Genomic DNA, 288,358 nt, shown 5'->3' with positions numbered 1-288,358 from the left:
TGCCGAGGGAGGATTAACTAATTAAGTCATTGCATCATGTTCCATGGTTGGTCTTTCTAATCTCCAACCCCCATCCCTGAAGCTATCTCAGAGTCCCCCATGAGCCACATGCTTAGCATAAACTCAGAGGTGACCAAAGTGGCTTGTGAGTAACAAAAACAATTTGCCATTCAGGGAAGTCCAAGATTCTAGAAGCTCTCTACCAGGAACCTGGGACAAAGTTGAGACAGACTCTCCATTTCAGAACACCCCTTAGCTACTCTCAGTTTTGTGGTGAGATTCTTAACCACCAACAGAAAGAATCTTGCTTTACCACTCGGGAGTGAGCTGAACAACTTCCCCTTTGTGCTGCTTCCCCAAAACCTGTTGAGAAAAAAAGCTTAAGTTGCTAAGTGGCAATGATCTGCATTTTTTACTTGAACAAGGCAAAATTCTCCAGCTACCTTTTCCATGTGATGACTAACAATGGTTGTCTCTCTTCATATTTTGGGTGTCTATACAGCTTTAACAACAGTAAAATAGGTAAAAGTGATAAATATAAGGAAACTTGATTTTGGAAAATGGCTTTTAAGTTGGCCTTTTGGAATTGATTTTCACCAAAAGCAAATCGTTTGTATTGTTGTTCTGCATGCACATCGGCATGGTTATTGTGCATAGATACACAGGAATGGTGGGGAAGCCAGGTGTGTATCAGGCCTGAGGGGAAATACAGAACTCAGAGTCAAAATCAACTTACCCTATGGGATGCAGCTGGTCAACCGAAAGCGTGCAGAAAGGCTTGAAAAACTTGCTTGAAATTTGAGAAAAGGGCCTGGCACAATCACTCAATAGCTAAATACTCGCCTGGCAAGCATCAGGATCCCATATTGTCACTGGTTCACGTCCTGGCTGATCCACCCAGTTCCCTGCTTGTGGCTTGGGAAAACAGCAGAGGATGGGCCAAAACTTTGGGGCCCTGCATGCATGTAGGAGACCCAGAAAAAACTCCTGGCTCTGGATTGGCTAAACTCCAGCCATTGTGACCACCTGAGGAGTGAACCAGCAGTTGGAAGATCATTCTCTCTGTCTCTCCTTCTCTTTGTAAATATGATCTGCCTTTCAAATAAAATAAATAAATAAATCTTTAAAAGACTTTTTTGAGAAAAGGTTTCTTGAAAGGAAGAAGAGGAGGGGTGAAGGAAAGGGATGGGGAGAGAAGGCAAAAGGAGAACAGGTGAGAGGAGAAGAGAGAAGGGAGGAGAGAAGAGACAGAGAGTGGTCCATTCAAGGGGCAGGAGAAGTGAATGCCATTAAGTATCTGTGAACTACATTGAATCTGGTCTCTTGGTGTTATGATCACATTAGCATGAAAAAAAATTGAAGTATCAGAAGGTAAAAAGAGAGGTAAAAATAAAGGTAAGGTCGAATTTTTATTAAGCAAGACAGCACATGAAGCCCCAAAACAAAACTGAATGACATTGTTAGAGATGCGCAATACATAAATATGCGTTGAAACTATTTAAATATCAAGGAAAAAAATGCTCATTCCAGTTTGATAGAGAGCTTATACTGAGTAGAAGGATGAACAATGGGATTGGGGAAGAACACACAAGTATTAAGTTGAACTGTACAACACTGCTTGGATTCAGTTATTTTTGTCTTCAAAGATAGTATTTTCATGTGATTCAAACTATCAGCTTCAAGAATACTGGTATCACTCTATAATAATCAGTTTGCTATTATGACTATAACAAATTATGACTCATAACAGATTTTTATGTATTATATTGTACATAAGAAATAGCAAACAGTTATATAAAAACACTTGTAAGAGAATGCAAGAGTCATTGGGGTCCATGGGCAAAGGATAGTGGCTCTGGGCAAGATCATCAGCCAGGAAGTGGAGAGAATGAAGAACTGGCCTGCAGAGTTGGGACAGACTGGATACGATTCACCGAGGAACTGGTTATTGTGAGTAAAGAAAGCCCATGTTAGTTTCCCCTGAAACGAATGAATGAAATAAAACAATATAGTATTTTGATCTAGAAAGAACACGAGTTAGCATTATAATCTAGAAGATATTGCCTTGGAAGATATACCTACCCAGGATAGAAATTTTGTAAAATAAAGTATAAAAGTGTACAGATGCATCACTTCTAAAACTAGAGTCTAAACAAGTACCTGAAAGCTAATCTGCAGATCAAAAATTCAAATTCTGTGAAGGAAATCAGCTGTTTATAAATACTCAGTACTTACCACATAGTAGGTAGATAAATCAGAGCTCCAGTATCTGCAGCCAGAAATGTTTCCGTTCTTTTCCACATGTTTCATGCACTGTCTTGGCCAAAGTGAAAGTTCTTTAGAATTAAAATTAAAATGCAGAGTTGCCATTCAGAAACTCCCTCAATGAATTGTATGAAGGTGATTCTGCTAATCTTCAATAATGATGTTTAAATAATTTATTGACATTGAAAGCACTTTTACTAATAAATGTATTTGGAACTGGAATATTATAAAAAAAATTCTTTGATAATCGAAGAAGAGAATACTTGGATAACTTTAGATCAAATTATAGCTCTTGATGTTCTATTTTGATCTATAAAGTTCAAAATGTCTTTGAAACCTGACGTGGTAGCCTAGCAGCTAAAGTCCTCACCTTGAGCGTGCCAGCATCCCATATGGGGACACCAATTCTGACCGCAGCAGCCCCACTTCCCATCCATCTCCCTGGGAAAGCAGTCGAGGATGGCCCAAAAAGTCTTGGGATCCTATGTCCACATGGGAGACGTGGAGGAAGTTCCTGGCTCCTGGCTTCAGATGGGCACAGCTCTGGCCATTGCAGTCACTTGGGGAGTGAAGTAGGAAGATCTTCCTCTCTGTCTCTCCTCCTCTCTACATATCTGTCTTTCCAACATAATAAAATAAATAAATCTTTAAAGGTTTGCATGTATATAAATAAATACATCTATATATATATTTTTATAAATATATTTATATAGAGAAGTATATGTTAACTGCACATATATTATTTATATTTACATTATACAGCCACATGTATAGACATGCGTGCTTTGATAGCATATGCAGTAGTTTCCAGGACTTTGCCAAGGACAAGGAGCGCAAGAAGAGCACAATTAGTGCTTATCCTGTTTGGCTATTAACTGCTGCATGTACTTCCCACCCTTTCTGCCTTGCCCACTCACCCCACTGTTGTGTGTATTCAGGTTCCATTGCCTTCTGGCTCTCAGGTGAATCCTGTACACTATCAGTAACTTAGCCAATGGAGAGGGATGCTGAACCATCTGTTTTCCTGGTTCAGTCCTCACCTCACCCATTGTGTCAGGGTCCCCACATCCTCCAGGTTCAATAACTTGTGGAACAATGCACAGGCCTCAATGTATAATTTCACCAACAGTGGCAGCTGGTTCCAACAAGGCAGCATTTGGAGGACACCAAGCACAGACTTCTGCATCCTCACCCAGAGGCATCACACAGGATGTCTTCAACAACTGTGAACCGTCACAACCCTGGAAAACTCAGTAGAAACTTGGTGCCCAGGGTTTCTTCTGGGGGTTAGCACATGGGAAATCGATTTTTTTATACCAAATTTATCAACTCTCCAAAGAAAACCAGTTGATCAGACTGTACGTTTTACATACTGCTTGACCATCCTGATCAGTTAGGGTGGTGGGAAACTTCCAGAAATCTTAAGTTGACAAATTCCAGTCAAGCACCAGTTTTGCAAGCAAGCCAGCAGCCTGGCGTGTGATTCTGATATTTTTATTATTAATATTTATTTGTTTATTTATTTAAAAGCAAGGTGACAGAGAAATGGAAAGAGAAAGAGGAAAAGATAATCTTTTACCTGCTGGTTCACTTCCCTAACAGCCATTACAACTGAATCAGTGACCAGAGCCAGGAGCCTGGAACTCCATCCAGGTCTCCATGTGGTTGGCAAGGATCCAGGTATTTGGGCTATCTGTTGTTTTCTGAACTGCATTAGAAGCAATGCAGTTGCTGGATCAGTAGTGGAGCAGTCAAGACTCCAACCAGTGACTCATATGAGGTGCCAGTGTCAAAGGTGACAGTTCAACCACCCACACTGCAGTGCCACCCCTGATATGCTGACCCTTATCTGCCCAATAAGATTCTGGCAGTGGGTATTCTCCCAACGGAGCCCCATATCTAATAACGATCTGCCGGACTCCATTAACACCTCCTTTCTCCTTGCTCCTCAAGGTAGATAATGGGGTTAATCTTTTACTGGTTGCCTTAACTTGACCCACTAACCTCTACAAATAGTTTCATTACCCCTCTCTGGGATCAACTTCATTTCCAGCCAAGATGGGGGAAAGGGGAATGGGATCAACTCCCTTATCTCTAGACGAAACCAATTATGTGAAACAATGTGGGGTTTTTTTATTGTTTTGTTTTTTTTTTTTCATTTGATGACACAGTTTCGTTGGCTCTGGGATTCCCCCAACCACTCCCCCCCATATTGAATTTCTCCATATTATTACAGTAGTACAGATCATAACCAGTCATGATTTCTTCATTGTGGACATGGACCATGCAGAGAGTCCAGCATCTTATTGTCCAGATAAATTCAGAAGTGTCATTGGGAGACCATCCTTGGTCTGAAAGTAGAGCTGGCAGGATATCATCCCCTCCAATGAGATACCACTACACAACTTCAACAACAGGAAGAAACATGGAAATTAACAGCATCATGAAACTAATTAATACGGTATTGAGTGACCAATATGTTAGAAAATGCAAGTTCTTAACTACATCCTGTTACTATTTCCTTGACATCTCAATTTTAGTAGATACACAACTGGCTGCTATAAACCCAAAAATGGTTCTAGGGTACTGTTCAGCTGTCTTGTGCCTATTTTCATTTTTATATTTAGCAGCTTACAGAATTCAAAAAATTAGATCAGATAGACAGAGGGCAATAAAGGAAAGCTTAGAACAGACAGAAAAAAGTCAGCTTGGACTACCATATAGCTTGCTAGGTAGGACACAAAGATCAGTTATTCCTCACTAAGGTATTGGAGATTTCTCTGCACACCCCTCCTAAAATTGTTCTGCTCCTCAATTGTTAACAACATATGGCTTGTTAGAGTTACAAGCATGTCTGGACTATCCTAAAATTCACGAAGTTCAGTAAAAATCACACTTGAATTCTATAAGAAACAATGGTTTTTAGCATTACAGACACTAGGCTACAAGGGACATTGATCCCAGAGAGGTTCAAAACTAATGAGATGAGCCCCAGATCACCACCTCCTGAGAGTGTTGGGGTCACAACGGACAGAACGGACATTGCTTGTAGAGCTCTAAGGATTCCCTGAGTGCAGATGTTGCTGTGAGACCAGGAACACCAATCAGCTCACATTCAAGGTGCAGCAATGAGGTGAGACAGCCAGAGAGGGATGTATACAAGACGCGCAGGAGTGTTCATCTTAGCAGTGATCATTGGGTGGAGGGAAAGAAGGACCTGACAGAGTTAAGAGAGAGCAAAACCTAGCATCCTTTCAGAGTGTAAAAGAGTGCCAGTTCCTACTAGCCAAACCACACAATCCCTTAGGCTGTGGGGTAGTTAGGTCAGTCACAGGAAAGACTTCCCTCAGTCATGAGGAATGATCAACTTAGACTGAGGGCTTCTCTGGATACCCCTAATAAGCCTTAAACACAATTTAAGTGTTTCTAAGAAATGTAACCATTTTCCAGAATAAAGGCTCAAGAACACTTACAGGAATACAAAAATAGCCAGTACCCAACCATGTAAAATCCACAATGTCCTGCTTCAATTAAAGAATACCAGACATGCAAAGAGATAGGAATGTACAATTCATCATGAGAGGAAAAAATCACCAATGGGCATTAACTAGAGCAGATGCAAATAGTACAATGCAATAGCATTCTGCATGTTCAGAATATCGAGTAGACATATACAAAATAGTGGAAGAGCAAAGTGCAACTGCTAGAGAAACTAGAAGCCTTGTATGAGATGAAAAATGCACAGGATGGCCATAGAAGCAGTTTGAATATTAAGGAAGAAAATATTACTGAATGTGAACACCCAGCAATGCAAACTTTCCAAAATTAAACACACAGAGAAAATGAGTTTAAAAACTTTAAGAGAAAAAAAAAACCATCAAGAGAACATTGCTGAGCTCAGGGACCATTGCAAGCAGACTAGTCCCTGATTTTCTTCTAATGAGAGGAGAAAAACAGGGATCATAAACTGATTCATATACCTTTAATTTAACACACGTTCGCACTTTATTATGAAAGACAAACTCACATAAAGAAACCCCAAGCAAATGAAACATGAAGACATTACAAAGGCACATTATAACCAAAATACTCAAGATTAGTGACAGAAAACCTTAGAATCTGGAGCAAAAAGGTAGTGCTACAGGCACCAGGCACCATGGTGCATCAGGCCAAACCTTCGCCTACAAAGCCAGCATCCCATAGGGGTGTCAGATCAAGTCCTGGCTGCTCCACTTCTGATCCAACTCCCTGCTAATGGTCTGGGAAAGCAGTAGAGGACGTCCCAGGCCAATGGGCCTCTGCACACACATAGGAGACCCAGAAGAAGTTCCTGGCTCCCCTGCTGCACCTGCCATTGTGGCCATTTGGGGAGTGAGCTAGCAGAGGGGGAGAGCTTTCTTTTTCTTTCTCTTTCTTTTTCTCCTTCTCTTTCGCTTTCTCTCTGTGTCTCTGTCTTTGTAACTCTGCCTTTCAAATAAAAACAAATACTGTTTTTAAAAAGGAATCACTATAAACAAATTAAGCTGTCATCACATGAGAAACCAATGTAAATCTGAAGACATCTTAAAGGGGCTGAAAGAATGTGAATGTACTTTGTGAGATTCATAAAAAAATGAAATTGAAAGACAAAATTCACTTGTGATGAAAAACATTCGAAATTCACACATATGAGAGGCTTCCAAAAAGTCGTGAAAAATAAACATTTTGAAAAAATTATACATAGATCTCAAAATTGTGAGCAAACAGTAGCCATCTATAAATCTGAAAGAGGGTTTGTACCAGAACTTGACCTATTGGCAGGCTGATTTTACACTCCCCAATGACATGGCTATGTTCTAAATAAAACGAAAATATAATAGAAACAAGAAAGTCTTTGTCATCCATGTCTTCTAGTGTTTTCTGGCTATTGTACTTCACTGTGCTATTTTAGATTATTTTGCCCTTTATAATTCTACTGATTTAGGGTTGCATACTGTATGTTTTGAATGTCATTCAAAACTAAAGTGAGACTTGCTGGGAGGGGGTGGAGTCTCACTTCACTCTTTGGAAAAAGCTAAGATTTGCAAGCATCACATTTAGGAAGTTTCTATTCTTAATTGATTGCTACTGTTTTTTTTTTTTTTAATTTTGACAATCTTTACATAGTTAGTTTGGGTAAAAAGGTTCAAGGGCTACAGGAAAGTGGGTAAGATTATTATTTCCATATTGTTTCCTTCATGTATCTGAGGTAAAGGGGGATATTGAGGGAGAAGCCCCACCTGGTTTCCCACCCACCCCAAGTCCCGCATGTGGGGCATGCTCTGAGATACTCGCTCAAGTGGTTTTGATAGTTCACCAGTTATGAATCGTTGCCAGTCTCGCCTCTCCAAACACGATGAGGCCGTTGAAAAATCCACTGATTGACATTGTCCATCATAGCATCTCTATTTGCCCGGTATTTTGTTGCCAACCTGCAGCTGAGGTGGTTGATTAACTTGTTCCATCTTCTGTCCTTTCATGGTTAGGGTTCTGAGTCCTGCATTTCAATTGGGGAGATCCCCAAAGAAACTTCGTCTGAGGTGTTCCCAAGCCAGATTCTTGTATGCACCAGCAAGTACAGGGCCCCACACAGTCTATTGCCCCATCAGCTGGTGCTTGCAATTGCTGGGTTGGTTCTGTTTTCAGCCCGCCTTCCGCTGGAACCAATGGGTGTTGTAGTCCAGACTGGTTCAGCACAGCGCATACTTGGCCCTCACCTAAATCAGTGGGAGCTGCAGATTGCTACTGTTTTTTAAACAATGCATAGGTTTGTTTTTATCCATTTGATATATTACATTGTTTTTCAGAGGTTAAGCCAATCTCAGATTCTTGAGATGGCTCACGTTTGATAATGGAATGTATTTTTCTGTTGTTGTTGCTAGATTTGGTGTGATAAGATCTTGCTGAGGATTTTCACCTGGCTTAATTTTAACTGGCTTAAGTTTCTCCTTTCTTGTATATATTTTCTAGCTTTAATATCAGAATAATACTAATATTTCCAAGTGAGTTAGAAAGTATGCCCATCTCTTACAAAGCTTGAAGAATTTGTAGAAAAATGGTCTAATTTCCCCACTAAGAGTTTGGTAGCATAGCAATGAAGCCATTTGGATCTGTACTTTTGTTTGTGGGCAGACTTATCATTACTATTATTGATTCAATGTCTTTCATTATAGTGCATTAATATTCCTCTTAATTCTCTAGTCAGCATTAGTAGTTTGTGCCTTTCTGCGTTGAACACTTCAGACTGTCCAATTTGTAGGCATACCATTGGTTATAATATATCCTTATAAACCTCTCCATTTCTATTTGATTGGCAGTAATGTCCTCTCTTATATTTCAGTAATTTAAATCTAGCTGAGGTTTGTCAAATTTGTTGATTTTTTCATACAATCAGCTGTTCTGCTTCTGCATTCATGGTTTCATTGATTTCCTAATATCTGTTGTTTCTGTTTTAAACTATCTACTATGCTATTGTGATACTACGGGGGAAATATGCTGGGGAGAGGGAATTTGGGGAGGCAGAGGGGGTAAGGGAAATCCCAGAGCCTGCAGAATTGTACCATAAAATTAAAAATAAAATAAAAGGGAAAAAAAAGAGACAAGCTTGAGGCATGAATGAATGGGAATTTGAGTCCCTTAAATAAAAATACAAAAGTAAGCTAAAAAAAAGTATTTATTTTGTATACAGAGAGAGAGGGAGGGAGAGAGAGAGATCTTTCACCCACTGATTCACTCCTCAAATGACCACAATAGCTGGGGCTAGTCTAAGCGGAAGCAAGAAGCATGGAACTCCATCTTGGTGTCCCACATGACCAGTTACATGGGCCTCCACCTCCTGCTTTCCCAGCTGAACCAGCAAGGAAGTTGAACAAAATGGAGCAGTTGGGATCTGAACTGGTAAGATGATGGCATTGCAAGCAGCAGCTTAACCCACCACATGCCAGGACTTCATATTATTTTTGCCCTACTCTGTCTCTAGACTTGCTAAATCTTCTTTCTCCTTATGGTGGAAGATTTGGTTAGCAATTTGCAATAATTCTTTTACAGTACATTCATTTATAGCTATACATTTCTAAGTACTTATTTATATTGTTTATATTGTTTCATAAGTTTGAATGGCTTTGTGTTAATTCCGTTGAAGTTGTTTTCCATTTTCCCTCTGATTTACTATTTGACACCCACATCCCACATCATGCTACCTGTGTTGGACTCCTCAACTGGTCCCTAACATCGCTCCCTGACAACGCAGATACTGGAAGGAACCAGTGATGGTTCGAGAACTGGCTGCAATGTGGGAGGCATGGATCTCATTCTCAGCTCCCAGCTTCAGCCCTGGCCGTTACATGCAATTGGTTGAGTGAGTGTTAAATAGAAACACTGTGAGCGTGTGCGTGTGTGTGTGTGTACACGCGTACACGCGTACACGCACGCGCACTCCTCAAATAATCTTATTGATAGTTGTATTTATGCGGATTACTTTGTTTCTTCTTTTGTGTATACCTTGTGTTACTATTGCGAATTCCATCTTTATAGCTAAATAGCAGTAAAGAAAGCTAATGATCTATAGAAACATTACTACCTTGCAATTCTAATCCCTCCCCACTTTCTGCCATATTTTTTATTTATCTAAACATCTCTGAGTTATAAACCCAGAAATAATTATTGTGTGATTAATGTTTTACAATCTCTGGTGATTTCTCCAGCCCAGTCAGCTTCGCTTTCACACACTTTCTTGGTGCTACTATGGGAAAACACGTGAAAACACGTGACCTATACACTACATTTCTATATGATATAGACATACCAATACATGATGTAATTGTTATTGTATGGAACTATTTTTAAAAATCAAGTCAAGAAATAGAATCACAAATATACACACTTATGTTGGGGGCACTGACAATTTCCTGCCCTGTGATTGGCCCTTTGCCCTGATTGGTGTGCCTTGGTTATCTTTAAGCTGATTGGACAGGTTTGACAGATAAGCAGGGGGCTTGGCGGGGGAGGGGGTGGAGCGTAACGGAATTAACGGACATAACGGTTTTCAATGGAAGGTCAGAATAAAGCGCCTCAGAGACTCTTTCAAGTGTCGGGTGATTTCTTCCGTGGGACGGGAGACCCCCGATACACTTACGCTATTTTATAATTACGCAAATGCTTTTACCAATACCTTTTGTTTGCTCATGTGCATCAGAATTAAAGTTCAGAGATACTCAGTTCAATATATATATATATATATGCATATTTATTTGCTTTACTTGAAAGTCAGAATTATGGAGAGAAAGGGAGAGACAATGAGAGAAAGATTTGTGTTCCCTGGTTCACCCTCCAAATGGCTGCAACAGCCAAAGCTGGGCTGATCCAAAGCTGGGAGCCTGGAGCTTCTTGGATCTCCCACATGGGTGCAGGGGACCCAAGGCCTTGGGTCATGCTCCACTGCTTCCCCAAGCTGTTTGCAGGGAGCTGGATCAGAAGCGGAGCAGGTGGGACTAGAACACATGCCCATTTGGGATGCGGGTGCCACAGATGTAGGATCCGCCTAGACTGAAAGTTACCTGATTTAAACCTGAAGAACTTCTTTAGACTTTCTTGTAAGATAGAATCTGCTAGCAACAACTTCTTTCTTTTTTTCAGTCTTGGAAAATTTTTCTCTTATTTCTAAAAGATCACTTCACCAAACGCAGATTTTTTTTTTGAAGATTTATTTAGTTTTAAAGGCAGATACACAGAGAGGAACAGAGACAAAGATCTTCTGTCTGATGATTCACCCGCGCCCCCCTCTCTCTCAAGCAGCAGCAACGGCCAGAGCCTAGCAGATCCGAAGCCAGGAGCCAGGAGCTTCCTCTGCACCTCCCACACGGGTGCAGGATCCCAAGGCTTTGAGCCGTCCTCGACTGCTTTCCCAGGCTACAAGCAGGGAGCTGGATGGCAAACAGAGCAGTCGGGACATAAACTGGTGTCCTTATGAAATACTGAAGTTTGCTGGTGGACGATTGACCAGCTGAGCCATTTGTACTGACCCTTGAACATTAGATTTTACACTGGAAAATTTTAGAATCTTTGAATCCAAAGACTCCTACTTTCACTATGTTACTGTTTCTCATTCACGTTTGATTTCTTCCTCCACAGAGAGGGTACAGTGTTTGGGGGTGTTTTTCCTTGAGAACTCCTAACATATTGCGCCCTGTCCTTGGACATTGATTAGTCCTACAGAGAAGTCAGCATTGAGTCTTAAGGAGTTTGCCTTTCTAGGTTTTGAATCATTTTTCTCTTGCTACATTTAATATTTTCTCTATGTTTTTGAAATCCAACATTTCTACTGTGATGTGTCTGTGATTATCTGTATGGATGTATCCTTTTTGAGCCTGTAGTTTCCTGAAGATGTAGATTATGTGTGTGTGTGTGTGTGTGTGTGTGTGTGTGTGTGTGTGTGTTATATTATTTAGATGTATTTGAAAGTCAAAGTTGCAGAGAGGGAGAGAGCAGAGCGTGAGAGCTCTTCCATCCCCTGGTGTACTGCTAAGTGATTGCAATGACTGATGATGCCTCAGGCAGCACCCAGGAGCCAGGAGCTTCTTCCAGGTCTCCCACATGAGTGGCAGGGACCCAAGCACTTGGGCCATTTTCCATTGTTTTTCCCAGACCTTTGGGAGGGTGTTGGATTGGAAGTAGAGCAGCCAGGACATGAACTAATTTCCATACTCAATGCCAACATTTTAAGTCACTTCTTTGTTCACTGCACCATAATTTACTGTTTGTTTGGTTGTGTTTTTTTTTTCAGTATATTTGAAAGCCCTCAGGAATTTATGTCTTCAAAATAACCTCCCTCCCTCTCTCTCTCTCACCCTGTGTGTGTTGTAGTTTATGCATTTGTTGATACACTTCTTGTGTTGTAGTTTATGCATTTGTTGATACACTTCTTGATGTCCCATGGTTCTCTTAGATGTACTTCTCTTTTTTCCTTGTTTCTTCTTTGGTTTCAGAATAATTTAGATCTATCTTGAAGCTTGCTTGCTCTTTCTGCACTACTGAACCTATCCACTGAGTCTCTATTTTGACTACTACACTTTTCGACACCAGAATCTCCATTTTGTTCTTTGTTTATAATATGTATATTTTATTCATATCCTCTTTTTCATGCAGAATTGCTGTGATACCTTCCTTTGACCCTTTAATAATGGTGTTTTCCTTAGTTTCGTAAATGTAAGTATAATGTCTACCTTGGCATCTTTTCTGATAAATCTAGCATCACTCTCGCAGGTAGTTTCCGCTGCCTACTTTTGTTTCAATGTATGAGTCACACATTCCAGTGTGTGTATGCCTTTTAATATTTTTATTGGAAACAGAGCACTTTGTCTAATACATTGCAGCAACTCTGGGTAGTGCTGACCCTCCAGGGCCTGTCAGCGTTGTTTGCTTGTTTATGTCCTGACTTGATGTATTATTTCAGTGATGTTATAACACTAGTGCCTCCTCCCCAACACACACAGTATTAAGCCTCTGATGTTGCTCTTCAGGGAGTTTCAGCTTTGAGTATGCTAATAGTCACCCTGCGGTGACAGTGGTTTTGCCAGGGCTGGCTTCCTCTGATCACACTCAGCTGATTTCTAGCTGACACGTTTGTTAATAACTCCCTGGGGCACAAGATGATCTGCAAACTAATCCATTTGAACTCTGGCTCCTTTGAAGGAAGAGTTTCCAAGGTCACTGTTTTATATTCTGGTACTAAGAGGGCTCTTCACACCTGTGCGTTTACCTGTTTCCTCTTGAAAAGGAGTGGAGCTATGGTTCAGCCTGGGTCTTGAACCTTTTCCTTGTTCTCTATCACCATAATTCTCATGGTTCTGGGCAACACTGTTAAACTCCTCCTACACCTGTTGCAAACGAAGGCAGCTTCTTGGGGGAAGAGATTAGGAGATATCTGTTTTATGGCCTGTTTCTTCTTTCCAGATGAGAGCTCTTCAAAGCTGAGAGAGCGGGCAGTGGTACTCTTCCAGTGGCATCCTTGATCTAGGATGCTTGGACTGGACAGAGGGAGGGAGGATGAAATCATTCTTGACTCACCTCTGCTGATGCGGAGCAGCAGCCTGTGAGCTGAGGCAGGGATGAGATGGCTTCAGATATTCTTAACATGCCTCACCCCAAATGCAGCCTCTGCTCCACAAGATGCAGCGAGATGAGGTGAGAGCCCTCATCTCCTAGTGGCAGTTACCCAGAGCTTAGGAGGGGCCAAGTGGGCAGCAGAGGAACAAGCAGAAACATTCGAATCACTGAATTGATTGTGGTGATGATATAATAGGTTTACCCAATATGTTGAAATGTAACAAAAAAAAGTATGTCACCCATGGTAGGTCAATGATACCTCAACAAAACTTAACTTGGTCAAAGCGGTTCAAATATAAAGAGGTAGTATGGGAAAATCTCATATTACAAAATGAAGGAAAAAACAAGGAAGTAGGTCAGATGTTTTCCAGTGCTATCTCTAGATAGGAATCAAGGCAAAATGCCTGACAGAGTGTGGCATTCCTTGCACCTGCCATGCTGTTTGCTGAGTAAACGTTTATTCGTCCCCTGGAAAGTTTACTTTCATCCCTGTCACTGCCCCCTGGCTCAGTTTCTCAGTAACTTAACTCTCTCCAGCCCAATCAGAGTAAACACCCTTCAATCACAACAGGAAGTCCTACTGCTGGAGGACCATGAATCATTCAGCGCATTTTCCTTACATTGCCTCAACAATAATAATGAAGAGCGCTGACCCATCACACAGAAACAGAGATGGCAATCACACTTAGTTCCTTAAATTCTTTCCTATCTGTTCATCTCAAAATGCAGGTAACAGGCTCGATACCCCTTCCGTATGCTTTATTATTATTATTATTATTATTATTATTATTATTATGAAACATTACTAAGCAACTACTGATTTGATAAGAAATCCTATTAACCAATACGTAGTCTAAGATTTGGCTCCTACTAGATTTTTATTCTACATTCTTGTAACTTTCTCAGCTGGATGGGCCTCATGCCCAGCCCCATTATCATAATAGCCATCATTTCAGATCATTTCAGAAACACCACGCACATCATACACATTTGACATGCATCAGCAGCAAACCTCACAGCTGCCCTCACACGTATTAATTATTCTCCATTTTACAGATGTGAAAACTGATGGCCAGAGAGATTAAATGAATTGCTCTAAGCCTCTCAGTAAGAAACAAGTTTCCATCTGACTGCCTAAACCTGTGTCATTCTTGTCTCATCTCTGATCATCAGGTTTTCTCTTGCCGTTTCCCTAGTCCAGAGCTTTTCTTCTCTTCTTCCCATGGCCTCTAAATTCTACTCCTATCTTCTAAACAAATCCTTTTCCAACAGCCCAGAGCTCCAGCTCATCCAAGGACACCTTGCCAATTCCTTGACTGTGAAGAGACAACAAAGAACAAGCAGAAAAGGGTGAAGAGAGCTAGATAGGAAGGTCCCCAAATAAGGTCATTAGAAACCTACCAAAGAGCTAAAGGATGAAGAGAACACTTTAACAAAAAGAAACCAAAAATTTTCTTCCCGTGCCTTTTAAAATGCTGCAACTTGATCTCATTTTCAAGAGCAGGTATGGACCACAAGGTCTGGAGAAGATTCTCCTTCGTCCACAAGTGCTACCAGCAGGGCCAAGTCCAGGTTTTGTAGGGCACCTTCTGATCTGCTTAACTTCTTCCTCATATATTTGCAGAGTTTCTAATTTCTGTGGATTTTATTAAACAAGCTAAAAATAATTTATAGCATGTCTATCACAATTTCAGAACATGATCTTCATCTACGAGCATGTGATTCAGAACACTAGATAAAACCCACACTCCACCAGCTCATTTCAGAAGACAGTGTGATGGTTTATCTTAGTCATCAGCTTAACTACATTAGGGATTCCTACAAACTTGGAAAAATTATTAGGATGCCTCTATGAATGACTCTCAGATGAGACAAATACGTGAGTCTTAATGGATCCGTTGGGAAAACCTGACCTCCATGTGGGCAGGAACCATCAACCAACTGAAGATCTAGGAAGAATGAACACAAAAGTGTGATTGACCTGTTTCTGAGAGCTGAGACATTTCTGTCTCTTGCCTTGGGCATCAGAACTCTAGGGGATTCCAGCAGCCCATAGTTAAGTAAACCAAATCTCCCAGAAACCTTCACATATTCGTATAGACACGCCCATGGATTCTGTCTCTATAGGACCTAGGCTAACACAAACAGAATCCAATAGGGCCTCAGAACCTGAGCAAGGTTGAACAAGTGTCTCTGCTCTGTGCTTGTCCTTTCATCTAGGCCAGTAGAGGATATGGAGTGCCTCATCAGAGGACAGAGAGTAGAAAAGGTTGGGCAAGTCTCCAGGACAAGCTTTGCGTCCAATGTCTGGGTCTGTGGATGCACATTGAGGTGGACTTGGCCAGCCAATAAGGCTTGAAGAGATTTTCCAGTCCTGGTTTAATGAAGCCAACAGTGTCTCAGAACTATCAAGACCACTCAAGTAACACCCTGGGAACATTCTCTCCGCGTTGGGGTCTCTAAAGCATCATCAAATGACTGTCCCCCATCTCCAGGTGCTGATGCATCCTCTTTCTCCTCTGCAGACACAGGGAAAAGGAAAAAAAAAAAAAAAGAACTGGAACATTTGTTCCACCCACCTTCCTCCATACCTCAATCTTCCCCACCTGACTCAGAGTTCTACATGGGCATGCATCTATCTCAACCATATAAACAACATTAAAAATAAAAATTAAAAAAGATCTTTTAAATAGAAAAAAATTATCTATGCCCTATTATTTCTTTTAGGTAACAAACTATTTAGGGACATGAGCATTCTTGAAAATGGTTTTATCTCCCGAATCTGAAGGAAGTCAACAAAGCTCTGTAGAAGTGATGGTGGTGTTTTATTCCTTGCTTGTGGTGGCGGTTACACAGCTACACGCAATTGTCTTCACATTGTACACTCAAGATCTGTGCCTGGCACGGCCATAAATTCTACCTCATTATGGTGGATTTGAAGAAAGAAGGAAGGAGAGAGGGGAAACAAGAGGGAGGGAAAAATAAACAAGATAAGAAAATGTGTAAGCTCTACTATGTCAGACATGCTAGTTCCTGTTTGAAGTGCTTGCGTGAGCGAACCATACAAGGATTCAGCAGCACTGGCAGCTGCAAATGCCACCTGACTCTTGCCTGTGGCCCAGCAGGTGGCGAAGCAGTTACTGTGAGAGAGCAATGACGTCCATCTGCCTGGAGAAGATGATACTGTTGTTACTTAGTGGAAATGGCAGAAGGAGATCTAAGATGCAAGCAATTCAGTGGACCCCTCTCCCTTTCAGTACTTTTGTGCTAGTATTGGTGGCAGGCAAGCCACTGTAGCCAATTGGGCTTTGAGAGAAAGTGGGTAGAGGAGGGTATATTGTGCTGGGCGGGCAGGAAAAGTAAAGATGCCCAGGTGAGAGCCAGTCAAAGTCTGCTTTTTAAGAAATCATTTTGGAGACCTGGCATTATGGCCCAATGCCAAGACCCTTACTTTGCAACTGCCGGGATAGCATATACACCTGGAAGAAGCTCCTGGCTTCAGATTGATTCAGCTCCAGCCACTGCAGTCATTTGGGGAATGAACTAAGGGGTGGAAGATCTTTCTCTCTGTCTCTCTAAGTGAATAATACCTGCAAGATGACTCACTTGCACAGAGTGTAGAATAAAAATGGCAAGGATCTTCCCACAATCTTCCTGGTACCTTTTTTCTATTCTGGCATAAACTTGTTCTGTGTTGTTCAATGTCTCCGTTCCTGCTTCCACTCCTCCATCCTTGGGAGTCAGCTAAGGAAAGGATGTGTCCCCCTGAGGACTTGCCCAATCTCTCTCCTACACCTGCAGAGGCTATAACTTGACAGAGTATTAGAGAATGCCATCCGGTGCTGCTTCAAACCTGTGTCTTTCAAAATACCATTTTTTATGGTGGTATGTTATAAAATGACACAGGCTATGGCACTCACTCACATAAGTACTGGTATGGAGCCATGTGTTTCAAGGCTACATGACACATTTTGCAAAGAAGTCCTAGACTGCTTGTTGACTATTTCATGTAGGCGGACAACACGGTCATACCACTGCCGCATCTTCAGTTTGTGCATGTAAGAGCTACGTGTTTCCCACATGGAAGACCCAAGCGAAGCTCTAGGCTCCTGGCTTCAGTCTGGCCAGCCCAGACATTTCAGCCATTTGAGCGGTGAACTGGCAGATGAAAGATGCCTTCTCTGTCTCTCTCGTCTCTCTCCATAACACTGCCTTTCAAATCAATAGAAAATCTCTTTTAAAAAGATCTGCGCATCTTATGACGAGTAAATTCTCAAAACGACTGATAGGAGAAGGAAGAGGGGAGGGAGAAAACAAGGAGGAGGAAAAGAGAAAGGGAGTGAGGGAGGAACAATCCTCTATGGTGTAGCTTCTTTCTAGTTTGCAATTCTTAAATATTCATGTATATTTAATTTCATGAACACATTAAAGGCAGCATTGACCACGGGCTACTCAACCAGAAAAAGATGAATGTGAATATGTAACAGCAGGCCAACTAATTTAAATAAAAGTACCAAGTGGAAACTCTGAGCATAATAATAAAGCATGTGGTAAAATGACACTTTTTAGTGTTATTTCATCATCTGGCAGCTAATTCCAGAGGATATTTGCTAAAATGTTCAGTGGTCGGTTTGTTAAGGGGGAAGAAAGCCTGCTGTTCCATTTAAGTGGAGAGAGTAGGGAAATGAGAGGAGAGAGAAGAAGAAGAAAGTGAAGAGAATAAAGGAGAGGTTAAAGGGGGCAAAGGGAGGGAAGAGAAGGGAAGGGAAGGGAAGGGAAGGGAAGGGAAGGGAAGGGAAGGGAAGGGAAGGGAAGGGAAGGGAAGGGAAGGGAAGGGAAGGGAAGGGAAGGGAAGGGAAGGGAAGGGAAGGGAAGGGAAGGGAACACAGAAAAAGCCATGCAGACAGGCTAATCCTACTTCATCAGCTATTTTATTGAAGAACTAAGACGAGCTCAGCACTCCTCTGCCTAGCAGTTCCAGCCCTCCTAGCAGATTACACCACAAGGGGCTGATTGCCAGACATGCTCCTGGAAGACCAGTGTGGCATCTTCACAGTACTTTCTGAATAACTTCTTTTCTCTCTAAAGCAAACTGAAAAACCAGATGAAAAAGTTTGATTTCCTTAAGACTGCCTCTCAATCTTTGTTTATGACATTAAAAAAGTATTGTTCATGATTGTTTATGGTTCCTATTTACACTCAGTTCAGAGGAGCTTGATGAACTTGGATATTCTGCGTGAACACCACAAGCTTCATCCCCAGGTTCTGTAAAGGCAGTGACCTACGAGGCAGAGGGGGAGTGGGGAGGGTGTTTTTCTTTTTTAAAGATTTATTTATTTTTATTGGAAACCCAGATACACAGAGAGGAGGAGAGACAGAGAAGATCTTTCGTCTGATGATTCACTCCCCAAGTGACCACAACTGCTGGTACTCACCAATCCGGAGCCAGAAGCCAGGAACTTCCTTCTGGGTATCCCACACGGGTCAGGGTCCCAAGGCTTTGGGCCATCCTCGACTGCTTTCCCAGGCCACAAGCAGGCAGCTGGATGAGAAGCAGGGCCACCGGGATTAGAACAGGTACCCATATGGGATCCTGGTGCATGCAAGATGGGGACTTGTCAAAATTTTACTATTCTGGGTGCCAGGTAATTCTCTTGGCTACCCTGGTATCCCAGTATCTTTGTGAAATCCCCTGATTTTTGCACACCACAGGTCATGTTCTCGTTCACCTCACAGTTGAGCTCAGTCTCCCTGGTGACGACACTCCAGATTTGGCACATCACCTGCTTCTCACATCAAAAGGAGTTGTACACTGCGTGATGACAATTAGCATAGCTAACATGTATTCTTCATCGCTGACTGGCTAACCTTATGAACAACAGAGGTTGATTTCGCTCACAGTTTTGAAGACTGAAACTCCAAACAGCGAAGGATCAACTCTGGCAAGGCCTATAGCAGATGGCAGGAATCAGACTGAACGCAGGCGAGATTCCATTTCAGAGCAGGTAGACAGAGAGCTAAGTGAGGTCAGGCTCAGGCCTTCGTCACAGCTCACACTAGGGAGCTCACGCTGTGGGAGTGCTGACCTTACTACCTGCTGGTCGGTCTCACCTCCTAAGGCTCCACTGGCTCCCAGAGCACCACTCAGGGTACCACACCTCCTACACATCCAACCCACAGCAGGTGGACTTCACGGGCAAACATTCAGGTAGCCTACTTGGAAGTGGGTTTGATGCCAGCAAAGCCTCTGATGGCAATGCAGCGCAGCTGGCACTTACGAGACCCTTAGCAGAGGGCCAGAGAAGCCAACAGCCCATTCCTGACCCACAGGTACTGTGGGACAATAACCAAGTGTCGAATTAAGCTGCTGTGTTCAGGGCGATTCGTTCAAGTGTAGACAACACAACAGTCTCCAGGATGTTTCTTTGGAGGATCTCTCTTTCCACCTTATCATCAGGAAATGTGATACTCTGCAGGTGCAAGATGACAAGGAGGTGATGTTGGCCTGAGGTTTCCCTTCACTGTGTCATTCCCAAGTGACTCTCCCTGTCAGGGTGTTAAATATGCCTACTCATATGTCATAGTTGATTGGCTCATCTTGTTCAAGCACTTTTCCAGGAAAAGGAACTTAAGAGGCAGTTCCTGAACCTTATGGTTCCAAAGCACCTGAATTCGTCCTTCACACTTGCTTGAATTTTGATTCAAAATAAAGTTCTGTGTAACAAATGATTTTTGCCTTAAAACACTGAACATCTTAATTGATTTTAAGAAGTCTGATGTCACTCCGAATCACATCCCTTCAAAGAGGGCCTTCTTTTCTCCTTACATTTTGCACTGAGAGTTTCTAGAAATTTCTTTTTTCCTTGGTGCTCATTCACTGCACTCTGGGATCCACAAGTCTTTCAGCATCAGGACTTGTACCCCGCAGCCCTGAGGATCCACTTCAATTACATTTCTATATTTATCGATATGTATCATTATATTCTATTGAATTTCTCTCTTTATTCTTTCTGAAAATTCTATAAACTGATTTTCCGTATCTCTTTGATTCCCATATGTTTTCCTTCTTTTTACTCTTAGTCTCATTTGATGCTGTCCAAACCTAAACTTTTTTTAAAAGCATAGTTCTGATTTTTTAACGGTCCTTCTGTGTTTTGTCACCTTTTAATAGTGTTTTGCACTTGTTATCTTGATTCGGCATTTTCTAAATCTCTTTAAATTTGTAATCAAAGAGAGTCTAAAGTTTCCTTTGTTTCTCTTCTTATTCCACTGTCCATTTTTCTTTTGTTTATCTTGGCTGTATTCATTTTTAAAGTTTTGTTTATGTATTTGAAAGGTAGAGTGACAGAGAGGGAGGAAGAGAAGAAGGGAGAAAGGACAGAGAGTGGGGAGGGAGAAAGAGAATTGTCCATCTTCTGATTCACTCCTTAAGTGCCTGCCACAGCCGGGATTGGGAAAGAGTGAAATCAGGAGCCAGGAGCTCTACTTGGCTCTCACCCACGGGTGGCAGGGACCCAAGAGCACGTGCCACAATCTGCTGCTTCCCAGGCCTATGGAGGAAGCTGGCCTGGAAGTAGGAGGGGAGTCAGTGCCCAGCATTCCAAGCAGCAGCTTAGCCTACAGCAGCACAACCACTGCCCTGGCCCTGCTCATTTTGTGGGCACTGGGCTCTTTTCAATTCCCAGTTGATGTTTGATTTCTGGTTTCTAGCGAAGCCAGACCACCGGGGTGGCTGCTGTGGTCTTCTCTGTTGTTGAGTACCTGTTTGTCACGAGCATCAACACAGAATGGGAATTCTTGTTAGGTGCTCTGGCCAGGAGGGGCACGACAGGGCACATGGACCAGCAAACTTTACTGTGTGTAAGCGGAAAAGTGTGCGGCCTCCAGACTGTCAAGCTTGTAAATGACACAATGAGAAATGTTCAGGGCACAAAGTCTCACACAAGAATACAACACATTTGCCCCCCAAGGTTCCTAAGTATAATTTATTTAAAATATAGTCTTCCATTCTTTTCCAGGAATTACCTCTCTGGTTTTATTCTTGCTGATGAAAAATAAGTTAGAGCCAATACTGTGGGGACAGCTTGTTAAACCATGGCTTGAAATGCCAGTTTTCCCTAAGGGCCAGTTCCACGACCCAGTTGTTCCACTTCTGATCCAGCTCCCTGCCAATATGTCTGGGAGACGATGAAAGATCATCCAAGTGCTTGAACTCCTGCTGATGACATGGGAGACTTGTTGCAGTTCCAGAACAATTTTAGGGATTCTCAAAACCAAAGTCTGGGTGTAAGAGGCATGGTTCTCTTAGGTTTTTGTCATCCAACTTCAAACCACTTCTACTGATTTAGCAACATGATCCTGAGCCACTAAATGGACACCTAACGGCTGGAGGAGGAAAAAAACAATTGCTCAGCCTCTTCCTCCTGAATGATGTGGTCTGTTTCACTGAATGCAGATCACTGAAGTTTTTCCAACACATGGCTCAGAAATACCACAACCAGCTGGCCTGGAGCTCCTGTTTGGAAATCTAGGTCCTAAATACATGTGGCTCCTCCTTGGAGATCCTACGCTCAAATAGGTTTAAATTCTTTCCTTTATTTCCCTGGTTCTATGGGAGAGGCCGTTTCCTGCCAAGGCTATTTCTAGGATGCTCAGACTTCTCTTTACATCCTTTCAGGTACTTGGCAACCATGTATGGTTCCCCAAGACAGGTCTGCATGATCTTTTAAATGCCATTGTAGGGCCTTGATGAAGAAAGCAAAGGGACAAAGATTCAAGTAGCATTGCCTCTAAAGTATGGAAGTAGAAGAAGTGAAACAATAGACTAACCGAGCCATGAATTTTTAAGCCACATGTATTACTGATTCCAAATATTTAACGTGATGTACAGAACTGAAATGGTGAGTCATGTAATTCAAATAGAAAGTTGTGAATCAAAGCCAGGAGGCAGTATGCTGTATGGAAGGGACTTCAGGAGCTTAGGAGCATGGGGTCCCTGGATAGTGAATTTTGGTGTGGTGAAATGAGGAAGACGAATACAGAAAGGTGCTTGTAGCCTATGAACAGAATTCACTGCTGGAGTAGGCCAGGAAATGACTAGGCCACATGTATGAATTACAGTGGAGATGGAAACAAAGATGCTTATTTTATTTTATTTTATTTTATAAGTCTTAAAATTTATTTTTTAATTTGAAAGGATGATTTATAGGAAAGGGGAGGAAAAAAGAGAGACAGAGGGGGCGGGAGGGAGGGACACTGAGATCTTCCATCTGCTGGCTCACTACCCAAATGACCGCAATGGCCAAAGCTGAGCTGATCCTAAGCCAGGAGTCAGTAGCTTCTTCCGGATCTCCTACATGTGTTCTGGGGCCCAAGGACTGGAGCCATTAGCTGCTGCTTTCTCAGGCCATGTGCAGGGAGCGGGAGCGGAAGTGGAGTAACCAGGACTGGAACCAGTGCCCCTGTGGGATTTTGGCACTGCAGGGTGAGGATTTGCCTGACAAGCAGCAAACTTTTTTTAACAAACAGGAAAAGATTTATTTATTTGAAAGCTCGAGTTAGAGAGACGTCTTCCACCTGCTTGCTACTCACCACGTGACCACAATGGCTGCAACTGGCAGGTCTGAAGTCAAGAGCCAGGAGCTTCTTCTGCGTCTCCCACGTGGGGCAGATCACTTTCTGAGGTGCATTAATAAGGATTGGATCAAAAGTGGGGCAGCTGAGACTAGAACTGGTACCCATATTGGATAATGGCACCAGCTACACCACAGTACTGGCCCTGGGAGCAGAGGGTTGGGGAATGTTTGAAGATTTTTAAAGACAAGGAGATGGTTCCTCATATCTATTGTTGCATACTGAACTAGCCAAAAATGAGCAACCAATGTATTGTTTTTCATAATTTTGTACATCAAGAATTCAAGAGAGGGGTGGGCATTTGGTGCAGTCACTAAGTCATCACTTGGGACACCCATAACCCTTTCATGGAGCTCCTGGGTTCAAGTCCCAACTTTGTTCTCCATTCTGGCTTCCTGCTTAGGGACATCTGGGAAGGCCGTGGTAACGGCTCAAGTACCTGAGTTCCTGCTACCCAGCTGGGGGACCCACTTTGAATTTTCAGCTTCTTGTTTGCGTATGATCCAGCCCTGGATGTTGTGGGTAGTTGGGAAAGGAACCAATAAACAAGATCTTCTTTACATATGGAAATGAAAATTTAAAAAATTATTCAAGCAGGATTAGGTGGACAATCCCTCTGTTCCACATACCAGTGGCTTAATCATTCTCCAAATGTAACTAATCTAGACTCAGTTGCATGGGACAGCATCTTTCATGTGCTTCTTGCCTTGTTTTGCAATGGCTATGCTCGTTTGGGCCCCTCTTGCTCTCTACAGTCCCAGACCCCCATGTATTCTCTCCTTCAAGTTAGGCATGCAGGAGAGCTCCAAGCCATCAGACACCAAGGCAAAAGACACAGTCCTGTTTAAGCTCAGTCCAGGCCCTGGCATCACATCATCTCCTCTGTACTTGATGGCTCAGGACAGTCATGGAACATTCCAAATTCTAGGAGGAGGGAAAACATATACCAGTTTTCGATGGGAAGGATACCAAAGAATGGTTGTCTTCAGTCTACCACAGACATCCCATGAGACATTAGCTCTCCCAGATAAAGGGCGGAAGGCACTAGACCAAGGACTCAGCAGGCAAAGTTGGCAACAAATGAAAGGGAGTAAGGCAAAGCCACATTAGTGCAGAGTGGTGAACCTGGTGGCATAGCCTCTGTGGTTCACCAACGCTTGGATCTGTGGTGACCTACAGTACAACAACTTGTGCTAGGAGGCTGACCTCTGGGATTTCACAGATGGCCCCATTGCTTGGATTTCGGATACAAGTGAGAGTCTTCCTAGTGTATGTCCTAGTCACCAAAGCAGGGAAGGTGCAAACAAATGATACTGGCAAACAAGGTTATAGGGAAAGGGGAATTCTGTGCCTGAGCTCTGCAGGCCCATCTCAGCCTCATGCATGTGAAAGACCCTTTGCAGCCATGGCTTGGCTCAGACTCCGCATTCCCAGTTTCTAAATCCCAGGAGCATGGAGGTGAACAAGCACATGCAGCAACTCTGGCAGCCAGAGCTTCCTGATTCCAGCCATGTCATTGTCTCCTTCTGCTCAGCATTTACAGAAGTGACACCCTACTGGCCACTCTCATGATCACTGTCGCATTTCCCACCGGCAGGTAGTTCTGAGAATTTGTGGAATAGTTTCCAAAGACACACTCTAAAACTTGCTCCTCTTGTAACTGAAAGCTCTTGAAATTTCCCTCACCAAGTACTGAAGAATCAGCCTCCTAGGAAAAGGGCTGTGGCTCAGGGATCAAGAAGAATCACACACCATCATGTGCCCCTTAATGATAGAGTGATTCTGAGAAATGCTTGTTAGGTGACATTGTCATTGTGCAAATGTTACACAGGGCACTTGCAGAGTCCCTCAAAGCAGTCTCTTAATGCAGTCAAGTTGTGGTTAATAGAAGATGGATGAGGCTCTTGCCAGCATAACTCAACAGACTGCTTTACAGTTTTTGTTTTTTTGTAAGTGGAAGGAGAGCATTCTAAAATAATGATAAAAGTATAGTACAGAAAATACATAGCAGTCAACAGTCATCTATTATCATGATCAAGTATTCTACAGTGTACACAATTGTATGTGCTAAACTTGTATCCCATTGGCAACATGTAGATGTGTTCACGTCAGAGTCACCACCCACACATGGGTAATATGTCCTGTGATAGGGTTTTTAGCTTTATTACAATCTTGTGGGGCCACTCTCATTTATGTGGTCTGTCATTGATCAGAATGGCATTGAAAGGCTCAGGACTGTACCATATTCCCCCTGTACTGTTTGGGCATGAGAGAACAAAGAGTTCCCATTTAAATGCAAAGCTTCTGGTAAGAACCACATTGTTCTTATCAAACCAACCTTCCAGCAAATAACAACTGAAGCATAACAGAAACTTCGTACAAAATATGAAAACAGCTACTGAGATTCAGCAGTTACTGGAAGGCAGATCCTTGGAACTAGGGGTCAGAACTGGGTGTGTTCCCATTTGTGCTGATGTCAGTCTGAGTACCTGAGTCTTCAGGTACACAACAGACTGGATAAAATTCTAATCAAAGAAGTCTACAGTTCCATAAGCTTTCAAAACAAGAAGACAGACTTCAGAAATCACAGCAGCTAGGGCAAGGGGGGGGGGGAACCCGAGGAAAGGAGAAAGTCACAGGGGGGTGACTGTAACAGGTTACATATTAACCTGTTATGCGTTCTATGAATAACTAGAAGAGGGGAAGTGGAAAGCTCCAAACATAAAGGAGTGAAAAGGAAATGGAAATGCTAATTACTCTGATTAGATCAGCACACTGACTTTGATGGCTTTTGAGTATACACCCATGAACCACCACTCTGCTGAAACTACAGTCCCAGCTACTCTATTTCTAATCCAGCTTCATGTTGGTCTTCATGTTGAGGGGAATGCACAGTAACAGAAAGGAAGTATAAGCTCCTGCAGTCTAGCTTGCATAAGTCAACCTTTTGTGACTACAACTAAATACCAGAGGCAGCCTAACCTCCTAAAGAGAAAAGGTGTTTTCAGCTCACAGTTTTGGGAATTCAAGTCTAAAGAGAAGGAGACATCATCAACTGGGTGTCTAAGATGGAGGATGGCAATAGCAGGGCACAGGTAGAGGAAGGACTACATGTTGAGCTAATAAGCCAACTGGGAAGCTGAGCCCCTTGAACAACCTAAAGACTCTGGCTAGGACCCACCTCCCAAACAGGACTTTTCGGTTAAGTCTAAAGGTCTGAATGAACTCAGGAGTCAAGCCACATCCAAGCCATAACATAGTTCAACTACTTCCTTTGCTACTTCCAAACATCCTTGAGCCCATAGTTGTCTCAGATTATATTTCTGAGCCACCCTAGCATGTCACATACAACCCTGCTCTCTCTTCTCTTCCTTCTGGTAAAATTCAAAACCTAATGCCCACAACAGCAGCCCAGTATGATTCTCTGCACTGGGAAGAGGGTGACGCCAGGGTGCAAAGTGAGCATTGAAGTCCAGCTAGGGTTAGTGGGGAGCTTGGTGAATGAGTCAGTATAGCAGCTTCCATGAAGAAGGAGGAGCCTTTCCCAGCCCAGTGCTCAATGGATCTGGTGCAGGAGTTGAAGCACAGGTAAAGAAAAGGGTCCCTATGAGGAAGGGCAAGTGTTGCAAATTGAGTTGTCCTTGAAATTTTTGTGCTAAAGCAATTCTAGGTACCACAGACTGTGCTGTAGTTGTGTGCCTAGAGAGAGGCAAGTTCCTACTGTGTCTGAGAGGAAATGTCCTCCAGTCAGCCAGGGGAGAAAGGGCGGTGGGTAAAGGAGGCAGGGTTGGATCTCTGGTCAATCTTGCCTAGAAAACCCTATGAGAAAGGACTTTGAGCATCCAAAGTCACAGCCTACAGAAGAATGGCAGGACAGCTAGGACCAGATGTTGGTTGCCACGGGATTTCTCACCTCAAGCAGGGACTCAGAAACACCAAGATTTTCCCCAGGGCTCCAGCAGAGAAAGAACCCTAGAGTTAAGTGACTCATCTAATGCCACAGCAGGGTAATACCACAGAAATAATGTTCCATTAGGTCAAGTTTAAGTTCCACATGTGGCAAAACAGAAGAATATGATAGCTCCTCTCCTGGAAGATGAGATTAGGTCTGGCAGAAATTCTAACAGTCTATCAGGTGGAAGTATGTGTCTTTGTTTCAGAAAGGATATTCTGATTTCTGGAAGGAATATCCTAAGAGTATGAATAATTAGGAAAGTCATAGGACCTGATCAAGGTCTCCAAGGGCAGGGAAAAATTGCCATCCCTCTCCCAAACCCACCACATACCGATATGAGGTAAAGTGCAGGTGTCAAGAGGAGGCCAAAGTTGAACTATATTTATATTTGTCAAATCTAATGAGGGTTTTTATGTGTAGATCATAGGAAAATAGATCAGTGGAGCACAGAGGCCACCCAGTCATTTACTAGGTGGATGCTCTTATGAGAGAGAGCCAAAGAATTCTTCCTGGAAGGAAGAAGTAATTAGAGAAGTGACATCTGCTCAGGAGAAGCTGGTCCTATGGCCGACTCTTTCCAGATTTGAGCAAGCATCTGAGTCCTGCCCAGAAAGAGCAAAGAGAGTTCTGGAAGGTTTCATGAGTCTGCAAGGATGGCGTTCCTCAGGGTCAAAACCAAAGCATTACCTGATGGAGGAGCAACGATCCTTGTCCCATAATTTGTGTCAAAAAGTCCCAGGAGATGCTGAAGTATCTGGGCCATGGAACAAATGAGAGAAGGGATACTGAATGTGGTAGCTTAGTAGTAAGGGGCTCAACCTGTGACAAAGGATCATGTTCGTGTATTGGAAGCACTGGGATGTACATTTTTAACTTTAAAGTAGAGATTGATTAAAGTATTGTCAAAAACATTTTAACAAACAGATCATGCCTGATTTCATCTGGCTATAAAGAAGCATTATGGCAACACGTAGGCAAAAAGAGAATGCGGCCCCGGGAAACCTGACAGTCTTTGGAAGATGCGGACACTGGCATCGGGCTCACCAAGGCCCTGCATTTAGGTGGAGAGCCAAGACAGGGTTAGCAGAATTAATGACTGCCTGCTGAAATGAGAGTTCTTTCATTTGGCAAGTCAATAATTACAAGCACACTGGGGAAATTAAGCAGAGAAAATTACATCACATCAATGTTGCTCCCAGATTCATACATGCCAACAGATAACAAATCAGGAATTCCCCAGTGGTTTTAAATACACCACACACACTGCACGCTTGCAAAGGAATGTGAATCTGCACAGCATTGGCTTCTACCAACTAGAACATGTGTGCAAACTGATTGCACAAGGGTGGTTGCTGTAACAGCTACAGCAGCCATGAGATTTTCAGCAATGTGTGTTTGGAGGGGGGTGGAATGTTTTCATGTGTGTGCGTCAGGGGTTTCCAGGGAAAGCATTCCTCTACATTCTCTCCAGGAATTCAAAGCACTGCATGGAAAAGCTGGAAGAGAGGAGCTGGAAGGTTCCAAACAGAAAGAAAAGTGAAGGAAACAGAAATGCTAATTGCTAGGTTTGATCCAATTATACCGCAGCACTGTACTCCGTAAAAATGAACAAGTGTTATCCATGAAACAAAAGGCTTTTTTAAAAAATTTCAGAAATGTTATTTAATGTGTAAAATGAGCAATGAGCAATTCTGGAAATGTGAAGCCAGCTTTAAAGATAGATTCACATAGCTGGCCAGAAGCACTCCTGGCCACAGACCCCCTGCTGTCCATCTGTTCCTTCCCTGCTGTTGCTGGCCCCCTGGTCCTCCATGACTTTTTTGTTGTGCCAACTCCTGCCCTCTAGACTCCGGTCAGCTTCACTCATGGACATTTTTTGGTCCTAATGGTGAAGTTGAAGTTGAGGAATAAATATTCTTGTCCATTCTGGACACATTCAACTAGCTGAAAATTACCTCTACACCTCTATGCCATATTTATATATTTTTATTTTTAAATTTTTTTTACTTATCTGAGAGAATAGAGAAGGAGAGTTTCTATTCATTCATTTACTCCTCAAATCCCTGCAATGACCAGGGCAGAGCTAGTCTGAAGGCAACAGCCAAGGATACAATCCAACCCTCCCGCCTGGTTGGCTTGGCCCTTGAGTCATCTCCACTGCCTTCCTGGTATGCATTCACAGACTGCTGGAATTGGGAGTGGAGCCACGACTTGAACCCAGGCACTCTGATGAGAAAGATGAGAGCATTGCAATTAGCATCCGGACAACCCCGCTACCAAATACCTCCCCTGTATATTTTAAACCATTCATATACTTATTTCTGCGGTCCACGCACTAATTACATAGGCAAAAGGGACAAACTGGGAGAGATTTTTAGTCCATTTTCAATTGCTACAACAAAATATCTGAGGGTCAGAACTTAATAAAAAAAACAAGTTAAAAGCGTTCAGGAAAAAAAAAAAATCCCACACTGGAAAGCCCACCTGGTTGGCCTTTAGTGAGACACTCATGGTTATGGCATCACAGTGTCAAGAGCATGTGCAGAAGGGAGAGTGTCCTTGGCCAGACAAGAGACAAGAAGCTGGAAAGTAGGAGGGGTTAGCTTCGCTCTCCAATAACAACTCACTTTTGGGAAAAGTAGTCAAGGTCCCACAAGAACTACTTCAGACCCTGTTGGAGGAAGAGTCCCCAGTGCTCTTTCCTCTTCCTGCTGGGCCCCACCCCCCTCAACATCCTCACATTGGAGCTGAAACATACAATGTGTGACCCTTTAGGGAGCAAATCACATCCAAATCACAGCAGAGAGGTGAGGGTTGTTCACAAGGTGACGTGTTGCTGAGTTGGAGGACTTGGAGCATGCCAGTGCTTTGGACACCAGCTGTACTCCATTCCCCAGCCTGTTCTTCCTGTTCCTGCTTCCTCCATGCCCAGCTTGCTCAATCTGTGTCCCCTGCATACCTTCCACAGGTGACCACCGATGCATGAAGATTCAGTGAGGGTTTCTCCATCTGCATCTCCATATAGTTTTACGGAGTTTGTACCCAACGGTTAGAAGCATGCTGGGTTCTGGGGGGGTGGGACTTACACTGACAGCCTTGAGCAAAGTGGAAGGATGCAGGAAATTAAGGTTTGGGGAGCAAGGGTGAGAACTAGGTTATAGTCAACTCAGTTATGTCAGCCAAAAGATTGTACCCAATTCAGTGCCTTTTCTTTCCTCACCTGGCTGTCAAATGGACTTCAAACCGTCAGGCCTGTCAGATGATGAGCCAGCCAGGCGTGTGGGAAAGATCCTGACCCACACACAAGCATGATGTATGGAAACCAAAACTTCTCTAAAAGAAGCACAGGAGGAGAGAACCGCCAGTGCCCAGAACTTCCTACAGGCATGCAATTAGGAAGACAACACTAAAAAGTCATGTAAGCCAGCAGAGCGACCCTAAAGAACTGCACTAGTGAACAATTTTCAATAGACTTGTGCTTTGCTGAGCTGATTGTGGAACTTTGGGAACAGGACTGGACAGGTTCATGAAACAGAGGTGTCCCTGGGACACTTTTCTCTCCAGATACAAACAGAGTAGCTACTTGGAACTCCACCAAACCCATGCAGAAATCTGCCTTCAATGTGAGGTATTGCAAGGGGGACACAGCACTCAGTCCAACCATGGTGTTTGGAGGTGGGGTCTTTGGGAGTTAATGACATCATGAGGATGGAGGCCCCTGCATGCTCTCTTGCTGATCCACTCTGTGGTGGTGCTGGCTGTTTTTTTTCCTGACCCAACAGGAAAGCCTTCACTGGATACCACACTGAGACTGTGTGTTATACTCTTGGACTTCCAGACTACAACTAAACTCCTGTTCTTCCTATGCCTCCCAGGCTATGCTATCAGTCAGAGTAACAGAAATCAGAATGAGACAGGAGTACCATGTTCCTGCTTCGTTTTCCATGGGTTGCAAGCTGGTACTGAAGGAACACATGCAGCTTCCTTCCTGCTTGCTACCAGCACAGAGGGTACTGCCCACCCTTTAAGAGGTAGAGCTGCAGGATTTCGGCTCTGTCAAGTCAAGAGCACAGACCATTTTACACCCGGACCTCACTCAGCCTCCTCCATCAGTCTGTAGACACAAATCTCTGATTTTGAAACCATCCTCCTTAAAGGAAAGTCCTCATCCATCCAAATCCTTGCAATCTCCTCAAAATCCCTCCCAGGTTGGACCTACTTGTCAACTACCCTTCTATGTTTTCTTGAATTGGTTAGATTAACTTTCCTCCCTTGGCAAGTTTTCTTTCCCTGATCCATGGGCTTCTGCCCCAAACATTTCCTCAGTTATCTGTAGTCAGCATGTCAACCTTAGGTTCCACCATCCCCTTACTCTTCCCCTACACAAGTTCACCAGTGTGGATACATTGTGGCCTTCAGGGACCCAGGCTGCCTGAGATGCTATGAACTGTATCTGCCAAGGCTGTATTTCCAGGCTAATCAAGTAGATCAAATAAGATGTCCTGGACACCAGGCTCCAAGTATCAGCAGTTTGCACAGTCCCAAATTTTCATCTTCCTCCTCCCCCGCCCCCACCTTTTTTAAGCTGGGCCACTCGTGTGGAGTCTTTTTGGGAAAGGCCAAAGTATATTATAAAAAAGAGGGTGGAGACACTGAGCTGGTGTGTTTGAGCCAGCTGACACATGATGCAATTTTCCAAAGGCTCAAATGACTGCACTTTCATATGGAAAGAGGTCCAACAACAAGCAAAAGTACAAGAGCTCATGCGTGGCACAAGTTAAGTGAAATGTGACATTTTTGGACCACGACAACCCCACAAAAGCAGAAGAAAAGCATGTCTTTGGAGTCTCCCCAATTTCCCTTTTAATTTTCTACTCCTGTTATTACATTTTTATGTAAGAGATAGTTTATCACAAAACAATGGAGGAAGGAGAAAGAAGCAAAAAAGGTTGAGCATCTGTTACCTTATAGTATAAAGCATCATAGAAAGCAGATGTTGTGCAGCATCACCTGGCAGAGGCTATAGGGAATCTCAAGCCACTCAGCAGTGTCACAGAGTGGTGGTGCGGAGAGAGCTGCAGATCACCCAGGGACGGGAGCCTGGGGACATATTGCAGTAGGGGAACTGAGGACATGGTTGACAGTTATAGAATGACTTCAGGGGGCTTCCAAGGGCTTGGCTTTTCAGGTAAGTCAGGGTGATTTAGAAAGGGAAACCCACAGGTCATATCCAGGTCATGCCAAGGCATCTTCCCACATGGGATACCTGGGTTGAGCTGGGTAGCATTGCCCACTGCTTCCTGCTGCACATAAAAGCTGGAGCAGGGCAGGGTGGGGCGGAGGGGGAAGCCTGGCAGGGCTAAGCCATAGTACCCACAGGTGAGTGTCAGGGTAGTGGGTGGACCATGGCAGGTTGGGTTATAGCACCCACAGAATGTGAGAACCAGAGCTGGGAGCTGATTTTGTAGAGGATTTGTGGGTTCATCTCTGTGGGAGTTCAACACCTACCATTTGCACGAGAGCTGGGGTTGGTGATGGGCTATGCCAGGCATGACTGTAGAACTCACCAACACTCACAGTAGCCAGAGTTCCTGTTGGCCTGGCCAGTCTCAGCATCAACTGACACACACAAAAACTGGGTCTGAGGGTGGGCCAGGCTGGACTAGGCTATAGCATCTGTTGGCACATGCAAAGACCAGGACTGAAGATGGATCATAATAGATTGGACCACAGCATTTTCCAGCACATATGAGATTCAGGGCTGGGATCTGGTCTGGTGGGGAAACCTGGAGAATTGCCCTGCTAGGCTGCAGCTCCCACTGGTCAGCATGACAGCAGGAGGTGGGGGTCAGGCAAAGTAGGCACGTGTATGGGATGGATCTGGGGCTAAATTAGGCGAGACTAAGCCACAGCACCTACTGGCACACATGAGAACCAGAACAGAGTGTGTGCCACATCGATCTAGGCTGCAGTACCCTCTGGTTCACATGAGGGCAAGGCTTGGGGGCATACCAGGCAGGGCTAGACCATAGCACCCACTGACAAGAGCTAGGACAGACAGACAAGGTAAGGCTGCAGAACCAGTCAGTTTGCATGAGACAGGGGGCTGCGGGTGGAACTGACCATGCAGCTGCATTTGCCAGCATGTGCATTGGTTGGTGCAGGTGATAGACCAACCTAACTGGTAGTAGCTGGCACACAAAAGTCAAGTCTTAGGACACCCTAGGCAAGGTTTCTTGGGGGATACCCAAGCTAGGCCACTGAACTCAAACCTGGCCTCAGGGAAAATCCCAAGACATGTGGTACAACCTTGGAGTGCGTTTATTGGGACTGAACTCCACAGATGTGCATGCAAGACACAAGAGCCAGCTCCTCTGAGCCAACAGAGGCCACTCGGCACCTTATCGGAGGATGGAAAGCAGAACAGGTTGAACAACTCTCCTGGCAAGGTTTGCAGCAAATGTCTAGGTCTGTGGATACTCAGAAGTAGGTCTGGTCAGTCAATAGGGTCTAGACTTATTTTCTCAACCCTGGTGCAATGATGCTGACAATGTCTCAGAAATCTCATGACCACTCAAGTAACACCCTCAGAACATTCTTCCCCACATCACATTCTCTAAGGTGACATTAAGTGATTGTCTTCACCTCAGGCACCCCATCCTGGTGACACATTTTACTCAGCTTCTTCCATACTTCAACTCTCCCTACCCTAATCAGAGGCTCACATGTGCATGTATCCTTGTCAACTATGTAAACCATATTAAAAATACAATTAAAAAAGGAACAGAAAGATTTTAAAATACACATATTATGGAAAAATAATGGATTTCAAATATCTTCAAATCCTTATAAGCTTACTTACAAATCCTCATATATATTTATTTACTTCTGCTTACATTTTTCCAAATTTGTTTTATTTGAGAGGGAAAGAAAGAAAAAGAGAGAGTGCTGTCATCCGCTGGTTTACTCGCCAAATTCCTACAATGGCAGAAAAGGGCTGGGAATGAAGCCAGGAGCAGGGAACGGCTTCCCAGTATCTCACAGAGGTTGCAGAAGTCCAGCTGCTTGGGATATTACAGCTGTCACCCAAGGCTTGCATTAGTAGGAAGCCTGGAGTCAGACCCTGGAGCCAGGAATCAAACCCTCACGGTCTGACAAGGGAGCAGGCAGTTTAAATACAAAGCTTAATACATAATCCCCTTATACTGAGCATTAATTCTTAAATATTACTTTCTGTGATAAAGATATTACTGAACCCATCTTACAAATGGAGAATGTATAGCTCAGATTTGTAGTAACTTTTTAAAGATGCTGTATCTTGTACTACACAGAGCTAGGGTTAGAATGTAGATCAATCTGACTTCAGAAACACACTGGTTTGAGATTTGAATTAATTCATCTGAGAAAGAGTAAAATCTAACCTTGAGCCCTGAACTCTGACAAGCCCCATGGGGCTAGAGGAGACAGTTCATGTACCGTCACATGGAACTTACAATTTAGCTGAGGAGATAAAATTAGTAAACCTGAATGAATCAGCATGAACCCAAGTTGGCGTATAATTAGGAATTAAATTACACGGGACATGGTAAAGGGCTCTAGCAGTTAGAGAGGAGCATCAATGAAACTGGACTCATGATGATACTCAGAAGTGAGTTAAGATTCTATCAGCAGAAACAATAGGAGTGAGTTTCTGGTTCCAGGCAAAATGGAGTAAAAACATTCTATCCAATCCAATCCAATCCATCTTGCTCATTGTACCTGAAATCTCTGATCGAAATTTAAGATGCAAATATCAGAAGATTTCAAAAGATGTAGAAAAGAGATGGCCTAGGGACCTCAAGACTTCAAAGAGAACTTGATAATGAGTTCCTTAGCAGGGAATGGGGTAGTGCACAGCTTCTTATATGCTCTGACCTGAGTATGACATTAGCTTGCAACCCATGATTACCAACAGGAAAGGCCTTCCCAAAAAATCCCCAAGGAAAGTTTCTTTTCTGTAGTCAAAGACTAGAAATGAAGTATCCTTGGAAAATGGAACCACAGTGCCTTATAGCTGCTCTAATCAGGCAGACACAGTGAAAAGAAGTCACATATTCCTCTAGTCAAACTAGGCCTGTGGAGGCTTTGTGTGTTGTCTAGCATTCCCTTTTTCCTGCCTGAGCAAGAGAGGCCTCCCTCTCCCTCACCTCCAGGTGCTGGGTAGCTGATAGAGGATAGTTTTGTTGGCCATTTCAAGGGAGTATATATCAGCACACACTGTCTATCAGAAAAGGCATGGGGCACCTACACCTGTGGCTGAGCCCCAGAACCAACGGTGAAGAGCCAAGCTGATGCTTCCCCACTCTAAAGGACTGCATTCTCCCATTTTTTTCTCATTACTATAGCAAACCACTTGAAATTGAGAACATTATAAAGAAATAAGGTATATTGAAGTCCCAAAGCTGAACTGGTGGCCTCATTTGTTCAGTGTCAGGTACAAATAGCAGGGTGGATACCGCTGTAGCTAGGGTGTACAAGAACGACCATACAGTGAGACAAGAGGCCAGAAAGTGGGAGAAGGAACCTTTAGTAACAACCCATTCTCATGGGAACTCACCTGGGTCCCCTGAGAGCCATATTAACACCTCAAATGACCACATTAACATATTTACACCAGGTCTTATCTCTGCATGGTTCTACTACCTCAACACATCACCTTGAGGACCAAGTTTCACATGAAGGACAAACCATTTACAAATCATAGCAAGGAACACATGCCAGGTGGAGTCATTTCAACACTTCCCAATAGACACAGCGGGCCCAGACTAGGATGTGGAGCACTGTCAAATACCCTGTCCTGGGACCCAGTGTGTTAGCCTAGCAGCTAAAGTCCTCACCTTGAATGCACCAGGATCCTATATCGGCACCGGTTCTAATCCTGGCAGCTCCACTTCCCATCCAGCTCCCTGCCTGTAGTCTGGGAAAGCAGTCGAGGACGGTCCAAAGCCTTGGAACCCTGCACCCATGTGGAAGACCTGAAGGTGGTTCCTGGCTCCTGGCTTCAGATGGGCGCAGCACTAGCCATTGCAGTCATTTGGAGAGTGAATCATTGGATAGAAGATCTTTTTCTCTGTCTCTCCTCCTCCTCTCTGTACATCTGACTTTGCAATAAAAATAAATAAACAAATCTTTAATAAAAATACCCTGTCCTGCAGTAAGTGGACAACAAAGAGATGGAACATGATAAGGGGGGACCACAGAGAAAAGGAGCTAATGAATGATACAGTGTAATCTGGGGATGAAGTCCTATTCATAACCCTTAAGCAGCCCACATGTGAAATGACATTAAAACATGAACTGTCATAAGGAATGCTGCTCAGGCTCCAAATTCCCTCCAGCAAGCACACGAATGGATAGCCTAGAACAGCACACAACACTTGAAGTTACTTTGTCATTCCAACCCCACGCCACAGAATTGACCCAGGATGGGCTTTCCAAATACTAACGGATTGGCTGCCTGACTAAATGGAAAACTTAAGTGGGAACCGATGTCCCACGGCATAATACCCAGTGTGTAGAATGTAACCCATGTTTACACATCGTACCTCAAACCTCAACTTGAATAAGAAATGACCAGAAACAAACAATAAGACAACACGGATGATAAAAGATCAATATTTGAAAGCAGTGATCAGAAAAATACTCCCAGAATGCAATCACACTCCTCAAACTAGCAGAAAAATAAAATCTCAGAAAACGCAAGGTGTAAGAAAGATTCAAGAGGGAAATTGAAAACAGAATAACTAAATGTTAAGTCTGACTGGCTAGGCTTACTAGCAGAAAGAGGTATCGGCAGAAAGAATAAGTAGGTGGAAGCATATCATTAGAAATTATCTAAACAATGGGAGAAAGTGACTCCACTGAGTTTTGAGACAATAACTAAGTCTAACTTTCACACCATGGAATTTCCAGAAGTGTAAGGTTAAAAAAAATCTTTGAAAAAGTAGTTCATTAGATTCCAAGACTTGGTGGAAAATCTGATCCAAAAATCCAAAGAATTGGAGAAATTTTAATTAGAATAAATCCAAAGAAATCCGTACCCAAATACATCATAGTCAATTTTTCAAAATATAAGACAGTGTCTTAAAACCATTGTGAAACATGTCGTGAATCATGATTTGTACAAGTCTGAATTAAAAAATAAAAGAAGAAATCAGAGCATTTTCAAAATCAGGCAGACACTGCAAAAAATAATAATAATAAAAAAAAACTACAGGACAATACGCATGATGAACAGGGATTAAAACACACATACAATAAAATACTTGCAAACTGAATTTTACAGTATATAGAAGCAGCGCATATCCTGACCAAGTGGGAGCAGTCCCAGCAATAAAGATGGTCCAACATGACAAATGAGTTAGTGTAACACACACATTTCCAAAATGAAAGAAAAACCACATTCCCATCTTAGAAAAAGCAGGAAAAGCACTCGATCGAAATTCAGCATCAGCTCATGCTTAAAACTCTCAGCTAAACAGATGTAAAAGCTTTTTAACTCAATACAGTAAGGGTCATATAGAGAAAGCCCATAACCAATAAAAGAAGCAACAAGGGAAAAGCTAAGACGTTTCCCTGAGTCTGGAACAAAGCAAGGATGACCACTCTCACCACTTCTCTCAACGTAGTATTGGAAACGCTAGCCAAGGAAAATCGACCAGGGAAAAACAAATCTAATTGAAGAAGTTCAATTGCTTCTGTCTGCAGATGACATGAGCATATATGTGCATTACAGAATAAAGAATAACAGTAAAATCTGCTAGAACTAATAAATGAATGCAGTAAAGTTATAGGATATGCAATCAATATGTGGAGATTGGCAATGTTCATATTCACAATGAAATGTAAATGAAGGGAATCAAGAAAATGATCATATTCATAATAGCAACAAAAAGAGGAAGATACGCAGGAATAACCCGAATCAAAGATGTAAAAAATTTCTTCACTAAGAATTACAAACCATTGATGAAGCAATGTCAAGACAGCATAGACAAGCGGGAAAACATGCCCTGTTCGCTGATTGAAAGAGAGAAAATGGTTAAAATGTATAGATACCCAAAGCAACCTACAGATTCAATAAACACTATTAAAATCCCAGTGAGGCCCAGCACAGTAGCATAGTGGCCAAAGTCTTCACCTTGAATGTGCCGGAATCCTATATGGGCACCAGTTCTAATCCCAGCGGTCCTGCTTCCCATCCAGCTCTCCGCTTGTGGCCTTGGAAAGCAGAAAAGACTGCCCAAAGATTTGGGACCCTGCACCCACATGGGAGAACCGGAAGAGGCTCCTGGCTCCTGGCTTCAGATAAGCTCAGCTCCAGCTGTTGCCGTCGCTTGGGGAGTGAATCATTCAGATGGAAAATCTTGCTCTCTGTCCCTCCTCCTCCTATCTGTATATCTGCCTTTAAAAGAAAAAAAAAAATCCCAGTGACTTCAACAAAAATGAAAAACAACCCTAAAATTCACATGAAAACCCTAAAATCCCCAACCATTAGTGAATGATCATGTAAAATTCCTTCAAATAAAAATATAATTTTTATTTATTTTTATTGGACAGATCAGATTCAAGGAAAGGAGAAAGAGAAAGATCTTTCATCTGCTCCACGGAGCCGATGTGAAGCCAGGGGCTTGTTCCAGGTCTCCCATGCAGGTGCAGGATCCCAAGACTTGGGGCCATCCTCCACTGCCCTCCCAGGACACAACCGGGTAGCTGGAAGAGAAGTAGAGCAGCCGGAACACAAACTGGCACCCATATGGGACATCAGCACATTCAAGACAAGGATTTACCGCTTGGCCATTGTGCCAGGCCCCAAAATAGAATTCTTACACAATGTTTCAGTTTTATTAAGTATGTATTTTAAGGAAATTAAATTAAAATTTTGAATAATATGACTATTATTAAGAATACTTTATCACATACTTGAAGCTTGCTAAGAAGGTAAATCTTAAATGTTCCTAGTTAAAAGATAACTGAGAATATTAATATGTTAATTAGATGGAAGTGCTTATTTCCATGTGTAAATAAATACATACAATATCACCAAATTATATACCTTAAATATATACAAAACTTGATTGCAGAATATGCATCAATTACAAATATTGGCAAAAGTTAACATTTATTGCTATAAATAGTTCAAAAGAACAAAAATATTTTTTAAAAATCACATAGTCTAGATTGATTATGAGAATCCATCAACATAAAATGGTAGCATGATGTTCAAGGGCTGAAACAAAAGAACAGTCCACCCATTCTCACATTCCCCTAAGATTATCTTAAGATTATCTTACATTAAGATAGTCTTGGATAAAATCAAGCTAAGGGAATTTGTGGTGAACAGACATAATCTAAAAGACTTACCAGAGGAAGAAAAGGATACAAGAAGAAAAGTTAAAAAAAAAAAAAGAAAGAAAGACCAACAGAAAAGTTAATATCCTGTTAAAATTAATGGGTTTTTCTTCATAACATGCAAAACTATGTTTGATGACGTAAAACAAGAAACCGTATTATTATGTGATATTGTTCTTAATGTGTAAGGAGTCATATCTAAGAAGTGTCTCATAAGATGCAGCTAAATTAGGGTCTTAAATGTTGACTAGGTTTTACATTTCACTCAAAGTGGTAAAACATTGCTAATAGGAGAGTGTGTCATACGTTAGTGTGGATGTTTTAATCCCTAGAGTAGATGTGCACATTACACAAATATAGACATTACAATCTATTGGCGAACCAGGCTGAAATACTAGAAATGTTCACCTCACTCAAAGCAAGTTAGGAAAGGAGAAATAGTGCAGTGAAAGCCAGAGAACACACACAGAAAATCCAGAATGTCCAACGTAAGTTCTAATCTAGCATAATTACTCTAAATGCAAATGGTCTAAACTTCTTAAGTGGAAGGCAAAGATTTTTGGTGATGGATTAAGTTCAAAAGTCTGCCAGCGATCTGCTATCTACAGCAAACTTATTTCAAACACGGCTACATGGGTACATTAAAAGAAAAGGTAACAATGCCAATCCTGCCGATACTAACAGAAGTAGAGGTGTGCGTATTTGTGTCACACCAAGTAGCAGTCAAAGCAATTAAAATGATCTGGTGTTACCAAAGGTGTTACATAATGATACAAGAGCTACTTACCAAGAAAATACAACCATTCTAGATGTGTATGTACAAGTCAAGAGTTTCACAGCACATGAATCAAAGACTGATAATCCTGAAAACAGGACTGGACAAATCCAGGCTGGTGTGGTGTTACAGCAGACTGCAAAGGCAGTATCCCATCTGGACTCCATTTTGTGTCCCAGCTGCTCCACTTCTGATCCAGGTCTCTGCTTATGGTCTGGGAAAGTAGCAGAGGATGAACCAAGTCCTTGGACTCCTGCACCCTTATGAGAGACTTGGGGGGAAGCCCCTAGATCCCAGCTTCAGATTAGCTCTGTTCTGGCCATTGCAGCCTTATGGGCAGTGCAACAATAGATGGAACATCTCCTCTGTCTCTCCTCTCTTTGTGATAATCTGCCTTTCAAATGAAAGTAAGCAAGTCTTTAAAAAAAGAGAGAGAGAGAGAGAGCTGGGCAAATCCACAGTTGCAAATGGGAGCTTCAATAGAGCTTCAATACCTGTTACTAAGAAATACAATATCTAGACAAAATTATCAAGGCTATAAACTAATTGAATAATGATCAACTAATGAGATCTGATATATATCCTGGGCCACAGAATAAAATTAAACACACTTAGAAAAAAATCAAGGGCAGGAGTTTAACATAGTTAGTTAAGACTGTTTGAGCTGCCTGCACTTCATAGCACAGACCTGGTTCAAATCTTCGATTCTCTGTTTCCCAGTCAGCTTCCTGCTATTGTGCATTCTGGGGAAGCAGTGAATGACGCTCCAAGTGCCTGGGCCCTGTTACATGTTGGGAAGAACCAGACTGAATTCTGAGCTCCTATTTTTGACTTGGCCTGCCCTTGCTTATTGTGGGTGTTTAGGGAGTGAGCTAAGTAATGGAAGATCTGCATGTGTTTCTGTCTCCCTTTGTCTCTAGGCCTTTCAATTAAAAGAGAATCAGCAAATAAGAAATATAAAAGAGAAATTCCTTTTCCAGCAGGTTAAAAGGAAGGAAGGAAGGAAGGAAGGAAGGAAGGAAGGAAGGAAGGAAGGAAGGAAGGAAGGAAGGAAGGAAGGAGAAGGAGAAACAAAAGGAAGGGGGGCATCTTTGGGATCTGAGATTGCTGGTGAATATTTTCAAAAATGTACAGCAATAACAGCATTAGTTCCACATCATCTTTTCTAGGAGACAGAAAACCTCCCAATTCATTTTTTAAGACCAACATCACAAAAACTAGAGAAATAAAAAGAAGAAGAAAACCTTCCAATGTCCCTTGAGGTGGTGGGACAAAAATCTCCAACAAAATATTTTTGCATTTATAAGTATTTCATATAAGTAGATAGAGAAATTATATATAGGAAAAGGATAATAAATTATAACCAAATGATTTTTCCAGGAATGCAATGTTACTTCCACGTTTGAAAATCAATAAATACAATGCGCCATATTAAATAAGTAAAGAACAAAAATCATGCGATAGTAACAATTTATGGGTTTTGTAAGATTTATTTTATTTATTTGAAAGTGTGAGTTACAGAGAAGGAAAGTTAAGAAGAAATCATCCATCTACTGGTTCACTCACCAAATTGCCACAATGGCCAGGACCGGCTGGGTCAAAGGAAGGTGTCAGGAGCTTCAGCCAGATCTCCTCTGTGGGTGCAGGATCCCTCAGACATGGTTATCTTCCTTTGCTTTCTCAGGTGTATTAATAACAAACTGGATTGTAAACAGAGCAGCTGGAGCTGGAACCGTACCCATATAGGATACTGGCATTGCAGCTGTACACTTAATCTGTTATGCCACAAAGTAGGCTGCACAAGTCATGGGTTTTCCTAAAAAGCACCTAACTTCAACATCTCTGCATGCAAGTAGCAGCTTGGTTAATTTAAAAGTTAACGCTTTCTTTCTAAGACTAGGAATGAAGTAAAGATGTGCATCTTTATCGCTTCTGTTTTCTGTAATACTAAAGTCCTAATTGATGAAATAAGGCAGGAAAAGGAAATACATGGCATACAGACTAGCAAAAAGCAAACTGTTCCTGTTGACATGTAACATGATTGTCAACATAGAAAACCTGAAGAAGACTTCCCCTAAAATCTCTTAAAACTAATAAGCATGTTTAGCAATGGGCAAGGTGAGAAAAACAATGCAAAAATAAGCCAGATGATGATATATCAGTAATAACTTTTTGGAAACCAAAATTTAACATACAGTTCAATTTACAACTGTTGCAAAATATGAAATACTTTATAGTAAGTTTCACAAAGCAAATACACAAGCTGTGTGCGGGCAAGCACAAAATCCAATGAAAGAAATCAGAGTCAAAGTCATGAGTGTCTTTCCCCTTTGTTTCTCCTCTTCCCCAGGAACAAGAAGAAACAGCAAATTTGGAAGCAATCAATTCACCCAGTTTTCCCTAAACCTTGATTCTTCCCAACATGATCAACCATGTAATCATGATTTTAAAAATATAAATAAGTGAAATAAATAAATTTTTTAAAAATGAAATAAATCAGAGTCGATCTCCATAAAGTGGGTTACTCACTGTGTTTATAAATGGAAAGAATTGAAGCAGTTAAGATGCCAATACTCCACAAACTGACCTGTAGTTTTAATTCACTTCTTAGCAAAATCTAAGCAGTATGCTTTGCTAGATTTTGCTAGGCCAATTGAAAATTTATGTGAAAAGACAAAGCAAAGCCTTGAACAGTTCAAACAATTTTGAAAAAGAGCCTAGTTTGGAGGAATTACACTATCCTATTTAAGACAATCCACAGCTCCATTAGTTAAGACAATACGGACAGAAAGATAGATACATAAAGCAGTGAGACAGAAAGGGGTCCTAACACAGACACACACGGGCCAAACCAACAGAATTTTTGACAAAGATGCCAAATGGGAAGGGTTTTCCCAACAAATGGTATTGACATCCTTGAGCATCCTTAGATTCAAGAAAAATAAACCTCAGTGCGACTTCACATATTAGGAATAAATTAACTCAAAATGTTAATTTAGAGATATAAAGTAGAATCAGTGATACAAAATAAAATGTAAAAAAATATATAGGAGAAACTATAATCTACAGATATAACACCAAATACCAGAAGTCCAATTCATTTAAAAAGGGCAGCATGAAGACTTTAAAACTTTGCTCCGTGAAAGACAGCACCAAGACAATGAAAACAAGAGATCTGTATTCCTCTGATGACACAATGAATTCTTCTGCAGTGTAGATACTGGGTGTCCGTAGCTCATGAGTTTAGCTCTCTTCCTAACGTGAGCAAGGGTGTATTAATCTTACTCTTGGTTCTTGTTTTATACAAAGACAAAGATTCTAAGTGTAAGGTGATGAAAGTTAGTTACAATAAAATCTACTTAAAAGCTGAAAAGTGAACATCCATGCTTGTTCACTTGAGCTTGGGTTGTCCCATATGAAGAAATACCTGCTGTGAGTAGGACAGAAGATTGCCCAAAGGGAAGGAAGAGAGAGAAGCTGTTTGGGCAGCACTTCCAGCCATGGTGCCCACCGAGAAAGAGAGAGAGAGAGAGACCACTCTCCCTAGGTTTAGGCCTCCTTTATGAGGTAAGGGGTGGTGCCTCTGCGGACATGAAGCCACCTGGGAATTATATGGCATCTCCATGAGTTCTGCATGGAGTTCAATACTCATATTTGCATCACATCCTCCTCCCCCACCTACTTTGAGCCCCAGATGAAGCCAGTGCATCTGGGAAACATGGGCATTTTGGTTGACAAGCAGGAGGATGGATTTTCATTGGGGTTGGGACAACTTGCAGGTAGTTCCACCTCACTGCAACTCTGACTGCTTACTTACTGCACATCACTCAAACCCTTTTGAATAGATGATTGGCTCTTCTCCCACCCCAGAAAGGAACTAGGAGCCGGAATGTCAGGAATCATCACACGCTAGGGATGAGGGCAGGGTTTGGGGTTTGTTTGTTTGTTTCCCCTCCATCCACATACCATGTGTTCAAACCATTCAGGAGACTACTTAGGAGTAGGAGACCAAGGGGATGGGATGTTCACACCAGGATCCCCTTAAGAACGGACAGGAACACCGTTAATCACTCCACCAGTACAAGGGGCATGAGCAGGATTATTGGGACAAGCACAGAGAGAGACCAGCTCTCGCAATTAGCACCTGTTCTGACAAGGTGCGGCTACCGCTGATGTCATCATTTCTCTCTTGGTGGCAAAAAGCCAGTGTTCTCCAGCTCCAGAAGCCAAGAACTAGATCCTGTCCACCCCTGAGCTGCTCTTGTCTGAGCAGCTGGGGCTCTTTGCACCTGAAGAAAGAATAACAGTGTCCTTGTCATTCCAGACAGTAAGCATACAGCGCATGCTGAGAGTGGAAAGCAAGTGGGATTGCATCAGACTCGGAGGAGTTGCTGTCTTCAGGTACTGGGTGGGGCCAGACACCTGCTGCCCAACCCAGCAGGACAGCTAAGGAGTCTTAGGGAGGATTTAGCAGATGACACACTGCCCTGGGGTATGACGGGATGATGATGGAGCACTAGAGCTCCAGAGAATTTGCAGACAGGAGGGGATTTGTCAGCTTCACAAGAGACACAGGCTGTGTCAAAAACCTATCTGCAGGGCTGGTGCCCAGACCCAGGCCTGCCTGCCTCATGTTAGTGGTAATGGAGTGAGAGTGGACAGTGTAGCGGGGGTTGGCAGTTACTCCCTCCCCATCAGGCAGGGGCTGCTGCACGAAGGAGGCTTAGCAACAGGTAACACACACAAGAGCATCCTTTTCCTGCCCTGTTTGTTGATCACGACTCCCCAACAATGAGACAGACCCCCTCGTACCTTCTCCCTGGTCATGAGACCATTTTCTGTCACGTACATCCTCAGATCTACACCTTCTCATCCTCAGACCTAAACTTGAGGACCAAAGTTCCTTTCCCAGAGAGTATCCAATGGCAACAATTCCCAAACCATAAGCTCACGGCCATCAGTAGGAAACAACGATGGATTAAAAATACTGCCTGCCCTGCTTAGCTGCAGATCCAACTGTGGGTAGAAAAATCCAGAAACAAACAAAGTATTTCCTCTATAAAGGACATGCGCAGACTTTTTTCTTGTCATGGTTCCCTAAACAAAACCATCCAACCAATGACATGGCATTGACATTGTAGTAAGTATTGCAAGTAATCCAGAGATTACTTAGAGCACACAGGAGACGCTAGCTCGTGCGGTAGCTGGTTAAACTACTGCCTGTGATCCCAGCATGCTCTGCGGGCACTGGTTTGAGTCCTGGCTACTTCTCCTCCGATCCAGCTCTCTGAAAATAGCTTGGGAAAAGTAGCAGAAGACGGCCCAAGTTTTGGATCCTTGCACCTACATGGCATCTCAGAGAAGGCTTTTCCAGTTCAAGTTTCCTACCACTGGGAAAGGCACACTCGCTTGTCACACAGCTACAGTTCTGGTCATTGACCTTCTGTGGATTAAGCCACTGAAAAGGCAAGCGGGAAGGAGAAGGGAGTGATGCTGTTGTGTGGGCAAGCAGGTGACCAAAGTTCATAGGAAACAGCGTTAACCTCAGGGGCATGGCTGGCCGGGAGTCCGCCCTGAGCAGAGGGAGGTGAGGATGACGGGCGGCGCCCACTCCCACCCTAGCAGCACCTGTGGCTTGACTTCTGCAGAGCTACCCCAGGAAGCTTATTGGTCTCTTTCGGGTGAGAACGTTCTTTGTTGATGCTCCAAACACACGAGAAGTACCCGGCTTAGCAGTAAGTCCCTGGTGGAGTAACAGATGTCTTTATAATTTAATTCCTGTGCATTCAATGAATATTCATATTCATCAGAATAGACCCGTTTGGCTCCAACAGGACTCTGCGATGTCTCTGTCAACAAACAGAAAGAGGCTCGATTGTGCCAAAAGTTTCCGGACTCTGTTAACACACATTAACCAAAACCCTCCTTCAGCTGTGAGTGGAAGAGCGAAACAGCTTTGCTATGACCAAGAAGGAGGCCAAGGCACACCTGTCTGTTGCACTCAGGGGAGAAATCACACGTTTTGCTGCACACCAAGAACATGATGTGAAAGTGGTGGCCAGATTCGTTGGACCTTCTGACAGGATAAGGCCTGCAGGGAATCTCAGGAAGGCTCTGCGTGGTACTTTGTGGTGAAGACTTGGCCCAAGAGCAAAGCATAGCAGACTGAATGGACCGGAGAAACACATACAGTGAAAACTCTCCATACATCTGTTCAACACATTTGGAGTTTTATACCATGTCCCCTCAAATTAGCTTTCAAACGCTCCAGACCCCAAAGCTGTTTCTCTGTCTGGGCCACAGAATCAAAATCTACTGATTTCGTGCCAATGTGTGTGTTCTCTGAATGGCTTTGAGAATCAATCACTCAACCTCAATTTGAACCATGCTCCTTGATGCGGACCAGCTTTGCAAGTTAGTCCATCTGTTAACGATTTATTTGGAAAACAGGACAAAATTCAACTTAAATTGTGTTTGCTAATTACTACATCGGTCAATATTTTCATAGTATGGTTACTGGGAAAGGGACTTCCAAAAGTTCATGGAAAATGAATCAAAACCTTATTTTACCATAAAAAGTTTTAAAATTAGTTAATAGTTTTTTATCTATACATTTTTATCCATACATGTTTCATGAACTTGTCCAATATTCCTCATAGGAGTGAATCGGAAATTTTTATACACAAAAATAAATGTATCTCTTATTTCCAGTTTTGAAGAACTTAAAGAAGTACCTTGTATGTTCCAGCCAAACTCAACAATTTTCAGATGTTCCAACACAATAAATTCTCAAAACTAGAGAAAGATTTTCACAATTCAACTGAACCGTCAAGACCTCATCTTCAAACTTTAGACAAACATAAAGAGCTCATGTGAATTATGATCCTGTATAATGTTGTCAAATTTTATATATGATGCACCATGTGCTGCATTACTATGACTTAGAACTACATGGTGTGTGTGATGGATTGTGTTTTATGGCTGTTACATGTTACAGATTATATTTTATATTACAGAATTGGGCAAACCTTATCTTAAAGGGAAAGAGTAAACAGTTTAGGTCAAAAGGATGTACAGTCCATGTTGCAACTTTCCAACTTGTAGCAAAAGTAGACAATACGTAAATGAGAGGGTATGGGTTGAATCATGGGTTTATATTGGACTCATGGGTCATAATTTGCCAGTCCCTGATATGCATCATTTGCAAGATATCACACTGCGTTATATACCACACATTATACAATATGACTGCACACTGAAATTTAGAAGGGTTTTGGATGTGTAGACCTTGGATGTGTAGATCTGAGAGTCCTTATATAGCAAGGACTTGAGGAGGCATCTGAGATAGTGAAGACAGTAACAGCTATAAAATCCAAACAGTGACACTGCATCTGAACGTACTTGAAAATGGATGTTGAAACCCTGGTTGGACCTGTTTGACACTTACGTTACAAGTCAGCAGGCACTACATTCTGGGTCCTTAGGGAATTGAGTCCTAGCTCCTCTTGACAGGAGCTGCTGTCTCAGCCCAGAGGCCCACACACACTCCATGCAATGTTTCTGTTTCCATTACCTCCCGCACTGGGTTTCTCAGTAACTCAACAGACAAAGGCTCCACTACATCCTTTGCGTAGGTAGCATTGTTGATATTTAATGAGAACTTTTCACTTCTAAAGCTTCCTCCTTGTGACAAATCAGCCTTCCTTGGTCTTTTTTAATTGGAGAGAGAGATTTCATCTATTGATTTGCTCCCCTAAATGCTCACCATGGTTCCTGGCTGAGGCTGAAACCGGAAACTGGAAACTCAATCCAGGTCTCCCAGGTAGGTGGGAGCCACTACTGCTGTCCCCTGGATATGCACTGACAAGAAGCTCGAATTGGGATCCAGCGCCAGGAATGGAAGGCAGGGCACTATAATATGGGCCATAGGCATGTCAACTCTTGCAGCAAGCCTAGTTCTCAGACCTCCTTGATTGTCAGTTGTTTTTCACGTGATGGAGGTCTCAGGGTATTCCGGTCCCTCTGAGATTTCCCATGTAGATGATACTGTAAAAATTTGCTATACTCTGCTACTTCTATAGGGTTCCATGGACTTAATAGGTGAATTTCCTGGTCCAGCATTGAATCTCACAACCCCCAAAGTGAAGAAAGTATGTATACAAGTGTACGTAAAGGGGAAATGTCACCATCAGTATGTTCATTATGATATAGGTAAGGAGGGGAAAGTGAGGAAAGACAGACAACGTTAAAAAACAGGAGCAGATTCTGGGAAACCTTTGACTCCAGTTCAGTTTAAGGGGTGATGGGAAGCTTGGAAGAAAAGGGAGCAGTGAGGGTGACAGAAAGGGCATCCAAGGATACTGTCCAAGGTTACAAAGCAAAGCGTAACAGGAGCAAATATGAAACCCCCTGCATGGACCCAAGATGAAAATGGCACAGACAAGGGGAAAACAGTCACCCAAAGCCAATGTGGCTATGGAGACTTTTAATGAAATTGCCACCTCTACAATCATGATGGTGGTGCCTACGTATGCACACACCCCCTCCAAACTCTTGTTCCCATTTGTAGGGCTCCTCCAGGGCTTCAAGTGCTTCTACCCACGCAGATGATGGCAATGCCCCAGCCCATGTGCAAAACAAAGGGCAGAAACAGGTCCAATGCACAAGAGCAAGTGTAGGGTCCAGTGTTTCTCAAAGCATAGAAAATGACAAAGTCTCAAGGAGCCAAGTGAATGAAGGCTGGGATGGGCTGACAGCACAGGTTAGCTGCTGTTGATTGAATCAACTCTACCATCTCTTCCAGTTCCAAGCCCCATGATACGTAAGCTAAAACTGCAGCCCCACACAGGCAGACTTCATCAGAAAATTTAGGACACAGAATCTAAATCATCTTAATTCTTATCCACACACTGAAGATAGATCCTGTCTGCAGCCAGTGCTGCAGTGAAGGCAATAGTCACCACATTTGATGATCTACACTGGACTTGGGGAAAAGACGAGGAGCAATGAAAGCCCTTGGGTTATGTCACTGGCTGCACTGCAACCTCCCTCCATGGGTTAAGGAGTTCCCCACCCTGATATCATCCTTAGATTCATCTTTCCATCTGCTTCTCTGCACCCTCTTGACCCCAACCCCAAAGGCACCAAGAATCGGTATGCTCTGGAAAGTCCCAGCCAAGCTGTAAAACTGGCAGACACCTCAATTTCCTCATCTCTAAGAGGAAGCAGACACCCCTGCCCCATGCACCTCCTCCGTTTGTTAGGGAGATCACATGGTTTAACATAAGTAAAACCATTTCAAAAACCGTTTAGCAGCTACTTAGTAAAAGCTTCTAAGTCGTATATGTCTCCATACTAATGCACTTCCCAAACATGACCTTCTAATTGCCCCCAAAATCTCCTATATTAAAATATCATTCATCTTTGACACACAAGGAAACTGAGTCACAGAACTTATAAAAATGGCAGCAACAGGATTTAAATGCGGCTCTTTAGCACCACATCCTGTGTTCATTTTGCACTTTTTACACTGCCTGCCTACTTCACTATTATTATTATTATAATCACTTTTGTACAAAGTAGGGAAGGCTTTCTGGAGAAAGCTGAATAAACAGACCCAGGCTGCAGCACTCAAATGTGGAGTTCTGCTGTGTTCAGGGAAACCTAAAGCAATGAGGGGGTGAGGGCTGCGTGATCACAGCACATAGGCTGCTGTGAGAGATACAGACACACATACTCCCCTTCCAACTGAAGGCAGACTGGGTGTCAGAATGGTAAAACATCATCTTGACAGTTGTAAAAGGCTGGAAGGATTTAATTACACTGATGTGTATCTGCTGGAAGTGTTCCCAGAGATGCGCGCACTCCATCAGCATTCTGCAGCCAAATTAATCAACAGATTGTTATCAAGACACAAATCTGCTTGCGAAGATATTTTTGTGAAGTTGAATTCCACAAAGAGAAACACTTGTTAATGTAAAAGAAAGATGTAAAAATACGGGAGACCTTGAAGGCTTGGCAGTCCCCAGAATCACTGGGAAAGAAGATTAATCATTTCAACTATGTGTGAATTCTGGAATCTCAGGATTAGGGTCAGATTCTTTTCCACCTATGGAGGCTGTTGTAGCATAGACCCACGGCAGCGTTGACTGAGTCTGCCATGCTGCTCTGGGAATCGTCATTCTAAGTGCTGCCAATTTGGATGGCGTTTTTGTGAAATACCAGAAGCAAGGTGGAGACCCTAGTTGGCAGTCGCTGTCTCGGGGAAAGGTTTGGTGACTCCATGGGTTACACGAGGGTCATTCCCTTCTTGCCCACCTTCATCCAAGGAAGTGATCTTCTTATCAAGTGACTCTAACTAGCCCTCTAATGTCCTTCAAACCCAAGGGGTTGGTTGGTCACACAACGCTGCCCTTACTGCATCCATCCTTCTATCCCTGTGTATTTTTTAAGAAAATTTAATTTTCAGTTTTTTGAAAGGCACATTTACAGAGACAGAGAGGGAGGGAGGGAGATGATGCATTCCCTGGTTTACTCCCCAAAGAGTCACAGTGCCTGGGGCAGGCTGAAGGCAGGAGTGAGGAGCTTCATCCGGATCACCCACATAGCTGCAGAGACCCAAGCACTTGTGCCATCTTTTGCTGCTTTCCCAGGCACATTAGTGGGGAGCTGGATCTGAAATGACGCCGGTGTTGGCAGTAGTGGTTTAACTAGTTATGCCGCAACACTAGCCCATTGTCTCTGTCTCTTAAAGTAAATATGCTCTATTACTTTGGAAATATCAAAGCAATGAAGGTTCTATAGAATTGTGTCATAAAAAAAATCACAAAATAGAAAGATTCACATATGCCTGTAATGATATGTAACTTAGCTCCTTGGCCTAATTTATATATAGTTTTATTGTATTTGTAATGTTATCTAGTTTGTTTCTTGGTGTTTTCTCCCCCTCTCAAATTCTCTTTAACTGGAGACTTTTGACCTATTCCTAAGTGTGGTTTATTATAAACCATGTAGTGCTGCTTAACACTTGAAAAAGTATTTACTTGAGAGGCAAAGAGAGAGGAGGAGAGAAAAATCTTCCATCTGCTGGTCCACTCCCTAAATGGCCACAATGGCTGGAGCTGAGGCAATCTGAAACCAGGAACCAAAAGACTCCTTTGAGTCTCTCACATACGAGTGCAGGCTTCCAAGACTTGGGCCATACTCCACTGCTTTCCCAGGACATAAGTAGGGAGGGAGCTGAATGAAAAGTGGAGCAGCTGGGCACAAATCAGTGCCCATATCAGATGCTGCCACTGGTAAGCAGAGGATTAAACAGTTGAGGTAACACACCAATCCACATGTTTTAAATTATCTGTCTCATATATATATAGCTAAGTGGTAGATAGAGACATGATGGATGGATGGATGGAAGGATAGATAGATAGATAGATAGATAGATAGATAGATAGATAGATAGAATGATAGAATGATTATAGAGAGAGAGAACTCCAATCCACTGGTCACTCCCCAAATCCCCTGAATAATCATGGCTGAACCAGACCAAAGCTTAAAGCTAGGAATTCGGGCTCCCATATGAGCAGCAGGACCCAAGTATTTGGGGTCATTTTTGCTGTCTCTTTGAGTGCGCGTTAACAGTCAGGTCAGCTGGATTCATACAAAGACACCCAGATATGAGATGCAGGAGCCCAAGTGCTGTCTTAACTGTTAGACCAGATGCCTGCCTGCCCCTGCTCACTTTAAATCCTATCTAGACAACTTGCAATAGCAACACAGTGTAAACAGTTTTTGGAAAAGTCAGTACACATTTAGTGTACAAATAATGTTTTCCCAAGTTGCATTTGGCTGAATCCATGGCTTTGGAACCTGCAGACATGGAGACTATGTGTTTATACACATGTTTTACTGCCAATATATATGATAGAAGTTTAAATTACAGCCTCATTTCTTAAAATTCAAGCTTCACTTAAATTGCTACCACTCTATATTTGTAAGCGTCTGTAGAATATGTAACTTGGCTTTGCTATGGTTTTAATCTGCACAATCTCGTAGTATCTGGATACACCACATTGTGTGTATCCAAGCAACTGCTGAGCGAAGGATATTAAAATGGTTCGGATTCTGGACAATTAGGAACAATGCAATTAGCTTCCTCCTCCGTGTGTGTTGACACTTTTGCCAGAGAAGTTCTACGGGATGAACTTCCAGACTTCGCTGCATCCAAAGGCCATGATGTTTATATTTATAGCTATTGCCAGATTGTCAACCACACAGTAGCTCTGCCCATGAACTCACCTCAGATGCTGCACAGAGGCTCAGCCACCTTGAGAACTGTAGTATGACAGCTCAAGGTTTTCATTTCATTGATTATTGCGAACTGAGTCTCTTCTCCTTTATTGTTTGACATTTTCATTTCTTCTTGTCTATTTCCTTGGTCTATTTTTAATGCACATTCTTTTCCTCATTAGTAGGCACATTTAATGTATTATTCATTACTGTGTTCTAAATACATGCTCCAAATTTGTCATGGGTCTTGTTTTAATTATGGTGTAACTTGCAGAATAAAAATTCATTTATCAATCTCTTATCTTTTCCTTTAGGCATCTGAATTCTATATCATGCTTAGAAAGATTCTTTCCACCTGAATATACTAAAAGCATTCTACAATCTATGCCACTAATACTTGGAATTTTAGTTTTTGAATCCTTCTAGATCTTTCATGTGTTTGACTTGATGTAGAGATCTACCTTGTTTTATTTCTGTTTCCCAATTTTTTCCGATTCAATCATCCATGCTTTTCCACATTTGAAATGCCGCTTTGATCACATCTCAAATTTACATATTTAATCATTTGAAATTTGGACTCTGTTTTGTAACATTCATTCATTGGTTTCTATCATTACCAAGCTTATAGTATTAATATGCTATTTTGGAACTTTTAGACACCGCTGCTCATGAGAAGTTGCAGAAATAGTCCAGCTGTGTCCCTGGGCCTGACCCCAGTTTCTCCAAATGGTGACTTACATCATACATCATCAAAGCACAAGATCAAAGCAAGCAAACATTATATGGTATGTGTGTGGTTCAGAGTCATTTTGTGAAGTTTAATAATTGTCTCTCACCATTTGACTAACACAAATGAATCTCTGAACAGTTGTTTGTAAGTCTAAGTGAGGATAGGGCACAGGTGTTCCGAGCTCAGGTGCCAGGTGGCAGGCATAGGGTACATTTCACACTTCATGTTTTTAAGAAGCTGATAAATTACTCTCCAAACTGGCTGTCATTTTATACTCACAACAATGTATGAGACATCCAGTTTTCCTGTTTGGTCACTAGCATTTAGACTCTTCATAATTTTTATATTTTTGTCAGCCTAGTAAATATGGTGATATTCCAATGTAACATTGAATATTTTTTCAAGTGCCTATTTGTCAACTGCATAGCCACTTGCCTTTTGTCTATTTCCCGATTGCTTCATTTTGCTTTTAATAGCAGTTTCTGATCACCCCCTTTTTATTCTAGCTGTGAGCTCTGTCATATATTTGATTTGAAGATATTTTATTGCAGCTTAGTTTTGCTTTCCATTTTCTAGAAGAGTCTTTAACAGAACAAGTTTTAACTTTTGACTAAGTCTAATTTAGCAACTTTTTCCTGTTATGGAACGTGCTTTTGGTGTTGTAACTGAAAATGCTTCATCAAGCTCTCGTAGGTCCAGATGATTTTCAACCTCACCTTTTCTCCTGAAATGAACTTAATTTCTAAATCTTTGATCCACCTTGAGTGAAATTTTGCATGTGGTGTGATGTTTAGCTCACTTTTATTTTTTCTTCCCTTTTGCCTGTGGACATCTAAATGCAGAAAAGTTTATCTTTTTCCATACAGTTACTTTCTCTCAATTCCATCAAAATGCAATTGACGCTACTTGTGGCTTTACATGTGGAGCCATGATTTCATTCTGCTGATCTTTGTGTGTTTCCGTTTCCTAGTCCAACATAGTATTAATCCCCGAAGTAACCAAATTAGTGATTGCTCTGATTTTATTCTTCCTCAGAGTCGTTTTAGATATCCTAGTTCATCTGTCCTTCCATATGGATTTTAGAATAATCTTGTCTATATCTAGAAAATAATCCTTCTAGGATTCTACAGAAATTGTGTTAAGCCGGGGTATCAGTTTGGGAAGAACTGACATCCTTATTACATAGAATCTCCCAATCCATGAACCCAGACTATTTATCTACTAGCTTGGGTCTTCCATCAGTACTTGGTAGCATTCAGTACATAAGTTTTATTAGTCTTGGAATCATTGTAAACCATGTAGGACTTTAAATTTTGGCTTCAACACATACATCACTAGGGTATAGAAGTGAAATGACTTCTGCATGTCGATCTTACGTCCAACAACCTAGCTTAACTCATGTATTAGTTCTCATTGTTGGCTTTCCTCTTTTGTCTGTTTTTGCATTTTCCCTGGGATTTTCTATGTAGACCACATTCTCATTTGCAAAGAGGAGCAGCTAGGTGTCTTCTTTTCTGTTCTACATTATTTGCATTTCCTCTTTTTGTTCAGTATAGGGCCTACAACTCCCGATATTATGTTGAAAGCAGAATGGAAAAAGACATATTTGCCTTGTTTCCAGTCATTGACAGCATTCAAAATTCTTTGCAACAAAATAGTCATATCATTTAATTACAGTTTCCATGAACTTTTAAAAAGTTATCATGCTAGCTATTAGTTTTTGGTGATGTCTTTTATCAAATTGAGAAAATTTGAAGCATTTTCTGGGCATATTTGAAATAATGAATGAGTATGGAATTTTTCACAGCTTTTTCCTCATCAATAGATATGGCATAGAATTGGTAATAATTCTTCTTTAAAAAGTTGATAAAATTCTGCAGTAATATTGTCTACATCTAGACATCAGCACATTGGTGTAGCATGCTAATCCTCTGCCTACAACACATGTATACCATATGGGTGCCAAGAAAAGTCCTGGCTGCTCTACATCCAATCCAGCTGCCTGCTTGTAGCCTGGGAGAGCAGTGGAGAATTATTCAAGCCCTTGGAACTCTGGACCAAATTCAGAGAGCCAGAAGAAATTCCTGGCTCCCAGCTTTAGATCAGCCTGTCTCTGGTTATTTTGACCATTTGGGGAGTGAACCAGCAGATGGAAGGTCTTTGCCTCTCTCTCTCTCTCTCTCTCTCTCTCTCTCTCTCTCTCTCTGTGTGTGTGTGTGTGTGTGTGTGTTTCTCCTCCCCTGCCCTCTGTAACTCTGATTTTCAAGTAAAATAAGCCTTTAAAATTTTTTGTGTGGGCCTAGAGATTTCTTCTTTGAAGGCATATAATTACAAAGCTAATTATATTGCTTGTTTAATGGATATTTAAATAAACTTTCATTTTAGGGGAACTGTAACAGTTTCCTTTTTAAAAATATATCTTATGTATTGGTTTAGAAGGAAGAATATCAAGAGGTGGAGGAAAGGAAAAGAGCTCTTCATCTGTTACTTAACTCCCCAGATGGCCGCAAAGGCCCAGGCCGAAGACAGGAGCAGGAAGCTCCACCAACGTCTCCTACATGGGTGTCAGGAGCCCAAGCACTTCAGCCACCATCTGCTGCCTTCCTAGGTGCTATAGTAGGGAATTGGATGAGGGGCAAGGTAGGCACTATTTTAACCAGCAGCGGTCTTACATGGGATGCCAGCATTCAAGTGCCAATTCAATCTGCTGTGCAACAACGTTGGCCCCGGGGTTTTATAACTTGTGGAAATTACCCATTCCATCATGGTAGTCTTACATATTTACATGGAGCTGTTCGTGGTATCCTCCTGTTGTCTTTCTCATGTCTGCAGGATCTGTCATGATGGTCTCCATTTCATTTTTAACATACTTTGTGCCTTGTTTTTTTTTTTTTTGTCAACATGAAGCTTTGTCAATTTTTATCTTGTCAAGAACAGTTTTCTACTTTATCAGCTTTCTGTATTGCTTTTCTGTTTACAATTTCAATTGATTTCTGTTTCATATCGTTTTCTAGTTATCTGCATTCTGTTTCAGATAAGTTTCCAGTTATCTTTCTTTTGTTGATTTGTAGTGTAATCTTATGTTGGTCAGAACACATACTCAATATGATTGCAACTATTTCCAATTCATCTGTGCTTACTTTATGGCTTCAAAGTGATCCTTCTTGGTGCATAGTCTGTGTGATGCTGAGAATAATGTTCCTCCTGCTGTTGGACTAAACGCTCTGTGCACGTCGACTGGCTCCTCTTGGCTGCTGGCATTGCTGAGTTCTTTTGTGCCTTTACCCTTTACTATTTTTTTTTTTCAATCATTGAAGAAGTATTGATTTTTAAACTTTATTTGATGGACAGCAAGCTCATCTGTCTATCAAGCTCACTTTGCAAATGCCAACCATGTACTTGGTTCAAACTGAAGCCAGGAGCTGAGAAGCCAGTGCAGGACTCCCAAGTGGGTGTCAGGGGCACAAGCACTTGAACCATCAGCTGCTGCCTTTCCGGGGTATGTATTTGCAGGAAGCTGCAAAATAACTAGGATCTGAACCAGTCACTCCAATATGGGATGTAGGTGCCCTGAGCAGTATCTCACCCCACATGCCTGCCCCACTGTTACTTTTCAGATAATTTTCATAGGCATTAATGAGGGAGAGTTTTTAAATCATGAAAAATGCATATTATTATAAAACTATGCATAGATGTCAATATATTTTACAATAAGCGTGTCTTTTCATTTACTTTCCCACAAAATTTTAAATTTAATGTGTATTTCTTTATTTCAGATGAAGGAGTCAGACAGACAGACAGCAGCATTCCCATCTGCTCATTGACTCTCCAAACGTCTGTAAGTGCTGGGATTGGACTGAGCTGATGCTGGAAGCTGGAAATACAGTCCAGGTCTTCCAACTGCAGGAGCCTTCATTGCTGCCTCTTGGGATTTGCATTCGCAGGAAGCTGTAGGCAAGAGCAGACCCAGTTACTGGGATGAATATGTCTTAACCAGTGTCTTCGCCACTAAACCAGTTGCTTTCGCCATCCACCAACAGCTTTCAAGTGTCCTTTTTGTGCGCAGTTTAACAAAGTCTACCGGTTCTTCTAGTTAAAGTGAGATGCAGACACTTACGTGTCTTTACACCCCTTAACCTCCAAACTTCAGAATATAATTATTTTCAGCATTGTCCTTGAATGCATTGAGGACCACATTCTACAGTGTTATGATTTTATTTCAGCCACCAAACATAATTTAGAAACTCAAAAAGAAAGGGCAAAGTCCATTGTCTTTCTGTATTTTCACTCTTATCATGTTTTTACTTCCTTCCTGAGGCTCTGAGCTTCTTCAACTTTCAGTTCAGAAAATTTCCACTAGCCATTCTTTTCAGGAAGGTCTCCTGGCAACAAGCCCTCTACTTTCCTCCATCTGCAACCAAAAAGAACTCCACATTATTTCCTGAAAAAATATTTTTGCTGCATTTAGAGTTATGGACTGCAAAGATTTTTGTTTCAGCTCAATGAAAAATGTTGTGTGACTTGCTAGGGGTCTCTCTGATTCTAAAGAGAAATACAGTCATTCAACTGTCCCATGGAGGAATGCATCATTTCTCCAAGACTTTGTCTTTTTGTGTTTTCAGCTTTGATTCTACTGGGTCCTTGAGTGCGTTTCCTTGGGTCCATCATGTTGGCATTTGTTCATTTGCCCCAGTTCTCCCTCTCTGCCTTTCCCGTCACTCTACAATGCCAGTTGTGGCCCATTGTTGGGCTCCTGAGCATAGAAATTGAGGCTCCCTATGCAACCTCCCGTGAGTGTGGAAGTAGAAACACAGGTTTTTCTGTGGCATTAATTGGGTTAAGGAAGGAATTGAAAGTTTCCTGTACCACTGGACTGCTCCTTTCCTGCCCCTCCATTCTGAGGCTCTCGGAGGAAATTTCTGGAATGTCCAGCTGAAGGTACAAAACATGCAGGAGACTGCACACCTGAGAATTCACCACCCAGTCATTCCTTGGGTCCCAGGACCCAAAGCAGTGTAACTCATTCTCTGCCGATGACCATACCCCCATATTTGGCTCTTCTACAGTTTCTATGGTGTTCAGCTGTACTTACTGGAAGTAAAGGGAAACCGTGCATCTACTCCATTTGCTCAGAATTAGAAATCTCTGCAGCACATTTCACTTCTGATAAGAAAAAGATATCATTATCTGCAGCTAGTGCAATGGTCCGGCTGGCTAATCCTCCACCTGCCAGCACCCACATAGGCACCTGTTTGTGTCCTAACTGTCCACTTCCCATCCAGCTCCCTGTTTGTGGCTTGGGAAAACAGCTGAGGATGGCCCAAAGCCTTGGGACCCTGCATCTGGAAGAAGCTCCTGACTCCATGCTTCAGATCAGCTCAGCTCCAGCAACCACTTGGGGAGTGAACCAGCAGATGGAAGCTCTTTCTCTGTTCTCTCTCTCTCTCTCTCTGTTACTCGGCCTTTCCAAAAAAAAATAAATAAATAAATAAATCTTTTTTTTTAAAGAAACTGATATTTTTCAAAACCATGTTGACTTTTTTTTCTTTTAAGAATGTTTGGGCTTAAAATTACTAGCCTCTTGCATCATTCCCACAGGGAATACATTAAACATGAGGTAACTCATGTCACAACCAAGTTGCAAATAATCCCTGGTCCCACGTCAGAGATGAAAATTCTCAAGGAAACTCTTCAGCCCTGGGTCTCAGGGAAGAGTTCAAGCACAGAGGCCTTGCATCTCACACACCATCAAGTTCTGCCTCCAAGTGTCGTTGTTCACTCAGGTTGCATTTTTCTGTCACTTTATTGTAGCAAATCCAGTCTTTCCCAGTTTTTCTCCATTGTGGTACAACTGTATGCTATGGCAATTGGAGTATGGGGTCCAGAATTTGTCATCCAGCTGTTGTTAGATGGGAGTCTTGAAATCTATCATGGCATCAGATATCCCTTCTATAAACTCTGGTTTTTCTTCTTAGAAAAGCAGAGAAACATTTTTACAAATGGAGCAAACTGGAATTTCCTGATTGTAGTACATGTCTGTGTTTGTTTTCCCCCCAGTTACAGAAATATAGCAAATCTCTCAACACAGAAAGTTATCCTGCACTTCCCGGGATCCCAGGAGCAATGTTTGCTTTCACTTGCCTTTTCTACAATAACGTGACAGCAGGAAGAAGGAGGTGGTGGTAGTAAAACAAGCAACTATGACTGCAAGTTGCAGAAGGCACAGTTTTGGACAGACATCAGAATGAAGAATTTCTGGCCTGGAGAGAAATTTTTATGGAAGAGAGTTATGATGTAAGCCATAGCAAAATTAGAAAAAGGAGATGTATTTCAGGCAAGGTACAATTTTTAAATCCAAGAAAGAGCATGCAGATTTTGTAAGTAGCAACCTCCTTCTGGTCACAAGTACCGTCCGTGGACCTGACTGGATCACTGCTCTTCCTCTCTCCCCCACACTCAGTCCCAGGCATCCAGGACTGTTAGGAACCTGCACACAGGTGCTGTGTGACACCTGGCCGGGGCACTGCACACCGACATGTAGTATGGCCCAGCTTCACCATGGCTAATTCTGTCTCTTTTTGTTTAAAGCTCAAATGCAAACATGCCAAGAAGAGTTCTCTTTTTCCCTTACTGGAAGCAGATAAAAGGACATGCTAGGGTGCTGGGGAGGCATCTCTTGTGATTCAATTACGCTGAGCCGGGGACAATGGGCTTTCTTCTGAAGGAGTACATTGCGTACAGAAAGGCATTCACTTACTGGCAAAGGTATTTAATGAAATGTGACTGGTCAAGCTCCCTAAGCTTCAAGAGAGCATTTGCTAGTTTTTCAAATTCAGACTTCTTTTTGTATCAACTTTCTGGGGAAAGCTGTTTGCGTAATAGAGTGTTCTGGGTTGAACTGTATCTTCCTGCACCCTCTTGCCAAACCCATGCCACTGAAGTCCTAGCCCCTGACATCTCAGCAAAGGACTCTTCAGAAGACAGAAAGGTGCTGTGCAGAGCTCATGGCTGTGAGGATGCAACAAACCCAACATGACTGGCAGCCTATTGCTAGACAAGATGAAAGACCTGACATACACACACGTGGGGACAAGTGAAAAAGACAACATCTAAAAGCCAAGGAGAGAGGAACTTACCCTGCCAAACCTTGACCTTAGACCACAACAGCACAGATGCGTTGTTGCAGCCATCACGTCAGTGACGTTTCTTTAGCAACCAGAACTGACTGATACATGGAGCGCTAGCTAGCCCCTTGATGACACAGCTGCAAATACCTGGCTGGATGAATCTAAGTGAAAGACAAAGGAGCTAGAAAGCAGCCATGTGGGCAGCCTCAGCTCAGACAGCACGGAGAAGTGACCGTACTAAGCCACTTAACCAATGCTGTGCTTAAAACGCTTGGAGGACACTTCCTGCGCTGGAGGGTGAATTCCATCTCCTGCTGCTGGTTCTCGGAGCTGAGGCGCCTCCCTGCTTCTTTCTGCAGACTCATCCTTTCGCACACTATGACTACCATCACCCACTTATTTTCCCACAGGTCCTCAATGGTTGGTCCTGTTTGTACCTTGCACCCTGTATAATACAGTCCCAAACAAAGCCTGCAGGAGGCCTTGCTACTTTATCCTGAACAGCTCCCACTCCTTTCTAGGGACCAGACAGCTAGCCTACCTCTTCTTGTCCCTAGATCCAAGTGCCTTCTCGTAACTTGTCTCTTGTGCTTGTTTGGCTCACTGCACCATTGATGCTATAAGCTGCAGAGTCTCTGGAGCCGGGGTGAACGTGCTGCGATGCTAGCTTCCAGCAGTTGCCTGGCTCTGCATTAAAGTCACACCTACAACATGTTTGATGACTAAGAAAACAGTGGGCCAGGAGTGTCTGTATGCAAGCAGAAAAGCCATGAAGTCAAATGTTTTTACATTCTACCCTGTAACTATACTGCCCCACCCTGGAGTTTTAAGAAATAATTTCTCGTCATGCCAAAATAGGCATCTAGGAAAGGTCTCTTAAAGTGGAAGGACATAGAGAAGTTTTTTCTCTGAAGGTGCAGTCATTTCAGTCTATGAAATAAGCTGACAATTAATAGATGAACAGGAGTGGGCAGAAGCCTACACATTGATCAACAGACAGAAACCGAGGGAGTCATGCGCAAAGTGTGAGACTCAGAAAAAGGACCAGCTAAAAATCAAACTTAGGGCTGCTAGGGAGAACAGAGCCCAAGAAGTGGTGGATACCCAATGAAACTGTTAAACACATCTTGACAACAGGATGTTGGACTTTCCACCATTGTCTGTACCTACAGTGTCATGACACACTTAGAGAGCAGAATGATGGAGTTGTAGCTGTTGCTGAAGGACTATACTATTGTAATAATTTGGGAGAAAATAGCAGAGGGGAAGGGTGAGGAGTGGCGGAGTAAATCCCTGTGCCTGTAGAACCATATCATGAAAACTAAAAAATAAAAAGCACAACAAAGTGATGTCACAAGTTATGGAAGAGTGAGGGGAGAAAAAGACAGTGAAGCCAGGCTGTCTTTTACACATGCACAGGCACAGGAGAGAGGAAAGTGCTGGTGGCTCCCCAGGCAGAGACCTCCTTCCTGGGCAGCGAGGGGCATCTCAGATACAGCAGCTTCTGCCTGGTCTGCTCTTTGCTTCTCTAACAGAGGCCAGTCTCCCTCCCTTCTCCCCCAAGAGGCACCGCTTTCCAGAACTATTTCTGTGTCTGCAGCCTCTCAGAATAACTACCTTGGAATACTGTAAAAGTGGTACATTTTGGAGTGGCCTATTTTGGGGTTCCTCGGGGGGAAATGAGGTCCGTATATCCTTTGGGTTGCATTACTAAACTCAGCTGAAATTTTAAATCATCAACATTCACCAAGCATTTTCTATTTGTGAACTGAACGCTAGTCAGGCAGTCCCTGCAATGTGGCAGCAAAAGGCATGGGTGCTAGTTCCCCTCATCAGTGGCATGTTTACTGAGGCAAAAACATCTGAACAGGCTCCATTAGTAAGGGGTGCTAGGACCCCAATTCTGCGACGGAAGTGACTTGAAGTTTGCCTGTGGCACGGTCTGCAGGTTTAGAACTGAAGGGGAACAGATGTTGGGTCCAGTGGGCGATACGCCAGCTGCCAAGTCTGCAGCCTAAATTGAAGTGCTGGGATTGGAGTGCCTGCTCTGGCTCCTCACCCCAGCTTCCTCTGAATGTCCACCCAGGAAGGCAAGTGCTGGCGACTCAAGTGTGTATTTGTGAGGGATCGGTATGGACTTTCTACCTCCCAACTTTGGCTTGGACTAGCCCCAGCTGTTGCAGGCATTTGAAGGTTAACCGATGGTCAGAAGCATGCACTTTGTCTCTCTTTCTCTCTCCTCAAATTCCACAACAACTAAAACAATAAATACGGCTGTTCACACACACACACACAAAGGTTTAAAGTCACCTCAACATCATCTAGATGATTTGGCAACTAAGTTATAAATAGCCAATAGTTTGGGCTCAGCACAATAGTCTAGTGGTTAAAGTCCTCGCCTTGCACGTGTCCGGGTCCCATATGGTCGCCGGTTCTAATCCCGGTGGTCCCACTTCCCATCCAGCTCCCTGCTTGTGGCCTGGGAAAGCAGTCAAGGGCAGCCCAAAGCCCTGGGACCCTGTACCCATGCAGGAGACCTGGAGGAAGTTCCTGGCTCCTGGCTTCAGATCGGCGCAGCACCAGCGATTGTGGTCATTTGGAGAATGAATCATCAGACAGAAGATCTTTTTCTCTGTCTCTCCTCCTCTGTATATCTGACTTTGCAGTAAAATAAATCTTCTTTTTTTTTATTGAAAGGCAGATATACAGAGAGGTGGAGAAACAGAGAGGAAGATCTTCCATCCGATGGTTCACTCCCCAAGTGACTACAACTGCTGGAGCTGAGCCAATTTGAAGCCAGGAGCCTGTAGCTTCTTCTGGGTCTTCCACACAGGTGCAGGGTCCCAAGCCTTTGAGCCATCCTCCACTACTTTCCCAGGTCACAAACAGGGAGCTGGATGGGAAGCAGAGCCGCCAGAATTAGAACAGGTACCCATAAAGGATTCTGGTGCATGCAAGGTGAGGACTTTAACCAATACACTATCACGATGGGCCCAAATAAATAAATCTTAAAAAAATAAATAAATAGCCAGTGGTCTCATATGCGAGTAATCAATGTAACGTATATCTCCTAGATGCTTGATGAAGACTTCATGGCAGGAGGCCTTTAGCTTCCCATCTAGCAAGCTAATCACAAAGTTCTTCCTCGATAAATATTTCTTCAGCATGCAAATGACAACCTGTGGTTTTCTAAAATGGAAAATTAGTGTAATTCAATTCATAGTGTCTCATTCAATATTTTCTTACGACCTCTGTTAGCTTCTGGCATACATATGGATCTCATGAAAGAAAGACTCTGTCTCCTGGTAAATTTCCAAATTTACTAGGACTGACTAACTGAGATTATGTGATGCCAAAGAGGCAGTGAAGGAGTCTTCCTTGCGGCCCAAGTGTCCTGACTGCAGGATCAGGAAAACAGAGGTCACTGGCTTGCATTGGCTCTTGGCAAGCAGGCACTGCCCGGGGCGTTGCCCCTAGAAGCCTTTGGCCATGCTGAAGTCACCTTGTCCACAGAAACCAGAGTTTAAACTTGTTAAGCTGGGAGCTGGCATGGTGGTTCAACAGAGTAGCCCTCCACTTACAAGTATTGGCATCCCATATGGGTACAGTTCGTGTCCTGGTTGCTCCACTTCCTTACCAGTTCCTGGGGAAGTAGCAGAGGATGGCCCAAGTTCATGGGGCCATCCACGTGGGGGACGTGGAAGAAGCTCCTGGATTCTACCTTTGAGTCAGCTCAGCACCTGTAGTTGTAGTTATTTCGGGAGTAAACCAGCAGATGGAAAAATCTTCCTCTCGGTCTCTCTTCTCTGTAAATCTTCCTTTCCAGTAAAAACAAATAAATCTTTAAAAAAATCTTGTCATTCTGACAGTGATATACAATAGAATCTGCTTGGCTTACCATGTGTAGTTGACTCCCATTTCATGGACATTTCCTAAGTTGGGCCTTTCAAATGCCATCGAAATGACACACACCAGCAGGGTGTCATCCTGCTCGGACCACCTGCCCTTACCTCTACAGCAAAGAACAGCCCCCCACAGCAAGCTCTGCACCTGCCCCAACAGCAGGAACACAGGCCACAGGGTTCCCCAGCTCACACTCATCAAATGCCCTGCTTATCCTAATGGCAGAGAAAACCCAGAACAAGCAACAGCCGCCAGAGAATTCCAAGCAGATGCTGGCCCTCTGAGGGTGGCAAAAGGGGCTGGCCTAGGACCCTGGTGAGAGCAGCCTCCGGGGAAGAATCCAGCGCCAGAGCTGCTCCAAACCCCGGCTGTCTCGGAAGAGTTGGACTAAGGGGGCCCTGCTTCCTCCTCTTCGTGAGTCGCATAATAATAGCACCGCCCACGAGGATGCTGGAAGATCAAAGCTGTGAAGTCAGTGACGACAGTCCCCCTGCTCGCGTACCCTTCTTCCCCGGGCAGAGAGCAGATCGGGACATGCAAACCCTTTCCGCTTTTCCTATTTTCCTCCCAATGATTAGCGCGGAAGGCTCTAAATCGCTATTAGAAATTAAGCATGTGCAAGCACTTCTCTTCATACTCAATATTTCACAGATGAAGCATCGGCCATAATGGGACCACCCATCTGTGTTAATCGTGAGAAAACACGCTCGGGAAGAGCTGAGGACGCCGGGAGTAAACACACGCGGGCGTGAGGCTCAGAGGCAAAGCCGGCGGCGACAGGAGCTCCAGCGCCACCTCCAGCCCGCAAAGGCACTCGACTAAGCCCGGGGTGTTGGGTTTTCCTTGTGACTTCACACGCTTGGATTGTGTCTGATTTCCTGGCTCTACGGAGTCCTGTGGGTAGGGTCTCACAGGATGAAATCAGGATGCTCCCAAGGGTTGGCAGGTCCCCTTCGGGTTTCTCTGGGGAAGGGTCCCTTGGGGGTGAGGGCCAGTGACACAGAGGGTGTGTCCCTATGTCTGTGGGATGAGTGGCAGAGGAGAAGGACTGGGGTGCAGACAGCAAGAGCCCAGTGTAACAGACCCTGGGCGTGGGAGTGGCATCCCTTCAATCACTCAAGCAAGCCACAGATTCTGCCCTCACCCACAGATGGTGCAGGTGGTACAACACAGCGGGTCCTGGGATGTGGGGAGGGTGAAGGAAGCCAGTTTTTATCACATCTAATTCCTGAAACGGACCATGGAGAAAAAGGAAAAAGTGAGCAATCGATTTCCAAGTGTGCCTTACTTCAGTAGCACTAATCCAAGATGCGCTGTACATCTCACCCAGAACATTCCCCTGACCCAAGGAAACTGGGTACCTTATTACTGTGTCTGGCTGCTGAGGGGCACCCTCCCGCATTAGTCCATGAGATAAAGGCTGGTCCCCAGAGTGGCCCCACTGGGAAGTGGTGGAATTCTCAGGGACTGAGGCCTCCTGGCAGGGTCATTAGGTCGCTGGGGGTGTGATTTCCAAAGGTAGTTTCTGTGGGACCTCTCAAATGAACTGTTACTATGATAGTACTTGACCTTATCCACTCTGCTTTCTCCCTCACCACGGGGTACTCCCTGCAGACACTCTCCTGTATCCACTCGGTGAGCCCCCACCTCCAAGCCAGAACCTGAATCATTCTGTTTGAACTCGTTAACAAGCCTCTCTTTGCTTTGTAAGTATAGTGTCTGTGGCATTTCACTATAGCAACAACAACAAAACTAATACGATTACTGGGGAATTCAGATCACCTAGTTAGACATCATGATTACATGCCCAGTTAAACGTTAGGGAGTTCCAAGAGCAGGCATTTGGCATGGAGGTGAAGATGTTGCTTGAAACACCTGCATTGCATATTGGAGTATCTGGGTTCAAGTCCAGTTCCACAACTGATTCCAATTTCCAGCAGGTGATCTCTCAAGTATTTGGGTCCCTGATACTCATACAGGAATCTGGTATGAGTTCTGTGTTCCTGGCTTTGGCCTGACCCAACTGCAGCTATTCCAAATATTTGAGACTGTTGCACTGAGTGGATGGCATCTCTCATTCTCTCTCTCATTGCTGTCTCCTTCTCTCCTTCCGGCTTTCAAACAATTCTAGAGAAATGAGATAAACATTTATCATATCATTCATAATGATATATATACAAGACAAATGCTGGAATTTTTAAAGACTTAGGATTCCATATTTTACATAGTAAGAAAATTCCAAATTTGTAGTTAAACATAAACTGTTTATCAATCAAATATTTGCTTCTTGGTTGCCTTGGAAGGTGAGCCTGCACTATCCCAGTTCCTCCTGAGCTTGCTGCCAGGTGTGAGAGCCAACTGCTCTGGTTACGTGGCCTCATAGGCACCAGTTCCTTGTGAGGTCCTGCTGTCCTTCCCATCTGTTTTCTTTCCAGCTCTCCAAAGGCCTGAGTTAGAAGAGTGGTTGCAGTGGAAGGAGAAGAAATTGTTTGGGAATTCTGCCAAAGAAAACAGAGAAGAGGGAGAGAGAACCATCTCCTGATTCATTCCCTAAGGCGCTGCAATGGCCGAGGCTGGGCCACGCTGAAGGCAAGCACCTAGAACTCCATCAGACTCCCCCAGGGGGACGGCTGGGACCTGAGCATCTGGGCCATCTTCTACTTGTTTCCTAGGTGCATTAGCATGAAACTGGACCAAGACCTGTAATGGCTGCAGCTCACAAGCACACTCAGTGAGAGAACGGTGTCATTCAGATCATCGACACAGAGTATACTACTCTCTCCCCTTGGGCCAAGCTTCTATCTGAGTTCTCTCAGTTCATCAGCTTGACTTCCTTGGATATGCCCCCCTGAGAACAACAGAGTGGCCCGTGCCTCTGTCGTCCACTCATCGGCCCCTCAGTGCCAGCTCATCCTGGGCCATGGCTTAGAAAGTCATCCACGTGCTTAAAGGCTGAATTTCTAGCACAAAGCTCTAGCAGGAACATCTAGTTGCCATCTCCAACTGACTACCAACAGACATCCCTCTATGCCTGGCTTCCCTGGGAGGAGGCGGGAGAAATGGAAAATACTTGGGGAGTATAAGAAAATCAGAGATATGGATGCAAGGTGTTTCATCTGCTTTGATTTTTGTTTGTGATTAGAGAGCAAAGAGGGAAAGAAGGAAGGCAGAGCACTCGCATTCCCTGGCTAATTCCCTAAATGCTAGCAACAGCTCAAGGCTGGGTCAGGGGAAACCAGAAGTGGCAAGAGATAGGTTACTTGGGCCATCAATGCTGTTTTCCAGGGTCTGCATTAACAAGAAACTGGTGTCAGGAGTCAAAGCAGGCAATTCAACCCAGTCACTCTGGTGTGTGACATAGGCATCTTAATCACCAGGCAAAGTGCCTGCCCCTGTTCTCCATTACAACGAACAAAACAGCTGGAGATGGATATTTTACAAGAATGAATGTTTCCTTGGCTGACAACTCCAGAGAACAGAAAGTCCAAGAAGTAAAGGTATGTCAGCTCCACTCTTTCTCCCTCTTCTTACAGTCTCCGATGTCCTCCTTAGGGTCCCAACCTTGTTGCCTCCCAAAGGCCCCATCTCCCATATCAGTGGGATAGGAATTCAGGAATGAACAGAGTATCTCGAGAGGGGCTGCTGAAAAACCACCTATGCTGTTTCTTGCCCTCCCCTTGTCTCCCATCCTGGGATGCTCTCCACCACCTTGAACTTCTGGCAGCAAGTTGGTTATGGCCAAGGGCAACCCCTCACCCTGGGGTTAGAACTGTGAGCCCAAGTGCACATCTCTTCAGTGTAGCTTCCCTACTCCAAAAGAGAATGAGTCCTCCCGGCCCCTACTGAGTAAGGAATGTCTTGTCTGTAGCTCCCGCAGTCAATCCAGGCTTTCAAGGCAGAAACCCTCACAGAAAGTTCTGGAAAGTCCACACTTCCTGCAGCCCTGCTCAGAGACCCCCAGGATAGATGGCAGGTCCCCTACTGGCTTCTCCAGTTGCCTCAATTCCTTCTCAGAAAATAGAACCTGCACATACTAGCCGATGCTCCGCCAAGCAGTACTTTTCTACCAGTTTCTGCTTTTATTATTTCCACTTTCTAGACTACCCTTGTTTTACTGCTTCAGCAAGGCCAACTTTAAAAAATTCCACCATGGGAGCCTCCCATCACCCCATGATATAGCTTTAGAAAATTGGAGCAGCTACACTTAAAACTAGATTTCAAAAACCTAACAATTAAAAATAATAATAATTCTCATGGTGGGGGGAAGATTCTTGTTTTAAGTCTGTTTATCTGGGAGAACTTTCTAAGATATTCATCCATCCTCAGTATGCAAGTTCACCCTTTTCTTAGGCTTCCTCCCTTTGCCACGTTGTGTTTGGCCAGTCTTGCCTTCTAAAATTATCTTTTCGGAGCAGACTGTGCGATGTCTGGGTGATGCCCAGCGCCAGCTCCTGATTTCAGCTTTGTTCTAACTGCAGCCTCTGGAGACAGCAGTTGACCACCCAAAGGACTGAGCCCTTGCCACTCACGTGGGAGACCCAGACTGGATTCAGTCCCCTGGCAAGTGATTGCATTTGGGGGTGCGCTCTGCCTCGCTGCCTTCCAAGTATAAAATAAATAAGCCAACAACAACAAAAAACTTATTTATAAATTAAATTATAAATAATTAATAATTATAAATAAAATTACTAAATCCCTAAAAGGTTCCTCCTCTCTAGAATATTGTGGTTAATGAGATCTTTATTACTTGGGGCATACTGAGACAAAATTATGAAGCATCATAATAAATGTTACAATAAACTTAATGGTGTGTGATATATAGCATTTTAATAGCATACTCTTTCCATCTGGGTTCTTCAAAAACTATTTTGCCTCATTTTTCAAAAGCTCCCTACTTTGAAGGTAAAATTCCATTTTTAGCGAGTATGTGGGTTTCCAGCTAAATTAACATTAGGTAATCAGCAAAGAGAAATTAAATTAGGTCCAGATCTCCTGAAACACAAAGTGAAGCCAGCCAGGGTAACCCCACTGGGGACCTGGGGGTGAAGCTCAGTCACGGGAACATCTCGGCCTTAGGAGCCTCAGGGACACAGAGCCACAGCCCCTGCAGGAGCTTCAGCGAGGCGTGGCCATCAGTCAGGCTGAGTGACACCATCATCCCAGGGGAAGCCCTGGTAGGAGCTGTGTCCACAGGGGTGACACATGACAGGAGTGCAGTGAAAGAAGTCTGCTCCCCCACAGCCAGACTCCAGGTCTCCCTGTGTCTCATGCCAGCAAGGAGTCCCTAGACGCCCCACTGTGCCATGTCCCAGTCCACAAAACCAACCATTGCCCCGTTTACCAGGACCACAGTCTCCCAGACGAAACTGGCAAGTGATACTGCAGACAGCCTCCCCCTGAGTGGCACCGTGCACCTGCTCCTGTCGCCACCTCCCAGATACCAAAATGGCTCTGCTTCTCCCTAAATGATGCTTGGGGTTGCCTGATTCTCCTGGGACTCAGTTTCCCCAGCTGAGATGAGGGCGCAGTGCCGCCTCCCTATGGGGTTTGAGGACTCCCTCAGTGCCTGCTGTGTGCTAGGTTCTGTTCACTGGCACACCCCACACCTACTTGATCCTTCCTCTGCTGGTGCCAGAGGTGGGAAACAGGTCAAACATGGGCAGTCACACGCAGGCTAGAGATGAGCCCTTTTTGAAATACTTATTGGACATTTGTAGGACTTTAATGTTTACTTAGATATTCTGCCTATTTTCAGAAATTGGCATTGTGTCTCATTTTTGCTGTTGAGTTGTGCAAGTTCTACATTTGAATATAAATAGACATATGGTTTGCAAATATTTTCTCCCATTCTATAGTAATCATTTCACTATTTCCTTTACTCTAAACATTTTTTCATTTATTATAACCCCATTTGTTTATTTTGCATTGTGTTGCCCCTGATTTTTTTGTGCCATCTCCAAAAATTCATTAAGAAAATCAATGTCAAGAAAATTTTTCGACATTTTTCTTCTACGAGTTTTATGGTTCCAGGTTTTGCATTTAGAACATTTATGGGGCCCAGAGCGCTGGCGCAAGTGGTTAAGGTCCTCGCCTTGCACGCCCAGGATTCCATATGGGCACCGGCTCTATCCCGGCAGCCCCACTTCCCATTCAGCTCCCTGCCTGTGGCCCGGGAGAGTAGTCGAGGACGTCCCAAGGCTTTGGGACCCTGCACCTGCGTGGGAGACCCGGAAGAGGCTCCTGGCTTCGGTTCGGCATAGCAATCGGCCTTTGCGCTCACTTGGGGAGTGAATCATCGGACGGGAGATCTTCCTCTCTGTCTCTCCTCTCTGTATATCTGCCTTTCCAATAAAAAAAATAATAATAATAAATCTTTAAAAAAAAGAATATTTATGTACCTTGAGTTGATTTTAGGATATGGTGCAATAATAGAATAATCTGATTTAATTTTTCTGCAGATGTATATAAAGTTTTTAGCACCTACATTAGAAAGAGTATTTTATCCCTGTTATGTATTCTGGCACCCTTGTCAAAATTAGTCTATTGCATATGCATGAGTTCATTTCTGGATTCTTCATTATACTCTAGTGGACTACATTTGCCGGTCTGGTCTTTCTGCCAGTGTAATACTGCTTGGAATCTATATTGCAAAGTTCTTATTCAAGGATGTCTTGGTTATTTCAGGCATGTTGTGGTTCTGCATTTTTTTTTCCCCATTTCTGTGAAAAATGCCATTGGAACTTGAATAAGGATTTTCTGAGTCTGCAGATCATTTCGTGTAATGTCGACATTTTAAAAATGTTAGTATCTCCAGTCAGTGTTATATTTTTGATCTGTCTTCTTTAATTTTTAAGATTTATTTTATTTTTATTGGAAAGTCATATTTACAGAGAGAAGGACAGACAACAAGGAAGATCTTCCATGCGCTGATTCATTCCCCAAATGGCCTAAATGGCTGGAACTGTCCCATTTTGAAGTAGGAGCCAAGAACTTCCAGGTCTCCCACATGGGTGTAGGATCCCAAGGCCTTGGGCCATCCTCTACTGCTTTCCAGGCCACAAGCAGAGAGCTGGATGGGAAGTGGAACAGCCGGACACGAACTGGTGTCCATATAGGATCCTGGCTCGTGTAAGACAAGGATTTGGTCGCTAGGCTACTGGGCCGGATCCTGCCATTTCTTTAATAAATGCCAATTATTCAGGATGCAAATTTCTCACCTCATTAATTACATTTACTCATAAATATTTAGTGCTTTTTATGCTATTGTAGAAGAATTTACTTTCTTAGTTTTTTTTTCAAAAACTTTGTTTTTAGTGTGTAGCACACAGCTGACTTTGGTATGCTAACTTTGAATCCTGCAACTGCATTGAACTCACCTTCTGTTTCCTTTTCTTGCCATATTGCTCTGGCTGCAGTTTCTAGCACCATGTTGAACAGCAGTGGTAACAGCAATACTCTTGGAAAGAAGGTTCCGACTATTCAGCATTGAATACAACATAAGCTGTGAGCTTGTTATATCTACTTTCATGGTGTTTAATTCCTCCTATGCCCAATTTGTCGGTGGACTATCTCTTTTAATTTTCGTCAATGTCCTTAAGATTTCTGTCTTTCATTCTGTTTATGTATACTACATCTGTCAATTTGCATATGTTGCACCATCCTTGAAATATACGAACGAATCCCAATGAATTATAGTGTGTGATCCTTTCAATGCACTATTAAATTAAACTTGCTAGTATTTTCTTGAAGATTTTTTAAATCTGTGTTTGTCAGATACATTGGCATGTAGGTTTTGTGTGTGTCTTTTGTTGTTTTTTGTTGTTGCTTGTTGTTTGCTTACTGTGTTCTTATCTGGGTTTAGTATGAAGGTAATGCTGAAATGTAAACACAATTTAAAAGTATTTCCTCCTCTACAACCTTTTTGGAAAGCTTTGACAGGGTTTGGCATGAGTTCTTTAAATATTTTATGAAAGTATTCATCCATGAAACCATCTGTTTGGGGCTTTTCTGCAATAGAAGACATTCTCTTATTGCAACAATATTCTCATTTGCTATTGATTTTTTATTTCTTCATGCTTAAGTCTTAGCAGGTTATAAGAGAATATTTTAAAGATATTCCAATGCTGGACCCAGCATGATAGCCTAGCAGCTAAAGTCTCCACCTTGCATGTGCCAGGATCCTATATGGGCACTGGTCCTGATCCCAGTGGTCCCACTTTCAATCCAGCTCCCTGCTTGCGGCCTGGGAAAGCAGTCGAGGACACTTTCGCAAAGCTTCGGGACCCTGCACTCGCATGGGAGACTGGAAGCGACTCCTGGCTCCTGGCTTTGGATTGGCATGGTTCCAGCCTGTTGCAGTTGCGTGGGGAATGAATCAGTGGACAGAAGATCTTCCTCTCTGTGTCTCCTCCACATTGTATATCTGACTTTCCAATCAAACCAATAAATCTTAAAAAAAATTCTAGTGCTTTGCTCCCCCCTACACACATAGTTTATGCTATTAATGTCAACTTCATATAATTTTATACTGTGTATCCATTAATTTATTCAAGTATAATTATATTTAATAACTTTTGTGAAGTGCTTGATATAACTAAAATATAATTTAATTATAGATTTATTTTGGCACAATTTGAAATCTATACATTGTTTTTTCATAAAGGGTATTTTTCATGAATGTCTTAAAGACTGCTCATATGCCTGAATCTCAAAAATTTATTTACAGTAAAATAAATTTTTCATTTTGTGTTCCAAGAACATATGTCTAAGACATTATCCATTTCTCATTGGTTACACATTTTTTGGCATAAAATTTATATCTGTATATATCTATATCTATCTATATTTATAATTTTTCATGATACAGCCCAAGATTCTGCTATCTAAGTGTATTATGGCATTATAGTTACAGACCATGGTAGAAAGTCTAGTATACTACTATCAAGACATATTTAACAATTTTATTGAGGGTCCTCTTTTTTCAGGAGTAGAGATGCATTAGTGCAAAATATGTTCTCTTCCTGGTATCTTGACACACAACCATCTATAATAGTCTCTATGGCTCTTTGCATTTTAGTGGTATCCGTTGTTAATACCTCCTCTTTTTTTTTAAGATTTATTTTTATTATTATTATTTTTTTATTGGAAAGGCAGATATACAGAGAGGAGAGACAGAGAGGAAGATCTCCCGTCCGATGATTCACTCCCCAAGTGAGCGCAAAGGCCGATGCTATGCCGATCCGAAGCCAGGAGCCTCTTCGGGGTCTCCCACGCAGGTGCAGGGTCCCAAAGCCTTGGGACGTCCTCAACTGCTTTCCCAGGCCACAGGCAGGGAGCTGGATGGGAAGCGGGGCTGCCGGGATAGAACCGGCGCCCATATGGGATCCTGGGCGTGCAAGGCAAGGACCTTAACCACTTGCACCACCGCGCTGGGCCCAATACCTCCTCTTTTTCAAATTATTTATTTGAGTTCTCTCTTTTTCCTGGGAGCTCTGGCTAAAGATTTGCCAATTTTATCTTTTTGAAAAATCAATTTAATTATGTTGATCTTTTGCATTACTAATCTAACCTCTAACTGATGTTGCTCTATTCTTTATTATTGATTTTATTATTGATTCCCTTTAATATTATGGCTTTTTGGTTCTTTTTTTAGGTCTTTGAGGGCTATAAAGTTAGATGGTTTACTTTCTTTTCTTAATGGAGGGATTTATGCTGTGAATTTTCCTCTTAGAACTGCTTTAGCTGCATCTTATCCGCTTCAGCATGTTGTATTTCAGTTTCTATTATTTCAAGTTATTTTTTTTGTTTGTTTCCCCTTTGAGTTATTCTTTGACCCACTGGTTACTTAAGAGAACATTGTTACATTTCATATATTTGTACAGTTTCCATTTTCGTATTATTGATTTCCAGTTTCCTAACAAAATGCACGTGCAGTATATTTAATTTCAGTCTTATTCAGTGTGCTGAGCCTTGTTCTGCAGCCTAATAGAAGACCGAGCTTAGCAAATATTTCCTGTGTGCTTGAATACAATATAGAGGTTATTATTGTGGGATAGAATGCTCTATAGATGTCTGTTAGGTCCATTCAGTTTATATATTCTTATTTAAGTTCACTGTTTATTGATTCTCTGTCTGGTTGACCTCCTCATAGTTGAAAGTGGAGGTTTTTTTTTTTAAGATTTATTTTTGTTTATAACTGCAAAATCTGATATACAGAGAGAAGGAGAGACAGAGAAGAAGATCTTCTTTCTGCTGACTCACTCCCCAAGTCACCACAACGGCTAGAGCTGAGCCAATCCAAAGCCAGGAGCCAGAAGCCTCTTCCAGGTCTCCCACGTGGGTGCAGGGTCTCAAGGCTTTGGGGTGTCCTGGACTGATTTCTCAGGAAAGCAGGGAGCTGGATGGGAAGTGGGGCCAGTGGAATTAGAACCGGCACCCATATAGGATCCCAGCATGTTCAAGGCAAGGACTTTAGCTGCTACGTTATCATGCTGGGCACGAAAGTGGAGTTTTAAAGTCCTCCATTATTGTTACTTCATTTTCACCCTTCAATCATGTTGAACTGTTCTATATATTTAGATGCCAAATGCTCTGTGCACTTCTGTGCAGCTGAAATCTGAGTTCTAATCTCCTTCCCTATTGCAGCAGTTACCATGGATTGAAACCTGTTTCCACCACTTTCACCACTGGTGGCTTTGGCAGCAGGTCAGTGTAAATCCCAGATAGCACCAGCACCCAGCCTGTACTCCTACTGGCCATCCTGCTTTGCAATCTAAATGAGGACTTCTACAGAGATGTTTCACTTGCCGGGGAAGTTACCTGGAAAATCTCCGTACTTTACTTTAATGTCATTTGCACTGGGTTTTTCCTTTTTTTAAAAGCTTTCTTTTTTTTTTTTAAGATGTATTTGTTTTTATTGCAAAGTCATATATACAGAGAGGAGGAAAGACAGAGAAGAAAATCTCCCATCTGATGATTTACTCCCCAAGTGGCCACAACAGCTGGAGCTGAGCAGATCAGAACCCAGTAGCTTCTTCCGGGTCTCCCACACGAGTGCAGGATCCCAAGGCTTTGGGTCATTCTCGACTGCTTTCCCAGGCCACAAGCAGGGAGCTGGATGGGATGCAGGGCCACCGGGATTAGAACTGGCGCCCATATGGGATCCTGACACATGGAAGTGGAGGACTTTAGTCACTAGGCTACCGTACCAGGACTGCTTCATTTTCTTTTTATTTGAAGGGCAGAGTTAGAAAGAGTTCTTCCATTCTTTGGTTCACACCCAGTGGCTACAATTGCCAGAGCTGAGACGATCCAGAGCCAGGAGCCAAGAGTTTCAACCAGGTCTCCCAAGTGGGTGCAGGTGCTCAAGGACTTGAGTCATCTCCCACTGCTTTCCCAGGCATCAGCAGGGAGCTGAATCAAAGCAAAGCAGCCAAGAACATGAACCAGCACTCATGGGATGCTGGTGCTACAGCCAGAGGCTTAGCCTGTCTATTTTGCCATGGAAACAGACCCCAAGTTTATTTTTTAAAGACTTATTTACTTATTTGAAATGTAGAGACGATAGAGAGAGGAGAGATGGAGAGAGATTGTGCATCTGCTAGTTCACTCTAAATGGCCATAAAAGGCACATCTGGGCCAGGCCAAAGACAGAGTCCAGAATTCCATTCCTCAGGAGTGACAGGGACCCAGGCAGCTGGGCCACCTTCTGCTGCTTTCCCAGGTGCGTTAGTAGGGAGCTGGATTGAAAGCAGAGTAGCCAGAACTCAAAATGGTGCTCTGATATGGGATGCTAGAATAAAGCAGGTGGTTTACCCACTGTGTCAAAGCAGCAGTGCTCAGGCTTATTTTCAACAGTGCACACACGGTGAACATGCAGTAAGCATTGTCCACTTCCCATCTAGGATTCTGGACTCAAACTGTGACAAAGATCTGTAGCCACAATGTCTTGTGTGTGACCCTTCGTGTCTTGGCTACCCTTGAGGCCAACTGAGAGGAGAAGAGGGAGTTTGTGGTGAGTACAAAACTTTGTTCCCCTTGTCTTGATGTGTAGGTATAGAGCTTGGAGAATTCCGTGTGGCTTACAGAAAAGCAAGGCGGTCTCACAAAAGGTGAATGCAGAAATGAACTAAAGGTGGAACACAGAGACAGGAAATGGTAAGCCCAACCACGATGACACAACAAAGATGAGGTGGAAGACTGCCACGGCCATCACCCACCCAACGTGCTGCCGAGTCAGATGCACTGAGCACCAGCTTTGTGCTAAAGAATGCTCCCTGTGACATTACAACCACAAAGATGGAGAAACAGTCCAGATGCTCAAAAACCCTACAGGCAAATTTTATTTATGAAAAGTCTATCTGGAGGATTTTAAGAAGAGAAAAGCAGTTAGTGAACAAAGAAGCAAAGAACTGTGGTCCTTGAAGCAAAAAGAGACGTGTGTGTGCCTGTACATATGTGATGTGCTTGTTTCGTGTGTACGTGCCAGTGTCTGCTCTGTATGTTTCCTGGGTGTGTATCTGCTGGTGGTGTCTGTAGTGTGTCTATTCAGAGTTTGTTTTATGATTATATGTGTATGTAGCTGGCACGTGTGTGCATGTGGTATATTTGTGGGTTTTATGTGCTGTGTGTGGTATTGTGATATGCAACATATGTTTAGCATGTGATGTGTCCATAGTGTGTGTATGTGTGAATATGTGTGGTGTTTGTGTTTGGTATATGGTTTGTACATGGTATACTGCGCGGTGTATGAGAGATGTGGTGTGCTCATGGTACATGGTATGTGTATATATGTTTGCTGTGCATATATGAGTACATATGGTGTTGAGTATGTATGTATGCATGCATGGTGTGTGCTGTGTATGTGAGTGTATGTGCTGTGTGCATGCAAAGTTGTGTGTAAGTGGGTAGGGTGTGTAGTGTGTGGCATGCTCTGGCTCTGGCAGATGTGCAGGAGGAGGACCCCGTGCTGTTCCTTCTCTTGATTTCACCCTCCCATTTTCTGGGACACATCCTTAAAAGGCATCTTAGGGAGGACCAGGGTGAGCTCAGTGTCCTGAATCCTGGCCACCTCCCCTCCTCACCTGGACTGCAGAGTGTTCAGACACAGGTCGGCAGCTCTGGGAGCACGGCACTGCAACCCAGCCCCAACTGAAACACCCCACTCCACAAATCCACACCCTGAAAGTCACCAACCCACTGTCCAGTCCACAGTTCCTTAAGGAGCACTTGCCCTGCTAAGGGAGGATCCGAGCCAAGAGTCCCCATTTCCTACCATGCACCTTCCCAGGTGGCAGGAACCCCACCCTCATTCCTAACCATGCTCAGGACTAACTTCCTGGGCATCTCAGCACCCACACACCCCCACTGACTTATCATGGTGCCCTCTGGAAGTTTGTACCCCTGCTACCCTGACTTTCATTTTGCCTAGAAGCTAACATCGTTTTTAGGGGAAGGAGAGAGAGAGAACTCGGTGAATGAATCAGTTAACTTTCCAGCGGCATCTCCCAGAGCCCCTTCTCTTTAATCTGGAGAAGTGTGAACTGATGGGGTCAGGAAACCCTCCCCGACCAAGGGCTGGAGACATCTGCGTTGAAGAACAATTCACACTCAGGAGCATCTCATTTCGCAGCACTAGTGCAGCACGCCCCTCTCTCCCATTCTGACAACCCCACTAACCGGAACCTTGCTCTCGGTGAATGAACTTTCTAAGTAGTATGTGTGATCTACGCCTTTTACACTCTGTCTTATACTGTAACCTTCACATTTCTTTCTACTTACAGGAGCGGGGTAGGAGAAGGGAAGCCATTGCTGGGCTCAGGAACAGAAACAACTTTGAGGACACTTTTCTAGATGATTCTCAAAAAGGGCATGTTTTAGAAACATATTTGGTAATTAAATGAAGAGGCCTCCAAGACTGATTAAATTGCCTACTCAGGCCAATGAGTCTCCCTCAACTGACTAAATTTTCTTCAACGAACTGAGCATCACAATGTTGTAGAATGTATGAGGGACTTCCAAAAGTTCATAGGTGGGGCTGGCATTACAGGGCATACAGCAGGGCCAAGCAGGGCTGGTGTGCCAGCATCCCATACTGGATTGACAGTCACTGTGCTAACTGCTCCACTTTTGATCCAGCTTTCCATGGCAGGTGCATGGGCCCTGGGCAGCTGTCTTGGCCTGGTCCAGTCCTGGCTGATGTGGCCACTGGGGTAGTGAACCAGCAGATAGAAGATCTCTCTCTCTCTCTCTCTCTTTTTCATTGTGTCTTTCAAATAAATAAGCCCTTTTTCTCTAAAAAAAAAAAAAAAAAAAACTATAAATTTACTTTGTTGCAACAAATGCATAATTTTTTCCCCTCAATTTGTCTTTTCAAGAACTGTATAGATTTCAAAACATTTTTGCACCAAGTGAAGTTGCCTTTTAACCCCCATGCCCTGCGTGTGTCCATGGAGTGCTTGTTGTATCCACCTAGCAGTCTGAGACTGGCATCTGCCATCCAAATTAATCTAATAATTTCACATTGGATCGGCTTGGAGAAATATCTGCTGGGGATTTCCACAGCCCAATCTGTAATGTTGCCTGTTTGCATTTGGGACAGAGCATTCCACTCGCAATTAAACCGATAAACAGATTCAAAACAGAGCTTTCCCAATAAACATGCTAGTTCTCTTGCACATATTGGGAAGAGATTTTTTTTAACTTACTGGGTTATTCTAACCCCCCCCCCCAAAAAAATCCCCAAGGGACAATCAGGTTAATGACATTTATTCAAAGAGTACAATATGAGCAGTGAATTTGCATGTTGATAACCCCTCCCCCATAATAAAGCCAGCCCTTATCAGGCCATTTCCTCTCATAAAATAAACATGACCAGTTGCATCTTATGGGAAAGAAATTTAACGTTGAAGTTATGCTAATGAAATCCACACTGAACACTATTTTAAGCAACTAGAAGTTCATTCTTATTGGATCATCGGCAAAACTTGAACATTTACCATGAATGCAAAGGAAAGAAGAGGGTAAAAGCATTGTTGGCCATCGGCCTTGCAGGGCTAGATTCCACAGCCGCATGTCAGACCCCACCAGAGAGGAATGGCAGCAGTGAGCTGTCCCTACATTTCTGTTGGCAGGAGCCTGTGGACATCATGGACAGGCTAAAGCTCAAAGGGGAGGCTAGAACAGACAATATTCAGATCATTCTCCAAGAAGTTTGAAGCAGTCTGTGCTTTTGCACAGAGCCATGTGCTTTGTGTGTGCATTATACAGCAGAGTCATGTAGGTCACTGGTGTTTCTCTGGACCCAAACAGACAGGGGCAAGAGGCAGGTGCAGGTGGGGAAGAGGATAGGACAGGTGAGGAGAGGTCAACTGTAGATGGGGAGGAGCTAGACAGAAGTGGCGAGGATGCAAGTATATGGGGAGAGCAGGTGGGAGTGTGGGAAGAAGAAGCAGGTGCAAGGTCAGGAAGGGGTAAGAGGAGAGGAGTACAGGTGAGAAGAAGGCAGATGAGGTGGAGAGGAGGGAGCATCCTTGGAGACAAGCAGCAGACCGTTGGATTTTTGGAGAGTACAGCCTCTGCTGGGGCTCAGAAGACAGAGCAGTGAAGGGTCTACTGTGAACCCCCAGTGTCAAGGATCCCTCCGGCCGTCTCCTGCACTTACTTGGCTCCTTACGCTCTCCCAAGGTCAGCTAGAGAAAGCAGCATCCCTCACCCCCAAGCCTTGCCTTAGTACCTGCCGCAAAAGCCTCCAAATATCCAACAATGTGCCCCCACCTCTCTGAGTAAGAGTGAGCCCCAGGGGAGTTGTCTAATCTGCCAGGTCTGATAGTAAGATCCCAGGACGCCAATTCCAGAGGGTGTCCTGCACCCCAATACTGGGAGGAAAGAACACCGCACAGAGAAGCCAGACAGAAGTTACTGTATGGCCTCCTCTGCCCCAACACCTGCCTGTCTCTTACCATTACATCCATTCTCTGTGTCATATTCCGTTTCTTTTTTCTCTTTTTAAAAGATTTATTTATTTTATGATGTAACTTCATAAGCTCAGGGATTTCCCCTCCCCTTTCCCAAACTCTCCCTTCCCACACTCTGATTTCCCCAAGAGTGTAGGCCTTCAAAAACAGCCATAAGTCCATCATATTGCTATTTAAGTGTATCCTGACATTGTAGGTATAGACAATGGCAGAAAGTCCAGCATCCTATTGTCAAGATGTATGTAACAGTTTCATTGGGGGTCCATCTTTGATTCGGGAGTAGAGATACATACTGCTATGTGTCTTCACTTCCCAATATGTCAGGCTCCATCATACAGGTCCTCTAGATAACTATACGTCCATGCATGTTTACCAGTACATCTATTGATCTTGCATTTTGCATGAAGCTTGCCCTATATCAGAGAAGAACACACGACATTTGTCCTTTTGCACTTGGCTTATTCCACTTAGCCATTCGTTGCAAATGGTAGCATTTCATTATTTTTAAAGGCTATTCCATGGAGTAGATGTACCATAGTTACTTTATCCACTCGTCTTTCAACAGGTATCTGGTTCGTCTCCATGTCTTTACTATTGCAGATTTTGCTGCTCTAAATATATAATAGATCCCTTTCTCATAAGCTTATTTCTTTTCTTTTCTTTTGGCTATATTCCCAAAAGTGGGATAGCTAGGTCATACAGCAGGTCAATTTTCAGTTCTCTTAATAGTCTTCATACTGACTTCAATAGTGATTATATACTAGCCTACATCCCCACCGACAGTGAAGGCGAGTACCTTTCTCTGCACATCCACCTGCCTCTTATCATTGCATCCATTTTTTTAGTCAAATCCTATTTCTACACTGCTATTGCTGCTTGATGCAACTTGAGAAAAAGAAAAGTTGAATCATTCCAGTGCTGGTGCTGTAATGCTGAGGGTTAAGCCATCTTCTGTGTCACTGGCATCCTACATTATGAGTCCTGGGTCTCTGCTAATGCTCCTGGGAAAGCAGCAGGTGACCATGTGTTTGGGTCCCTCCCACCTGCATGGGAAACCCTGATGGAGTGCCTTGCCATTGGCTTTAGTGCGGCCTAGCCCTGGCTACTGCACCAATCTGGGGAGTGAATCAGCAGAAACAAGCATTCCTTTTCTCTCTTTCTCTCTCCCTTTGCTCTGCTTTTCAACTAAATAAATAAATCTATTTAAAATGAATGATTGGCTTTTACCTTTTTAAGCTTTCAGTCTGAAGGTTCTCATTTCACATGAAAACTATGATCAAATACATTTGCTGTGTGTTTCTACTGCTCTCATTGCTTATCTTCTGTGATGGGGATGTTGGCCTTTATGTTGGCAAGGGGCTACCCCATTCCTGTCCTATACATCCGAAGAAAGACTGCAGTCACTTCTGGTCACAAGGTATTAGACACCCTAGGGCACACTGGTGGAAATGCAGCCCTGTGTACTCCGTCCCTTGCAAAGCCAGGGATATACCCGTAGGAGCGCGGTCCTTGTCAGGTGTCCCGGCTGAGAGCTGGCTGTATCCTGAACAGCAGACACAGCTTCTCAGGAAAGCCTCATTTGCCACTGTAATGAATCTTTTTAAAAAAAAAAAAATTTTATTTTATTTTTAGTGCAAAGTCAGATATTCAGAGAAGAAGATCTTCCATCTGATGATTCACTCCCTCACGTGATTGCAATGGCCCGTGTTGCGCCGATCCAAAGTCAGGATCCAGGAACTTCTTCCAGGACTCCCACGTGGGTGCATGGTCCCAAGGCTTTGGGCCATCCTCGACTGCTTTCCCAGACCACAAGCAGGGAGCTGGATAGAAAGTGGAGCTGCCAGGATTAAAACCTGCGCCCATATGGGATCGCCATGTGTTGAAGGCGAGGACTTTAGCCGCTAGGCCACTGCGTCAGGCCCTGTAGTGGATCTTGTTTAACGTATTTCATATAGAAAGTGAGGAAGGCATCTTGTGTTTATTAGCACAGAAGACAGCTCACAGCATGTGCCAGACAAACATTCCTTGAATTACCATAGGAACATGTAAATGAAGGGCCTTCCGTGAGAATTAACCAATAATTCACTGGACTTGCACTACAACTTAAATCCTTTCATGTAAGTGACATTTTCCTTTGGATAGTCTTAAAAGTAGATGATCCTCGCGTCCAGTGTGGTAAGATAGTGGCTAAAATCCTTGCCTTGTACACATCAGGATCCCATATGGACACCAGCAGCCCCACTTCCCATCCAGCTCCCTGCTGTGACCTGAGAAAGCAGTAGAGGACAGCCCAAAGCCTTGGGACCCTGCACCCGAGGGGGAGACCTGGAAGAAGCTCCTGGCTCCTGGCTTCTGATCAGCTCAGCTCCAGCCATTGTGGCTGCTTAGGGAATGAACCAGTGGACAGATCTTCCTCTCTGTCTTTCCTCCTCTCTGTATATCTGATGGTCCAATTAAAAATAAATAAACCTTCTTAACAAACCACGTAGATGATTTTTGCTTTGCCCCCACTAAGATGGCTTCATAGATGTAGGTAAATAGAGAGATAGTTGGTAGATACATATATTATAGATGTCAGATGATAGGGATGTAATAAATAGATTATAGATGCTGAATAGATGACAGCCAGAAGGGAGAGCCCACAGCCTGGGAGTGACAGGTGCAAAAATCTTTGTGAGAGGATGGCTGTGTTCTCAAGTGACGGTTGGCATGAAGACTGAACACCACTTCTCAAATGTATTTCAGATCCTTGGTGAGAGGTATTTGATAAAAAAAAAAAATTTTTAATGTTATTTACTTGAAAGAATAACAGAGAAGGCAGGAAACAGAGAGAGAGAGAGGAGAGAGATCTTACATCTTCTGGCTCATTCCTCAAATGACAAACAGCAGGGATTGGGTCTGGCTGAATTTAAGAGGCCAAAACTCCATCTGGGTCTTCCATGTGTGTGACAGGGACCCACCTGCGTGGGCCATCTTCTGCTGCCTTTCCAGACACATTAGCAAGGAACCTGATGGGAAGCAAAGCGTCCTGGACTTGGCATGGTGCTCAGATGTAGGATGCTGGCATTGTGGCAGCTGTGCCACAACACCAGCCCCAACATGGTGCAACTTTTATGTAAATAAGTAACAGCAGAAGAAAGCTATGAAGACATCAGTGGTGACTGTGTCTTTTGTAACACAGTCAGTGATGAAGAACCCCAACCAGCCAAGACGGGGACCAGCCAAGTCCTACAGGGATAGGACTCAGATCCAGCAGCTTGCTAAAAAATGCCATGCAGAATCCTGGGCTAAATGAGAGGGTCCAGCTCGAAGAAGTCAAGCAAAATTGTGGCCAGACTGGCAAAGGTCTGGTGACTGTCCTTTCCCTGCATCTCTGAGGGCCAGCTCTGCCCGCCCTGTGATGGTCACTCAGGCCCTGACTGCAGGTGAATGCAGAGCCCTGGTGGACAGTTTACTGCAGCCTTGACAGTGGTGGTCAGGGGGCAATAGTATTCTCCCGTCCTACTATTCACTACCTCTTAGTCTCTTGGCCCCTGTAGTGTAATTTGAATGAGCTCAATGTAATGATGATTTTTTTTTTTTTTTTTGGAGACAGAGGTACTCCTTATTTATTTATTTAGTATAATCTTACTTAGTTGATTAGGGTACAAAGGGTCAAGGGCTACAGGAAAGTGGGTAAGACCATTGTTTCCACACTAATATCATCATTTTTTTCCCCTGTATCTGGGATCAGGGGAGAAACAAAGGGAAAAGCCCCACCCAGCCTCCTTCCCATCCCAGGTCCCCGATGTGAGGCTTGCTCTGAGGGTTCTGTTCAAACAATTTTGATAGCTTAACAATTCTGAATTGCTGCCAATCTTGCCGTTCTAATCAGTGATGAAATCTATTCAGAATCCACTGGCTGACATAGTCCTTTCATCGTTGGGGTTCTGAGATCAGTAGTTCAGTTGGGGGGATGTCCAAAGAAACTTCGTCTGAGGTGATCCCAGACCTGATTCTTGCGTGAATTTGCCAGCACAGGGTCTGGCATTGTCTGTCACCCCAATCAGCTTATGTACATGCTGGTTGTTGCACTTGCTGGGTCAGTTCTATTTCCAGCCCTGTCTTCCACATGAACTGATAGGTGTTGCAGTCCAGCCCAATCCTACCCACTTCATATTCTGCCCTCACACAAACCAGTGGGAGCTGCAGCCTAGTTGGGGTGACTCCCCATAATCCCCACCATGCCTGCCCCCTACCCTGGTTCCCATCAATGCCAGTATGTACCACAGACTTGTTCAGTCTAGCCCACTTCCCATTTAGCTCTGGTACATGTCAATGGACATTGAAGCCTAGTTCAACACAACCAACCTACTATCCAGCCCACACACATCCTGGCAGGTGCCTTTCTGTCTAGCCAGGTCTGCCCCTGTCCTGGTTTTCATGCTTTCCAGTGAGAGTGGTAACCCAAGAGGGAGGTGCCCACTATTTCCCTACTAGGCCATTCCCATTCCTGTATTATGTACTCTCCAGGTGGTTCTGGAGTTTAACTTGACAGACTTAGCTCCCAGTGCCAGTTCTGCCAACTGATGCTGCGGCAAAACCCACCAACCCTCACCCACTCTAATTTTTGCTTGCACCAGTTGGAACAGTCAGCCCAACCTGACATTTCCCTGATTCAGCTCTCATGAGGCCCACAGGTATTGTAGCCCAGCCTGGTCTGGTCTGTGCCCATCCCAACTCACGTTCTACAGTGGGAATTGTTGTCCAGCAGGGGAGCCCACACTCCCCTGCCGGCTTTGCTCCCTCCCTCCCTGGTTCTCACGTGTGCTATTTGGGTGCTGTGGCCACATCTGGTATGGCTCACCCCACCTTGGCATTCTGTGATGTGCACTGGTTTCTGTCACGACTGAACCTGGTCCGACCCACACTCTTTTCTGGGGCTCGGATTCACCAGCAGATGATGTGAAATTGTTCAGCCTGGTCTGCCCCCCGACCTATGCCAAATGTATGCTGGTGGGTACCTTTTTCTGGCCTGGTCTGCTCCCTATTGTGTTCTTGCGTTCACCTCAGGAACTGTGTCCTGACAGAGGAGTTTCCCAAGCTCCTCCATCAGAACCTCTCCCTATGTCAGATCTTGCGTGTACTGGTGGTTCCTCCTTGCTGGCCTTCAATCTATTCCAGTTCTTGATGTTGAATGTTTCAGTCCAGCCAAGGCTTATCCACACCCAGACATTGCTTACACATGGCTCAATAGGGGCAGAGACCCAGCCTAGTCCGTCCTACATCTACCCAGGTTCTCCAGAGCACCAGATGGTGCTGGAGTCTAGCCCGGTTAGGTGCACCCAGACCCAGTGCACACTTATGCCTAGGGAGATTGCAGCCATATCAAGACCAGAACACAACTCCCACTCTGGCCCCTGCACTCTCCCATGGGAACCCCAACCCAGCAAGGGTGTATTATCAAGCTCCCCAACTGAGTCTATTCCCAGCTCTAGATTACAAACATGCCAGTCGTTACTCTGACCTAGTTGGCCCAGCCCCTCACCTGTCTCAGCCTTTGCCTTCGATGCTGTGGCCCAGCATCCCTGGCTCATGCATAGCAGTTGGTGTAAGAGCCTAGTTTGGCATGAACTGTGCTCCATCCTGATTTCTGTTCTTTGTGAGTTGAGGTTTGCTCAGCTCTGCCCAGTCTGCCCCCTTCCAGTTGCAGTTTGACCCACCCCACTTCCTATTTTAGGATGCACTTTCAGGTGCTGCTGCCTCGACCTGCCCAGACTGTTGTCGGTTCCTTTACCTGTAAGTGATGGCTGGTTCTATGGTCACTCCTAGCTCAGCCCATCACCACCCCAGCCTGCAAGCTAACCAGTGGGACTTGTATTTCCACAGGATTGGGTCCACACTTCCCTGACAGAATCTACCCCCGGACCTGGTTCTCTCGCCTGCTGGTTAGTGTCCTGACCCTGCCAAGTGTGACCCATCCACTGTTCCACCACCCTGTCAGGTACTGGTACCTAACCCTGCCAGACAGGCCCCCATCCATAGCTTTGGTGCGGACTAGTGTGTGGCAGTCAGTGATGCTCTGTGCTAACAGCTCATCTCAGGATTCCCACTTGGACTGGTGAATCAGTCTGGCCCAAAAATGTCTTATAGATTCTCCCCTCCAAAACACCAGGTCTCAGTCCCCATACTTACCAGAAAGTTCCATGATCCTGTTGCTGGGAATTCCACCATGAGATTCCACCATGAGAAAGAGGTGATCACCATATAAAAATGCAGGGAAGTGGGGCAGTCAAAGAGAGGATTTTTTTCTTAAAAACCCTAAAAAAATGAGAGTCATGTTGAGCAGCCAGAGAAGGCCAAGGATGGACAGACAGTGCTGGCCATGCCCTATGGAGTGGACAGGACTGTTCAGCCTGGAGAAGGCGCTGGGGCACGTGGAAGGCATCCTCCTTCCTCCCTGGGTGTCTGTCGCCTGTCCGGACACGTTCCCACCTGCTCCCTGCCCTGTATTTATGCAGGCCCCATGTGGAGTGACCCCAGACCCTTGGACCTGGGGTCACTCGGTGCCGTTCTCATCCTGGGGGTTAATGTAGGGGCCATCCTGGAGGAGAAGGAGGATGTTCCAGAAGGAGGATGTTCTAGAGAAACAGTTGCCTCTGCCTGGCTCTGCCTGCCCTCCCTCCCCACCAGCCAGGGCTTTCCCCTGGGCAATTAATTTACCTCTCTGCTTCCGGACATAGTCTTGCACCAAAAAACTCTGAAAGCAAACGAGAGTGCAAAGTAGCAAGCGTGACTTAAAGATCATCTGGCTTTTTCAAGCCAAGCCTTAGTGCTAATCCTCATGTTCCCCGGCTCCTTTCCTGGGCAGTTACAGGTGCGCAGCTGCGAGACACATCACAGCATGTCATGGTGGCACTCTGTACTAGCAAAGCCTATGGAAAACACTAAAAGATCTCAATGGGCCAACAGCTTACACCCCACACCTCACACTGCAACAAGCCCACTTCTAAGGCCGATGCTGTGGCATAGTAGGGAAAGACACCAGCATTCCACATGGACTCTGATTCATGTCTCAGCTATTCCCCTTCTGATCCAGATACTTTTTAATATATCTGAGGAGAATAGCAGAAGATGGAACAATTACCTGGGCCCTACTACCCACGTGGAAGTCCTAGATGAAGCTCCTGGGCTCTGGCTTCAGCCACCAGGGAAGTAAACTGGCAGATGGAAGACTTTCTGTGTCTCTCTCCTTCTCTCTGTGGCTCCTTTGGATAAATAAATAAGTCTTAAAAATAAAAAAAAAGATAAGAGCACTTTTAGGAATGGTCCCAAAAGACACAAAAGACACATGTCTATCTGTTATGAAGTACATGTGTGTCCTGTACTAACACTGCTTGCGACAGCAGTGGAGAGAAGCTAGACCACGATTGGCTTAAACCATGCGGGGTGTATCCCCACCAAGGAACATTATAGGACCCATAGCTCCCATCCAGGGATGAGATGGCCAGGAAGCACCGCTCAGTGACAAAAGCCAGGCCAAAAATCATCCGAAGCCAAGGCGACCATTTGTGTGAAAACATTGGGTGTCCCAGAAGGACCCGTATTTATTTGCACACACCCAAGGGAAGCCGGAGACAGAGACAATGAGCTGAAATGTGCTAGTGGACCAAGGAAGGCTGGACTTTCACTCGGTGTCTTAGAACCTCAAGAACAAGTAGACTATTTGATAATTAGATGAAGATCAACTGGAAGGGAATCCAGTGCTGGACATGCCCTGTGGTCCCTGCCTGAATGTCTGCCTACTGGGCTTACGGTGCTTTGTAGCCAGCATTGGACAAAGCCAAATCCAGCTTCTCTCTCTCCCTCAATAATTGCTGTTATGTCAGGAGCAAGTTAATGAATTAAGAGCAGGCAGGAAGTGCGGTGGGCAAGGATGAGGTGGTTTAAGAGTGGTGGGGATGGGAGAGGAGTTCACCCTGGAGTCCACGCGTGCCAGGCTACAGCCGCTAATGCGGACACGAGACTTGGGAGCAAGCTGTCTTTGACACAAACTCTGTTTTCAAAGTTCATCTAAAAAATATTCTAGGGGCTGGCTATATGACTTAGTACCTCTGACTGTGGTGCCAGCATTCCACGTGGGTGCCAGTTTGAGTCCCAGCTGCTTTATTTCCAATCCAGCTTATGGCCTGGAAAATGAACAGATGTTGGCCCGATTCTTAAGGCCCTGTGCCCATATGGGAGCCTTGCACGAAGCTCATGGCTTTGTATCAGCGCAACCTTGGCTATCACAGGAGTGAACCAGTGAGTGCAAGATCTCCCTGTCTCTACTTTTCTCGGTAAATCTGCCTTTCAACTAATAAGTAAATAAATCATAAAAAGTGGTTTGAAATCTTCCAGTAAGAAACATGTACACAGAACTTAGTCTTGTGTGAAAATTGTCTCAAATGCAGTTAGAAAACCAGCAAGTGTCCAAAAATGGCTAGCAACACTGAATGGCGAAGTTGAGATAAACCTGCCGTGGAAGCACTGTGGGCTTTTCCTTAGGTGGCTGGAAGCTGCTGTGGTCATGCAGGTTTAGTTTCATCCCCTCAATTACTACAGAAAGCCAGATTCAGTGTTCTCATGGACTGGTTTCATGACGAGCGTTAATCAGAAAACATAAGGATTGCAAAAGGGCATCTGCGGCTCCCTGGGACTAGATTAAAACTCAGCGACCCAGAGGCGCACCTGGAGCTGCGGTTAGGGCTCTGCACGTGAGTCCTGGCTCCACTTCCAACTGCAGCCTGCTGGTAATGTGCGCCCTGGGAACCAGCAGGCGCTAGCTCGAGTAGTTGGGTCCTTGTGGCCCACACGGGAGACTCGTTGAATCTGACTCCCAGCTTTGTCCTGACTTAGGCCCAGGTGTTGAGGGCATTTGGGCAGGGAACTAGCAGACAGATCTTTGCACCTGCTTTTCACTAAGTGAGTAAGACAAAGAAGCAAACTTAAATTCCTCAATTCCATGAGACTCAGAAGCTGTGAAAGCCCCTGTTCTGTGGTGTGAAGGGGACAGATGTGCTATGAGTGACATTTACTGGAAACATGCAACTTTGCTTCTCATGGATTGTTCTGGAGCATCTAGAATATCTCAGGCAAAGTCACGGGCTCTAATAGCAGGGGTTTTAGAAACTCAGTCTTCTAAAGATGCGCCACAGTCATACAATAAGAACAAGCACTGACAAACAGACGTTATATTTAGCCAAAAAAGAAATCCCCCCAAAACCCAAGTCTGCCCTGCATTAAAAACACCTTGCAGGGTTTTTCTGCATGACCCTAGCAGTGGCAGCCCTGTGGTGGTGCGCTCCATGGCCAAGAGCACCGCATGCTTCCTGGGGCCCAGCCCTGGGTAGGTGAAGCCACGGAGGCTGTCGGTCCTGATGGTGCTTGTGGGGAAGGCAGCCAAAGCACTATTTCCCATTTTTCACTCTCAGGTCACAACACAGCAGTTAAACCACCAGGTGGACCAAATTAGAGATGAATTGAAGTTCCTCTTTCACATCAGTGGAAATGAGAAGTCACGCCATTGATGCCTGAGCTCCTTCCATAAGCAATCTGGGCCTCACGGGCTGGGACAGGGTCTCTGGGTCTCCGAGGCAGGCTCCGAACCCCTGCCCCCAGGCACACACCTTCAGCACGCCCATAGAAGCATAGATTCTGTGAGTGGGTGAGTTAGTCTGTGAGTGGTGCCCTGCTGAGTGAGTGGTGGCGGGGACAGAACACCCTGCTTCAGCACACATCTTGCATTGCAGGAAACTGCCCTGGCACTGGAGCAGTTCTCAGACCTTCCTTATCCCCAGAGAAAGGAGATGTCCTTATCCCTGAAGACAGAAAACTCCGCACAAGTGGGTTTAGATCATTGCCATCTGGTCACACATCTTTGTCTAACCACCTTTCTGCACCTGCCTGCTTTTCATCAAACTTAGCAGCCAAATGGGCAGTTCTGGGGCTGGTGCCGCAGCCTGAGACACTGACATGCCCTATCTGGAGCTCAGTTTTGTGTCTTGGCTGGTCTGCTCCTGACCCAGCTCCCAGATTCCGTTCCTGGAAAACCATCTAAGAACGACCTAACCCCGGCTCTTGGTCATTTGGGGACCGACACAGCAGCTGAAAGCTCATTCCCTGTTTGTCACTCTGCCTTTTAAACAAACACATGCACCTTTGGTAAATGTGCCAGCTTCCCTGCTTCTTTGGGTTTTCATTTGCAAAGATTTCCATAACACAAAACTTATTCATCATTGCAACGCTTTCTTCTGGCTTGTTTCGCACAGAGGCTCAGCCACAGCCCTTCGCAGTGGGTGAGCAATGATGACTGTTTCAAGAATAAATCTCAAGTTCAAGATGCCAGACATGCTCAGCTTGGTGACTACTGCGGTTTACTTTGGAGGTGGCTTAACTGTGTCTCCCCCCAAAAGGTCACCAGTTGTTAAGCTTGAGCGTGTGAAGGGCTTGAGGTGATGAGGCCTTCGGAATGGAAGCGTGTAGAAAGTGGCGTAAAACAGCAAGTCCAGCTCCTAAACATCCCTCTCAGAGCCAAGCTCACACTAACGCTAACCCCTGCACATTCAGAGCTGCTGTACTGAGTGCCCAACTTTGGCCTGACACCCAAGATCCCCTCCAGCCGTGGGGCCTGACCATTAAAAGTGGGCCTCTGCTTGGCTAGGTTCTCATCCCGACTCTGCACTGGTCACACAACCCCAGGGGCCCCACAGGCCTCCCCATAGTGCAAGTACCTCGACAGGGTGTTTCACTTTGTGTAGTGAAGCCAGTGCTTGGTATTCATCACCTTCCAGGCTGGGCTGCCCTTCTGCAAAATGTGTCTTAAGAAGCCAAAGTGCTCTGTCTTGAGCTGAGGTCGCCAGCAGCCTTAGACACCTGCTAGAGATGTACTTCTGGGACACTTCCCCCACTCCATCCCACCCAGGCCTGCTGAATCACACAGGAGCAGGGAGGGCAGTGCTGCTTCTGCAAGACCCTGTGACAGGTGCTGACACAGGTTAAGGACCTGCCGCTCTACCTGGAAAACTTACTGCCAGCCTTTCCTGGCCATATTCCAGCAAACATGGAATACTGGGGGAAAGATGCTGGTGGGGTTGGCCCCGGGCCATTTTCTGGCTGGCACCTTTAAGCCTCACTCAGATCATGGCTGTAGGGGTGGTCCCTCCTCCAGCCTGGTTGGTTATTGTGAAGATGAATTTAGGTAGCCACAGGGTGTGGTCTCCCTCCCCACCCCCTAGCCTTGTTCTAGGGCCCTGGAAAGCACCAGGATCCAGGTTCAAGTATTTCAGGGGACCTTGGGACTGTAAGAAGGGATGTGTACCAAGTTCAAAGTCAGCTTCACATCCGTAGTGAGTTCACACTGGCAGTCTTCGCAAGGTGAAGCAAGGGAACACATTTCCATCATTTTCTCTGTCACTTGGGCGCCCAGATGAGCAGGGAGTCACGTGGATGCCCAGTGAACCTCCTGAATACACCTCAGTTCCCGGGCGATGTCTTGGCGTCGCCCAGGACGGCCTCGTGGCCCCACAACCCGCCAGAGACAACTGAAAGTTTTCTTTCACTTTATTGGCCGTGCCAGCTGTGGGGTTTACAAACGGGATGGAGGAACGGCACAGGGTACTGACAGCGCACCTGTGGGGCTTGTGTCCAGGGCTCTGAAATGAACGGACCTCACTTTCATGTGGTGCTGAGACAAACAAGCATCCCAACACGGACAGTGTAAACAGTTAAATTACTCAGTCATTATTATAGAGCAAAACATTTCCGTGAAAAATGGCATACAAAGGAAAACAACATATAAATTACATCTCAGGTCTGTACATGATTCTTAAAAAAAAAAAAAATAACAACAGTGTGTTCTATACAATATTGTTTCCTCTAAACCCAATAAACACTTTTCCCTTGATTTCCAGCAAAACGGGCAAAACACAGACGTAGCATAATTAAAACCCTTTCACAAAAATACAAAACGGTGTCAGTTTCTTTAAAGGCACATTGTCTTCATTCGGGGATGGCTCCTTTCTCTCTCGGGAGCCCAGCAGGTGGCAGTGTCCTGTTCCCGATCATCTTTGGCAGCTGAGGGGAGACTACTGTGGGCAAGGAGGCAGGCAGCAGAGAGAAGGCAGCAGTTTGGATGCTGAAACTCAGAGGGCCAGGCACCTGCTGGCTGCTCCCAGCAGGCCCATTGGCCCGTCTCAGAATATTCCATCCATACACAATATGGAACGAAGACGCCACTCATCTTCTTGCAAAGCACTTGCTGCTCAGACCCAAGAAACTGCCAGGTTCAACACAAGTGGTGGTGGCGTGGACGAGTACCACGTAGCCTGCTTCCTAAGAGGTCCGATGCCGGCCCCTGGCCTAGCGTAGGCATGACCGGCTGATTGAAACGGTCTCCAAACAGACAAGGACGGCCACAGCAGCTCAGAGGGGACAGGAAAGGACGGGCGCAGTTCACACCATCCAGCCTGCACGCCAGCCCACGGTTCCTGGGCTTGGGACTGCTGCGTCTGGTCTTCCCAGAGGCAGACAAGGTCTCCGCCCGGGCCCCTTCAGGCTTCCAGCTGGACCTGGGCCTCGTCCATCTGCACAGTGTCGTTGTCTCCCAGGAGCTCAGTCTCTGGAACAGAGCCTTCCTCCTCCTCCTCCTCGGCCTCTAGCACGGGGCTCTGGGCCACGTCTTCTGGAACATTCTGTGTGTCCTCCGTGCCCTCCGAGAGCAGGGCCGCTCTGTCAGCCACAGATGTGTTGGAGGGGGCTGTGGTGACATACCCCGTGCTGGTGGAACCGCTACCACTGTGGTGTGAGCTGGGCTTGGGGACCATCTGTGGGGGCACCTGCTGTGGTGCCATCTGCATGGGAATCTGAACTGGATAGAAGTTGGGCAGGTAGGCGCCATAGGCAGGCACGGGCTGATAGCCATTGACAGGGATGTAGAGCTGGGGCGGGGGCACCATGGGTCTGATCTGGCCCTTCATGGGGATGAGCTGGGGCTGCGGGAAGGGCTGGGCTTTCTGCTTGGGCCCCAGGTAGCGAGCGTTGCTCACATTGCTCACGGGACTGGTGCTCAGGGAGCTGGTCTGTGTGGTGTTGCTGGCCCCAGAGGTCTGCGCCGAGCTGTGATAGCCGGAGACATTGCCCCAGGCCCGCAGCCGGCTGTGGATGTCCTTGAAACGGGGCCTCCGGCTGGGGAACTCATTCCAGCACTCAATCATGAGGGCGTACACCCAGGCCGGGCAGTCATCCGGGCAGGGCAGCACCTGCCGGTTCCGAATCATCTCCACCACGTCCTGGTTAGAGTAGCCGCAGTAAGGCTGCAGGCCGTAGCTGAAGACTTCCCACAGGACCACGCCGTAGGACCAGATATCCGAGTCAACAGAGAACTTGCCGTACATGATGGCCTCAGGGGACATCCAGCGGATGGGCAGCAGCGAGTTGCCCATCAGCTTGTAATAGTCGGCGGAGTACACCTCGCGGAAGAGGCCCAGGTCTGAGATCTTCACAGCCAGTTTGTCGTACACCAGCACGTTGCGGGTGGCCAGGTCCTTGTGCACCACGTGATGGCTGGACAGATACTCCATGCCCGCGGCGATCTGTGCCACGACGTGCACAAAGTCGGGGGGTTCCAGGGCAGACTTGACCGTGCGGTCATCGTCGGTGCTGCCCACGTCCGAGTGCGGTGAACGCATCACCAAGAACTCATGCAGGTCGCCGTGCGGGCAGTAGTTGAAGATCATGCTTAGAGGCTGCTCCTTGGTCACCACGCCCAGCAGGCACACCACATTGGGGTGCTGCAGCCGTGCCCGCAGCATGGCTTCCAGCCGGAACTCCTCCCGCAGCGGCCCCTCTGCCTTGTCCTTCAGCGTCTTGATGGCCACTGCCTGGGTCTGCTCCCCTGGGGTGGCCCCGAACAGGTGGCCCTTGTAGACCTTGCCGAAACGGTCCTCGCCCAGTTCCTCCATGAACCTCACTGTGGACAAGCTGATCTCTTTGAGCTTGGCCTGCAGAGAATGAAAAGCCAGAATGAAACCTTTGTCAACCACGACACTGGGACAAGAGCGGGGCAGTGGGAGGCACAGGGGCCACGGGTGCCATCGCTGGGACAGAATTACAGGGAACCCGCTGGCCTTGTCGCTCCTCTTGTCACATGCAGCTCTGATAAAGCTTACACAGGCACTGAGGCTGCAAGGCTGCCCCCTGTCTGGAACGTTCCAGGAGTCCCAAACAGGCTAAAAATCCAGACCCACCAGACTGTAGCCAAGATCCCTGGAGACTTCCTCCCTACGCCATGCCTGCACGCGCGTACGCACGCACACACACACACACAGCCAAGCCTGGGAGCCAGCTGTTCTTAGAGTCACCTCTGGCCTGTGGCCCTTCACTGCCTTATTGCATGAGCCTGCATCACAGACAGCTTTCTGATGTACCTGCCCCGTGGTGCCCTACCCACAACACGCTGCCTCACCCCATTTACTCATTTGTCCCCTAGCCTTCTTCCTGCTTGATTCAGTTCTCAGCCACACGCAGAGGGAGCAGCACACACCCTGGACCTCAGCCACGCCTGCTCCCCCTTGGCATGCGGGTAGGTGCTGCTCCCTTGCTGGTCAGGCCCTTCCCACAGCACACAGGCCACTCGTCCCTGGTCAAGGAGCCCAGGGAGCGAGTCTCTGTGCCCTTCCCAGGAGACCCTTGAAAGCCACATGGGAATGTGGCCTTCCACCAAGGCCCGCAAGGAGCTCAAACGCCCTTGTACAGATGCTATGCGCCTCGTCTTCTGCCATATTTCAGTGTCCCATCATAAAACCCTATTATTTGAGAATTCTCAGACCGGGGCCATCCTTCCCTCCACCTACTGTAAAGTTCTTCCCTAAAGAACTACGCAAAACATACCCAGGCTGACCGGAAACCGGCCCCAGAGAGCAAGTCCCAGGCCCTCAGACGGGAGTGTCCTCCTGCTGGGGGCAGGGATGAGCACGCCTGCCTGCCATTCACTTTGGAAGGACACCCGCCCAGGTATCTTTCAGCAGAGCCACTACAAGGCCAAGGGCAGCTGAAAAAGAATCATGTGTTTCCCAGGGAGCTGGGGGTCACAGGGCAGCAAGCGCTTCCCTAGAGCACGCCAGGCGGGGCACCTGCTTGTGTTGGTTGATGAGGGGCATCTCCATGTCCTGGCTGGGCGAGGCCATCAGCTGGCGGCGCTGTGGGGCGGACGTGGAAGCCTTCTGCTTGTTCCGGCACATACAGACCAAGAAGAAGAGGCAGGCGATGACCAAGGGGATGGTGATGCTTGGGACCAGGATGTAGAGGATGCCCATCTTGCTGCTGTCCCGGGGACCTGTGCCAGTGAGATGCAGACTCGTGAATTTTCAGAAAACACTGCCCCATTGATTCCTTCTGCCATCCTCAAGCTCTGCACCTCCCCACTCCGCACCTCTACCTCAAATCTCAAAGTGCAGGTGGGGGATCGGACACAACACGCAGCGGGACCCAGTGGTGTCCTGATCGTTAATGAACCAGGAGTGCACACCCTACTGAAGACAGGTGCAACACTACCCCAAACTGGAACATGTCGGAAGACACAGTATCCAGACAGGGATGCTGATGGTCTGACTACGAGTACTACGGGAAAATGAGTGTTCTGGGGCCAGTGCTGTGGTGCAGGGGGCTGCGCTGCTGCCATTGAAGCTGGCATTCCGTATCAAAGGCTCAGGCCTGGCTGCTCTGCTTCTGATCCACCTCCCTGCTAACATCCCTGGGAAAGGAGGGCAAGATGGCTCAAGAGCTTGGGCCCCTGCACGCATGGGGGAGCTCCTGGCTTCTGGCTTTGGATTGGCCCAGTCCTGGCTGTTCTGGCCTTTTGGTTAGTGAATCAGTGAATGGAAGATCTTTCTCTGTCATTCTGCTTTTCAAGCAGTTAAGCCTTAAAGAACGCGCTGATCTGTCTTCCCAGCTCCTGACAAGCAGGTGTGATGCAGCGGGGAGACCCAATCCCTGTCCTCGGGTAGCGAACCTTGCTACAGATTAGAAAAATTGTTCTTCCTTGTGGGACATTTCAATGTTTCCCACTACATTTCCATATAATGATAACACGTTCTTTCAAGATAATTTAAAACGTACTGGATATTAAGAAACACTGGTGCTGTAAATATTCAGTAACAGGGAGTCAGGCAGGATTCTTGAGCAGCGAGCTTCCAGCCCCGGCTCCTTTTGCTTCGAAAGAGTGAAAAGCAACGCTCTGTCTCCCTCTGCAGGATGCATGGGGAAGCGCATGAGCCATCCTGGAGAAGCAGACTACCCCTTCATCAGAGGAGTTGACCCCGGGCCTAGCCCCTGGAGGGTCACTTTCCCATGTCCCTTGGGAACCAACCACAACAGCTGTTTTCTTTTTAACCCCAGGTCCCACTCGCCCTGGTATGCTGCTGTCTGGAAGCACACAAGGAACTTCTCGGCAGCGTGCAACCTGAGCGCGCTGGCTCAAGCGTACATGGCTCTAATGGCTCCCACTGCTCCAGACCGAGTCTGCCTCCTCTATGCCCCGGGACGCCCACTCCGGTAAGAGAGCCCCGGATACAGCCACGTGCGAAACAGCGCCCCAGCAGCTTTCCCCCGAGAGGTGGATAATGCAGAGAGCCTCACAGTGGCGTCTCGGAGGCTCGAGGCATTAGGGCTGTGGCCACTGAGCGCCTGCACTCTTGTGTCAAGGTCAGGGACGCGAGCCCCAGCCATGTGTTGGCGCCATCGTCTGCTTTATGAACTGTTTTTGAAAGAAAGCACCAGTGAGACACATGCTTACTGGGGAAAAAGTAAAAGCCTGTGGTGTTACAGAGCTGTGGGCTTTGGCCGGGACCGTTCCTCGCAGCCCTTTTCTCCCAAGATGCCACGCTGGGGGCGGCTGTTGGTCCCCTGCTTTTTGCAGGTGTGTCACACTGAAGCACACGGAATAAGTGACCCTACATACACACTTAGGTTTCTTAAGAGGGGATTTTAAAGAGAATCGTGCCATCTCCATGCGACTGCTCTCGACTCGGTGGCAGGAGACATTTTGGGGTTACTCAGGGCAGAGTGACGTGGGCGTCCTTACGCAGCTGCACACCACTGCTCCCCAGGGACCTGGGTCTGCTCCCATCTCCCACCCGACCCCACGGGTGACCGGGCAGTCATCAACCTTGCTTTTCGGGTCCTTTACATGCAGACATCTGGGCAGCAAAGGGTCCCAGGAATTGCCAGATCAAGGTGAAACATCAAGGTGTGCCTTGGCCGGGCTGTTAGGACATAAGCAAACACACTGCACATGGTCCAAATGCCTTCTACTTTAACCTCTGGAAGTCAGTGTGGGAAGTTCGAGGTGCTTTTGCTTTCTGAAATTTGGCCCTGGAGACGAGTGAGGCACCTGTGCGGCTCGCTCACATGATGCAGCTCATCTTATTCCTTCTCTTGAAAGACGAGCAAAACACCAAGGATGTGCCTCCAACACGGCTCTGGCTCCATGAGCCCCGCCCTGCCCCATCTCGCTCCTTGCAGAAGATGATTCTCCAGGCCTGCGGTACGCCACAGTGGCTGGATGACCATCTCATCCCTGCCATTTTTATCCTTAAAATTGATCCTAGCAAAGCATACGCGTCCCGGCAGGCCTGGGGACAAGGACTGAGCTGCAGGCAATGCTACATCTGGAGCTGCAGGGGGATGACACAGGCCAGCTGAAGTGCCCCTGTAGGGAGGGAGAAGGCAGGCGGGCAGGGGGACTGCAAAGCCCTGGGAAGAGGAGTCAGGTGCATAGGAAGCTGTGCCTGCCCCACCTGCTCTGGCCTGACCCCACTGCCACCCACCGCCTCCGCTCTCAGCCCAGCCGTGGGCATCTGCTGACAGTAGCTGGTGAGCCGCCCGGGACATAGCTGCCATCTTCTCAGCATCCCCTCCACTCCCTGGCACCTGTGACGTGGCAGGGCACTTGGGAGGAATGGGCGAAGGCTGCAGCATATGTTCTCCTCACTCCACCAAGCCTGGGGGTGGGCAGTGAGATGTGTGGTGAAGCTCCAAGGACCGTGCTTCACCAACACTGGGCAACCCTGGGCGATGTTCAAGGAAGAATAAAGTGCCAACTGGACAGCCCAGGGCACAGGCAGAGGATCAAAACACAAACCGCAGTCACCGTGGGGTGGCAAGTCAGTACCCACATAATGACACACACCTCTGAGGACCAGACATGGCTATATCTAAAACAAGCAACCAGCATGGAGATGGGATGGCCAAAGTCCTGCTCCTCGCTGCACCTGGATGTGCCTGGAGCCCCAGTCCCAGTTCGCCTGCCAGGACAGGACATTTGCATCACAAATACACACAACACTCAATGCTTAAAAAAAAGAGAGAGAGAATACATACTACACGAGGGTACGTCACACAGTTCCATGCGTACGTTTTTATTCTGCGTAAAGCACCAGGGGCCTTCCATCTGGCCTCCGGGGTTCCGGCAGTAGGCATGGCCCCCTCCAAGCTCTGGGAAGTCGGTGCTGGACAGGTGGTGGCTGTGAGGGTGCTGCAGGGCCCAAGGCTGGCACTGGTGCCCTGACTTGGTGGTGCTGGCAGTTCCTCTGTAGTCGGCCCCTGAGCCGTTGTAACATTGATGGTCTGAGAGAAAAAGAGAGAGAGGTGTTGGGAAATCCTCCAAAACCGGGGAAAATGGCCCCGCTCGCTCTGGAGGTCCAGGACTCATCATCCTTCAACAGCTTCAGAAATGAACAAGGAAATTGCAGTGCCCACATGCACCTGAGCTCAACAATCTAGAAGGCGGTGCGACTTTGTATCACTCCGAACACAGGCAGCGCTGAGAGTCATGCCTTCATAAAAGCCCAGGATATGGGAAAGGAAGCCTGTCCCACGTGACTCCAGGGGCAGGTCCTTGGCACAGCTTGGGATGTCCAGGGCCCACCTGCCTGTGTCCGAGGCCGCTCCCTCCCATCCCGGAGCCGGGGCGGCGGACACTCACAGCGGCCCAGCCTCTCTGCAGGAATGCCGATGCGCATGCAGTTGGCAGCATCGGGGCTGTCGGGCAGCGGCAGGGCCTCGCACTTGGGCAGCTGCAGGCGCATGAGGATGAGCGGGTTGGAGCGCGCGATGGTGTACTCTTGGCGGCACAGGTCGCTCTCCAGCACCTCGCACTCGTCGCGGCACAGCTCCCGCGGTTTGGGTGCCCGGGAGCGCGCGTCGCACAGCGGGAACACAAAATGGCAGAAGGATGGGATGGCGAACTGTGAGCACTGGTCCGACAGGTGCGTGGACGTGCCGATCATGGTGAAGGCCGCTGAGGGGATGAGAAAGGCATGTGTGAGGGGTCCCTGACCCCACCCGCAGCCCCCAGTACCATACAGGGCGGCAGGAAGGAGGTGTCCTATCACCCCCACCTCACTTTAGAACATCCTGTCATTTGCCTCCACCCAAGACTGTGCCCTACGAGTCCCCGGCAGCCCTGTACCCTGCCCCCGGCCCTACCCAACTCCAAGTCCCCAGTGCCAGCTGAGCACTCTAACCTACACACAGCCCATTCTGCAGCCCAGCCCCATACCTGCATCCTATCCTTGCCACATGTCTTGCACTGCCAACTGTGGGCTCCAACACTCTCCTGGTGCATCCAACACTGCCCACACCTAACCTTTCTATTCTGAACCCCCACATCCGGATGCCCCATTCACATCCATACATCCAGCACCCACAATCTCCAAATTCTCTTCTTCCTTCCCCCCTTTCCCTGAACCCCGGCTCCTTTGCCAGCTGTCCTCAAACTGCCCTGGAGAAAGTCCGCTGGAGAGGTCCTAGGGTGCCCACCCACCAGCTGCCTTGATCTCAGCCGACTCCGGAAACTCCTGGGTTTGTGGATTCCCTTGCACGCAACAGAAGCAGATCAAGCCCTCAGCTGCCCCCAGAACAGGAAGATTCCTATGTCTCCTGCCAGCTTCCCTTCCTACGGATGAGCTCTGAGTTGGTTCTGCCAGCAAGCAGGTGTGCAGTGTCTCGAGCCAACGTCCAGAAGGAAAGCAGGACCAGGGCAGTCCCGTGGCTCAGCCCAGGCGTGTGCGGGGGCACAGGCAAGGGGGCCACGCAGGGCAGGAGAATGGGCCACTGAGACGCTCAGCCTGACAGGTGGCTAGAAGGAAGTGGGAGACAGGGCGGGTTCTCAACTGGTCATGCATCATGGAGCAGAGGGAGGAGGAGAAGGGCGAGAGTGCTGTGATGGAGAGCCGTGGCAGGAGAAGCTGCTACAGCCAGTGGTCAGTTTGCTTCTTAAGGTCAGAGGCTAGAGGATGGAGAGGGCTGCCAACACCCCAGCTGGCAGGAAGGAGGGGCGCAAGAACAGGCTGGGCCACTGCATAGGACAAGGAGGGCACTGGCCGTCTATGTGCCCACTCTCCCACTTTTGCTGGTCAGAGACCTCTGCCTGCTCACCATGCCCAAGCGTATCCTCCAACAGAGGCAAAGATCTGAGATTTTCATCCTAGGCCTGCAGTTTTAAAGTCTTCACTTGCTGGGTTAGGACTGGCCGGCAGGTGGCGCTGCTGGCGCCCTTTTCTTCCTGGGAAACACCCAGGTCAGCTGCCCTGTCCTGCCCTGAACTTCGCTATATTCAGTTATGTGATTGTTTCTGGCCTCCTCTCTGATCTGTCCAGTGATGTGCTGAGATGTTACACCTGGAGTCCTCACAGAACCTATCAAACAGCCCAGAATGTCAAATGGCTGCAGTGGCTGGGTGCAGGGGGGCGCTGCACCGCCTGTGTTCTGGCACCATCTTCACGTTGACTTCACTGCTCTGGTTCCATTTGTCAATGTCAAGATTGAGGAACAGAGAAGGTACGGCAGCAATGGTAAGGCAGGGCATCACCTAGGTCGCCCAAGACCCCAGGTGGGGAAAGGCAGACCGGTCCTTCTTCCTACACCTGTGCTCCTTGATGGCTGAACTGGTCAGAACTGGACCAGGACAAGGTTTAGGAGCCAGGAACATCTTCTGGGTCTCCCAGGTAAATGACAGGCACCGTATACGTGGCCACCTTCCAGTGCCTCTCCCAGGCCATGATCAGGGAGCTGAAGTGAAAGTGGAGCAGCCAGGAATTGACTCAGCATCCATTTGGGATATTGGTGCTACTGGCAGTGGCTTTACCAGCTACGCCAAAACACTGACTCGTAGGTTCTTTGATGAAGCAAGCAGCGTCTGCAAGAAGGGTGAGCGGTGCTCCCCTAACTCACTTCCATCCTGCAGGGTGTAGATGCAGGCAGAGCAGCGCTTCCCTTCCATGCTGGGAAACAGAACTGTTTCCCATTTAGGGCTGTTTGTTTTTAAATTTTTGCATAGATGTAACGAGATACCTTGGGGTTGGGGCCCAAGTCTAAACATGAAATGCGTGCATGTTTTATGTATAGCCTACACACACAGCCTGAAAGTAATTTCACGCCATATTTTAAACCATTTTGTGCATGAAACAAAGTCTGCATGCGCTGAACCCTCAGAGGTCAGGTGTGGAATTTTTCCATGTGGCGTCACGTCCACACTTAAGAAGCTTCAGATTTTGGTGGCTTGCGGACCTTGGAAAGTCGCATTAGGGAGGCTAGGCCTGCATTAGGCAAGGAGGTATGATGCACCTTGCACACATGTCACTGCATTTTGCAGTCAGAAAGCTTTGGCAAGTACGGCTTCCAATGGCACAGAAAGCCTTTATCCAGTGAGACGTACTAACATTTTCAAAAAGAAAAGTGCCCGTTAGACCAGGATGGGGCCTTTGGTTCCTGTGTATCTCACTTGCGCCTTTCCAGTTCACTCTGGCCCTGTGCCCTGGCCACAGGGGCTTGTGCACCAGCCCAGGCGAGGCAGGCCAACCATAACTGTGTCTGCATTCTTTATATGCTGGAACGACCAGGATTGAGACACACAGTGAGTTCCTGCCCTGTGCCCTCATCTCTCCCTTAACAGGGCTGGCTTTGCTCCACCTCTCCCACGGGACAACACAGCAAGTCCTGACATCAGAGACCAGTGGTGATTCTAGTGGACTGCAAAGGCCACGAACTCCCGGGACAGTCCCATCAGACTTGTGGGGTCATGTGTGTGTGTATGTCTATGGGAAGGCAGAACTATAAGAAGGAAGGCTTTGCAAGACTGTCCATATGCATATTCTTCCTTCTTTAGGGCAACTCCAGCAGAAGTGATGGGTTACAGCTGTTGGCTCGCATGTCCTAAAAAAGCCGAGGATGAGCGCCAACTACCCACATGGGTTTGTGTCCCCAGTGACCTGCCCCATTTCTCAGACCCCGCCAGGGGCACCTGGAGATGTGACTCTGTTGTCTGGAAACTGAGGACTGACACGGTCATGTTCTTGGCAGCGTCTTCTCCACCAATGGAGAAGTGGCTTCTCCAGAAAGTCACTCCCCCAAAGAGCTACCAGTAGGCCTCTCAACTTTAGCACGTGACATGGCCCAGAGTGAGGAGGGGCGGAACGCAAGAGAAGTCAGGTACAGGAAGCATGGCTGGCCTAGGACAGGAGGCCCAGTGATGCAGTAAGGAACATGGCTGCTATGGTCAAATGGAGAATGTAGCCTGCATTTCTCAATTTAAACACATGAGCTGTGGGCACTTGAGGGCACACGGGACGGCAATGAGAACTGCCTGTGGAAAGCAGTCCCTCTCTATGACAAGAGGGCTCGAGGACACACTTGCTGGGCACTAACTGATGAACACACAGATGTATCGACAAGTGTCTGCTCGTGTGCATCCCGTCCCACAGAAGGGCCCGTCTCTTACCTGTGATTCGGTTTTCAATCTCTCCTTGCATCTGCAGAGAGTCCACATAGATGGTCCTGTTCCCGATGAAGCGTGCACAGGCGATGCCCCGGTAAGGCTGGCAGAAGCCGTCCTCGTGGTAGTCATCCCTGGAGACAAACATAGCCTGTGAGTACACTGGGCCATGGCCAAGAGCTCTTCTAAACCCGCCAACCCTAACTACCAACAGGAGCCGAAAATCTGAAATCCATCCAAAATCGTGCATACAGACGTTTGCAGTAGTGCTGACAAAACCATCACTGACAAACCTGCGGGAACTGCCCTATCCCTCCATGGGTCCACGCATAAGCCTTGGTGTAGCCCTGGTGTGCAGCCCTCAATAGAAATGCGACAGTGTGTGACAAGAAGAGATGGGTGAGACTCAGACGCACTGCCAAGTGAAGAACACCAGGCTGAAAGGGGACCAGCTGCATGAGGCTGACTCTGGACACAGGAAATGCATCAACAGGTGCAGGAATCCGGGGAGGGACAGGTCCGACCCAGAGCGTTGTTGGGGCAGTGACGGTGCCTTCCGTGACAACGAGGTGGTGGGTGCACGTGATCACACGTGGATCCAAACCCACAGATCCTAATGGAAATCACTAGCTATGTGTGAGAGGCTTGCCAACTGCACCCAAGATGGGGCATGTGGAACAGGGAGGGCTGGGAAGCAGGGCATGAGAGCTGCCTGTGCCTTCCCTTCAGAGTCTGGCAATCTGAAAGGAAAGTCTATTATTTTTTTTAAATACAACTTGTATTTTGAGGGGAGTATGGGTTAGGCCCAAGGGTGGCCAGCTGACATGCACATGCAGACACGGAACTTGTGTCACGCACAAGACGCAGACGTCAAACCCTGAACACTCCAGTCTGGCCCCGAGCTACCCGGATGCCTTAGAGTGCCCCTCTGCCAACTGTCCCTGTTGCTAACCAAGGCTTTCAGGCAAGCCATGACCAGCCAGATGGTGTGCTCCATTATGAACACACAGGAGAGAAATCTGAGGAGAAAAGCAACAGGTACAGTGGCCTCAAAGGCACTGCAGGCACACGCGACGACCCAGAGCCCTCGCAGAATCTGCAAGCGCGGAAACATGATTATACACATGACATATGATCTCACGGCTGCTGTGCGGACAGCCAGAGCCGTCTGCCTTCCAGCCCCGAGAGGGAGGCCCCAGGTGGCAGAGTGCTCTCTCCTTGGCCTGCAGTCCAACTTTCCCAGTCCAGCAAGGACAGTCTGCAGAAGTGAAGGGGACTCAGTCCTCCACCACCTCCCTGGGTCAGAGGCCATGCCAGCTTCTTTTCTGCACAATCTATGAAATCCACCTTGCGAGAACCCCAGTGCATTTGAATGTGGCCCTCAGGGTCCTGCAAGTGCAGTCAAGGCGGCTTGCTGTTTGGGGATGCCCAAATCCTGGGCAGAATTCGGTAGCTCATTTTCTAGCAATTCTGCAACTGAGTCAATAAGCCTGAGAACACGTATCTTCCTCCCTGTGTGAATTCAAACCATTCCTAGATGAGACCTGCATTGTGCTCAAGTTACCTAATGGGATTTGATCCCTCTTGGGTCTCAGAAAGACTGGGGCTGGACAATGGCAGGAGTTGGCAGCAGATACAAGCTCCCTCCTGCAGCCACCTCTGGCTGCACCCTCCCCCTCCATAATCCAAAGAAGGAAACTCGGGTGTCACCAGGAGTGGGATGCCCTTCTCTCATCCTCAGTAGCCATCCTTCCTTCGTGTCAAGAGCTCCTTAAACGCAGTCTAGACAGGTCAGTACCTGTGCTCACAATGGCGACCCCAGCCCATCCCCTCTATCATCTTGCTACATTTGGATTCACAGAACAACCCTCAGCATGCAGCTGGGTTGACATCAGTTATGTCAGAGCAGGCTAGTCGGTTCGGTCCCTTAGGGACCCATAAGAATAACCTCTCCAGCAGAGTCAAGGGCGGAAAGGCTGGACCCTGACTGTGAGCCTCGGGTACACACAGGGTGGAGTGGAGGAGACCACAGAGGAGCAGGAAGGGGAGTAGGGAAGCACCGCGCCTCCTGCAGGTGCATTTGTGTCTCTGGGTCTCCAGCTTCTTCTGAATTTTGACAAAACAACTGGGAATTACCTCTGAAAATCAAGCAAAGTTGAGGTTTTTTTTTTTTCCCCTTTAACTGGCAGATTCTGAAACATCCGAAGAGTCCCAGAGCTGGAGAACATCTGTGAAATGAGTCACTGGGAGAGCCAAGGAAGAGGCCAAGACAGAATCTGGCATCTACAAAAAAGCCTTCAGCCACACAAGCGAAACGGACCGACTCCCACATGGTCATCATCAACATCATGGAAATTCAACTCGAGCCTCTTCTGCCCTCCGAGTGCTGCAGGCACAGGTCCGGGGTCTCACCCACACCGAGAAGTTACTGTCCAGGAGCGGAGAGAGGGGACTATGATACTGAGTTAAAGAAAGCACCTAGAAGAGACTGGAAGATGGGGAGGAATCAGAGGAAGGACCCCTCCCTGCGGTGACGGTGCCCCTCCCATGGGGCTGAGAAGACGGCGTGCAGGCCCACAGCCCTCTCCGACAGGGACACGAGGATCACACGGTACGAAACCAGGGAGGAATCCGTGGGCACACACGATGCAAAACAAGGGTTTTCATGCAGCTGAAAAATCACCTGTGGCAGAATTCAAATCCAGATAAGGACTGTGTCTTTAGTTAGCCTTTTCCCCCATTTACTTTTGTTAAAAAGTAGCGAAACTATTTCCCAAACTATTATTTTGTTTTAAAGATTTATTTTTATTAGAAAGACACACAGAGGGGGAGAGACAGAGAGGAAGATCTTCCACCTGATGATTCACTTCTCAAGCAGCCAAAATGGCCGGAGCTGTGCCGATCTGAAGCCAGGAACCTGGAGCCTGTTCCAGGTCTCCCACATGGATGGCAGGGTCCCAAGTCCTTGGGCCGTGCTGGATTGCTTTCCCAGGCCACGAGCAGGGAGCTGCATGGGAAGTGGGGCTGCCAGGATTAGAACCGGTGCCCATACGGGATCCTGGCTCGTGCAAGGCAAGGACTTTAGCTGCTAGGCTACCATGCCAGGCCCTCTCTAACTATTCTTAGCAGGGGAAGGCCTGCCTGTCATAAATGGGCTGGTGGCTTGAGTGAAGCAGTGGGAACTAAATCTTCACTTGGCAGGAGCCAGAGCAAGAGGACCAAGAACAAATCAGGCACGTCTTCACCCAGCCAAAAACTAAGCTACTAGAAACTAGAGGTGCTCTGATAGAGGGGTTTAACATGCTGCCCTTACAAACCTCAGCACACGAGCCACAATGTCCAGGATATAATAAAAAATTACCAGACAGGCAAAGAAGCAGGAAACTACAGCGTGCAACCCAGGTGTTTACGCAGCAGGCCAGGAGTGGCAAAGATGGAGTAAACAAGACATGGTGACAGTGAAGCGAAGACTCGGGGTAGGAGGCCTGCAGGAGAGCTTGGAACACTGAACTAAGAACAACTGGAAAGGCAGGACGAAACACCCATGAAATGGTATTGACAGCAGATTGGATGAACGGGGGTTGGAGGGGAGAATGTGTGAATCTGAAGACTGGTCAAGAGAACATTTCCAAGAAGCAGTGAAGGCAGATTAAAAAATAATAATAATTGAAACTTGAGTGATCAGGGAGTCTCGGTTTCCCGGAATCGAGATTAGAGCGAGAGAGATCCAAGAAAATGCCTGAAGAAATAATGACCATTCCATTTGCAAATAAGGTTAAGACAACAGTAACACAATGAGTAAGGAATGTTAGCGAATTAAAAAAAAAGGGACATGACAAATACAACAGCAGCCGCGCCTACTCACACCGTAGTCAACCTGCTGGAAACAGACATGCAGAAAAGATGCAAGGTAAGAAGGAATACGGCTTCCTGTCAGAATCAAGGCATAACCCAAGAACAAAATGACAGCTCCACGCCGCCAGAGAAAACTGCCAACTGGTCAAACGAAAAGGCCATGTTAAATATAAAGTCTTGGTTGAGAGGAACTAAGACACGGTTAGATGGAAGGAAGTGGTCCTGGTGCTCCCCAGGGCTCACAGCCCATTGCTAGCTCATGAAGAACTAGGAGAGAGGTGCTCCAAGACTCCAAATGCAATTACAAGCAGAACGGCGCAATGCTTGGTCCTCTGATTTGATCAGCAAACACTGTGTACATTTATCGAAATACCACACCAAACCTCATAACCGTACATTGTTAACAATATGTTAATAGTTAAGGAGATGCCAACTAACCCAGTTTAATCATTACACATTTTATATACATATCGAATTCTCACACTGTGCCCCCATTACATATACAAAAAAAAGGCAATCTGTTAAAATGCACTTAATATCACGGCCTCAAAACTAGGTGGACAAAAATGCACAGAGAATGGAATAAAAAATTCCACAATTCTAATTGGAAATTTTAAAATATCTGTCCGCAAGCAATCAAGGGAAGCATGCAAGAGAAGTTAGCAAAGCAAGAGGAGGACAGACACCCACCAGCCACCACTCTGACCTCACGGGCACCTGCAAAACAACACCGCCAACAAAGGCAGGACACACATCCTCTCAGTGCCCGTGGGATGCTCTGCCCATGGGATGCTCATCAGAATGGGCACAACACATGAAAATAACTGGAACCATACATCTCTAACCCCATGACACTAGCTTAGAAATCTACAGGGCCAGTCTTGTGGTTCAGTGGGTTAACCTGCTTATTGCAGGGACAGCATCCCATCGCAGAGTGTTGGTTCAAGTCCTGGACACTCCACTGCGGAGCAAGCTCCCTGCTAATGGCCCGAGGAGTCGGGTCTTTGCCATCGATGTGGGAGACCTGGACAGGGCCCCTGCTCCTTGCTTCAACATGAGCCAGACTGGGCTGTATGAACGTGTGGAGCGACACTATTTCTCTGCCTCCCTCCTCTCTCTCTCTATTCATCATGCCTTTCAAATATATTATTCTTCTTTTCAAAAAGGAAATCCATAACAAAAGGATATTTAGAAACTGGTCAACTATTTAGAATTAGGTAACATCCATTTGAATAACCTACAAGTTCAAGAAGAAAATGTAAAATATAATTACACGGTATTTTAAATTGACCATGAAAAGCATAACACACAAACCCTGAGAACATAAGATACCGAGAAATCTGTGGCAAGCAGCCAAAAGTTGTAATGAAAGAGGAATTTATAGCTTTAAATTCTCAAACTAGAAAACACATCTTGAGTAGTTAGAAAGACAAGCAAATCAAGCCCGAAGTGAGGGAAGGAAAAGAGCAAAGATATAAGAAAATCTCCATAAGCTAAAAGATATACAGAGAAACAGGAATAACAGCAAAAACCCATTCTTAATATAATTGCTGACATGTAGAAACATTAATAAGGAAAACACACATTATCGATATCAGCAATGCACAAGGGAATATCACAAAGACTCCATGGGTGCTAAAAGATGATAGAAATACCAACACTGGATACGCAAACACAGATCCAATGACTTAAAAAAAATAACAGGTCCTCTGCAAGACGTGAAAGACCACAATCAATATAGGAAACTTTAAGCAGCCATTAAAAAAAAATAGGGGGGCCGGGAGGATTTCTTAGATAAAGTTCTAACTCAAATAACAGGAACTGGTGAATGTCATCAAATATCGAAGGACAAAATACCAGGGATTTTTACAGAAAATAAAGGACACCAGTAACTCAGTTTATGAGCCAGCATAGCTCTGATAATATCTAGCAAGACCTTCACAAGACCAGCATGTCCCATGATCAAAGAAGCGGCATCCTCCCCAAAACTTAGCAAACAGAATCCAGAGAATGAGCAGGTCAACTGATATATTTTAAATGCATAATGGACCAAATGGAGCTGGCTTCAGGAATAGGGGTCACTTAAGTATTCAAAAGTAATTACTAAAACTGAGACAAGGAACAACAGAATTATCTCAGTTGCTACACAAAGAGCAGCTGATAGAAGTCGATATTCATTCATTATGAAAATTGTAAAGTAGGGCCCAGCGGCGGCGTGGCCTAGCGGCTAAAGTTCTTGCCTTGAACACGCCAGGATCCCATGGGGTGACAGTTCTAATCCCGGCAGCTCCACTTCCCATCCAGCTCCCTGCCTGTGGCCTGGGAAAGCAGTCGAGGACGGCCCAAAGCTTTAAGACCCTGCACTCGTGTGGGAGACCCGGAAGAAGTTTCTGGATCCTGGCTTTGGATCGGCATAGCATTGGCCATTGTGGCTCACTTGGGGAGTGAATCATTGGACGGAAGATCTTCCTCTCTGTCTCTCCTCCTCTCTGTATATCTGACTTTCCAATAAATAAATAAATCTTTAAAAAAAAAAAAAGAAAGAAAATTGTAAAGTAGTGAGAATGCAGAGACCTACAACGAATACTTCCATCTCCCCCCAAAAGGGGAAACAAAACAAAGACGCCGCCTCCTGCTGTTTTATCCAAGATGGCCACGGGAACCCTAACCACTACACTGAAGGAAAAGGCAAGTGGATGAGTTGACACCACAACAGAAGACACTGGCTGATGAACGATGGATGGGCGACAGTCAGATGCCGGATAGAGCAATGGCACTCAGTTTAGAAAGGAAGAAATAAAACCGTCTGTATTCACAGGTGGTACCACAATTTACACAGAAAATGCTAAGAAAGAAAATTCCGATAAACGTGTATATTTAAGAACTATTGAGCCAAATACAGATCTGGAAAGGCCATAGAAAAGGCCAAAATATAAGAACTGTAGTTCTACTGGTGAACAACAATTAGCAAAGGAAACTCTTAAAATATGTAATTTGCAGTACCATTAAAATGCATGAAAGGCCAGTCAAGTTCAGAGACAAAATGTAGAACACTGGTTTACCAATGCTGGGAGAATGCGAAAATGGAGTTAGTATTAACAACTTCCTGAAGGTGAAAAAAGTTCGGGGGATGTTAGAAGAATAAAGTTATGCACTTAGAAACACTACTGCACTAGACATCTGAGAATGTTTAAAATACTTAGGAATAAGCATCAAAGATACACAAGACTTCCACATTTACAACACTGCAGAAAGAAACAAAAAATAAACCCTAAATACATGGACATACATACCATCTTCTTAGATTGGAACACACAATAGTTTTGAAACGAGACATCTTGCAAAGTGCAATACCACCCCCACCAAAATGCTATAAGATTCCTCCACAAATTACTTTTAATTACTACAAGGAAAAAAAATAACTGTCATGAGAAAATGGGTTTTAGTTAAATGGGTAAAATTAACAACACTGTTACAGGGTAACTGAAATCTTGGACTTCAGAATGGATTACTCCTAGAAGGAAACTAAGCTACTATTTCAGGCCAAAACGCAATGCCGGGGTATAATCACATGTTTGGATGAATCTTAAGCATAGCTACCCTCCATTTATGAAAAAATTTCAAATTCACAAAATGTCAAGGAACTGTTTTAGATCAAAGTAGACCACACCACCCTAGTTGGGGTCCTGTAGAGGGGAGAGAAGGGAGGGAGGACTAAAGAATATTATCAGAACAACCAAAGAAACTACAGTAAGAATGTAAGACACACATTCTCAATGTGAAGCTGTTGCTACATGAGAGAAGATAAACTCATCTTAGGCAACACACACACGGAAGAATTACAGGGCAAAAGGATGTCATGCCTGTAATCAGCTCTCAAGTGACTGAGAAACGGGAGTTACACATCAATTATGCAAAAAGACAAAATCCATGAATAGGAATAAAGAGGATTCGGGATTACTTTTTGCTGTCAGTGATCTTTTTCGTAAGCTTGACATCATTCCAAAATCAGAAATTTAACAAACTTTCAGTAGGCACTCTCACAGGAACTGACAAAGTTGATTCTTCAATTTACATGCATGAAAAGGCATTAGAACAGCCAAAACATTAAGGGGGGGGGAGGACAAAGATGAAAGTGTTACATCACCCAACCATCAGACTTTACCCAAACGTGACCGAGAACCTCAGCATACCAAGTGATCAACCAAGGTGTCAAGGCTGACTGAGGGGGCAGGGAAGTATTGTCAAAATGAAATCAGAACAACTGGATATTTGCACAGAAATAAAAATGAAGTCAGACCCGTAACTTACACTAGCCACACAAATGATTTCTGAGATGGACCACAGACTAGAACATGAAACCTAAGTGTGTAACATGTCCAGAAACAAACATAAGAGAAAATCACGGCAACGCTGGGGTTGGTAAGCCTCTCACAGACATGATGCGCAAAAGAAAACAATGCTATCTAGAACTTATCAAAATGAAAATTCCCTGCCCATCGAGAATCAATACTAAAAAAGACACAGAGGCACACCACAGGCTACAAGAACATGTATGCTTGACAAAGGACCCACACACACAACATATTTTTTTTAAAGCTCCTGTAACTCAAAAACACACACCATGTACACACTCACACACTGGAAAAAGTACTAACAGTGGTTCTGAAGGGGTGATCTCCTTATCAATGGTCAAGCGAATACAAACTAAACCATGTGGCCAATTCTAAGGCCAGGTCTGTGTAAGGTGAGTAGAGGCTGAGAAAGCTTGTTGATCTGGAGGCATAAGTTCACTGGCAAGCCAATCTTCTTCTCCCATGCGGTGCTCAGGTGGCTGGTAAGCCAGACCTCCCCGCTCCGAAGGTCCCTGCTTCCCTGGGTGCCTCTGGCGGCTGGCGTACGCAAAGCTCTTCTTGCGGAACAGGGTATGTGAGCTGAAGCGCAGCAAGTGGGGCTCAAAAGAAAAGGCTTGGTGGCAGCTCTGAACGTGTTGCTGCTTACACAGTCCAGTTGGTACCGTCACTGTTTGCAGTTGTAGATACAGATGTCCCTCAGCCTCTGCTTGCGTTATATCCTGATAAAGCCATCACAAGTGGAAAATGCATTGAACCCCTATAACCTTATAACCTTAGCCTGACCAACCCTAGGTTGTACTGAAAACTCTTACATTAGCCTGTGGTTGTGCAATATCATCTAAGACATAGCTTCTTTATAATAAAAGGGTTGAATGTTTATGTGATGTATTGAATAATACAATGAACACACAAAGCAGAGAGATGGCTGTATGCATTGTCATGCAGCCGAGAAATCCCATACAGAACCTTAATGAGTCAGGACCATTCATCTGTGTCATAATGCCTGTGTGGTCTGAATTAAGGAGATGTGAGGGTTTATTAATCTCTAATGACTTTGCCACTGAATGTTTATTTGGTCATTTATTGCTTGTTTCATGTAATCTTAAAATTCATTACATGTCTATATTTTACTCCAGCTTCTGCACTTAGAGGACTTAAAGAAAGGTCCATTTTCCAGAAAATCGGATCGATTGTAAGAAAGAAGTCATTGAGAAAAGCCTAAGTTTGCTTTCCTCCTCCTCTAAGGTCTATTTGAGTTGAACTTGATCAGATTGGCGTCTAACTACTTTCACATCAACGCGTATGTCAGCTTCCTGTCTGGGAGAGTTTGCGTATCCACAGAAACGCAGCTGAAGTCAGCTTTAATTATCAGCTTGGTGGTTGGCAGGTTCAAGTTTTTCTGATGGTGCCGTTTTTACTGTAATTAGGATAAAGTTGGAACCAGACTAGGATAATTCCCCCAAAATAGCAATGGAAGAAATGGGAGGAAGAAGACAGCCAAGCTATGTTCTGACACGCCCAGTATGAGTCATCCATTTTGAGATACTCATTAAGGGGTGAGTGTGTGGATCCAGAGATGAGGAGATAAGCCAGACCTAGAAGTGGAGCTTCCAGAACATGAGCAGCCAGGTGCAGAATGGTGATCTTTAGCGTGAACTGATGTCTGTCAAGTCATAAATAGGAATGTTCAGGATACAGTCCCAAGACAGGTGTTCTTCCAGGAACCAACAGATAGTGACAGAACTTTAACTGTCCCAGGGAACGGTGTTTCTTTCTTAAAGCCATTGTTTGTGTGCAGCATGCAGTGGATACGTGCACGTGTGGGCCAGGAAACTGGTCCAAGACAACAGGAAAGATAGATGAAGGGCTTGGGAGCACCCCCATCCTGCCCTGCTACCCCCCACAGGCATTAATGTGGGTGGATCCACAATCAGGAAAATGAGCCAATTTTTAAAAGAGTAGGAAAAAAAACCCCACATATGAAGTGTGAGCCACGTAGCCTAGCAAGAATCCCCTGGCATGACCCAAACTGCCACCTAAGTAAGCTATAATAACCCCTGTCTTTGAACCTACATTTGCAATGAAACCTTCTTTTCTTAAAGCTTTTGTTCTCAATGTACACACCCTCCTTGCCCCCAACTTAACAGCGGTGGAAGGAGAAGTCAGGATCTAACCAGAGTAAATCCCTTAGCCTACACCTCGCCAACACACAAGACTGAGGCTGGGTGCCCAGCAGGTGCCCACATGTGTGAGCTTGTGTGGGCAGGGGCCCAGAGAAAACAGGGATAAGTAAGCAGAGCCACACACACACCTGCTTCGGGCTCTGCTGCTGTGTACAGGAAACCAAGCCAAGTCACGGTCCCAAAGCTGCACATAATGGACAGGACACGGTGGTGGGTCAACAGTGACTCAGTGGGAACCCTTACCTGTTTTCTAAGGAAACAGCCCCAGAGAGAAATCATGGGAAAAGATAAGGTGGTTCAAGCCACAAATGCAGAGAATTTGTGGATTACTGTTGCAAATTCATGGATTTTTCTCTCTCTTCACTTTGGTTAAATTCCAGAGATCTCATAAACAATTTCTAGAAAGGAGGCAGCAGAAGGTCAGTCTTTTCAAACATGGCCACAGTCAACTAGGAAAAGAAAAACCACAGCCACAGAAACAGGATCCCTACTGGATGGGCCCTGCCTACTAAGTGGCTGCTCAAAGAATGTTCTGGTGCAAAAATGTCCTCTGCTAGGAAGTAGGGTGAGAGTCACTACAGGTGGGGTGAAGTAGAAGAAAATGGGGCATACTGGTCAAGGGGTACAACAGTTCAATCAGGCAGGAGGAATAGAACAGAAAAAATCAATTGCATAGAACTATCTACTTGCAAATTATGAGCATAGATTACAGGGTGTATCACTAAATGACGTATAAGTGTGGCAATACCTATGTTAGCCTTCCTGATAGAGCTATATGAAAGTGCACAACGCAACTTCAAGAAGTTTACAGGAAACTGGAATTACACATTTTTTTTTTTAAATTACAAACTCTGTTTCTTACTAGAAGCTCCATCAAGTTCAAGACACTTTTGCCACCGAGCCCAATCCTTATAGAACCGAGGGTCCCGGGAATCTAACCGTGTCTGCGATGTCTATTGTTACATAGGAAAATGGGAGCCCCACGAAGTACATATATATTTTTTTTAAGATTAGAAAACACAAAGAAATCAGAAAAATCCAAGTCAGGTTTCTGAGGCATAGAAATTTCACAAAATTGCCTTTGTTGAATGAAAAAGAACACTCCTGGGGCAAAAGGAGTCTCTGGACAATGTTTCCTGGGAGTTGCTCTTGCTGGAGCTTTGAGCTTCTGAAAGCACCCTCCAGGCAAGCTACATGCCATCGTTTCTTGGCCCCCCAGAAAGTCAACGAACAAAATACCTTGGGCATCAACCCAAACTGCGTCCAGGATCTTTATCCCGGTCAGTTTGCATGTGCTACGGCCGGACCCCTCCCCCTCTTGATAACCACTGCTTTGGTCGTGTTCAGTCTTCAGGAGATGAGGCTGGCAAAGCCATGCTTCATGCTTGACATGCTGCTGACAATTCTTTCGAATGAATGGTTCAGGATATCGACACCATTGGTGCAGGGTGCAAAGGTGTTGGACCATCCTTGACTGCTGTCCCAGGCCAAGCAGGGAGCTGCATGGGAAGCGAGGCGGCTGGGACATGAACCAGTGCCCATATGGGATCCTGGTGTGTGCAATGCAAGGACTTTAGCCAGTAGGCTACTGCACTGGGCCCTCATGTTGTATTCTGGATGAATGATGTCTTATATCAAAGCAAACATATGATATTTGTCCTCTCTGGACTGGCTTGTTTCACTGAGCATAATGGGACCAGTTTACTACAACTAATTTTTCCACAAACTTTGAAAAAGTGTATTTTAATTTATTTATCACTTTTATGTATTTGAAAAGGAGACCTGGAGAGAGAGAGACAGAAACACTTCCACGTGCCAGTTCACTCAGCAAATACCCACAATAACCAAGGCCGGACCAGGTGAGTTGATGGGTCTCCCACACAGCTGAGAGGGACTCGAGTGTTTGCACGAGCTTTGGCTGCCTATCCGGCTGCACGAGGGCCCAGGACACCAGCTTCCTATCCAGCTTCCTGCTAATGTACCCAGGAAAGCAGAGCTGGCTCGAGCTCCTTATTCCTGGCATCGGCCTGCCCCAGCCCTGGCAGCCGAGGCCATCAGGGCAGTGGACCACCAGAGGACGGATGTTCTCTCTCCGTCTCTCCCTCAATCTCTCTGTTAACTCTGACTTGCAAATCAAGAAATTGATTTTGAGAAAAACAGAACCGTCGCCATCAGAAAAGGAGAACAGATACTTACTGGAAGTTATGATTTGGGCTGTGCGTCGGACCTAGAAAAGATACAGTAACAACAAAAAAATAGCTGTTAATATTCCAGGACATGGAGGACAACTCTTCAAATCAAATCAATAGTAAACAAGGCTGCGTGGCAGGAATTCTTCTGGGGAAGCGGGTGGCTCAGACCCCACGCTCTGTCCATGCTCGTGATGCTGGAGGCACTGTGGGAGTCTTTGCTGCCCATTCTGTCCATCTTTTTTTCTCCTCATCTATAGGCACAGAATTTGTTTTACGAATCAGCGATTAGACAGTGCAGCCTTGGATACCCAGGTCAGAGCGTCCATTGCCTGGAACTTTCTTATGGGAGGAATGAAAGAGTCATATTCCTTTTCCGCCATTTAACTCCTCAGCTACAAAGTCCAGAACCGTCTCCATGCTGCATCAACTCCTCCATCCTCCAGCTGGGCCAGGTATACACAGGGCAGACAGGAGTTTACAGAGAACTACAAGCTGGCTTGGTCCTGCACAGGTGTGTCCACAAGACCAACCACAGGCCACTGTACCTGGCATCTGAGAGTAGGGTCAGCCTCCCCATCCATACGCCTGACTTCCTGAGAAACAAACGACACTGTCCAGCTCTCCTGTGTGTCTGGGGTTACTGTCCCTACCCCACGATCACAGCCTGTTCTTTCTATGCTTATCTTCTCTTATGACTAGTAATCAGGTAAGTCAAATCGGGACTGGGCGCATGTGGGGTGGGGGTTTCACAATCTCTTTCCATGTGGATCTGGGCATGCTCTCCCTGTTTCAACTCACCAAGGCGCACGTACAGGACCCCCGTGGCGGTAATGGTCTTTACCCCGTTGGTGGCCACGCACTGGTAGTAGCCCGTATCAGTGGTGTCCAGGTCCTGGATGCGGAGCCGAGAACCGTACTCCGTCTTGCGAATGATGATGCGTCGTGGTTCCTGCACCACGGGGGCGTCGTTCTTCAGCCATCGCACATTGGGGGGCGGGTTCCCTACCACCTTGCAGTGCAGAATGGCTGTCTGGCCTTGGACGATGGTGATGTTGTTGACGGGCTCCAGGAAATTCAGAAAGTAACCTGCCAGAGAGAGGGCCACAGAAAAGTGTCAGCCAGGGTGGGAGGGAAGGCTGCCTGGGGGCCCCTTGATGTGCGACTCAGGCAGGAGACTTCCATTGTTGCTCACGTACATGCACGCATGAGGATGGTTGATTCTTGAGAATCACAGCCATTGCACCACATCCTAGCTTGCTACAGTGAACAACCAATTGGTGAATACCGACAATTCATCCTACGGGAAACACCGAGTTAGGGCTACTCTGGCCCCATTGCATCCGTTATGAAGATATAACGTGTATTATATGTGCCCCTGTTTGAAAGATACTACACTAAATATACAAGGATACTTTCAAAAGTTCACGGATAATAAATAGAAAAAGACGAAATCTGAGGCGGGCCGTCTGGCAGAGTGGTTGAGACGGCTGCTTCTTGCAGGGTATTTGGCTTTGAGTCCCAACTCCATTCCCAATTCCAGCCTCCTGTTACACAGGAAGGCAGCAGAACATTGCTTAACTTATCAGGTCCCTGCCATCCGCACCGAGCTCCTGGCTCTTAGCTTTGGCCCGGCCCAAGACTGGCTGTTGCAAGCATCTAGATAGTGAATCAGTAGAATCACCAGGGGAGGTTCTCTCTGTGTCTGTTTCTCTCATCAAATACATAGAAAAGAAAAAAAAAACTTGTCAAATACATAGAAAAAAATCAACTTGAAGTCCATGCATCATTCTTCATAATATACATTTCCCACGTATGTTGTGACAAGCCCTCTGAAACAGCCCAGCTCACAAGGGCAGTGTCAGTCACACTCAGTGAAGCGCCCCCTCACACCTGCAGCTTCTGTGGAAGGCACACCCAGGATCACACACGGGACTTCAGCACTTCTCCTGGTACAGGCGGGGGTGGGGTGCTTTAAAAGAGAAATCACCAACAAAATCACAAAAGTGGGACACATAAGCAAAGGGCACTCATTCAAGTAGGAGTTGACCCTTGGAAGTTGAGTGTGGCCTTGTTCCACCCACTCTGGGGATGGGCACATGGGGGACTCCGAATGTTCACTGCTTTGGGCATGTCAGTCAAACACCACAAAATCCTGAGTATTGATTTGTGGCTTACAGCTAGATATTAACTATACCGGGTGAACTTGCAACTACACAGATAATGAGATGGAACTGTACTTGTCTTTCCAAACACTAAATTCAGCCAAGACTGGGCACTATAACATCAATTCCACACCTGATGAAGTACAAAGCCACAACAACCAAAATACAAGGAGAAAATGTGTGGCAAAACATGGACACCCCAAGCATGTGTGCATGTGTGCATGTGTGTATGTGTGTATGTGTGCATGTGTGCACTAGTCAGACAGCTATTAAGAATTCTGTCCAGTTGTATTTGTATAACAGAAACTTTGTAGATTGATGTACTTAATCTCAGGTTCTCATCAAGTCCTTTGGTCCCTAGGTTGGTATGTAGCAACACCTCTATCTAGAAGATTATTTTGTGTGGTTTTATGACAGCCTCCACGGAGCACATTTAATCAACACTGCTTTGCTCTTATCACACTGGTATCTTTATGCTTTATGATCGACATTATATATGAGTTTTATAACTGGCACACGATTTTACCTGGCAATTTGTGAATCTCTGTATTAATCTATAAGCTTTTTAATTGGAAAGTTAATTTTAATGTTTTATTTTTCCTTCCCTATTTTCTATCAATTATTATTACTTTCTTTTTTATTATTATTGATTACATTGCATTATGTGACACAGTTTTATAGGCACTGGGATTCCCCCCACCCCTCCCCAGAACCCCCCATGGTGGATTCCTCGCCTTGTTGCACTACCACAGTTCAAATTCGGTTGAGATTCTTTCATTGCAAGCCAAAGCAACCTTGAGCAAAAAAGAATCAAACTGAAGACACCACAATGCTTAATATCAAGGCGTACTACAGAGCTCTAGCAAAGAGAGGGAGTGCATACACAGGGAGAACAAGATTGGATCCCTGTCACCACAAAACCACAAAAATCAACGCAATAGCCCCGACCACCACAGTCCTTCAAGCAGATGGAATATCGCTCTCTCTCATTGTGTAGCTTTTTCATATAAATAACAAATACTATTTTAAAAATCTCAGCCACTCAAATAATCCAACACCAAAAAAAGTCGACCTGTTATATGAAATGAGAAAAAGGACTTCAGTGAACTATTCCCAAAAGAAGAAATACAGCCAACAAATGCACAGAAATATGTGTGTACGTGTATACACTTATGTGTGTGTGTGTGTTCAGTATCACAAGCCATAAGGCAAATGCAAATGAAAAATCCACAATGAATTATCACCTCAACCTAGACAAAATGGCTAAAATCCAAGAGACAGAGAAAAGCAAATGTTGGCAAGCACGTAAAGAAATGACAACATTTATACACTGTTGGTTGGAACGTAACAATGCAGTCACTATAGAAAGGGTATGTGTTTTCTCAAAACTTCCGTATGACCCAGCAATTCCACTACAAGGCATAAACTCAAAACACATGAACTTCTGACACCAAAGGGATGCCTGAACCATTGCTTACAGCATCGCTGTTCACAGTGGGTGACACATGGAGTCAACCATATTCCTGTCACCAGCTAAACAGATCAGGAAAATACAATATTCACACAATGGAATATGACTCAGCTGTAAATAATAACGAAATCCTATCATTTGAAGCAAAACGATCGCAACTAGAGGACGTCATCTTCAACCTGAACATTGAGTGCTGACTGCTAGAGATTGAGACAAGTAGGAGGAATAAAAAGAAGGATTTTGGATTTAAGAGGAATGTTAGATGTAGTTCAATAACTGTGACAAAATGCTAATGAGATGCTAACTAGAAAAATGGAGTAAGCATATATATGGACATTCATAGAGTACTACCTCATAATTTTTTGTGTTATACGTAATAATAAATTAAAAAATAAAAAGATCTGTGGCTTTCACACTTGAATGCTAGTTTAGTTGGGTGTAGAATTCTAGACTGGAAGTTACACTGTGGTCCTCTGGCTTTTGCGGTTATTGAGGGAAAGTCCTGCCAGTTGTCGATCTTACGCAGGTAATATGAACTTGCCCTCTTGGTCTGTTTTGGTATTTTTCCTGTCTTTGTCATGACATCATCAGCTGTGAATGAGATCTGTGCCTTCCTTCCAGCAATTTTGTAAAATTTCTTCAGAGTGTCTTGCAAGGTGTATCCTCTCCTCTGTTCTGGAAGTCTCCTTCTAGATATGTGCTGGTGTTCCCTCCAGAAGTCCTCTGTGCTCTTTGCCTAAGTTTTCACCCTCTGACTCTCCTCATGTTTAGCTGTTTAGCTGTGCACCCCTTACTCTGTAACCTGTCCATCAAGTGTCTCATTTCACATATTCCCTTCCACAGGCACCACTGCCTTTTTCTCTGTGCAATTTCTGCATCCTCCTGGATCTTTAACCCTCAAGCTTTGCTTTCCGTTGACCCTCCACTCCTCTCCTAGTGATCTGTGTAATTTCTCATTGTCAAGCTCGTTTTTCTCTGGGAATTTCTGGAAGACTGGGTTCCTGCCACAGGCAGTACCAAGTTTTGTTTTTAGCTTTCTGGCTAGGGATTTCCCGCCACATGCTGGTAATGCAAATCCTGTCTCCAAGGGTATGAATCTAAACTTGATTTTTCCTGGGAAATCTCTCTATACTTCCTACTGCAAGTCTGGGTGGAAGCAATTTTATCTCCTGTATGCTCGGTCTCTTATGTCTCCTGACTGTTTGGAAGCCTCACCTACAATGCATCAGTCCCATGGAACCTACTGGCTTGGCGCTGAAACTGCAGGCTCTGGCAGTGAAGCTGGGTCAAGGACCCATCACAGAGACGAAAAGTCCAGGTCTCCCACATATTTGGCAGGGACCCTGAGTACTTGAGCCATCATCTTCCTGCGTCACCAGGAAGCTGCACTCAGAACCCCAGGCATGGCACGCTCGTGTCCCAATAGGTAACTTACGCACTGTACCGCATGGCTAACCCTTGAACACTGTCTTGACCATAGAATCCATCTCCCAGCAGCTGGTCTGATTAAGCACTGGAGGACGTGATAATTGAATCAGCCCTTTGGCTGTGATGTCTACATCTGGTTGCTCTTCTCTTTGCGCTGGAGCCTACATGGGGAGACACACCTGTTCCAGGGTCACAGGGCTGCACCAGTTTTCAAGGACAGTGAGTATATGTCCACATCATCTTCAGGACCCCCCCCCTCTCTCAGACACACCTTCCTTGAGGACCCAGAAAAAGCAGGCTGCGCTCCCAGGCTGCAGACAGGAATGGGTGACTTTAACTGTCCTCTGCCTTTGCAGCCAAGCTGTCACTTACAATACTGCTTGCCTTTATTCCCAGCAACTCGGTACTTCTCCATCTCTCTTGCCAGTTCATGTACACAATTACGTCTTCTCTAAATACTTTGCTGAGCACACGTGTACAATATAAGCAGGACGGTTGTCAGCCCGATTTGATCCACTGTGTTCTCTGCCATCCCTGCCCCAGACGCCAAAAATGGAAGCTAGCAAGAAAAGAGCTCGGCAGAGCAAGCACAATCCGCCTTTTCTCCCTGGGTGTTTAATTTACAGCAGCCATTTAACCTCTCTTGGCTTCCTTTCCCTCCTGCGCAAAATATGGGGTTTGTACTAACCGTTTTCTGAGCTCCCCACTGGCTCACACACACACAAAATTCCTTTGGAGCTGCCTGAACTGCTCCAGACACAATTTAACGAGCTAAAAGGAGCCAGGCACGGCTGACCGAGCATTCGGCTAAGTTGGACGCAGCCAGCACTTTGCACAGTGGTACAAAGTGGAGAACAGTAGTCTGCCCTTTTAATTTATCCAAGTGAGCTACACTTCACAATCACAGTGCAACTGTAACAAAGGTGCTATAGGGGTTCAAGTCCCCAGTACCCAGGCAGCACCACGCAGCCCTAAGTTTTGGCTGGCAGAGCCAAGTGCACAGCATTCAAACGCCTTGAAAGTCAGAGGAGACTCCTTCTCTCTGCTTCACAGTCACAGGTTCATTAACGATCAATGATTTGAATTCCAACACATCCTCCCAACATGGTCAACTGACTTCAGGGTTTGAGCAAGGTTGGGCCACACTAGTGGGCCTTAGAAGGGAGGCAGAGAAAGCCTATGCACCAGGGTCATGAGGTCACAATGCTTTGACAGGTGGGAAAGAAAACAGACACATTTCATGGGAGGGTGAGGAAGGAGACCCAGAGAACTGTATGGGGGGAGGAACTATTACAGGTCAGTCAGTTTGTGGCACCAAGCAGGGGACACTTCACTTGCGCTCTCCTGCTGAGCTGCCCCATGGGCTGCAGGCAGCACCTCAGCCCTGCCTCCCCTTCCTGCCCTCTGCCCAAGCATGCCCAGTTCTGTGGGGTGGCACAACCTCCCTGACCACCAATCATTCCATTCCAGTGAAGCCTTGGGAACCCAGACCTTCTTGGTGTTGGCTGGCTTATCTCCCTGCTCCCCAACCTCTGCCCCTCTCCTGACCAGCCCTTGTCTATTCAGAGTGCACAGGCAGTGAGCTCCAGGGTGGGCAGAGATCTGGCCTCTTTCTCCTCCACTCCACTGCTGAGGATACGCACACAGGAGCCAAACTACACTATATTCCCTAAAAACATCATCAAGTCCCACTCATGGCTATCTGGTAAACCACAGCGATACTTCTCTGTCTACTCTCTCTGTTGTTTAAATGAGGAGACTTTCTAGGAGCATGCTCAATCCATCCCACAGCAAGGACACACTCTTTAGTGTTCTGTACCTGGGACCACAGGAACGTGGACAGAGTACATCTCACACTCTGATCTGTATCCTGGGAGCATATTCTAGAGTGTACCCCTCCATCCCCATCCAAGCACATGAATACCAAGATGAAGACTGTCTGGAGCTCACTCAGGCCGCACATCTAACCTCGCACAACCTTCCTGGAAGCACCAGAAGACTGACCTTCACTGTGCCCATCTTGAAGGTTAGGAACTCCTGTTCTCAATCACAGACCTAGACTCTGAGCTGCCTCTGTGGCCGGGATTCTGTGTCCACCCTCTGCGAGGTTAGCCTTGGGGATCTGCAGTCTAGATGAAACCTACAAGACACTGTGACACACACACACACACACACACACACACACACACACACACACACACCCCAAGAGCTTCAGAATAAACCAGAAACACACGTAGCATATTTGCTGATTAGTTTGCATGGCCAACACGAACTGATAAACTGACACTCAGTAAACAGAGAACAACAAGGGCTGTTTCTGTGGCCACACAACAGACTGCTTTTCGCCTGGCTCCACGCCAACGCCTATTACACATGGGAGGGTGGCTTGGTAAACAGCAGGCAAGCAGGGCAGAGGCGCCATGCTCTGGCCATTTAGCACCCACTGGCCATCACCTGTAGGAGCTCCCCTCTGGGCTTCCATGTGGGCCAGGAGCAGTTCTTCTCCCTGGCCAAGAGACACAGCAGCTGTGTCTATGTTAGCCAAGCCAGAACACAGGAGGCCACCGGAGAGACAGGAATAGCATCACCCCGCCCGGTGCTGAGAAATTCTCCCCACGTCCCACAACATTCCAAAGAACTGATTTTACAAAACCGGGCTATATTCCACAGGCAGTTAAAACACAGTCTTGGAACAAAAGAGCAAGTGGTTTGTAGGCCAAACATAAGCTTTGTAAGTAATTGAATGATAGTCGTTAAACATGTATGTATACACATTGCATGTTGAACATAACAGGGAACCAAAAAACTCACCAAACACCCATTGACTGCTGAACCCGGGGCTACAGCCAGAGCCCTGAAGCCAGCATCAGTCCTAACAACACTTTGGCATATGGATATGACCCTTTGCAACCATTCTCTCTTTCTCTCTCTCTATTACCAATTATAGTCATTCTTCAGTGTCTGTGGGGTTGCTTCCAAAGCTTCCTGCAGACACCCAAATCCCTGGGCACCACACATTCCTTATAGACAATGGAGCAGGGTTGGTCTTTCACCCATATGCATCTACATTATTTATAACACTCAGCACAATTCAAGTCTACGTCATACGGTACTGTTTAGGGAATGACAAGAACAAAACTCTGTTCAAGTTTAGTACCGACACAGTGCTTTTTTCCAAATACTTTCAATCCCAAGTGTATCAAATCCGCAGATGTGGAACTCACAGGCACAGACATTTGATTGCACATGCTAAACACCGGCCCAGTGTTTATAATTTGTTCTACGATTCTGTTTGCTGAGGCCCAAGTATTAAGCTGTCCAGTTACTGACGATCAGCCTGGTCGACTGGCCAGTGGAAATGTCCTTGATTTTACAGCTGTATGTGTATCACATACGGTAACTGGGTCACAGAGATTGCTACCGCAGTGCCTTCAGTTGTTATTTCTTTGTATATTTGATTCCAGCCACATGCGACCAACCCGTGACACTCCCAACAGTGCTTTGAACAGAAAGTGCAGGGATCAGGAGTCTGGTGTTGCCAGGCAATCCCTTCCACTTCCCGAGGGGGAAATGAAGTAAGTTTACATCCCCTTTGGACAAGAGCTATCACTCAAAAAAGAAGTCAAGTCACTCCACAGAGACAGAGGTTACAGAGGGAAAGATAGCAACTTGAAGGACTTTGAATTCTTGTCCCCAAAGGGTGCTGGGATCCTGATGCTTAAAAACTGGCAGATCCACCAATAATCATGACTGTGACCTTCACATATGGCAGGTCAGCAGGCACCACTTTTGGGTGCTTACAGTGTGCTAAGCCAGACCTTGCACTCCAGCTACAGGCAGGTGGTGTACATCCATCCTGAGTCTGGGCCCAAGCAGAACCATGCTCAGACCTGGCCCCAGGCATGCTGCAGCCACAATGCATTCAAGCCTGTGTTCTGGCCAAGCCCAGGTCAGAAGTGAGGCACCTACCACATGGCCATGCATTCTGGACTTTTTCACTTCCAGAAGCTTGCATGCATGTACACACACACACACACACACACACACACACACACACACACACACACACACAGTGAGTACTTCTGCAATCAGTGCTGCTGTGCCCTAAGAGGGCCAAGGCAAGCTTCCAACCCCTGATTGAAACTCTCCTAGGTACCAGGAATGCGCTGAAGCACACATGGTTTTTAACCCAAGCACTTTTGAGTTAACAAACGCAGAAAGCAATCAGACCCCAAGTAAACAACTCATTAGCGAGCATCCTATTTTAAGCTTGACTTACTACTCACATTCTCCAAAAGGGAGGTCGCAGAACACTACCCAAGGCATCGAATCAGATTTACAAGTGTCTGAATGGAGCTGCTGAAGGGCTAGGAATAAAAACACCTACAGAACTGCAGCCTACAGCCATTGTTTCACCTCCATAGGCAAACGCACCTTGCTAGAGAATCATAATGAACAGTGTAGCCATGCCTACCTCGTTGGGCTTATTCAGGATCATGCCATTAAAACATCACCTCCCACTCACCACTTTCTGTCCCAGGCCCCCTTGCACAAGGAAGCCTATGTTCTCCACCTGGGCCACAAGTCTGTATTTCCCCAAGGGATATCAAAGTCCACGAAAAGCCAACATGGGACAGATCAATTAATCTGGTCCTTCTGCTTCTCTTTCATCACAGCCCACAGCTGCCAGAGCCAACTCCTCACAGCATGGATGCCAGCCTCAGGCCTCTTGACTTCAACAACGGGTAACAAACACAGGCCTCTCCAGGGACCCAAAGAGCCATGAGTACCTTAGACTGGGGGCTATGAGGCTGCACCATTCTACATCTATGTTGCCTCTCTTGGAAAACTCTAGCTAGCATAACAGGAGGCCTGAATTCTTTATTTTTGAAGCACTTAAAGAGCCACGCACGGCTGAGCAGCACAATGCCAGCCCCTGCAGAGCTCCAACCCTTACCACCAGCCCTCCAAGGCAGCAGGTCCTGCCTGTCTATCTCAGACCTTTGCACGGCCTGGGACATACTTCATTCTCACCTTCACCAACGTCTTCTATCCAGATTTCAGCAGAACACTCGGTTTCCCTTCCTCCTCTGGCTCCTTGCCAAACATGCCTCTTCCTGCTGGCTATTCACCAGGGTTTCAAATTTTATAACTTGGCTCACCCCAGTCCTAAAACCCCACAAGGACACTGTCCCCTCCGACTGCCTCTGCATCCTAGGATCTCATACAGACTCCAGTACGGGGGCAGCCAGCGGGCCATTGGCACTGTGCACTGGAACAGATGTTAGGACTATAAACATCCAAACTGTCTGCCCGTCTCAGTACTGCCTGCTTTGGAGGCTGGCATTTTAAAGGTAGTCACCTATTGTACTGGAGAATGCCTAAACTGAGCATAATCAATTCCTTTAAGAAACCACCGTGGATCTGAGCCTTTTTCCACAAGGCAGTGGCAGTTCTGACGGTTGGGGGTTATGTCAACATCTCTCTCCCTCTACTGCCTACCATAAATTGAAGCCATAAGCCCCAGGATCATGGTGGTGTTTGTAGGCGGGCTCTCTGGAAGGTGACTAGGGTTAGATAATGTCTTGATTAGGATGAGGCCCTATTTATAAGTATACAATGGAAGATTACGTTGTTGCCCTGCAAGAATGCGGTGAGAAGGTGCTGTCTGCAGGCCTGGAAGAGAACCTCACTAGAGCCCGACCACTCCTGACGACACCAGCACCTCAGTCTGGAGCATGCATTCTCCAGGACTGGGAAAACCAACATCTGTGGCTTTAGCCGCTCAGCCTGTGGGGTTCTGTTGGACAGCTGAGCTGACTGAGACCATCTAAAGGCACACAGTGAGAGTGTGCAAGGTGGAAAAGTCATCGCTTCCTCAAGGCTGAGTACCTTGTGCTGTCAACTCCACAAATCTCTGATGCCCGTGGCATGCACCAACTGAGCCAAGCTCTGATGGCAGAACCCCTGGGAAAGGCTGCAGCAATGGGACAGAAGAACCTGCTCCTTGGTGTGCCAGAGTGGAGGAGGTGTTAGCCCACCTCTGTGCCATGTCAAGAAAAGTCGGTCGAGAAGACAGACACCTGCCAGCAGAACTTAGTGATCAAGACAGGAATGCAGCCCCTAAAGCTCGTTTCATGTTCTCTCAGCATCCCAAAGCCCCTTTCATCCCAGTACCATCTGCCCATACACCTGCTCCCTGCTCTTTCATCTCCCACCTGCAAGCTTCTCACCAGTCCCTAAAGACCCTAGGAATCAAACCAACAGAGGACGCCAGGTAGGCATGGCACACAACCATCAACAGGGGGAAGCATGGAATTAAGGCACCTTTCTTACCCCCAGTCCCCACCCCCTTAAGGTCCATGGCCCAGTCTGGAGGACTGTCAGCAAAATCAACTGTGTGCATGTCTATTTGCCCTTGCGAACACACTAGACAGGCATTGCCCTTTCAAACTAACCTTTCAGAGTTGGCATGGGGCCATCCTGGCCCTCCAGTGGTCCCAAAGGGTCAACAGGATCCGGCACCTCCAATTCACCTGGGGAAAGAACACAGGACACAGAGTAAAGCAAAAGTTTCGCTTCAGGGTGCTCCCATTTGCTTCTTAAGCAAAGCCCACGGTTTTCCAGCAAAACTGCCTGCTGTTTATAGCAAACACAGAGGGAAAAAACATCACAGAAACTTCTAGTGGACTCGTAGGGTGTCAAATTGGATATAACAGTATAAAAGAGATGTTCAGCCCAAAAATGTACTTCAAACAGTTCAAATACAGTCATTATGTGTTTACTTCAACACATAAAATATTGAAAACCACAACACACATTCTCCATGGACTTTTGGAAGACCCCTTGTTTCCAAACACAACACATGCAGGTGTCTCAATGCAGGGACAGGTTCAGGAATCCTGAATTAATCCTGAGTGTCATCAAAGAAAGGGAAGGAGTTGTTAACTACAGCTCTTCTGCAGCTGGCTCCAACTGCTGTCCTCTAGGCTAAGGACCCACTCATTAAAGAATAAATTTGGAACTGGAAAAGTTCTTAAGAAACTTATTCTCCCAAAGCTGGCAGTAGCAGTCAAGTGTGGATCCACCTCATCACCGTCAAACACACTTGCTCGTCTTTACACAACAGCAATACATTCTTCCCACAGCCCAGATGTGTGCAACTACCCACCCCAGAGCACCCAAATACCAAGAGCAGATGTGGTTTGCTTCAGGCTGAACACTCAGCTTTAAATAGGGCACAAAGTCATGCCACCGTCCGTTCCCAAGTCACAGGAAAAGATGGGCAAGGGAGGCTGACTACCCGGGAAACTGCCTGGGGTCTTCACAGAAGGCCCTCCGCATCCTCACCAGCCCCTTTCGCATTGATTTCTGTGTCCAGAGTTTCCAAGGATCTTGCCCCAATATGGTCCCATGGATGGGTAGAGGTGGGCAACTGGGAATGGTGAAGTCAGGGATGATGGAACAACACCTACCCTGCGTGAATCTGGCTTATGACATCAAAAGACCATTAGCAGGGTGCATAAACAGCAGAATATTACTCATCCTTACCAGGGAAGGAAAAAGGCCAGTGCTGTTGGTGCACTGTGAACTGAGGCTTGCCATACGTGCATCCCACATACTGGACAGCCAATCTGAATTCCTAGGGAAGGCTGACAATATTGCCAACAAAACTGGTATGGGCCTAGTACGACGCACAGTTAGTTAAACCACTGCTTAGAGTGCCTGCATCCCTACAGAAGCAATGCTTCCAGTCCTGACTTCATCTGTGTTTTTTCTTGAGTTTCCTGGTAATGTACTTCAGAGGCACTGAATGACGGCCCAGTTCCTTGGGTTCCTGGCACCCTTATGGGATACCCAGATGGAGTTCTGTGTCCTGGCTTTGTCCTGGCGCAACCTGATTGTTGTGAATATCTGGGGGGTGAACCAGAAAATGGAAGACTCCCCTCCTCTCTGTGTAGCTTTCAAATAAACAATTATATTTTAAAAGTCATCCAGAGAGCTGCCTAAGCCACGCAAAGGAGATGGTGGGGTTTTGTGGAATAATTAAAGATCTCCGTTTGAGTTTGAAATTTTAAATGGGCATGTTCCACATGCTATCACTCAGTACTGTTTAAATGTAGAGAGGCCCCAGGAAATAACACACACTTAAGATACATACTTACACACACACACACACACACACATACAGTGAAAAGAGGCATAAAGATTATTAACTGCTTAGAAATTGACAAATGGTGTGAAACAGTCAAATAAATATACACCCCAAAGAAAAATAAGCTGCACCAGCCCAGTCCCGCTGTGGCTCTTCCCGGCTGCTTTCCAACGCAGAGACCTGTTCCCACGTGGGTAAGCAGAGTCCTCAGTGCAGGAGGCCCAGGAGAGCAGGAGCGCCACAGCCTTGCACACCCATGCTCCACCAGCATCCGGGGAACCATAGGTGACGTCCAAGTCGCAGTGATCTTTCTGAGGATTGCGGGTTTCAGTATACACGGGGGATTTGCTTTTTCCTCTAGCCCAGGTGAAATTTATTTTGCCTGCTGAACAACACAACGTATGAAACTCGCACTCAGGAAAATGAGTAACACGTGAAGTTGTTCCTGTAACTGATGTCGGAAGCCTTACTGGTCTTGAGAACTAGATCAGAGACAGTAAAAGACCAGTAGTGCATTTCTGTCGTTTGTGAAATATGGCTGTGGCAAGGGGACTTCCAAGAGTCAGGAAAAAGGATGTGAAAATACAAGATATGTTTTGGCACAAAAGTCTGATGAAGTTGGTGGTGTGGTGTAGCAAGTTAAGCTGCTACCTGAGAAGTTGCCATCAATTATTGCAGCGCTGGTTTCTGTCCCCAAATGCTCTATTTCCAATTCAGCTATCTGCTGACAACTCTGAGCAGGTGTCATATAATGGCCTGAGGACTTAGGTCCCTGCCACTCACACCAGGGAGCTGGACCGAGTTCCTCACCCAGCCCTGGCCACTGCAGTCATTTACAGAATAAACTAATGGAGGGAAGATTCAGACTCTCCCTGCTAGCTTGGATAATTGGGTCCCTCACAGCGTGTGGGAGACCTGACTGTGTTCCCAGCTGCCGGCTTTGGCCTGGCCAAGTGTGCCTTGCTGCAGACACATGGAGCGTGAACCAGGATAGGAATTTTCTGTGCTGTTTGTCTCTCTACCTCTCAAATGAATAAACTGTAAAAAAAAGTTTTTGGAATGTCACCTTCCAAAAGCACACGCAGATGAGGCAAAGAATATCCTCCTGTAAGATCCTGTCATCTCCAAACATCAAAAAGCAAAACACGACAGGGAAGCTGGGCGGGAGGGCTGTTTCCAGAACCCACAGAGACACCAACACTATCCAGATCCATCACAGACAAGAAAGTTAACAAGAAACGTGATGTATGTCGGATTTTGGAACCTATGGTCTCAGATACCCACTGGGGATTCTGCAGTATATTCTTCCCTGGATAAGGGAGCCCCGAGGGACAGTGGTTCTCTATCCTCAAGCCTATTCGGTTCCCACTTGGTGTGGGCACCTTTCCACGCCAGCTCCTACTGGGCCCACTGGTGAAGTCAGGCCTTTGTCCTCATTGGCTAGGAGAGCTCTAGAAAAGCCAGGGGTGCCTCCTGCACCCGCTCACAGCAAAGTTTCTGCAAAGACCTGTGCCTGCACTAATGCCTCAGAACTTCATTATTTTTCTTTGGAAAAAAGGACTCCAGCCATCGTGCCGGTGAGCATGCTAACACGTATCCCGACCCCGTGCGTTAAGAGCAGCAGATGTGTGGCATGCACGGCAGTCCGGGCTTTTACTCACTGCACATGAGTAACTTTGCTGTGCAGACACACACGGAATGACAAGGTCAGGCCACCAGGAAGCCTTGGGCAGCACTGTCAGAAGGTTTATAAGGTTCTTGCAAATTCCTGACTGTTTAAAGAGAGGACAGCATTTAATATGAAATAAAAAAAATTAAGTGTGGGTGGTTTCAATAAAATGATACATGAAAGGTTTCATCCATGTCAAAAAGACTTTATATGTGTGGGAGCAGGGGAGGGGTGGAGTAGGAAGAGGCAGGAAGGGGTGGGGTGGGAGGAGCGGAGGAAGGGTAGGGTGGGGGAATAGGTACTACTGTGACACAAAGCTGGGCCTCAGAGCGCAAGGCTGGCATCCGTATGAGCAACAAGCTTCAATCCTGGCTGTTACATTTTCAATCCAGCCTCTGGCTAGTGCATCTGGGAAAACAGTGGAAGATGGCCCAAGTGCTTGGGTCCCTACAGCACTGTGGGAAACCCAGTTGGAATTCCAGCATGGCCCAGCCCCTGCCATTTAGAAAGTGATCCAGCAGATGGGAGACCATCCTTCCCCTACCAGCACATTTCAGACGCTGACAAGTGGGAGAAACTAGGTATAAGGGTTATCCCACTCTCGTATAAATCTGAAATTATTTCAAAGTAAAAAGCTTCCTGGGAGACAATTACCCATCCCACACTGTTCAATTGCTTTACCCAAATCCCAGCTGAAGAATAGCTGTAGGGTAACCCTGCCTTGGTAGCAACCGACAGTCTTCAAGGCACAAGCATTGGGAACGGTGCCAAAGCCAAGAGCATGGATGCAGCTGTATGAACAGAATACAACCCAGGTTCACCGGATTGAATGAGAGTTCTTCGGAGTCATGCTGCATGCCGGTGAAGACGCAGAAAGGAAAACACTTGGGAGAAGCGTGGGGTGTTAGATGGATCCTACTTTAACTGCCATCGGTGTGATACTATTAGCCCTTAGCAAGAAACGTATGGCATGCTTTTGGAAGCACTTCAGAGCGCCCAGCACAGGTGCAAAGGATTCCCTGTGGATACCGATGGCACTTCTTAGCAGGGTTACACCTGGGGCCTGCAGCAGCTGGAGGCAGCCACTCAAATGCACACACATTTTTAATAACTTGACACTGCAGACTCATCGAGGGAAACTCTTCTGCGACCCTGCTCTCCACATGAACCTGTAATGTGGCATCTTGACTTATGACAGCAATACGCTATGGGAACTATGTGTCTGCAAACCGCAAGTGTGTCTGTTCTGGTTCCTGGGCTCTTGAGGGGATAATCTCTCTTATCATCAGCAGCAGAGACAACTATTCATCAACAATGTCCTCATGATGCTCAACCTGTGTGCCCTTGGACTCCATGATGTGTCCTGGCTTCCATTTGCATTTCTTTTCAACATGTTTTCTTATTCAGACTTCTCAGTCCATTCATCTGCTTTACCTGTTTATCTGAATCAGCATGCTTATTGAGAGGCAATTAGAGCCCAGTCTCCGGAGTATTCCCACAGCTTCAAAGCAGCCTCCTTTTAATTAGCCAGGGTATGGAATTCACCAAAGCCTGGAATTCTTGCATGTGGTATTCCTTCTGAAAAGTGCTAATTTCCAGGAGTTGAGAAAGAAAGCAGTTGGGGTAGAAATAAAGACTTCAGCCTACTGGGGGGCCTCTGTGCACACAGGAGCCTCCTACAGAGTAAGCTGGAGTTGGTTTTTTTTTTTTTTCCTTTTTTTTAAGGTTTTAAAATTTTTATTGCAAAGTCAGAAATACAGAGAGGAGGAGAGACAGAGGGGGGGAGTTCTTCCAACTGATGATTCACTCCCCAAGTGAGCGCAACAGCCACCACTGCGCCAATCCAAAGCCAAGAGCCAGAAACTTCCTCTGGGTCTCCCACACGGGTGCAGAGTCCCAAAGCTTTGGGCTGACTGTGGCTGCTTTCCCAGGCTACAAGCAGGGAGCTGGATGGGAAGTGGAGCTGCTGGGATTAGAACCAGCGCCCGTATGGGGTCCTGGCGCGTTCAATGCGAGGACTTTAGCCCCTAGGCCACGCCGCTGGACCCAGGGCAAGCTGGCTTTGACACTGAACTACACTGTACAACCACCTGCCCGCTGGCGAGTGGAGACAGCAGTCAGGCATTCCACAGCGGGGGCTACCTTCCTCAGCACATCAAGTCAAAAGGCAACTGTGAGGCAAGAAGTCCAACAGCCGTGGGGCAGAAATAGAGGTAAGCAATGAAAACCCTCCCCCAAGTGAGCCCCCACCCCGTCCGGGAAGGGAGCTGGCTGAAGTACCATAATAGAAAGACTCCCCATCCTGCTGCTGGGTGATGGCTTCTTAAAGCGCTGCACCGTGTGTTTTAACTGCCAGCTACAAAACCACGTCTAGCATTTTAGCGAGGCAGCTGGGACCTAACTGGTAGCATACTCTGAACAGTATGTCGTTTTGACTTTGCTTTTCTATCCCCTGGTTCTGCATGACTTTGAAGGGCTGGTCTAACTCTGCTTTGGAAACACGAAGTAAAACTCAACAACGGTGCAAATGCAATCACAGCTGCCTCACCAACTTGACCTCTTTTGATTCCAGTTTTGTAGCAAGAGTATCAAATCCTCCATGAGGTCCTTGCGCTAGCCCCACCCGCTCCACTGCCACCTTGCCACAGCCTGTTCTTACCTTCTGCTGCTAACGCGGCCCCCAGCACCTCAACAAAAGCACACAGTCAGGAGCCGAGGGAGCATTTGCCTGAAGGGGAAGAGATGCAGGCGGCTGAATTGGGGCCTTTCACAGCCCTTCTCTTTCTCAATATCTACAGTCCCTGGAGCCAACTGCAGCAGGCCTGCAAGGCTTGGCAGCCAGCACCGCACAGCCTCCTCTGTCCCATGCACCTGGGAAGGTGAGAGCCAAAGCCCCTCACTGTGGCAGCAGGGCCTAGAGACTTCTTTTCCTAAATGACTGCTTGTTTCTGCCCTGAAGCTAGCAATAACAGAGCAAACAAATGCCAGTTAGATCCTCTGAATTTTTGTGCCTCTCCCGCTGGCTAAACGGAATATTATTTCCATGTATACAAAAGGGTGGCTTTTCCACCTTGAAGCGCTGGGAATTTTCTAGTTAAGGGGAAAGGTTGCCGTTTAAGCCCTTAAATGGCTTTCATTACCACTCCAAGGTGGTGATGAAAGAAGACACCCCTTTTATTTTGAGTCCTAGGGCTCTGGTTGCACCCCCCCCTCAGGCACAGGTCCTGCTGAGGGCATTTGGGGCTGGCACAGATATCTCAAGGTGGAGGCGGTGAAATCTCAGGGTGTGCTTCTGATTGCTTGGAATCTACTCCTCACCTCCCAGATGCCCGACCTGCTGGCAGGTGCAGACAGCCTTCCCTGACCCCAGAGCATACATGGGGGTAAAAGGTTGACAGAATCCAGGGCAGTAGCAGTGACATCTTTAATGTGGCTGCTGCATTAGTTGCCTGGGGCTGACATAACACAGATCTTGCGGGGCTTACAGGATGCTGGGAACGGGAAGCCCCACATGAAGAAGCGGGCAGGGCTAGCTCTTCCTGACTTGTAGATGCCACTATGTCTTCCCGTGTCTTGGAGCCTCCTTTTCCTTCTGCGCATATATGTGTACACATTTCCCCTTCTCCTAGGACTCTGGTCACACCCTGGTGACCTCACTGTAACTTGGTCACACTATGAAAGTCCCCAACACAATAGAGACACAATGCCGTACAGGAAAGGCGCCGTCATGCTCCCAGATGTCTTCATCATCAATGTTGGCTCGAAGAGAAGGCTGGCAGAATGGCGAGTCCCACGATTAGACAGCCCAGATGCCAGAGAGAAGTGCCTGTGGCTCACTCACGGTCCCTGCTGTTCCGATGCCAGCGTCCTCCAGGAAGAGCCCCCACCCGTGTCCAAGTACCAACAGCTGCCAACTGCCACGTGGCGGTCCCGGTGTCCGCTCTCCTGTGGGTCCATCCCTGCAAGGGTCTCCGGCTGGCCACCTCCCAGGCCTCATACTCCTGCCCAATGTGACTGGCAGCCTTCTCAAGCTGAAAATCTTTGTTTTCAAAATATGCATAACAGTATATATGCTTCTGAAGCCCAGAGGGTACCCCAAGGACAAATATGAATGCAGCCAGCCTCCTATGGCTCACAGGACCCTCTCTTTAAAACATTTGCTTTATATATTTAAAAATGGAAGTTACAGGGAGTGAGAGAGGGGAATCTTTACCTGCTCATTCTCTATCCTCATGGCTGCAATGACCACGCTGGGCCAGGTGGAAGGCAGGAGCCAGAAGTTTCATCTAGTCTACCATGTGGGTGCAAGGGTCCAAGCACTAGGGCCGTCCTTCCCTCCCTTCCAGGCCATTAACGAGGAGCTGGATCAGTAGTGGAGGAGCTGGGACTCAAACTGGAATCTATACGGGATGCTGATGCTGCCCCACCCCTCACCAGTTCTCTCAACAGAGAAGTTCTCCTTCCTTTTCAGTCCTTGACCTCCAGAAGACCTGGCTGAGATGACGTCACAGCACCCCCGTCTCCCAAGCTATCTTTCCAGAATGGAGTGCTCGCTGATAGCTAAACACCCAGCTGCTGGCCCCGCTGCTGGCACGTATGAGGCAAACTGCACTAGGCGTGCCCATGCATGAATCCCCTTCCTCTACTTGCCTGCTCCCTGGGGTCTGCCCAATGTCACCAGTGCTGACTCCACAGATGCTGGCTCTATCTTCAACACCTGTCTCTCATAGCCCACATCCAATCCATCAGGGAATGCTATTTGCCTGTTTTTCAAAATGCATCCATCCCTTTCTGTCCAGTACCCTGGTTCCTACTTGCCCCCAGCTCTGCAGGGACACAACTATGGCTCACACAGACAGTCCTCCTCTAGTTCACGGCACCCAATCCTATTTGTTCTCCATGAGGGCAGGCCAACAAGCCTCTCACAGGACCCAAACCTACCACCTGCTGCAGTGGTTCAAGGGCACAAGGCAGTCTCTAGAGGGCTCCACTCACATCAAGTTCCAAGAACAGTGAAGTCACTGCAGCACCCTGGGGGAGGAAGAAGGCTATCATAGGGCCAGGCCTGGCAAGCAGAAAGCCCTCAGAGGTTATTGCTCGACAGGTGGGTGTGTATATGATGTTAGAATTAATGAAACTTGAAACTGGCGCAGTTGCACAGCAAGCTAATTTTCTGCCTGACGTACCCTATAAGGGTGCCAAATCAAGTCCTAGCTGCTCCACTCCCAACCATCATCCTGCGTATGGCATCGGAAAGCAGTGGAGGATGGCGCAAGGCCTTAGGCCCCTGCAGCCATGTGGGATACCTGGAAGAAGCTCCTGGTTCCTGGCTTCTGACTGGCTCAGCTCCAGTCATTGCAGCCACTTGGGGAACAAATCCGTGGGTAGACTCTTTCTTTGTCTCTGCCTCTCTCTGTGTAACTAAATCTTGAGTAAAAAAAATAAATCTTTTAATAAAATTCACAAAACTAAATGAGGAATGCATGTACATTTTCTGCATGTCTATCAAATGCTACTGCCTTAAGGCAGGTCCAGTTGAAAATGCCAAATGCTTCCCGCTGCCAATGTGCGCAGCGTTCTCCCCTACAACTCCTGACCCACACCTCCGTGTACATTCCTCCTACACATTCTCAGCATCTCTTTCTCTGCACAGAGCAGGAGGTTTGTTCACAGCCTGTTTGTTCTCCAGTACCTGGAGCATGGTGCCAGGACTGCCCAGGGAGTGAGGGAATGGCTGAGTAAATGTTTCTGAACCCAGCAGCTTGCAATATCTTCCCTCCTAGTCAGAGAACAAGACAGAGCCGTTCTCTGGCTCCTACACACACACACACACACACACACACACACACACACACACACACACAGTGCAGATAGGACCTTCTGCATATACACACTGTACCTTCCAGGTCTGCACTCTCTCCATGTCTTTCTCTTTGGGATCCAATCCTGGCCCTTCCCCCTTTGGAGTTGGCACCTGTTCCTCCCTCTCTCCCACCTCTGACTCAAGCTGACTGCTCCAAACGCCTAAGATCTCTCGGCCCACTCACACCCTGATTTCCTATTGATTGCGTTTCTCTCAGGGCACGGTATGTGTGCCTGTGCGTGTGGGAGAGCAAGATCTATACACACACACACACACACACACACACACACACACCCTTTTCATGCTCTGCTTTACCCCAGAAAGAGTGTGTACTGTAACCACTGGCCAGAGTACAGCAGATACTGATCCCTGAGGAATCAACAAACATTGATGGCGATGGGAATTGTCACACTTCACAGCTCCTAGCTTGAAAGCTGCAGTTCAGACTCAACACTTGCTCCTGGTGTGGGACAGCGATGGAAGATGCCATAATAAAGAGCCCCTACATCACAGGATCCCAAATCACCCGAGAGTACCAACGTGCTCTACCGCTCTCACATCCGAGATCCCTCAATCCCCAAGGGGCTCGTTTCTCTGACTACACCTACTTCCAAAGGTGTGTGGACACCTCCCAAAGAATAAACGGAAGCTGCCAACCTTAAAACTCCACCACGGGCTCTCGATTTTAAATCTGCACACACATACGTGCACGGCCGCCATGCAGACATGGATGTAACTCCAGTGCATTTCACTCACAGAGTGAAGCCAGGCACTCAGGTGAACATGCATCGTCCTCTACAATAAAAATGCAGTCAAGACAACTGAGACTGACAATACTACCACTGTGCGAATTAACCAGAGCTGTGGAATGAGGGGAAATCATCTATCGAAGGAAGCTTGTAGCAACGGTGGCTCTGTGAAAAGGAACCTTGGCTACTTTCATTGCCCTCCCTCCTGGTTCAGCAGTGTGGCAGCCGTCTGGCTGCGGCTCTTGGGGCTCTGGAAGAAGTGCCAACCCTAAGGTCAGTCAATATTTTGGGTGTATTTGCAGCACCCTGGGAAATCTCTAGACTTGACTCAGAGAGCTCAACTGAGGTAGGGGAGAGACTTGGGATGGGGAGCGGATATCCCAGGGGCATCACCAAAACCACAACAAACTGCTACAACATCTCAGATGCCTAATGTTGTGGCTGGCTCTGCAAGTGTGGGAACCCTAAGCCCGCTCAGAACCTGTGAGGAGCATTCTAGGAGCCAGTATACTTCCAAAGCTCTGATCTGTTTTCAGGATTGACCATGCACAAGCAGAAGGTGCCCTTAGCTCATCTCCAAGTGAGTGGGACTCTGCGTTCAGTACGTGAAAGCCAAGGTTGTCTCAGAGCAACCCGGGTCCCACTCAGACGCATGAGGCACACGGGCCAGGAATGCAAAGAAATCCTCACAGACGATTGCACACTGGCTCAGAGTGGACCCCTCCAAGGAATTCAGGTTGAGAATAAGAATTAAAAATAAAATAAAATTAAATACACACACACACACACACACACACACACACACACATACATACATAGCAAATAATTCACAGGTCATGCCTGATAGCAAATACAGAAAGCACAGGATTGGTAATGGAAAGCTACTAAACAAATGAAGAACAACACCCTCAAGTACTAAAAGGGGATAAAACTTTGCAGGGGATTCAACTTTGCAGGGCACAGCATTTTGCTCCCTGTACGGTTCTAACATCATTGCCTAGCATGACCATTTTTAGCAGAGTAACGAGAAACGCAGGGGAGCAGGGAGGTAAGCCACCCACACAAGAATGAAAAAGAAACAGCCATCAGAAAACGATCCCCAATGCGCCATGATTTTGGACTTCGTACAAAGATTCTGAATAAGCTATTTATACAAGTCCCAATAACTGCAGAAGAGACATCTAAGGAAATTATGGAAATGATAACAGCCTGACAGCCTCGATGACGAACACCAATAAAGAGACAATCAAATGGAGATGCTAGAGCTGAAAGTGGACTAACTCAGATGCATCCCCAAATGCATCCCACAGGTAAGAGGTGGCAGAAGAAAGAAATCGGTGAACCAGAAGACTGATCAATAGAGATTGTCCAAGTTGAGGAGAGTGAGAACAGAATGATGAAAACATGTCGGGGAGCACCAGCACAGACATACGAGCAGGAGAGAGGGGAAAAATAGTGTCTGAAGGACCCATCATCAAAACCCTCCCAAATTTGATGGGAATGTGCATTATCACGGCCACATTCTTCAAAACACTAGAACCAGAACGACCCTGTGCTCCGAGAATCCCCATTCCTGGGAATGTATACAAAGAAATCCATATGTCCACAAAACGTCTGCTCGGCCGTGTTTACCGCAGGTCTGTTTACAATAGTCAAGACCCGGAATCCAGCAGAGTGTCTGTGAGGGATGGACGGACAAAGAAAACGTGGCATATATACACAACACCATGTTACTTAGCCTTAAGCAAGGATGAAATCCTGTCATGTGTGACAATATGCATGTGCCTGGAGGACAGTCTGCTAAGGGAAATAATCCAGGCACAGAGAGACAAATACGCACGCCCTCACGAGGAAGCTGCAAGTGCTGATATCAAAGATGTAGTTAAAGAGGGCTGGCGCAGTGGCCTAGCGGCTAAAGGCCTCGCCTTGAATGTGCCAGGATCCCATAGGGGCGACAGTTCTAATCCCGGCAGCTCCACTTCCCATCCAGCTCCCTGCTTGTGGCCTGAGAAAGCAGTCAATGACACCCAAAGCCTTGGGACCCTGCACCTGTGTGGGAGACCCGGAAGAGGCTCCTGGCATCTGGCTTCAAACCGGCTCAGCTCTGGCCATTGCAGCTGTTTGGGGAGTGAATCAACGCATGGAAGATCTTCCTCTCTGTCTCTCCTCCTCTCTGTATATCTGTCTTTCCAATAAAACTAAATCTAATTTTTTTTAAGATGTAGGGAAAAGGATACTGCTCACCAGATGCTGGCAGAAGAGTGCCTGGGGAATAGAAAGAAGCTGGTTAATGGGTACAGAATGACCACTAGCTGAGACAATTCTGTAGAGAGAGTGCAACAAATACTTTACTGTATTTCAAAATAACTAAAAGAGGGAATATTTGAATATTGCTAAGACAAAGAACAATCCATGTTTGAGGCAGCTGCATGCTCACTCCCTGATTTAATCACACACACTGTATAAGTGTGTATCCACATATCCGCCTACACCTTATACATATGTACAATTATGTAGAAAATAAAATGTAAACACTTGCTATATCTGATAAAAAGTATTAATAGACACACTGAGGGAAAGCAAGGCACTCCAAGCAGGATACACCTTAAGACATTCACCTTAAGCAAAAGCAAAGCGCTAAAGAACCAGGCAGAATCGTGCAAGCAACGAGGGCGGTGACTCATTGCGCTGGCACAGGACTGCAAGCTGGCTTCTGATCAGAACTCCACCACAGGACACACTCCCTGTGCTGAAAGAAGAGGCTCAACCAAGACTCTGCACCCAGCCCAACATGCTTCAGAAATGAAGACATCAGGGTATTCCTTGGTAAACAAAACACGAGAAAATCCGTCATTAGCAATTGCACTGCAAGAAACAGCCCAGAAGCACGGCACCAAAGGAAAGGGTACTGACAGACATTCTAATTCACGCACAGCAAGAGAAACGAGAGCAGCCGAAAGGCGACTGTGAAATTACCACAGTGTGAAGACTATGACTGTGGAGTTAGCACAAAAGACAGGATAAACATTGGAGCGCAGCGAGGCAACTCTTTACTGACTTGGTTTTTCAAATTTTTTTTGGTAAGATCTATTTAATTTTATTGTAAAGTCAGATATACAGAGAAGAAAGACAGAGAGGAAGATCTTGCATCTGTTGATGACTTCCCAGGTGGCCACAAAGGCTGAAGCTGAGCCAATCCAAAGCCAGGAGCCAGGAGCCTCTTCCAGGTCTTCCATACAGGTGCAGGGTCCCAAGGCTTTGGGCCGTCCTCAACTGATTTTCCAGGCCACAAGCAGGGAGCTGGATGGGAAGCAGGGCTGCCGGGATTAGAACTGGCACCCATATGGGATCCCAGCATATACAAGGCAAAGACTTTAGCCAGTAGGCTACCGCACCGGGCCCTGACTTGTTTTTAAGACGAATGCATTAATGATACCTGAATCATACAGCTATTTGATAGACTTAGAACTCGTGATGTGTACACACTAATGGTTCAAAGAAGATGCAGAGGAAAGAAAACGTCCAGCGCTAAAGCTTTTGTATACTATCAAATTATAAAACTAAGGTGGGACTACTCAGAAAGCAATTTCCATCTACCTATCTATCAATTTTCGTGTGTGTAAACACACACAGGTTGGATCCGGGTTTAAGTTCCAGCTATTCTCCATGTCCAGTTCCTGCTCATGCGCGCCCTGGGAGGCAGCAGATGGCAGCTCGAGCGGTTGGGCGCCCACCACCCACATGGGCGACCTGGATTGCGTCTGTGACTCCTGACTTGGGCGGGGTGCAGCTCCAGCTGTGGAGGGCAGTTAGTGAGTGAATCGGTAGACAAGAGAGTCTCTCTTTCTCCCTCTTAAATAAATATTATTTTTAAAGTCGCTGAAAATGGAATTAAAAGACACACTAATTAGTTTGGTGGAAACAATGAAAGCCAGAATTTTTCAGAACATGCTTTTTCCAGGAGCCTTTGAAAGCCCCCTTGTAAAAGTGCAGTTCAACTCTTCCTCTACATCACAATAAATCTGTTTTTACTTCACTCATCCAGAAGTTCGAAATACTCTCAGCTGTGTGTGCCAGTGCATGCGCGCAGACACACACACACACACACACACACACACACACACACACATCATAAGGAGACTTTGTAAGTATAAAAGAACATTTACTGCATAAAATGAGACAGGACTAGGGGGACAGAAAAGATACTTACACATGCAGAAAACAAGTAGCAAAATGGTTCAAGTAAAGCTTAACTGTGTTAGTAATTAAATTAATAGTAAACAGATAAAAACGACAAATCAAAACACAAAGCTTGGTAGAACAGACTGGAAAAATGACTCAATCAAACGCTCTCATAAGCTGTCCCCTTCAAAGTTAGAAATTTGGGATACTTAGGACACTGTTTGGAATGTCTGTAGCCCCATTCCAGAATGTTTGTTTCAAGCTCAACTCTATCCCGGCATCCAAGGGAGGTAGCAGCTGATGGCTTCAATAGCTGGGGTCCGGAGACCCACATGGAGACCTGAGTTGAGGTCTAAGTTTCTGGCTCTAGCCAGGCCCAGCTGCTGTGGGCACTCGGGGCAGTGAATCAGCAGCTAGGACACCTCTGTCTGTCTCTCTTGGCCTTTAAAATAAGCAAATCTGTGAAAGCTGAAACCAATCCCCATGAGTGATACACTTCACATTCAAATCTACACAGCGCATGAGAAGATCCAGTACCATGAAGAAGGTTTCTAGTAGGAAACAAAATATGACGACTGAGGGGAAATGTGTGGCTGGAAACAAAAAAATATAAATCATATAATAAAAAAATCTCAACAAATCATATAATAAAAAAAGGATCATTCTGTCATGCCTGAGAAACGTGTAACACCTAAAACAAAGCCCTGGGACACAAGAAGCAGAAATTGCTGGAAATGAGGGAAGAGGTGGATAACTCCACAGCAACAACTGGAAACACCAACAGTCCACTTGGAAAGGGAAAGAGTTTGGACATTTGTCAGAATCACCTTAACACAATTAAACACTTGCTGTTCAACACCCCTGCCTCCAAAATCTAACTTACTTTTAAAAATAAACAACTAAAACAGGAGAAAGTATCTAGGAAAGAATGGGCTTAAAGAGATTCTCTAGTTTTCAAATAATGGTAAAAAGTCAACAAATCATATAATTAAAAAAAAAACAAAAAAAAACTGTCACACAAATAAATGCTCTACCTGGCCGCAACTGTGGTTTTTTTCAACAGGAGGACAGAGTCTTCAATTGTTATTCAGTAATGTCTGAATTTCTTCCACCCATCCCCTAACACCTTGGAAATCACTCTATGTTGTTTGATTTCCACAATATGAAGAGCAACACTTTAGCAAGAACAAAAGCACGGGTATTTGAAGGTGCCATTACTGTAGGTTAAATGCTGACCATAGCAGAGCAATTTAAGCCACTGCTAGACAGGTATCAGAAAATATTTTATTGTTAACTATGAAGCTTTTTTTGGGGGGGAGGACTATTAACTAATTCCTTTGTCATGTCACCTTGAAGCATCTCCTTAAAAGAAGAGAACGCACTGAAAGAATTAAGTTAGCAATCATATCATCAGGCACTTCTTATTTTCCTGTCCTCCTACAAAACAGGCCATTTTTCAATTCATTGTTTGACCCTAAGGGAGACTCATAAACTCATAAATCATGGCTGATTCCAAGCTTTTCTTTGAGGCCTTTTTATTTTCACAGCCAGAAGCACTAAACTCATCGATCACGGCATTGTGACATGGGTACTCCGCTCAGCGTGGATGTGCCTGTTTCTGTAGGCTGCAGGTGGGCTCCCGTTCGGCATTTAAAGCATTTTTGCCCCCATCAGCTTCTCACTCATCACGCCCAAGTCACGCACAGGCTCACTCACAGCGCAGGAAGCACGCAGAGCCCCTGCTGCAGTCACAACGGGCTGGTTCTACAGGCAATGGAGGCAGACTCAGAGCAAAGAACCAAGGCTGGAGGCCTGCTGAAGCCTGGGATCCCTGAAACAGCAGAGCTGCACACGCAGGGTCCGCAGGACTCAAGCACAACTGAACCATGCCTGCATCAAATCGTCCATGCTATCTCTGCAAATTCTTGGGAGCCCACTTTCTCCCTTTCGGTCTGTGTCCTCCCAGACCTACTCAAAGGGGTGACTGAGGTCTTCAAGTATAGTGCAGCCAGTTACAGGCTTGCTGAAACATGGTGGGGAGGCCAGTACCCAGAGCTTACAGAGTGGGCAGGCTCCATGAGCTCCTTTCCTTGAGGGTCATGAGTTTACAGAAAGGGGCTGTTTCCCCAAGCAGGTGTGTAAAGGGCTGACACCTTGGTGTGAGCGATGCTGGAGAGGGAAGAAGGAAGACTCTAGTCAGAGCAAACTGGCCCCAGTGGCATGTCCAAAGACAGAACTCTTTTGGGAGATGAGGATGGGTGGAATGGGCAGGCTGGGAAAGCAGCTCTAAACACAGACACCAGACTCAACAGAAGTCAGTCTGTCACCCCCACCCTCCCTCTCCTCCATTCCATCTTTCATCCTCTGCGTCAGGGGTCTGTGTGGGATAGAAGAAGTTGTTATGGAGTCCTTTCCAGCTTCTTGTACCAGGTGTCCTCATTCTTTCCAGAAGTAGTCTCTCCTCTCCATCAACCACGTATCTTCACCAAGTCTTAGTGCCCAAGCGCACACCTAGGGCTCATGGATACATTCTAAATGAAGAGTGTAGGGAGGACACCTTGGCTTGGTGGGGACCACACGCTGGGTGCTGGCCAGGGCCAGCCCTCAGAACTGGTCCCCTCCCCCCTTTGGAGCCCACCCTTTCCAAAGTCAAGAAGAGGAACCTGGGACTTTGCAGGGGATTGGCCCTACTGAGTATGCATGGGTGGAAGGTGGAGCTGGGGGATTCCATGCATATTCCACTTAAGCATATTTATTATGTATTGAAATGGAATTCCATCACTGGTAAGGGAGCACCTGTATTTGTCAAACCTATGCAGCAAGGCTAGCTCCCTGATCAGAGGAGGCAGCAACAATATGATGGCTGGGTAGGCTGAGCCCCACTACAGCCAGAAGCATGGACTCTGGAGGATGCACAGCACCTTCACCCAGGTTGGGAGCAATTCTGTGGCCTCACCTCACAGAATTGCTAAGCTCATCATCCTAAAAAGACAAACAGAAAATGGAAAGCCAGTGAACAACACACCCTGACTAGACAAGAAAGAAAAGCAGCTAGCCAGTAGCTGGATGCCTCCAAGCCAGGCCCAACAGGTGTCCAGATCCAAAGGGCAGGCAGACGCTGGGGCCTCACACCCTGGTCCAGCTGGTCTGCTGTTTGGTTATGTGCCACAGTCAAGTTCACAGCCTGCAAACATGCCACTCCTCCACACTGTCCCTGAAATGGGCCTCGGCCCTGTTTCAAATATTTACCCGCACACATGCCAAGCCTAGCACCATGTGGACTTCAGGGAGAGAAGGTCTGAAAAACAAAAAACACTCACTCGGCAGAGGGAGGAGGACCCTTCTTGAATGCCTGGTTCTGTTACTGTGGAAGATTGCTACACACAATGGCCCATCCTGCTTTTTGCTTTTAACAACTCAAAATGTGAGTTTAATTAATCACCTCGCCATAGCTGCCTCCCCACACACCTTCTCCTGTCCCAAGTTTCCTCTGTCTTTGTCACATTTTCTCAATCTGCTACTCTTTATCCAACCAGGCAGATGGGTGCTTGGCTCTGAATCTTCATTTTACTGATGGGTCCTTGTCATGATACAATGGGTTAAATCGGTACACTTTTCTTCTGCTCCTAGGTCTTAGGTCCGTTTGTGATGCTCTGGCAGCTCGATGAGAAGGAACTGCCTTGGAAACACTGCAGTCCAGGATGTGATCCCACAGGAGGAGAGGCTCCCCGGATCTCTGCTCCTCTGGAACATGCTCTTCGGTTAGGCTGTTCTGAGTCAGGATCAGCCAAAGCCACGGTCTGCAGCACAGAGTGATAAGCACAGCCCAAAAATGGTCAGGTCCCCAAGGGCTTTGGATCCCCAAGTGAGCCATGCCAACTGCCTACTCAGGAAAGACAGGCCCTAAACAACTGAAAGGAACAGCCTAAGGAGCCACTCGAAGAACTCAAGGCCCCGAGGTTGTGTCAAATCATGTGGGAAAGATGGACTCTGACAAAATCCAAGGGTAGCAGGGGTACTGTGAGCTCTACAAGCTCCCCAGGCTCACATGTTGACAGGTGGACTGCGGCCAGTTCATGAGAAAAGGTAGATGCTGCTGAACGTTTGTGATGGACATTTGTTCCAACTGATAAAGGTGCCCTTGTATTCCATGAGCCCTCCCACCAACTAAATGTGACCTGACACTTAAGAGCTACGACCTTTCCACGTGTGACAGGCAGACATCACTTGCATTGGAACACAGAACATACAGGCCCGGCTGATGGCAGGGAGAGGACAGGCAGCCCAGACAGTGTTGGGAGCATAGTAGGACAGACTTCCCAGAGGCAATTTGCCAAGATTTGTGGGATTCATAAAGGTACACAGTCCATGACCCATAGGAGAGGAATATACTCTACAAAACGAATTCAATCAACTCATGCATTCAACGAGTTCGTATGAAATGCTGGGTCAAACAGTTTTGATGGCTGCTTTGCATTTCCATTGACTGTTGTGATTTGGTGGATAAACATATGAATTTAAACATATATATGGATCTGTTATCTAAAACACATTAATACATACAACAGGCTTACCATCAAAAACATTCTGCATTCTCTTCGTGTGTGTGTGTGTGTATGTATGGTGTGGGGGCGGGGGGGAGAAACAGCTTTTTCTTTTGGGAAAAATGCAGCTCCACAGTACATGACCTTTGGAAAATGGCATCACTTGATATCATGCCTGTGAAAACCACTTCACTTGGTGCCTCAGAAAATAACTCATTTCTTTCCTGGTTTTTTTTAAATTATTCATTTTTATTGGAAAGTCAGCTATATAGAGAGAAGAGACAGAAACGAAGACCTTTTGTCCACTGATCTACTCCCCAAGTGGCCACAACGACTGAAACTGAGCTGATTCGAAGCCGGGAACCAGGAGCTTCTTCCAGGTCTCCACGTGGGTGCAGAGTCCCAAGGCTTTGGGCCGTCCTTGATTGCTTCCCCAGGCCACAACAGGCAGGGAGCTGGACGGGAAGTGGGACTGCTGGAACAGGAACTGGTGCCCATATGGGATCCCAGACATGCGAGGCAAGGACTTCAGCCACTGGGCTACTGTGCTGGTCCCATCATTCATCTTTCTTTCAGAAGATCATTTACATGGGTGGATCACTGTGTGTTTATTCATTCACCCACCGAGGGACATCTGTGCTTTTTCCAGTTTTGGGCTATTACAAATAAAGCTGCTAAGAACATAAGAACATCTGCAGACAGAGCATTGTGTGAACATAAGGCTGCTTTCCCTGGGCAACAGCCAGGAGCGCACTCCACTACTGCGATCAAGACCAGCTCGTCCGCCTTCCCACTGTAAAAAAAAAAAATCAGACACCAAAAAGATCCGGTGAAGTGACTCTAGCTACGTGGGGTAGAGTCCAGGATTCAGCATTTATAACAGCCCCTCTCCTCCCCCTCTCATGGCCAAGTTGCTGATCCAAAGGCCTCAAGTCCAGCTTCTGGGAAGAAGAGCCGAGCCTCAGCATGTTCATTTGGGTTTTGGGTGGTGAGGGTAAGACTGGCAGCCACCAGAAGGCCCTCTGACTGGTTGGTGTAACCTATCATCCATTAATCTGTTTTTCATTTGGAAAATTTTAGGAGAGACTTGCACGTGGCATCCTTAAAGGCCAAACTGCCCACTCAAATGAGTAATGCCCAAAGGAACCATGCAGGTATTTAGGTCTCAACTGGGGGTAGAAAGGGACTAGTTTTAGAAGCACCACAGTTTATAGTCCAAGGATTTAAGGGCAACACTTCCTCCACACAGCCAGAGGTTCTGCAACAGACAGACAACTTCAACCACAGAAATCAGCAAAGAGAGGGAAAGGGGACAGGTTGGGAGCAAGGTGAGGCTTACAAAACTCAAAACCAGCAAGAGCAATGCCTTTTTGCTTCTGCCCAGAGGAAATGGTCCACATCCAGCCCAAATCAGTGCAATGCACTGAGAAAATCAAGGCAGGAAGAATGTGGTGGTGAGAATCACCAGGGAAGTAAAGGAATTGCTACAGCACCAGTCCAGAAAGAAGGTGAACGCCTGTGAGGGCCACGCAGGGATGGCGCCTTAGGAAAAGTGGAAGGAACTGGCCCAAGCACGGGCAAGGGATGTGAACAGACACTTCTCCAAGGATGACTCACACACGCAGCTAACAAGAGATCCTCCCCACCATGAATCACTAGGGAAATAAATGCAAATCAAAACCACAGAGACACAGCACCTTGCAAACATCAGGACAGTTATAAAAAATGGGAAATAGTGATGAGGGGAAAGCAATCAGATGCCTTGCACAATGCTGGCGAGAATGCAATGCAAAATGGTGTGGGCTGCAGTGGCCAAGAGTATGAAGGATCCTCAAAAATGTGAAAGCACAGCCAGGTGTGCCCACACACAGTGGAATGGATAAGCAGAGAATGATCTGTAAAGACAATGGAATGTGGTGCAGTCTGCTAGGGGGCAAATATCCACCCCCTCCCACACTTGGGCTGCAATGGAATAGCATCGGGAGGTAAGACCTGCAGTAGCTGATTGGAATAGGACAGGCTAATCGTCCCACATGAGAGCCAGTTTAAGTCCTAGCTCTGCCACCTGTGACCCAGTTCGCTGCTAGTGGTCTAGAAAAGCAGTAGAGCATGGCCCAAGGCCTTGGGTCCCGGCAGCCATATGGAAGATCCCCAGAGCAAGCTCTTGGCTCCCAGCTTTGGACCAGCCCAGCTCTGACCATTGTGGCCACTTGGGAAGTGAACCAGTGCATGGAAGATCTCTATCTTGTCTTCTGCTGTGGCAGGACACAGCAAAAAGCACTGGCCAGAGGCTGGCACCTGGATACTGTACTTTGCAGCCTTTGGAACTGGGAAACCAATGAACTTCTTCTCACCCTACACTCTCCAGCCACACAGTGCAGCATTCAACAGACAGACATGGCCTTAGAAGACAAGGAAATGCTTTCATGTGCTATAGCATGGCTGAACCTGGAGGACATGACACCAGGTAGAGGGGGCCAGTCCCAGAACATTGAACACTGTGTCACCACCATCACAGACACAGGAAACAGAGCGAGTAGGAGTTACAATTTAATGGATAAAATGTCGTAGTTCTGAAGATGAAAAGAGTCTGGCAGATTGCTCACAGAACCCTCAAAACTGCACATCTATAAAAGGCTAAGATGCTAACAGGAGACGATTGTAGTGTTTGGACCCTGCCACCCATGAGGGTGACCCACATAGGAGCATTCCTAGCAAGACCTTGGGGAACTCTGCCTCCAGAAGAGTTGCTCATGGTAGGTTCAGAAACATTCTGACATGGCCCAAATCATTAGGAAGAATGCATAGGCACGGCACGATTTCTCCCACTGGGTCTCAGGGGTTTCCGCCACTCGGAAACGTGCAGGTGCCCTAAAGTGAAGAAAGTTTCCCTTGCTCTTGAGAATCTCAAATCTTTCCCACCTTCATGATGGGGGTTCCACACAACCAACAGTGTCTTTCCAGGGCCCTGAAACATCCTCTTCCCTGCCTCCTCTCCTTGAAGAGTGCTCCTTTATGTCCACATACAAATGACTTATTCAGTGAGGTGTCCACATGGAGTCGGTTAGCTCACAACCAGCCAGGCCACAGTTCAGGCTCCTTTTGGGCCATTTCCTAACCTGCGGTCGTTACAGCTACCTGATGGGGCAAGTCAGGGTATAAGGGGGCACAGGAACACAAGGCTTTTATGTTTTCTCTTATTTCCATTTCTGCACAAATACCCTCTGTACTCTGCACCCACTGGCTCCAAATTGGAGGGCTAAAATAGCTGCAGGTTGAAAACTCTCCAAGCAGACATCCCATCTGTGCTTAATATGGACAGCATCATGACACCCTAAGCAGTACAATGAAGCAGCCATTTCCATAGGATTTGCACTGCAGCCGGTGTTCTAAGCAATCCAGAACACATTATATGCCAATAACGCACCTGTTCTATCAAATGCATGAGGTAATGGTGGACTTGGCATCTGTCAGGGGCCAGGAACCAACCCCGCCATGGTTACTGAGGGACACTGCAGCAACATTCATTTTCAGTCATTCTCCGACAAAAGCAGTGATTTTAAACAACTTGTTTAAAAAAATATTTTTTCAATTCAGAAAGTAGCAATGTTACTTCAAAATTCTCTGCAATCCTGTTAATGAGTCACCAACAGATCCTGGCTCTCTTACCCCAGAGACAGAGAGAAGGAGAAGAAGCAAAGATGCAGGCTGAGCACTGGACCAGCCGCCCAGCGGAGCAAGGGATGACCAAGTAGGAAGACTCTGGGCCAAAACCAGGTCCTGGTCAGTGGCCAGCACTCGCTAGCATGAGTCATTTGCCACAGTTCATGGCCATGTAACAACAGTTCTCTGCAGGTCTCCTGGGACTGTCTGGGCAGTGGGAGCAAGCAAACAGGGCAGGCATCCTCACTGCGGTGTGTGTATGGAGGGGTTGGGCTCTCATACCTGACCACAGCTTCCAGCTCTACTGTGGGGCATCCAAGGGCTGCTAAGAGCGTCACCACAACAGGAATCATCTTCAACGGCCTGGCCAAGGAATCCAGTGTGCATGTGCAGTAAAGAGAGGTGGAGTAATTTGTGGCAGTTTGGTAAAACTGTCTGTGTGCATACAGAGTGGCGTGTTGCTCAGTCACAGAGGCCAGCTCCCAGTAACAGTACCCCCCCCTACCTTCTGGGGGAGGGGGAGACAGTTAGCACCCCACTCCTCACAGTGACTCACAGCAAGGAGGCAGTCATGGAGACCTGTGGTCCTGGCACCGGGCCAAGCCAGCATCCTTATCTACAGAAATGAAACTTCTTCCACTGGGTCAGACCATAGCAACCCTGAACAGAGCTCAGCAGCCTCCCATTCTTGCCCTTCCCCGGAGTCTTCACAGTGATGTGATCCACTGCCTTGTGCAAACAGTTCTGACCCCCCTAGCAGATCTACACCACCAACTGGAGATGCCGTCAGCCAGCACCATCTCAGAAGCCACTTCTAAGGCCAGAGCACCTCCTGGATTGACAGGTGTGGCTTTGCGTTTTGCTCAAGGAGATGTCTGCACAAGTATTAGCTGCTTGTAATACATGATCACCTGATTCCACAGGCAGGGGCCTGAACACACCAGCTGCCTGGCGCCTATGGGCTCTGTGCTAGTGAGGGGCCTTGAGCTACACAGTCGGTTGGGGTGGGAGACAGACATGCAGCCAGGGCAGATGACAACCCCCGTCCCCAGAGGCAACACTCCAGTGAATCCTGCCTCCAAAAAGACAGCCACACAGGATCCCTGTCCAGTTACTCCCATCAGGGATTTCACTCAAGACTAAAAAGAAAAAAAGGATGCCAGCTGGGATTACTGGACACTGCCCTAGCAGTCTGGCTGGTGTCACCACATGACAACGGAGAGATCATACTGGCCTGTGCCTCCAGTACTGGGACATTCCAGATGCAGCCCACAGTTGCTGAGATACCCCTGAAATGCGCTGTTTGCCCAGGGCCTTGGCAATGACCTCATGTTCCTGGGAGGAAAAGGCATGTAGGAGAGAGTACGGCTGCTTCAAGCTGCTCAGAGGCAGGTGGCCTACCATGATCAAGTGTTACCTAGCTCAGGGAGAAGAACAGCGGCCACCTCCTTTAGAGCCTTCTCAGAAGTGTGGTGCATTGGAACCAGTGAACCAGTGCATCGAAGTGTGGTGGGGTGCAAGGAGGAGACAGTTCACAGGCCATCTGCTGAGTCAGAAAGGGACAGTGAGGAGAGATGAAGATGGCAGAGGCAGAACAGGAGCCTGGGGACTCCAGTGGAAAAGACCCATGGGTACAAACAGGCTAGGGTTAGATGGAGAGAAAGGATGGAATGGTAAAGTTTAAGTTAGCAAGAGAGGGAGGGAGGAGAGGAGAGAGGGCAGCCAGATGCTGCTGTGGCTTAAATGTGGTTTGTCCTCACCAAACTCAGGTGAAGGCGTGGTCCCCAAGGAGGCAGAGTGGTAAGAGGCTGGGGATTTTAAGACAAGACCAATGCTTGCCTTGCTGGAGCGGGTTCTCACTATCTGGAGGCCAGGTTAATTACTACAAGACGGAGTGGTCGTACTATAGGCCAGCACTTGTGCTCAATTCCTCCCACATCCCTGCTCATTCAACCTAGCCCACCTGCTCCTCCTGTGCAAGCTCCCACCGTGCGCCATCATCGCCACCAGAAGGTAACACATGCCAGAGCCATGTTCCTGGATTCCAAAGCTGTCAGCCAAATACATTCTCCTTAAATCAATCACCCAGACTCAAATATTCTATTCTAGAAAGAAAAAAAAAAAAAAAAAAGACCAGTATGTAGGTTTCCAACAAAAACAGGGCAACCTATGGCAGGAGGCCTGAGCAGAGATGCCTGGCTCTATGGGAGCCGGGCACTGCAGGCGGGTCCCTCTACACTATTTCCCAGAACATCAAGGGAAGGGAGCTCCAGGCAAGTCCTGATGGAGGCAGAACTGGCAAGCACAAGCTTTCTGCTCCTTGACCATCCCACACACCACCTCCTTAGGCAAGAGGAACAAGGCAGGATGGTCCAACTCTGACCCCCCATGAGGGACTAAGCTCCTGTGGCCTGGTTAGGAATTGTTCCATATCTCAGCGAGGAACAATGAACAAAGGGGAAGTAAGTCCAGGTCTAAGCAGAGGCAGCATCAGCTGCACATCCAGCCATCGTGTGAGTTACAAAGTACATTTCCAAGTACAATCTGCTGCACAGTTGTCATCAGCTCAAGAAACCAAAGCGGCTGTGTCCAGCCCATGGGAAGAAGGACCTCCCCAGCGGCATCCCTGAACCTGCCTTCAACAGTGTCAGATTCCAGCCTGTGGAATGTGAGATGATGACACTCTGAAGAGAGGGCCAAGCACAAGACACCATCTGGAAGGAAGCCAGTGGCCCACATCAGGGAACCCTGGTTCGGTTTCTGGCTCTGACTCCTGGCTCCTGGGTGGCTCCAGCTCCCTGCGGATACAGACTCTGGGAGCAGTGATGATGGTTCCAGGAGCAGGAGACCTGCATCGGGTTCCTGGCTCTGGCCTCAGCACGGCCCTGGCCTCCACGGGCACTTAAAGGGTGACCTAATGGATAGAAGCTTCCCCGTCTTTCTGCCTGTTAAATAAACACGAGTCTATGAACAACAGAGGAAAGCACAACACGTTTGATGGCTTGTTTCCCCAGAACCATTTTGACGTGTAATAAATTACCATCTTGATAACAAAATTTCAGTCAAACCATGGGCATCTAACTTTAACTCAAACATCTTCTCCTTACCCTTTAATAGGTCAGGTTGGACACACATAAAGTCTACATAATTGGTCCCTTTGTATTCACAAGGTCTACATCCAAGGATACTACCAATCACAGATTAAGATATTTGAAAAGAAAAAATAAAAACATTTTGAGTGTGGCATAGCACTTCAGTCACAGCCTGAGATGCTGGCATCAGATATGGGGACCAGTTCAAGTCCCAGCTGCTCCACTTCCAATATAGCTCCTGCTAATGCACTTGGAAACACACAGGAAGATAGTACAAGCGCTTGGGTTCCTGGGCTCCATGTAGGAGACCCGGATGACACCCCGGCTCCTGGCTTCAGCCTGGCCCATCCCTGGCTACTGCGGCTATGTGGGGAGCAAACCAACAGATGCAAGATTTCTCGCTCCTCTCTCTCTCTGCATGTGAGCGTAATTCTGTCTTTCAGACAAGTAAACTTTTGCAAGTTTCATTCTGCTGATAGGTATTGTGTATCTATACTTTTCGAGGCTGTGTTTGTACTGTATGCCTGTTGTCTTCTTGTCACTGTTCCCTAAACAATACAGTGTAGCAACTGTTACATGGGACATGAGCAGATGGGACTTTATTCAAGTCCCTTATCAGATGGTCATGAACATGGCCAGAACATTATCAGATGGATGGAACATGATTTGGTTTAAGTATTACAAGTAACCTAGAGAAGATTTAAAAAATACAACAGAACTGTGTGAGTTCCCTGCAAATATAGTCCCATCTAAGGACCCTGAGTGGCTGCAGATCATGGCATCTGCAGGGGTCCTGGAACCAACAGACAACCTGGTGGGAGTTTGTGGTTTGAAACTGTCATCACTTTCCCTCTCACAGTTGACTCAGCTTTACAAAATTGTTTCCTCATTACACGAATATCACATACTTGCTATAAATGCAAACAAAATTTAAAAATATAAGAGAGTGAAAAGCTCCTCAGAGAGCATCAGGAAGCCAACATTACTGATTTTTTTTAACTGGATCTTGATGCGTAGCATGGTGCCAGATTTCTACCAACTGATTAAAATAGGTAAGTCTAATAACTATCAGAATTACCTAAACGAGTGACACAACTCACCTACATACACCGCCCCTGCTCCTTGGAGCACAACTGCATTCCAAACGAGTAACCGTGTGCTGCTGGTGAGCACCCTTCTGTTCCTTCCGCCATAGAATGCCATGCCTTCTCCCAACAGCAGCACAACAGTCCAGGGCATAAAGGCACCCGATACCCGGGCACGACGCTAGGCTCTGACTCTGTTGCCATTTGAGTTATTGTCGTTTTACTGCTGTAAACAAGGTTACCACAGGCCTACGTTCTAGTTGATTTTCTGCTGCAATAAGGGAACACCACAAACTGGGTCACTTGAGCTGTGAAGTCCAAGGGCACACACAGGCCCAGCATGATGAGGGCTTTGTGCTGTGTACGGTATGACATCCATGAAAGGGCGAGCACCAGTAAGAAAGAGCAGCCTCCCCACTAACCCCCGTATTTCCTAACAAACCCTCTCCACATAACTGACCTAATCCTGCAAGGATCACAGCCACTGGCTCACTGCCTGACCCCTTCACTGCTCCCCTTGCCCCCATACTGCTGCCCTGGGGGATGAAGTTTCCAGCAGGTGAATTCAGGGGGCACATTCAGAACAGCAGCAGCACTGCCCCATGTGTCGGTGATGTGACCATCTGATAAGGGACTTGAATAAAGTCCCGTCTGCTCACAGCAGTGTTTCTACAACCTGTGCACATTCTGCGAAGCTGCCCTGCATGAGGACTGATGGGGACAGGTGCCACTGACTCCGACGGCTCAGGCTGCAGCAGCTCTTTCCTCCAGAGAACCACAGTGCATGGATTACTGCAACACAGCACAGCAGCAAACACTCGGAAAAACAGGGGCTGGCTCAGAGACTGGGGTACAAGCTCTCTGATGGGCAGAGAAATGGAAGCGCATGTCCACACCTACTCATTTATTCCTACCTTCCTCTGATGGTGACAAGCTCTCAGCTCTGCCACCAGCCCACCTGCTAGCTACCTTCCTGTGTTGGGTAGTGATATGGGAAAAGTAATAGATGCAAGCTGTCCTTCCAGTGCACCTGGGCTCACATAGCAGGGACCATGGGATCCCAGGGGCCTTTGGGAATGGGGAGCATCCTTCTCCTGAGGGTGCCTGGCATCTTTGCTCAGCAAAAAAAGCTAACCCCAGGCGTTTTTATATTATCAACTGCATTAAGGTTTCCTTTTCTTCCTTTCTTTCTTATCCTCCTTTCTTTCTTTTCCTTGAAAGATACAAAGAAAGAGAGACTAACAGAACTTTCATCTGCTGGTTCATTCCCCACATGTCCAGAACAACCGGGTCAGAGCCAGGAGCTGGGAATCAGGAGTTGGAACTCAATCTGGATCTTGCATGTGTGCAGAGAGGACCAAGGGCTTGAGCCATCATTGCTACCTCCCAAGGTGCAAGTGAGCAGGAAGCTGCAGAAGGGAGCAGAGCTGGGAGCTGGGTATAAGGCCCAGCCCGGGTGGCCTAGGAGGAGACAGAGGGGTGGCTAAGGCCGCATCAAGAGAAGGCAGCTTCCTCCTCGGCCAGCAGTCCAGCAGTACCAATCCACTGGGTCGAAGGGAGCCTATGACACTCTAGAAGGCACATTCCTTTTCCCCCAGCCCCCACCTCTACTGCACCTTCATAAAAACAACCCCTCAAGTCCCTTGGTGTGACTTTCCTGGTCCACTGTCCGTATCATGACAGTGAACCTCACCCGAGAGCGCTCCCGATAAAGCTTGTTTTAAGCTGAAGTCTATTTTGTGTGGATTGCTGGTTCCGAACATGACCTCCAACCTTACACTTAGCCTAGGCTACACACATGACACATGATGCCTGGATCGCAAGTGTTTTCACTGCTGAGCCAAAACCCCTGCTGTTTTCTCTAATTTCTGGAGTTCTGATGCATGGCCTTGCTGATCCCTGAGAGACAGCCCCTCCCAGGACTAGGAGAATTCCTATAGACACTAAAGGATTCCTCCCCATCCTATCAGGAAATCCCAAAGCCCATTCCCAATACTTCCTGTATGGTGTTCTCAAGGGCAGGCCATTACTCCCTGCCCTCCTCACCCAGGGCCAGGGGTGAGACCACCAGGGATAGTCCCTACACCGGGCATCCCGTGAGATGACTCAGACTAGCCCTCCCTAGGTCTGCTGAGCCCACTCATTCCACCTGGCTCTAAGTCCACACTGAAGCCTCTGGCCTGGCCTTTCCCCTTGCACCCTCCACCCCTCCCCGTGGCAGATCCTGGTGCTTCCTGCAGGGGCTCTGCAGGGCCAGCCTCATGCTCCTAAGGCCTGTGAGCACAGCCCTTCTTCCTTCATAATGTCTGTGTGTCTCAAACAAATCTAGGGCCCCTAGCAGCATGAGGTCAGCTTTTCTCGAGAGAGTCCTGTGTACTCCAAGCACCCGAGCTGGGCCTCTTTCAACATTCCATCTCGCGAATTTCCTCCCTCCTGCTGCAACCTCTGCATTTATGTCAGCTTCATCTGCATGCGCTTATAGGAAATCCTAGCTTGGGTTTTCTGGAAGTGGAGACGCAGAAGAAAAGGAGTATATTCAGCCAGCAGTGAGCTGACGCCAACCCAGTCCTTCCGCGTAGCTCAAACGAATCATCTCCAAGCACACTGCCACACTGCACGGGGACATCTAGCAAGGAGGGACGCTTGGCACAAACCCTGCAAGCTAAGCCACAGAAACTAACATGAAATGCTATTTATTTCCAAACCAAAGGTAGGAGACAGCACCTCCAAGGGGCAGCCATGCACACGTGTGTGGCCTATCCCAGGCACACGTGTGTGGCCCGTCATCACCACCTACTGTGGCCTCTTCACCAAGACTTGGCTGGAAGCCAGAAATATGTGAACTGTGCCGTTGGTGGAGAGAAACCCAGTAATCCTTCACACCCCGGTGAGTGTCTGTCTCTCTCCACACTGTCCCTCTCTGCTTGTAAAAATACTTAATTTTACAGGTCTGCAGCTAGATCCCACTTTTCCTAGGAATTCGAAGAAGTTGTCATTATACTGCCCTGCCACCAAGGCAAAACCCAGCAGGTGGGTGTGTGGGCAACACCCCAGCACCTTCTAAAAGCCTCAGGCAAGCAGCTGAACCCCTGCCTGCGGGCAGCACCTGGCATTCCCCTACAGGTGTCCTCACCACCAGCATTTGTCATTTTCATGTTCTATGATTTGTAACAGACTAGCCAGAGGACTTGCTACAAAATTATCTGCCACCCTCCCAAACCACTCCTCCAGCATGCCCAGGAGTCACCTACACCACATGTTTTTTTTTTTCCCCCTCCCTTTGGCCAAAAGAATAAAGCCCTTCTGACAGGTGCTGCCCCTTCAAGATGAAATCACAGCACGGGAAAGAGAACAGAGGTGGCCTCCTGGCACAGGGACAAAACACACATAAACGAAACGTCGGTTCTCGCCATCTACATCACTCACACCCCACACGCCACGAGGACTTACAAATTACAGCTGCCGATGCTTGCCCATAATCCAAACCCTGGCGGCACCGAACGCAAGCTTGTCGGAGAGCATTCACGCTCACGGGAATGCAGGGCGCATTCTGCGTCCCCGTTGTTTCAACACTGCTCCATTGTGTGAGGCTGCGGCGTCTGGGTCAAGAGGGTTTTGCTGTCTGCAGGACAGCGCTCAGAACCCGTGCTGTGAAAGCAGCCAAGGAAACCGGCCCAGGGGAGACAAGCTGGGGTGGGGTGTCAGAGAGGACCTTTGTGTACTGTATACAGGCCCGTGCAGTGCTGCAGGGCGACTGCCTTGCCGCACTCTGGAGAAACCACACAGCAGGCGCCTGATCCCTACACACCCACTCAGACCGCTGAGCCCAGAGCAGCCTTCTGGAAGATTCCACCATGCCTAGCGCTCTTCACTCAAATCCAGAAAAAAGTTCCCAGGTCCATCAGAATCCCACACAACAACACCCAGAAGACTGTCCTGTGTCTTGGGAAGATACAATGTCCCCATGCCAGAGTCCAGAGAAGGCCCTCAGACACCAAAAAGACGCAAAATGCACCAGGCCAAGGCAGAGGTGGCAGAATACAAGAGGCCCAAGGCCTGTGAGGGCACCACGGTGCTGAGCGATGCTTCTGCACAGGGGGCAGCCTCCTGTGCCAGGGGACATTGAGGGAAAAGCAAGTTCAGAGGATGTCAGGTATCTTGCCACTCCACAGGGGAACAGCCAAACTCTGTCTGCCACCTGCCCTGAGGGCACTCTTACTTCTCATCATGTGCCCTGGCCTCCATCCCTCTCCCTGTGTCCTCTGCGGCGAGGACAGAGGCCAGAAGGGCAGCGACATGACCCATGCCCTGGAAGCTAGTTGCTATGATGACTGCCAGGGCTGCCGGCATGCAACCACTTCTGGACAGAGGGCAGAATGGCAGCGGAACTGCAAGCAGATCACAGAAGCAAACCAGATGCCAAGAAACATCCCCTGGCACAAACACACAAGCTGAAAAAAAACAGCCTTTTTCTCTCTCCGAAATGTATGCCTTGTCTCAGCAATTCCAACAGGAAGGCAGCACCATGACACTCTTCTAAGTTCTCCTCTGAGATAGCAAAACGACAGGGCTCCTGTCTTTCAAGCCACCCTTGTTAGCACGGCATCGCATGATCACAGCACCAGGTCAAGTCCAGACTGCTCTGCTTCCAATCCAGCTCCCTGCTAACAGGCTTTGGAAAACAGCCAAGGTTGACCTCAGCACTCCCGTGGGAGTCCCTGATGGAATTCCAGACCCCTGGATTTATTTAGCCTTGACCAGGTCCTGGGTGCTGATCTCTGCTTTGGTCTCTGCCTCTCTGCCTTTCAAACACAGAAATAAATTTGTGTTTTAAAAAGGCAAAACAGAAAAGTAGCTCTGCTAACAATTGGTTTTACAGGCCGCCCTTCTTCTCGCTGGGATCCACACTGCAAATTCAAGGAGCCTCATACCAAAAACGATGGAGAGGGGGAACGTTACACGGTCCCTGATGTATAGTAGGCAGCTAAGCCGACCTCAGCTGTAGTGGTACTGACCAGGCACAACATTCACTAAACAACACAGCATAACATCTAATTACATAGGATTTCCATTGCATTAGGTATTATAAACAATCCGGAGTGGATTCAAAGTATATGAGAGGATTTGTCCTATGTAAATAACCATGCCGTTTTATATAAGGGCACTTCAAATTGTTTGTGGAAAATGGATTACAACGATAAGCCTGTTTTGGTGCCAAGAAAAAAAGAAGTGAAATCCATGCTTAGGAAAGAATTTTCAAAATTTCATGGAAAATGTATGCTTTTAAAAAAAACTATGCATGGGTTTCAAAACTTAGGGCACCCAAATAATCACTAATCTCTAAGTGCTGTGGTGTAAGAGGTTTGAGCATGCTCAGATGCTCTGGGGCACCCCTTTTCCAACACATCTTATGGCCCTTTTGCCCAGGCCCTGGCCAAGCGCCTAATACCAGCCATGGCTCAGAACTGTGCCTGGAACCACCTGCTTAGAAAGCAAGGCACAGAGAAGGGATGCAAGTAGCTGAAGAGGCAGGATCGGAGAATACAAGCCGTTTGATTCTTCCCATGAATTGTGAAGGTCTGCTTAAATACTGGGCTTCGGAAAGACGTCACAGTGATGCCGATTATATTTCCAGAAGGAAATCCAATAATGTCAATGACCCTTTTCAATAACACATGACACACACTGCAGTTTTAAATGATCTATGGCTCCCAACGTACCATAGTACAGGTTCACAATGTGTATAAAATGTTCTCTCATGATCGGTTATTGCAGAACAGTATAGCTTCCTCTTGGTTGCCAAGAAACCACAGGCATTTTTTTTTTCATAATAAAAGTTATCACATGGTTTGAGAGAATAAACCTTAAAGGCAACTAGAATACATGGGTCCAAGGACGGCGCTTAAAAGAGAGCATTAAATATTTACAGCTAAAATGAGTAGAACAAGACCAACTCATGCCATGGAGCTGCTTCTGCTTTTGACAGGCTCGTGGTAAGTTACAGGATTTTCACTAATCCTCAAATAAACAACGTCAACGCTGTTTGTAACTCAGAAATTGCCCGCCGGCGATCAAGGGCTATTTTTGATGAAGAATATGACAGCGTGTCAGCTGTCAGCCCAAGAGACATGGGTGATGGTGGGTGGGGCTGATGTCTTGCAAATTGAAATAATTTGCTGGGACGCCAAGGAAACCAAAGAGAGGTGCCTCTAACAGATCAGGAGCTCATCAGACCCCAGGCAACACCCAAAGGCCTGGAGATGGCCACTAGGGGGACTGGGCTGCCCTGGGGTTTGCTGGAAGCTCCGTTCGTATAATCTCTGTGGGCTGTACTCTGAGTATGCATCTTGCATCTCCCAGGGCCTTGGCCTTCTCTGCCATAGACACCCCTTAAACACAGGGTAGCACTGTCCCCATTCCACTCTTAGGGCAGACACCTAGCAGCATCGTGGTCTGGTTCACCTCCTGGTGGTGGTAATCAATCATCATCTTGCACTCACTCCCCTGACTGCTCTGAAACCAACCTCACCATCTCTGCATCTTGCCTGAAGCCCCCTCCCACCTGCCCTGGCTTCCCTCAGGCCTGCTGCCCAGGCCCTGTAAATTTTACCACTTATAAGCTCAAAGCCAGAGAGATCTCTTCAAAAGATTCATCAGGTCTTGCCACCCTCTGGCCTAAAACCCTCCAAGTCATCTCCCTCCTCAGTTGGGGGTCATACTCCAAATCCTTAGCATGGATTGTAAAGGGCCCCTGCTCACCAGCAGAATGACCTCCTGCTGGGCAGGGTCCACCAAAGACCCTTTTGCCTCTAGTCATAGACATTGGGGCTAGCCATTCTGTCCCACTGGCCCATATTCCTGCTTCCTTCCCTTCCCAGACAGGCCTTGTATGTCCACCTTCCTGGCATGACCATCCTTCTCCTGTTACTGTCTTCATCCCTTCAGCTGGCACCCACAATCTCCTCTCATTTGCTTTGTGTTCACTGTCCCTGCTTCCCCTAGAAACAACTGGTTCTGCTTCCAAGAAAATGACACAACAGTTTCTTAAGTCTGGATGTCATCTGCCTCCCAAAAACCTATTCCTGAATCCTGAGTCTTGGTAACAGTGTGGACAGGTGTGGGGCTTGCCACGGTCAGTTGGGTTGTCAGCAGGGATGAATGCATTGCTCTCAGGACTAAATCAGCTGTCTCAAGCGTAGCCTGTTACAAGCTAGTCCATGCCTCCTGGGCTGCCCTCCAGATGCACCTGCATGCTCCTCCACTTTCTGCTGTCAGTGGGAGCAGAACAAGGCAGATGCCAGTACCATGCACTAAGACGTCCCAGCCTCCTGACGCCTGAGCTAAAACAAGCCTCCACCTTGTATGAATCACCACACGGCCTTAGGTGTTCCGTCACAGAACACACGCCAAGACACAATGCTTGGGATACTGAAATGAGATGGAGGAGCAAGGCCATTTATTACTGGACTTAAGATTCATTTATTTGAAAGTCAGAGTTACCGAGAGAGAGGGATGGAGATCGTCCATCCACTGGTTTCACTCCCTCATATGACCACAACAGCTAGAACTGAGCCAGGTGGAAGCTAGGAGCTTCATCTGAGTCTCCCACATGCGTTACAGGGGCAGAAGCACTTGGGCCATCTTCCCCTGCTTTTCCCAATGCAGCAGGGAGCTGCACTGGCAGTGCAACAGCCAGGACTCAAACTGGTGCCCATTAAGGAAGACATCTTCATTGCAGGGGATAGCTTCACCGAATAAACTAGAGTGCCATTTATTATTGGTTTTGAGCCTAACTTTCAAAAGAAAGGACCTGCACCCATGTGGGAGACCAGAAAGAAGCTTCTTGCTCCTAGTTTCAAGTTGGCTCAGTTCCGTCCATTGCAGCCAACTTGGGGAGTGAACCAGCAATTGCAACATCTTTCTCTGTTTCTCTCCTTCTCTCTAGAAACCTGACATTCCAACTTAAAAAAAAAAAAAAGATAGGGTTAGACACAAGCAAGTTTTACTATTTTCAGCTGACATTTTCTTAAATCTCCAAACGGGACCAAGTGTTTGAAAAGGTACATTTTAACTGACCAAGCGTGCTTTTGAATTACTTTTAAGTCACCCAGCATTTCTGGAGAGACAGGTATTCCTGGCCGGTGCGGGAGGGGGTCTGGTTTGCCATGGTGCTGCCTGCCTTCCAGGTGCTTTGTGCCACTATGGGCCCTAAAGCAGGTGACAGGCAGTGTGGGCATCTGGGTCAGGCCTCACACCCGGAGTCTGAGGGCTGGCAAGGTATTTGACCTCATTTCTGCAATGCACAGTGTTAATAAGGAGGCTGGCTGGAATCCAGTTGTGAGGACAGAACCAACGTGCCCTAGCCCAAGTCCATTCTAGGACACAACTTCTATCGTGGCCAGAGCACATGGCTGCTAGCACATGCCAGTACTAGCACTGTGGGTCAGTGCAGATAAGCCAGGTAAAGTCAGGGTGGGCTCAGGCGTGTGACTGTCTGAGCAGCGACTTTCTCTCCCTCCCACAAGGAGCCAGAGATGGTCCCCTTAGGGCCACCATCATCTAGGTACCCACCTCCTGAAACATCCTGCATGAGTACCAGCCCTGGAACCAGCAAACACTGCCACCCCATCTGCCAACCACCCACAAGATGAGGAGGGCTCCTAGATCCACCACTACCCACAGGGTCATCTTGACAAGATGAGGTCCCATCTGGTATCCATGGAAACGGAAGGCAAGTCAAGGCTGGGTTTAATGACCCTGATTAAGATTTGCTTGGGGAGAAAGAGCAAAATGCAAAACAAAGGCCGAGCCAGTTGCAAAGGGGAGAGAAGGGGGCAGGGAAGCTGCTCAACATTTGAGTGGCTTTGGCTTTTGTTTATAGCTATGCCAGAGGATCTTAAAATGATCAGGTGGGGGAGGGAGCAGTCCCCACAAACTGAGGTCCGCCATGCCACTGATGACATATTTCCTCTTTTCTGGGGCCAGAGTGGCGGTCCCAGGACCCCTGCTTTTCTAAGCCCTGTGTTTGTTTTTGTAGTTTCTGCCAAACCAAATCAGTTCTGCTTATGGCAACTTTGGAGAATCATGGCCCACTTGCACGCTCTCGGAGTTTGACTTCTTTCCAAGAACTCAGAGAAACATTTACACAGGTTTCACATGCCTGGTGCTCAACTCCTCTAATTACTCAAATCTGTGTCACAGAGCTGCCAATTAGTGACTTGGGAGATGACAGATTTCCGTTCTTTGATATGCATGGCTAAATTCCTTTCTTTCTTTCTTTCAAGAAACACTACAAGGCATAGCCCTGTTTCAGGAGCTCTGGTAAGTTTTAACTGGAGCAAAATGCCACAGGCATTTTGTCCACTTCTCTGAACTCCCCTGATGACCAGTACCTTCCACTCAGTGTGACCAGCCCTGCCCCACAGAACCAGCTCAGCACCTGCAGGCTGAGATGCACAGGTACAACAGCGATGCTCCACAACTGGGCCATTCTGAACACAGTCTTCTGGAGTTGGGAGAGGAGGCACTGGCTGCAGAGAATGCCACTGTGGCAATAAAAGAACATCAGCGGGCTGCACAGTAAGCCTGGCACTGCATCCACAAAAACAGGGCAAACTTGACAAAGCTCAGTGTCAGTTGCAGTAGGCTCTGATGCACAGGTACCAGCAGAGAACGGGCCACCCAGAGCATCTGGCCCCGGAAGCAAAAGAGACAGACAAACCACCTCAATCACTCCATGCACTCGCTCCCCAGGCCCTCAAGCTGGACCCCACCAGTGGCTGCCACTGAATGGCCACCAGTTCCTGCCTGCACCCCACTCTTCTCTGGATGCTATGCATTCATCTCTATTCCCAAATGGCTCCCTCTTTTCCATTCCATGATTAGTACATCTTCCTAACAGCATTCTGTCTAATCAGTTCCCAAGGAGAACATCCCACTGCCTCTGGCCCAACCTGGCAGATCAAGCTTCAGGAATATGTTCACAGCTAGGAAAATGGCCTGTGGCCCTAGGACGAGTCCCGCTGCCGCCACAAGACTGGCTGAAAAGGACAGGAGCTACAGCTTGGAGGAGATGTGATGTGTCAGCCCAGGGCGGGATTCTCACAGCACTGGATCAGACAGCTTACACTGCAGATGCCTCCAGCACAGCTGTCTGACCCTACCTGCTCACTCAGCTACAACGGTCATCCCCCAGGCTCCCTGCAGAGCAGAATTGTTACTATGCAAAGGAGACCTGGCTTTCTGGACATGAGGCAAGGCAGCAGGCTGAGAGTGTGCTGTGTCTGCACCTGTCTGTGAGAGGGAAGGAGCCAACCCCAGGTCAGAAACAGAGAGTAGCCCCTCACAGCGGGCTAGAATCTGCAATCAACACACCAGAGCGATCACTGGGGCCTTTATTCTTAACCTAAAAATTAACCTCAATGCTGCATTTTCCATGACATATCCACCTCATGCACTTTTAAATCCACTTTCTACCCCAAAATAATCTTGAGTTACAATGAAAGCAATGTTTGGGAAGATGGCTATTCCTCTGGCAGCTCCAAATCACTTACACATACACACACACACACACACACACACACACACACACACACACACACACCTTCCATAGATACACAAAACACAATAGCTTACACATGTAAGCACACACCTCTAACAGACAAATATAGATAGACATGAACTTACATACATACATACACTCACACCTCTTACACACACACAGACTAGTAAGAAACGCACACCTCACACACGCACTAACACACAACACTCACCTTTCCGACACTTCACACAATCATACATGGATACAGTCACAAACTCACGTAGAGTCACACCTACACTTCACACGCATGCATTCACAGACATACACACAGATACACACTGACTTGCACAAACACCTCACACACAGCTGCACACGTACACACACACACAGAGGCACAAGCATCTCTCACTCATAGAAGCAAGCAGCAAGCACAAGTGGCACAGAACAGGAAGGCACCAGCAGCAGGGGCACAAGCGCTCCACGGCAGACTCCTCAGACATCCAGTTTGAGAGCCAAGAAGAAGCACCAGCTGAGGTCACCAAGGATGGCGAGACAAACGCAGACCATGCTAATTCTCCAACAGATCCAGCCTGCACCCTTCAGCCCACCCCAGTGTCCAAATGATCACAACTGCTATATAGATGGGTGGACCCCAAGCTAGATCCTGGACTGGGCTCTGGGGACGGAAGCTGAGCATCAGGTCACCCTCCGAGGGCACCTACGTAAGAACTGCACTGCTGTGATGTGGTGGGAGTCATAACCCACAAAAGCAAGCTAACGGATCTGGGGTGGGGCAGTACCTGGACCTTACAACATTCCCAAACGTCTTAACAACAACAAAGCCCGCAAAATAGGTGTATAGGGAGAAAAGAGAAAAACAAGACAAGACATAACAACTGTTAAATCAGAGCAGAGAGATTATTAAGTATTTGCTGCTGACAACAAAACCCACAAAAGCTGGAGTCGGTTACATGAAGCAGTGCAAAGTTTGCTGGAACCTACACACATCCTCCTAAATACTTAACTCCTGCGGTGTAAATGCGATGTAAGTTATTGTTCTATAGTATTGTTTAGGGGAAACTGACAAGAATAAAAGGTTTATACACATTCAGTACAGGCGCAATTCTTCTCCCCCCCACCCCCCAGTTTTCCAATCCATGGCTGGTTGAATCTGCTGGTGCAGAACTTGTGTTTTACAGAGGAACAACTGTACATGGAAAACTTTCATATGTAGAGGCGCAGGTGCCCAGGGCGACACTGAGTGATGATAGGGTCTCAGGGAAAAGACCCAGAGAGCTCCAGATGCATGAGGTCTTCAACCTGCAGCTCCCTGAAGTCCAGCCCATCCTGGACTCCCTTGTGCTTCCTCTAACATCTCACGGTTTGCTGCTGTTCTCTGCAGTTCCACCTTGACCAACCTGCTGTCTGAGAAAGTCAGCTGTCTTCATGATTCTCTCTTTCCTGCCATACCACAATCCCCGAGGCTGGATTACGTATAATGATCAGAAACTTGTGTGGCTCACAGTCCTACAAGCATGTTGCTAGCATGTGGACAGGGCCTCGGCAGAAGGCAGACGGGCAAGGGAAAAAAACAAGAGCAAAGGATTGAACTTGAGTCCTCAAGCCCTGCTACAACTGGCATAAATCTGTTCAAGAGAGCAGAGCTATTCTGATCCGATCAGCCCCCCAGTTAGGCCCTCTCCACACAACATTGCCTTGGGGCTGAAACCTCCAACATGTGGACTTTAGGAGCACATAGGGTCCACAGCAGATTTCTTCCTTAATGAGCACTGCAACATCGAAGATGAGAGTTCCATCTATGGAGGACTGCTGAAGTCACAAAGTGCCAAGTCACCAGCATGATCACACTGCCAGAGAGAGATTCCTAGAGATGATGATCTGAATCTCCAACAGGTGAACAAATGCCAGAAAGTGCAAGAATGTGATGGAGGTGAGCATTGCATCTGTTCCTAAGGTTAAGGCCTCGAGGCTTCCTGCCCATGTGCACTGTCATGCTGGCTCTGGAGGATCCCACCCCCAACTCACCCACCCCCTCTACCCCTGCGCTCCCAACCCTCTCCCACCCAGACAATGGGCTCTGGACTGCAGCACCAAGGAGCGCCCCAGGGACTCATCAGCACCAGTTCCTTAGCCAGACAGAGCCAGAACAGAGCATGGGCTGTAGGCAGGCCCTCCTCTCTGCGGGATACGGTGCCTTCAAGCCGTCGGTAGTAACAGCAAACACATTAACAGGAAGAGGAAAGAAAGGGAGAAAGCCTTCCAGCTCATTCGCCAAAAATGCAGTGGGCAACAAAGAAAGAGAAAATGCAACCGAATCCCCACCCCTGTAACTTACAAAGGTTCACAGCAGACACAGCTGGCAGCGCCCAAGGGCTTGCCCGTGAGGCAGCTGTCCTCGGGCCCTGGTATGTGACACCCCAGTTTCCTTGATGAGAACCAGGGCATGGGGGCAGGGTGGGGAGTGACACACGCAACTCTCACCAGACAGGACAAGGATCTGGCTTGCTCTGGAGCAAGCATGTGTTTGTAATTAGGAGGCGGACCGCCTTGCAGCCGGGGAGGGTGCAGCATGGTCTGGTGCCTGGCCTATTTCCTTCCTTGCCAAAACCAGCCCTCCCCCACCCAGACTATCACCCAGTGACCAACACTGACCACTGGGCATTGCGGCCCAACAGCCTGTAGAAAATGAAAGGAGGGGAAAGTGAGCATGCAGGACCTGCAGGCCGCAGGACCATATGTTTTTCTGTGGCTTTAAAGAAGCCAATGACAAACAACACATGTCTTTCAGACACAAGGAAAACACACACACATCTGGTTTCACCATTGGCAACTAGGCCATGGCGCACAGAAGCCCTGAAAAGTCGGCCCCTACCTAGACACAAAAGAGAACGTAGATAATGGGGTAGGGTTTCTGCTAGCCAGACAGAGAAACTTGTACTTAAATTCTTCTTGCTACCAGAGCCTGGCCACTCTCCTACAACAGGGGAGACTGTTTCTGGAAGCAGGAGGCTGGCAGTCTCAGGTCGTTCTCCATCTGAGGGCTGGGTATCAGTAGGTCTCACTGGTAGCTGAGTCACCTCCTAAGCCCCCTAGGACTGAAAGGGAACACGCCTGGGAGCATCCAACATGATACCTGGGTGGAGAGCAGACAGGTGGTTAGGAAAAAAATACCAACTCCCCATCCGCCAACTGCAGGATACTGGGATGTTCCCAGGGAGAAAGGGGTACCCACCAAGGAATCAGGGAGCGGGGTGCCAAGCCAGCACTCTATTTTTAAAAGTCACGAGGATCTTGAATCAGCTCTGGGTGATTCTTAACTGCAGAAGGCAGTGAAAGGGCGGCTCAGGTTGCTGAGCAATGGGGCAGGGCAGTTGTGGGCAAGGACGGCCAGCGGCGAAGCCTCCATTTAGCCAAGCCACAGACAGACTCCTCAGACGGTCTGCCTTCCCACAAACTGCTGACTTGGGCAAACACTCTTGGCTGTGGAGCAAGGCAAAGAAAGAGGTGTTCCTTCCGTGACAGCACAACCCGACACAAAGCTTGACTGTTGGCTTAGCTGAGCCTTGATCCAGGAGTCTGGGGTCCTCTGACTTGTGGCCTTAGGAACTGGATCAGCACACAGGAAGACAGACACACAGGGTGGCTCTGTCTCAGATGACTGATAAAAACAACTGCTTCTAGAGTAGGGACGTGACCGCCTCACACTGCAGTGTGATTTTGTTCTTCAGTCAACAGTCCAGGCTCCCTGGACACAAATCCAAAAAGAATGACCTTCTGGACCAGGGCCCCATGTCTTATTTCATCGTAGTTCTAAGCTTGCCATATTTTACATTCTATGCTATAATCAGAGTGTTCCCTCATTACAAAAAAAAAAAAAATCCAGAGCATTGTTAAATTTTCTGAGTCTAACATTGTACAAGTTTAACATGTTAGGCAGGAATCGGTGGAGAATTCCTGAGTTCCATGACTGAACTTGTGTAAATGTGAATCATCAATGATATGTGTTTTTATGCTGGTACTTTGAAAAGGGGGAGACTGACATGGTACGGAAGAAGCCCATACCCCGCCTTGCAGGATCCAAGGTCATCGGAACGACAACCAGGAGCACTGAGCGGTCCGCAGAAACAGAAGAACAGTAAACTTCCTTCGAGACTAGGGAGAGGAGCTTTCTCTGGTCCTCGTCTGGTTCCGACTTGGGTCCCCACCCTCTCTCGTAATGACCATCATGATAGCTCCAGAAACCCTTCAAAACAAACAAACAATCTAGAACAGATAGAGAACAACAAGGAAAGCTTAGAATCAGACAGGAAACGGATAGTGTGGATGCACTTACACCTCACTGGGTGGCACACAAAGATTAGTTACTCCTCACTAGGGTATTGAAGATTTCTCTGCACACCCCTCCTAAAGCTGTTCACCTAAACTGTTGACATACGTCTTGTTAGAGTTATAGAGTTAGACTACTCGAAAAACAGCCAGGTTCAGCAAAATCATGCTTCAATGCTATAAACTGCTAAATACTAAAATTAAAATAGACATGAGACAGCTGAATAGTAATCTATAGACATTTTAAGGTGTATAGAACCCAGCTGTATATAAACTAATAAGTGAAATGTCAATGTAGAAGTCACAGGATGTGGTTCAGAACTTGCATTCTTTTTTTTTTTCTCTTTTAACACTTTGGTTACTCAATACCATGTCAACTAATTCCATAACGTTATAAATTGTTATTAATGTAAGGTCAGGCTTTTAATTGATCGGGATAATACTGTGCCGGCTCTACCTTTAGACCAGAGATGGTCTCCCCAAGAAACCATTGAACTTATCTGGACAATAAGATGCTGGACTTTATGCTTGGTAGATGCTTGCAATGAAAGAATCTCAACTGAATTTGAACTATGGTAATGCAACAAGGTGGAGGAATCCACCATGGGAGAGCGGGGCTTGGGGAGGGGTGGGGGGAATCCCAGTGCCTATAAAACTGTGTCACATAATGCAATGTAATCAATAAAAAAAAAATTATTTAAAAAAAAAACGAAAGAAAAGGGGGGGCTGGGGTCTTTTTGTTGTCATTGTTCTAATTATCAATATAGGACAGTTTTTGCACACAATTTAGGACATACATTAAAGGAAAAAATTATAAAGCATAAGGAAGGGACAAAGTCACTTAACAAATGACTTTTTACCCAGTAAAAATCACTACTTACAATCTCACTGATTTTTTTTTCTGACTCCCCAGACCACAAGATAACACTTTTTTTAAAAAAAAAATTGTAGAAAATGTAATTAAAAGATAAGTTTAGGGGCTGGCATCATGGCATAGTAGGCTAAGTTTCCGCCTTTTGCACTGGCATCCATATGGGAGCGGGCTTGAGTTTCAGCTGTTCCACTTCGGATCCAGTCCTCTGCTTAAGGCCTGGGAAAACAGTGGAGGATGGTCCAAGTCCTTGGGTCCCTGTACCCCTAGGTCATTAGCAGGTGGATGAATTGGAAATGGAGCACCAGGACTCAACCTGGTACCCTTTTGGGATTCTGGCATCACAGGCTGTGGGTTAACCTGATAGACCGTAATGCCAGTCCCTACTGACTTTGCTTTTAAGGCACATACACACAATCTATTAGATTTCCACCTTGTTTCGATTTCCATCTTAATACCTTGGCAAGACTTTCAGAGAAATCTCCAGAGAGGCTTCATTAATTGGTCTTGATATTAACAGGAATATTTAGGTTATGCCACTAATGTTTATTTTGAGTTTGGCACAGGTATTAATTAGCATTACACAAAGCCATCCTTTTACTGCTAGTTTCCTATGATTTTTTCCTTTAAGCAGAAATGGGTAATTAGACATTAGAAGGTAAGCACAAACTGAGAATCAGGGAGAATTCTGTTCCATCTCCAAATGGTTGTAAGGTGTAGGTAAAATGTGCTGACCAGGTATCATGATGATCTCCTCTGAACAAATCAAATGGCACAGGCAGCGCCTCCCACACACTGCAGCCAGTAGGAGAGCAATGGGCACTCTACATTGTTCTGGGGAAAGTGCAGGTGCATCCGTCTGTCTTTAAGAACAGGCATGGCATATAAGGCAGCAGCTTGGGTATAGTCTGTGAACATTTTCACATTACCTGGAACCAAGGAATAGAGAGTTTTAAACAATTATAGCAGAGAGCAAGGAAAGGTAGGCAGGCCACTGACGCCTTCTTACCAACAAGAGCAGGGATCATAGATGGTGCATTAAGAAGAACCAATTCATATCAGCTTGGCAGCCATAAAAATGATGCATACCTACAACCAAATAAATATAACATAAAGCACATAAATGAACCATCGTGAGCCAATCTAATGATGTAGAGGGCAGACCCTTTTTGTTTTTGAGTAGAGTTCTGTTAGTTTCTTCATAACTCATGGAAATTACCTAATCTGTAATCTTGTATGATTCTAACATGAAATGGTTTTCTTCATCTTTGAATTTGAAGCCCAAATGCTCATTCTGTAAAAAGATCTATTTATCTGTTTGAAAAGCAGAGTGACAAAACAGGGTGGGGATACAGAAAGAGATCTTCCATCAGCTTTTCCACTAGCACACCTTCCACCTGCTAGTTCTCTCCCCAAATGGCCGCAATGGCCAGGGCTGGCACAGGCGAAAGTTAGGAAGCTAGAACGCCATCCATCCTGATCTCCCATGTGGGTAGCAGGAACTCAAGTTCTTGGCCATCTTCCCTTGCTTTCCCAGGCACATTGGTAGGGAGCTGGTTCAGAAGCAGAGGAGCCTGGCTTTGAACTGGCACTCCCGTTTGGAATACCTGCATTGCAAACGGCTGCTTAATTCACTGCGCCACAAAGTTGGCTCCAAAAATTGTGATAAATTTTCAACAGAAATAATTTTTATTTTTTATTATTTTTAAAGTTTTATTTATTTATTGAAAAGTCAGATATACAGAGAGGAGGAGAGACAGAGAGGAAGATCTTCCATCCGATGATTCACTCCCCAAGTGAGCGCAACAGCCGATGCTATGCCAATCTGAAGCGAGGATCCAGGAGCTTCTTCCGGGTCTCCCACACAGGTGCAGGGTCCCAAAGCTTTGGGCCGTCCTCGACTGCTTTCCCACGCCACAGGCAGGGAGCTGGATGGGAAGTGGAGCTGCCGGGATAGAACCGGCACCCATATGGGATCCCGGAGTGTTCAAGGCTAGGACCTTTAGCTGCCAGGCCATGCCGTCGGTCCCAGAAATAATTTTTAATAAGTTTTCCCCATTTTATATTCTGTACTGCTTTTATAATATGTATGCATTTTATGTAAATTTTATAGGCTAAAAGAAGCAGACAGCAATCTCTTGTCCATCCGCTGGTCAACTGCCCCAAGGGCCTACAGCTGCCAGGCTGTGCCTGAACTTCAATTCAGGTTTATGGCTGTGACCCAAAGGCTCTTCATGTGTCACCTCCCAGGGTGCCCATCAGCAGGAAGCTGGAATGGGGAATGGAGCTGGGTCTCAAACACAGGCGGTGCTGTGTGGGATGTCAGCACCTCAACAGCTGCACCAAATGTTCATGCCATCATTTTGTGTTTCAAAGCATTCAACCCAAGATTTTCTTCCTATCTGTTCATCCACTGGACATACGATTGACACGATTAATAGTCTGTACAAGCACCAACCCCATTAGAAGCAGATAACAAAGCAGCAGCAGAAATGTGCACACATGTGGGAGAGGGACCCACCAGCCTCACTCAGCTGGGGCGTAGTGTGACTGTGCATCAACTGACACAGCGAGCAATATTTCTAATTTAGTTTGCAGGTATGAAAAGCATAAGAAATTATAAGGGCGGGCTTCAGGAAGGTGATGAAAAAGGGGAATTTAAAAGATGGAACACACTTTCACACTGTTTAAAGCCGCATGATACATTCAGTCATTGGAGGAAGTTCATGTTTTGACACGCAAAGACAAAAAACAAAAATCAGTTTTCAAATATACATATGAACACTTTCTGCCCACCCCAAATAGCTGGGTGTGTATACAGAGCAAAGTTGGAACAAATGGTTTCCAGCAACTAGATTTAGCCTTGAGCACTGGGAAGAAAGAAATGGCCAGTACACACTTTCTGGGCTGTAATTAAAAAAAAAAAATCACTTATTCATCTGAAAGAGTCACAGAAACAGAGAGGAAGAAGCAGAACCTCCATATGCTTATTCGAGCCCCAGCTGGTCAGCATAGATCGGACCAAGCCGAAGCCAGGAGCCTGGGACTCCATCCAGGTCTCCTAAATGGATGGTTGGAGCCCAAACACTCAGGCCATCTTTGCTGTCATCCCAGGCACAGTAGCAGGGAGCTGGATCAGAAGCGAAGCAGACAAGACAAAATTGGCATTCATACAGGAATCTGGTATAGCAGGCAATGGCTCATCTTACTGTATCACAATGATGGCCTCCTTTGAGACCAAAATTAGCTGCCATCTTTAAGGAAAAGAATGTGAGCAGGAAGTCGTGTTCTGGGGAGGAATGAGTCAAATGACTTTTTGGGGGGAAGAAACTCGCAGAGTTTGGTAGTAATAAAGCATGGATTGTATGCAGCTTTTTCTTAAAAGCAGCCATGTTAAAAGAGGGAAACAACGGCAAACCTCAGCTTGCAGAGCCAGAGGAGACTGTACCGCCTCCAACCCCCATAAGAAGATGCCAACTGGAAACCCGGAGGGGAAATCCATGCCAGAAATCCCCAGACCAAAGGCGCCGCCCACCAGGCTCCACTGCAGATGTCCCCTTCTGCTTGGAATTGCTTCATGACCTTGAAGAACTCAGGGGGCAGGGTGGGGAATGGAGATCATCTAATGCAAACGTGTGGGCCCCAGCCACCCCAGGGGGAGACTCAGATGAAACTCCCGGCTCCATGCTTTAGCTGGGTCCAATACTGGCTTTTGTGGCTCTCTGAGAAGTGATCCAGTAGATGGAAGATATCTACATCACTGCCTTTATATTTTATTGCCCTTGATACCACCTGCTAATGGATTGCAGACTTGTCCCTACCACATTCCAGTGGAGGCATGGTCTCCACTGCAGCAGGTGGGATGTGGGCCCCAGTGAGAGGTGTTTGAATGGTAGAAGCAGAGCCTTCATGAAAGGATGGATGCCTTTCTTGCACACATGTTTGTTTTCAAGGAACTGGACTTAATATCACAGAGGATTTTTGCAAAGCGAGGTGGCCAGGGTATTCTGCTGGTCCACATGAGCCCACTTGCCCTTCTGTTCTGCTAAGAGTAGAAATCAGTGAAAAGTCCTCCTCCAGTGCAGCTGCCCAAACTGTACCTCCTGACCCCCAGGCTTGGGAGAGAATGGGCCTGTTTTCATGATGAGTCATTCAGTCTCAAGTATTCCATTACAGCAGCAGAAAACACACGATGACACCTAATCACATGCATCAATTCCTTGCAATATATCTCTTCCTGGACATCTATCTCCTCCTGCTATTGTTTCTCTGGTTGAACCCTCCTGATTGAGACTCTCCCTTTCAATCATTTGAATGCAATAGGAAAGAAAATGCAACATTATTTCAGGGAAAACTGGGAGCAACCTGGAGACCTGTAGGAAGAAGACAGGCAATCAGCAAAGACATAGCCAGCCCCAGGCTCAGGCAGAGCTCAGCGCCCCTCTCCCAAGCAGGAGCTGCCTCAACACAGACAGCCTACACACAAAAGCAGGTCCTTGGCTCAGATGAGTGAGGCAGGCGCTCAAGTGTCAAAGCACCAGGTTCTCTCTGCAGAGAGGCTGAGGGGCATGGATCAGGGCCATTGCAGTGTGGCCATCACTAAACACGGGGGGTGAGAGAGGACTTCAACACTCCTCCTAGGAACTCCTCCTCTCCCAGCCTCACGCCTATAATGCCATCTCCTCCAGGTGGACATCCACATGGCGCATGACTGCACCATATCCAAATTACAATGCTGAGCTTCTCTCCAACCCACCACTGTCCCCTTCCAGCAAACAGCGGCCACCGCCTTCCAGACTCTCGGCCAAATCCCTTGATGACACTCTGAAATGAATCCAAGCTGACATGGATTCCTGGAGAGTGGCCCCTCTTGCTACCTCCCACAAATCCACATATGCCAGGCACTCTTGGGCACCTCTCAGAGAGTGCCACTACAGACCTGAAGGATGCATGACCTGCTCTCCTGGCACCTGAGGGGTTCCGAGACCCCAGCAAGTTAGTGTTAGCCCTTGCATGGAAAGACCACTTTCTGCAGCCCAAGTTTTGAGAAAATCCAAAGTGTGTGAAAAAGCTAAGATTTTATGCCTGTGATCTCACTCCGGCTTGAGTGCCTATGGGCTGAAGTCAGGGGTCAGTCCAGGGAACATCCTACAGGAAAGAAGGGGCTTGCCTGTCCTCCTTGGCCCATGGGCCTGGAAGGCACATTTATGCTTTTCATTCCAGCTATTGAACAGAAAGCAAAAACCAGTCTCAGGTTCCACAGCCGCTGATCTCCGTAGCAACAACCAGTAAATCTTGTTTTCCAGAGAGAAAGACACATGCAGGCTCCAGGGACATGGCTAGGGGAACCCAAAAAGGACCCACGCTGCCCCAGTCCATCTCCCAGCATCTTGGTAAGTAAACCTGCTGGGAGCCCGGGAACCTTGCCCAGCATACCAACATTGCTTGCCCACCGGCCAAGCAACTTCACAGCTGCTACCCCCAGAGGCCAGCTTTGCTTAATGGACATTTGCGTTCTGTGCTTTAGTTTTTATTTTATTTTATTTATTTATTTTTTTTTAATCTGGCCACAGAGCATACGTTAAGCCTGAACTCAGTCTTGGCAGGAGTCCATACGAATTTTCCTGACATCTAACTTCACCCACATGTGGAATCGCCCAGGAACACAAGGCCTCTTCCTCCCACCCCAGCACACAAGCAGTGGAGCTGCACTCAGAGAACCAGGGGAAGCCAGTGTTGGAAAGATCCATGTTTAAGTCCAAACAAAAACATGGCGTGCATCAGGAAATGGACCCCATCTATCCAAGACAATGAGTCCAACATGAAAAATAAGTGCAAATTTTTTGAAGGCCTTCTCAAAGGATGCAAGTTCCCAGTGAAGATCCTCATGACTTTCAAGCTCAGCAAAAATACTGTACTGTTTAGACCTGAAACCAAGGAAGGTGTGGTTGGTCTGAGTGCACACCGAGTTTACCAGAAAGTTACATCTTAGTGGCAGCTTTGGGCTCCCGTGGGGATCAAGATAAACACAGCTCCAATAAAACTCGATAGCACAGGCCTTGTTCAAGAGAGAACACTTTATAATGTGACTGAGCTCCCCGCCAGGAAATGATTGCCTTTCCAGTCCTGTGCAGGAATGCATTTTGCCTTACATCTCTAAGTGGCAATGTCACTGTTGGGTGGGGCAGAGGGGCCTGAGCCTGGAGGGGTCTGACAACAGTCGCCCACCCCCAAGATAGAACCAACAATGTCCAAAGCCACTTGGTCTCTGGAGAGTTCACAGGCTGCTCCTGGCTGGAAGCAGCAAGAGCAGAACTCTTGCTCTGCATGCAACTAGCCATCTCCCTCCTCTTTTTCCGCCAGTCCAAAGCAAAGTTGTTTGATAAAGGAAGCTAAGTTCTGCCTCATTTCACCGAACACGCTAGGTCGCCCCTGAACAACCTGGGCTCCTCTATCCTAACACGCTCTCATTTCACTGACTTCCTTAAAAATCGTGTGCAACCTCGCCGTGATGGTGGCATTCCTGGGTTTCAGCTTCCATGGCTCTTGCCTCTCAACACACGCTGACCCCAACGGTAGCAGCCATAACTCACCAGTTACACTCTGAGGTCGGTCAGTGTTGGAACAGGTCTCTCCATCGCCATTTCTGCTCTCAAAAAGGCTCCCAGCTCCCTGTGGTGGGTGGAGGCACCCACGGAATCCACAGGGCATCTCTGGAGAAGATCCTTAACTGAAAGGTACACAAAGTCCCTCCAAGGAGGCCAGAAGTGGTGGAAGTAACAGCTTCGGACGACAGCACCTCCAACTACAAGCAGCAGAAGGCCACACTTGCAGGGCTTAGGGGCCAAAGGGTGGAGGAAAACCAGCACTACACTGCAAAGAACCCCGAGACCTTCCCCAACAGACCACTAAACTACTCTCTTCTAGGCATCCCCTTTGCCCTCCCAAATTACCCGCAGCACTTGTCTACTGCACTCCAGCAATGCCTCTGTGATCATCCTTTCCCTGCTCTCCTGTCTGTCAACCTCTCAAACAGGGTTCAGTTTCATCTGTTTTTTAGACAAGAACTCACACACAATTTGGCAATGAAATCCCACAGTGTCTGGCCCACAGCTGGCAGCTGGCTGGTTTCTCTATGCACTGCTGCATGGCTCTCCACAGACTATAAAGGACTGAGTTCACGGACCTCGGTGGTATACAACAGACAGGTTCACCAGCAGTGCTGCTACTCTCAACCTTGATCTGGTCTGTTTGCCTGCCACTCCAATCCCATCCCAGGGATGACACTACTGACCACCAAATCCTGTCCCTCCCTGGGCCTGGGAGACGCACAGGCTGACATAAGGTCTTACGGGAGTAGTGGAGTTGTTACAGGCTCCTTGACTTTAGGGCGAGTTTCAGATCACCCTGGGCCCCATTTTTGGCCAGTCTATCCCATCATGAACAAGGCCCTCAACAGTCAGGGGCAAGGAGTAAGACTACTGGTCATGTGAAGGTAGCTCACTTGACAGTCCCTTCTGCTTTGAGAGTTAATTCTAGGACAAGCAGCCACCTGAGCAAAGACTGCCCTACTGTGTGTTCACTGAGTCCCTACGATGGGCTTCGACACATCTCACAAAGGCCTACATCATAACAGTGATTTTTTAAAAAGATTTATTTAGGGCCCGGCGTGGTGGCACAGTGGTTAAGGTCCTCGCCTTGCACGCCCGGGATCCCATATGGGCACTGGTTCTATCCCGGCAGCTCCACTTCCCATCCAGCTCCCTGCCTGTGGCCCGGGAAAGCAGTCGAGGGCGGCCCAAAGCTTTGGGAACCTGCACCCATGTGGGAGACCCGGAAGAGGCTCCTGGCTTCGGATCGGCATAGCATCGGCCGTTGTGCTCACTTGGGGAGTGAATCATCAGACGGAAGATCTTCCTCTCTGTCTCTCCTCTCTGTATATCCGCCTTTCCGATAAAAAAATAATAAAAATAAATCTTTAAAAAAAGAGATTTATTTAGTTTTTTATTGGAAAGGCAGATTTACAGAGAGGAGGAGAGACAAAGAGAAAGATATTTCATCCACTGGTTCAAGTCCCAAGTGGCCACAACAGTCAAAGCTGAGGCAATCCAAAGTCAGGAGCCCAGAGCCTCTTCCAGATCTCCCACGCAGGTGCAGGGTCCCAAGGCTTTGGGCCATCCTCGACTGCTTTCCCAGGCCACAAACAAGGAGCTGGATGGGAAGTAGAGCAGCTGGGCTTAGAACCAGTGCTGATATGGGATCCCAGTGCATGCAAGGGAAGGACTTTAGCTACTAGGCTACCACAACATGCCCCATAACAGTGATTCTTAATCTTGGCCTTCTTTTAAAACTAACAGGATACTTCAAAAACAAACAAAACAAAACAAAAAAGCCCCATACATTCAGGATGTGTTTTCAGCAGCTGAGCTGTTGCCTGGAATGCTCACATTACATCTTGAAGTTGTCTGAATTTCAGTCCCGGTCCTGCTCCAAGTTCTAGCTTCTCCTAAATGGAGGAGGTAAGGTGGCTCAGCACTTGGGTCCCTGTCACTCACCCGGGAGACCCACATTAAGTTCCTGGCTCCCAGCTTCAGCTTGGCCCTGCTGTGGCTGTCGCTGACAATGGGAAGAAATGAACCAACGGGTGACACTTCCCGCTCTCCAGCACTATGTGTTTCTCTGTACCTTTCAAATGTGAATAATTAATCATTGAAAAAAACAACACACACACTGTTGGGCCATTTGCTAGACTAACAAAATTGGCATCTCTGGACACAGTAGCCAGGCATCAGCACCTGTGAATGTTCAGAAGGGGAGGACATGAAAGCAACCTGCCACTTGGGGTTCTAGCCCCCCAGCCTGGTGAGCCTTGGTCTGTTAAGGCTTAACTACTAACTGCTGGGAATGTTCAACTTTTGTCAAAGGGATAGAGTGTTCTTGCTTCCAGAGGAACAAGGGTGCAATCATTTAACAGTATTAAATCTGGGAACCCTCAGAAGAAAGCGGAATGGAATCCTTCTTCTTGAAGGAATGTATATCAAAAGGAAAAAGACTTTAAAAGCTCACTTCAGATAAAAGTTATTGTATATGACTTACATTTGTTATTAAATATTTCCTTAAGAATGTCTGTTCTACATCGTTTGCTGGTCTTAAAGCAAAAAAGCCATGTAATGAGATCACCTCTCTCCATGTAACGACACCAAAAATTGAAATAGTAAAAACAAAAAGATCACCAAATATTATGAGCTGCAAGTTAACCTGGAGAGAGGAAAGAGTGAAGTCATCACTGCATTAAAACCAGCCCACCTCTCCCTGTGCATTTTAGGGAAGGAAAGAGATCTTTAGGGCTTTTAGGGAAGGGACCAATCAATCAAAAAGGCAGCCTTCTGACTCATCGACTCCTATGAGAAGCCTCAAAGCCTTCTCATAAATTCTTCATTTCCCAGTTGTCTCCTTTTGGAGATGTTTAGAGCGTTTTGAAAGGAGAAGAAAAGTGCCATTTGCTCAGCGTTCTCAGCTCATTTGGCAGGTAGGAAAACATGTTTAAAAATCACCATTCTAGGTTCAATCTATCTTCACCATACCTTGCTTTGTTATTCCTGCAAATTTACAAGTAAGAGAATAAGAGATGTACATTAAAAAGCCATGGGCCCAAGAGTTCCAACTGAAATACATAAAGACAAAAATTCTTAAATTATGGTTTTCACCACAGAAATGCTACCTTACAGACATTTTGTAGGAAAAGACAGGAATTACCCAGACTCCCTCTACACTCACCAAACAGGTTTCATTTTTGCGTGTTGACATCAAGCTTTTTACTGCCTTGTCCTGGAGTTTATTTTGGGATTTATGGTTTACTGAGCAGTAAAAATCTTTACCATATTCCTTAACCTGGGCATACCTTAGATGTGTAGCTCTCCCCCTGGATCCTGAAAGCTGGGGTCACTGCAACTCATAGAAGATGGAAAAATGACTCCTCTGAAATGTTCCACTTTGCCTGGGTAGCTCATAAAAGTGCAGTAAACCAGGCCACACAAGGCCATCATGGGGCAGGGGGAGTGAACTGAACCACTATGTCTGTGACTAAAGACAGGCCCAGACTGCCCAGAGAGACAGGGTCAGCACCAGGCCCACTGCTCCCTGTTGACAGAACGCCCGAGCCCGGGGAGAGGAAAAGCACCTTCACTCATTCAGGCTACAAGTTACATGGGTGGTAAGGCAGTGAGTACTCTCCTGGCCACTGGGTACCCACCATGCAGGTCCCACATGGCAGCATCCCTCTATTCTTCTCCAGCATGTGGTACCTGTTCAGAAGATGAACACTGACCCTTTCAAGATCAAACCCCACTGTTCCCCATCTGGACACCCATCTCCTGTTCCCAAATGCTTCCCGGTGGACCTCTGGCTCTGGCCTCTGTGGAGGAGAAAGGACCTTGGTGAGGATAGAAACTGCCAAGAATGCACTCCATGGGATCTCGACTGCTAGGAACTTCTGAGAAAGCAGATCTGGCACCTGAGTCTGAGCATTTCGCCCAGGACAAGCACCGTAGGGTGTTTACCAAGCAAGTGTACTCTCCTGGAGTTTTAAATAAAAGAGCACAAGGAAAATGAAAAGGTACTCTGACACACAGTACAAGCTGACTGCTCCAGACCCTGAAGACAAGGCTTCTTTATGAATTCCAAGGGGAAGAAGAAACCCAAATAACTCTTCTGGGCAGTGAGTGCAAAGTGACATCAAAACACAAGTGCTTAAAGCATGAGCCACACAGGGAATGGGGCGCTGTGTGCTGCATCCACAAATGTGGATGGATGGTCAGGAAACAGCAGCAACAGGATGGCAGGCTCAGGGGCAAGGCTGCAAAATCTCCACTGGTCCCTGCTGCTGTTTGACAGGCATGTGGTGTGTGGTTTTATGCATGCTGTGTGGCAGGTGGCAAATGCACGTGATATGTGTGTGTGGTGTATATGTGGTATAAATGCAAATGTGCAGTGTGAATTATGTGGTATGCTATTTGTGGTATGTGAGTGAGTGGGTGTGTTATGAGTTGCTGTCTTTGATATCTGGTGTGTGGGTATTAGTTGCTACGTGTGGTGTTTGTGTGTTGTGTATGGTATGTGACGAGTGAGCAGTGGGGGGGGTATCTGGGGAGAGTATTATATGGGTAGTGTAGTATGTGAGTTGTGCAGGCTGTGGCATATGTGTGCTATGATGTGGTATCATACATGGGATGTGGTGTGTAAGTTGGTGTGTGGTATGGTGTTGAGTTGGTGTGCCGTATATGGGATGTGTGGGTAGAATACGTATGATGTGTGAATTTGTATACATGGTATGTAGGGGTGTAAATGTTTGTGGTATATTATGGGCTACTGCTTGGGTGTATGAGTGTGTGTGAGATGATGTGCCAGGTGAACATAGCTTAATTTACATATGGAATGGTTTGTGCTTATGTGTGGTGTGATGTGTAATGTGTATAAGCTGGTGTGTAGGATGTAGATGCGTAGTCTGTGAGTCAGTGTGCACGGTGTGTACAGTATGAAAGCATGTGGTGTGTGTGTGTGTGTGGTGTGGTGTGGTATGAGTAGGTGTGTGATATGGGAGGTGTGAGTCAGTGTACATAGTGTATGTGTTGTGACAATGTGTGGTGTAGTGTGAGTTGGGTGTGGTGTGGGCATGTCTATTGGTAGTGGGACGTGTCAGGAGCATGAGGAGGCAGAAGCCAGCTGTCTGGGCTGACACCTGGAGGTGAAGGCGAGTTTACTATTGTCCCCCATTCTCATCTGGTTTGTGGTTTAGGGCATGGCATCAAGAGCAGTTCTTCCATCCACTGCTCTGCTGCCTAGCATGCCCTCAGTCATCCTGCCATGGTCTTCATCCTTCATCCTTAGAGCTCAGAAATCCTGTTTCCTCCCACAAGCAAGATCATCCTGCCACACAGAACACACACACCACAACTCACACTGCCTTCTCAGAACATCAGGACCCCAAGCTCTCACTGTGCTTCGCTGGGTCAATGGACTCTAGGGAGGCTCTTGCATGGCTGGAAATGGTTAGCATATACACAGGCAGTTGCATAGTGCTGCATTGGGGTAACCTCATTACAATGCCACAACAGTCCAGGGTAATGTGAATCCATTCCTTTTTCTTTTCCAAACCTGCTCATTTTATGAATAAGGAAACCCTAGGACAAGAGCAGACACACTCCCCAAGTGCATATTCCAGGCATGATCACCACACTAAATTATCTCCAGGAATCCCCTATCCACAAAAACCCAAAACCCAAAAGATAGAAGCGATGTCTAATGGCATCTTTCAGCTTAAATGCCAGTCTGCTCCCTTCCTACAGAGCTGAGGTCCCTGAGGGGGCTGGGTCCCCAGTGTGGGTCTGGGTCAGGGGTTCAGTAAGCTTCTCCTGGGTGGCAGCTGTGTCTCTGGTCCTCAAAAGCATTTTGACCATGACCTTCCAGACAATATTTGCCACATGCACAGTAACTAAGAAAGGCAGATGCACCAACATGCACAACAGTTGGAGGCAGTGACAGCATCCAATGCCACAGGCTACCCTCTCTTTTCAACCCTCTTCCAGGGAGTCTTGGGGCGCCTGAAGCTCACATGTTCATTGGGACTCCTCAATACAGACTGGAGCTGCGATACACAGCCTGTGAATGGCTGGACCCTGCAGCTCTGATTCAACCTCACGCCAGGCAGGTGGTTGCATCAGGTTTTGTTTTATATGAATAAAATACTACAGCTCTGCTGCAAAAGGGTAATGATTAACATAGCATTTGGAAGACCTTCAAATCATTAAAGGTAAGCAGGACACATGCTGACATACTATACTGAAATACAGCACAGAACGCACCCCCACTGGCAGGCTGTTCCCGCCCAGGTCCCTGGCTGTGTGTCCATCCATGGAGTCCCTGGGCTCACTGATGCTCTGTAATGTTCACTGCACACAGCAGGAGGGTGGGAGTCTGTCTGCAAGGGAGACTTGGGACCCTGAGGATACTCACTCCCAAGGTCACAACTTAGCCAGTCAGTCCCCTGGCTCCTGGGTCCCTGGAAAATCAGGCATTGTCTAGAGCTTGACCATGACTGTGAAAACTTAGAGCTGAACTCTTTATAAACTATGCATTTTTTAATTTGCCACACGGGCACACCTGCGCCTCTCCTCCCCCATCAAGCAAGTCTGAATTTCTCTTTCCAAAAGCATTTTTATCCCCCTTCTGGTGCAACACAGCTCCTGCAAGAAATGCAGCTCTCCGTTAGCAGCAGGAGCAGAGGGGAGGTTGGGTTCCTGACACCCATCTCCTCCTTTCCTGGGAGAGCTGGAATTTCCCTTAAATGCTGTGACAGTTTCCCTATCCGATGCGCTTGCTGGTTCACACTCAGTCATGACCCAGACTCTGAAATTCACACAGCCACGGATGCTCCACATACACGGATACACCTGAAGCCACAGGTAATAAATCACTGTTGGATCCCGGGGAAGGCAGTATTGATGGTCACCTTTCTCCTTCTCTCCCACACTGGCCTGGCAAGTCCTAACTCCTGTATCAGCCACTCCTCAATCCCCAAGAACCACAGAGGACCAGGGCTGGATGGACAACTCTAGGGCCCAGCACAGAGGCAAGAGAATTCAATGGGATTGGACTTCACTTGGGGAGGCAGGACACCCTGCACTGACTCAGGCATAGCATGGGGGTTGTAAACACAAGGCTCAGACTTGAAAGATGCTTCCTGCATCTTATTAGGGTCAGTCCGGCTTTACCCCACCCAGCTGCAGATACAGCAGAGAAAATGCAATTCATCAGTTCAGCACCGAGTCCCAAACCCACTCATTTCCCCCAAAAGATCTCAGGAAGGCCGCATCATCTCCCCACGATAACACCCCATAGCCTATTCCAAGGCTCTGCACACAACTGTATGTGGTGGGTCCTCCACTGGCTTGTCTTTGAGGGAAGTCAGTGTGCAAAGCTGCATCAAGCTGAGACCTTGTCAGCTGGAGAGGCTCCATTTGTATAAAACTCTCAGTTCAAAAAAGCCACAGCCAGCCTCTGCACTGGTCCCAGCCCGCGCCAAGGTCGGCTGCCAGCCCTGGCTGTCCACACATCTCGCCTCCGTTCGCCACCTCCCTGCAGACCAGGCCTTTCAACAGCCACTCTCTGGCACTAACGGCCTTCCACAAACTCCTTCTTAGGCGCGTTTTCATCCCTGTAGAGGGCCCATGTATGGGAGGGGCCGCTTGGCTTTGAGCTGCACACGTTTCAGCGCGCTGCCCTGAGCCAGCGACATAAATCAGAACCTGCTTTAGGATTTCAGGGCAGAGGAAATGGTTCTCCCTGCGAAGCTCCCTACCGTTTCTTAAAGTGATTATTTTGATTTAAACCACTGCCTGTGGCTAGGCTGCTAGCTACCAGCTTCAGGCCGTTTGTCCTGGAGTCCAGAGCACAAAGAAACACTGTGTGCAGAGTTCCCAGTGGGGGTTGGGGGAGCTTGTCCAGGCCAGCAGCCACGGTGGGCTCGGAACTTTCTCTCTTTCCATAGACCAGTGCTTGTTCCTCACCATCGGACGATCTTCCAAACTCAAAGACACGACTTACTACTCCCAAGCAACGGCCTTTATCCGAGCCGGGCTTCCAGCTGTGAGTTCTCCCCTGGCTGGGAGAGTACATGAGGGTAGGGGTGGCTAGGGAGGACAACACAATCCAGTCCATGGCAAAGTCTAGACTCCACGGTGCAAGATTTGGCTTCAAGTAAAGGAGAGGCAGGTCACCTTAACACATTCACCCAGATGGAAATCTGCAGGTCCTCCCGTGGGTCCCGCTTCCAGCCCCAGCTCAGGGAGGATGCTGTTGTCCTCCTAGGTCAGGAACTACCAGAACACACAGCCAGGGACGCTGGGGATATTGCACAAAGTCAACAATGTTCCATGAATCTCAGCTGTGCATAGATGGGGACGCCTGGCACCGGGAGGCCTTTGTGTTGCTGTGGGACAGGGCTGGGATAGGGGAATAATTCCTGCCTTTTCCACACGCCTGTCCTAATTTAATTTAAAGAGGAGCTTTCATGGTTCACTAAATAGCACAAGGCAAAAATACAGCCAAGGTCAATAGGTACGACTCCTATCAAAAATAGGGAATGTTTCGGTGGTCTGCTGGGGTCCAAGGCTGGGCCCTTGCTCTCCTCTGCCCACCCCAAGATATTCAGGGCTGGATAAACAGACACTTTCAGACTAAGCCTTCAGTCCGATGACATGAAAACCTAGTGACCTCTGGTCACCAACCCCACCTCCCACACCAATATCCCTTGTGTCAGAGTCAGGGTCTGAGCAGCTCAGAGACCACCCAGTGCTAAGGCCACACCTTCCCCACTTCCCAAATCTATGGATAATCGCGGAGACACAGTCCCGGCAAATCATCACCATCTAATTCCCACCCAAAACGTACCCATTAGAGTAGCACATGGGCTACTCTATGATCTGTCGATGCATATAAAGGCAGGTAGCAGAAAAGTGCCCTTCTGGGACAGACATAATCACGGGGCATGGCATGAAGACAAGGAGCAGAGAGGACATCATCAGGAGTAGGTGCCAAGGCCCTGAGACACAACTGGCATGGGTGGCAAAGACAGGAGAGTAAATCCAGGTCGGAAGCCTGGGTTTAATAAGTAGGCATGATCTCACCTTTACCCAAACCACGATTCAACAAAGCGATGATATCCAGGGCTCGGCAGGAACAGGCTGGGGGCGGGGAAGAGCCTGGAGGGGCTGTCCAAGTTATTACAGAATCCCTGACCCCTGGGGAGGCCACTGTCCCCTTTTCCTGGACCCCTTCCTTGGGCTCAGAAAGCACCGCAGACTTGTACCTGTGCTAACGAATGAAAACAGGCTCTCACCTCGAGTTGCGCCTTGGAGTTCCGGACCCGCTAACTGCCAAGTCTGAGTGTCCCCTTGCTCCAATGCATAACACATGGAAGGCAGGTCCCCTTGACCCTGCTGAGAAACACAAATATTCCCCCAGAAAGGAATTCCTATCCCCGGTGTCCCCCACACAGGGAGACCCCAGGTTGCCAGAGGGAACCCTTGCACAGCAAGGAGCCAGTGTGAACACGCATGGAACCTCACCATACTCAGCACCGCAACTCTCCATTAAGAGCTGTTTTTCTCATTTCCAGGTGCAGTGTGCCAGAACCGGGATTGGTGGTCAGGCCTGGAATGTCTACCAACCAAGGATTGCCTACTGCTCAAGTAATCTTGGCACCAAACAGGGTACTAGATCCCCAGAGTGTAAGTTGGGCTGGGAGGGGCTAGGGCATCTTTGGAAAGAAAGCTCAGGACTTGCTGTCCTGGTCAGGAAGGCCCCAGGAGGCAGTCAGGCAGAACTCCCACAGGCAGCCCCACCAGGTACTGTCCATACGCCTCAAATGCGAGACAGACAAGCCATGAGCAGAAACCTGATTTATATCACAGGGTCTTTCTGGGCAGGCAGTAACGTGAAAACACCCACCACATGGGGCATCAAACTAATTACACTCATCTCCTTATGCTGACGTCAGAGATGTGGTTTTCTGGAAAATAAAGGCAAGGAAATGTGTCGGTTTGGTGCTATTTCTTTAAATATTTATTTATTCTTATCGGGAATGCAGATTTACAGAGAGAAGGAGAGAGAAAGATCTTCCATCTGCTGGTTCACTCCCCAGGTAGCAACAACAGCCAGAGTTGAGCCCACTTGAAGCCAGGAACCTGAAATTTGTTCTGGGTCTCCCACGCAGATGGAGGGTCCCAAGATCCTGAGTCATCCTCTATTGCCTTTCAAGGTGACAAGCAGGGAGGCTGACCAGGCAGTGGAGCAGCTGGGACAAGAACTGGCACATGTATGAGATTCCAGTGCATGCAAGGCAAGGATTTAGCCACTGGGTCATTGTGCCAGGGTCTGGTGTGATTTCTTGATTTCTAGTTCTAAAAGCACAAGCCTGCTGGTTCCAATTGGTTCTTATTGGCTGACGTTCAATCAGCCAATAAGAATTCCTCCCTGCTGCCCAAAGGTCAGGAGTAAGCAGAGGGTGTCACTAACCAAGTTGGGAAGCGGGGACAGTGTATATGGGACCTTGAAAGTGATTACCAAAATCAGATTAAAAAGAAAAAACTTTTAAACAAAGGCTTAGCATAGGGGTGGGCATGTGGCCTAGAACTTGAGATGCCCATGTCCCACATGAGAGCTCTGCTTTGATGGGATATGCGGCTCTGGCTTCTAAGTCGAGGAGGCAGCAGTAATGCGTAAGGGACACTTGGATGGCCTTCTGGCTCGTGGCTTCAGCTGTACTGAGAAGTAAACTGGCAGGTGGCACCACTTCAACCTCTCTCTTCCCCTCCCTCCTTCATGCCCTTCCCCATAGGGTTTTTTTTTGGGGGGGGGATAATATTCATTTTCCAAAAATGCTTTTGAAGACTCATCATACACATAACAATCTATCATTTGGGGACCCAAATAAATTCATCTTTCCTTCCTACTTTCCTCCAGCATTTTTATTTACTTTTTTAAAAGATTTATTTATCTCTAGTGCAAAGTCAGAGGGGAGGAGAGATAGAAAGGTAGATCTTCTGTCTGTTGATTCACTCCCCAAGTGACTGCAACAGCTGGAGCTGAACAGATCCAAAACCAGGAGCCAGGAGCCTCTTCCAGGTCTCCTGGTGAGTACAGGGTCCCAAAGCTTTGGGCCGTCCTTGACTACTCTCCCAGGCCACAAGCAGGGAGGTGGATGGGAAGCAAGGCTGCTGGGATTAGAACCAGTGCCCATATGGGCTCAACCCACCCAAGTCCCTTCAGCCATGCAGCCACTGGTTCACAGAAAGAGGACGGGGACCCTTCTGTAGATCCACTGTTGTGTTTCCCACACCGTTAGGAAACACAGAGGTTTAAGGAGTCTGCTAAGGGCTGCTGGGGATACCTGGCTTAATAAGTCACACCACTGCCGGAGGCACCCACATCCCATATCAGCGTGCTGATCTGAGTCCCAGCTGTCCTGCTTCCAATCCAGCTCCTTGTTAATGCGTCTGGGAAAACAGCAGATGACAGCCCAAGTGCTTGGTCTGCTGCCAATTTCATAGGAAAGCAGGATGGCATTCCAGGCTCTTGGTTTCTACCTGGCCAAGCCCCAGTTATTGCAATCATTTGGGCAATGACCCAGGAGATACAAGGTCTCTCTCTCTCTCTCTCTCTTACTCAGCCTTTTGGGGGGATAATGACCCAGCAAACAGATCTCTCTCTGCTTCTCTCTCAAACAAAAATAAACAAATAGAAAGTTCCAGAAATAAATAATTCACAAGTTTTAAATTAAACTGTGTGCCCTTCTGAGCAGCATGATGAAATTCCATTCCTTCTTGCTCTGCCCCACCCTGGATCCATCAGTCCTTTGTCGGGCACATCTGTGCTGTTTACTCCATGTACACAGGGGTCTGCCAGTAGCCCTGTTGGCTATCCGATCAACCATTCTGGTATCGCAGGACCTGTGTTCAAGTGGCTTTTATTTTACTCAATAACAGCTTTAAACCATAGAAGTAGCAATGCTAACAGTTTGATTTTCAGGATATAATTTTTCTATTGTGACTGCTGTTGATTTTTCCTACGTCCAATTTATAAATTAGACTTTACCATATATAGGGGGTAAAAACCACAGCATGTATGGGTGTCTGTAGCCCCTTTAGTTCAGGCATCCACTGAGGGTCCTGGGTCATAAGCCCTGTGGGGAGGGGAGATAGCTGCTCGATATTTTAAGAGGCTGAGGTGGTCTGGCAGAAACCTGAGAATTACTATCTCAGACCACTGTGTCCTCCACTGCCCCCCAAGAACACTGCCACGCAGCAGAAGGTTAGTAAGAAGAGGTCACAGACCTACACAAACTGGTCAGTACTTACCTGTGGAGGCTCAGAATAAGCCCTTCGCAGCCGTGCTATTGCTCAAAGTGAAATCTGAATTGCAAAGTACCAGTCAACTAGCATTGCTGCCAACTACTTCATTTCGGACAAGCCAACAGGGAACCAACGAGGACTTTTGTTATACACACCATGCTATTCCATTACTCAGACTAGCTTCTAATTAGCAGATACGCTGCCAACAGTGCAGTATTCACAAACAGAAACACTTAAACAAGTTGTGTGACAAGTGATATTACTAAAAATCTTAAAACCATAGATTCAGGATAATGAAGCTGAATTTAAGTCTTGAAAAACTAATTCCATTTCTTTTTAAAAGATGTCTTAACCTTAAGTCAAAAGATATCACTCTTCCCTATTCCAAAGTGCTCACCCTTTCTGCCCGGTAGGAGCCAGGCTGGTTAGCATTACTCCCACTGGTCTCAGTCTGCAAGACCTCTGTAAATCAAGGACGCCCCTACAGAGAGTAGTAACTGAGTCATGCTCACGTGCAACAAGAAAGCAGGTTGAGCCTGAACAACTCAAGGCAGGCACCTGACAGTAATCCTGTGAGTGGGCAGGTATTTGCTCTAAGAGGGCCGTGGGGAGGGCTCTCTTCTACAGCTGTGAACTGTCACTTGGCACAAAGCAGTGACCTCCATTCTCACAGTGTCCTGGCCAAGTGAGTGACTAAGACACATAAGGGACACTCAAGATCATCTGCCCTGGCTTGTCAGTGAGTCACTTTTCCCCCGCTGGGTAACAGTACAGACCATATTCTTCCACAGAGACAGTCCAACAGGTGTAGGAGAGTAGGGTAGGGCATGGGGAGATGTGGAAGCAGAGGACCTGAGACTCCCTCTGGGATCCTCCATCACCGAGAAAGGCAGGGACAGTCTCAAGCCTAGTCCCCCAGAAAGACGACTGCACCCACATCTGACAGCTCCGGGGGCCACCACAGCAGACCCATTCTGGGACTCTGGGTTCCAGGAGCCACCACTGGGCTGCAGGGAATTCAAAGCCTCCAGGAAATCCCTGGGTAGTAGTAACACAATGGCTCAGCAACAACAACAACAAAAAAGAACTGTAAGAACAGGCAACTGACATGGTTCTATGAATACACAAGTGAGGGTGATAGAACACATGTCTGCTGCGGGCTAAGTTGTCCCTCCTAAATTCCTAGGTTAGATTCCCAACCACCAGGACTTCAGAATGTGACTGTATTTGGAGACAGGGCCTTTGAAGAGATGGGTGAAGGAAGAGGAAGTGATGAGGGTGAGTTCTAACCCAACATCTGGCATGTCCTTAAAAGCAGAGAAGACACAAACACACTCAGTGGTTGGCCACGCAGAGACACAGGGAGAAGACTGCATCAATGGAGAGGACCTGAGAGACATCAACCCAGCCCACACCTGACCCTCTCCAGAGGTGTGCTGCTAAAGCTGCCTGGTCCAGCTGCTGTGTCATGGTGGCCTGGGCTGGCTCACTCAGTGCCCCCACCTGAAAGAACATAAAGGCTGTGTTCCCCAGAAGGACACCGCGCCACCCCCAAGCTAGGCACAAGCAACAACCAGAGGCCTCAGAGAGGACTTCAGTGCACTTAAAGGAAGCTGGCATTCCACCTGCCAGCTCAGCCACCACCATCCTAGACGATGGACATTGCTTTTGCATCCACAGTGGCCCACATGCGTCCAGTCACCCTACTAGCAAATAGCACAGACCCTCCAGACCAGTGCCCACTCCTGCCTCCTGACAGCCCCCTCGAGGAGCCATTACACATTCTTTTATGCTGTGTGGCAGAACCGGGTCTCCAAGAGCTGCCTGCACGCCCTACAGTCTTCCCTTCCTTCAGCATTTCCACACCCCAACCCTTGTCCAATGCTGCACGTCCAAGCATTTGTAAACACCACTTGTGTAACACAAACAACCTCCACAAGCAACAACAATGAGGGAGACTTCTCCCCTTTGCAGAGAGAGAGAGCTCCCAGAGCTGGCCTTAATGGAGGCTTTTGACCGCAGGGCTGGGACGGGGGATTTACACAGCCTTGCTTTTATGAGTAACTGCGACCTGCACTGCTGAGGGCTCAAGTGGACCAGAAACTCGCTTTGTAAAAACACTGGCGCGGGTCATGTTCGGCAGCGGGAGACTCGCAGGCACCACGAGGAAGGGCCTTTATAAATCCAGGCCTGTGTGTTCAGCCACTTCCCAGCTGCTTAGCAGCCGCCTGTTTCACAGGCTCTCCTGGGCAGGACCCAAGCCCGGGAGGGGGGGCTCTGGCCTCCTGTCATCCTGGGGGCAGGCTGGCAGGGCAGCGACTTCCTCTATGGGAGCCTAAATTCCCTCCCCAAGCAGCGAGGCTCACAGCAGCTCTTGAGAGGGGTGGGAGCGACAGGGCGGCCCTTGTTTCCTGCAGGTTCCACAATCTGGTTTTCATTGAATGGAGTTTTTAGTGCTCTCCCACCACATTCTTCTTTAATTATGATAAAAGAGAGTAATTTAATCAAGCATAAATCCTGTTGAAATGAACAGGAGAAACTAAAAGGGGTTAACTTGGAGAAGGGAGGGGAGCCTCACCCACAGGTCCTGATTTAAGAGGAAAGTGGCGTGAGGCCGCCAGGCCCAGCAAATAAAAGCCAAGGCTGCTCCCACCCAGGCTCAAGTTCTACTCCCGCACTGCAGGAAGAAAACAAAGAACGATCTGCTTGACTGAGGCACTTGGGAACAAAGTTCACCAACTGTCCCTGGGACAGGACTGGCACTCTGCAGCCTTCAACCCGGTCCCTCCGTCCCACACTGAGGACTGACCAGCGAGAGGGCTGTGACCAGGGGATCAAAAAAAGGGGTGAGCGCACACACAGCACAGGCACAGGTAACATGTGCATACACACATGCACGGGCATGTGCACAATCCACATTTGCACAAGCATGCATGCACATTGGCATACATGCATACACTGTAGACATTGTGTGCACACATACACGCAGGAACACCTGTACATAAACAGACATACACATATCCCACAGAGCAGGAGTTCCCAAAGCTCAATGACCAACACCACAGCCCACAGCACCCAGGGACTCGAGAAATTCAGAAGCTCAGGCCCACCCAAGACCTGTAGAATCAAATACTTAGGAGGTGGGGCCGGGCAATTTGTCCCTAATAAGCTCTCAGGCTAAAGTTTGAGAACCGCTGCTCGTTAGAGCGTATCTTACACACGTGGTTTAAAAAAGTTCTTAGTTTTATTACTCTGGTTCCTAATCAGTAATAATAACAAGACAGCCCTAGCTCTCAGGGCTGTGGCATGCCACATGGGAGCCTAAGTACTAACTCAATCAACTCGGTCACTCTCCACCAGCACTCTGAGCAAGTCCAATTAGACATCAGAAAGCCAGAATACACGCAGGCTAAATCACTTGCCCAGTTCCTGCAGCTAATGAGGGACAGGACCAGGAATGAACCAGCCTTCAGAGTCTACTACCTCCTAAACCCACAGGCATCCCCAGCAGCCAGGGAAGCCTGGCCCTGCGCAAGGTGATCACCATGGAGGAAGGACTGGTGCCTAGGATGCTGAAGTGCAAGGCCTCAGGAGACAGTAAGACCAATTAGAGCCAAGCCCTTGGCCTGGCTTAGCTTAGTCAAGTCTCTACCCCTGGTGACCAGCCAAAAGAGGGCCCCACAATGTAAAGGCTGTGGACATTTGCAGGGACTCAGCCCTTCAGGGAGACAGCTCTTCAAGGGCTCTCTCCCTTGGGGAAAAGGGCTAGGTATGTGAGCACAACCAGGTGCACCCCTCCACCTGGTAGGACCATGGCTAAGAAAGCCACCCCTACCTGCTCCAGACAGGGCAGGACTCTTTTTGAGCAGGCACCAAAAAAAGAACCCCAATTGAAATTATCTTAATAGGGCACAGGAAAAAACAAACAAGACAGGAGATCTCTGGTGAAGGGCTTGGGTCCCAGATCCTTCTCACTGGGGACTTAGCAGAATGAGAATCAGTGACTAGCCTTCTCCATCTGGGAGAGAGGGAATGGCAGAGTATGGAGCTCCGAGGGACATGGAGTTCTTTCAGAGAGTGGGGGCCCCTTCCAAGAGGGGCCTTCAGAAGCACTCAGCAATGCGCTGATGGTGAAGGTGATGAAGAGACCATGGCCAAACCAAGCTGTCTCCGACTCTAGGCTCATGGACGGATCTTCTCACCAATATGTGAGTAGGAAGGAGCCCAGGCTGGGAGAGCCATCAGCCCATCCATGCGAAAGCAGGTGACCACGATACACAGTGCAGGACAGTTCTGCACGGCTGCATGTGATCTTTTGGCCAACGGTGGGCCTCATCCATGGGAGTGGTCCCCTCCAATCAACCACAGCATTGAGTGACACGGCAGCCACCTAAGTCTGCATAAGTGCACTCTGTGATGTTCACACAAGAAAAAAAAATCACCTAACGACACCCTCATAGACCACACCCATGTTGTGCAGTGATGCACGGCTGTGTAACAAAACCCTAGTACAGAAACTCAACTATATTTCTTCTTTTTTTTTTTTTTTTGTAAAAAATTTTTTTTCGAAAAAGGTAGAGTAACAAACAGGGAGAGACAAAGAGAGAGGGCTCTTCCATCCCCTGATGGCTGCAATGGCTAGAGCGGACTGAGGCCAAAGCCAGGAGCCTAAGTCCTGGTCACCTGGGTGAGTGGCAGTGACCCAAGCACCTGAGCCATCTTCACCTGCTTTCTTGGTGCCATTAGCAAGGAGGTGGCTCAGACGTGAGGAGCAAGCCAAGACTCAAACCAGTGTTCATATGGGATGTAGCCAACATAGGTAGGCAGTTTAACGTGCCACACTACAACAGCAGCCCCAGCTGTGTTTCTATCCTCAGGTAACGAACAGTGTGGCCCGCGTGAAATCAGGAAATCAATCTCATCAGAAAGAACGTAACACCTAGAAACTGATTTACTCCTCCCCTAAACCACAAAGCTTAACACTCTGAAAGCTACAAAACATTGCTGAAAGAAAGCTACAAAACATTGCTGAAAGCTACAAAACATTGCTGAAAGAAATCAAACATTGCTGAAAGAAATCAAAAGAAATCCATAAATGGAATACCCTATCCTCATTGATAAAAAGTCTTGATATTGTTAACAGGAAAATACTTCTCGAATGGTTCCACAGGTTCAACACAATATCTAACATGATCACAGCTCATTTTTCTCCCCTTTGTTTTCTCCCACAATGCACATGGACCAGAACAGCCCACACGATCCTGAAAGACCGATGCTGGAGGACAGACACCTCCCAGGAATCAAAAAAAATGGTGCAGCGTTACAGAGCAAAACCACTCAGATCAATGGCACGGAACCGAAAGGCCACAGACTTTTTGACAACTGGTGCTGGAATAACTGGGCATTTACATACACAAGGATGAAGCAGGGCCTCTTCCTCACAAAACACTAAATCAATACAGAGAAAACTACAGAGTCAAAACCACTAACCAGAAGTATAAATAAAATCTGTAGGACTTTGAATTAAATAATGACTCCTAAAATACAATGTCAAAGACAACAACGCAACAAAAGTACGTTAAAGTAGACTGGGACCGTTCTAAAGACTTCTATGTCTCAACGGACATCATCAAGAAAATGAGTTAGGAGCACTGGGAAATGGTGCAAAAAGACGGCTCAAGTTCACAGCAGAGCAGAGGTAAGACAGAAAGTGAGTTAGCAGGAGTGCTTGCAGTGCCGCCTCTTCCATGCCAGCATCCTGGAGACCGGCTCGGTTCCCATGTGCGGGGCTCCAGCTAACGCGCACGCTGGGAGGCAGCAGGTGACGGCTACTGAGACGGAGGTCCTGCCACCCACGCGGGGGACCTGGGTGGGGCTCTTGGTGCCTGATTTCAGCCTGCCCCAATCTCAGCTTTGTTGTTGTAGGTATTTAGTATGCGAAACAACAGATAAACTAATACTGTCTCTCCATTTCAAATAAATGAAATAGATGATAAGTAAGAATAAGATATCCACAAAATGGAAACAATATTCGTGAATCCAATGCTTGATGTGGCAGTTGTATGAACATTTTATTAACAACACTGCTACAGACTGAAGGGAGCCCTTCAAAATGTGAAGTTCAAACTGCGGAAGTGGAGTCTCCAGGAAGTGAGTGGGAGAATTTTGCATCCTCTGGTTCACTCCTCAAAATAGCCACAATAGCCAGGACTAGGTCAGTCCAAAGCCAGGAGTTTCATCTGAATTTCCTTTGTGGATGACAGGGACTGAACTACTTGGGCAATTTCCCAATCCTTTTCCTAGGAGTGTTAGCAAGAAGAAGCACTGGTACCTGCTGTGCCATGACACTGTCCTCCTGCTTGCTCCCCAGTCCTGATTGCCTTCTGGCCGTATGAAGCCCCCATGCCAACACTCACAGGGAAACTGGGCCACAGCTCACAGTGGGCAGGAAGCCTGGACTACGAAAATCCCTAGAATGCAGACACCTGCGAATGAGCTGGTCACATTGCCGCTGAGCACACCCTCCCACAGTTTGTCCTTCCAGACCAAATCCCAAGATCTCCGGCTTGCCACATCCGCAAGCCCCACAGAGGATTCAATCTGAACACACCATGTGTTTCACTGATGTTGCTGTTCACGCCCCGTTACATCTTCCATCTGCCTGCTCGCAATATAAAGCCCTATTATATCAGTGTCACCCAAGAGCTGCTTCTCATGGAAAGCCTAGGTGCCCACACTTCCCTCCTGGCCAGGTCCCTTCTCTATAATCTACAAAATCCTCCTGTGAAAGCCAAGGCTCAACCTCTGTTTCGGTACGTTTTTCAAGTGTGGTAATTCTACACAGCAATAAAGGGCTTAAGGGATCTCCACAAGTTCTTTCACCGGACAACAAAGGAAGAACCCACAAGAAGGTATCCCCCGGCTTACGGCTATCAAGCGAGGCTGTACACACTTCCAACCGGCAGGTGACACAGCCCCAACCACACGGTCATCCTTAAGAAAACATTCCCCAGATCAGAGACTCAAGGAGTCAAGTGGCTCAACTGTGTTTTCATTTTCTTTAAGTGAAAACAATGAGGTTTAGTAACTTTAACTCTGCTTCTCTTTAGAAGTGAGGATTATCAGCGTACCCTGATGGAGACCTCTCAGAAGCAGACAGCAGAAAGCAGGTGGCTCGAAGGCCTGGGAAAGCATGGAAGCCAGCTCTTGGTACAAAGTTGTAGACAGACCAGAGGGATGCGCCTTTGCAGGATGGCTGCACTTAGTAATTGTACTCTGTAATTTTCAAAACTGGACTAACACTGGAGAGTAGCAGGTAAGACCATCACAGAGCCAAAGCAATATAACCTTGTGTTGGGATCCCGTATGAGCCCCTGTTCGTTTCCCAGCTGCTCCACTTCTGATGGCTACAAGGTAACAGGAGAAGGGTGGAGTTTGCCTCCAACCAAACCTGGAACAGATGGTGGAATTCTGGCAGGCCCCTCAGGCGGTGAGACCACCGTTGCACCAATGAGGGGCACAGACCCATATCCCCCCACCAATAAGGGGCCGAGGCGGCCCCCTTCCCCCGCCCCCCATCTTGGCTTCCGTGTCAAGGAGGGTTTACAAGGGTCCCTTCCCCATCTCTTCCACGCTCTTCTTCCTCTGCAGCTTGCTCCTTAATGTCTGTCCTTTCTACTGCACGGGGAAGGGAAGCCCGTGACCGTGGTTCCCTGAAATAAAGGCCATCTAAATTCTTTTCATGATATTTAGCTGAGTTATTCTTTCCCCGGTGGTTGGCGAACCGAACATTTTGGCCAGCGGCGAATCTAACAACTTTCCATCCAGCTCCCTGCTTGTGGCCTGGGAAAGCAGTCGAGGACAGCTCAAAGCCTTGGGACCCTGCACCCTCATTGGAGACCTAGAGAAAGCTCCTGGGTCCTGGCTCCGGATTGGCTCAGCTCTCTCTGGCTGTTGCGGCTACTTGGTGAGTGAGCCAGCACATGGAAGATCTTTCTGTCTCTCCTCTCTACCTTTCCAATAAAAATAAACAAAGCTTTATAAAAAAAAATAATGAAAAGACCATCATGCACTGACATTTCACATGGGTGCGGGTTCAAGTCCTGGCTGTTCGAAATTCTACTCCAGTTTCCTGCTTCATGTGGCTGGGAAAGCAGCAGAGAATGTCCCCAAGTCCTCCGACACCTGCACCACATGGAAGACCCAAAAGTAGCTCTAGGCTTATGGTTTTGGACTGGTCCAGCTCCATCCACTGCAATCATTTGGAGAATCAACCAGCAGAAGGAAGAGCTCTTGTTCTCTCTCTCCGTCTCTCTCTAACTCTGCCTTTCAAGAATAAATCCTTAGGAAAAAAAATTTCAAAATTGCAAAAATAGACTTAATATTCTTATCACAAAAAATACACTGCTGCATTGACAGGAAGAGTAATTAGTTTGGTATAACCCTCCAATAACTTACACCTAGATCAAAACATCTCTGTGTACCAAAACAACACACACAATTATTATGTGTTGATTAAACATAATAAACCCTCCAATAACTTATACCTAGATCAAAACATCCCTGTGTACCACACCAATATACACAATTATTATGTGTTGATTAAAAATAATAAACTTGGTGCGTGCAATGCTTAGAAGGCAAACTGACGGGTCCAGGAATAGTCATTGACTTTTTTTTTTTAGTTTGTCCTTCTTGTTTTTGTTATTGTCAGGATGGACATAACAACTCTAAGTTCTTTTTACATGTGGGAGCCACAGCCAGAAGTCCTGGATGACGATTTTTGCTTGATTCCTTTAAAACTGGAAATTATAAGTTAGATATTACTAAAGGAAGTGCCAGGAGAAGACAGGCCACTAGCCCTGCTGGCCTCCTCTGCTCTCTCACTTTGCATGTTGAGTGATGGTCATTCTTGCATTTGGCCATAGTGACGTACGTGTGGGGGTGACACTTTGAGTGCACTGTGGTGTGCCATGGCGGTTATTGTTAATATCAATTTTCCCTTCTATATCTTGGGTGTTGTCCTTCTCTATCAGTTTCTGGATTTTCTCTTAGCATATTCTGACAACTTGCCGTGACACTTGTGTTTTCATCTTAACCTTCCTGTGAGGATGCAGACCTGACTCATTTGTTGCCTTCGTCTCTCCAGTAGCTCTTAGCTCTGCCAGGCTCATGTCTATTTGCTGAAGCTGTGCCCCCTCCCTGCTCATTCCCTACCTTCTGCACCTCTATAGCCAAAGCCAGGACTTCGAGTTCTGGATCTGTTTGTCTCCCCACCTGCTTTCCCCTGTTCCTGAGGTTCAGTGGTGAGCCTATGAGCAGAAAATCTCAGAATCTCAGCATAGCAGAACACTGGTAAGACGGGATCTCAAGATGGAACCCCAAGCCTTCCCACTGGACCCATCAGAGAACTGGGGTGACAGGCCATGTCACTGTTCCTGAAGGTGGAGAGTCAGGAGAATACCAGAAGTCACAGCTGACACCTGCTCACCTTGAACAGCCATAAATTAGCAGAAACATTTAAATAACACCTTGGGTAAATTTCTGGAGCTTAACTATGGATTGTTGTGAGAATGAGAGGTTCCTAGGAGCCACAGTCTTAGGAGGCACACATATTTTCATGTGTGCAACCTCCAGGAGCTCAACAGGTGGTGAAGAACTGTAAAAGCTCCCCTTTCCCTCTGGCAGGGGAGAGGGGAGAATAATCGTTGTGAGGGATTGATGCTGTGATGTAGTACGCTAAGCCTCTGCCTGAGGTACCAGCATCCCATGTGGGCAGGGTTCATGTCTCAGTTCCTTCACTTCCAATCCAGCATGCTGCTTATCATGTGGCAAGGCAGTGGAGAATGACTCAAGTCCTTGGGCCCCTGTACCCACATGGGAGACCTGGAAGAAGCTCCTGACTCCTGGCTCCTGGCTTCATGCTGTTGCAGCCATTTGGGGAATGAGCAGCAGATGGAAGATCTTTTACTCTGTTCTCCTTTCTGTAAATATTCCCTTAAAATAAAAATCAATAAAGCTTTAAAAAAAAAAAAGGCAAACTGGAGAAGAGAAGAAGAGGTATTTCATTTTTAAAATCATACCATGGGTAGGAGAGGCAGCATTGTGACCTGGGAAAGCAGTCAGGACAGCACAAAGCCTTGGGACCCTGCACCTGAGTGGGAGACCCGGAAGAAGCTCCTGGCTTCTGGCTTCAGATCGGCTCAGCACCAGCTGTTGTGACCACTTGGGGAGTAAATTATCAGATGGAAGATCTTCTCTGTCTCTCCTCCTCTCTGTATCTCTGACTTACCAATTTAAAAAAAAAATCTTAAAATAATAATAAAGTAAAATAAAAACCAAAAATATTTTAAAATTAAAAAAACTTTTAAAATAAATAAATGTTAAGAAACACATCCATCCGCCCCTATCAACTTGTGAAAGAAGGGACTGATTTTAATCACAGTTGCCCATGATGTTCAGCAGGGCCCCACCTCCAGAAACTCTGAAAACAAAAGATGCTTTCTTCAAACTGCTCCAGAGGACAGGTCTGTATCAGAGGAAATTACCCACATTTCGCAACCCATGCTAAAGATGTGGCCACTTCCTGAGTTATCTAAATCAAAACACTCCAGGCAGCTGTGGCGCACAGCAGTGCCGCCTCTACCAGCCTTCGGCAAAGCAAGAGTCAGAGTTGCTCATCCCAAAGCCACATGTGCCAGCTGTGCACACATGTGAGCCATGCTGCACAGTGTGGAGCTGCCAGACACCAGGCTGCTAACATTAACACGAATCACCATTAGAGCAGCACTCACTTAACCTTCCTTAAAAAAGGGTGTCGGTGTGTGCTGTGAGACCGGGCAAATGATGAACAGTAACGACTGATTTCTTACAGGACTGAAGGCTAAGAAGTCCAAAGCCCACATCTGCCAAGGATCTTCTGGGTTCCTCATGCCATGGCAGGAGGTGGAAAGACAAGAAAGCATGAAGGAGGGAGACAGACTGAACGAGATGCCAGCTAAACTCACTCTCAGGCTCTCACTCCTTGGGTCACAATACGAGTCCACCCAACAGAACTGTCAAGAGCTAATTATCAGAGCGAGTATTGTGGTGCAGTAGCTTAAGCAACACCAGCATCCCATAGGGGTCCCAGTTCAAGTCCCGGCTGTTTCACTTCCAATCTAACTCCCTGTTAGTGCACCTGGGAAAGCAACACAAGAGCACAGTATATTCCAAATGCTTGGGATATTGCCACCCACATGGGAGACCTGGAGGAAGCTCCTGATTCTTGGCTATGGCTGGCCCAACCTCAGCCATTTGTGGTCATTTGGGGAATGAGCCAGCAAATAGGTGCGCGCTCTCTCTATCTGTGTATATATATACACACATACACACACACACACACATTTATCTCGCAGTCTCTGCCTCTCTAACTCTGCCTTTCAAATACATACACAGATAATAAGGCAGAAGGAAGCTGATCAGCTCTTCAAGGTCCCTTCAGCCAACACTTATGCTTTGGGGATTCATCCCAAAGGCTTCAACTTGGACACATTCAAATCATGACAGGGGATCACTTGGTCATAGTGGCCTAGTGGCCATGTGTTCTTAAGATTTGTTTATTTTTATTGGAATGGCAGATTTACAGCGAGGAGCAGAGACAGAAAAATCATCTGTCTGCTGGTTTACTGCCCAAGTGGCCGCAGTGGCTGAGCTGAGCCGAAGCCACATTTCCAGCAGCCGTTCGCTGTGTGAGGCTACTGCGATGTACCCAGACAGGAGCTCGTTCCATCACTCAGGAAAGCCCTACAGGACTGAACAACAAGGGAAACTCATATACCACTGGGCTCACAGGAAAAAATAAACCAGATAAGATCTTGATACAATTTGAATTCCGCAAACATCCCTCAAACTGGAGTAGATGCCACTGTGCTTTGAGGCAAAAATAGAAACACGAGGCTCCAACTACTATTTCTGAACAGCACTCTGCCAGGCTGCCGGCTGTGGACACCGTGGGTCAGGCACACTCTGCCCTTCTCTCCCCCAAAGGCAGCTGTGCAGCCTGGGGTGAATAAAGGAGCAGCCACGGGGGAGGTCTCAGGGTCCCCACGTCGGAAGCCAATGGCCCCCAAGACCCACAGGAGGACTCAGGGCAGAAGAGAGTTTCCAGAAGAAGCCTTCTAGGCTCCGCTGGAGCAGTGCGAGATAAGGGTTCAACCCCAGGAAAGCAGCACAGGAACATGTTTTTCCTTCTTCATCCTCTTGCACCCCAAGCCCCTGGCAGTGCTAAGGAGGCTGTGGTGAAGGTCGCAACAGACACCTGCCAGGGTAAGGGTCAAACTCCACAGCAACTTCCAGTAGGATCTGTCCCTTGAGCACAAGTGCTGCACCTCCAAGCCAGCTCCCTGCTATTGTGCCTGAGAAAGTGAAGGTGGTCCGAGGACTGGGCCCCAGCACCCGCTTGGGAGAGCTCAGTGGAACTCCTGGCTCCTGGCTTTGGCCTGGTCCAGGCCTGATCATCCAGAGGATGGAAGAATCCCTTTCGGCCCTCCTCTGTCTGGAACTTGTCTTTCAAATAAATATTTTTTTAAAAGATAAATATATGGCAGACTAGGGGAACTAAACCTCTAGTTTTAGGGCTAGAGGACCGAAACAAAAGGCCCAGTGAACACAAAAGTGCTACAGAGATAGTGTGGAGGGAAAAACTCAGAGAAGTGGCCCCTTCAAGTTTTTTCTCATCTCCTAAGACCACCCATGAACAACACCAAGTGTGGATGTGCCTCGAAACAGATGTAGAGAATAAGGCAGCAAAACAGAATGCCAGCCAGGTCCCAGGCTGGCCACAGTGCGGCACACATATGGGGCCGATCCCAATCACAGCACAAGGGCTTCGCAAGCAGGACTGACCTGAAAGCTCCAAGTGGAGCCTGCTTCAAACTTGCGGCTTCATGGGAACACAGGACCTGCCTGCTGGAAGCAACAGCGTTTCTCCACGGGGTGAAACAAGAGGGAGAGGCTCACAACTCAAATGCAAAGAGTCCACTCTACAACACAATCCACAACCAATCAGCAGCGCAGGAACCAGGGAAACCTGAGACTGTAAGAGGTCACTGAGGTTGCAATTCAAGGGCAAAGACCGCCATGCAAGTAATATAAAAAAATGCTCCAAAGAGGAAGGGTCAGCACTGTGAAAACACAAAGTTGTCCTGGCTCAGCAAAAGATAACAACGGACATTTCAAAATGAAAACATACAATACCGGGAAGAAAAGCCTCAGCAGACAAAACCAGGGTAATAAAGAGATGATGCAGAAGTAAGTCTCAGTGAAAATTATAGAGTCAAACTTCAACCAAAGACCAAGAACGGGACCCAGCACTGTGGCGCAGGGAGTTAAACCGCCACTCACAACACCAGTGCCCATATCAGAATACTAAGCTCAAGTTCCGGCTTCACCATTTCTGATCTAGCTTCCTGCCAATATGCCTAGAAAGACAATGCAAAATGGTCCAAGGTTTTGAGTCCCTCCCACCTGCCTGGGAGACTTGGGTGAAGTTCCAGGCTCCTGGTTTCGGGGTGGCTGTGCCTGCTGTGTACACCTGGGGAAGGAATCTGTAAACAAAGATCTCAATATCTTACTTTCTCTTTCTCTATAGCTCCTCCCTTCAAGAAAATAAATAAATCTTTATTTTAAAAAAAGGAACAAAGAGAGAGGGGGAGGAAGGCAAAAAGAGAGGGAGGAAAAGAGGGAGGGAAGATGAAGGAAGAGAGGAAGCAAGCAAGGGAGGGGAAGAAGACAAAAAAATAAGAGCTTATCATGAAATGAAACAGTCTGACATCTGTATTATAAAAGTCCAACAAGGAGAGGAAAAAGGTTGAAGAAATAACACTAAAAAATTCTGTGTGGGCCTAGCAGATTAAATCCTTGCCTTGAATGCACCAGGATCCCACATGGATGTTGCTTTGTATCCAATGGCCCACTTCCCATCCAGCTTCCTGCTTGCAGCCTGAGAAAGCAGTGGAGGACAACCCAAAGCCTTGGGACCCTGCACCCACGTGGGAGACCTGGAGGAAGCTCTGGACTACTTGCTTCAAATCGCTCGGCTCCTTTCCCTTGCAGCCGCTTGAGGAGTGAATCAGTGGATGGAAGATCCTCCTCTCTGTCTCTCCTCCTCTCTGTACCTCTGCTTTTCCAATAAAAAGAAAATAAATCTTAAAAAAAAAAATTCTGCTGTGTGCCAAACACAGATTTAGATGGACATACAAAATAAACTCCATAAAACTCCAAAAAGATAAGCCCAAAGAATTTTATACTTAAACACAAAATAATCAAATCTAAAGCAAAGAAAAAGTCCTGAAAAGCATCAGGAAAGCAACAAATTATTTTGGGAGGTAAAACCATTTTAATGACTGCATATTTCCCATTAAAAATAATGGAAGCCAGAAGGATGTGGAATAGAATACTTAAAGTGCTCAAAGAAACAGACTATCCGCCCAGAACTCTAGACCCAAGGAAAACATCGTTAAATCAACAGGGTGACATCACTCCCAAATGAAGGAAAACTAATAGAATTCACTGTTGGCGGACTGGCAGTAAAAGTCTTGCAAAGGAAGTGTTTCATAGAAAAGGGAGTTAATAGAAAGGGAACTTGACTCATCAGGAATGAAAGAACAAAAACAGAGACCTGGAACTCTCCATCACCACTGTCAGGCACACCTCCTAGAAGCTGGGTCTTTTCTAACAAGTTAAACACACACTTAGGTCACCCAGCAGTTCTCGTCCGAGGAATTCCCTGCTCATAAAAAGCTACATGAATACTAAAGCAGCCTATGTATAATTGCCCTTAAACTGGATGAATGAATACCAAAATTGTGCTTCATTCATACAATTGAATACCTACCGGTAACAAAAGGGAACAAAGTATTGACACCTGTAATAACTTGAGTGTGTGATGGAGGCAGTGTATTGAATGAAAAAGTAAACTAGCTCAAAAAATGAAATACTATGGGATTCCCCTCTGCAGCATTCTTAAAAGACAAAGTTATGGGTGGTGGATCCAAACCTCTAGTTCCCAAGGCTCAGAGAAGGGGATGGATGAGCGTAAAGGGGAAGGCGACACAAGGAGATTGGGAAGGATATGAGAAGGGTCTGCATCCTGATTTTGGTGGTAGCAGTGCACATCTAGCTACATTTGTGTTCAATTCATAAAACTGTACACAGAACAATCAACTTCTGGGAGCAGATGTTAAGACTCACAGTTAAGAGGACTATGCCCCACCCCGGGATGTCTGAGTTCCATTCCGGCTCCAGCTGCTGTCTCCAGCTGCCTGATGAACTCTGGGAGACAGTGGGCAGTAGTAGGGTTCAAGTATTTGGCTTACTGCTACCCACAAAGCAAACTGGAATGGAGTTCTTTGGCTTCTGGCTCCCAGCCCAGCCCAGTCCTGGCCACTGTGGACATGTGGGTAGTAACCCAAGAGGTAGGAGTTGTCTATCTCTGTTTGTCTCACAAATAATTTTTATTTTAAAAAAAATCAATTTGGGGCCTGACAGGAAGGCTCAGTGGCTAAATCCTTCCCTTGAATGCTCTGGGATCCCTTATGGGCACTGGTTGTCCTTGGAACCAGTTCCAAGCTGCTCCATGTCCCATCCAGCTGTCTGTGGCCTGGCAAAATGGTGGAGGATGATCAAAGCTTAGGAACCCTGCACTTGCATGGGAGACCTGGAGGAACTGCCCAGCTCCTGGCTTCAGATCAGCTCAGCTCCAGCCTTTGCGGCCACTTTGGAAGTAAACCAGCAGACAGAAGATCTTTCTTTCTGTCTCTCCTTCTCTTTGGAGATATGCCTTTCCAATAAATGTAAGTAAATCTTTAAAAATCTACATATGTACATGTAATAGATATTAGGAACTTTTTAAGAAGAAAAAGAACTAAACATTCATAGGAGTGGCCTAAGTCAAGTACCCTGTTCATTTGGGTTCATTTCTTGAGATACTGAGAAACAGTGGGCAACCCACAGCCCCAGGGCAAATGCAACCCTTCGTTCTGAGAGCTACAAATGGATTTTGCAGCTGTGAATGGTTGGAAACAACACTGAAAAGATGATGTAGCTTGAAGTGGTATGTCTACAGCAAAGTTTTTGTGCATCTTATTTTTGATGTGAGTGCTTTTATGCAGGACAGAGCTCGATGGCAGTAGGAGAAAACAGGACCCACCAAGTCCAAAGTACTACCCTGTCCTTTAGGGAAAAGGTTTGCCAGCCCCCATCTGCGTTATGATTCATATAAATTTAGTCCTTAAATGTGAAAACAATGACTGAGCCCAACTGCTCAAACAACACAACATCATAACCTGCCTAAAGCTTCCCTTTTATCTTTTTTTTTTTTTTTATAAGGACTTGTTTCTTTTTATTGGAAAAGCAAATCAGATTTACAGGGAAAAAAGGAGAGAGAAAGAGACAAAGAGCGATCTCCTGTTTGCTGGTTCACTCTCCAAATGGCCACAATGGCCAGAGCTGAGTCAATCCAAAGCCAGGAGCCTCCTCTGGGTGTTCAAAGAGGGTCCCAAGGCTTTGGGCCATCCTCTACTGCCCTGCCCTGCCACAAGCAAGGAGCCGAATAGGAAGTGGAGCAGCAGGGACATGAACCCCATATGGAATCCAAGCCCCAATATTTCCATTTTAAAACCAAGGAAATTTGCACAGAGCAGAAAGGGAGGGTGCACAGGCTGCCCGCAGCCAAAGCAGCAGTTGGATGACCAGGTCTAGTCTTGCATATAACTTCCCCTGGAGTACCTCCTTAAAGCAAAGGCTGTATCCACCATTAAGGTCAGGATATGATCTGAGTGTCCCCCAAGGCTTCATATGTTGAAACTGAACCCCCACTATGAGCTACTAAGATGTAAATTTCATCCAACTGCTGTGTTTAAAGGTCCAGCTTTCGGGAGGTGATTAGGATTAGGTAAGGTTACTTGAGTGCAGCACACACATCCTGATATAGGTGAGTTCCCAGGAAGCGGGAGCAGGACCAGAGGGGGCACACGGGTGCGGTCACTGTCTCTCATCATGCATGGGTTGCACCACCTCAGGATTCTGCCAGCGTGAAGGCCACCACCAGAACTGCACCTGACCTTACTCCAGAACCATCAGCCCAAATGATGCTCCTTTCTTGGTGACCCACCCTGTCTGTATCACTGCGTCTTTAGCAACAGCCTATCAGAAGGGTATATCATTCATCAACTCTTTCACGCTACATCATCATAAACATCAGCCATTCAATCCCATCTCACTTTGAGAAAAACAATGATGCATTTTTATGGCAATGCAAGCAACTCAGGATCAAAAACAACTTTTAATATATCAAAGATACATATGATATGCCACAAGTGCAGATATTAGAAGCAAGAACCTTCCTATTTCAACAAAAACTGCATTGTGTCAGGTGACCTCCAAGCACCCCCCATTGCAGTCATGGCACCAACTGTGAAGGAGAGCCTGAGCGAATGTGTATGATATTTTTATACACCTGGGGAAAATATTTATTCTAGGGACTCTTACAAGGTCAAGAAATGTCCAGCCATGATCAGCCTTCAGTTTCTGGAATGCCATTAGCAGAGTTGACATGAAGTCCAAACACTACGGCAAAGAACCATTAAAGATCAACACTAAAAACAGTATCCCTCAGAGAGCTTTCCCAAGGAGAGAGGCACAAGCAGCCAGGCTGGTGGGCTCTCGCAGTCAAAGAAACCTCAGTTATTCAAGCAGGCCCACAGGGTAAGTGCTACCATCTCCAGACCTGCGAAAGGACAGTGTGGGATGGTCTGCCACATCCAGTCTGACACACAGCTCTGCCGGCTCTCCTGTTTACGCACTGGTCTCTCCCCTGTGCAGACCAGTTATCTCATTCGTGTGTGTGTGTGTGTGTGTGTGTGTGTGTGTGTGTGTGTGTGTGTGTGTGTCTGTACCTACATACATACACATGCATATATATATATACACACACACATATAATTCTGCGTTCATCTTCCTCTATCCAAACTATCATCTATCCCTTGCTTTTTCTTCTCTTCTTCTCCACCTCTACCATCTTCACCTTTCATGCATCACAGAACACACAATGGATAAAAGCTGGAGGGATGAATGAATAGCTCAACCACAAACAAGAACACGTCCATGAGCCTTATGATACATGAAATGCATGAATGAGGATTTCAATGGGATTTATTTTTGATTCCAAAAACCTCATGACTGGATATCACTTTCCAACAAAGGCTGCAGTGGTATTTCCTATCTCACACACACTTCCACAAAGTGTCCCTGTCACTCCCTTGGCAAGCTCTGAGGTCAGTTTGCCCACAACCCTGCATCAAAGCAAAACACAGAACAGAGAAGACGCAACCCAGTGCTGGTTCTGAATGGAGCCTGTCATTGCTCAGGTTCTGCCCCCTACCCTTGAAACACTCACCCACGGGAGGCCTTCTTGGAGTCTGCCAGAGACTGAGGGGCCACTGCCACCAGCTAAAGCCAATGGTAAGTATCAGCCGACAGCCCTGCGGGCGCCATCTTGGATGTTCAGTGTCACCGAGTCTTCAGATTGGCTGCAGTCCTCGCTGGCATCTCACCCCAAGCACACAAGAAACCTCATGTCAAAGCCCTATTGCTCACATGCTGTGGCTAGGACATATCACTTTAGTGTAGCCACTGAAAGCTCGTGTGCTGGAACCTTGGTCTCCAGTGTGGCAGGGTCTACCGAGAGGTGATCAGGCCATGGCAGCACCACCTTCATAAATGGATTGACATTGCCTTGAGAGTTCTAGCTCTTGGGACACTAGATTATTTCTGAGATAGCTGACTGTTCAAAAAGTCTGGCACCTGCCCTGAGTCTCCCACTTCCTGTTTCATCATGAGATCTCTTGTACTCACTTTTGCCATTGTGACGTCATGTGGCATGAGGCCCTCACCAGAGCTAGGCAGATGACAACATCACCAGGCTCTTGAACCTCCAGAAACATAAATAAAATAAAACTCTTCTCTAGATGCCCTGGCGGTTCCAATCCAGCTCCATGAAAATGCACCTGGGAAGGCAGTAAAAGATGCCCAAGTACCGGACCCCTGCAACCCACATGGGTGACCAGGATGGAGTTCCTGTCTCCCAGCTTTGTTCTAACTCAGACCTGGCTGTTGGCTGCTATTTGAGGAGTGAATCAGCAGATTGAAGATCTCTCCCCTCTCCTCTGCCTCCCCCCCTCCTCCTAACCTTTCAAATAAATAAATATTTTTTATAAAGCATTGTATGCCCTCATTCGCTTTTCTTTCTAGGAAACCGTATAAAAGAAATTTCATACTTTTGCTAACACTGAACTGAATCAGTCCATGGAGAATAGAAATCTTTCCACCCGTGGGCCTCAGATAAAGGCACTGTTTATCCTGCAACCTACTTGTTATTTTAGTTATGAAGTAACTCCATCATTCAAAATGAGTTGCAATTCCTCCTGACCAAAGTCCACGTTCCTCAAGATTTCCAAACTCTCCAGTGACTTGTCCTCTCTGTCCTGCGAAGCCTTGACGAGGCAGCAGGCTGTATTCATACAGCTAAAACTCAGCTCTGATCCTGCCAGCACAGATTTCTGAAAGATCACTAAGAAGTTAACTCTTCTTTTACCTCTGTATTTCCCAACTCTGCCTCTGCAGATTGTGTGTTTAAAGTCCAATGTTTTAAGTATTTCTTATGCTATGTAGACACGGTCTTCATAAAGTTCACAGAAAAGGGGACTTCCAAAAGTTTTGTACCAAAGCAAATTTCCTTCTAAATCCATGAACTTTATGAGATACCCCGGTCTTCCATATTGCAGCCATCACTAATGACTGCTAAAACACCGAACCCCAGAGGCTGAGCTAGAAATACAGCATGAGGCAGCATGAGAACCCTGCCTGGCAGGCCTTCGGCATAAATTACAAAGGCAAGGCTTACAGCCAAAGGAACTGCGCACTCTGTGAGACAAGTGGGACTCTGTCGGCCCTTGACACACAGAAAAAGTGAAGGTAGTTTGGCATGTTCTGCATAAAACGAAGAAACTCAGCCCATGCAGGGCCACAGGCCAAAGAGTCCCCATTGACTTTTGCATGATTCATGTTTTTGACAGGGAAAGAACACTTTGATATAGTTTTTCTGGGGTTCTTAAAAGTTCATGGAGACTCAGCTGGTTAGTTTTATCATCATCACCACCACCACCACCACCACCGCTGTCATCATCACATTTCCCTTCAGTTGTGACAGTTTCACACTAAGGCCTATCTCCAACAACGTCTTCCAGCGTTGTGGCCCAGCTCACGTTTCTGGGTGAAACAACACAAAGGCTGGACACTCTTCCCGCAGCCACATCACTTTTGCTTCTTCGTGCGACTGCACACCAGCTCACATATTATTGTCTCTATGTGACTGTCCCCTATCTACCACTTAGAAGCTCCCGCTGGCAAGAGCATTCAGAGCCACCAAAGAGTGCCCAGCATGCAACAGGGCCTCCTCTGTTGCAATTCCATGGACCCAAAGAGGTACGCGCCCCACCCCCTCAGCAACATACCATTCCCAACCCAGCTATATATATGGCTGGTTGACAGTGCTGTCAACCAGCCCCGGAGCAGCCGTGTCTCAGAGTCCAAAAGCCACATTCTACATCCAGCTTCTCCATAAAGGGATGCCTTCAGGGGAACATTTTCCTCTCTCGAACATCTCAGGCTGTAAATTACCTTTGACAAATTAACTCTCACTTCCTCTCAGAGATAAATTTGAGAAGGGGAGCATCTTAGTGAGCACAGGAAAGGGGCCCACGATTGGTGGCCTGGCTGGAACTGTCGGGGGAGTCGGGCTACGAATGATCCCATGTGAGACATGTGGCCTCATCACACAGTCTCTGCCCAGGGAAAATCAAGTCAGGACATGGGAAAGGCTGAACAGCTCCTGGAGGGCGGCTGCCCAGGGCTCCCTTCCCAGAGACCCTCGTTTCCTCCCACTCTGCTTTGTTGCACGAAGGCTCCAGTCAAGCCAAGCCTAGCCAAGGTCCACTCAAGCAGCTCCTGAGGTCCCGAGAGGGTCTTCTGGCCTTGGTGAGACACTATGTGCATCCAAGTTAGATCCATGCTTCCCAGGGCTCAGCCACACTGGGGGACAACCAAAAACACACAGAATTTGAACTGACGCATCACTGTACTTCGGCATGGAAAAAAATAAAAACACTGAAATCCACTCACGACTTTTCCTAATGGTCATATTTCACGAACCTATATATATATGTTTTTAAATTTTCTTATTGGAAAGCCAGATATACAGAGAGGAGGAGAGACAGAAAGATCTTCCATCCACTGATTCATTCCCCAAATGGCCGCATCAGCTGGAACTGAGTTAATTTGAAGCCAGGAGCCCAGAGCCTCTTCCAGGTCTCCCACATGGGTGCAGGGACCCAAGAATTTGAGCCGTCCTCGACTGCTTTCCCGGGCCACAGACAGGAAACTGGATGGGAAGCTGGGTAGCCAGAATTAGAACCAGTGCCCATATGGAATCCTGGCACGTTCAAGCCGCTAGGCTACCACGCCAGGCCCATGAACTGTTTTACAAATGTATGCAACATTTATTGTATGGATTTCTAAGGCTGGATTCCCATCTGCTTGTTCACTCCCCATATACCTGTAACTGGGCCAAAGCCAGAAGTCCAGAATTCAATCCACGTCTCCCATATGGGTGGCAGGAATCCAATGACTTGAGCCATTACTGCTACCTCCCAAGGTTTGCATTAGCAAGAACCTGGCACTGGGAGTGGAGCTGGGACTCAAAATCAGACATTCCAATGTCGGACAAAAGAATCTTAATTGGCATCGTAAACTAAGCCAAATTCCTGTCCTACATGAGCTTTATATTTAAAGAAAGGGGGAGGGGGATAATATTTATTTGAAAGGCAAAATCAGAGAAAGAGATAGAGAGAGGTCTTCCATCAACTGGGTCACTCTCCAAACAGCTGCAACAGCTGGGGTGAGGCCAGGCCAAAGCCAGGAACCTCTAGGTCTTCCAGTGGCAACAGGTGCCCAAGCACTTGATCCAACATTCACTGCTTCCCAGGCCACATTAGCAGGAAGTTGAATCAGAAATAGAGCAGTCGGGTCTTGAACTGGTGCCCATACGGGATGTCAGCACTGCAGACAAAGGCTTAATGCATTAGGCTACAATACCAGCTCCTCCATGAGCCTTTGGAAGATCTCTCATATCTGTTTGTCCCAACTTCACATAATATAACAAATCATGAAATTAAATAATACTTACATACAGGTGGAGTTTCAATCCACAAGTCCAATCAGCCACAGAATGGAAACATTTGGGGGAGGGTGATGGGGAATTGTTTGTACTGAGCAAGTTAACACTTTTTCTTGTCCTGAATACTTAAATAGTGCAGCATAACAACTGTTTACTACACTGACACTACAATGGGTATTATACATAGTCTAAAGAGTATTTAAAGTATTCAAGTGGATTCTATGCAAAACTCATACTGTTCTATTTAGGGGATCTGTAGATTTGGGGATCAATAGGAGGACCTGTGCAGAAATTGAGGGACATATGAGGAAATGTAAGGAAAAGCTTCTTTGAGGGAAATATTCTGACCTCAGTGTGCTTCAGAAGTTTCTTTTACCTTTCACTTTGAAAGAAGCACAAACCAAAGCCCCACCTCCCCCGCAAGCCATGTCATCAGGTGTGAAAGAGAAGACAACCTTCTTACCAGAAGTGTCTCACGCAGGTCAGCTGACACCAAAAGACTGGTGAATTCATGAACAGCCATGTGATCTCAGTCGCACAAAATGATTACTAGCGAAAGGTATCGTTTCATGACCGGTTTTTAAAAAGGCATAGTTATTCCAACCAATTACAGTTGTGAACAAACAGACTTCAACTCCAATTTCAACGTGCACTGCTGCGAACAAAAGGACCCAAGAGGGATGGTAGTTTGGCACAACAGTTAAGACATCACGCAAGGGTCACTTGCCCCCATGTCAGAGGTCAGCTCCAACTCCCAGTCCAGCTTCCTGCTAATGCACAGCCTGGGAGGCAGCAGGTGATGGCTCCCATGGCTGTGTCCTTGTCACTCTGCATTCTGCTTTTGGCCTGGCCCAGCCATGGCTGTTGCAAGCACTCAGCAAATTCGCCACCGAGTTAGGCGTTTCCTTTTTGTACCCATGTCTACTAAGTACAAAAGAATGCTAATTTTTAAATATCTAAATATACTTAGCAGGGGCTTTCACATTTGTATTTATTTTCTAAACAGACAAGTATCTCATACATACATCAATAATCTTATGTCAAACGGGGAATGGACACAGAGATGTCGGCACCTCTCTGGATGCAGCTGCCAGAGCTGGAGCAATGCAGATGCTTTAGAAAGAATCTGCTACTACCCTAAAGGAACTCACAGTTTAGTTCTCCTATTTTTAAGAGCCAGCAGAAAATAGGAAAATGCCTATTGAAGTATTTCTTCAATTATTATAACTGCCGGTAAAAAAAAAAATGCTAACTTAACCACATGTTTTTTCTTTTATTTTTTCATTTCTAAAAACCCCACAAAATGATAAGAATGAAAGAAAATGAGGGACCAACCCACAACTACATAAAGAAAAAAAGAGTGGTCAGAGAGGGCGAGTTCTACCAAAGAAAAGGGGTCAAGAGACAGGAGGCAGAGCGAGCCCGGGAATCCACCACGCGGGATCACGGAGGGTTCAACTCAGGAGCAAAACACGGCTGAAGTGGGAGGGTTCAAGGGGTAGCTGCAGAAACATCCAGAACCCAGGTACCCCAAGTTCATCAAAGAGAGACATGGGAGCAGAAACCTGGGGTGAACAATGGATCTGTCGACGGACGTGACCAACTCCTACCCCACCCAGCTCAGAGCAGGCTGGACACATGGGCCTTTCTTAGCCTCCCCTACACTTACTGGGGCAACAGGATGTGAGTGGTCATTCAAAACTACACAGAGAGGAACAGAGAGGACTTCAAAAAGTGCCTATTTTAAAACACCTATGCATAGATTTCATTTTTTTTACCCAAATTAATTTATTCTTAATTCCATTTGTCTTCCTATCCTGGGTCATCAAACAGCCAGCTTGCAACACAGCACCTGAAGTGAAGTTTATCAAGCACACAGGCCTCTGAGGCTTTACCCCTGCCACCCCGACAAAAGACAAACCAAGAGCCATCAAAGTCCCTAACAAGAAAACAAAGCGACAGATCAAACAACAAATCATTCCAGAAAAATTAAAGATAATTCAGGAGTCAAAGCACAGAAAAGTAAACCTTTGGAGACCCTAACAGAGGCATTGCACTCTTAAACAGAAAAAAAGACCAGAATACAATGTAAAAGGAATAAGTAGAAAAGCAGCATTGGAAAGTTAAAATACAGTGCCAACATTAAGAGGAAAATTCAAAATCAGGGCTGAAACATAAAGCCAAAATATCATAGGAGGAAATACTTTCTGGGGGAAAAAAATGAGATGAAAGGTTATTATTTTTATTTATTTTTTTTTTTTTAAAGATTTATTTTTATTATTTTCTCATTGGAAAGGCGGATATACAGAGAGGAGAGACAGAGAGGAAGATCTTCCATCCGATGATTCACTCCCCAAGTGAGCGCAACGGGCCGATACTATGCCGATCCGAAGCCAGGAGCCTCTTCCGGGTCTCCCACGCAGGTGCAGGGTCCCAAAGCCTTGGGCCATCCTCGACTGCTTTCCCGGGCCACAGGCAGGGAGCTGGAAGGGAAGCGGGGCTGCCGGGATTAGAACCGGCGCCCATATGGGATCCCGGGCGTGCTAGGCGAGGACCTTAACCACTTGCGCCACCGCGCCGGGCCCGAAAGGTTATTATTTTTAAAGGCATGCAAAGAACATCCCCAAACTGAAAGACACAAGAGTTCGTATTCAAAGCCAGGCCAGCCCTCAGAACAAAGGATACATACATTTCCCTCACTGTTGTGCCTTTTCAAATATCCGGGCAGATGAAACACCCTAAACCTCTCCAAGCCAAAGCAGAATCAACTTAAAAGAAACCAGGTTCCTCTATGGAGCTGTAGATCTGTCAGAAGGTAGTGCATGCCTCAAGGTGGCCCTCCAAAAGACCTGAGAATGACACCCTGCCAAACGACCAAGCAGGAGCGTGCGGAACTTACAAGGACTCAGGAATCATACCCTTTCTACACCACTTCTAAATACATTTTGCCTTCTTTTCACAGCCCTCCCTTCACTCTGCTTCCAGCTTCACGCAACACCACACACTTGAGATGCCATTCACACTCCCAGAAAGATGAGGAAGTTCTCGGATATGTCCGATGGACTTAGCGTGGGACACAGGCCCATCTCTAAACTACGTGCCCAACTTTGGTAGGAAGGAATCAGAAAGACGGAAGAAAGACCTACCCAGGGCAGAGCGGAACTCTGTGACAACAAAAGGAGCAACAAGGTCAAAGATAAATGTTGTTGGGAGAAAAAGGGGAGATGACCTACCAAGCGAAAACACACTACCTGGATGTGGCCCAGAACCGGGTTTTTAGGAAACTTATTAAGTGTTGGCTGATGACAACTGCTAAGGGCAGATTCTGAAGAAGCACCACTGAGGACATTATCCGATCCCTTTCAATACCAGTTCTTCCTGTTCTACCTGGCTGCTGGCAGGTGTAGACTGATAACACAGCAGGGGGCACGGGGAATCATACAAGCCCCTGCCTGGGTGGAAGGCTGCCAGGCTTATAATTAGATAGCATTTGTAAATTGTTGCAGAACTCCCCTGGAAGAAAGGCTATAAATAACTCAGGGTATCATTATCCCCCCCCAAAGACAATCAATTATTTTCTCATCAAAAGCAGGCTAGCAAAGACAGATTCTAAGCGTGAGGATCTCATAATTTGCTTAAGTCACCAGCTTTAACAACCTGAGTGTTTACAACTTCAGGGCGGCCCACTAACTCCAGCTTCTTCTAACACATGAAATACTTACAGCACCTGAGAGATCCTTTTGTCTCTAGAAAAAAAAAAATTAAGAGTAACACTTAAATGGAACATGTGCATTAAATTCATTTTTTTAATTAACATGCCAGCCATTCTATATCCGAGTGCCTGGGTTTGGAGTTCAACTTGGTTCCTGTACCCAGCTTCCTGACAAAGACCCTGGAGGTGGCAGTGATGGCTCAAGCAGTGAGCAGGAGACATGGTTTGAGTTCCTGGCTCCCTGCTTTGGCCATGGGGCCATGATTGAGCATTTAGAGAATAAACCAGATTTTTTTTCTGAGAAAATAAAAAAAAAAAAAGAAGTAGAATAAAGAGTTTAGATTGTTTTTACCATAACCAAATGATAAACATTGAATGGCATAGATAAGGTCACCCAGATTTGAACACTGCACAATGTTACAAGTATATATGTATAAAACCACACGAGACCACCCCCCCATATGTAATATGTAGTAGTTTAAAATAAACCACTGCTTGGGGCAGGTACTGTGGTTTTATAGGTAAAGTCTCCACCTTTGGTGCAGGCATCCCCAATGGGCTGGGGTTGAAGTCCTGGTTGCACTGGTTCTGATCCAGTTCAGTGTACCTGGGAAAGCAGAAGAGGATGGGCTCTGTGCTTGGGCTACTATCTCTTGGCTCTGGCTTCAGAAGACAGCACCGGCTGTTGAGCGCCTTGGGAAGATCTTTCTCTCTCTCTCACTCTGTAACTGCCTTTCAAATTACTAACATAAAAACTTAAAACCAAAAGGCCACAGTGCTTGGGTTTGGGCAAATATGCTCTAAAATGTTCGCAAACACCTCAACTCCCCGCCGCATTACACAATTCTTGTTGATATATTCCTGTTAATGACATGACTACACACATGAATGTGTGCATGTGTGAACGTATACTCAAAAGGCTCAAGGGAAATAAATTAAAAGGTAATTTACATTTTCTACAAACTTTATGAAATACTCTTGTGAGTGTATGTGAATCTCTCACACACACACACACATACACTAAACAACATTCAAAAAAAGTCACAAAAGAAAGAACCATAGGGCCATCTTCCATTCTGGTTCCTAACCACTCATCTCTTGGCCTGCAGAGCTACTGAGTTAAATTATCTTTAAGCCTTATGACTTCACAGCATGACCACCAAGAAACAGATCCTAGGGAAAGCCTGTGATGACCAAAGCCTTGGTGTGGCCGACTAAATACAGACACCATGAGTGTGTACACAGCTCCATTCCTTCAGACAAAAGCTCCCCGAGGATCTCCTTCCTCCCCTAGAAAGCCCCTACTTCTTCCTAAAATCAGAACTCCTTCACCTCCCACTTCTGTAAACTCTGAAGAATGCTAAGGATGTTGACACTTTTTCAAATGTGTCATCATAGTAGAAGTCACCCAGGCAGGTGTTTCCCACAAAAAAAAAGCTTAATCACTGTTCTAGTGGCAGGTACTTGGCATAGTGGTTAAGCTGCCACTTGGCAAACGCCATCTCCCATAGCAGAATGCCTGGTTCCAAGGCCTGGCCCCAGTTCTAACCCAGCTTCCTGACAAGGCTCACCCTAAGTGGCAGCAGGTGATGGTTCAAGTAGCTGGGCCCGTCCACCCACGTGTGTTCTGGCTCAGCTTGGCCCAGTCCAGGCTCTACGGGCGGATTGGAAAGTGAACCAGTAGATAAAGGATTTCTTCCTGTTTGTGGGCATCTTTCTGCCTTTTAACTAAAAAAAAAAAAAAAAAAAAAAAAAAATTAAACTGTGATTTTGTGATGAACTGAACTGTATTTCTTAAAATTTGTTAGGTTGGAGAAGTACCAGCCCAAGAACCTCTAGTGATTTATGTCTGGAGACAGGAGCTTCACGAGAGGAGAGATTAACTTCAAATGCATGAGCAAAGGCTGATCATGGGGAAATCCAGGGACAAGACAGCAGCTCCCAGCCCAGGAGAGGTACTTTAGTTGATTACCTATAACGCTTAACGCAGTGGGAATGCTGCATAACTGGTTGTTACCCTGTGTTGTCCAGGGAATAATGACATGTTCGGTACAGGGGCGATTTCTTCTCTGAAGGTTTTCCATCCATGATTGCTTGGCTGAATTTGCAGTTGTGGAACCTGCTGACGCAGAGGCCCCCCAGCCTCCTTCTTTTGTGATGGTGAGTCATCTCCAGTGGTGTAATTATACATCATTTCTGTTGTCATTTTTTTTATACCGTTTCTCCTTCTAAAGCCTGTCAACAGGTGAAAAATACAAGACAGGGTCTAGGCGCCTCGTCAGGGAAGGTCGAAAGCAAAGAGCAGCACACACATCATCCCAGAACTGTCTCAAAGATAAACCACAGATACCTTCATATGGCTGGATGCATGGGAGATAGCAGGAGGGTTCATGCACAGGAGATCACCAGAAAGGACAAAGAAAAAGACCGGGAGGTGCCAGGCCCACTCCTTGCGACGACAACCTGCACGGTGAGAACTAACCCACTCCGAGAGACCAGCATTAATCCCTTCCCAAGGCTAGTGTCCAGTCCCTCATCACTTCTTCATACCATCACAATGGGGACCATGCTTTCAAAATATAAATATTTAGGAGGACAAACCACATCTTGAACTATAGCAAGGGCAGCGGTCTCTCAATTTGGTCAATGTGTACAAAGGCACTACAGGGTTCCATATGGGACCACCTCTCTTCACCATATCCAGGGAGAAGAAACCAGGCCATCCCAGCCTCTTGACCCACAGAACTAGTCCATGGGAAGGCCAATGGCATTGTGAGATGTCCTTCAACCAACCATGAGAAGAAATGAGTATGTCAGGTGAACAAAACAGGCTGTAAAGAACACATCACTGGGCCCGGCACGGTAGCCTAGTAGCTCAAGTCCTTACCTTGCATCCGCCAGGAACCCATATGGGTGCCAGTTCTAATCCAGCTCCCTACTTGTGACCTGGGAAAGTAGTCGAGGATGGCTCAAAGCCTTGGGACCCTGCACCCACATAGGAGACCCTGCACCCACATAGGAGACCCTGCACATAGGAGACCAGGAAGAAGCTCCTGGATCCTGGCTCTGGGTCAGCTCAGCTCCAGCCATTGTGGCCATTTGGGGAGTGAAATCCGTGGAGAGAAGATCTTCTTCTTTGTCTCTGCTCCCTTATGCATATCTGACTATCCAACTGAAAGAAATTTATTTAAAATAGTTTTATATTTATACATACTATATATCATATAAACACATATTTTATATATTTATAAAGTATATATAAATATATATTTTTTAAAAAGAACACATCACATGGCTCCAGTCACATACAGGCACAAAACTAAGCAATGACTGGAGATGGCTACAGGCTCAACTGCATCCCTTTAACACTCAGATCTCGAAGTATAACTGTTGGAAATTAGAGTTTGTAAGGAAGACCTTGACTCCATATGGCTGGTGTCCTTTTAAGAGATCAGGACACAGATATGCTTAGAGCGATGGTCATGTGAAGAAAGAAGAAAGGCCCCACCAGTCCAGGTGGAGCCAAATGGGCCCAAACCTTGAATCTGCACTTCCATGAGACAATAAAGGTCTGTTGCTTAAGTCATTCCCCCGTGGCACTTTGTTATGCAAGCCCTTGTTCTATGGCACAACTACAGAAAATAAGTAAAAGGATGATTAAACAAAGTGGAGGACAATCATTCCTTTGGAAGACAATAAGACGCAGAAGTTTCCCAAGAACTGGAAAGGAGGCGTAATTTCTTAAACAGGGGAAGAGTAACCTGGCTAGTGCCTCTTGCTTTTCTTCACATTGTCCCTCCACTTCATTGCTAACTCTTGTAATGCTGATGGACAAAAGGGACAGAGAGCTAGATCTCCATAACTGTACTGTCCCACGGGATGTCCACAAGACACATGAAGTTCTTTCAATGAACTAAAATCAAATAATAGAATTGGAAATTCAGTTCTTTCTTCACACCTGTCATATTTTCAAGGGCTCAAAAAGCCACATAAGGCTGAAGGCCACTGATTGGAACACAACAGATACAGAATATGTCTACTGGATGTTGCTATTCCACATGATGAGATAGCTGAAGTCTAGAATCCTTTCACTGCAAATACGAAGCACACCCCTTCCCCTGCAGCTCACAGCTGGCAGCCCACTGCCACCTCCTAGCATCTTGGCTGCTGGAAGCCACCGAGTCACTCCATACAGGCCCTTGCTAGAGCTTAAATCCCCACCCAAGTACCTTCTGCTTATTTAATCTACAGTTTGAGTATGGCTTATCCACTCCGAAACCTATCTTGGAGTTCATTCACACTATTGGGCATTAACCCAGCTGCGGTGTTCCAAGCTGGTGTGAAGACCTGGTGGCTCAGAAAGGACAGAGAGGGAGACTGAGAAAGACACCAACACATCCACATGTACTTTCTGTCTTTCACTTTGGGACTCTGTCAGCAAGAAAGCCACCACCAGACATGGCTCCTCCTCCATTTTGAACCAAAAATGTGAACCAAAATCAAGCTCTTCTCTTTTTAGCTTATCCAATCTCTGTGTTATCAGCAATAAAAATGTCTAATATCCCTCCAAATGTCCCACCCACCCTAAAGAGTCACTCACTGAACCCAGACCCTTTCCCAGCAGGAGCTCCATCTGCAAGTGAAGGCTCAGCAGATGCCATGCCAATGCAGTTCTCAGCAGGGCACATCTGTGTCACCATGGCCATGGCACAGCCAGTGAGAAAGCCACTGGACCACAAGCCAGAGAGAGACAGAAAGCAAATCATCCCATCATCCTGCTCAAACCTGTCACTCACAGAATGGATGGACACTGGGGATTTATAAGGGAAGTTAAGGTACTGTAAGGTACTCAAGTAACAATCCTTTTCTTGTGGGTGTCTGCACTCTGCCCGTCATGTCAAGGAGCTTCAGCGACCGGTCGCTCATTCAACACCATCTAATCAAACCCAAGTCGCTCGTGCATGGGGTGCCTCCTGCTGAAAAACACCCAAACACAGGCAGCAGGAGCACAGTGCCATGCCAGAGAAGACATTCAGCCAGGCCTGGCAGCAATGTGGGCAGACAGATGCCCCTGGGTCAGGTGGGTCCCAGCCTTGTGAACCCAGTCCCATTCAGGGATCTGTGAGGGGATTCTGACATGATTTACCCAGCTAGTCCACACATAATAATAATAATAATAATAATAATAATAATAATAATAATGACTTCCTCTCCACACATCCTTGATTGCCTTAAAGACAAGCAAACAAAAGGCAGGGCTTCCAGGTACAAATAGTCTGGCATCTTCCTGCTCCCTTCCCAAGCGTTGTTTTCCTAAGATCATTCTTAATACTGTCAGACTATTAATGCTGATGGGTTTTATCTAACGCATCTCCTTAGGTTGCCAATATCTGACAAACTCATTCCTCTCTTAGATTCTTCCCTCCGGCTGTTAAACACATCCAGAATCGTTCCCACTCACTGAACACAATACACTCCAATCTCCAGCTTGGCAAAACTTTTGGAGTCTTTTTTTCCTTATCTAGAGAGAATGTCAGTATACAATCTGGATAGATACGAACATGCACTGAACGAAGTCCAAACAGCCTCTAGACCAATATTTTTTTTCAAATCATATTTTCTAAATTAAGTCATTCAGCTTCCTGCACTGAGATGGTGACTAATTGGCTGGGGAGACAGTTTTCGTCGCCTTACCTCAGCATTTTCTGTAACCAGACAAAGCTCACCAGTCTTCCGTTCCAAAAGCTAGCAAACCTTTGGGCTCAGGGGCCAAGGCCTGACAGTTCTCCAAACCCAGCACCTAACACCAGCATCTCTGTTTCCACCCGTCTTGACAGACAGTCCCCGCAAAGCATTGGGTTTTGCACCTGGATGCTCTACCATTTGTCAATCAAACCTGTAGGGAAGACAACTCAATTTCCCAAAGGCAGCATGGCCTGCAGCTGGCCCAGGGAGGGAGAACAAAAGCCAAAGGCCAACAAAGGGCAGAGGGCGCCAGAAAAGGCACCAAAAAGGCACCTCGGTGAAGCTTGGGGGGGCGGGGGAGTGATCCATCATTCTGAAACCCCGTGGGCTGCAACTCTTTGCACAGCTTTGACTCCAGCCTGAATTCTCAGCACATCACTTTCATCCCTCCCTCAGGGAGATGGCAACAGAGTGAGTGAGGGCTCCGGATGGGCCATGTGACTCCCACACCAGGACAGACCTTAAAGGAGGGGGCCAAATGCCCGCGTGAAAGGCGGATGCGAAGGGATGTGGCTCCTCATCAAAATGCAACTCCAAAGAGAATCTGGAAACTCCAGGGAACTCTGCTGCAAGGCCACTCCCCCGGGGCCTGGGTCTTTCTCCTGGGACAGGCTGCTTTGATGCACTGCAATCAATCAGCTCTTGACTGGTTTAAAAAAAAAAAAAGTAAAAATCACGAAATGAACAGGGCGATGTGAACACAGGAAACAGCTGTGTCTCCGAGATACATAAAAAGTTGAGAGATGAAACAGTAAGTAGCTTTGGAGCAACTGAGCCTTGAGAGATCAGGGAGAAAAAACAGGGTGTGAACAGGCCGCTGGTGGATCCACACAGGGCCCGCGCTATCCCTCCTCTCCACAGGAGCTGGAAGGTCCCCTAACAAACACCCTGGGTGAGTCTTGCCCCCTGGCATGCTGAGTTGTGGCTGACCTAGGCTGACCTGACAGCATAGGCCAACAAGGTGCTGATACCTACTTACACCTGGGGACACTGTCCGTGTTCACACTGCAGGCACTGCCTACACCAAGAGCTGTGTCCATTCTGTGGTCTAAATCTATCACGCAGCCTGTCTACACTGCTGGCAGTTACTGCAAAGCAGTCTACAATGGCTGCCTTTGCCTCGCCTGTCTCCTCCCCTCTCTTCCTTTCTCCCCAGCTGCTTCCGGCCCCACCAGGAGATCCCCACCACCCCCATATACACACTGCTACTCTGGAAATACAAACTGAATTCCTTTCCCAGGATGAGGTTTCTCCTTAAGAAAACCAGGTTTTTCTAGCTGGGGGTGGGGGTGGCAAGGGTGTAATTGCACAGCTCCGGGTGTCCTGGCAGCTCGGAGATTAGCAGATGAAAGGAGAAGATACCATTACCTGCTGGGGCATCTTTCTTCTCACTTCAAGGGTCATGAACCCATCCCCTCCCACTGAGCAGCCAGAGGAGAAAATGGCAGGCCAAGAAGAGTTTATAAAACAGACCCAGAGGCAGTTCCCCTGCACTTGCAGAGATGGCCTCCCTCTCGCTTCTCCAGGGCTGCTCAGACTCTGTTCAAGAATCTAAATCGCTCGGAGCTTCTCTGGCTCCCAGGCCAAACACACAAAGACCAGGATGACAGGACCCTGGGGCAGAAGCGCAGAGCGAAAGCAGTTAAGTTTTGTTCTGGGTGACCAACTCCCATCCTGGGCACGGACTGAGGAGCAGAAAACCCTTTCGAGTTACACCAATAAAGCCAATTATTTGAAAGTTTTAGGACCTATTTATTTTCCAGGTTTGGAAATATTTTGAGTATTTCAGATACACTGTGAGAAAGTGAACAAGTAATAACACACCAGGCAAGGAAAAGCCTCCACAGGGTACCCGTACTCTTCACTTTATCTCAGCATGGCACCACCTTACATTACACAAGAAGGCCCTGCACTGCACGAGGTTAACACCCTTCCCATGCAGGTGACCAAGCCCTATGCATCCTCTTACAACTTGCATTTTCCAACTCAGTGCCAACAGGGAGCTCCACTCAGCAAATATCTCACAGTAGTAACCTACTCTCATACTAGACATTGGAGCTACCTGCAGCTTTTGAGAATTCTCTACTCAAGTGAGGGATTCTCTGTTAAATGCCTGGAAGTTGTACTGTACAAGGTAAGGAAGGACAATTTCCCTTTTCCAGCTGTTGCTCAACTGCGAACAAGGCGTATCCAGTAAGCTCCACCAGCAGCTTATTTCTACAACACATTTTTACCAACATTTGGTACTGGCAGACTTCAGCATTTGGGATGAATCTAATGGGTACAAAGTGATGCCTGCGGGTAACTCTAACTCACATCTCCCAGGTTATGAGTCTTTCAAGGTTTTTTTCCTAGTGAACCATCTGCATATGCTTTCATGACCCACTTATTTAGAGAACAGTTGAAAGGGCTGGAGCTGTGGCTTAGTAGATATGGCCACTGCCTGCAAAGCCATATTGGCAGACCGCTCCCATATGGGTGCCAACTGCTCCACTTCAGATTCAGCTCTCTTCCAATGTACCATGGAAAGCACAGAAGACGGCCCAAGGGCTTGAACCCCTACATCCACATGGAAAACCCAGAGGAAGCTCCTGAGTCCTGACTGGTCTGACCCACCTTGCAACCATTTGGAAAGAGAGCCAGCAGGTAGAAGATCATATCTCTCTCCTTTCTTCTCTCTCTCTCTCCCTCCCTCTGTCTCCCTTTTTCTCTGTAACTCTACCTCTCAAATAAATCAAACAAACCTCTAGTAAATAAACAGCGCACAGCTGGGGTTTCGGACATGAAGGTATAAGCACTTCAGACTATATGGAAAGGAAACAGCCCGTGTTAAAGATAAGGGATGTAGGGTAAATGGCCTGTAGTTAGGCTAAGAGCCTCCCGGGGAACACCCATTCATCTGAGCTCTCTGGACCAATTGGAGATGTTCCTTGTACTCTTTCTAAGCAGAAAGTCTCTGTCCTATCCAGCACAAGCAAGACAGGGTCTGGAGGGTCTGGGTGCAGAAATTATTGTGTCTCACCCCTGCCCGTGCATCCTCAGGGACTCTGCTCTCAGAGGCCAATCAGATCATACTCTTTGCTCAGACGATGGAATGAAACGTGTATCCGTGCATGCAACCACAGACAGGGCGGTAAGCAGACCCGCTGAGTAAGGAGGAATCGCATCGTCAGCCACCAGGAAGGCGCTGGCCAGGCTCTGGGGTTTCTGGCTGGCTATGAGCAAACCCTTTCCTCACTGGCCTTGACAACGGACTGCTCCAGTGACAGGACCCCTGCTCCCCACTGCAGGCAGCTCAGCGGATGTTCTTTTCCCTCTTGCTCATGGCTATGGCTCTGTGGGCATGTGTTTTTTTTTAACTTGGCTTTCTCATCCAGCTTTGAGCAACTCTGGAAAATCACGCTCACAGAATAACCTCGTTTGAAAGAGAGATCATGCAATAAAATAGAAAAGGGTGTCTCAACACCTCACATCGAAGCCAGCAAAACACTGAATCCTGACCACTCTGCAATGAGGCTGGCAGGATGACTTCCTGGTCGCAGGATGCTCATGGAGTCCTAAGTTGGAAGCAGTCTACAGAGCTGGTGGCCCCACTCCCATCCCTGAGGTGGTATGAAAAGGCAGAGGATGGAGAGAGTGAGGCCAGGACCCACAGAAACAACTGCCCAACTCCAATCCAGATCAGATGCCCAGGCAGACATGCTGCAGGGGTCCCTGCTGGAATCTGAGAAGGCTGCCCCATGCAGTACTGAGCAGAAATGTCCTCACCCATAGCTGGTGACCACCTGGCTCTTATTAGACCCCTGGGTCTCAATTGTCATCATGCAAGCATAGGACTGAGCATTAGAGCCACTGACCCTCCTTCTGCGGTCAGGGACAGATCCCTACCTGTAGGACCTCTACAGAGCCATCTATGGCCTCCACCATTCGAGGGTATGCTACCAGACACCTGCGGTCCCTTCCAGCTAGGGCAATCGGCAGTCATGAAAACTGCCAAAGCCAACAGCAAACGCCAAACAGCACATAACACACAAAAAAACTAGGAACAAGGGATTGGGTTTCAGAAAATCAGGATGCAGCTTTTTAACCCCCTTTGAGCACCTGTAAAAAGGTTTCATAGATGCCCCTCACAGGAAACCTCACCCAGATGAGCAAAGCTTCTGGGACAATCCTGACCTGGGTCAAGGACAGCACAGGTGTGACAATTGGTGGTGGTGGGGAGTTTGCATTCCAGAGTTCCATGGGGACTTGTACCCTGCTCCCCATTCATGCCACATGTACACAGAGATGCTTTGGTTCACCCCGAATCTTGAAGGGCACCATTCTCCTGACCTCTTTTTCTGATGTGTGATGACAACTTATGGACACAACTGAGCTTTCAAGGCATCAACCAACAGACAACTTGCAAGGTCACTCTCACACTGGCCCCATTAACAGGATTCTGAAAAAGTGTCCCCTCTATGTAAACAGCCATTTGTCTCACCTATTTGGGGATAAACATCACCATTCCATGCTTGACACACATCCTTTAAGATTCACCTCTGTGGCAAAATGCTAGCACCAGGGTCCCCCTAAGAAGATGATGACTTCCATCAAGCTTCACTCCTCAAGACGTCCATGGAGGGGGGCCACTGACATGCCATAGAGGGTGAAGCTGTTGCCTGGCACCTGGGACTATGGCATCCCACAACGGAGTGCCAGTTCAAGTCCCAGCTGCTCTTCCTCTGATCCAGTTCTTGATAAACTGCCTAGGAGGGCAGTGAAAAATGACCCAGGTACTGCTGTACTTACCATCCATGTGGGGAAGCCCCGGATGGAGTTCCTGGCTCCTGGCTTTGGCTTGATCCAGCCCCTGGATGTTATGACCATTTGGGAAATGAACCAGTTGATGAAAGATCTCTCTCCCCACACCTCCTCACTCTCTGTTACTCTCGAGCTGGATCTCTAAGTGAAAGATGTCCTCAGGAAAATAAGAGATCATCCACTCAAAGTCATCTTGACTGTAGAAGATTGCTCCACAGGATACAACAGTAATCCCCTCCCACCCAGCTCTTTCTCCATTTGCGGAGTGGGGAGATTCACTAAGCGCACTTACCACAGCAAGCCTACATGCTTAGCTCTTAGGAGCACTTCTTCAAACGTTTTGTTCAATTCTCCATCTGAAATTTATTTCATAAATGGCGAGGACAGAGCAACCCTCTCTACTCCCAGGGAATCTACAACAGCTTGATGTCTTAGTACACTCACTGTATATTCAAGCACTGTACTGCTGGGTGTCTGCCCTCCTTTCTGGCTTCTGGTTAACAGGCATGAGTTAGGTAATGCATCTTAGACTGATGGCTGCAAGAGCAGACGTTGATTCTCAGGTGGCCTGCACACTCCAAGCCAGAGATCAATGTATGGGTGTGTGTCAGGTTGGTTCCTCCGGGGGCCTCTATCCTTGGCAGGTGGACAGCATCTCCACTGTGCTTTCACATGGCAGTCTCTCTTCATGAACGTGTCCTAACCGCTTCTTCAAAGGACAACAGTCACGTCAGATTACAGTTCACCTCAATTTACCTCCCTCACTTCAGTGAAGGCCCTGCCTCAAAACATGGCCACATTCGGAAGTGCTGGGGTTTGTGATTCTGGAGCTCAGGCAGGAGATAGATAATTCAGCCCATGCCAACACCAGGGCATACTAACGACCAGAACCTTGAGTTAGTGCTATGGCGTCAACATCCTCAGCAAAACTCAGGTTGGAATTTCCTCTCCCTTGGGCTCCCAGGGCTGGTGTCTAGGAGTGGGATCTGTGGGCACTGATTAAGGCTAAATGAGGCCATTGCGCCCGGCACAGTGGCACAGTGGTTAAGGTCCTCGCCTTGCACTCCCGGGATCTCATATGGGCGCCGGTTCTAATCCCAGCAGCCCCACTTCCCATCTAGCTCCCTGCCTGTGGCCTGGGAAAGCAGTTGAGGACGACCCAAAGCTTTGGGACCCTGCACCCACGTGGGAGACCCGGAAGAGGCTCCTGGCTTTGGATAGGCATAGCATCGACCGTTGTGCTCACTTGGGGAGTGAATCATCCAACGGAAGATCTTCCTCTCTGTCTCTCCTCTCTGTATATCTGCCTTTCCAATAAAAATAAAAAATAAATCTTTTAAAATAAATAAATAAATGAGGCCAAAAGAGCGGGCCCTACTTCAGTGGTCTGTAGCTTCCTAAGAGGAGGAGGAGAGACCCGAGCAGGGATAACCTCTGGTCAAGGAACTCTGCGAAGGTCCCACCAGCAGCTACAGCCATCCCATTATTAACTTCTCAGCCTGCAGAATCACGCATGGCACAAGTCTTTATTCTTCATTAATCACCCAGTATGTGGTATTCAGAGACAGCAACAGAACCAGGCCAACAATGCTTTGATTTCTAGGAAGGTAACTAACCCTACCCGGTTCTCGTTCATTTTCAAAACAGCATTGGCTGTTCTAACTCAAGATGAATTTTAAAGTTGGCTTGTAGAGTTTCATGAAAACATTATTTGGGATCCTGACTAAAAAACCATAGTAATGACACTTTATAGTAATGTCACATAGTAATAACACTTTAACCTGGCTCTTCCTCACCAAGCTCATCCCTCCACCTGGATCTTTTTGGTTCCTTTGGGTAAAGTTTGTGGTTTCCTTCTCATAGCTGCTGCATGATTACGATATATTTCATTGGAAAGCAGAGACTTTCCACTTCCCAAATGCTCAGCACAGCCAACACTCTAGTAGAAGTCTATCTGGGTCTCTGACATGAGTGGCAGGTACACAAGAGCTTGGGCCAACACCGGCTCCCTTCCCAAGGTGCTTAACCGAGGAAAGCTGGACTCCAGACTCAAAACCAGATACTCTGCTTCGGAATGCAGGGGCCCCAAACATTATCTAACCACTGCACTAGCCACCCACCCCTACATTTTATGCCTTTTTTCCCCAAATAAGTGACTCTTGTGCATCAGGAAGGCACTGAGTTTGTGGCAAGTTTGGCCATCTTGCTATACCAGCTTTTCGTTATTCTCAATCTTAGTTGATTCTCTTGAGTTTCCCAGGTCAACATTCATTCTAGCTACCAACAATGAAAGCTTTGTCAGATCTTGCCTAATTATGATGTTGGCTGGGAGTTGCTGCAGAACAGCATCCTATAGCAGACACCTGAAGTGTAGAATTCACTGCAGCTTCCTGGAAGACTCCTTTTATCTCGTTAATTAAGCTTATTTGCCTCTCCAAAAAAAAAAAACACAGGCAAAGTGAAAAGTCCACTAGCTTCAGCCATGGGGGATCTGCTCAGACCCCCTCACTGCAGGGGCAATACTGAGTCAGAGGCCCGGAAGGCAGCCCCTGGATTCCTTCTCCATAGTGATGTGGAGCCCACCCTTCCCACAAGCAGGGTCACCCTTGCCTGCTCTTGCCCAGTGGTGTTGGCTTGAGGATTCCCTGACATCTTGGCTGCTGCTTCCTCCAGCTTTCCCCTTCTCTCATGGTCAGGCCTCACGGCAGCCTGGCAACTCTCCCAGTCTCCCTGTCCCATCTTGTTGTTCACAGTCATTCCCCTAATTAACATCTTGCACATCTATAGTTATGTTTTGGGGTCAGCTTCTCAAGCAGACCCAGATGCACACCCTGCACTTGTAACAGACACCTTCACTGTAGGGCTGCTTACTCTCCCTCCCAAACTTGTCCCCAGTCCACCAGTGACCAGTTCCCTCTGCTCTACCCGTCCAGTCTATGGCATCAGCCTCTCACCTTATCACCCTCAATTCATCACGTCTTAAGATTTATTTATTTTTAGTTGAAAAGAAGAGTTAGGGCCCGGCACGGTGGCGCAGTGGTTAAGGTCCTCGCCTTGCACGCCCGGGATCTCATATGGGCGCCAGTTCTAATCCCAGCAGCTCCACTTCCCATCCAGCTCCCCGCCTGTGGTACAGGAAGGCGGTCAAGGACGACCCAAAGCTTTGGGACCCTGCACCCGCGTGGGAGACCCAGAAGAGGCTCCTGGCTTCGGATCGGCATAGCATCGGCCGTTGTGCTCACTTGGGGAGTGAATCATCGGATGGAAGATCTTCCTCTCTGTCTCCCCTCTCTGTATGCCCGCCTTTCCAATAAATAAATAATAAAAATAAATCTTAAAAAAAAGAAAAGAAAAGAAGAGTTACTCAGAGAGAAGGAAAGATAGAGGTAGAGAGAGAGAGAGCGATATCTTCCATCCACTGGTTCACAGCTAGGCTGATCCAAAGCCAAGAGACTAGAATTTATTCCAGATCTCCCATGTTGGTGCAGAGGCCCAAGGACTTGGGCCATCTTTTGCTGACTTCCCAGAAAATTCTGCCCTATGGAGTTCTTTCAGAATACTGAATTACTCCACTGCCTTTTTTATAAAGATGTATGTGAGAGACAGAAAAATATCTTTCACCTGCTGGTTCACTCTCAACATTTTCACCAAAACCAGGGCAGGGCCAGGTCAAAGTTAGAACCCAGAAAGTAAGAAGAACTTAATCGAAGTCTCCCACATTGATGGTAGGAACTCAACTACTGGAGCCATGACCTGTTACCTCCCACAGTGTGCAGCAGCAGGAAGCTAGAATCAGAAACAGAGCTGAGATTCAAACCCAGGATCTCCAATGTGGGATGCAGGAGTCCCCACCAGCTTCTCAGTGGATGCACCAAATGCCCATCCTCTCAATCCTTTCTTCATGGAAAACTGCTCTTGTCTGTAGGACAGACAACATCAACTGCTAGCAAGCATGTGGAGCAGCAAGAACTCTTATTCATTGCTGGTGAGGATGCAAAACGGCACAACCACTCAGGAAGACAGTTTAAGGGCTCCCTAGAAAAGTAAACACACTTATCCTAATGATATTTACCCAAAGAAATTAAAAACTCATGTCCTTACGAAAACCAACACCTACTTCTTCACAGCAGTTTTATCACAACTGTCAAGACCTGGAAACAACTAAAGCATCCTTCAGTAAGTAAACAGACACTGAGATAAATGCAATTAGTAGAATATAATCTATGCAGGAAAGAAACAAGCTGTCAAGCTATTCCCACTGGAGAGCGTGAGTTGGGAAGGGGGGAGACCACACTAAGCAGGACTATAACACCTGTGGGCCTCATGTGGACTAGATCAGGAAAAAGCCAGGATGGGCTGATTGTTCCTACTGCTGAAAACAAAATTTGGAGTGGGTGATGGTCAGTTGGGCTTGGCCGCAGCATCAGATGGCACAAACTGACACTGAGAGCTAATTCTGTCAAGTTAATCTGCAGAACCACCTGGAGAATGCATAATCTGGGAGTGGGAGTGGCCTAGAAGGGAAATAATGGACTCCTCCCTCTTGGGTTACCACTTCCACTGGAGGGCATGAAAGCCACCCACAGGGACTGCGGTGGATAGACAGAAGGGCACCCAACAGCACGTGTGTCTGGGCTGGATAGTCAGGCTGGTTGGGTTGAACTAGGCTTCAATGCCCAATGACATGTGTGAGAGCTGAATGGGATGTGGGACAGACTGGACTAGACTGCAGCACACAATAGCAAACCAGGATAGGGGGCAGGCTTGGTGGGGGTTACTGTGGGTCGCCCCAACTAGGCTGCAGCTCCCACTGGTTTATGTGAGGGCCGAGTGTGTGCTGGGCAGAACCAGGCTGGACTGCAACACCTTTTGGTTCCAGTGGAAGACAGCGCTGGAAACACAACTCACCCAACAATTGCAACCACCAGCTGATTTGGGCGATGCACTGTACTGAACCCTGTACTTGCAAGTACACACAAGAACCTGGTCTGGGAACACCTCAGACAAACTTTCTTTGGGGATCTCCCCAATCGAACTGCTGGACTCAAAATCCTAACCATGAAAAGACAGAGGACAGAACAAGTCAGTCAACTACCTCAGCCTTACGTTGGCAGCGAAAAACAGGGCAAACAGAGACTCTAAGATGGAATGTGTCAATCAGAGGATTCTTCAGCGACCTCATTGTGCTTGGTATGGCAGCAATTCATAACTGTTGAACTATCAAAACCACTTGAGCAAGACGCTCAGAGCATGCCCCACATCGGGGACCTGGGGTGGGTGGGAGACTGGGTGGGGTTTCTCCCTTTACCTCCCCCTTTACCCCAGATACATGACAAAGACAATGTGGAAATAATAGTCTTATCCACTTTCCTGTAGCCCTTGAACCTTTGTGCCCTAATTAACTATGTAAAGAATGTCAAAAATAAAGAAGAACTTAAAAAGAAAAAAAGAAACAAACTGTCAAACCATGAGAAGAGATGGAGAAAACTTAGGTACGTATTACAGAGTTAAAGAACACAGAAGAAAACATGAGTCCCGGGCCCGGCACGGTGGCGCAAGTGGTTAAAGGTCCTCGCCTTGCACGCCCAGGATCCCATATGGGCGCCAGTTCTAATCCCGGCAGCCCCGCTTCCCTTCCAGCTCCCTGCCTGTGGCCTGGGAAAGCAGTTGAGGACGGCCCAAAGCTTTGGGACCCTGCACCCGCGTGGGAGACGCAGAAGAGGCTCCTGGCTTCGGATTGGCATAGTATCGGCCCGTTGCGCTCACTTGGGGAGTGAGTCATCGGACGGAAGATCTTCCTCTCTGTCTCTCCTCTCTGTATATCTGCCTTTCCAATGAAAAAATAATAAAAATAAATCTTTAAAAAAAAAAAACATGAGTCCAGCTAGACGACACTCTGGAAAAGGCACAGAACTCAGGGAGACAAAGGGAGGAACAGGGGAGCACAGAGGGGCTTTAGGACAGGCAATCGTTCTACGTAATCGCTCAGAGCAGGAATTAATGACTCAGACATTTGGTGATGCAGAGAAATACACATCTCTTCACATCAATCCCATTCAGATCATTCCCCAACAACCACCAGTGGGACACTGTGATGGTTCAACTTATCAGCAAACACTAGGTCATTCAAAGTCACTTAATACAACCCACACAGCTTCCACCTTTGACAATGCTAAAGTGTAATGTTGTAAGAAAAAATAAGCTCCAACAAGCTCCCAGGGAGAGTTCGGCCCATTATTGGAAAAGCTTTCTACAATCTGTCTTCCTTTTCCTAGTACAGAAATTCAATCAGTTCATATCCTGTTGTACAGATGAACTGCTCAAATGATCAGTCATAGATCACCCAATAAGACCTGCCAGTGCTGCTACACTGGGCATATTCATAGCCCTAATTCAGTCTCTGGATGAACCTTCTGGATCTAATCTTTGGTCCCTTCCTGCCACAGTGATATCCTCATCCAGTTCATCTGCAGAAATATCATCTTAAAAACAAAACCCACTCCCCTCCGATCCCCACTCTTCCTTGTAAGGTGATCAAATTCAGGTTGCGCCCGTCACCTTCTAGAGGCTGTAACAAAACCTGGGCTCCGTGCGGCCAATAGAAGGGCAAATGGGGTTTTTCCTGACTTGTCTCCAGTGCCTCCCCACTTCAGTGTGTTTCTCCCCTAGATCTCTCGCTTCTGATTCCCATTAGAGGAACTGCCTCATTTGATACCAGGAACACAGACTGACCTCCCCCTCCCCTTCATGTTAAAACCCATAAAAGTGTATGGGAGAAATGTTCACATACACGCGTATGTTGTAATCCCTTTTAAAATTACTTCTGAGGGTACTTTTTTTTTCTTTTGGACTTAGAACTGATTAAACAAAACAATATTCTGTCCAAACCTGCATTTTTCTTATTACTTTCTAATCATTTTACCACCAACATAAAGGCCTGTTCTTTTCCAACACTGGGCTCTTTAATCATTCCTGACAGGCCTCTGCTTTCCGCTTGGCTGGGCCCCAGCAAACACCGTTGGGCTCCACCGCCCTCGGCTGCTCTGCTAACATCCTCTCTGAGTAACCCAGCTCATTTGGAGAGCAAGTAAGGGCGGAGAGGAAGGAGAAGAAGGCCTGTGCCCCTCAGAAGAGTGGCAGATGCCTAGAAACAAGCTGGGGGTACCCCACAAGCCAAGGGCTTTCCCAGTCCATTCCAACTTGGCGCTGTGGCCAAGGCTAGGCACTCTGATTCTAAGTGCAGGGCTGGCAGTAGTGTTCAAGTCCCATTAGACATGCTAGACTAGCTACTTGATAATAGGAGCAATTAAAAGCACACTGCGTAATTTTCAATCGGAATTCAATTACAGCTTTTGTTTGTGGTCCAAACAACCCCCACAGGGGAACCAGGACAGACATTCCCATCCCACGTGTGCAGAAGGTGAGAGAAGTGAGGTCTCCTGGCACTTTCTCCTCCAAGGCGCTGCCAAGGGGTATGGGGGCGATCACAGGACATACATCACCTTATAACAGGATGGTAATTTTCAGTTAGTACATGCTTTTGGAGGCACTCATTCGATAAGAATCCAAAGTCACACTGAGTAGGGCCAATAAAACCTGTGGAGTCCCGAATTGGTGGTGGTGCGGGGGTGGGGTACGGTTGTTGAGCGTGAGGCCCAGAGGGGACAGATGGCAGGTTTCCCAGCTGGGAGGTGGGTTTGGGGCTGGGCATTCACTGAGGCACACCCTAGAAGAGACCTGGAGTTGGGACTGGGGAGAAAAGATCACTCACAACCCATTTTTCCTTCCTTTTTTTTTTTTTAATAGAGGTATTTATTTATTTGAAAGTCAAAGAGAGAGAAGGAGGGACAGAAAACTCTTCCATACACTGGCTCATTCCTCAAGTGGTCACAACAGCCAGACCTTCATCCAGGACTCCCTCATGGGTGCAGAGGCCCAAAAACTAGGGCCATCTTTTGCAATTTTTCCAGGCCAATGGTAGAAAGCTGGATCAGAAGTGCAGCAGATGGGATAGAACTACAGCCTGCATGAAACTCCTGTGTCACATGCAGAGGCTTTGTCTGCTACACCATGGCACCCCACCCCCACTTTTCTAATAAAAAGTCAATTCCTGGGACATCCACGCCAAGGCGCCAAGACGGGTGAGGCTAGAGTCTGGAGGCAGACCCGGCCAGAAACTCAGGAGCAAATTCACGGCTGCTGGGGCTGCCAGTCTCCCAGCAGGTGCTGATGCACAGCCCAGATGAAGTCGAGTGGGAGGTCTGTTACCTGCTCTCCCTGCTGGTCCTGGAGTTCAGCACCCACTCAGGCACTGACTGAGTGTGGGGTCCCAGGAACATTTCCCTTTCTGGACTTTTCTCCTTTATCTGAAGGGGCCCTGAGCCTGTGACCCCCATGTGCTGGCATGTGAATGCCCTCCAGGTCAGTGAGGTCACTGCTGGTGTAAATGGGAGCGTCTAAGACACCTGGGAATCAGGTCTGCTTCGGAGCAGAGCTCAGAGAGAGTGGGGTGCAGGTCAGCTCTGGGGAGAAAGTCACAGGGCAGTGGCCAATGCATCCTCTGTAATTGTGTTGCTCAGTGTAAACCAAAATCTGCCTGTAGCTTCCTAACCGCCTCGACTCTACGACTTCCTCTCTCATACACACTTGCATACCCTACCACATGCACACACACACATCAACACACGTATACAACCAGAGAATGACACATAGATACATGTACCTTTGCATACACATGTATGCATCAGCACACTCTGCATGCACTTACACATACATGCACATGTGCACCCTTACCAAGAAATAACACACATGCACAAAGGCACAAGCATGTGTCCTCATGCAGCACACACACACTACATGGGGCCACACACATCAACACAGTTACATGCACCTGCGTGCCAGGAAATTGCACATAGGCATGTTCAAGTAATACACAAATGTGTACACATCTCTCACTGCACACACACATGCCTAGATAGACACAATACACATGTGCACACACACATGCCCAAAAGCACAAAGCGGCACCCACACCAAGAGACGAATAGTATAAGAATTATGTTTGTAAAAGAACAAAATATATACCTGACCTGCGAATGTAGCTCTGATAATGTAGTCAAACATTAATCCAGAAGTACCTAGAGAACAAGAGCCTTAAACCAACCAGATGCCCTCAACTCAAAGATTAGAGGGTAGGAGTAACACACACACACACTCTCGCTGTCTGCCTGTGTTCCAGATAAGCCACAGAACAATATCTACCTTTATCCCACAGCTAGTGGGCCCTATGATAAGGCACTGAGTGCTAGGAGCTGGGTGGTTGTTTCCCACATGGAACAGCCCCAAAAATGCACCTCCTGTGGCTTGGAGATCAGGTCTAGAGCAACAGGCCTTCCAGGAGAGTCTTCAGCCAGAGTCAGAATCAAAAGTCCAGTGGAGGAAGCAACACTCACAGTCCTGGGTCCCAGGGACAGGCCCCCTATCCCTCAGTGCCAGAAAAGGACTGAGAAGCACCACAGCTAGCACTCAGTCTGGCCAGCAGGAGAGGGGCTGGGGTCAGCTGACCCTGCTGTGCCATAGAGCAGCCATAGGCTGGAAGGGACACAACCACGCAGTGACCTAGGCCCTCCCCATCTACAGCACCTGAAAGTGCCACTCTGTATCTGGGGCACCAAAGAGAAGCAAGGCCTGGTGGGATGGAATTGGAGGTGCACCTGTGCTTTTTAAATGCCAGAGGCAGAAAAGGAAGAAACTTGGAAAACAGCAGGCACGCAGACCAAAGAAAGCTGCCAAGAGACCTGGAACAGGATCCCACAAGAGACCAGTGGCTGCTGTGGCTGGGCAATTCTCCCAGATAGCACAGGCAGTGAGTAGCAAAGGGGCAGGAGGAAAGGTCAGCTGAAGCTGGGGGTCTCAGGCTCCAGAGAAACCAGGAAGGCTCTTCCCACCACACTGCCTTCCCTGTCATTCGGCATGTATGTCCACAAACATCCCTCCAATCGGTCAGGACCCATTTCGCACTTCAATTCCACAAAAATTGAAGGGAACCAGACACACATGCCCCTGCCTGGAAGAAAACACAGTCAAGCCAGGAATGCCCATCTGCTTTCACGAGGGGGATCCGCTATTAATTAAAGAACAACAAAGACACAAAGCTCTTGGCATTAAAAACTACACTGCTTCATCAGGTACTAGACTAAAATAGTCCTTTTCTGGACAGATTAAGAAATAAAACCTTGGGGTTTTTAATATGCACAACCTTCCCAGGTACAAATTAAGCTGTCCAGGAGCCCCTCTGCCTGCTGATCTGCTGAGTCCTCTGTAAGGAAAATGAGGCTCCATTCCACCTGCCACTCCATCATACAGGTTCCTTGACGAGTGCGCTAAGCCCATTCCATCACTCATCATAAGGAAAGAATAGTTTCATAAAATTGTTTGGCTTGGCAGTCCAACTACACCCATCTGAAATACAAACAGTACTATAAATACACATGGTATAAGTTACAGCGAATATTTAATATATACATTCTCTAGTACTGCTATGCCTCAGAATCTACCAGAGACAGGTTCTAAGGACCCCTAGCCCCAGAAGACTGGACTCAAGGATGCTGAGATTCCTCAAGAAAACAGCATAAGATTTGCACATCCTCCTGACCACTTTAAGTCATCTCCTGAGTACTCATAACCATACTTACTCTGTAGCATTTAGGAGAAAGCTGAAAACATGAAAACAAGGCCATCCCCTTGCTTGGCACAGGTGGTTTATTTTTTTCTGAATTTTTTTTTAATCTACAGTTGGCTGAACTCAAGAATTTAGAAGCACGGAGAGTTTGAAGACACTATGTCAAGTGAAAGTGGCATGATAAAAGACACTCCATTTACACTCATTTGGAGTTGCCCAGAGTAGCCACAGTCATAGAAACAAGTAGAATGGGGGAGTCAGGGGCTGAGGAGAGAGGCAACGGGGAGTTGTAGTTCATGGGGCAGAATCAAGGGTTTGGGAAGATGGAGCAAGTGCTGGGAAAAGCTGATGGTGATGGCACACAACAATGAATGTGCTTGGCACCAACAGAGCTGCCTACTGACACACAAGATGGTAAATGTTATAATCCACGTCTTGTATCATAGCAAAAGGGGAGATTTTCTTCTACCGAAAAACAACAAAAAGCCAAAAAAAAAAAAAGACTCCGTTCAAGTTTGAAGGTACAAAAAATAAAGACTTGACACAGCAAAAACAGTAGCAACAGGTGGTAGGCAGGCGGTCCATCAGTGACAATGCTGTCATTCTGTCTTGGAGTGTGGGCCAAGCCCCAAGCCACTCCGTTTCCAATCCAGCTCTCCACTCACATGTCTGAGAAAGCAGCAGAGGATGGCCCTAGTACATGGGCCACCGCCACCCACATGGGAGACCCAACAGGGCTCCTAGTCCCTGGTTCCTGCTTTGGGCAGGCCCAGATTTGGCTGTTGGGACCATTTAGGAAATAAACTAGCACATGGAAGGTCTTTCTCTGTCTCTCTCTCTCTCTCTCTGGTTTTCAAGTAAGTAATTAAGCAAATATTCTCTAAAAAGAGACAGAGTAGCATTTTCCTGCTCCTCTGCTGGATGGGCATGGGCAGACTTTATGGCCCACCAAGAACAAGCAGAACAGGCATGTCTGGGAGTGTCTCACACTCCCTTCTTGACTGGCTCAGTCCCGGTCTCCCCAGTCCGAGGTTAGGAAAGGATGGTTTGCTCCGGGTCTTCCTGAGCTCACTCACCCATTCCCGCTACACAAGACCATCCCCCTACCCCAGAACTCAGACATCAGAATCACTCAAGGAAGCCAATTTCTAGCTTTCTCTTCTCAAGCCAAAAATGCAGCCCACATTCTCTGCCTCCAAGTGCCTGCACAGAGTATTGTAAAGGCAGACACTTGTAAAAACAAACATCCCAAACCTCAATATTTTCTGTAAAGACAACAATAAAGACTTTTTCTTAAACCAAGCCTTAGAGGCAGCAAATGAGTTCATCACCCACAGCCAGGTCTCCCCACGGCCTCAGCATCCCAGCAACAACCTGCCCCATCCCACAGGGCACTCCAGCAACACTGCCCCGCCGCCAATCCTCAGCAGGTTTACCAGGAGCTCATAAAGATGCCTGAGACTAGGGCCGCCTAAGGAGGCTGAAGCAATAAAATGCTCCCTCTTATTTTATATATTTAAAGGGACATTACTGCATTCTCAAGACAAAACGCGACTGACTTCCAAACACGGGATCAGGAGACATTGAAGTATTTTTAAAGGACAGGGGTTTCAGATGCTCAAAGGGCCCACCGAGGGAAGTGGGAGGGTCGCCCAGACATGTCTGGGACACCTGTTCTAAGCCCAAGCCACAGCTAGCACCATAAACTGTGAAAGGATCCTGGGGCCAGGAGGTCCCTCGCATCAGAACCCCAGAGCTGTCCTCACCTCACTGACAGCATCCCTGCGAGCGCCTGAGACCACCAAGAGGGCACTGCACCCCTCTCACAGGCAGACCCAGAAGGCTACAGAAAAGGGTTCAGTCCATAAAGGGAGGAGTGGCCTAGAAGGACGGGGGATGTGCCCCTCCAGCAGTCCCCTGCAGAAGCAAATGGTAGGATTCGGACTGAAAGGAAAACATCACCCCATCAGAAAAGCCACAGTCACAAACCTTTGCTTCCCTCCAGGGAGATAGCAACAACAGAGAGCCCAACGTGCAGCAAGGGAATGGAGATCAAGCTTCCAACTCATTCCTGGGGCCTTACTATACGACTGCACGGCAGGACAGGGTAGCACCCACACCACCACCAGGAGGCACCAGGGCAGAAGGCGACCAGACGCTCTGGGACATGTTTCAGGCACAAGCTGCCCACGCAGAGGGCTCCTTAGTCAACAAGGCAAAGCTGCTTCTCGCCCATTGCCTGCAGCATGACGTGCTGCCAGCAGAAGGCTGCACACACATGCACACATGTGGACACCACACATGTGCTGTACAGCAACATGCACTTACCACATACATTACACACAGTCACATGTCACACATGCCACATACACATCATATACACACCATCCATGTACAGAAGAACACCTACCTCATCACACAGACAACCTGCCCCCCCACACACACACACAACACATACACTCCAGAATCTTCTAAGACACACACCCTCTCTACACCTGAATTAGATGTGGCGGCAAAAGATTGGCCAGTCGGAGGAGAAAATGCAAAGGCCACAGCTGAAACAATGGAAGTCTGGGAAGCAAGCAGCGAGCATATTTCTTTTTACTTTTTTTAGAACTAAGAATAGTGCCTTTCCTGGGAAATTCTAGAGCCCAACAGAAGATTGCATATTAAAGAAAATTTAGAAAATTACAGACTATGTCTGTGCTCAACTCAGAATTGCTGGTTCTCAGAAACTATTATTAATGAAGAGGTAAAAACACTGCTTATTTGAAGAGAATTCTTTGGGGGTGGGGTGTGGAAGCAGTAATAATTGCTGAGCAGGCATAGCAAAGCAAAACTCAGAGGGAGTGCTTTGAAACCACACCAAAACCCCAACCCTGAAGCTCCTGGGGCTGGGGTAGGGCCTGAGTCCTTGCAGGAGGTGGAGATGGGTTCACGGCAGAGACCCAGCACACACCCAGGCAGCCCAGCTCGCTCTGCAGGGGCTGGAGACAGAGAAGACCTGAAACTCCACACAGAGCTGGACACGTCTGCAGCTCTCTCCTGGTGCCCAGCTGGGGTGGCTCCAACCACAAACTGCTAGTGCATGCAGAAAATTCAAGCCAGACCCACAGGGTCCTTGCACACCAGCTCTGGTGCGTTTAGGGAAAAGAAGTCCTCAGGCATGACTCCGCCATCTGTACCACACTGAATTCAAGGCAGCTTTCCCCTGGCACCTACCTGGTCACAAGGCAACCACCAACATCGCTAAGGCTCCATAGCCCAGGGATTCAGCAGCCTGGCAGAAGATGTCCTGAGGGCACAACGCCATAGCCTAGTGGGGGAAGTCCTCATCTTGCATGCGCTGGGATCACAAGTGGGCGCTGGTTCTAGTCCCAGCAGCTCTGCTTCCCCATCCAGGTCCCTGCCTGTGGCCTGAGAGGGCAGTCAGGATGGCCCAAGGCCTGGGGATCCTGTGCAAGACCAAGAAGAAGCTCCTGACTCCTGGCTTTGGATCAACACAGCTCTGGCCATTGAGGTCACTTGGAGAGTGAACCAACTGATGCAAGATCTTCTCTGACTCTCCTCCTCTCTGTATATCTGACTTTCCAATAAAATTATTTATTTAGAAAAATATATCTCCTTGTGAGTTGGGATGGGGGCAGAGCAGACTAAGCAGGGCTATAACACCTGTGGGCCTCATGTGGACTAGATCAGGAAAAAGCCAGGATGGGCTGATTGTTCCTACTGCTGAAAACAAAATTTGGAGTGGGTGAGGGTTGGTTGGGCTTGGCCGCAGGATCAGATGGCACAAGCTGACACTGAGAGCTAATTCTGTCAAGTTAATCTGCAGAACCACCTGGAGAATGCATAATCCGGGAGTGGGAGTGGCCTAGAAGGGAAATAATGGACTCCTCCCTCTTGGGTTACCACTTCCACTGGAGGGCATGAAAGCCACCCACAGGGACTGCGGTGGCTAGACAGAAGGGCACCCAACAGCACGTGTGTCTGGGCTGGATAGTCAGGCTGGTTGGGTTGAACTAGGCTTCAATGCCCATTGACATGTGTGAGAGCTGAATGGGATGTGGGACAGACTGGACTAGACTGCAGCATATAATAGCAAACCAGGATAGGGGGCAGGCTTGGTGGGGGTTATTGTGGGTCGCTCCAACTAGGCTGCAGCTCCCACTGGTTTATGTGAGGGCCGAGTGTGTGCTGGGCAGAACCAGGCTGGACTGCAACACCTTTTGGTTCCAGTGGAAGACAGCGCTGGAAACACAACTCACCCAACAATTGCAACCACCAGCTGATTGGGGCGATGCACTGTACTGAACCCTGTACTTGCAAGTACACACAAGAACCTGGTCTGGGAACACCTCAGACAAACTTTCTTTGGGGATCTCCCCAATCGAACTGCCGAACTCAAAATCCTAACCATGAAAAGACAGAGGACAGAACAAGTCAGTCAACTACCTCAGCCTTATGTTGGCAGCGAAAAACAGGGCAAACAGAGACTCTAAGATGGACTGTGTCAATCAGAGGATTCTTCAGCGACCTCATTGTGCTTGGTATGGCAGCAATTCATAACTGTTGAACTATCAAAACCACTTGAGCAAGACGCTCGGAGCATGCCCCACATTGGGGACCTGGGGTGGGTGGGAGACTGGGTGGGGTTTCTCCCTTTACCTCCCCCTTTACCCCAGATACATGACAAAGACAATGTAGAAATAATAGTCTTATCCACTTTCCTGTAGCCCTTGAACCTTTGTGCCCTAATTACTATGTAAAAAATGTCAAAATTTTTTTTTTAAAAGTAAATTTTTAAAAAGGAGAAAAAATATATCCTGAACATCCCAGGCTTCAACATCCCAACAGGCATCTCCTCCACGCTCAGTCCTTCATGAAGTGGTTGGCACAGTGGCACAGTATGTTTAATAGCTGCCTGTGACACAAGCATCCCATACAAATTATAAATGCAAGTCTGGCTACTGCACTTCCAATCCAGCTCCCTGCTAATACATCTGAGAAACAGCAGAGAACAACCCAAGTTCTTGGGTCCCCACATTCACGTGGGAGGCCCGCATGCAGTTGCTGGATCCTGGCTTCACTCTGCTCCAGGTTCCAGCACTTGCAACCAATCAGTGAGTGAGCCAGTTGATGGAGGAAGATTCTCTCCGTGTGTGTTTACTCACTCTCTAACTGATTTTCAAGGAAAATAAATACATCTATTTTAAGAAAATTCCTTCAGTGTCTCCATTTTGTTGTTACTGGTTTTCTCCTGAAATCATGGTGAGGACTAAGTCTTTGTGTCTGTCCTTCAGCTAATTCTTCTGGTTGCATTTTAGAAAAGTGCCAATTGGCCATGACCAGCGCTGGGACCCACAAGCTGTTCATCTCAGAGACAGAGATACACCAAGGATGGGAAAAGCACAGTCTCCCACCTTCAGGAGCTTGAAGCTTTCACACTTGGTTTCTCTCCACAGGGGAAACACACACCCTGATGTTAGCCACTTATCCCCTTGTAAATAGACCATTCAGGGGCGTGGGGGACACTCACAGTGCTGTGTAAGCACCACCATACCACCGCTCATCCCCCGAGTTCTTTTCATCTCTTAAAACAGCAACTATTTCTGCACAAACATCAAGTCTCCTGCTGCTTTTCATAAATTCGAAGGGGTGGAATTATACCACAACACCAAGTACACAAAAGGGAGAAACCTGCCTGACTTTTCTTCAACTGCTCACATCAATTGCCTCTTCCACCCAAGTCACCCCTCCCAGAAACAACCTGGTGGCTGGGTGACATCCCTGGGGATGCAAGATCTGACACCTGTGGGCAGGTGCTTCCACACACAAGCAGGTGCAGAGGCCTGGTCCCCCACTCCATCGGGAAGATGAATGAACCAAAACTCCTGTCTTCTCAGCACAGGGTTGCCATCAAACCCCATTTCTTTAAGGACACTCCCCACATTATCGGTACAGTGGGATTCTGCACAACGAAAAACCAGGAAATAAATAAAGGGAAGCCCAGAAAGAATGGAACAGAGTCAGTTAAATCTCCTCCCAACAAACGCCCACTCTGAACTGCTGTTCTCAGAGCCTCCAATGCCAGGAACCCAGACACTGTCCACTCTGCATCGGCTATACAAGGAGCAGCTTCCTTACCTCCCGAGATCGCTCCTCCAGTTCCAAATCCACACACACAGATCAGTGGCCCAGGCTGACCCTGGGAGAATCCAGACAAAGGGGAAGGAAGAGAGCGCGGCCTCAGGGAGACACTCAGGTTTGTGACAACTGCAGTGGGAAATGCAAGCACCTGGAAGCTGGGTAAGACAGCATCGCTCCGGAGCTACCAGTGACTTCATGGTAACATCAGAGGTCAGGGTCATGAAGACAACTCACTTGGTGAATGTCAGTGCATCTTCTGTGGCTGTAACTGAATATACTGGGAAACTAAGGAAGAACAGAGGTTTATTTGGCTCATGGCTCAAAAGCTCAAAGTTCAAGACAGGACAGTTGTATCTGCTGAGGTCTTTCCCATTGGTGGGGACTCTGCAGTCCTGGGGTTCAAAGCATCCGTGGCAAAACTGACTGCGTGTCCCAGCTCAGGTCTCTCCTCTTCCTATGAAGCCACGGGTCTGTGAGCTAAGACCTCACTCTTATCACCTCAGGGACCGCCCACAGGTGCCGACCCCCAACACCACAGTCCCACCATCTGACACCTCCCAAAGGGGATGATATCTCGTCCCCCCCCCCCGCCCCAAGCTTTGAAGGGAACTGCATGGGAATGCTCTCCACCGCACCCCCCACCCCATCCACAGCTCAGTGCAGGGACAGGGATGTAGATGGACCCTGAGGTCCTAACCTCCCCCACAGCCTCTTCAGTTCCACAGCAAACGTCTCCCAGCTGCGTGAGCAGAGACCACCAGGCGAGAATTCCAAAGGCTCCTGAAAAACTGAACCAGATGATAAGTTTGCAGGGCGAGCATGATGATGCAGAGGCTATTCCTCCGCTCTGTGCCAACAGAAGCCCATACGAGCGCCAGTTTTTGTCCCAACTGCTCTACTTCTGATCCAACCTTCTGCTTGTGGCCTGGGAAAGCATCAGAGGATGGCCCAAGGCCTTGGCACCCTGCATCTATGTGGGAGATCAAGAAAAGGCTCCTGGCTCCCAACTTCAGATCAGCTCAGCTCTGGCTATTGGAGCATTGGGTGAGTGAATCAGCAGGGAGAAGACTTTCTCTATCTCTCTTGTTCTCTGAAAGTCTGTCTTTCAAATTAAAAAAAAAAAATTATCTGTTTTGATGCAAAAAAATCTGAAAGCCATACAACAGGTTTTTTTTTCCTCCTATAACATACATTTTTTTCCATGAAATATTTTAATATCCCACCCCTCACATCTGGATTTTGAAATCTTTTACACTAAAATAACTTGCCTTTTTTTTTTTAAGATTTATGTATTTATTGGAAAGTCAGATATACAGAGAGGAAGAGAGACAGAGAGGAAGATCTTCTGTCTGATGATTCACTCCCTAAGTGTCCTGCGCCAATCCGAAGCCAGGAACCAGGAATCTCTTCCTCTGGGTCTCCCACACAGGTGCTGGGTCCCAAAGCTTTGGGCCGTCCTAGACTGCTTCCCCAGGCCACAAGCAGGGAGCTGGATGGGAAGTGGAGCTGCCGGGATTAGAACCGGTGCCCATATGGGATCCTGGAGCATTCAAAGCGAGGACTTTAGCCACTAGGCCACGCCGCCAGGCCGTAACTTGCCTTTTAATTTCTGCGTTCCACGCACCTGTTGAGGTATCCTCCCATACTCCTTATGGAAATTGCAACTTTTCAACGACTCTTTATCAGGAAGGACAAGGCAGTATTAACAGAAGCTAGCTTCACAAGCAGCAACTTGGCACCTTCCACCAGCAAAGCACAATGTCCTAAGGGTCTCATAGCTATTGAGTATTTAACACACAAAACGACCAGGCCAAGAAGTAGGCAGGAGCTAAAGCTACTCTGAACAGGAGGAGATGCTGACACAGGATATCTAAAACGAATGCCCTTTTGCCACAGGAGGAAGAAACCCTCTTAGCACCAAGGGAAGGTGTTCAGCATAAACTCGGCATCTCATCGCAGCTGCTTTAACACTGACATTGAAAACAAATAAAATGAATGTCATATTGAAAAGATTACACAAAACGAACTCCTCTGAGATTATTTAAAGCACTCAACAGAGCCAACAGAAACAGCACGGAGACTTCAAGCGGAGGATGCCAATTAAGAAAAGTGACTTGAATTCCTTGAAATGTAAACACCTTATAATTTCATGATAAAAACCCATAAAGCTGACACCTTGGACAGTTAAAAAGTCTGCTGACCAGGAGGGGAAGTCTCTCTGCCTGCGTCCCTGGTTAGCACATGGGGAATGTCAAGCCGTCGTCAGCACTGTGCCAACAAGAGCCATTTTAGAAGAAAACCACAGCGACACCAAACCTCTTTACTTTACAAGCTCCAGAGTCCACCGGGCCTAACACAACACACCGCTTCGCCAAAAACAACCTATAGAATTTCTTTCTGATGAAAAAATTAAAATTGCTTGTTAATTGCTTCTCCTCCCCTCATCCATCAGTCTAGGAAATTCACAGGCAGGTTTGGGGGAACAATCAAATCTGGACGTGTTAGGACTCGGCTGCTGAGGGCACACCCCACTCTCCATTGCTCCATCTTTGGAGTGCCCTATGTGCAGGGATAGGGGGAGGAGAGGAGTGAAGGACAAACGCATATTCCAACACAGCAACCATGTCAGTTGTAAGAAACAGCTCACACAGCTGTACTCAGTACGCGTCTGTTTCCAAAAGCAGGAATGCTCCTCCATGTGCTGGAGTAAGACTTATCCCCACTGACTGGGAAACCAGGAATCCCGCCTCTGCTCTGCTCTGGGGCCTCCAACCTACCAGCACGGGAGATCAGGCTTTTTCTTCATCTGTGGATGTCAACACTTTGGGAAAGCATCTCCTTCAAAAGTCCTGTGCTTCTTTTTCAAATCATCTGCTATTGGAGCAGTTAAAATACCCATGTCCTATAGCAGGGTGCCCTGCAGTGGCACATGAGGCGTGAACCAGCAGATAGAAGCACAATCTTTCTCTCTCTCTCTCTCATAGCTAAGAATACCACTCGTCCTTCACCATAAATGGCACTTCTAAATAAATGAAACAAAGGAAGGAAATCAGGCCCATGTCGGTTCCTCTCCTTGTCTACCCTCAGTCCTTCCACCTGCTCTTTCAAAAATGTACTACATTCCATGCCACGTTCAACCTGCAGTTCTTTTTGAAACCACAGTGCACCAAAGCGGAATATTTTTTTAAATAAGCTTCCATAAATAAATAAATGGGGAGAAACAACAGAATTCTAATCACAAAATGCAGAAGGAAGGGATGAAGGAATTACAGAATCACCTCTATAAAAAATGATCATTATTATGAGTAGCAAGAAGCCCAGATGGGTGGTGGGAAAAGGTAGGATGAGAAACGGGACATCTTCCCCTATCACGCATGCTCACAGGCCGCCCAGTGGGGGAATCCTGCAGACCCCCTTCAGCTGAGTAACAAAGTGAACAACCCCAGCAACGGACAGAGAGGATGCAGTGGACTTCTTCATGTGACATCACTTCCACTGGTGCCCAAGACTCATAATGTCCTACTCAGCTTAAGAAAACATTCAAACCAGAATAGCTGGGACTCAAATCAGCACTCCCAGTGGGATGCCAGCATCTCAAGAGACAGTTTAACCTTCTTAGCCACAATGCCAGGCCCCCATCTGTTTGAATCTTACCAATGTTCTCTGCTCATGCCTGCTAGTGTAGGGGATCCAAGCCAGGCTAAAATCACCACATTTAATACACCTGTTTCCTTTTATTTCCCAACCTGTATGGGGTCCTGGTCTTTCCTGACCTTGACAGTTTGAAGGATTTCTGGTCTGATATTTCGTAGTGTGTACCTAACATCTTGGGATTTCTGCTGGGGTCAGGAATCAGCCAAGGAAAGGAAGAGCCCATCTCAGAACAGACACAAACACACCTGTCCCCTCTCCCCTGGCAAGCTCAACAGCTGGACTGCGCTGCCCCGCCACTCCTGTTGGAGAAGGAGGAATCCAAGACCCAGGACAGCTCAGGGAACACAGAATGTGACTGCTGCAGCAAGTGCCCCCCAACTGACACCCTCTAGAGTGGAGGAGGGGAGGAAGACAGTTCATCTCCATTTGCCTTTGAGACAGAGGAGGAAAGGCAAGGAATTGGCTGATAGCTTCAGTTCTGGCAGGAGCAAGAACATTCTTATTACCATCTCCTTGAAGGCGTTGCACCTGTGAAGAGAAATTCAGGCACTTCTGGAGTCTTACAAAGGACTTCAGGAAACCCAGCAGCTTCTGTGCCATCCACCAAGGGACACCTGGGGTGTGGCAGGAGAAGAGTGAGGACAATCCCTTTACCAAGAGGCTCCTCGGGCTCAACGTAATCAGGAACTCCAGTTTCCTGTGCTACTAACCACGCTATCACCTAGAATTCCAACGTGTTCTTGCCAGGAGCCAAAAACCACTACAATGAAATCAGAATCAAACACAATGGATCTGACCAGGATTTCCAATCCCTTCAACTCATTTCATTGGCTCTTTAATCTTAATGTCACAGTGTATATGATAGAAGGATTCATATGCTAGACACTTGCTCCCCAGCAGGGTGATGAAGAGGCCAGCGAGCAGGAAACCACTAGGTGGTTGGGTGCACTGCCCCCAGGGGGGGACTAAATTAGTGTCTGACTTCCAATTGACTCTCCTGCCACCAGCATGGCAGGAATGTCCTCTGAAATCATTAACATCAGGCTTCCTGAATCCCCAAGGCTTCCCCATCCTTGGCACAGGAAACGTTCCCTACCTCCAACCCCAGAGACAAGGCACTCTTCCTTGCCGAGTCTTTAGTTCTACTCCTTCCCAGCGGGCTCCAAAATTAATTCCCCATGTTATTCACGTACCACTTATCTGTTTTACATCACCACCACCACCATCACCACCACCACCACCCGTTTGTTCCTCCGAGGTCAGTCATTCCCTCCTGATCCCACTGTATTATCCTGCTGCCTTCATTTAAGAGGAAGGCTGCAGCTCGGCTTTTTGGGGGGTCTAGCATGGATTCCAAATTCCCTGTTCAGGCAGAATCTCCTCTTGAGTCTTTTCAGCAGTCTCCTCCTTAGCACAGCTCTGTGGGTTTCTTGGTTATATTAACTCTTTGGCCAAGCCAATCTACAAATGAACACAGGGGAAAAAGAATAACACCAAAGCCAGACACGTGCGAGAAGAAGATGCAGAAGAAAAGCAATGTCAAGAAAGAGGCTGCAGTTTCAAGGCCAGTTCAGTCCGGCCTAAGGCAGGGACACTGAAACACTCTGCAAGGGGCAAGGGAGGACCACATGTCATCACAGTCACGGGCGCCATGGGCCACACCCCAGGACCTTCCAAGGGCCCTGGGAGCTGAAAGGAAGAGTGAGCTAGAAATGCAAGGGGCTGCCCAGGAGCCCTGGAGGCTGGCATCCAGCATCTGCCTGCCATCGCCATGGCCATCCTACAATGAGCCCAAAGTGCTTTCACTGCTAATTCTGGGCACAGGAGTCAGACAAAGATTACAGAAACTTCCACAGCACTAAGGAGGCAGAGGAAAGACTCATGAGAGGTTCACAAAGTCCCAAGGGCAATTTCAAAGAGCTGGACCTGGGTCTCTTATAACCAAGACAATCTGCCAAAAAGACAGACAATAGCAACTCTCAGCAAGGATACAGAGAAGCAGGCACATTATTGATGGGACTGCATGGTGTGGACCCACGGAAAACGGCTGGGTAGCTCCCAAAGTCTTCAACATAACTGGGTGTCTGCTCCTAGGCAAACACCCCGAAGAACTGACAGTCTGTGTCCACAACACAAACAGGCATGCGAGTACAGGAACGTTCAGAACAGAACTGTTCCAAACAGCCAACAAACAGGCACACACCACCATCCAGTGCTACAAAATGACAGACCACATCCAAAACTATGGTCTCGGAGAATTATCACGGAGCTGAAAATTTCCTATCAACTGGGTGGCACCAGAGCCATTGTAACCTCAACACTCAATGCATTGCTCACAAACAGATGGTAATACAGATGCAAACAAATCATCATGGGCTACTCTATGCCTTCCGTATACTACACTTTCCATCATGATTTTGGCATGGACTTCTTCTACTTATTTAAGAAAAAACCAAAAACCTGCCATACGACACTGCACAGTGTGCTGCTGGCAGCAGTCTGACCAATCTTGTCTTCATCAATGCCTACTGCCTGCCATCAAGACGCCATGTGGAGTGGACGGACCTACAGTGCCAAGGTTTGTTGAAGTGACCCTAGATGTCTGCACAACAGCTGCCTCGCCCAACAAGGGATTTCTCAGAAACCATCTGGTTATCTCTGCACTGAAAGGGCACAGGACTATAAAATAGGGTCTGTCTACACATCCAGTGGGATATTACTTGGCACTGAAAAAAGGAAACCACGATGGCCAACACCAAAAACCGCACAGGTGGACAGGAGGTGATGAGAGAGGACACTCACCTCTGAGATCTCCCTTCCCCACTCAAACCCACAAACTCAACCTAACCAAGATAAAACTCCAGCAAGACCTAAGTCCGGAGTAGTACTCCTCCACGATGGTCAAGGTCATTAAAAGTTTGAGACATAGGAGCCTTAGAAGCTCAACATCCTGAGGGAACGTCCCGGGACAGAGAAAGGACATTAGGTGAAAAACTAAGGAAGTCTCCACGAGGGCTGAGCTCCAGTTAAGGTGAATGTCCACGGGGGTTCACCACTGCAGAAAAGGTTACAGGAAAGGAAGGGTTAGTCATTAAGGAAACGGGGTATGGCGTACAACAGCTCTCCCTATGCTTTTTCTGTAAATCCAAAACTGTTTTAAAACATAGAATTTAATTTTTAAAAAGAAATGAAGTACTGGCAAACAGGCAGGATATGAATGAACTCTCATGAAATTCTCATGAAAACTTTCATGAAAAGGGCAATTACTCAGGGCCACATAGCACATAGTTCTATTCATAAGAAATACCCAGAACAGCTAAATCTAGAGAGAGCCAACTGCTGGCCACCTGTGGATGAGGAAAGGATAGGGGGTGACTGTTCATGGATACAGAGTTTCTTTTTGGCATGATGAAAAATGTTCTGTAATTCATAATGGTTAATAGTCACCCAACACCATGAACATGCTAAAAACCTTGAGGTGTCAAGCTTTATAATCTGTGATTCATGTAAAGCTGACATTTGAAGGACAGAATCTAGCCAAGCGAAAGGTGAATCCCCTGAAACTGCTTTTACACAACCATTTTGCAAATTAATAGACTTCAAGTTTTACAGCAGTTGTACACTTAAAAAAAAAAAAAAAACAGGACCAGAGAGCGTGACTTTCTCACACTTGGCACCTGAGTAGCTTCTGTTGAGCCAACAGGGAGAAGCCATTAGGAGCCACAGTCCCCAGTTCACATTGGGACTCCTCTGCCTTTGGAACTGGACACACACACAACGACACACATCGGGCAGCACGGGCCCAGACTGAACAACATCACTGTCCTCAAATCTAGTGTACTCCATCGTTGTCCTCCCTCCTCTCTCACCCTGGCACACACTCCCTAGCCATGCTCCCTTGCAAACGGATGTCATCCAGCACATATCCCCTGCAGGTAAGGGAGGATCATTGTCCTCATTGCTTCTGCAGAAAGTCCCAGAACTTCTTCCAACATCAACTGAGAGACTTTCCAGGGGCCTGGAGAGGAGTGTAATGGATGACTCAGTAGATGTGTCCAATTACTGATGCAGCCACCAGTGAGATGCACAGAACAGCTGGAGACGCTTCACATCTCTCTCATTTCACATGTCACTTGGAGATTTTTTTTTTAATGGAAAAATACAAAAAGTCTCCTTTATATACGGCAAAATCGTCTTTCACTGCATTTGGCCAAAGATGAGGGGGGAAAAAAAAAGGCAAAATTCAGCACGGATCTGTCAGGTCCTGGCCAGGCCCACAGACAAAGCTTTCCACATTCCAGCCCACAGCTTTCTCCCTGCAGCCAACACCCCTGCCAAGCTCATTTTCCATTCACTTTCCCCTGGACACAACTGCACAGCTCGGGATTTCACATCAGGTTCCATTGCAGAGTCCAACCTCCCAAGTAGATCAGAAAATTTTCCAGGACAAATATTATATCACAGTTGTAGCTCTGCACACCACAGAGACAATAATGCCTGGCTCTTACGGAGATGCCCGATAAACACGTGTAATTGTCATGCACAATAATTAGGGTTTTTGTGTAAGATCCCATAGCTTTCAGTCGATTGCTAAGGCACCAGAACTCTTCATCCCCCATGTAAATTGTGACATGCCTTTAATTTGTGTCACACTCTACTTTCTCTGCCCATTCTTCCTTTAAACAACAAATCCTTTCAACATAAATTCATATTAAAACAAGGCCAGCTCATATGCAAAGTTCAAGCAATGTCTAACTTCTTCACTACCTCTGAGCATCAGACCTCCAAAACACCAGGTTTACAATCCTGCACCTTGAGGAGGAAAAGAAACAAGTGTAAAACCTTTACACTTAGAAGAATAGACTGGAAACCAAACACCTCCCTCACGGTAGCAGCTATGGCTCGCTCGCTCTCTCTCTCTCTCTCCCTCCCTCCATCCCATCCACTTTCTTTCTCTGCCTTTCAAATAGAAATAAAGGTTTATAAAAAACATAACTAAAAAAAAAAGAAAGAAAAACATAACTAAAAGAAAACTCTATTTTGGCCCAAAATAAAATCGTTGAGATCCATGCAATACAGGAAGTTCTTGAAAGTTAACAGAAAATATGGGCCCGGCGCGGTGGCGCAAGTGGTTAAGGTCCTCGCCTTGCACGCCCGGGATCCCATATGGGCGCCAGTTCTAATCCCGGCAGCCCCGCTTCCCTTCCAGCTCCCTGCCTGTGGCCTGGGAAAGCAGTGGAGGACGGCCCAAAGCTTTGGGAACCTGCACCCGCGTGGGAGACCCGGAAGAGGCTCCTGACTTCGGATTGGCATAGCATCGGCCCGTTGCGCTCACTTGGGGAGTGAATCATCGGACGGAAGATCTTCCTCTCTGTCTCTCCTCTCTGTATATCCGCCTTTCCAATGAAAAAAATTATAAAAAAAAAAAAAGAAAGTTAACAGAAAATACATTCTTGACAGCAAGATGAACTTAGCTTTAATATCATTTTCCATGAATTATTTAAAGTACCCACTTATTTTTAAGACCCAATTAATACTGTAGAGCACACTGCTTATTGGAACATTATGGAACCAGCTCAACAGCAGCCAGGTGAGCCAAGGAAAACAGCTCCTATGCACTATGTGCTCCAACACTGTGCCAACACTGAGAGCAGTGGGTGCTGTCCCCATCCTCAGCCACACGTCTGTCCCAGGGGGTAAGGGAAGGGAAGGAAAAACACTGTCCCTTTCCTACAGAGGATCCCACCAGGTCTGGGGTGCCAAACCCGTGGTACTTGGGCCCGCCTGCGCTGTGGGTGCTGGATCCATGAGTTCTAGGTGTAGGGAGTTCAGCGGGGTTCAGGTCGCCTGGCCCAGATTCTTGAGCCTGCCTGCATAGTAGGTGCCACATCCATGAGCCCCAGGTTTCAAAGCAGCAAAAGATGGCCCAAGTATTTAGGCCCCTGCAGCCAGCTAAGGGGCTTTAGACAGGATTAGCTCCAGCCACTGTGGTCATTTAGGGAGTGAATCAGAAGACAGACAATCACTGTCTCTCCTTCTCTCTCTGCAACTCTGCCTTTCAAAGAAAAATAGGCAAAGTTTTGGGGGTTTTTTTGTTTGGTTTTTTTGTTTTTTTTTAATCTGGCTAAACCAGCAAATGGAAGATCTCCCTCCACCTCTCCCTTTTCTGTGTCATTCTGCGTTTGTTATAGATAAATCCTTCTTCTTATTCCTGCTGACTAATAAAACTACTAAGCTTTTAATTCATTTTAATTAAATAACCACATGTGGTTGGTGGCTACCTGCTAGACTGTGCAGCTGTAGCAGTCTGCTCACCCTGGGCCTCCTGATAATACATTCCAGAAACATTCAAGATAAGAGAATTTGCAGATGGTTAACTGAAGGCCTGGGAAGCAAAACAAAGCTACGGAGACCAAAACCCAAAGAAATGTGCAAAATGCTGCATTAATGCTTTCTTTTAAAACTTCATACACAAACACTGAAGGACCATGAATATATAGTATTCTTCCTTAGTAAGCATTTCCTCATTTATCTCAAGTTGACCATAGAATTCAATATTTTAAGCCCTGGAGGTCTTTATCCAAAGGCTTGAAAGTCTATTGCACACTGCAAATATTACATAGAAGATAGAAGCCCACCTCAGGATGGTGCGCCTGCCCACTGTTCAGCATCTCTTTTATCTGGAAGACTTTGGGACCCTTGAATTTCTCAGTGAGTCCAAAGATGGGGGGGGAAGGAAGAGGAAACCAGTGTCCCTCCCAGGTGGCTAAAGTACTGGGCACACTTGTCATGTGCACCTCCTGTCGTAAGACCCAGGCACACAAGGGCAGGGTGAAGTTGTACCTCCGTATTTTGGGCATCTGGTTCAGGGTTGTCTTTAGGAGGGAATAAAACATAATCCATGGGGGCTCAAGTTTGCCTATCAAATGGCATAGCATTTGCACATGAGCTGCTCGCATCCTCCCATATTGTTTAAATCCTCTCTGGAGTTCCTGTAACAGCTCCTATGACGGACACGTTGTGCTCATTGCCAGTAGGCTGCACTGTTCAGGGAGCAACAACAGAGGGAAGTCTGTACACGTTGCCATTTCCTGCTGGATCTGCAGTTGGCTGCATGATGGGACAGAGAATCCATGACCATGGAAGGGCTTCCTGTACATTGGGCTTTCCTTCCCCAGGATTTCCCAAGACGAGCTCCTGCCCACAGAGTGACCGTGGTCCACAACTGGTCCCTCCCGTGCTCTGGAAATCAATCTCTGGGCCCTTCATTCCTTCGCATTGACCCCACGCTGCCCTAAGATGTCTGTTGGCACTGAGGGTAAACCTTGGCCAGCAGAGGCAATTCTGAGGACATTTCTAAGGTCCCTCGGCCTAGTCCACACTGCTGAGCCAGTCAGTCTGCATTATGACTTGGAGTCCCTGAGTGGAGAGCAGTCCCACCTCTAGTGCTGGGGATTCTGAAACAGTTCAATTCCATACCCCTATTCCCCCGACATGGTCCCCCAAAGAAGAACACCAGGATCAAACATGTTGGAGTATTAGAAAAGACAACAAAAGGTAAAAGTATAAAACTCCTTGCACCTGTTTCCAAATGGGCACAGACTTGGGAGACTTTCTTCCGTGAAGGAGGGGTACCCAGGGAAGCCCACTTTGAGGAACCCCATTGAAGCTCTGGGAGAAACTACGCAGGTTGAGGCTCAGCATGTTGGTCAGCATGCATTCCCCAAGACCACTCTGCAAGCACACTAAGACAGCACTGTGACAATGTGCCCAGTGGGGAACGGGGACTGCATCTCACACAGACATCTTTACGCACTTTAAGGGAAGAAGGCAGCAGTACAGAACAAGAGCGAGCTAAGGACACAGAACTACCTACACCGGAACTTGCTTCCGGTCCCCCACAGAAGTTCTTTCCAACACAATCTACAATCCTCAGACACCTGACAGCCATCCAGGTGACAGCTTCACTCTGTGCATCTCACTGAGACACTCCGTTCCCTAAAACACTTCCACGCAGCTTGGACCTAAACCACTGAGAATTCATCTGCAAACCAAGGTAGGCACCGGAAGCTTCAAACAAAAGTCTGCATTAAAACAAAAACCCTGCAATCTGTTCTGAACAGGTATACAGTTCTGTTCTTTGACTCTTTCCCTACACAGCACAGCAAAACAACTGACTACTTGGCATTCACATTGCACTAGGTATTACAAATAATCTAGACATGATTTAAAGAGTATATGGGAGAATGTGTATAGGTTATATGCCCATGACACAACACTCCTGCGTAAGGGACTCAACTGAGCATCCATGGACTTAACTGAGCCATCCCATTCCTTGTGGCTACGAAGCGCTGACATTGCAAGGGTACTTCAAAATCTTTGTAGAAAACAGAAATAAAAGATAAGTTTACATCTGGTGTATACCAGGGATATCCACGAGGTTGGCACAAAATGCTTGTCATGAAAACAAACTACGTGGATTTCAAAACTATTTCACATCAAATAAATTCATCTTTTAATTCCACTTTCCAAGAAAGTTTTGAAAAGTATCCTTGTATATCCAAAGAGATAACAGGTGAAAAGAAAACTAAAGTGAGGTCTAATTTGCTGACTGCGGTCTTAATTCCAAAGAAAAGTGGATCTGGATTGGTCACTCTCTGGGAATAAATTAATGAGGTTACTGAACTTCAAGATTTTTCTAATATGCTTTTCCCTTTTCCTTTTTTTCTTCTTTTTCATTCTTCGTAGTTTTCTGCCTCCTGGTCATTTGTATTCCAACAGGTTTTTTTATATAAAAGATCAAGAAAACCAGTCAGTAAGATTCTGAGGAAATTGAACAAAGAGCTAATCCTACCAAATACTAATATTTATAAAGCTATGATAATTCAAAGTGGAACAGAAACCGAGTATCCCAGAAATAACTGATACGAGAAGTCAATGCCAAGGAAGAGCACTGCTGTTTAAATCATTGAGAAAGAATAAGTGGCATAATAAAAAAAGTCAGAGCAACTCATTTTTCTGAGATTAAATAAAGCTGAATTTGAATTCTGTGCGAAACAAAGGTTTAACTATAAATATTAAAATCAAAAGAACCCTTCCAAGGGCCCGGCACAATAGCCTGATGGCTAAAATTCTGGCCTTGCAACCACTGGGACCCCATGTGGACACCGGTTCATGTCCCAGCGGCTCCACTTCCAAACTCAAAATACATAAAAGTTGGCTTAGTCATAACACATACAAAAGTCTTCCACGGGCCCAGCGCGGTGGCGCAGTGGTTTAGGTCCTCGCCTTGCACGCCCAGGATCCAATATGGGCGCCGGTTCTATCCCGGCAGCCCCGCTTCCCTTCCAGCTCCCTGCTTGTGGCCTGGGAAAGCAGTCGAGGACGGCCCAAAGCTTTGGGACCCTGCACCCGCGTGGGAGACCCGGAAGAGGCTCCTGGCTTCGGATCGGCATAGTATCGGCCGTTGCACTCACTTGGGGAGTGAATCATCGGATGGAAGATCTTCCTCTCTGTACATCCGCCTTTCCAATAAAAAAATAATAAAAATAAATCTTTAAAAAAAAAAAAGTCTTCCACAAAGTTTGCAGAAAATGGAATTAGAAGACATTTATTTTGGTACAAGAATTTTTGAAATTCTGTGCATACTTTTTTCATAGCATGCATTTTCCATGTGGCATTTTATTTAAGTACACCTGAAAATCATAAGCAAAACTCAAAGAACCACTTGAGGGGGAAAAAAATTCCTAAGCTCTATGACAGTCAAACAGTCTTAGAAATATTCTTAGAAGTCAGTGAGATCATAGAGAACAACTCAAGAAAATTACAGAAAAGGTGAATAGTTATTTTCCAGGGGAGGAAAAAAAAAAAAAAGAAGTATACATGACTTGTGAAGAGAGACTCATGAACGAAAGTTTCAGTATAGAGAACTGCGATACCATATTTGTCGTTCATTCTGCCTCAGAGTAGAAGACCTGATTCTCTCCAACGTCAGCTGGGACCTGGAAAAACCTGCAAAGCTCACACAGCGCTGCAAATATCTAGGAGAGCAGTTTTGGAAGCCTTACTAAAACTTTAAACATAAACTTGGACAAGGAAATCTCACTTCTGGGAACTGACTCTATGACACTCATGCAAATAAAAAAAAAAAAAAAGACCAGGAATGTTCCCCTACAGAACTACTTCATACTTTCTTGTAACTTTCATATATTTATTTGAGAGGCAGGGAGATGGAAACAGCTCTCCTAAATGGCTAGGACTGGGGACAAGCACAAACAGAATCAGGTACTCAACCCAGGCCTTCTATGTGGGCCACCACGGCTGCCATCAGCCCCCAGAACCAAGAATCACTCCCAGGCACGCGTAGATGGGACCCAGGACATATCAACCAGTGCCTTAGCTGCTAGGCTAAACACCCACCGCACACTGCTTCACGTAATACATAAAAATCAAAGTCTCTCTCCATAGAAGTCCAGTAAAATACGTTATATATACACAAATGACAGATATTTAACAGTGGTTCGAGAAACAAAGTAACCAGGCACACACTAAAATGGAAAGATTTTCAAGAAGTATTGATACATGAGGCAGCCAACTTCAGCTCAGTATATGTGGTATGATTTCACAGCATCTAAAAACAAATAAAAGAGCCAGCGATGTGGACGAACTTTAGAAACAATGTGCTAAGTGAAAGAAGCCAGACACAAAAGGCCACGTGCTGCGTGCGTCCATGAAATTCCCAAAATAAGCCAACTCATCAAGACATAAAGCAGATTAGTGGTTTCCAGGGGCTGGGGGGAATTGGAGGAGGGGTCAGGCTGCTGCAGGGGTGGGAGGTGACTGCTAACGGGGATGGGGTGTTCTCGGGGGGCTCGTGCTAATGTTATGGACCACAGAGTAGTAAGGATGCCTGCCTGCCTGAGAGAGTAAGCAACTCAATGCTACCGAATTGGCTAACTGTATGTTACAGGAGTTATGCCAGTTTTTTGGCTTTTTGTTTTTTTAAGCTGAGCACTTTGCAGGCGTCAGGGGCTCTGAGCTAAATGCTTTACGTGTGGTTATCTCACTCATTTTCTTTTGTGATTGGCACATAATATTTATGCAGTTGGGGATCATGTTGTGACTGATATCATATTAGGTTAATGAATACCTCAGTTCATCAGGATACCCATCGCCTTCACCTTTGTCATTTCACTCTCAGCCCTGACTTCCGGCTCTTTGGAGATTGGTGCAATGCATCAATGCTCACCTGATCTCCCAACGTGCCCGGGGAACTCACTCCTTCCATCTGGAGGCTGCGGCCCTGGACTCATGGACTATCATCTTCCCACCCTCCTCCCCCTCACCACCGTTTTTTAAAAATAGACAAAGGAGATGCACAGACAGGCCTGCAGGCCCAGAAAATGTCTGGAATGAATCACACAGGCTGGGGGTGGGGGCAGGTGCTGCCTGAGCAGAGGCGAGGTCACTGCAGCTTCCGCCCCTCTTCGCTGGCCCGAGTTTTCTGTCTTTAGCCATCAGCTTGCGTTCTCCATGTTCTGGTTTGTTTTGCTTTGTCTTGATGCTGACTTACTTCAGCACTAGGTCTACCACCCTGACACAGCCAGAACAGACCCTTTGGATCACACTTAATGCTAGACGGGGCCTAACAGACAACATGGAGCACTATTTTGTGAGGATTTTCACATCGAGATTATTTTTTTTAAATGAACTCCTTCAGTCATAAATAAGTAACAGGCTCAAACTATCGCCTCCTCCTTGTCACAGCAACTGCTCCCCTCCCCACCCCTCAGCCCAACCTCACCACACCCTGACACCCACTACCCACTGCGTAGGGGAGTGGGGAGGTGGGGCTAAGCAATTAGGAAGAGCAGCTAATTCTGGGCAGGTTAACAACATCCACTCTCAATTTCTGCTCTTTCTTTAGTTTTTGATTGGCTTGACTTTTAGAACAATGTTCCTGCACTGAGCGTGAAGCTGTAGCAACACCTGTCAGACAACCTGTTCTGCCCCACTTCTGACCCTGCTTCTTGCTAATGCACCTGGGAAAGCACAGGACGATGGCCCAAGTGCTTGGGCCCCTGCCACTCACATGGAGGCTTCAGAGTCCATCAACCCTGGATTCACTCTGGCCCAGACCTGGATATTGGCCATCTGGGGACTGAATTAGTCAATGAAAGATCTCTCTCTCTCTCACTGTCACTCTGACTTTCAAATATATAAGTAAATAAAGCTTTAGTTAACTTGACTTTTAGAACCCCCTAGAAATGTGTAGTTAGTCAAATGGAAGAAATTTGACATCCTCCTTTTTTAAATTCCCATTATTTTCTTAGAAAACAAATGGGTTCAAAGATCAGAATAATAGTACACACAAAAAAGTGAATTGTATCTGTTTTGTAAAAATAAACACAAAATGTCAGGCCTGGTGTGGTAGCCCAGTGGCTAAAGTCTTCATCTTGCATGCACTGGGATTCCATACGGCGCTAGCTCTAATCCCAGAGGCCCGTTTCCTATTCAGCTCCCTGCTTGTGGCCTGGCAAAGCAGTCGAAGACGGCCCAAAACCTTGCATGGAAACCTGGAAGAAGTTCCTGGTTTCTGGCTTCAGATCGGTGCAGCTCCAACCACAGCATCTGCTTGGGGAGTCAATCATCGGGCAAAAAATTTTTCTCTCTGTCTCTCCTCCTCTCTATATATCTGACTTTCCAATAAAAATAGAATAGATCGAGGTCCAACGTGATAAAGTTGCACTTAAAGTCCTTGCCTTGAATGTGCTGGGATCTCGTATGGGTGCCAGCTCTAATCCCAGCAGCCCTGCTTCTCCATCCAGCTCCCTGCTTGTGGTCTGGGAAAGCAGTCGAGGACAGCCTAAAGCCTTGGGACCCTGCACCTACGTGGGAGACCCAGAAGAAGCTCCTGGCTTCGGATTGGCTCAGCTCCAGCCATTGCAGTTGTTTGGGGAGTGAACCATCAGATAGAAGATCTTCCTCTCTATTTCTCCTCTGTTTATATGTGCCTTTCAAATAAAAATAAAATAAATCTTTTAAAAAATAAAATAGATCTTTAAAAAAAGAAAGAAAAAGAATTTATAAATAAATACAACCTGTCACTAGTCACTAATTCAAGTAAAACAATGAGCTTTCCTTCCTTGCAAAAGATGACAATCATGTTATTTTCAAATGTCCAATCTAAGATGATGACAAGAATTTTGCACACAGCAACGAACTGGAATAGGGTGGCCATTCCTCACTGGGAAAATTTTAAATTCAAAATGCTCCAAAATCCCAACTTTTTGAGCACAGGCATAACATTCAAAACAAGTTTGGGATTTGGGGTTTTCAGATTAGAGATGATCAACCAGTACAATCTATGCAAATATTCCAAAATCCAAAACTTCCCAAATCTAGAACAGTTTTGGCCTCAAACATTTCAGATAATGAATATTCAACTTAAAGCAATCAAAAAAAAAAAAAAAAGCTAGCTGAATCTTGAGAACTGCTATGGCCAATTTTTTTTTTTTTTTTGAGAGACACAACCATCCACTGGTTCACTTGCCAAAATTCCCCCTAAAAGCCCTGCTTCAACCAAAGTTGGGAGTTGGGCATGCATTCCCAGTCACTCGTGTTGGTGGCAGGGACACGTTCCTTTAGCCATCCCCTCTGCTTCCCAGGAAGATGGACTCAGCAGCCAGAGCCAGGACTCAAACCCGGGTCCTGATGCAGGATGCAGGAATCCCCAGTGGCACCTTCAACACGAGGCCAACAACAGTTACGTACTTGACAAGACTGTTAGTATAACCAGAAAGCTCTGCATGGCACTTCAGCACAAAGCATCCACTAGCTTCCTTTCTTTGAAAAGCCATCTTCCAGTCTCAAGGTCCCAGTGGCCATCTGGGTCCACACAGACACCTCTATGTATGCTCATCGCCAATTCAGGCACTTCACACCAGCTACCTCTCTGAGTCACACCCTGCACCTGCCTTGGGGATCTCACACAGACTGGCGATGTAGACCACTGCCCAGCCTGTCTCTGGAGCTACTCCTGGGCTTTGGTCTACCAGCCTCCACTGACTGAAGGAGCCTTGGAATCCAAAGGCCATACTCTTCCAGAAGCTTCTTTGCTGCCAAGCTCTCCCGGGGCCAAGCCAGGTGGCAGTTCCTTCCCTTACCCCATTTGGTTCCCCCAGCGCCCTCCACCCAGCCTCCACTTCCAGGAGTCCAATCTGCCTCCCACTTCAAAGGGCTTCCAGGTCCTACATAAATCACACACTGACAGCCTCCACAATCCCAGCAGCCATGAGGATGTTTGCTTTGGTTGGCTTTTGTTTTTGTTTTTGCCCGGGGCCCTTAGAAGGGAAACAAGGGTTGAGCATCACAGCAGGCTGGATCCTCAGGGTCCCTGAGCAGCTGCCCTCCTCCCACCTCCCATCCCTGGAGAGTCACCTCTTGGTCTAGCAGGCAGAAACCATGCATCCCAGTCATAGCCCACCAACCCCACAGCTCACCGGTCTTCTTTACACGCAAACATCTGGATACAGACAGGGACCTGACCGGTGAACCCCCCCCCCAGACAAAGAGCCGCCCCACAAGCCCTAGGGGCTGGTTGTACACAAAGACAAGTGCTCCAGGAAGGTGCAGCTACTCTCTAATGCCAGGTCTCACCCATGTGAGGTGGCAGGGACCTACTGTTCTATAAAATATAAGCTGCCCACAGCCAGGCTCAGCCTGAGGAGTCTGCTCTGCACCCCCTGCCCACTCCTCCCCAACCCGATTCCTGATTACTGCACTGGCCAGTGCTCGGGCCATAGCCAAGACACAGCACCTCACAGCTCACTGCAAGGAGAAGGGTGTCGATGGGCAGCTTTTCCTCCAGTAAATTCCTGTGCAGGAAGTCTAAGAGGGCGCTCATTTGGCCAACAGCTTGCAAGGAGCATGCGAGGTCTGCTGCCAGGATCCGAACATACGATGTACATCAACAACTTCCTGAAGAAAATGGAATTAAAAGATAAAGCATGTTTTCATACAAAGTTCAAAGCCCATGAACAGTTTTTCTATAATATACATTTCCCACAGAGTCTTTGAAGACTCCTTCTTTGGCTGGATTTCAAGAATTCTGTGCAGATGCTGGCTCTGTGGTACAGCCAGTGAAGCCACCACCTACAATGTCAGCATTCTGGTCCAAGTCCCAGCTGCCTGGCGTCCAGTCCAGCTCCCTGCTACCACACCTGATAGGGCAGCAACAGACCCAGTACCTGTACCTTCACATCCACATGGGAGACCTGGACGGACTTTCAACTCCTTGTTTCAATCCAAGGTCAGCCCTGACCACTACTGAAGTGGTCACTCAGCATTGAGTGACACCAATGCATGGGAGAATCTCTCTTTCAAATAAATAAATCTTGAAAACAAAAACTTTCTGCACCAAAATAAACATCTTTTAGTTCCATTTCCCATGAGTTTTGTGAAGTCCTCTTGTAATTCTTAAGCTCCTCCGAGCTCTTGTGTTAGAAATTCAGCCCCCAGATTCCTACATGGACGGTGTCTGGAGGGAGAGGCTGTGTGATGTGCTCGTGGGGGTGGAGCTGCCAGGATGGCATCAGTGCCCTTTTTAGGATTTATTTTCTTTTTATTGGAAAGATAGATATACAGAGAGGAAGATCTGATGATTCATTCCCCAAGTGGCTGCAACAGCCGGAGCTGCGCTGATCCAAAGCCAGGAGCCAGAAGCATCTTCCGGGCCTGCCATGCAGATACAGGGTTCCAAGGCTTTGAGCCATTCTCCACTGCTTTCCCAGACCACAAGCAGGGAGCTGGATGGGGAAGCAGGGCAGCTGGGACTAGAACCTGCTCCGATTTGGGATCCTGGTGTGTGCAAGGTGAGAACTTTAGCTGCTAGGCCCCATCGATGGCTTTATAAGAAGGAGAAAGACCTGAGCTGGAGCACCAGGTGCCAGAACCATGCCCTTGATTTCCCAGCTCCAGCACTAAGAGAAATAAATCTGTCTGCATGTTAACGACCTGGTCTGAGTACTTTGTTATAACAACAGAAAACAGACCCAGCTGGCTGCCACAACAAAGCAGCCCAAAAGACCGGGGCAGCGGGAGGCTGGGGGGGTGCTCAACGGCAGAATCTCAGCGGCCTCAGCATTACATAGACCAGGATGGGCGGGGCTGGTCTCTCCCAACAGGTGAGAGAGCTGCCCCATGACAGCTGTCTTCTCGCTGCGTCTCTGTCACCTCCCATGCCAGCATCCAGCCACAGCTGCGATTTTCCCTTCTGAGCAGGACACAGGTCATGTGATCTCATTTTATCAACTCTGTAAAGACCCTTTATCCAAGTGAGGCTGCCCTCAGAGGCATTGGGAGTTCAGCTTTCCAAACACTTCTTTTAGGGAAAGACACATTTGACCCATAAGCATATATTTATATTAGAAAGTCACGGGCAGGCCTACACACAAGTCCAGGCTCTCCTTCTGACTCCAGCTGCCTGCTCATGCCCACCCCGGGAGGCAACAGGTGCCGGCTTGAGTAGCTGAATCACTGTCACCCACCTGGAAGGCCCAAATTTAGTTTCTGGTTCTTGACTTCCACTAGGTCCAGCACAGGCTAACTGCAGGCATTTGGGTCTCTCCCTCTTAAATAAAAAATTAAGTGAAAACAATTAGCCTCCATTTTTTAAGACCAATTTAATATTTAAAAGGTAGACAGAAGGGGGAGAGAGAGAGAGAGAGACTGAGACAGACAGGGACAGAGAGATCTTCCATCCTCTGGTTCACTCCTCAAATAGTGGCAACAGCTGGTGCTGATCTACGCTGAAGCCAAGAGCCTAAAACTCCATCAGGCCCCCCGATGTGCATGACAAGACCACAAGCACCTAGGCCAGCTGCCACTGCCTTCCCAGACACATTAGCTGGGAACTGGAATAAAAGTGGAGCAGCCGAGACTTAAAACAGTGCTCCAATACAGGATGCCCGGGTTACACGGGTGACTTAACCCACTGTACACACCAGCCAGGAGCCTCCACTTCAACAACCACAGAAACTACGTAGAAAGACAAAACGGCACTTCTACTTCAGTATCGCTGTACGTGTCCATGTTTGACTGTAGTTTCAAAATATCAAGAAAATTCTGATTCCCACATAAAACTATTTCCGTTGTGATATTTGCTCTTTGGGGGATCTGGCTTATTTTACGAAGTAGAATGGTCTCAAATTGCAAAAACACAGGATTTCGTTTTTTCATAGCCAATATATAGAGTACAAAGTTTTAAAATATATATTTGAAGGAAATTAACACCTTGGGACTTAATTATCGCTTACATCCTTTGTCTATATTCCTGTTGAACAGCATGCTCTTTCTACCTGTTAATCTCTTCACTACGTCCGTGATTATAAGGTAAATTAACAATATGTTATCACAGCGCTAGGAAACAGGCCAGGGTGTTAGCTTAACAACCTAATTCTCCACCAGCAGCGCCGACATCCCATTTGGGCACCAATTTGTGGACCAGCTGCTCCACTTCAGATCCAGTTCCCTGCTGATAAAGCTGGGAAAGCATCAGGCAGTGGCCCAACCAAATACTTGGCCCCTGTACCCACATGGGAGAACTGGAAAGAGCCCCTGGCTCCCGACTTCCGACCAACCCAGTTCTGGCCTTTGCAGCCATCTGGGGGATGAAGCCATGCACAGATGATCTCAACCTCCTCTGTCTCTCTCTTTCTCCATGTTTCACTCTCTCTGTAACTCTGACATTCAAGTAAAATAAATAAATCGTTTCTTAAAAGGTAGAGAGGAAAAGCAGGAGGGAGGAACAGGGAACTATCACTGCATTCTTAGAATGTTATCTATGAACTCCTTCCAACCTGTTCTCTTTATACAAACAGAAAAACGTATAAAATTTAAAAATTATTTTCTAACCAGCTTAAAAAAAATTTTCAGTCACTGTCAGTGTCAACTGGGGAATCTAAGATTAACCAGAGACAGCAACAACTTCAGCTCACACTGAACAAGCCAACTCAGAGACGCCCAGAGACCCTGGCCCGGCAAGGCGCAAACCTGGCCGAAGATTTTCACTACAATTTTTAAAATGTTAAATACGTTAATATGAAATCAGATAAAATATTTGGAAAGCACAATGATGTCCCTCAGGGGCTACATGAAAACCTAAAAAACTGGCGCAGCCCAGATTCCTGCAGAATCAACCTCCCACTTCTCTAACTCTTCTCAGAACTTCAGAAACAGAGGCGCACCCCTGGGAGGGCATAACCCATGGTCTACCCAAAAATCCAACTCCCCACCTCCAGCCCCACCTTCCTCTCTGATCAGAGCTGGACAAGCCAAGTGCTTTTCACAAAGCCGGGGAAAAGAGCAGCAGGAGAACAGAAGAGGCATGACCCTGCCAGCAACCCCTCCTTCCCACAGTCCCAGCCCTCGGCATCCACAGGGGGCAGCTCCAGAACCTTTAAGGATAATGAATGCTCAAGTCCTTTACAACACAAGACATGAACTTACAGAGAAGACTTTAGATCATCCCTAGATCATTTATAATACTGAACACGATGCCTACACATCACTTTAATCACATGGAAATTTCAAGTGATGGTTGTTGGAAACTTCTGGAGATTTTTTTTTTTTTTCAAAATATTTTCCATCTGCGGTTGGTTGAATCTGCAGATGCAGGAGGCTAACTACATTCCAATTTGTAGAGATAAATGTCTTTCCCAAGGGCTTAACGAAAGAATTCAATAAAGAGATTACTAGCACAGAAGGCTCAAACATACCAAAAACTGACTCTTTTTACATAAAGCTACAGAGACAGAGAGAGAAAGCTTCCATCCTCTGGTTCACTCCCTGGATAGCCACAACAACCCGGGCTGGGCCAGGGCACAGCTAGGAACTTGGAACTCTGGGCCTCCCACGTGGGTGTCCAGGGTCCAAGTTCTTGGCCCATCTTCCATTTCTTTCTCAGTCACATTTGCAGGGAGCTGGACCAGAAGCAAAGCTGGGAGTCAAAGCCACACTCTGAGAGGGGACACTCCTATTACCAGCGACACTTTTCACTGGCTGCACCACAACGCTGGCCTCTAGACAAGGTCTTTTGGATCACACATATAAGCAGCTCCTTTGTTAAAACAAACAAGTAAATAGACAACATCAGAGAGCAAGAACTCTGGGCAACCACACTGGTCGGCTGTGTGTCTATTTTAAGCTCTCATCTGGAGACTGACATTTCTACACAGACACGAGGCAGGCGGGAGCTTTTCATCAGTCACACACAGTGCACGTTTGCCCTTTCACTTCATCTCCCCACCCAGAATTTCTCTTAGCAGTTGCCTGGCCTCAGGACCTAGAGGCGTACAGATCCATGTTAACCATGTGTTATAAATAACCCCCATCCAGTGGTGGCACCAAGGTGTGGTTGCCATAAAGACATCCACTATGTCACACGGTGTTGTTGGACAGCAGGATGTTTCAGTGAAACGCAGGCTGTGTGCATTTTAGATTTCTTTTCCAAGATCTATTAGTTATTATTGGAAAGTCAGATTTCCAGAGAGAATGAGATACAGAGAGAAAGATCTTCCAACTGCTGGGTCACTCCCCAAGTGACCACAACGGCGATCCAAAGCCAGGAGCCAGGAGCTTCTTCTGGGTGCAGGGTCCCTTTTGGGCCATCCTCGAATGCCTTCCCAGGGCACAAGTAGGGAGCTGGATCGGAAGTGAAGCAGCCGGGATACGAATCAGTGCCCATATGGGATCCCGGCGCATGCAAGGCGAGGACTTAGGCCACTAGGCTACCACCCCAAGCCTGGCTATGTGCATTTTAAATGTGAACAATCTCACACGTTCTGAGAGCAGTCCTATGCACATCCCAATGCCGTGTGGCCTGCGGTTAGCATCCTCCTTATCATCCACTTGTCAGTGGAATGTCAGATGTTTTAAAACTTTGTATTGTCTTGAATTCTAACAAAGCCCAATGTTTTTTCAGAAGTCTGCATTCTTCCTTGTGCTAACTACATGAAGGCAGCAGCTTCACCTACTAACTGGGGCATTGACCCTTGTGTTTGTGTGTGCTAGGGGTGAGCCACTTCCGTTCTACATGCTGGAAACACTAACAGTGTTTTACTTTCAGGTGGGACAGCAAAGCCTCTGCATCAACAGCAGAAAGCTGAGGATACATTGGGAGCCGGGGTGCAGACCCTTGAAAGCTGGAATGCCCTCCTCTGCTTACCAAACACTACTGCTACACTCCAATACCGTGTTGGTTTGAACGAGCCTAGGATTCCGAGGGCTGTGGAAATTGATGCTGCAGGGCACTCGAATGCTGCAGGGAAACATTGGATAAAAGTGTTTGAGAATGAAAAGAGACCGGAAAGGGTAGAGCCCTCGATACATCCCCAGGTGCACTGCACTCTCCAAGCACCAGAGCCACTGGGAGACCACCAGCACAGGGTCCCCGGGCCCTGCACTCAGGAATCAGTTCTGCAGAGCCTGCAGCCCACACAAATGAAAAGATGCAGCACCTGCTAGAATTCACAGCCATCGGGGCCGACATGGTGGATCCACAGGTTAATCATTCGCCTGCAGCATTGGCATCCCCCATATGGATGTCAGTTCACGTCCCAGCTGCTCCACTTCCGATCCAGTTCCTTGCTTACGGCCAGGGAAAGCAGTGGAGGATGGGCTGAGTCCTTGAATTCTACATCTGGGTGGGAGACCCAGAAAAAATTCCTGGCTCCTGGCTTCAGAAAAGCTCAGCTCTAGCCATTGCAGCCATTTAGGGAGTGAAACAATACATAAAAGATCTTTCTATGTGTCTCCTCTTGGTACCTCTGCTTTTCCAATAAAAATAACTAAAGATTTTAAAATAAATTTAAAAAATCAAAAAAGAATTTGCCCTTGTTTCCACTACGGCAGCACTTAGGCCACTTGCTTCCCCCTACGGCGTCATCTAGGTACCCACGGTGATGCAGGGGACTTGTGTGACTCAGGCTGAGGGCTGGCCGGAGTGGAGCAGGCCTCAGAACTCCTGCGCATATTTGAGGCACAAGCAGGCAGGGGTGCTAGGACACTAGGCTGGCATGCTGGTGAGCTATGCTGGTATACTGGGCTTGTGGACTGGTTAACACACTTGAGTCCCGCTGGAAGAAGGAGTGGCATCCCAGCCCATCACATGTGCCACAGAATGGCTCTGGGGTCTTGGGTGGGCGAGCAAGGCTCCAGGCTAGAACGCCACCCCACAGAAGACAGGGCTGGGGAGCGCTCGTGGGAGCAGGGGCTGTGGATTGACCAGGGAAGGGGTTATGGGATGTTGGGCAGGCAGTAAGAACAGTGAGGGAGTACGTTCCAGGTAAGGAATGACTTCTGGGGGACTTCTGCCAACAAGGTCAATGTACCTACAGGTAAGCAAGGGGGCTGAGCCTGAGCAGTTTAGAAGGGGGTGCGGACCCAGCAGGGCCGGACCGAACCTTAGCACGCTAGCGTGAGCAGGAGCAGGATAGAGTGTGGGTCATGCTGGGCTAAGCTATCACATCTACTAGTTTGCATGAAAACCAGGGACGGAGGCATGCTGGGCAAGGCTAGGCTGAAGCACCTGCCAGTGAGTTAGGACTGGGGGCAGGCCAGGCCAGCCTGTAGGATCTGATGGCAAAGGCGAAGCTGGGTGATGGGTTATGCCAGGCTAGGTCAGAGCAATCATCAGCAAACGCAAAATCTGTGGCTGGGAAGAGGCCTGGCCAAGGAGCTAAGCAGACACCCTGGCTGGGTCGTGGAGCATGAGAGCCGGAATAGCTCAGCACACTGGGCTGGACATGGCTACAGCATACCTCAGCATGGGTGTGAACTTTTGCTGGAGCATGCCAGAATGGGCAGTGCCAAATGTGTGGTGGACCAGACTGACCTGGGCCACAGCATTTGTTGGTTTGCATAAAAGATGGGGCTGGAGACAGAACTGACCCAGTAACTGCAACCGCCAGTGTGTATGTGTAGGCTAATGTGGCTGACTGAGCCGAATCCCATAATGGCTAACACACCCCAGAGTCAGGTCTGAGGTCACTTCAGACAAGGTTTCTTGGGAGACCCCTGCAACTGAATCTCTGGACTCAGAATTCCAACCCAGGGGGAGAATCACAGAATCTGTGATCTGACTGTGGAGTGCATGTGTCAGAACCGGAACTCCTCAGTTGCTGAAGGTGGTGCAATAGAAGGCATGCGTAGATGCACATGGGGGATATGGCAGTCCATTAGAGCCTGCAGAGCGCATCTAACATCATAGCAGAGGATGAAGGACAGAACGAACTGGACACTCTTCCAGCCAAGCACTGACAGCAAGCGTCTGGGCAAGCGGAGACTCTAGGGTGGACTGTGTCAGCCAACGGACCTTGGAAGGATTTCCTCATCCTTGGAACAGCGAAATCAACAGCATTTTAGAACTACCAAGACCACTTGAGCAGAACCCTCGAGACATGCTCCACCATCAGGAACCCTGGGATGACAACAGATGGCCACTCCCCATCCCCAGGTTCGGATGCAGTTAGGATGCTGGGTGTGGCTTTTCCCCTTCTCTCCCCGACTCCTCAGACGCAGGAAGAAGAAAAAGAAAATTGAAAACAAAGCATTTCATACACTTCCCTATTCCTCAACCCTTCCCACCCTAATCAGTGGTCTACATGAGCATGCATCCTTCTCAACCATAAAAACATCATCAAAAACAAAAAGAATTCACAGCCAGCAGGCCACAGGAGATCTTGGGGTCTGGTTGTAGGTCCAGAGAAGGAACAAAGATCCACTTTGCTTGGATCCCAGTGAGGGCAAGATGACTACAAGAAGCTGTTTCCAAATGACTGGGGACAACAGCAGGGCCTGGGTATCAGATAAAACGCAGGGCTAATGTCATTCTCTATGACAAGAATACAATATACGCTGAAACCCCGCAGGTGAAAATAAGATGGCTGTTTGGGGCCCAGTACGTAAGCCAGGCAGGCAAAACAACACAGCACAGAACATGGCAACTATTGAAGCTAGTGAAAAAGAGATGGGTACCCCCTCTGAGTTCCGTCCCTCTGTCACGCTGCTGTAACATAACACCACGGACTGGAAACCTCAGAAATAACGGGAATTTATTTCTCAGCATTCTGAAGTCTGTGAAGATAAAGTTCAAAGAGCCAGCAAACCTGAGTTCTGGTGCAAGCTGCTCTCTGCTCCTCAGGTGGAGCCATGCTACTGTGAACGCCCAGAGGGGTGCTCACAGTAAAGCCTGAGACCACACACAGCAGAAGGCAGGGGGCAAAAGAGCCTAGAGCCGCCTGAAACCTGGCTTACAAAATAAGAGCAATGGGGCCAGCCACATGGTATAGCAAGTTAAGTCTCCACTTGCAGCACCACCATCCATGAGCACTGGTTCCCCTCCCAGCTGCTCTACTTCCCATCTCGCTCCCTGCTCATGCAGCTGGGAAAGCAGGCGGTCAAGCCTTTGAGCACCGGCACCCCCTGGGAGATCCAGAAGCTCCTGGCTCCTGGCTTCAGACAGGCTCAGCTCTAGCCATTGAGGCCATTTGGAGAGCGAACCAGCAGATGAAAGATTCTCTGTGTGTCACTCCTTCTCTCTGTGGAATTCTGTCTTTCAAATAAAAATAAACAGATGTTGTTTTCATTTTTATTGTTCATGATACAGTTCCTTAGGCTCAGGAATTTCCCCCTTTCATCCTCCCCAGTCTCCAAGAGATCTAAAAAAAATCAGTGACGCACTCCTGAGCAAGGCATGTGTATGATGTCATTACATCCCCCAAGACCCACTCTTTTTTTTTTAATTGGTTACATTGTATTATGAGATACAATTCCATAGGTACTGGGATTCTCCCCACCCCTCCCCCCCCCCCGGGACTCCTCCACCCTGTTGTGAGACCTCAGTTCAAGATCAGTTGAGACACCTTCACCGCAAGCATATACCAAGCATAGAGTCCAGCATCTTATTCTCCAGATAAGTTCATCCGCTTCTTGGGGAGACCCTCCCTGGTCCGGAGGCAGGGCCAAGAGAGCAAGATTCCGATCAATTAGAAGCCCCAACAGCAACAATATATATCGTTATGGAGTTAATTTACACAGCACTAAGTAAACAATATCTTAAAATAACATGTAGGTTCTTAAGTACCTCCTGTGACTAGTTCAATGACATTTTAACAATTGAGGTGCATAACTGGTTTGGAGGAAGTTGCAGAGAAATCTCTCAAACTTTGGTGATGGGTACTTGTTCTTTGTGCTCTATCTAACAGGGTATGTGTGAGTCTTTGATGACCTATCTTTCTTTATTGTTCTCTGCTTATCTATTCCTATTTGTGTGTGTGTGTGAGTGTGCGTGTGTGTGTGTGAGTGTGCGTGTGTGTGTGTGTGAGTGTGTTGGGGGGAGGAGGTTCTGGGGCAACCTTGTTGGTCATTATAGAGGGTGGAGGCCCAGAGCTGGAACCAGGCAAGGACTGGAAAAGGCTCTTCTCCCCTGTCCCGAGGAAGACCCACTCTTAATCCAACACAGTTCAGGAAGCAGACACCCAAGCCATCACAGGTTCACTGGACTAGCCTAGTTTTACATATATTTGAAGTTTTCTGTAACTAAACTTTAAGTGAAATGTTCTGGAAATCTGAAGATAGACCAAGATGTCATAATCTGGGGTCCCTCCAATTAAGTCTCATGTGGCTTTGCAGGCATCTAAATCATATCCCCTCCCCAGTCTTAGCCCTGTTCTTGTAACACTAATTCTGATTTCTTTTTTAAATTACCACTTTAGTCTCCTGAGAGATGTCAAACTCTATCATTCATTCTAAATGTTCAGTACATAATATACAACATGTAACATTGCCTTTAAAACAATACATGTAACTGAGAGGGCAGACGGGCATACCATTCCCATCTGCTGATTCACACACCAAAATCCTTCAACAGCCAAGGCTAGAACCGGGCTGACACCGAGAACCAGGAATGCGACACGGGCCTCCCAGCGAGGAGCAGGACTCAGTCGACCTGGAGCCCTCCCAGCGTGTGCCTCAGCAGGAAGAAGGAGCAGGACTGGCACCCCAGCACTCCACTACAGAGCCTGGGTATCCTGAACAGCTTATTAGCCACCAAGCCAAACTTGTGTGCGTTTCTCAAAAACCAAGAGATTCTCTCACACAACCTTTGCACAACCAACAAAACCAGGCAAGCTCCCTCCGACGACTCTTTTCAGCAACCTGTCATCTATGTCTACCTTCCAATTGCATCAGTGGTCCCAGGAATATTCCACGACACGCATCACGCACCCCTCCACCACCAGCATAAGGCTGGGAAGGGAATCTGCAACTGGCTTCCTGTTCCTGTAATATCCTTTTAGATGGCCCAACCTCATGACATGGATACTCTGTTCTGCAGTAGACCAATGGTGTCAGCAAACGCCCCTCGCTTGGAGCCTCCTGACTTTGGCTCACTGTTATATTCAGGTTTGCGTCCCCCGCTGTCACACAATCCAAGCAGTGATGTATGCTCCTCCGACAGGAGGACCGACTCCTGTTCCTTCTCAAGACCTCCTGCTGTCACCCCGATAACTCAGCTAAAGTGATGCCCAGTCTCCCAAGACAGTTTATAACTGTCCGCTTGCGAATGAGGAGCCTGTGAGGAAATGCTTGAGACCGCAATGCAACCGGCTCCTCACCAAAAATGCTCCATTTAATTACATCTGGCACTTCGTGACCAGTCTTGTCTAAATTAATCCAATCGTTGCTGCCAAATGTCATCTTTCCAACTCACTTCCCAGTCACATCGGCTCTCCCAGAGAAGCCTCCTCTCTCCCAGGCTTCTCTCATTTATCTATATTATAGTAATATATCCCTGTATGGGTACAACGTAGCTCTCAAGTAGCATCCCCTCAAAACCTGGTATCCACTCAGAACCTAAGGCATGTGAGATGAAATCATTCAGGGTTCAGCATGGGCCCTAAGACCAATGACTGGTATTCTTCAAAAGAGAGAAGACACATGGGAACACCCAGGAAAGAAGGCAAAAATACAGATCAGAGTGATGTGTTCCAAGGCCAAGGCAGCAGAAGCCACCGGGAACCTGAAGAGAGAAACTTCTGGAAGGAGTGTCAACAGGCCAAAACCCTGACTTTGGATTTCTGTTAAGTCACTCAGTCGACGGTACTTCACCATGTCAATCCTAGAAAACTGACATTCCTGCTCACTTACTTCTTGATGATGAATAGCATGCTTCCACTGTGTTGTTCCAGAAAGCCCGTACTTGTCTTTATTTGGATATTTCAGCAGTGGTCCAAGATTTGCTCGGGGAGTTCTTTCAAGCTGGTCCCTGTGCATATCTGACCACCCCCCACCCTCCTGAAGACTGGCTTACATCCCACCATAAGCACACGTTCCAGGCTCAGCCCACCTCCCTGCAACACGCAGCGGCTCCTACAAACCCCGTTCCCAGCCCTGAGCACACTCACTGCTAATGAGGTGCTAAGAAATAACTTGCACAAAGGATGAAATGCATTCTGTACCCTGTGGGTTTCTAATGTTAACACTTACTAGAATACTTCCAAAAGTCAGTGGAAAATGCAATGAAGGGAAGATGAGTTTGCTTTGGTATAAAAACAAAAATGAAAGTTGTGACACAAGGGGTGTTCAAAAAGATCATGGAAAATGTGTATTATGAAAAAAAAACCCTATGCATGGTTTTCAAAATGTTTCACACCAAAATAACTTTATCTTTTCATTCCTTTTTCCATGAACTTCTTGAAGTACCCTCAACACATGAATATGAACGTATGAGAATAAGAGTTTCACTGGGACCGGAGTCCAACCCCCCAGGCCCTTGCTTACCTGCCTTTGTTCCTGATTTCTACCTCCCTCCCCCAGCAGTAAGAACCCTTGCTCTTCTAACAGCATCAACAACACACCTCTCATTTTTCCTGCGCCACGATTTGCACTAAGACTTTTCAGAACATCCACATCACACCACGTTGAAAAACCAAGACAGGAAGGCTTGTATTCAAGTGGGTGTTGCTTTTTCCTGTAACCTGAGACACAAAGTCGAAAAGCGCCAGGTCCAACAGCGACCTCACCTACCTCCCTTCTCCCCGGCAGTACAGGATGGGATCCACCTGCAATACCACTGTGTTTGCTGACTCCCTGAAGTGCACTTTTAGCTTCCCCTCCTACCTTGAGTGACTTACTTTCTGAGCGTGTTCCACAAGTCAAAGCCTAGAGAACCACATGAAAATAAACTAAGACCGATCACAAAACAGTAGCAGCCACACCGCAAAAGCTTACTGCCAACACAATATTTAACAAACAGTGAAAACTTTTTCTTACATTCATGCCTTATTTTTTTAAGGATTTATTTATTTTTCTTGAAAAGGCAGAGTTACCAAGAGGAAAGACAAAGATTATCCATCTGCTGTTTCACTCCACAAGTGGCTACAACGGCCAGGGCTGCGCTGATCCGAAGCCAGGGTCCAAGAGTTTGTTTCAAATTTCCCACGCGGGTGCAGGGTCCCAAGGCTTTGGGCCTTCCTCTGCTGCTTGCCAAGGCCACAAGCAGGGAGCTGGATGGGAAGTGGAGCAGCCAGGACAGGCACCGGCACGGGTACCCATATGGGATTCTGGCGCTAACAGGGCAACAATTGTACTCAGGCAGAGAGCCAGCACAGCATCCTCTGGCTCACTCCTTAGGGCTGGGCCAGGCTTAAGCCAGGAGCCAGGAATTCTTCCAGGGGGGTTGGGGGGGGAATAGTTCCAAGTTCTTGACTCATCTTGCCTCCCAGCGTGTGCATTAGCATGAAGCTAGATGGGAAGTGGAAGCCAGACTTCAATCCAGGCAATCTGAGATGGAATGTAGGTAACCAAGGACAGGCGTGGCCCACCGTGCCAGTAACACCACCTGTCCAGCGCTGAACCACTTTCATTCAAAATAATTCTGTCAGGTCAAGCAGATGTAGAATAAAATTAAATAATCTAAAAATCTCCAAATCAGAAAACAAGAAGTAAAACTGCCTGCTTACTAGGATATTATCTTACATATAGAACAAGATCGACAAAAAAAAAAAGAAAGAAAAAAAAAGGCTATTTGAGGGCCAGGCACAGTAGCCTGGTAGCTGAAGTCCTTGCCTGGAATGCGCCAGGATCCCATATGGGTTCCAGTTCTTTTTTTTTTTATGGGTTCCAGTTCTAATACCAGCTGCTTCACTTCCCGTCCAGCTCCCTGCTTGTGCCTGGGAAAGTAGAGGAGGATGGCCCAAAGCCTTGGGACCCTGCACCCATGTGGGAGACTGGGAAGCAGCTCTTGGCTTCTGGCTCTAAGTGGCTCATTGAACCCCACTTAGGGAGTGAACCAGCAAACGGAAGATCTTCCTCTCTGTCTCTCCTCCTCTCTGTATATCTGACTTTGCAATAAAAATTAATTTTTTAAAAACTGCTATTTGAACTAATAAACAAATTTAATAAACTTGCAGGCCAGACCACCAACATGTAAAAATCAGTTTTAGTTCTATAAACCAACAGTCAACAACCTGAAAAGGAAATTCAGGAAACAATTTCCACTACAATAGCATCAAAAGAAATAAGATATTTGTAAACGGATTTTACCAAGGTGAACAGGACAAAACACTAATGAAAGAAATTAAAGATCTAAACAAATGGGAAAGACATCCCACGTTTATGGACTATAAGACTTAGTGCTATTGGGCCGAGCACGGTAGGGTAGCGGCTAAAGTCCTCGCCTTGAATGTGCCAGGATCCCATATGGGCACTGGTTCTAATCCCGGCAGTCCCATTTCCCTCCAGTTCCCTGCCTATGGCCTGGGAAAGCAGTCGAGGATGGCCCAGGGCTTTGGGACCCTGCACCCACGTGGGAGACCTGGAACAAGTTCCTGGCTCCTGGTTTCAGATCAGCTCAGCACCAGCCGTTGCGGTCACTTGGGGAGTGAATCATGGGACAGAAGATCTCTGTCTCTCCTCCTCTCTGTACATAACTTTGCAAAAAAAAAAATAATAATAATAATAAAATAAAATAAATCTTTAAAAAAAAAAGACTCAATGCTGTCAAAATATTAACATTGCTTATTCAGCCTGATCTACACAATCAACAAGGTCGCTAGGAAAAGCCCCAGAACCGGCAGTGCTGGCATCCCATTGGGATGATGGTTCTGTCTCAGCTACTCTATTTCTGATCCAGCTCCCTGCTTATGGCCTGAGACAGCAGCAGTCTTTGCGATCCTTGGGTCCCTGCAGCCACGTGGGAGACCTGGCAGAAGTTCCCGTCTTCAGATCAGCCCGGCTCCAGCCATTGAGGTCATGTCTTGGTCTGTAATTCTGCCTTTCCAATAAAAATGGAAGAAATCTTAAAAAATGGAAGGAAGGAAGGAAGGAAGGAAGGAAGGAAGGAAGGGAGGGAGGGAGGAGGAAAGAAAAAGAAGGGAAAGAAAGAAAGAAAAAAGAAAAATGCCATGGCCCTAAGTGTTGACTGACATTTGAAATGAGGCCAGGAAAGTGGAGGAACCGAATCTTTAATTACTTTTCAATTGATTTAATTCTAACTTTAGATACCCACATTCGCCTTGTGGCTACTATCTTTGAAGGCATAGGAGTCCAGCCACCACGCAGTGCTGTTCTCACTAGGCACTGTTAAGTATCCCCCGGGGAGGATGTGGAAGCCATTAGGCTGGGAACACGTGGGGAGCCCTGCCACTCTCAGGACCCATCCCAGCTGCAGCCACATTCTCCTGATAACATCTCCCAAGTGACAGAGTGCTCACTGAAGCCCATTCCAGCGCCCATTAAAGACACCTACACACACACACACACACACACACACACACACACACACACACGCCAGCCACTTCCCGTTAGAACTTCAGACTTTCTGGAGGACCAGCGAACTACTTAGTTGAATCAGTTTAAATTTTTCTGTAATTATTTCCTTCCCTTTAGCTTTTGATTCCCACCCCCCCAACCCGCCCGCCTTTGGTTCCTTCATTGTAAAGACTTAAAAGAAAACACTCCCCAGAAATCCCAAAAATGGTGCAAACCACACCAATACAATTCCCTATTTTTGAAATGCTTTGTGAAAATTCCCCACGTTGTTCAACCATTCTTTGACCACTCTGTGAATACGATTTTAAACAGATTACACCCCAGACATATTTTATTGACAACTGAACATGTAAGCCAAACTGTCCCGCCCACATTTCCAACTTGGCAGGCTCCTCGGCAAAACCACGCTGGAAGCAAAAAGGAGGCTGGTACAAAACCCCAGCCTGTTGCAGCCTTAACTAATGAGCCAGGACCCTCTAGCTCGCTTGAACTTAGGCTACAGAACTCAAGAAGGGCATACCACCCGATGACCTCCGCTGTGCTCTTGGGCTGTGCTCTTGTGCAAAACCAGAGCCCAAAAACTCACAGAGAATTCAAAGCCCTCGAGTTCTCTCCTGAAACTGGCCACCCAGCAGGGGTGTGACAGATAGAACTCCTTACCTCTACAGCAAAGCCTGTCCTGCGATGCAAAAGCCAGGTTTGTTTGCTCTGAAACCTCTCAAGCTGGGTAGAAAAAGGGTCCACTAGGTGGTCACCGCAGGGTTCCCAAAGAAGGAAACATCCAAAGAATGACTTATTTTTTAATTTTTTAAGGATCCAAAGAGGAGGGACTAGGAAGAGCCAGCCCCAGGGGAGCCCCCCCTCCAGGCACAACTGTGTGATGCCCAAGTTGAGCCTCCACCCCCACATCACTGCCCAGTAACCAGAAGAGGCCTTAGTGGGGGAAGGTCTCTTCCAGAAGGCACCAGGTTCCCAGGAAAGCAACCTGATAAACACCAAAAGGTCACTGTCCTGGAGGAGCCATTTTTAAAAGATGGGCAGGCGCTAACAGGATCGCACTTTCTTATCCCAGAAACACAGCCTGGAATTACATAATTAGAATTCTCCCAGAGAACAGACTTAGCCAGGAGTACACAAATCTCCAAGGCTCCATCAGGCCAATTGGGTCCTGCCCGGGAGGGAACCCAAGCCCTTTTTCTCCAGGTTGCAGCTTCAAGGGTCAACACTTCCCACCCCAGCTTCCTGCGGAATGCATTTTAAAGGAGTGTCGGTTACCCCAGCTGAAACCTGCGATTCCACTCCTCTGACTTGAGAAAAACAAGATTGCCAATAACAGACCAGGCAGTGTAAAGAAGAGAGACTCTGTCAGGCTTCAAAAGTCTAGGAGGTTAATGGCAGGCTAAACCCTGAAGAAGCAGCAACAGGGATCCACTGCAAGTCACACCACAATGCAGAGGAACATACGAAGCCCAATTATGGTTGCACTTGTAATCAAGAACAGAAACAATGTTGAACAATAAAAATAGAAAAGTCTTCCCACATGGTCTCCTCAATCTTGCCATCTACTGCCACCAAAAACCACCCCTGGAAAAAAAAAAAAATGTGTTTAAAGCCGGATTGTTTGACAAGCCAATGGAGGAAGCTCAACTCCTGGGTTTTCAAACTGCAGCTTGCGTTACCAATCAGAAGCTCAGCCTCCTGACACTAGAGTTCCCCGGTGACCAGGAGAGTCTCGGGGGCTCAGACCCTGCTTATCAAGTGGGATGCCAAGGATACACGTAATCTTCTTATTAAACACCAGCAAGTTTTCAAAAGTGTAGTTCTTTGCTTGGTACACAGCCTTAACAAGAAAAACATGCTGCCTTACTACATTACATCCATAAGCACATTTTTTTCCCACAAAGACTTCTTATATAAGATGTTTTCATTTATTTTCCTCTTAATGGGTCATTATACACTCAGGGCCCCGACTTTCAGGAATCTGAACCAGAGGAAAACACTACATTATCAAAATGGGGGAGAAGGACCCCCCAGCTCCATCAACTCCCAGCCGACCTAAGGAAGGGTCCAGGGTCCCAAATCAAATTTCTGCCTCTTTAGGGAACATAAAAATACATAGTAGGAATTCACAAGTCTTGCATCATGGTTTTTCCAGGTTTCTGCACAGTCAATTGCTTCGTGCAGGGACTTCTAACAGAAACGATACCCACAACGCCCAAATCGCCTGTAATGATGAAGTCTACCCCTATTCTGAACATGACTTGTAACACATTCTTTGAGTCTTGGGTTAACCTAGCAATCCAGAATTTAGAGAATCAAACCCTACCTCCTCCTTTACAGTTATTATTTTCACCAGAGAGAAAACACATGCTGGAAGGCTGAGGAAAATGGATTGCTTTGTTCAGCACACACTTCGCAGCCGGCGGCTGTTTTAAGCGACACCACGACAAACACAAGCGACTTCGCTGTTTTGGGAACAACCTCACGTTAAGCCAGGACACAGGATCCCTTCTCAAGGGTGTTGCCTCAAACGCAGAACCTCCAGCACCTTCCAGAACCGCCTCGGCCAACTGAGGCTTTGGCGGGAAGATCAACTCGGGCTTGGCCACAGGCTCTGGCTCAGTAACCCCTAGGGCGAGGCAACCCGTTTTGGGGAGCCCCACTCCACCCCAATCTTCCAGCACTTGGACCTCCCGACTCGGAAGGTTAGGAGGAGGGCTGCACAGTCGGCCGAGGTCACAAGCGACTGGCCGCAACTTAAAAATGTTTACTTCTCATTTTACCCAGTTTCTCGGGGACTTACATGTTAACCCACGACGACAGAAAAGTAAACCCCCTTTCCAAATTCAGCGACGGGGGGGATGTCTGACGTAATCCGCATCTGCTGAAACGAAACGCCCCACCCCCTCTGTCCTTTCCTGGAGAGACTGCTCCTCTAGGGTTCGCCAGGGCTGCAGTCCGGACACCTGGAGCGCACGGTGCGCCGCGAGAGGAGCCCGACGCCCCCTGCCCGCCACGGTGCCCTCGGCCACACCTGCCCGCTGGAATGAACACTGAAGTCCCCGGCTGTGTAAGGAGCGAACCCACGCATTTTTGAAACTCAAAGCGAACTTATTCGGTCTCTAGTTCTCAGAGTCCAGAAGCCTCCGCTGGCCCTCGCCCTGGTCAGCGGGGTGTCCGGAATCCCGCTCCGAGGCGCGCAGGCCGGAGGTTGCTCTGGGGGTGTAGCAGGCGAAGATCAGAGCCGCCTTCCTCCACACCCAAAACGAGGCGCCCCAGCGCCCCCCTCTAAACCTCCGGCCATCCCCTCTGCGTCTGTCCCGGGTCTAGCGCGCCCTAAGGCCAGGCAGCCGAGTTCCCCGAGGGCTGTGGGTTTCCCCTCGAGGGAAAGAAAATCACGCGGGAGCCGAGTTCCACCCCTCCAGCCGAACGCCTTCCCTGGGGTCCTCAAGGGATTCCTCCCCTCCCCCTCTCCAGACCGACCCCAGCCACCACAACACACCGCGCTTCAGCCATCCCCAAGTGGAGGAGAGCGGAGGCTAAGAGCCAACAAAAGGAAGCCAGAGCGCGTTCAACCCTGCGGCCGGGGTGGAGGGTCAGGATCAGGGAGCTATGGGACGCTTCACAGCCGCCTTCGCCCAACCAGGAAGCCCGCCGGGCATCATCCAGACCTGGGGTGGGGCCCTCCAGAGCAGGCAGGGACCTCTGGGATCCTTGTGCCCAGAAAGGTTAACCTCGAGGAGGAAGGGCACGAGTCCCAAGTCCTGAGACCCAGGGCGCACAGCCTCGGATGCCGGTCCGCGGCCCCTGGCGCGCACACACTCAGCAGCACCCTCGCTCGCTCTCCACGACCCTCGCAAAGCCCCCGGCGAGGGGCTCCGCCGCCCGCTCCCAGCTCTGGAAACACTTAGCCCGCCCCAAATCGCGGCTTATTAGAACCAGCCCCGCGGCGGCCGGGGGCGCGGACCCGGGCGCGGGGGGCCGAGGCTGGCGCCGGGTGCGGTGCGGAGGGCCCTGTCCGGCGCCCCTCGCTGTGGAACGCGGGCGCCGGCGCGGCGGCCGAGACGCGGGAACCGGGGAAGTAGCGGGCGTACCTGAGATCCAGGGTACGGAGAGCAGGAACGCGACGGCCGCCCAGACGGCGGGGGCGCAGATGGGCGTGCGTCGCGGCAGCGCCGAGCCCCAGGCCATGCCGCTGGCCGTGAGGGCCGGGCCGCCCTCCGCCTGCCGCGCTCGGGCTTCGGAGCCGGGGCACGGGACCGCACGGCACCACCCCGTTGGGGCTGCGGGTCCGCTCCTCCTTGTGCCCCGGCGCTTCCCAACTTGGTCCCCTTGGAGGATCTCCTCGGTCGCCGTGCTCCTCTGCCAGCTCAGACGTGCAGCTCCGCTCCGGCGGCGGCGGCGGCGCGGGCTCGCTGGGGGAGGCTCCCGGGCGCGGGCTCGGGCGTCCCGCCGGCCGCCGGGACAAGCGCGGGGGGCGGACCGCGGGCGGGCGCTCAGGAGGCAGGGTCCCTGGCTCGCCCGCCCCGATGGGCAGAGCGAGATCGGCGCCGGCGCCCTCTGCCGGGAAGACGCGCCAGCAGCGGGCGGCGGGTGGGGAGCCCAGGGACCGCCTGTCGCTCCCAGGACTTGCTTTCTCGCCCGCCCTCCCGCCTGCGTTTCGGACACAAAGGTGTCTCCTTGGGAGCGTCCAGGTGGACGGTAAGGGAGGCTCGCGTAGCGGGCGTCACCCACCACCTGGGGACAGAACACAGGTCAGTAACTCCAAGCGATCCTGTGCGCCTCACTGCAGCCAACTGGAGAGCAGCCCGGTCCCAAAAGCCAGCGGCAGCGGCAGGAACAGGAGAAGCTGGGGGGTTGGAAGAGGGACATAGTCAAGAAAAGAAACAGGCCAGGTTGTCACTGCCGGCGCCCTGCCAGGCCCTTGGGGACGGCCGTGTCCCCCAAGAATGTTCAGAACTGCTGGGAGAGGGGCCGCGGGAGTGCGATATTATCTGAAGTCACTGTGGCTTTGGGTTTATGTTAAAAGCAAATTGTGTAATTTTACCCATTAAAGGCAGAACACTATTTGTTCTCAGCAGAACCCCCAGAACATGCAGAAGTAATTTGCTTCACTTGTAAAAGACGTTTTGAACGCAATTCAAATAGCATATTTTCTTGCTTATTCTTGGTGCGGCTCCACACATGCGAAGGTCTGCATTTGGAAGGCCTGACCCTTTTGCTTGTAATCGAGACGTTTTCTTTGTTTTATCTCTCTTGGGAGGAAAGAATTCAGATTCTCCAGAATCCCCCCTGTCTGTCCCGTGAGGTTTATCTTTGAGTTGATCAGCAAGCCTTGTGTTGGTTGTTTTTGCGGAGTTGGGGGAGGGGGGGTCACCACCATTCCCTGTTAATTAACGCGAATTAGGGAATTAAAGAAATTTCTGGGTTTAGGTGCTGGAGCTGGAGGCCTCTGAGCTTGCCCCACTCTCAGCCTTTGATCTCACTCTCCCAATAGCCCTCCAACTGCCTCTAACAAGGCAAGAATTCCTCTGACACACTCGGAGAAGGGCCTCCCAGCCTCTCTGTCCAATTTGTTCCAGGGGGAACACTGCCCGTAGTTCTCTCTCACACGGAGGAGGGGCTACTGGAAAGCGGGGAAGGGGGATCCTGGGCTGCCCCGGCGAAAATCGTGATCCAACTTGGGAGACTGTTGAAGCCCCTCTCAGACAGCACGTTACTGCCCACGCGGAAGCCAGGCTGAGCAGGGGAGAGGGGTGTTCTCTGCTGTTCTCTGAGGACTGCCATATGTTTCCTTCTTTGAGCCTCTGTGGTGAACTCTTTTTTTAAAAATAACAATTTATTTTTATTATTTTTTTTTATTGGAAAGGCGGATATACAGAGAGGAGAGACAGAGAGAAGATCTTCCGTCCGATGATTCGCTCCCCAAGTGAGCACAATGGCCGATACTATGCCGATCCGAAGCCAGGAGCCTCTTCCGGGTCTCCCACGCGGGTGCAGGGTCCCAAGGCTTTGGGCTGTCCTCGACTGCTTTCCCGGGCCACAGGCAGGGAGCTGGAAGGGAAGCGGGGCTGCCGGGATTAGAACCGGCACCCATATGGGATCCCGGGCGTGCAAGGCGAGGACCTTAACCACTGCGCCATCGCGCCGGGCCCCTCCATGGTGAACTCTTAAGGATGCCTACAAAATAAGTAAGACCGTAAGAGTTAGTCATGAAGGCCTCAGTTGTGGAGTTGTCCCTTCTGGATCTAGGGGGAACCAGACAGGGATTGCCAAGAAGGACTCTGGGGGGCCCCGCCTGGGACACCAGTCGGCCAGGGTCACTGGGGATAAGGCAATGTCCTCTTGCTGCTGCTGCTGCTGCTGCTGTGTACCCCGGAACAAGTAGCCTGGCCTCCTCTCGCTAGCTGTTTCAGATGACTCAGTCCCTTCTAACATGCCCTGAGAGTTCAGGTCAAAACCGAACATTCCCTGACCATCTCTAGGTTGGAGATTAGAAATATTGATTGTATTGGGGCCAGAACTGTGGTGCAACACGACACCCAGCATGGGCACCCTTTTCAGTCCTGCCTGCTTCACTTCCGATCCAGCTTCCTGCTGGTGTACCTGGCAGAGCAGCAAAAGATGGCTCAAAGTCTTGGGCCCCTATACCCAGGTGGGAGACCTCGAAGAACCTCCCAGCTTCTTCACTAGAGCATTTAGGGAGTGAACCAGTGGATGGAAGATTCTCTCTCACTGTATTTCTCTCTCTTTCTAACTCTTCCAAATAAATAAATCTTTTAAAAATGCTTTTAAATGTGAGTTATATTGCATAAGATTCCTTAAAGCTTTTTAAAAAGGTATTTTGCCAGACCCAGTGTGGTAGCCTAGCGGCTAAAGTCCTCACCTTGCACGCATCCGGAACCCATATGGGTACCGCTTCTAATCCCAGCAGTCCCGCTTCCCATCCAAGTCCCTGCTTGTGGCCTGGGAAAGCAGTCGAGGATGGCCCAAAGCCTTGGGACCCTGCACCCATGTGGGAGACCTGGAGGAGGCCCCCAGCTCTGGATTCCTGGCTTCGGATCAGCGCAGCTGTGGCCATTGCGGCCACTTGGGGAGTAAATCAGAGGACGGAAGTTCCTCCTCTCTGTTTCTCCTCCTCTCTGTATATCTGCCTTTCCAATTTTTTAAAAAAATCATTTTTTAAAAATCAGCAGGGCTGTCTCCCATTTGGGGGTGTCATCATCTGCCTCCAGGAACTCCTGTCGCTTGGTGTATGAGATTGGTCAAATTCCCTCCACTGCCCGCCCTGCCTCTCTGCACCTGCTAACATTGCACTGTAGATGCGACAGGCTAGCTTGTGAAAGACTGCAAGGTTTCTTCCAGCTTCTCTTTAGCATCACTCATGCTAGGGGGCGCTAGCTGCCGTGTGAGGAGCCCCTGTGGTTTGGCAGGGAGATTTGCCACCCACAAATCAGGCCCTGACCTACCAGCCATGTGAGTGATTTGTCCCAAGAGTACCCTCAAGCCTTGTTGAGTCTTCAGATGATCTCAACCCTAGCTGGCGTCTTCCTGCAGCCTCTCCAGAGAACCTGAGCCAGTACCATCCCACGTTAAGCTCTTCCTGAACTCTTGACCCCCCCCCCCAAAAAAAAACTATGTGAAATCAGCAGAGCATGCTGTTTAGCCCATCACATTTGGGGGCTAATTGCTACACAGAAACTGATAGCTAAGACAAGTAGGAAGAAATCTGTAACTCCTACTTACCTTCGGCTGTAAGTCACATTTAGCCACAATGGCTACAGCTGAGTCAATCTGAAGCCAGGAGGCAGGAGCTTTCTCTGAGTCTCCCACATGGGTGCAGGGTCCCAAAGCTTTGGGCCATCCTTGACTGCTTTCCCAGGCCACTAACAGGGACCTGGATGGGAAACGGGGCCGCTGGGATTAGAACCAACTCCCATATGGGATTCCGGAGCGTTCAAGGCGAGGACTTTAACCACTATGCTATCGCACTGGGCCCTGATCTTTATAATAAACAGCAAGTTCAAAGAGAAAGTAAGTGCACTTCATACCAGAAATTTCAGAAATGTCTGTCTGAATCCTTTGGTCAGTTTTTAATTGGGTGACATGTCATCTCGTTGGTGAGCTTCCGAGTTCTTTATGAAATTGGACAATTTGACCCAAGAGGCAGCCAGGGAACAAGGACAGACACACAAGGAGATGCCATGAGAATCTAATATATTGTTAAATTCTTTTAAAGAGAAAGAATATTTTAAATTGAATGTTAAAATAATTTTCTACGAGTTTACTGAAATCAAGAATTAAGTCAGGAGTCGTGTCAGAGGGAGTGACAGTACGTGAAAGGCTGAGCCCTTCCAGTATTAGGGAAGGAGCAGGGACTGTGTAGCCTGGAAGCTGGAAAGTCATTGTGGCAAGAAGGTGGCAAGCAGAAGAGGCCTAAGGCTTCAGGTTTCAGCCTTGGATTTTTGGATAAAGAATGATCAGAAAGCAGTCATGAAAGGGAAGGAGGCTCTCGCCCTAGCCAGGCCCAGTGGGTAGATTTTAGAGAGAAAACAGCTACTTTTTAAGGAACGGCAAGAGCAGGGATTCTGGTTAGTCCACCTGCAGGCCTACTCTCCATGCGTGTGTTAATGATGTCAGATTCTTGTTGACTGATCATATCATGTCTCGCTGATTCAACTGGGCCATCCATCTAGCCAGAGATGCAGTCTTTTCCTGCTTGGTTTGCTTTCCTACCCTTTTGCTCTCCACGAACTCTCAATGTGGACTCAGCCTGCTAGCTGTTGGCTGGCTCCTGGTCTTCAGCCACCCCGGTGCAGCTCTTTCTTTTCTCTTCTCTTTAGAGAGGTGCACTGTCCTTGCGCCTGACAAGACAGACATCACTGAAGCATTTCAGCCCCCACGTGGTCTGGACCACTGATATTATTCTCTCCTTGCTCTCTTCTGCAGCTTCAATTTGCTACTCTATTGGACTTACTTCTGAACACTCAGAAGCAATGAATCTTCAAGATTTTACAGAGGGGCTCTGTAAGCATTTTGGGATATACCTTCAACAATCAGTCAGAGCTGTCAACCTTGCCTTAGCCTTCACTTGCTGCTGACACCGCACCACAGGATGAGTCACAGTGAGATCTTAGGATCCCCCTGGATCTCCCATGTGTACACAGACAGACCCACGCTTGTGCATGGTCTTCCAGATGCCTTGGAATGGAGCTTCACAAAGGCCCTTTGGACATCTCATTTTTCAGGTTTTTCTTTCAAGCTTTCCTGTTAGCCAGCTGATTTCCCCAGCTATCTGGCTGTCAAGTCAAGTAATTATCTCTGAACATTTTCAGCAAACACTTCTGGGAAAAGACTTTTCTCACCATGCAAGCTCTGAACCAAATCAAAGCCTTTCAATTGGAATGTTCTAGGAAAGCACTGGACATAAGTATTTATGGTTCTCTGGGACTGGGGCCTTATTCTGCCCTGTCTGATGCCGTCCAGGCTACTTATTTTCAAGGGTTATAAAGACAGTGGAGAGAAGTAAATCAAAATCAGGGTCTTAATCATCACAAAATGGATTCTTTTTTTTTCTTTTAAGATTTATTCATTTTTATTGAAAAGTCAGATATACAGAGAGGAGGAGAGACTGACAGGATGATCTTTTGTCTGATGATTCACTCCCCAAGTGACTGCCACAACTAGTGCTATATTGATCCAAAGCCAGGAGCCAGGAACTTCCTCCAGGTCTCTCATGTGGGTACAGGGTCCCAAGGCTTTGGACCATCCTCGACTGCTTTCCCAGGCCACAAGCAGGGAGCTGGATGGGAAGCGGGGCTGCTGGGATTAGAACTGGTGCCCATATGGGATCCTGGTGTGTTCAAGTGAAGGATTTTAGCCGCCAGGCCACTGTGCAGGAACCACAAAAAATTTCTTTATTCTTACTGAGACTCCATCTTACTTGGGCCTACTTTTTTTCTTTAGTTTTTTTCTCTAACCTTCCCTGCATTGCTACAAGCCTTTGATTAATTGCCAGAGTCTTAGAAGAGTGTGTCAGTCTTACTGTTTGACGGAGCAGGGAGTTCGTTCCCCATGTTCACTCAGTTTGAAGTCGCCTCTGCCAGGATGTCACCTCCTCTTCTCCTCAAAAGCTGTCTGGAAAAGGTTTTCAGTGACTCCCATGTTTCTAAATCCAAGGATCAACTGTAACTCCTCATCTTAAATGCTGACATTCTCAAACGAATACCTCCCCTCTGAATTCCTGCCCCCAAATCTTGAGGCCAATTGTCCAATGACATAGCTGAGACTTCCACTTGAGGTTTGAAATATCCAAAGAGTCACTGCTAATGTTTTCTTCCGATCTGTTTTTCCCACAATCTGTCATTTCAGTAAACACTGCTCCGGCCAGAAGTCATGTTTCTTGATTCCAGTTTTTCACACATCCAATCTGTCCATGAACATGTTGGTTCTATCTGCTAAGCATCCCTCAACCACCCAATATGGGTCTCCTCCACAATCCCAGCTGCCAGCTTCTCGCAGACCAATCAGCTCCATGGTCTCCTACATGATAATTCTGTCTCTACCCTTGCTGTGTGAAAAATCATCTCAACATGGCAGCTTGGAAGATGTGCTTAAAACCCAACTTGTGTTTTTTCCCTTCTAACCTACTGACTTTCCCGGCACCTGTGGTCTCTTATTGTAAAAGAGGTGAGACAGAGGACCTGGCGCGGTGGCCTAGCGGCTAAAGTCCTTGCCTTGAAAGTGCTGGGATCCCATATGGGCACTGGTTCTAATCCCAGCCCCATTTCCCATCCAGCTCCCTCGACAGCAGTCGAGGACGGCCCAAAGCCTTGGGACCCTGTACCCATGTGGGAGACCTGGAGAAGGTTCCTGGCTCCTGGCTGTTGCAGTCACTTGGGGAGTGAATCATCAGACAAAAGATCTTCCTGTCAGTCTCTCCTCTCTCCTCCTTATCTGACTTAGTGATAAAAAATAATAATAATAATTAAAGAGTAGGTGTGTTTGCAGAGGTGCTCAGATTCCACGTGGTCTGGCTATGCTCCCCTTCAAAGCTGCCTGTCCCTCTGTCTCTCGCTCCTTCCACTCTCGCTTGCTTGGTCTTCTCTACAGACTATGCACAGCTCCTCACTGTCTGGAACATTCTCTAAGAGACTTGCAAGCATGCTACTTCACTTTGACTTTCAGTGGCGCCTTCCCTGGCTCCCCTGGTCCACACTCGATCCAGCTGTCCCTTCGCTGGTGTATTTTGTCCTTAGCACATATCCCTATCCATATGCAACAACTTCCTCAGCCCTCGCTGGTTTCTCCTGTGGGCTGGTTCCAATGACCGCTTCTGCTCTCACTTTCCTCTCTCTCCTTCGGAGACAGTCTCTACAAGGATGCTGTCTTGATGGTGAGGAAGAGCAGGGACAGTCCTCAGAAGCACGCAGAGCCTGCAGCCTCCCTGGGGGATCACTGGGGCACCCACTCCCTGATGCCATCAGGCCTTCAGAGTGATGTCACAAGCTCTGCCAGAGGCTGCATTCCTGAAGGATTGCCACCTCAAGCAGGGTTTTCCTCCTCGGGAAGGTTCTGACATTTCACAGCTGCGCTCTGGTTGCTCTGCTGCCACACAGGGGAGCTCCTTGTATCCTGCTACACAGCAGTGTATGATTTATGCATCTCACAGGGAACATAGATTACATAAATGATGCTTTATGCCATGAATCCTCCCCCCCCTACTCCTGTCAGTATTTATTGGATAGCCAGATGCCATATCATAAAAGTGATATGAGCAGTAACAACTGAACCTTATGGAGACTAGTTGAAACAGCAAGCTTGAGAACTTGTTGAAATAATAAAACACAAAGTGTTTTTCTCTATAGAGAGACAAAGAAATTTAGTATGGACATAGAATGAGAAAATAATCCTTGATAATCCTTAATCAAGCAATGTAGCAAAATGATATAAGAGGCATACCATCCTGCAATTTGTACTCTCAATCCAAACATTTTGTGAATTACATTGTATAGCAATTCTTACTTCCCTGTTGTGAATGAACTATTTTACATGGAAAGAATATTAAATATATTAATATATGTACAACATTTAGGATGGTACTTACTATACAGTGAAAATCATATGTAAAAGTAATTACTATTAATTATGGCAGCACTAAACAGATCATCATATTATGTACTTTATTTTCCAGATGAAAAATTAGTTTATAGTTGCCATAGTTTGTAAATCTGTTAATTCTGAATAGTAGAAGGGGCAAAGAAAAAATAAAAGCAAAAGTTAGAAAGTAGTTGGAGGGCCTGGCACAGTAGCCTAGTGGCTAAAGTCCTCACCTTGCACATGCCAGGATCCCATATGGGCACAGGTTTTAATCCTGGTGTCACCGCTTCCCATGCAGCTCCCTGCTTGTGGCCTGGGAAAGCAGTCGAGGACGGCCCAAAGCCTTGGGATCCTGCATCCATGTGGGATACCCGGAAGAGGTTCCTGGCTCCTGGCTTCAGATTCGCTCAGCTGTAGCCATTGTAACCACTTGGGGAGTGAATCATCAGATGGAAGATCTTCCTCTGTCTCCTTCTATATGTATATGTATATGTATATGTATATGTATATGTATATGTATATGTATATGTATATGTCTTTCCAATAAAAATAAATCTTAAAATATTTTTAAACAGAAAGTAGTTTGACCTGAATGCAAATGAAGAGTGTACATCAAAATTGTGGGGATACTGCTAAAGTCATCCTTCCAGAAAAATTAACGACACAGAAGTTAAAGACTTCAGCTTTTTACTGCTAGAAAGTAGGACTAAGAGAAGCAATTTAACTGCAAGTAAGCAAGAAGGAAGTAGTTAAGATCAGAGAGGAATTGGGCAGAAAAAAAACAGTGCAACTGAGCCTTTAAAATGATCAATAAAGCTGAGGAGCCTGTAGCCAGAGCGGCACCAAAGACGAAGTGCAGGAGTGAGGGAGATAATGTTATTATTGATCATTTGGGTGTCCAAAGAAAGGAGATACTCTAGACAAATTCACACCAATATTTCCAACAGCCTTTTGTATCAGGTCAGCTTCTTGAAAGTCGCAAAATTATGGAAGCTTATCGTGGAAGAAAGAGATAAGCAGAATAACCATGTGTCTATTGAAGAAATCACTCTTGTTAAAGACCTTCAAAGAAAAATTGTAGATTCTCTGTCCCAGCATGGTAGCCTAATGGCTAAAGTCCTCGCCTCACACACACTGGGATCCCTTTAGAGCAA

At 47.0% G+C, this 288,358-nt stretch overlaps 1 protein-coding gene across 2 annotated transcripts; it reads right to left on the bottom strand.

Annotated features, from left to right (window-relative positions):
- Nucleotides 1-92,580: 92,580 nt before the first annotated feature.
- ROR2 (receptor tyrosine kinase like orphan receptor 2) lies at nucleotides 92,581-279,299 on the bottom strand. 2 transcript variants are annotated; one of them, XM_041004687.1, is made up of 9 exons: nucleotides 279,200-279,296; nucleotides 127,049-127,126; nucleotides 116,328-116,615; nucleotides 115,534-115,564; nucleotides 102,951-103,078; nucleotides 99,156-99,470; nucleotides 98,552-98,797; nucleotides 95,305-95,507; nucleotides 92,581-94,173 (listed from the first exon to the last, which is right to left on the bottom strand). In XM_041004687.1, exons 1-9 carry the CDS (start codon nucleotides 279,294-279,296, stop codon nucleotides 92,725-92,727), a joined length of 2,835 nt encoding a protein of 944 aa, XP_040860621.1. In that variant the 3' UTR covers nucleotides 92,581-92,724. The 2 variants fall into 2 exon arrangements, with proteins under 2 accessions (XP_040860621.1, XP_040860622.1); XM_041004688.1 differs by lacking the exon at nucleotides 92,581-94,173 and having other exon boundaries at nucleotides 95,303-95,507; nucleotides 98,586-98,797; nucleotides 279,200-279,299.
- Nucleotides 279,300-288,358: the final 9,059 nt, after the last annotated feature.

The sequence above is a fragment of the Ochotona curzoniae genome, unplaced genomic scaffold (assembly GCF_017591425.1).
Source record: "Ochotona curzoniae isolate NIBS_2020 unplaced genomic scaffold, NIBS_Ocur_1.0 scaffold_3208, whole genome shotgun sequence".
NCBI classification, from domain to species: Eukaryota; Metazoa; Chordata; class Mammalia; order Lagomorpha; family Ochotonidae; genus Ochotona; species Ochotona curzoniae.
This window is presented reverse-complemented; position numbering and strand designations above follow the sequence as displayed.

Excerpts from the sequence above, each read along its gene's own strand:
- ROR2 (XM_041004687.1), bottom strand. The coding sequence starts at position 279,296 with ATGGCCTGGGGCTCGGCGCTGCCGCGACGCACGCCCATCTGCGCCCCC. Across the intron at positions 98,798-99,155 it reads TGCAGAGAGGCTGGGCCGCT|ACCATCAATGTTACAACGGC; the intron begins GTGAGTGTCCGC and ends TTTTTCTCTCAG. Across the intron at positions 94,174-95,304 it reads TCATCAACCAACACAAGCAG|GCCAAGCTCAAAGAGATCAG; the intron begins GTGCCCCGCCTG and ends CATTCTCTGCAG.